Below are 276,154 nucleotides of genomic sequence, written 5' to 3' on the forward strand. Positions count from 1 at the left end.
GGTTGGTGGAGCGGTGGGCCGGACGGTTGGAGGCCCTGGTTCAGGGTCCTGGCGAGACCCTAGAAAGAGACAGCTGTTGAGATACCCTCTACTGTGTGCACGTCGGCGCTGCTATAATATATGCGGCCCCAAACCCCACGAATGAGGCCCCTGGCACTCCTTCTCCTCACTTTGGGTGTTGGACCTGCATTCCTCCAAGGCTGATAGGCTGATATTCCTCCCCCCACCACCCCCTACATTCACCTTTCATTCCAATTACGTCTGTCCAATCCCTGGGCTGTGTTGGGCTCTGACTGGGCCCTATGAACCCAAGACATGGAGGAGCTCTCCCTCCCCCTCCAGGCTAGTGGAAAAGAAGTGTGTTCTGGGCACTCAGGGCTAAAAGCTTTATAAACTCACCATGGTTCATTTGACTTAAAAGAAAAAAAAAAAGGCAAGTACATTCTTTAATATCTCCATTTTAAGTGAGAGAATAATACTAATGATCATAGGTGATAACAATAAAATATTCAACACTTCTATGGTGGCTACTATATGTCAGGCATTATTCTAACTCATTTAAACCTCCTAACAACCCTGTGAGGCAGATACCATTATTAGCCCCATTTCACAGGTGAGAAAAATGAGGGATGAAGTAACATCCATGGTCACCTAGCCAGGAAGTGGATGGACTGGCATCTGAACCCACATCTGTCTCAGTCTAGAGTCTGGGCTCTGTATCCCCATCTCCAAACACTGAGCAGGCAGCACTGGGCCCCACTGGCCCCAGGCTTTCCCACAGATTAAGTGTTGAGGTCCCCCTCGCCCCTCCCCTACCATTCCCCATTCTGGGTACAGCAACAAAGCCCAGCCCTGCTCTCTGTCCCCACCCTACCCCCCATCCCGGCTCCAAGCCTCACCATACAGATACTGGATGCCCTTCACATCGTCCTCATGCAATGGGGGTCCCTCGGTGAAGCTGTACATGGGGTACATGAGCGCTTCTGGCACCGATGAGTGATCTAAGCCCAGAGCGTGGCCAAACTCATGGGCGGCCACAAGGAACAGGCTGTATCCTGGAGGAAAGAAGTCTCTGAGATAGGAGTCCTGGCCGGACCGCCCAGCCCTGGCCATCCCAGCCCTGGCCATCCCTTCCCAAAACCACTGCTCCCACCTTTGATCCTTGCTCACCTTGGTCCGGGCAGAAGCCCCACTTCTTGTCTCTGTCGAAGTTAGAGGTGGTGGCGCACCAGAGGTGCCCATCTCCGCGGCCCTCCCTGGTGCAGGTCGAATACTCCTTGCCCAGGAAGATGAAGGGGAAAACACACGGCTCTCCCGCGGAGTTGCCCCCGGTCGCCGTGGAGTCGACTGGAGAGACAAAGGGCCTTGGGTGAGCCAGGTGAGTGGGCCCAATAAGGGACCACATGCGGGCCAAACAGGGAGCTAGACAATCCTGATGTCCTATTTTAAAAGCCTAGGAGAGGCTGGGAACATCGCGGGCTGGGTGGTGGGCGGGGCCTGGGGACCCGAGACTAGGGGAGAGGCAGCAGGCTAGGCTAATAGGTCAAGACACACGGATGCCGGGCCGGTTCGTGGACCTCAGGGGGAGGGGCTATGATGGTGGACAGGGACGCCGCGATCCTGAGGCCCAACGAAGAGGGGAGAGACAAGCCAATGGGTGGAGGAGCCAAGTTTCCGGGACCAATGCGGAGCTAGGGGGCGAGGCTTGAATCCGGTAGGTGGGATCCAGGTACCTCGGGTCGGGCAGAAGCCGTAGAGTTTGTCCTGGTCGTAGTTAGCGGTGGTGGCGCACCAGCGGTAGCCATCCGAGCGACCGTCAGTGGTGCAGGTGGAGTAAGATTTGCCCTCGAAGGTGAATGGAAACACGCAGGGCTTGCCGTCCCCATTGCCGTCCTGGGTGAAGAGTCCTGGGGAGGCCCACGCGATGACCCGAAGGCACCATGAGTTCATGGACCCACACACCCTCTGTGTACTCCTTCCTCCCCTCCCCATTTCACAGATGAGAAACTGGGCCCAGAGAGCAAGAGAGTGACTTGCAGGCCGCACAGCGCTAGTGGCAGAGCCGGGATTAAAACCAAGGGTTCTGGCCCCTCGAGGGTGGCGGGAGCCGCTCCCCGCGCCGCGACCCGGCACTCACTCTCGCTGGGGCAGAAGCCGAACCGGCGGTCGGTGTCATAGTCCGCCGTGGTGCTGCACCAGGCCACGTTGTCGGAGCGGCCGTCCGTGGTGCAGGCGGAGTAGGAGCGGCCCTCGAAGGTGAAGGGGAAGTGGCAGGGGGCGCCATCTGAGTTTCCGAAGTAGGTCGGAACCACTGTAGGAGGAGGCGGGACAGGGTCAGGGCGCCGGGCGATGAAGAGAAGAGAAGGGGATGGGGGCCAGGGAGGCTCAGGATCTCACCGACGCCCTTGCCCAGGGACCACAACTCTTCATCGTCGAAGTGGGCGTCTCCCTGGATGCCCTGGCCGGGAGGAAAGGCGTGTGCCAGGAGCCCGTCCTTGCCATCGAAGGGATACCCATCTCCGTGCTCTGGAGAAGCAGGTGGAGAAGAAGGGAGTTAGCCGAGTGCAGTTGTGCAGCTGGCGCGCTGCCCAAGGGCGCTGCAACGACTGTGGGCTGAGATCCGGTCTCCGAGCAGCTGTCCGAGCCTCGCGTCCCCGCGCTGTGCCTCGTCGGGCAGGAGGGGGCGCATAAGGGCCAGCGGCGGGCACAGCTGCGGGGACAAGTGAGACTAAGCCGGGTCCAGCGCCCGCTCTATTCTCTCGTGGTCCTCCCTCCTCTGTGCTGTCCCTGTCCAAGACCCTCCCGGCTTTCCCCTTCTCGCATTCTCACCCCTAACACCAAACTGAATGACGATGTCGGCTTCGGGGCCGTACACGCGAGTGAAGGTGAGCGGCGTCACTGCGCTCCAGAGCGCGAAGGCGCGGGCGAAGGCGTCGTCGGTCACGTCGCGCGGCAAGTCTTCAGAGTAGTTTTGGATCCTGCAGGGGAAGGCGGGAGGACAGAGGTCAGAAGTGAGGCCGGAGCCGGTCCAGTAGAGACACCCGTGTCTCAGCGACCTCAATAAAGCACAAGGCTCCCTGCGTTCCAGGCTTTCATCTACAAAGCACTTTCAGACGCATTTTTCTCCTGGGACGCTCACAGTGGCCTGAGCAGGAGGACCCAGGACTGCGTGCGAGACCCATTTTTCTGAAGGAGAAACAGGGGCACTGAGGTGGAGACACTTGCCCCGGGCGGCACATTTAAACCCAATGTTCGGGCTAAGGACGAGATCGCTGCTGGCGCGGGGTCTGGCCCTCCCGTCCCCCTCCTCCGCCTCCGCGGGGCCCGGCGGCGCACCAGTAAGTGATGTCCTGGTGGTGCCACTTGAGGTTGCCCTCAAAGGTCTGGAACCTGCCCAGGTCCGGAACGCCGCAGCGCGGGGTCCGCATGGCCTCCAGGGTGGTTTTGTCCAGCTCTCCAGTCTCGGGCAGAGACAGGCGCCTCTGGAGAAGCCGCAGCGCCGAACCCAGGGACTCCTCTTTGTCATTCATCTCGCCCACGAGAGTGTAGCCATAGCGAAACAGATATTCCTGGGGGGGGGGGGGGCAGAGATAGTACAGAGCCCTGACTTTCTTTACCCTCCCCTGCCTGGATTCCATCTGTCCCGGCACTCAGGGACTAGCAACTACCCAGGACTTGGTACCCTGGATACCAGTGCTGGTGCCCACCCACTAACTCCCTTCCCTGTAGACATCCTCGGCTTCTTCCCACCCCTGGAGACCCCTGGCCCATGCCTACCTCAGGGCCCCCTAGCATATACCACTGTGTACCCCCAACATCTGCCCACTCCAGAACCCTCCATCATGGCCCATTGCCCACCTCAGAAACCCTTACTAGCCATTTCTGCCATCACTGTCCCGAGCCTCCACAGGACCTCCAGGACCTGATCCTGGACACCTCTATTCTCCAGATATGCCCATCACCCCCAACTTGCCCCAACGTTATCTCCTCTGAGCCCCCATGCCCTCCCTGTGAATCCTGGTCAGCCTTCCCCAACTCCAGATTGGGGTGTTAGCGTACCTGTGCCAGCTGCTTATCAGTGAGATTAGCTCTCCAGTCTCCCGGGAAGACCACCAGGGTGGGGTGGTGTGGTCTGGGAGCCGCAGAGCAGCAGCCCAGCGCCAGGAGCACCAGGACCAGGGGCTGCCTGGGGCTCATGGTAAGCGTGGTGGTGTCTAGCTTCAAGCTGTACCCGTGGGGGCTTTAAGAAGGCGCTATTAACTGAATCAGTAACCCCGCCCCTCGCTGGCAGGCGGGGGCTGACTCAGGGGATGGGGTGTGTTGGGGCGGAGGGGGCAGCCCCAGCATGAGAAGGCAAAGAAAGGGCTTACACCACCACCACCACCTCTGCCCCCCTGTCCACGGTTTCCAATGCCGAGTCAGGCAGGACCCCAGACCCACAGGAAACCACAGGCCCATAGGGGAAGGGTTGGGTTTTGCAAACTGCAGAGCTTGTGGGAACTGAATGAAAGCCAGGGAGAGAGCTGAGCCTTGAAGGACTCCCTGAGCTCACCACCTGAAGGCCAGCCCAAGTGGTCAGCCCAAGGGAAGGGAATGGAGGAGTCCCCAGGGCGTCTTCCTGAACCCAGTGATCCCTCTTCCTGGTCAGACCCCATCCATGAGACCCTTCCCACATTGCTAGACTCTGTCCTCTTTTCTCTTCACTGGAAGCGTTTCTTGGCAGCTTCCCCTCCCTGTCCCGCCTCGGGGCAGAAAGAGTGGGCTCTGCTAGGCAGGAATTGGGGAATTCCGCCACTGCAACCCTTGTCTTCCACAGGCTGAATCTTTCAGGATAGTAAAGGGGGAAGTTTATGGCATCTGGAAGCCAGCAGACACCCTTCACTCTCCTCCTTCAGCGCCTCCGGCAAATGTCCTACCGCTCTGAATCTGCTTTCTCAGCTGTGAAAAAGGACCCTTTGTCCCTAAATTGATGTGAAGATAAAATGAGATCAAACACAAAAGATGCGTACTAAAGGTTGTTACAAGTCGTCAGTAATGGCCGTGGTTTGCTTTTAATTACCTGGGCGGGAGACTGATTCCAACTTGGAATCAGGAGACCGGGGTTTTGGGTTCTAATCCGCCTTGTGACCTACAACAAATGCCTTCTGATCTCTCTGGGTTTGGGACTCTTCAACGGCAAATCGGGGGTGATGGGGGGGCTGTTCGGTCCTCCAGCCCCTTCCCCACCAAGCACAAGCTCTAGCCCCAGTTTTTAGCCATATGCCTCCCTCCCTGTCCTCTTCCCCCTGCCAGCCTCTGTGGCCTCACTTGGGGAAGGCAACCTAACAACCCAAGAAGCTAGATTTAAAGGGCTCACTATATGCCAGTCATTTTCTTTTTTAAGATTTTATTTATTTGAGGGGCACCTGGGTGGCTCAGTGGGTTAAAGCCTCTGCCTTTGGCTCAGGTCATGATCCTGGGGTCCTGGGATCAAGCCCTGCATCGGGCTCTCTGCTCAGCGGGGAGCCTGCTTCCTCCTTTCTCTCTGCCTGCCTTTCTGCCTACTTGTGATCTCTCTCTGTCAAATAAATAAATAAAATCTTTTAAAAATATATTTTATTTATTTGAGAGAGAGACCATGAGCAAGGGGAGGGGCAGAAGGAGAGGGAGAGGGACAGGCAGATGCCTCGCTGAGCCTGGAACTTGTTGATGACTGGGTCCCAGGACCTGAGGCCAACTGAGACGCCAAACCTACTGAGCCACCCAGACATCCCTGCTGGGCACTTTCTAAGCTTATCTAATAAGTGAATCTGTGAGACAAAGGCATTTTGTTTCCCATACAGGAAAACTGAAGCTCTAGAGTTCACTAATTAATGAGCATCAGCTTTGGATTCAGCGGCTCGGGTGTTCAGTCCCTGCTCTGTCATGGCTCAGCTGTGTCACCTTGGGCAAGTCACTTCACCTTGGAGCCATAATAATCAGGCATTTCTTGAGATTCACCGTGTGGAGTGCTGTGATAACTTCCCTGTATACATCGCATTTCATCCCCACCACCATCTGGGTGGTATATTTAAGGAGTACCCATCCGGGGCGCCTAAGTGGCTCAGTGGGTTGGGGCCTCTGCCTTCGGCTCGAGTCATGATCCCAGGTCCTGGGATCGAGCCCCGCATCGGGCTCTCTGCTCTGCAAGGAGCCTGCTTCCTCCTCTCTCTCTGCCTGCCTCTCTGCCTATTTGTGATCTCTGTCTGTCAAATAAACAAATAAAATCTTTAAAAAAAAAAAAAAAGGAGTACCCATCCTCTTTTTAGAGGAGGACCCTAAGACTCAGAGCAGTCAAGGAACTTGCCTATGACCACACAGCGAGTTAATTCACAGGACCAGGACTCAAGCCTAGGGCTGCCTGGCTCTGAAGTCTTTCATCTTTATCACCATTTACAGAGAGGTCAGATGACCAGAGGGGTAGGGGAGAAGGAGCTCAGGGAGAAGAGAAAACCCAGCACCTTCTTCCCTGATCCCCGGCAACCCCCCTGCAACAAAGAACGGAAAGCAGTCTCAGACCTTTGGGGAATCAGAGGCTAGAACAGCAGACCCAGGGGACTATATTCCATATTTGAGAGTGTGAGGTCATTGAGCAGTAGCATTTTATTTCGTTTCTTTAAAAGATTTTATTTATTTATTTGAGAGAAAGAGATAGCACGAGCAGGGGTGTGGGGTGAAGGGGCAGAGGGAGAGAGAGGGAGAAGCAAGCTCCCCACGGAGCAGGGAGCCCGCGGTGGGGGGACAAGGGGGTGCCTAGATCCCAGGACCCTGGAATCATGACCTGAGCTGAAGGCAGATACTTAACCGACTGAGCTACCAGATGTCCCGAACAATGTCATTTTACAGATGGAAATAAAGAGACCCTCCAGTCCAGGGTGTCTTCCTCTGGTGGCAGACTCAAGCTTTAGGAGAATCCATGAACTACCCCCAACTTGCCATCACTGGTACAAAATATGTCATATCTGTGTATGTTGCTCCTGTTTCTCAAATTTAACACTATTGACATTTGGGGCCAGAATAGTTCTTTGTTTTGAGGGTCTGTCCTGTGCATCATCACACGTGTATTAACCTCCCCAGCCTCTACCCACTAGGTGCCAGGAGCACCTCCCCCTGCCAGTTGTGACAACCAGAAATGTTGCCAAACATTGCCAAATGTCCTCTGGTTGGGTGGGTGGGAGGGGCAAAATCACCGCCGTTGAGAACCACTGATAGTTGTTGATTTTTTTTTTGTATATAAAGGGTCCAAAACGTTTATCATAGACTCAAACCGTTGATGATGACCCTCAAATACTCGAGTATGTGTTGAGGTTTTGTTTTTTTTTTAAAGATTTTATTTATTCATTTGACAGAGATCACAAGTAGAGAAGCAGGCAGACAGAGAGGAAGGGAAGCAGGCTCCCCGCTGAGCAGAGAGCCCGATGCGGGGCTCGTTCCAAGGACCCTGAGATCATGACCCGAGCCGAGAGCAGAGGCTTTAACCCACTGAGCCACCCAGGCGCCCCATGGGTTGAGTTTTTATGGGCCAGACATTGTGCTAAGGATTTGGGAATACAGTAGTCACCAAGATAGCCTTTGAATGGAACTGAGCCCAGTAGGGGAGAAATTGAGTGAATAAGTAATTACCAGAGAGACCGACATCACAAGGGAGGGGGCAGCGTACTAATCCACTCCAGGTGCCCCCATCATGCAGATGAGGAAACTGAGGCCCAGAGTAGAGAATTTACCTCTCTCTGGTCACAGAACAAGACAGGGACAGCATGGACATTAAGGAATAAAAGCTCTGAGCCTGTGCTGCAGAGTCAAGTGACTCGAGTTCCAATCTCAGTGCTGGCACTACCTCGTGTGTGATCAGGGCAACTGATATAACCTGTGTGTGCCTCAGTTTCCCCATCTGTAAAACGGGGGTAATAATAGTGCTTACTTACCTCCTGGCACTGTAAGGGTCAAATTAACAGCTACAGCAGGTGCTTGCTGCTATTGTAATGACCGTCACCTCCCAGCCAGCTGGGTGTTTTTACCAACTGGGGGGGGGGGGGAGGCAGGAAGAGAGCACCCAGCCAGGAACCCCTGGCTTGACTCCTGCAGTCAATCCAAACAAGAACTCTCCTTTCCTCACCCCCTCCCAACTTCCTCCTTTACCCCCTGGCTCCCCAACCCCCGCATCAAGAGGAACTTGGGAGAGCGCCCTTTCAACACAGCAATGGCAGGAAGTGGTTCTGGTTACCACATCCCCTTCCCCACTTCCCTCAGCCCCTCCTCCCAACACCGCAGGTTTAGCCAAGGCAATGGGAGAGGAGGCAGAGAACAGGATATTCCCCAAGGTGGGTACCCCTTGACCCTGACCCGGGAGTCCTAGCTCAGATTCTAAATCCCTTTCCCAGGAGGAGGTCCAATAAAATGGGGAGGGGGCTGGTCCTGGAGCCCTGAGTCACCAGCCAGATGACACAGCCCTGCAGGCTGTTGTTAGTAACACCAGGCCCCCAGACTGGGGTCAGCCTCACGAGGTGAGGAACCTCTCCCCTTATGTAGGATGGGGAATTCCAAGCCTGTTCCTCCTGAACCTGGCAGAGAGGGGAGGGGCCCCTAGGCCCGAGATGCCCCAGCAGGAAACTGGAAAGACACTTGTTGTCTGTGATGAAGCGGAAAGGTGTGTATAGGGCAAGACACAGCCCCAGGGAAGAGCATCACCTAAGTCCCCACCCCCACCCACAAACGCACCTACCATCCGTAGCCCCGGGGTGGTGGCAATCACCTGTGGACTCTTACAGGCCTTAGTAATAATGTCTTGCCTCCCATTTATCTCTGTTGAGCTACTTCAAAAGGAAGCCAGATAGTAGAGGCTTTGGAATCCGAACTCCTGGGTTCAAATTCCAGCTCCTACTACATTTGACGGTGTGAGCTTAGGCAAGTCACTTTGCCTCTCTGTGCCTCCATGGCCTCATCTGTAGAATGGGGGAGAACAGTCCTCACTCAAAGGCTCTGCTGAGCATTAAATGATATTATACATTCCAAGTTTTTAGCACACAGTAGGTATACATACCAAATATATATATATATATATCGGCTGTCCTGTTGCCGTTACTCTAATGCTCTCTCCTTTATGAATTAGGATTCACTATCCTCTTTCACTGATGAGGAATCTGTGAGGCCCAGGGAGTTGCCCAAGTCCACACAACTAGCCAGGGGCGGGCCTGGGATTCTACCTAGACCTGACACCAGCGCCCTGTTCTTTCCACCACATTGGGCATGGGTGGCTAGCCACGCTGGTGCCCAACGGTCCCAACAATCACTGCACAGTCACTGCACCCTTTAAGTGACATATTTTATCATGTCTGAGCCGCACCGAATCCAGAACTTAACATTGTATTTGAAGCTGAGCTTTCAGGGGCGGCAGAGACAGTAGCCATTTTCAAGCCGACAGACCAGAGACGTGCTTCAGGTTGTTCACTGTTACACAGCGGGTGAGTGACCTCGTTCCTGTGCAAGCCTCTGACTCCAAATCCCGTGCTAAGATCGGGTCACTGGATCTGGCAAGAAGGAAGTTAGTGGGGGAAGCAGCCTGGGGGTGGGGTGGGCTGCCCAGAAATCAAGCTGGAGAGACCAACAGGCAGAACAGGTGTAGAGTTCTTGACTGGGTTCTGTAGGGGGAGAAAACGGGCGTGATAAAAGGATGAAGGTAGCTGGACAGAGCAGAGAACAGTCTAAGGGAATTTAGAGAGTATCGAGTCCACAGGAGGGGATAGAGCTATGGAGAGTTGTGCCCTTGGCAGGGGCGGGGGTGGGGGGTTGAGCCTTGGCAGTACTTACCCACCCACTCTAGACGTGGGTTCTGCAAAGCAGGCACAGTCCCCAAATACAAAAACCAGGTACGGCCCCCAAATTTAAAAGTTTATTTGTTTGCTTGGTTGTTTTTGTTTGTTTGTTTGTTTGTTTTTTAGGTTAAGATTCTATTTTTCTAGAGCATTCTATTTGGATTCACACCAAATTGGGAATAAAGCACGGAGCGTTCCCCTAGACCTTCCGCCCATACACAGGCACAGCCTCCCCCATGATCAGCAACCCCACCTGAGCAGTCCATTTGTTACAATCCATGAGCCTGCCTGGATCCGTCTCTATCACCCAGAGTCCACAATCTACATTAGAGGGGCTCCTGGTGGCGGTGTACATTGCACGGGTTTGGACAGACGCAGAATGACACGCATCCGTCATTACGCTATCATACTGAGAAGTTTTCGCTGCCCTAAAACTCCTCTGTGCTCTGCTTATTCATCCCTCCCCACCACAGACTGGTTTTGATACTTGCAAAAAATCCTTCCAGTAACCACCATGGGAAAAGTGGGATCTTTGGTAGACTTCCTTATATAGTCATTTCAGGGTTTAGTGCTGTTTGACTTTGAATGAGATATGGGGCAGGGCATCCTATTCTCAGGGATGGCGGCCCCTAAAGGTCTAAATCTGGTCCTGTTCACAATGGGGAGGGGGCTGCAGAAAGCCCTAATCCTTGGAAATCCCAGGTTAAACATTTAGTAGTCAAACATTAATCCTAGGTTAAACATTCAGTCGGTGCTGGCCTGAATCGAGAGTCTGGGGGACCAGAGTGGGAGAGAGAAGTCCACACTGCACACAGGGTAACCGGTGGCTTCTTTGCCCCTTTTCCAAACCTGGACTGAGCCCCTACTCTTGGCCAGGCACGCAGCATCTCCTAGTTAGGCAGTTCTCCAAGGGTAGTCCTAGGACCAGCAGCATCAGCACCGCCAGGAATTTGTTAGAAATGCAGATTCTCCACTGCTCCAAACCCAGAATTACTGAATCAGCACCTCTAGGTGGAATCCAGCGCTCTTTGTTTTGAAATGCAGGCTCAAAGGGGTGCCTGGGTGGCTCAGTGGGTTAAGCGTCCAACTCTTGATTTCGCCTCTGGTCCTAAATGATCTCAGGGTTGTGAGATCAGCCCCTCCTGGGGCTCGGTGCCTAGCAGGGAGTTGCCCTGGGGAGTCTCTCCCTCTGCTCCTCCCGCTACTTGCAGTCTGTCTCTCTCTTTCTAAACCAAATAAATAAAATCTAAAATAGATAGATAGATTGATAGATAGATAGATAAATAAAATTAGGAAGGATTCTAGGTCTTTCTGACTATAAAGCTAATGCCCCTCACCGCAGAATCATAATGAGGGATGACTTCAAATATTTAACAATCAGGCCCCTGACCAATCAGACTGATTCCATCCAAGGAGCTTCAGGAGGCTCCTCAAGGGGTGGAGGGGAGAAGGGGGAGGTAACAGATCATTAACCCTTCCATTCCTGGTTCCTTGGTCCCAGGAGTCTGGGGGGAGGGGCTAAGGCTCTGGGACACTTGGAAGGTCAAAGTAGTACCCGTTACCAATGGGCAGACAAGGAAAAGATTTCAGCGTTTCAACAGCTTACCAGCTGAACACCACCAGCCCTGAGTACGGTCTGCTTCCCACGGGAGGCTCTTGAAACTTGCACACCCAGTAGAGGTCCTGGAGCTGAACGCAGCCCAGAAGAGAGGATGGGTGTAACAGAGGTCTCATGAGAGTACCTGTTCGTCGGTGCTTCTCAACTCAGCCTGCCCAGTGGAGTCTCCCGGGATTTTCTTTGGAATAGCGATGCTTGGGTTTCACACCCTAGAGACTGTGACTTAATTGGTCTGGGTTGCGGCCTGGGCATTGGGTTTTTTTGTTTTGTTTTGTTTTGTTTAAAGAGAACAATCCTATACAGGTGCCCCTAAGCCTGGGAGACATTCCAGATTCAGAACCGCTGGTGTGCATCAGTATTTCCCAAGGTCGCGGACTTGCAAAAATAAAGTACAGATTCTCAAGAGATTCGGATTCAGTAATCAGTGGGGCCTGGAACTGGGTGTTAGCAAGCTCCCCTGATTTAAAAAGCAGGGACAGGGACAGCCGCTGCAGGCAGTGGTGACTGAGAGAGGCTCGGAGACCCTACCCCCTCTCTCCCAGCCCACCCCCAGCATAGCTGAAGCAACCAAGAACATTTTGCCAGGAAGTATCCAGAACCAATTTCCGCAGCTCTTCCTTCCCCTGTGCTGCAGAAACATTGCTTCAAAGAACACGCTCTGAAACAGAGCCTAAGACACCCTCCCCGGAGAGCTGTTTCCTGGCTGCACCACACAGCAGCAGAGCCCCAGGCCTGCTCTGATTGCCTTTCTTTCCCATTAATCCCGGGACACCTTCATTTAGATGTGATCTGCATATATTTGCATACTGAGTTCCAGGGCCCCCTCCTCCTCCACCTCACAACCCTGTGGCATGTTGTGGGGGTTGGGGGGGCATAAGACTAATGTATGCAGGAAGCCTGCTGAGATGGGTTTGAACCTCACGCAGCGCTGGGACTTTGATACACCTGAAGCTGGGTTGCCAGGCTTGAAGGGAAGACGGTTCCCAGGCTCAGCGCGGATGCAGAAGGAAGGCGGATGCAGAAGGAAGGCAGACGCAGGAGGCCTCCTCTGGTCTAGAACCAGCGGCTCCAGCCCAGCTCCTAAGAAGAGGCAATGCAGGGTTTCTCCAGTGGGAAGAGACGGGAGCAGCAATAGATGGTGTGGGGTAGGGGGTGGGGGCTGGGTAGATGAGATTCCTTCCCAGCTTCAGAAGGGGCCTGGCTTGGAGGCCACTGATAACATTGTCCCAGCTCCGACCACGGGCTCTCTGAAGCAGGAGCCAGGCACCAGCTGGTGCAGTGGAAGGAACTGGGCGCTGGAGTCCCACCGGTCTGGATTTGAACTCTATGCCTTTGGGTAAATGACTTCCCCTTCCTGAGCTACTCAGTTTCCTCATCTTTATAATGGGACTGATAAGCTCATTTTACTTGGTTCCTCAGTAGTGGGATATCTTTCTCAGGCCCTTTGGGAGGCTGGGAAGGAAGCTGTTAATGGGTGCAAGCAGAAGGTGGTGCTGGGAGCCCAGCAGGCCCACCCGCCCTCGCAGGCTGTCCCCGCAGCACGCTTCCAGCTGTGCTCACAGCTGACCAGCCTCCTTTGCCTCTGGATTACCCCTCACTGCGGGGAGCCTCCGGAATCCTTTTGGCGACCTTTCTTTCTGCTTAAGTTAGCCCAGACAGGTTTTGACTGCTCGAAGGCAAGGGCCAGGATTGACACATCCTCCCGAGGGCCTGGCTTTGATTGCAAGCACCACCAGCCGGTTTCCTAAAGCCCCCTGCACAGCCCCTCCTGCAGCTCCCAGGGGTGCCTCCTCTGCCTCCTGGTCCTGGTGTACTTCTCTCCAGCCCTGCTCCTCCCTCCGCGCTCCCCCGCTGCCTGCTTCTGTTCTATTCGCAGCACTCTCTCCTCCCTGGTCTGCCCAGTTTCCCCACCATCTGTAGAGCCTCCTACAGCGCGCCCCTCCCCGCCATGTCCTCCTACCGGTTGACAACCTGTATAATCCTCTTAAATCCAGCCCCTCTCTAGCCATCTACTCCACCGTCAAAATGTACCACAGACTGGGGGGGCTTGTCCAACAGACATTTATTTTCTCGCAACTCTGGAAGCTAGAAGTTCAAGATCAAGGTGTCCACAGGGTTGGGGACTCCCAAGGCCTCTCTCCTTGGCTCGTAGATGGCTCTCTTCTCCCTGTGTCCCCACCTGGGCTCCTCTCTATGCCGCTGTGTGTCCTAATTTCTTCTTCTTACACGACATCAGTCAACTTGGATTAGGATCCACTCTAATGACCTTGTTTTAATTTCATTACCTCTTTAAAGACCCCTTCTCCGGGGCGCCTGGATGGCTCAGTGGGTTGGGCCGCTGCCTTCGGCTCAGGTCATGATCTCAGGGTCCTGGGATCGAGTCCCGCATCGGGCTCTCTGCTCAGCGAGGAGCCTGCTTCCCTCTCTCACTCTCTCTCTCTGCCTGCCTCTCCATCTACCGTCAAATAAATAAATAAAATCTTTAAAAAAATAAAGAACCCTTCTCCAAAGATAGCCACATTCGAGGTCCTAGGAGTTAGGGCTTCAACATATGACTGGGGGGTGGGGCACAGTTCAGCCCCAAATACCCTCCATCCTCTGCCTTCTCACTGCTGCTGCTCGAACTTCAGCCCCACCATTTCTCGCCTGGTACTAGCTCAGCTCCTCTGGCCCCCCAGCACCCACACTCCAGACCCCTCTCCTGGGTCAGCTCTCCCTGAGCATGCTTCAGGAAGTTTCCATGCCCCCTACTGTCTCCACGATAAAGACTGAACTCAGCCTGGCACCCAAGGCCCTTCGGAACCTGGCTGCAACCTCCTTTGACAATCGTCGCAGTGATCAGGGCCGGAAAAGTGACCATGCTGTCTAGCGCCTTGCTGTTGTAACTCGTGATTTTAAAAAACCAAAGCAATGATGTGTAATTCCTGGACTTAGAGCTTCAGCATCAACCTGGAGCTGGTCAGAAAAGCAGACTCTTAGGCCGGGCCCCAGACCTGCTCCATCAGAAGGTGTGTCACCTGCACAGACCCCAGGCAATCCCTGAGGACACCGAGGCTGAAAACTTTCCGCCCACCGATGGTATCCAGACAGGACCCACACAAGTGAGACCCGGGGTCACCTTGTTGGATCAGAAAGTTGCCTTTGTCATCCAAATGGATCAGAAAGATGCCTTTGACGGAACCATCCAATTCACAGGAGCCTGGAATGCATAGCAGATAATGATTCTGAACAAACAAATGAGCTTGACTTCCCAGGGCTATGAAGAATGCCTAACTCACAAGTCTGGACACATGAAAAGGTTGCTGGGAAGGGCCCCCTGATGGAAAAGGCAAGGTTCTGGCCTCTCATTCCCATTCAGCAAACATTTACTGAGACTCTGGGGAGGGCCAGGCTGAGTGCTGGGTGTCGGGCAGGTGTATGGGATGAAAAGGAGACATGAGTTTTGTCCTGCAGAAGCTCCCAAACCAGGAAAGGAGAAAGATCACAAAAACATGCATTCGTGGGGGGCACCCGGCCACCCTTGTCCTCAGAAGACATCATACTCTGAGCCCTGGAGTGCACTCCCCACCCCCACCCCAAGCCTCCAACCCTTCCCCATCTCCACTCTCTGCCCTCCCCCTGTGCTTAAATCTTATTCATCTCTTAGATTTCAGCTGAGATATAATTTCTTCCAGGAAACTACCGCTGACCACCCCAACCTGGGAAGTGGGGCCCTTCTGTGCTCTCATGATTCCCCTCAACCCACCACTTCCCTTACTGTGGCATTTTTCATAATTCAGAGTGAATTTCCTGTTATTCATCTATCTCTCCTCACAGACTGAGATGGTTATGAGGACAGGACCCTTATCTGCCGTGTCCATTATACTCGCAAGGAAGTATTTCTCAAGCGTAGAAAAATAATAGTAGTGCTATCTGCTTTTTTCTTAAATTCATACTACATGCCAGCAACCATCCCAAGTATTTATATGTATTAATCCATTTAATCCTCACAACTACCCAGTGAGTGGGTGCTGTGATTTTTCCCATCTCACAGATGAAGAAATAGAGACACAGAGAAGTTAAGTAACTCACCCAAGGAAACACAGCGATTAAGTGGCAGATTAGGGATTCAAACCCAAGCTATCTGGCTCCAGAGTCTGCATATTGGAAGAGGGAGTGATTAATTCTATAGAAAGTCAGGGAAGACTTCAGGCACAACACCCGAGCCCAGTTTTGAAGAACAGCAGTCTGCCATGTCGAAAAGGAGCAGGGGCTTTTGCAGACTTGACAACCACCAATTTGTCAATGCAACAGCCGTTTTCCTGAAGGAGAAATGGAAGGCAATGGACAGTGCTCCAGATACTGGCCTATGAGGCTCAGACAGAGTGACTGTCGTAGCGTCCAGTTTCACCCTGAGTCATGCATGAGTGGGGCGAGGCAAGTTACACATGCCCCAGGGCTCTGGTCCTTCAGTCTCTGTGTGGGTGAGACATACCCTCCCCCTCCCTCCTCTCTTGCCCCAAGATTCAAGGCTCCCTCCTGAACCGTGCCCCCATCCTTTACAGGGATTAGCTCACCACCTCAGAAGGAAGGTCCCAGCAGGCACACCTTCAAGCAGGTGCAGACCCAGCACAGACCAGGAGCCTGTGAGAAGAATCGGGGAGTTTCCCCAAAACCCCACTCAGGCTGTCCTCATCCTGACCTTACAAACCCTGGGAGTCTCCTCTGGCTCAGGAATCTCCCCACCTTTTTTTTTTTTTTTTAAGATTTTATTTATTCGTCAGAGAGAGAGAGAGAGAACGCATGCGGACGGCGAGAGAGCGAGTGAGCCCAGGCAGACAGAGTGCCAGGCAGAGGCAGAGGGAGAAGCAGGCTCCCTGCTGACCAAGGAACCTGATGCGGGACTTGATCCCAGGAGGCTAGGGTCATGACCTGAGCTGAAAACAGCCGCTTAATCAACTGAGCCACCCAGGCGTCCCACGGAGTCGCCCAACTTTTTAAACCCCAGAATACTATTAGGAAACGCTTTTAGGAGAACCCCAATATATGACAAATTAAGAGTTCTTCGGCACCCCACTTCCATCGACCCTGTCCCTGGGAGGGGCCCTAAGGCCTGGTCTAGGCCAGCTACTTCTTTTTACTCTTGGAAAAAAACTGAAGAAAGGAAGAGATTTGTTAAGAACACAGGACAAGTCGGGGCTAGCACCTGGACAGAAGTTGTATTTCCTTGTTGCAAGTTCTTGTCTCACCAAGTTGAAGAATGAATCCGAGGGACACAAAAGGGTGAAATGAATTTTTATTAAGCGAAATGAGAACAGAAAGGAAAGGAAGGAAGGAAAGAGGGGGAAAAAAAAAAAAAAGCTCTCTAGAGGGAGAAGGGTCCCAGTGGGTTGCTGCTGAGGGCTTTTATGGTCAGTCTTTTATAGAAAACTGACCAGGGAACTTGGTAAATATCTTGTCCATAACATTTAAGATAAACAAGGTAGTTTGTAAATATCATTAAAATATCCCATCTAGGGCGCCTGGGTGGCTCAGTGGGTTAAGCCGCTGCCTTCGGCTCAGGTCATGATCTCAGGGTCCTGGGATCGAGTCCCGCATCGGGCTCTCTGCTCAGCAGGGAGCCTGCTTCTCTTCCTCTCTCTCTGCCTGCCTCTCCGTCTACTTGTGATTTCTCTCTGTCAAATAAATAAATAAAATCTTAAAAAAAAAAAAATCCCATCTATATTTAGAACAAACAGGATGGACTTGTTATGCTACCGGTTCTCTGGTTAATATTGCATCTATAACATTTCTCCACATCTGGGATTTCTGGGAGCCTGGTTAGTAGCCTAAGCCCAGGCCAGGAAGTCAGGAGCCTCCTTTCTCTCCCTGCCAATGCCTTAACCCTTTCCTTACTCATCCTGAGTCAGACTAGCACTCTTCTGGATAAGCAGCACCATCTCCTGTCTCCTCTCTGTCCTAGCCTCTGGAATAAAATTGGAAGACTACCCTCTACCATCATTCCTACCCTTCAGGTAGTCAGTCAGTCAGTCAGTCAGCAAACCTTTACCAGGCTTCTTCTAAGGGTCAGGCCCCTGACCTCAGAGGGTGACAAAGCGATGTGTGTAAGACAAACACATTCACAGACATTGACAATACCCTTTGACAAAAGCCACAGCGAAGACCATCCATCCCTTATTCTCAGGGCCTGGTACAAAGTAGGTGCTCAATAAATGTGTGGAGCACAGAGGAAAAAGTGATGTGGGAACAGTGGGCTGACAGGGGTGAGGGCCAGGATAGACTTCAGAACCCCTTCCTCTCCCTCGCTGACCTCCCACCACGCAGCACTTGGATGCTGTGGCCTGATGGTAATGACGACAGGCTAAGGACAAGAAAACTTGGACCCAGACTCTGCCTGAGCTCCCAGCTTTGTGCACTGATTGGTCTAGAGCCAGACTGTCTGACCCTATGGCCACCAGGCCCATGTTTGAATTTAAATTAATTAAAATTAAATAATACATAAGATTCAGTTCCCCAGTCTCACTAGCCACATTTCCAGTGCTCAAAAGCTACTTGTGGCCACTGGCGACCACAGTGTACAAACAGTACAGGTTAAGAAACACTGGCATCACCACAGTGAGTTCTTTGGGATTGTGCTGCGACTCGCAGGTTTTGAATTTCAGGGACGAGTCCATGTTCAAAGGTATTTGAGAAAAGACATAAGATCGCCAACTTTTTGGGGTGCCTGGCTCAGTTGGTAGAGCATGCAAGTCTTGATCTCGGGGTCGTGAGCTCCAGCTTTGAGTGTAGAAATTACTTTAAAAAAAGGGTTGGAGGGACGCCTGGGTGGCTCATTTGGTTAAGCAGCTGCCTTCGGCTCATGTCATGATCCCAGCGTCCTGGGATCGAGTTCCACATCGGGCTACTTGGTTGGCAGGGAGCCTGCTTCTCCCTCTGCCTCTAGCCTACCACTCTGTCTGCCTGTGCTTACTCTCTCTCTCTCTAACAGATAAATAAAATCTTAAAAAAAAAAAAAAAAAGGGGAGGTTGGAGGCACACCTGGGTGGCTCAGTCCATTAAGAGTCTGCCTTCAGCTCAGGTCATGATCCCAGGATCTTGGCACCGAGTCCTGCATTGGACTCCTTGCTCAACATGGACCCTGCTTCTCTCTCTCTGCCTGCTGCTCCCCCTGCTTGTGTGCGCTCTCTCTCTGACAAATAAATAAATAAAATATTAAAAAAAAAAGATTTCTAACTCTCCATTTTACCAGAAAAACTTAAATGCAGTAATAATGATTTAAAAAAAAAAAAAAAACACGGTTAGTAGAAGTAATATGAAATCTTGCACTGGATCCTGGGCTTAAATGGCCCGCATTAAGATATATTCATGGCATAATTGAAAATTTTGAATTTAGATTGTATATTGGAGGAGTGCCTGGGTGGTTCAGTTGGTTAAGCAGCTGACTCCTGATTTCGGCTTATGATCTCAGGGTCCTGGGAGGGAGCCCCCCCAAGTCTGGCTCCGTGCTCAGCGGGGAGTCTGCTTGGGATTCTCTCTCTCTCTCCCTCTGCCCCTCCCACTGCTCTCTCCCTCTCTCCCTAAAATAAATAAATCTGAAAAAAATATATTTTTTAAAGATTTTATTTATTTATTTGACACAGAGAGAGATCAGAAGTAGGCAGAGAGGCAGGCAGAGAGAGAAGGGGGAAGCAGGCCCCCCGCTGAGCAGAGAGCCTGATGTGGGGCTCGATCCCAGATCTCTGGGATCATGACCTGAGCCAAAGGCAGAGGCTTAACCCACTGAGCCACCCAGGCACCCTGAAAAAAGCATTTTAAAAGGATTGTATATTGGATAATCGTGCTGTGGTCAGGGAGACAGTGGCCTGCATTCTTCATACATTAGGGTGGCAGCTTTAGGATGTCTGCACTAACTCCCTTCCTTGTGGTTCAGGAAAAGAAATACATATTTATAGAAGTATAAATATAAACATCAATGAACATAAATATAGAGAGAGAAGGAGAGGAGAAGCAAATGTGCCAATATAGTCACTGGTGAACCTAACAAAAACAAATAATAAATAGTAAAACAAAAGCAGAAATAGAGCTGGTGACTCTAGGTGAACATTACAGATGAGCTCACTGTACCCTTCCTGCAACTTGGCTGGAAGTGTGAGATTTTTTGAAATACAAAGTTGGTGGAGGAATCAGAGGTCAACACAGTGGCTCCTCCCCCGCTGGGGGTCCTGCAGGGTGGGATGATGCCCAAATTCTTGATGGGGCATCTCGATCACATGGTGAGCTGTTGGGTTACATTGTGCCCTTGCCCCTCCCCTCAGAAAGCGATATCCACCCAGAACCTGTGAATGTGACTGCATGTGGGGAAAAGGGGTTTTTGCAGATGTTGTTAAGGATTTTGAGATGAGGTTATTCTGGATTAGGGTGTACCCGCAATCCAAGGACTAGTGTCCATCTAAGAAGAGAAAGGTAGAGGGAGATCTCCCCAGAGACAGAGAGAGAGAGAGAGAGGAGGCCACGGGAAGAGGCTTAGAGGGACGTGGTCACAAGCCAAGGAACTCCTGGAAACACCGGAAGCTGGAAAGGAAGGATTCTCCCAGGGAGCCTTCCGAGGGAGCATGGCCCTGCGGACACCTAGATTTCAGACTTCCGGCCTCCAAAACCAAGAAATAAATTTCTGTCCTTTCAAGCCACCAGGTTTGTTGTCATTTGTCTTGGCAGCCCCAGGACGCTAACATGGGTGTGTTTGCTTAAGGAGAATTCATCAAACTGTACACTTAAGATTTGTGCGCATGTCTCCATCTATGTGTGTTATACTCCTTCAAAAAGGTACTTGGGGGTGCATCTGTGTGGCTCAGTGAGTTAAAGCCTCTGCCTTGGACTCAGGTCATGATCCCAGAGTCCTGGGATCGAGCCCTGCATAGGGCTCTCTGCTCAGCGGGAAGCCTGCTTCCTCCTCTCTCTCTCTCTGCCCGCCTTTCGGCCTACTTGTGATCTCTGTCTGTCAAATAAATAAATAAAATCCTTTTTTTAAAAGATTTTAAATATTAATAAATAAATAAAATCCTTTTTTTTTAAGATTTTATTTATTTAATTGACAGACAGAGATCACAAGTAGACCAAGAGGCAGGCAGAGAGTGGGGGGGAAGCAGGCTCCCTGCTGAGCAGAGAGCCCTATGCGGGGCTCCATCCCAGGACCCTGGGATCATGACCCGAGTCGAAGGCAGCAGCCTAACCCACTGAGCCACCCAGGTGCCCCAATAAATAAAATCTTAAAAAGAAAAAAGAATATGTACTTAAGGAGCTCCTGGGTGGCTCAGTCGGTTAAACCCTCAGCTCAGGCCATGATCCTGGGGTCGCGGGATGGAGTCCTGCATAGGGCTCCCTGCTCAGCGGGGAGTCTGCTTCTCCCTCTGTGTCTCACCCCTCTCTCACTCTCTCTCAAATTAATAAAGAAAATCTTTTTTTTAAATGTCCTTAAAAATAAATAAATAAGAAATGACTATTTACTTTCAGCTTTCATTTTTTTAAAAAATCTTAAAAGAAAAATTTTAGCAAGGACATCATTTCAAAATAAAAGATGGGCCCTCAAAATGAAATTTAACATTGTGACACTATTTCCCTTCATTTTGCTTAAGAATCCGCAAACATATCTCACCATAGATAAGCACCGACTACAGATGGGCTGCGTCAGAATCACCAGGGAAGCTTTAAAAAATACAGAATCCCAGACAGAGAGGTCACAGAGAAAGGATAAGGAGTCCAGAAATAGACTTGAATACATGTGGGAATTCAGTATATGCTAAAGGTGGCATTTCAAATTAGTGGGGGAAGACAGATTATTCAATATGGTGTTGGTTCAACTGGCTAGCCACTTGGAAAAAAATAAAGCTGTATCTCTACCTCATTCCAATCTACCAAAATAAATTCCAGATGGATGAAAATGTTAATTAAGGAAAAAAAACCCACAACCCTAAAAGGACTACAAGAAAATGTGAGACGTTTTCCTTTTATAATCTAGAGGTAGGAATTGCCTTTAACCAAAATTTACTGAATACTTATTCTTTAACTTTGTGCTTGGTGCTAGAGATGGGAACAAAGGTGCTTGCTCTCCAGGAGCTCATGCTACTGAGGGTGATCTAAGACACTGGTGTCCAGGTTGTAAGAGTTCACTAACCATTAATAATAATGTTTTAAATTCTTTGCTTTTTAATAATCTTAGAGTGAGGGAAGCATTTCTATGCACCCCGAAATCACAAAGCTGTTATGAAAAGATTAATAAATTTTACTACATGAAAACAAATGGTAAAAAAAAAAAAAGGCACACACAAAAAAAGGCCTTGATGGGCAGGGGAATGAAGATATATTGCTTAATGGGTATGAGGTTTTCTTTGGGGGTGATAAAAATATGTTGGAACTAGATAGAGGAGGTGGTTGCACAACATTATGAGTGTACTAAATAGTACTGACTTGGAAACTTTAAAGTGATTAATTTTATATTATGTGAATTTCTCTTCAATTAAAGAAAATAAATAGAAATGCAATTTTTAAAATCAACTTTAAAAATTCCAAATGGAGGAGGAGACTCCAAATGCCTCACTGGGAAAAAAATTGGTAACACCAAGGGGAGACAAAAAAATTCATTTCCTTAATATGCAAAGAGTTCTTAAAAATCAGTAAGACAAAGATAAACAATCCAGTGTTGGTGAGTGCCTGGAACAACTGACAACCTCACATATCACCAGTAAGAATGTAAATTGGCATGAACTTTTGGGAATGTAATTTTGAAATACTGCAATTTAAATGGACATAAAGTTTGACCCAGCAGTTTCATCGCCGAGATTTCTCTTCTTACAAATACACTTACACAAGAGTTCATGGCGTTATTCTTGCAACTCAAGAAGACATACAAGTTGAAAGGTGTTTTGGGGTACACTGTTTATAATAGCAAACAAATAAATGTAAATGTCCTTCCATAGAGAACTGGTTAAATGCGATACATCCACCGGGCATTGTATCCTATCCAGTCCTTAAAAGAACAAGATGTATCTACATGTGCTTGTGGAAAATTATCCAAGAGAAGGATGATGAAGTGTGTGTTGGGGTGGGGAAGGAGCAATGTCCACAGAAGTTAGTGTTATATATCCAGTGCGTGCAGATTCTTTTTTTTTTTTTTTAAAGATTTATTTATTTGACAGAGTTGGGGGGAGGAGGAGCAGAGGGTAAGGGAGGCAAGCAGATTCTAGGCTGAGCTCAGAGTATGACACAGGGTCCGATCCCAAGACCCTGAGATCATGAACTGAGCTGAAATCAGGATTCACACTGAGCCACCCAGACGCCCCCAGTGTGTGTAGATTTTTATTTTTTTAAGATTTTATTTACTTATTTGACAGAGAGTGAGATCACAAGTAGGCAGAGAGACAGGCGGTAGGGGGGGAGCAGTCTCCTCGCCGAGCAGAGAGCCTGATGTGGGGCTCGATTCCAGGACCCTGAGATCATGCCCTGAGCCAAAGGCAGAGGCTTAAACCATTGAGCCACCCAGGTGCCCCAGTGTGTGTAGATTTTTAAAACATTTCTGAACAATACACAAGGACTTGGTAACAGTGGTCACCTCTAGGAAGTCCCCCTTCACACTGAGGGACAGGGAGAGAGATTTTTACCTTAACTTTCTTTCTTTTTGTACTTCTTGAACTTTTAACTATGAACGTATATTGCTTTTTTATATATTACCTTTTAAGGCTAATTTTAATTTCTTTAAAGGATTTTATTTATTTATGTGACCGAGAGAAAGAGAGAGAGTGCAATCAGGGGGAGGGGCAGAGAGAGAGGGAGAAACAGCCTCCCCACTGAGCAGAGACTTGCGGACCCTGGGATCATGACCTGAGTTGAAGGCAGACTCTTAACCAACTGAACCACCTAGGAGACCCCAGGTTAATTTTTAAATTATTAAATTGTTAGATTTAATTTTAACTTTCTTAACCATAGGAAAAGTATAGATAATAACGAAACAAATTCAGGTTCTCACCAACCAGATGAAGTAATTTAACATGACACGCATTTGAAGATCCCTCTACATCATTCTATAGCTCCTCCCCACCTCTCTCCCTAAAGGTAACACCATTCTGAATTTGGTGTTATGAGATAGGCATGGTTTTGTGGAGGTTTGTTTTGTTTTGTGAGGTTTTTAATTTATTTATCTCACAGAGTGGGAGAAGCAGGCTCCCCACTGAGCAGGGACTTGCGGACCCTGGGATCGTGACCTGAGCGGAAGGCTGATGCCCAACTGACTGAGCCACCCAGGTGCCCTGATGGGTGTGTTTTTATTCCTGTGCCTTAAAATTCTTATTAAAATTTTTGTATGTGGGGCACCTGGTGGCTCAGTGGGTTAATTGCCTCCAGCTGAGGTCATGATCCCAGGGGCCTGAGACTGAGCCCAGCTCTGGGCTCCCTGCTCAGCTGGGAGTCCACTTGTTCCTCTCCCTCTCCCCCTGCTCATGCTCTTTCTCTAATAAATAAATAAAATCTTTTTTTAAATAAATAAAATAAAATAAAATTTCCACATCTATCAATAAAAAACATTATTTTGCATGTTTTATCCTTATAGAAATAGTGTTAATTTTTACAGTATAGCCCTTAGAGGCAAGTCAGGCCTTGGATCCAGAGGTCTCCCTCTGGCCCTTCTCTGTCTGTGCCCCTCTCCACAGGACAAGGAGCTCGAGGGAATGTGACTTGCGGTGACTGTGAGCCTCTTGGAGACCACATGAGGGTATTCGGGCCTCCAGGACTCCCAGTCCAGACAGCCTCCCGTGTTACGCAGCACCTAGGCAGGATTTTCTCCAGGGTCCATCCTTCTGAAGGCGGGCCATCTACCCGAATGTGCACCCCTAGATCAGAGGAATGGCCAAGGGCCTACTGTTTGGGAAGGGGTCAGATGGGGAGTAAATAGAGTGGAACCTGGGGGCGGGGCACACAAAGTGGGACAGGGGGGCTTCAGTGGGATGCAGATGGGGGGGTGGGCCTCTGTATTCTCGCCTCAGGCTATCCTCCCCCGCCCCCCAAGCACACACATTAAATTCTGTGCATTTGACTACTCACTTTTCCACTCAGCATAACGTTTTGGGGCATGATTGATTTTCACGCCTGTATAGTATTTCCTTAAAGTTTTAAAAGTTTCAGATCCCTGGCCGGTCACCGAGAGAATTCTGACAGGGGGAAGGGGCCGGATGGCTTCTGCAACTTTTGGAAGCTCTGTGCGATGCAGCTGGGCAGCGCCATTTGGGAACCATGGGAGATAAGCCCCTCTTGGCATGTCCCTGGTTTTGTACCAGCTAACATTGTCACTTTCCGCTGCTCCTCCACGGGGTCCTCAAGGTCGACCTGGACGGGCCACTCGCGGCACCGGCCACCAGCCCAGCCGCCTGGTTCGGGCTCAGGGACCAGACGGAGGCAGCGGGCGCCCCCTGCTGGAGACAAGCGCAAGCTGAGCAGATGGGTCCCTCCGCGCCTCCACTCTGCCGCGCTCACCCAGGCTTTCCCCATCTTTTAACGTGCGTTTAGGGTACTCCACGTGGACACAAATTATTGCCTTCTGCTCTGCCTTCGTAAGACGTTCACACGGAACAGACATCCTGATATCTTCCTTTTATGGAGCTCTTATTAGGAATGAAGGAGTGCCCTGGCGGAAGAGTTGTGGACTCAGGTCCGGGTCGGTCCTCTGATCCCTGTGTGACCTACAGCAAGTTATTGAACCCCGGGATAACTCGGTTCCTCGTGACCAAAATAGGGGACGGTAGTGCCACCGATCTCACAAGACTGCTTTTAGGATTAGAGTTTAAAGTGGTGCCTGGTGTGTGGCAAGGACCAGGCACTATTAGATGCCAGACCCAGGGCTAATGATTAGTCACAGTGACAGAGAGCTTACTGGGGCCAGCTGCTGTTCTATGTTCTTTCTGCTGATTATATCATTTAATCACCACAACTCCCTGAAGTGAGTATGGTTCTATTCTTCTCCAGTTTACAGAGGAGGAGAGTGAGGCCCAGAGAGTCGAGCTACTTGGCAAAGGCTCACAGCAGGTAAGGGGTGAAGCATGATTTAAACCCAGACAATTGTACTCCAGATCCCATACTTTTTAGGTTTTTTCTTTTAAGATTGATTGATTGATTTTAGAGAGAGAGAGCGCACGGAGCAGGATGAGGGGCAGAAGGGGAGAGAGAATCTTCAAGCAGATTCCATGCTGAGCACAGAGCCAGATGCCGGGCTTGATCCCAGGACGCCAAAAACAAGAATTGGGTGCTCAACGGACTGAGCCAACAGGTACCCTGAGAGCCCATAATTTTAATCACTACATCCTCTTGGCAATCTGGTGAGGCATATACTATGCCCATTATACAGCTGGGGACACTGAGGCTCAGAGAGGTGAAGTGATTTGCCTCAGATCACACAACTAATTAGTGCTGGAGCCCTGGCCTGGACCCGCCCCCAGTTCTGTTTCTTTGCACTGTCTCATGTAGCTCCATGACAACCCAGGAGGCAAGGTGACCCTGTGTGAAAAGGTCGGACCCTGAATGGAGATGATTGAGGGACTTGCTAGAGGTCAAAGAGTCAGTTAGTAGGGAGCTTTCTCTGTTGGGAGTGAGGCCCGAGGACATTCTCTCTGGGGCCCAGCACCTCCTTGGTGCTCTGCTGCCGCCGGAGGCCATCCCTTGCCTGTGTGATCACAATTCCAGTTCCCAGGCGCCAGAACTGAGCACACTTTCTTCTGGGCCAGCCTGGGCACAGCTGTCAAAATCGGGTCTCAAGCTGTCTCAAGCTGTCACTCAGCCTGAGCCTGGCCTCCAGATTGGTTGCTGGAGCTTCCGGTATGGCTTGAGGCTCAGATTTCATTCCCCTGCCCTCTGGGAGGCAGCTGGTACCATGGAAGGGGTAGGCGTTCTGGAACAAAACAGTCCAGGGTTCAAATCTAGCTGTACCCCTTCATTTCTGCACAACTTTGGGTGAGTTTTCTCATCTCCCTGAACTGCTATTTCATCACCTGTAAAGGGAGGGTAAGGTTCATCACTTTGCAGGCTCCTGCAAGGATGAAATGCAATCAGGTATGTACAGCATTTGGACAAAGTAGGTGCTCAATAAACATTAGATCCCTCTGCTAGTCCTTTGCTCCAGACCTTTGTCTCCTGCCCTTTACAGCTCCTCCCAATAGGCCCAGCAGTCCCCACTTTCCCTTCCTGAATAAGATGTCTCCAGGCTTGGGTTAGGCTGGTATAGAACAGGCATCGTCTGCGGTGGTGGCCCGGGGCAGGGGCAGAATAACATCCCCACATATAACTCAGTACTGTTCACTGGCCTCACAAAGGCTGACTGAGCATGTACTCTGTGCCAGCCACTGTTCTTGGTCATGGGGCTGCAGTGGTAAACAAACAAAAAAAAATCAAGATCCCTGTTTGCTATCTATCACTGAGAACCTACCAATTCAGTGTTCAGTTGCTGGGTGGGACCCCACCCATGCTGACACAAGACCCATCCTCTGCCAGCTGGCACTCTCTTTTCCATACATCGTTTCATTTAATGCTCCCAGATACCAGAGGAAGTATTCATATCCTCAATTTATAGGTGAGGGAATGGAAGTAAGTAACCTGAAGAGGAGGCAGGGACTGACTGTAGACTGTCTGATTCCAGGACCTGAACTCAACTATGTTCCTGCACACTCTCCCATTTACTCTTCAAAGTTTGTATTGTTGTTCCCATCTTACAGGTGAGGAAACTAAGACAAAGGGAATGAGGGCTGGCCCAGGTCATACAACATATAAATACACTGGACTATTTGGACCCTAGGTGTGGCCTGACTCCAGACCCCAGGTTGCCCCTGATTCATTCAACAACTATTTTCTTCCCAGCAGAGGGAAAAAAAAAATTGGAACTGGGCCTGGCCTTGGGAGGCCAAATCTGTTGAGGAGGCTGGGGGATAATTGGCAGCTCTGGCGTAATCACACAGTGGTGAATGTCACGGCAGAGGCGTGCAGAACATGCTGGGGAAACATACATTAGGGAGATAGCAGCTCTGCTGGGAAGCAGTCCTGGAAGGCTCCCTGGAGGAGGTAATTCTTAGGGTGAATGTGGAAAGATAAAGAGATAAAGAGCCTTAGAAGGATCAAATGGAGTTTGGGGCCAGGGAGAACTGCCTGACAGCATACACATTATGTGGCTCCTTCCTAGGTGTGGGAGTATCTGGGCCACTTAATTTTTCTGTTTATCTCCAATCCATTCACTGCCCTTCTGCTCCATGCTTCCTGAGCTCCTTTGACAACTGGCTTCTGGTTGTTTCGGCCAATGGGAAGCCCTAGAGAGATCAGAGTAAGATGAGAGAAGCTGGGGGATTTCTCCCATCTCTCTCAGCCTTGGAGGTGGGGAGTGGTTGCAGCAAATTCAAGGTCTCCTCCATAGTTACGGGTCCTGCAAGAAAGGCCCACTGTGGTCCCTGCTTCTCTCTGGGTGGCTCTGGTTTCTGGTCTTGGGGATGCCATCTCCTCCCGGTAGAGCTCCAGCCCTAAGCCAGAGAGGGTCTTGGCTTCCTGAGTTGCTGCTAACCTCGGGTTTGCCTCCGCTTCCCCTAGTTGATTTCTGTTCACCGCACAACTTTGTAATGAACTCTCCATATTAGATTCCCTCTTTAGAATCATCTGGTATGGGTCTCATTTTCCAGGGTAGACCCCTGACACTCTGTGTCTCTGTTTCCTAGCCTATAAAAGGAGGGTTCACTGATTCATTCAACAGATGGGGATCTAGTGGCTTCCTCATGACTGTGAAACTGTGCTAAGTGTAGGGAATATCACAGGAAACGAGATCCATTAAAAGGCATAACAGCCACACGCTGCCCATCCTTCATGTCTCTGCGATGATCAGAAGAGGTGCTTGCATAAATGTCCCCTGCTGTCTGGGTTTCAGGAATTGCCATCACCGGCGAATACTGCTCGGACCACAGCCTGTTTTCTGAATCCAAGTGTCCTGGTTCTACGGCCTTGCCTCACCCTTCCTCTCCCCAATCCTCAAAGAGAAACATTTCGGACAAGTGAAAGGAAGCCTTAATTTACACCACGGGAAGTCAACTTAAGGGATTCATTATCTCAAGTGGTGGTACAGTTTTAAGCTATAAATAGGTTTTTAAGAACAGGTTTAGCTAAACCCGTAGATGGCTGTGGGCATGGAGACAGAAGGTAGTGTTGAGCCCAGAGCACCCACCTGCTGACTGTCTGCTCTTAGCTCTGCTGCCCTCCTGGGGCATCTGGTACAGTGGCGGGAGCAGTGGACTGGGAGAGAGGAAACCAGGGTTTGAATGCCAGCTCTGCTGACCAAGTACATGACCTTGGACAAGTCACTTCATTGCTCCTGAGCCTATTTCCTCATTGGTCACATGGGAATATGGAGAGTGTCTAGGATCTCTGGTTGTGATGATTCCAGGTTAAAAATGCAGGTAAAGGGTGCCTGGGTGGCTCAGTGGATTAAGCCGCTGCCTTCGGCTCAGGTCATGATCTCAGAGTCCTGGGATCGAGTCCCGCATTGGGCTCTCTGCTCAGCAGGGAGCCTGCTTCCTCCTCTCTCTCTCTATGCCTGCCTCTCTGCCTACTTGTGATCTCTCTCTGTCAAATAGATAAATAAAATCTTTAAAAAAAAAATGCAGGTAAAGCCCCTTCTGTGCATAGGGTACCTGGTGAGCACACAGTAAACACTCCCAGTGCAATTATTACTTGCTGCAGGAGCTCTGGCCTGGAGTCGCAACCCTCTCCATTAGACCAGGAAACTTGCTGTGTGACCTTGAGCAAGTCACTTTCTTTCTCTGGGCGTAGCTTCCTCATCTGTAAAATGGGGAAACTAGCCCTGCCTGGCTCAGGAAACAACAGTTAAAGTGTCACCTGTTAATACAGTTACTGCATGAGCAACGGCACAGCAGTCTGAAAGTGTGGCGTCTGGAGCCACACTGCCTGGTTTTCAATCCCAGCTCTACCCCCTACTTAGATTCCTTTCATACTCTGTGCCTGTTTCCTTGTACAGAAAGTGGAGTTAATGACAGCAACTACCTCACAGCGGGGGTTGTGACGTAGGTAAAGTGCTTAGAACAATGACCCGCACAGAGCATTGTAAGTGTTGTGATTACCAAGCATACAGCACAGGGCACTGAAACTGCTTGGGGCTTGTGAATCCCACAGACCTGCGTCCCACCGTATCCCACCCTTCTGGTGGTGTGACCTTGGACAAGTCACTTCCCCTCTCTGAACCTCTCAGCTTCCTCTTCTCTAAGATGGAAGATAACAACCTGCTTCCTTAAGGCACCAGGATGCAGCAAAGCATGTGTGCAGCGTCTCACATGTGAGCGGTGCTCATTTGCAAGTGCTTCCCTCCTCTTCACCTCGTGGCTCCTCTCCTCAGCATTATCCTCCATGGTTCACTTTGTCCTTCTGACCCAGAGTTTCTTTGGTGCTTCTAAGAAGTCTCCCCCTCAGAGGGGAGGCAATAATGACAAGCAGCATGTTTGGGTGGTTAGAACCCTGGATATGCAGTCAGAAAACCAGGGTAGGCTTGCTTGTCTTTGTAAGGGAAGGATTCTGATACGCTGTTTCCAAGGAGCCATGACCTTGGGTCTAGAGCGTTCCCTCTCTGGATCTTGGGCTCTTCTTCTGTTCCATGATGAAGTTGTTACCTTTTGCATTGTGATATCCTGCAACCCCGTGATCCGGTGGCAAAGGCCAAGGTTAGGACTGAGCCTTAGTTGGGCTGGGGATGGGAATGCGTGCTGTGGGGCTACAACATCCTTGGGAGAAGTGACATGGTCAGAAGCAGGATATATCCTACTGGCAAGTGGTGAGGGTTGGGGGTGGCTCTGGAGAGGTGAGAAATCAGGTCCTCATTGGAAACCTGTGCAGGGAGTGCAGAATCAACCTGCCATCGTGCCACTGTTGGCCTAGCTTTCCAGGCCTGCTCTGGGGGCCTGGTCCTGCTGGATGGGAGGGAGGGGTGAAGAGGGGACCCAGCCCATCCAGAGGCCTCATGCTCTATCCCCCCTATGAAAACCTGCTTCTAGTAAAGGACCAGGGAAACGCCCTCATACTCAAGTACACACAAACTATAACAGCTCGAAGCACACTTTGCCTTTTTAAATAGGGTTGATTTTTTTTTTAAACAGTTTTTTGAAGTCTTCCTGCCCTCGACCCATTTATATTTTTCAGTTGAGGAAAATAACTCGTGTAACACAGATTTAAGGACAAACCAAGGCACCAGGCTCCCTCACCAAATGATACATAGGCTTAAACAGAAAGTAGTGCCAAAAAAAGAGAGAAAGTAGTGCCAAAGATGGCATTTGCGCCATCAGAAGAGCGGCAAACCTGAAGGGCTGCAAAGCAGGGCTGTGAAGGTTGTCTCGACCTCCAGCTCTACTAATGCCGTATGACTAGAGTTCACTAAGGGCCGGGTATTGACTGCTCTGCATTTCCCCGAATCTAGCTACTGGCCCTTGCCTCCGGAGTGCCCTTATGTGACTTTGGACCAGCCACTTCCCATCTCCCGGCCTCAGTTTCCCATCTGTACGAGGACTGTATGTTCCCCTCCTCCCAGGACACATCAAACCTAATTAGGAAGGATTCGATTAGGCTCGATAAGAGCGTTAAGTCATCGGTCCTGAGCCAAACGAAATGACTAATGTTTATTCCCCTCCGGCCAAGTCAAAACCTCCCCGGCGCCGCAAGCCCTTAGTAGTTGTTCCGGGAGGGGCGTGGTCCGGCCGCTGAGGGCCACGCCCCCAATTCGTGGGGCAGCCTTCGCCGCGCCCAACCCTGCGGCCTAGGGAAGGGACCCAGCAGTGACGTCACATAACCACTCCCAGTGTAGCCCTCCGCCAAGACAGAAAGTAGTCCCCAATCCATCGCGGACTCTGTCACCCATACTTCACAACATATAAAATACTAGACTCTCTCGGGACTGGGCCATGGTTCTGAGGCCTCAGGGCAAACTTCTGACACACCGGAAAGCTGTCTTTCTCTGGGTCGGCGTAGGAAGTAGTCCCGGCCTACGGTGGGCCGACGGGTCCCTCCGCAGCGGGGGAAAGAGGATGGCGACCTCGTCGATGCCGGAGTCGGAGAGGAGTGCGGCTACGAAAGCGTCAGGTGAGCATGGGGTAGAATCAGGTCGCCCCACTGCACCCTGCCGCGAAGTGGGGGCAGACTGCGGGGATAGCCGGCGGCGAGCTCCCGGGCCGGCGGGGCTGTCCGAACAGGGCCCCGGGGTCCCAGGCCCTTTAGTCGCTCTCGCACTTGCCTGAGCGGAAACCCGGCGCCGCCACAAGATGGCGTCGGGCCTGGAGCGCAGGCAGCGCCGGGGACAGCCCCGAGTCGCCAGGCCCCGGGACCGTCGCTGTCAGCCCCCTCCGCATGGGAACCAGGGGAGGGGGGAGCGAGCCACTGACCCAGGGGGCCTGCGGGCTGTACCACCGACCCCGCACCCGGGGGAACTCGGGGGACGAAGGGCCAAACCACTGGGCTCGGAGCCGGCTCTTAGAGCGAACCACGCTGCGGGAGTCATGGAGGAGAGACGAGGAGGGTCAAGATTACCGGCCATTGACCCCCCTACCGGGGACGGGGAAGGACTCCAGACTGGGAGGCCAGGCTTCTCGGTCCTGTTTTCCCGAGGCTCCTGTCTCTCGGTACACGAGAAAGCCCCTTCCCGTCGGAGACTCAGTCTTTGCACCTGCAAAATGGGCACACGGGCGCAGCTGGGTGGGCCGTGGTTGCCCGGGCCGGGGAGGAGGCCCACCTGTTCCAGCCCGCTCACCTCCTCTCGCAGAGTGAAGGATCCAGATCTTGCGCCTCGCTGTCAGGCGGCTCCCCGAGCCAATGGAGGAGAACGAGGTGGAGAGCAGTAGCGACGCGGCCCCTGGTCCTGGCCGGCCGGAGGAGCCCTCTGAGAGCGGCCTGGGCGTGGGCACCTCTGAAGCGGTGTCGGCCGACAGCAGCGACGCCGCTGCGGCTCGGGGGCCGGCGGAGGCCGACGACTCTGGCGTGGGGCAAAGCTCCGACCGCGGCAGCAGCTCTCTGGTATGGACCTTGCTGGCCGGCGTGGGTGGAGGCAGGGACCGCAGGAAGCATGCCTGGCAGCCAAGGGAAGCAGCCAGAAAGGCTGGCTTGTAACTAATACTTGTTTTTGGTTTATCGTGTGTCAGGCACCTCGCCAAGCCCCTAACATGGATTTTCTCATTTAAGCCTCATACCTTGTAAGGGGTATATATCACTCTTGCACATCTTAGAGGTAAGGAAACCCTGGCACAGAGAGCCGACAGAGCCAGGATTCAAATCTAAGCTGTAGTCTTATCCACTCCACTACCTACTGTCCTCACTCTTTGAGATGCAGGTGTCCTGCTTCAAATCTTGGCTCCCGACTCTGATTCACCGGGAGCCTCATTCTTCTGTCTATAAAATGGAGCAGGAAGACCGGCCTCAGAGGGAGTACTCTTGGACACGTTCTGTGAAACCTTTATCATTTCCTCCTGGCTCTCTGATCTTGGACAAGCTACCCTACTTCTAGCTCAGTTTTCTCTGCCTCAATAGGGTTTTTGTGAGGATTAAATGAATTAATACATGCAAAGCAACTAAAACAGTGCTCAGCACATAGTACACATTCAGGAAGTATTACCCATTACTGTTCTTATTACCTGCAAGATAATGAATGACTTCCAAGGCATCACAGTATAGAGCTGTCCAAAAATGAACCCCTTTTGGGCTCCAAGGGTTTTGTTGATTCAGCAGAGATGGGCCTACCATGTGCCCAGCTTGTGCTGAGCTCTGGGGATACAGCAGGGAACAAGGCAGATGTGGGCCTGGCCCTTATGGAAAGTACAGTCTGACCTAGGAGACATTACATTACAGAGGGAACCATGATGAGGGGACACAGGTGACTGTAGCACCCAGGACAGAGAGGTCCTCGTTTGGCCTGGGGGTCAGGGTTAACTTCCTAGAAGAGGTACCAGCTAAGTGGTGGTGAGAAGGCGGGGTAGGAATCAGCCATGGTGCAACGCTGAGAAGCAGTTCAGGCAGAGAGAAGAGCTAATTCAAAAGTTCCGTGAAAATAGCTCTGCCAGGCTGTTGTGTAGGTGTGGGGATTATGGGGCCTCTTACCTGACCAGAGTCGGAGACCCTGGAACTTGTTCTTTGGTGGCTCGCTCTGTGACTGAGAGGCATCTACCAGTCATCAGTGGGCCTGACGATGTGGATGGCTCCACTCACATGTTTTTGGGCCATGGAGGTCGATCTAGTGGGTGGCAGGCGACTGCCTTGCCCCATTACAGCTCCTGAAATTCCTCTCTCCTTGTTTCCTGTCACCCAGGAGGAAGTATCTGAGAGCAGCTCGAGCACAGACCCCTTGCCCCATGGCTACCTGCCTGATTCATCTTCTGTGTCCCATGGGCCAGTGGCAGGGGTGACAGGTGGCCCCCCAGCCCTGGTGCACTCCAGCGCACTCCCCGACCCCAACATGCTGGTGTCTGACTGCACGGCTTCTTCCTCAGACCTGGGCTCAGCCATCGACAAGATCATCGAGTCCACCATTGGGCCGGACCTAATCCCAAGTGAGTCCCACAGAGGCAGCGAGAGTCAGCCCATGGGGCTTTCCTGTGGGGTCTAGCAGAGCCAGCTGTGCAAACTTAGGCAGATAACCCTATCGCTCTAAGTGTGTCACATGGACACAGTAGCCCCTGTCTCATAGTGGTAAATGAGGTGAAGATTTCTGGAAACACTGTCATATCATGCTTGGCATTGATAAACACTGAATGAACATGGAAACTATAATACCTGGCTATGTACTGGGGTTTGCTCTAAGCACTTTACATACAGTACCTCATTAATTCTCCCGGTAGCCCCAAAAGATAGGTGCTATCATCCTCACGGCCTAGAAGAGAAGTCTCAGGTACAGAGGACCCACTGAGACCAGCAGGTCGGGGGCCACAGGCTCAGAGGGGAGCTTGTGAGAGTCTGTACTCGTGATTTACCACACTGTACCCTCTGTTATCAATGATGTATATAAAGGCCACAAACTTGAAAAAGCCTTGGGGTCATGTGGGAAGCCAACCCTGAGAAAGTGGTAAAGGGGCTAGGCCTTGACCTTGGGGGAGTTTGAGACAGGGAGGGGGACTCTCCAGGTTTTTTTGTTTTTTGTTTTTTAAGATTTTATTTATTTATTTGACAGACAGAGATCACAAGTAGGCAGAGGCAGGCAGAGAGAGAGAGGAGGAAGCAGGCTCCCCGCTGAGCAAAGAGCCCGATGTGGGGCTCGATCCCAGGACCCTGGGATCATGACCTGAGCTGAAGGCAGAGGCTTTAACCCACTGAGCCACCCAGGCACCCCAACTCTCCAGGTTTTAGTTAAAGGTCAGAGGTGGGGCAGCTGGGGTAGCCATGGCATCTGTGCGATGGTGAGCCAGCTGCTCGGCCAGCCTGTCACACCAGTCCTCCCTACAGCCCTGCTCTAGACAGGGGTGCACGGGCAAGGACAGGGTGCAAGTGAAGCTCAGGGCGGGGGAGGGCAGGGCAGCGCAGCTGGATCGTAGTTGGTGCAGGTGAGCCAGAATGAACGTGGGCAGTAACAGTTGTCATTGTCATCTGGGACTCCCCTCCCCCATCTCCGCCCAGGCTGTATCACAGTAACCAGTGCTGAGGATGGCGGGGCAGAGACGGCACGGTACCTGATCCTGCAGGGCCCAGACGATGGTAAGACCCTGGGCAGCAGCCCCGGGGAGCCGGGCAGTGAGTGAGGGAGCTGGAGAGGGAGGCTCCTCCACAGACACACTGTGTGATCTTGGCAGGTTGTCCACTGCTCCCTCTCCGGGGAGTTGGGTTCTAGGATCCCTGGTCCTGCCTGGGAGGGGCAGCTGTCACTCGTGGCCCACCTACCCCTCTGTTTCCCCTCTCCTCTGATGCCCTCACCCACCCACAGGTGCCCCCATGGCTTCGCCAATGTCCAGTTCCACCTTGGCCCACAGCCTGGCAGCCATCGAGGCCCTGGCTGATGGCCCCACATCCACGTGCCTGGAGCCACCAGAGGAGACACAGGGTAGACCCGGCTCCCCCGCGCAGCCACCCCCAGGCTCTGGCACTGAGGAGCCAGACCTGCAGAGCCTGGAGGCCATGATGGAGGTGGTGGTGGTCCAGCAGTTCAAGTGCAAGATGTGCCAGTACCGGAGCAGCACCAAAGCCACGCTGTTGCGCCACATGCGGGAGCGGCACTTCCGACCAGGTGCACTGATAGCTGCCTGGCTGGCTGGGCTGCACGGGTTGGGGTGGAGAGCCGAGACTCAGACGTGGCAAAGCTTCTCTGATCTTTGCAGCAGCGGCAGCTGCAGCTGGGAAGAAGGGGCGTCTGCGGAAGTGGGGCACCTCAGCCAAGACCCGGGAGGAAGAGGGGCCAGAGGAGGAAGATGATGATGACATCGTTGATGCCGGCGCCATCGATGACTTAGAGGGTAGGCCACTGTGGCTCCCAGGCGTACCACCACCATACCCATCTGCAAATACTTAGCTGCATCTGGCCCACGTGGAGGGCTGGGAAAGAGGAATCGGCACAAGTTCAGCCATGCAGGTGCCTCCAGTATAAGACAGAAGTTGGGGCATTGGGGTCAGGATCTCTGTGTGCAGTTGTGCAGGCTGTACACTAAAATAAGCACCACATCTAAGAGGGCCACATTCACAATTGTGCAACAGAAGTAGAAGACCAGCCACGTGTACTTTTTTTGTAGCTATATTTAAGTAGTTTAAAAGATAAAATGAAGCTTAATCATAATTATCAGTGGGATATTTTACTTCCCTTTTTTATACTAGTTTTTGGAAATCCAGTGTCTCAGTGTAGACCAAGTATGAGTGCTCAATTATATATGGCTAGTGGCTCCTGCACTGGAGAGCATCGTCATCAGAGTTTGTAGATTTGAATGTTTATTCCAACTATTTTCTAACAACGGCTGTAAAGTGTCTTAAGGAAGGGGCATCTTTTTCTAGTTCATACAGTGGTGCTGAGTTAGTGGTAGGAGTCTGGGAAAGTGCAGAGAAAGGATTGCAGGGGCTTAGAGGTACTCAGAGCCAGTGGGAGGTCAGGAGGGCTTTCTGAAGGAGGCATCAACTGGTTGGTGGGCTTGGAGGAGAAGCAGGCAGGGATGGGAAGAGAGCCTCTTCCCAGCGAAACCGGGCCAGGGGTCAGGCCTGAAAGGATGGGCCCAGGACTGATACCCACCTTCTCTTGTGGTCCCCACAGAGGACAGTGACTACAATCCGGCTGAGGATGAGCCCCGGGGCCGGCAGCTACGGCCCCAGCGCCCAACTCCCAGTACGCCAAGACCCCGAAGGAGACCTGGCCGGCCTCGGAAGCTGCCTCGGCTAGAGACCTTGGACCTCCCAGGTGGTGAGAGTTGGTCGTAGGTGGGGCCACCTGTCCACCTTCTGTAGAGCCTTGGGGACCAAGTGTGCCATGCAGGGGAGCACATAGCAAACCTAGGAGACCTGCAGGCCTCCTCATAAAGGGCCAGCCCTTTCAGACCGAGCTGGAGAAACCCTGAGTTAAGAAGTGATAGGTTCCTCAGTGGTAAAGTGGTAAGGTGTCACAGCACAGGAGAAGTTGGAACTTTTATAACTGAACTAAGAAGATAGAAAATAAATTTTATTTTTTATTTTATTTTATTTTTTTAAAGATTTTATTTATTTATTTGACAGACATAGACCACAAGTAGGCAGAGAGGCAGGCAGAGAGAGGGGGAAGCAAGCTCCCCACCAAGCAGAGAGCCCGATACGGGGCTCAATCCCAGGACCCTGGGATCATGACCTGAGCCGAAGGCAGAGGCTTTAACCCACTGAGCCACCCAGGCGCCCCAGAAGATAAATTTTAAGTATGATTACTGAAATGAGAAGCAGTCTGAGACCTAAAACTGTGTCTAGGGAGCCCTGACTTGGAGCATTACAAGCTGTGGACTGGAAAGCCCCATGGGCATAATGGCTCTGCCACCTACTGGCTGTGTGACCCACAGCATGTGACTTTGCCTCTTGAATCCCCTGTTGCCTTTTGATGAATGGAGGTGATAGCACCTGCCTTTCAGGATTGCTCTGAGGTGTAAAGACACAAAAATACATGGCAGCTGTTTTTGTATATGGAGTCGAGGGGAGATTCTTACTTTTTTTTAGCATCCTTTTAAAAATAAGATTTTAAAAACCTTATTAATATCTGTATGGGAAAGCTCACATATCCTAAGTGTCCAGCTTGGGAATTTTGACAAGGGGAATACCGCTATATAGCCAGCACCCCTTTCAAGAAGCAGAATGTCACCAGGATTGTCTAGATCACGTTTCATTTTCTTTTTAAAAGATTTTATTTATTTAAGAAAGAGAGAGTGAGTGAGAGAGGGTGCACAAGCCAGGGGAGCAGTGGGGCAGAGGGAGAGGGAGAAGCAGGTTCCTCGCTGAGCAAGGAGCCCAGTGCGGGGCTCAGTCCCAGGACCCCAGGATTGTGACCTGAGCCAAAGCCAGGCACTGAACCGACTGAGCCAGCCAGTGATCTAGGTTCACTCAGGTGCCCCTAGATCACTTTTCATTCTTAAATTGTTATATTGAGGGAAGCCCTGTGTGGCTCATTTGGTTAAGTGGCTGCCTTCGGCTCGGGTCATGATCCCAGAGTCCTGGCATCGAGTCCCACATCGGACGGGGTGGGGGGGTGGTCCCAGCTCAGCAGGGAGCCTGCTTCTCCCTCTGCTTCTGCTGCTGTTCTGCCTGGTTGTGCGTGCTCGCTCTCTCTCTCTCTCTGACAAATAAATAAAAATTTAAAAATAGATAAATTTAAAAATGTTACATTGGAATGCTGCTGATGTTTTTGAATGGGTAACACATTGAGATTGCTCAGACTTCTAGAGGTTCTGATTATGTACAGTGATGTGATACCTCCTCTCTTCTTCCTGTCTGCCCTCCAGCCTGCTAGCCTCCCTAGAGAAAACCAATGTTAAAGTACCTGCTGTCACTCCCAGACTCTATAGAATGTTCCCATGAGGTCACTAGCTCAGCAGTCATCACCTCCACTTGGCAGATGAGGAAATGAGACTCAGGGCAACGACTTTGCCCGAGGACACAAGGAAGTCCTATGTACAGGCTCAAGCAGTACACGGGTCTCTCAACAGGGAGGTCCCAGCTCTTTTGCTGCTGCTGCGGACTGCTGGGCGGGGGTTGTGCTATGCTAGTCGGCAGCCAGTGCCCACACTGCCCTCTTAACTGTGGGCCGCCTGCACCTGTCCGGTGACCTGATGTCCCCATCAGCAGTCTGTGACCGTGGTTTAGGGAGATATTTTGGCTGGCCTCTGGCACACCTGTCAGCATCTGCCCTGGTGTGTCCGTAGCTGATTTGCACCTGTGTCCATGGCAGGTGTGGAAGGAGAGCCTCTAGTGACTTCCCAGAGTGGACAGAGCCCTCCAGAGCCCCCAGACCCCGAGGCTCCCAGCTCCTCGGGTCCAGGATGCGTGGTTGCCCTGGGCAAGGCCGACAGGGCCCCCGTGGACCCCGGTGTGAGCCAGTCGGATGCGGAGAACGCGGCCCCCTCCTGCCAGGATGAGCCTGCTGCCCCGCCCCGCCGCCGTGGCCGGCCCTCCAGGCGCTTCCTAGGCAAGAAATACCGCAAGTATGTAGAGCAGGGATGGGGGTAGGGGAGACAGCCAGGGGCACAGCCCAGCCAGACTCTCCCCTGTGCCCTTCTGGCAGGTATTACTACAAGTCCCCCAAACCGCTCCTGAGGCCCTTCCTGTGCCGCATCTGCGGCTCCCGCTTCCTGTCCCATGAGGACCTGCGCTTCCACGTCAACTCCCACGAGGCCGGGGACCCCCAGCTCTTCAGGTGCCTGCAGTGTAGCTATCGTTCCCGCCGCTGGTCCTCACTCAAGGTACGCAGCATGGGGGTGGGGGCACTGGGATGGAGGCAGGGGCTGGCGGGCAGTGCGAAGATGGAGTGGCGCTTACAGGCCATTGGCGGGGCCCTCCTGTTCCTCCGCAGGGCACATTCAGTGGTGTGCCGCTGTGCGCTGAAGTTCAGATGTGGGCGGCATGGGCAGTTGTGCAGGCTGCACACTGTGTAGTGGTGTCACATCCTCAGAGGTGCTGTGCCCAGTGCAGACAGCAGAGATTTACTTGATCACCACACATATGGGTGGATGACAGTAAAGCTGGGTTCTGTCTCGTTTAGTATGTTAGAAAACTTTCCAGTAGATGGCAGTAATGTGTCTCAAAAAATGAATTCCTTTTTATATCATTTACCTAAGGTGCCAGTGGGCTGGCTGCAGCCCTAAGCCGTTTTACCAGGGCATGGTAGACATGCTTAAGTTCCATGGCTATGCAGCCTGAAGAGGTTGCGCGTATCAACTTTCCCATTTGACTGACCCAGGAGTCTGTGGCTTGGCCTGGCCAAAGTAAGGCAGAGAGTTGGCCTTTGAGCGCAGTAGGGAGTACCTGAAGGACAGGCCAGAGCCCCTCTGCTTTCTGCACACAGTTATTCCTCAAGACAGGGCCCCGTGGCCTGGAAGTTGTTCCCAAAACCCTGCTGGGGGACGGTTGTCCCCAGGGGTGGTGGGGAGGGCATAGGCTCTGGAGCTGTGCTGCTTGGGCTTGGCTCCAAGCTCTGGCAGTCACCAAGTCACTCGGGGCCAAGGTTACTTCCCTCTGAGCCTCCATCTCACATGGTGAGCCAGCATAGGGCCTAGCGTAGAGTAGGTTCCCTTATTGGGGAGAGTCCCCAGCCCTAATAGGCTCCAGCTCCCTTGTTCTGTGATCCTGCGCCCACGGCAGCCCTAAGGCTGTGGGCACAGGTTGAGGGTACAGGGGAGGCCAAACCCAGCCCACTGTCGTTCCCCTCTATCCTAGGAACACATGTTCAATCACGTGGGCAGTAAGCCCTACAAGTGTGATGAATGCAGCTATACCAGTGTCTACCGGAAGGACGTGGTCCGTCACGCAGCTGTGCACAGTCGAGACCGGTCAGTGCGTGCAGGCCAGGAGAATGGGCCAGGGCAGGAAGCAGAGGCCCAGCATCACCGTGTTTCCCCCTTACTTGAGCACCTGCCCTGGGCCACGCCATTGGCAGCACTTACAGACAGCAGAAAGATAAGGCCATTCATCCAAGCTCACTTGGCTCAGAGCAGTATTGGGGCTTGGAGGGCTCTTGTCCCGTCTCTTCCCTGCTTTGTAAGATCGGGACAGTCATTGTTGAAGGGCTACCTAAAGGAGTTCAGGAAATCATCTAAAGGTCTTGTAGACTCCCAACTCTCAGAGCACGGACAGAGCAGACACAGGACAGCTGGGTGGAGGAATGAATCCTTAGGGGCCCTGAGATTGCTCACCGAGTCGCCATTAGATCTGCAGCTTCAGGAAGGAGTTCACTCCGCTTGGCGTGCTGCGTGAGCTGAGGTTGGATACAGTAGTTCACGAGGACAGGGATGTTTTTTTTAGATTTTTAAAAAAAATTTATTTATTTGACAGAGACACAGTGAGGGAACACAAGTAGAGGGGAGTGGGAGAGGGAGAGAAGCAGGCTCCCTGCCGAGCAGGACTCTGGGTCCATGGACTCTGGGACCATGACTTGAGCTAAAGGCAGATGCTCAACACCTGGGAGCAACCCAGGCGCCCCAGGAAAATGACTTTCAAAATGTGCTTGTGGGAAAGCCTCCTCTCTATGATGCTTACGGGTTTTCTTTAAAAAAACGCGGGGCAGGCAGGGGAGAGGTAAAATTATGGACATCAGTTCAAACACCTGTTTCACTAACTCTTTCTGCAGGACTTCTCAGGGCTTTAAAATGCACATTTTATTTTGTGACAAAGCAAGGAAGAAGGCACCATTCTAGAATTTATTTACAGCATGCCTCTTAGCATTTCTTAGCGAACTCCACTTGGGGAAACCCTGCGCTTGGGTGGGCATTAGAAACTCTCAGAGCTGAGGGTGGGTCCGGTCAATGGGAGAAGGTTTGAGGTGGGCTTGGGGAAGCAATGGTCTGACTCCTATGCCTTTCTGCCCGCAGGAAGAAGAGGCCAGACCCGGTGAGTCTGGGACCCTGGCCCAGGAAGGGAGCCTGCTTGAGGGCTGCTTGTGAGGGTGGGGGCAGGAAGTGAGGTCTCACCCTCTCTTCTCCTTTCTTCATCTGGTCCCTTCTTGTCCCTTCCCAGGCCCCAAAGCTGAGCTCCTTCCCTTGTCCTGTGTGTGGCCGTATCTATCCGATGCAGAAGAGACTCACACAGCACATGAAGACACACAGCACTGAGAAACCCCACATGTGTGACAAGGTGGCTGGGGCCAAGAGCTGGGGGCAGGGTGAAGGGGTCTCCCTGGACAGTCCCCCCATCTAACTCACCCTACCCCTCACAGTGTGGAAAGTCCTTTAAGAAGCGCTACACCTTCAAGATGCACCTGCTCACACACATCCAAGCTGTTGCCAACCGCAGGTATATCCCCGAGGAGGGAGGGGACCCCCGGGCTGGAGTACCCGGCCCCAGCGCCCCACGTGATTGCTGAGCTTCCTTCCCTTTCATCCCCGCCAGGTTCAAGTGCGAGTTCTGTGAGTTTGTTTGTGAGGACAAGAAGGCACTCCTGAACCACCAGCTGTCCCATGTCAGTGACAAGCCATTCAAGTGCAGCTTTTGCCCCTACCGCACCTTCCGGGAGGACTTCCTGCTCTCCCACGTGGCTGTTAAGCACACAGGTCAGGCCAGCCCCGCCCCCACCGCGGTGAGCCCTCCACTCACCCTGCCCGCAGTCGCAGCCTCAGTGCTGTCTTCTTCCTCCACCTCGGCAGCCCCTGTCCCACCAGCAGCCCCATCCTGCCGTGAGAGTGGCCTCGGCTGCTCGGTTGTAAGGGAATCTCCCCCTTACAACTCAGCTTAGCCGGCTCTTCTCTGCATGGTCATGGGCCACCGTGCCCAGACTGAGCCTTCCTTGGCTGTGCAAGGGGCATCAGGAATACCTACCACGTGATGGTTGTAACAGTGAGCTCTGTTCCCTGAGCCCTATCTGTGCTGGGTACCGGACGGGAGATGTGCTCACGGGGGCCCCGTCCTCACGCACGCAGAAGGTGCATGAAATAGTTGGTTCTTTCTCCTCCTTGGGGCCTGTGCCTCTGATGGGCGCGCTGGGGGAAATTAGACACGCCCGGGGGCCAGATTCCTGTCTACCTGGGGGGCAGTGATTCATAAGAGAAGTGTATGGTCCGTGATGTGAAACTAGGACTCTCCGAGGAAGGCTGTGAGTGTGGAGGGTGGGCCTGGTTCCTGTCTGGCCTTGGCCACCAGAACAAGCTGGGGTGCGCAACACTGGCGGGGAGACAGCTGGAGAGGCCCGGGGCCCATGGAAGGCTTCCTGCCCTGGGGGTGGGGGGTGGGAAAGCCCAAGCGTCCGTCTGCCTGTGCCTACAGGGGCCAAGCCCTTTGCCTGTGAATACTGCCACTTCAGCACACGGCACAAGAAGAACCTGCGCCTGCACGTGCGCTGCCGACACGCCAGCAGCTTTGAGGAGTGGGGACGGCGCCACCCTGAGGAGCCCCCTTCCCGCCGTCGCCCCTTCTTCTCTCTGCAGCAGATTGAGGAGCTAAAGCAGCAGCACAGCGCAGCCCCCGGGCCACCCCCAAGCTCCCCGGGCCCTCCTGAGGTAAGCTCAGCCAAGCATGCAGCAGACAGAGGGGACTGGGAGTGGGGCATGGGCCAGGATGACAGTGTCCCGTCACCTCTCCCATCCCCAGCATCCTCACTGTCATGTTGGGGACAAAAAAATGGTCCCCGCCTCTCCGATTATGGTAAAGAGTCAATGAGGTCACAGACCTGTCAGCCCTAATAAGCTCACAGTGGGATTGGCTTTCCAGGGCTAGAAATAGAGAATGAGACCTCAGTGGCTTAACTGTAGTAGTTTATCATTCTCTCAGAAATGAACCCAAAGGTCAGCAGCCCAGAGCTAGTGTGGCAGCTCCATGGTCAGTCATCAGGGACCAAGCTCTGTCAATATTTTTTCCCAGCCATCCTAGGCATATGACTTCCATCTTTGTGGTGGCCTCATGGTCCAGTATAGCTGCAGGAGTTCCAGCCTTCTAGCCACATCCCAGGCAGGAAGCAGGAGGAAGGGATGGAAGAAAGGCAGAAAGGAAGCCTGCCATCTCCCCATCTGTCTTCCCGGTGAACTTAACCAGAAGCTTGTGCTTAGCCACAAGGCCACACTACCTAGCTGCAAGGCAGGCCAGGAAGTAGTCTCATAGCTGAGAACGTTGCTTCCCCCTCCCCTGCCTCAAAAGATGAACCACCACTAGGTGCAGGTAGAACACAGGCTCAGGGGTCAGCCTTGTGTTCAGACCCTAGTTCTGCTGCTTACTACTGGTGGAATCGTAGCCTGTCGCTTCTCTGAGCCTGGGTCTGTTCCTCGGGAGTGCTGAGCTGAGAAATCCTTTTAGACGTAGTTGTGTGAAGATGAAACAAGCCGACGCATGTAAAGCGCTCAACTGGTAGGAGGCTCTTGGCAACCAGTGCTTGCCTCCGAGCTGCCCCCTCTCAGGCTTGGCCACATCCCCACCCCACAGATTCCCCCAGAAGCAGCACCTTTCCAGGCACCCGAGACCCCCCCACTGCTCTGTTCTGACACGCTTGGTGGCGCCACCATCATCTACCAGCAAGGTGAGCTCTGGGGGAAGGTGGAGGCCTGGGGATCTGGGCGGGAGCCGGGCTCACGCTGGGGCCCCTTGACAGGAGAGGGGGTGGTGGCCAGCTTTCAGGCTCCCGTCTCCCCCAACCCAGGCGCTGAGGAGTCCACGGCAATGGCCACACAGACGGCCTTGGACCTGCTGCTGAACATGAGCGCCCAGCGGGAGCTAGGGGGCACAGCCCTGCAGGTGAGTCGCCCCTGGGCCGCCTCTCCATCCCCCAACCCTCTGCAGCCGCCTTCGAGGCGGGCCCTCAGGGCACCCCCACTTAGCCCGGGAGACGGTCCACCAAAACCGTGGGAGCAAACGCGGAGGAGGGGGCTCCTCTGGGCCAGGGAGGTCCGAGGAGCTCCCGCAGGGCTCGCGTCCCCGTGACCTCTGCGGGCGCGGGTTAGTGCCGCCCCTGTGGCTCTGGAGGCCCTGGTCGGCACGGGTGTCCCAGCTCCGCAGCCTCCCTGTGTGGTGGGTCCAAACCAGCTTCCCATCTAGCCTGGCGCCCTCACCCGGCGACACCTGGCACAGCCGGGAGGCTCCCGGGCTGTCTCCTCTCTAGCCTCTCTTGCCGGGGCACCTCCAGCCCTGGCAGATCCTCCCCCAGCTCATCGGAACTCCTCCCTCCGCCCAGCCGCCTGGGGTCGCTCTTACCCCGCCCCCCACCCCCGCACCGCCCCCCTCCTATGAGGCAGGGAGAGCTTTGTTAGCCCCTGCTGCCTCCCTGCTCCGAGCCTTGTGAAAACAGGTAGAATCTGTGTTTGAGATGTTAAATTCCAAGAACCTGGAGCAGTAACATGCCACTGGGGGTCTAGAAGACAGAATTCTGTGCAAGAGGGAGCCTGGTGTCAGACTGGAGCGCTTCCTAGGATTTCAGTGGTCCCTTTGGGGGTATATAGAGGTTGCACATTTTTAGATAGTTCAGTCTGTCTTTTATAGTTTTTCCTTTGATATCCTTCCTAGAAAGGCCTCCTTCACCCCAAGATTATATGAACATTCATTTGTATTTTCTTCTTAGGGTTTCATTTTTTACACTTAAGTCTTTACTCCACCTGGAATTTATTTTTGGTGTATGCAGAAAGGTAGGGGACTAACTTTACTTTTTTTCCCAAAAGTTATCCAGTGCAGTATATGAAATAATCTTCCCCAGTGGTTGCAGATGTCCCCTTTATCATGATGTCGATTGCCATGTGTCCAGACGGGTTCTGTTCTATTGCCCTGTCTGCTGCTCCCGTGTTATTAGTACATAACATTTCCCCTCCCCGCCCCTGATTACGAAAATAGGTGTGTTTGAAAAAAAATCAAAATGGACATTAGGAAATGTTCTATACAGAAAGTGAAAGTCCTTAACATCTCTCCCCACCCTCTGTAAATGGGCTAATAAGCATTTCTCCAGTTTCGTCCATGTGCACACTAACACAGAGACATTGTGTTCCTTAAAAAAATGGGATCAGCAGGGCCATCTGGGTGGCCCAGCGGTTAAGCGCCAGCATCCCAGCTCATGGTTTCAGCTCAGGTCATGATCTCAGGATCAGGAGATTGAGCCCCGCATTGGGCTCCGTGCTCAACGCGGAGTCAGCTTGAGATTCTCTCTCCTGCCTCTGCCCCTCCTGCTTATACATGCACGCGTGCTCTCTCCCTCAAATAAATAAATCTTTTAAGAAGTGGGATCACACAATTCATGCTCATCTGCAGCCCACTTTCCTTCACTCGGCACACGTGAGGCATGGTCTGGCTGCTGGCCTGCAGACCTCCTCCACCAGTGCCACGACACATCTCCACATCTTCCCGTCCTCCCCATGTTGTTACGTTCAGGCCGTCATTTACTGGTTGGTTGGTTCCAGTTCCTCATTAATCAAAGGCAGTGCTTTAGTGCGTGTATATTTCAGGTGCTCCTAAACATTTTTTAGTTTAAAAAAAGTCTCCTAGAAGTAGAATTGGTGGGTCTGAAGGTAAGAAGCCTCATAGAGATAGGCCAGTTTCTGTGACTGCCACTACTAGAGTGTGTGTCCCTGCACCTTTGCCAGCACTGAGTGCTGGGTGTCTCCAGTCTTTTTATAAATATCTTCTACACATTAGAAGTATATTTCATGGTCTTTTTCTTTTTTTTTTTTTTTTAATTTAAGTAATCTCTATACCCGATCATAGTAGGGCTTAAACTCCCAACCCTGAGATCAAGGGTCACATGCTTCCTTGACTAAGCCAGCCAGATGCCCCTCATGACCTTAATTTATAATTTTATGACCATAACCGAGATTGAACTACTTTCTATATGTTCACGGACCATTTATTTATTCTCTGACTGACATGTTTGTGTCCTGTATCAGTTTTGCTATTAGTCTTTTTTTTTTTTTTTAAGATTTATTTATTTGAGAGCACGAGAACGTGCATGAGGCATGGGGTTGCAGGGGGAAAGGAAAACCTTAACAGACTCCCTCCTGAGCCCAGAGCCCGACATGAGGTCCAGTCCCAGGACTCCAAGATCACAGTCTAAGCCGAAACCAAGAGTCAGACGCTTCACCAGCTGTGCCGCCCAGCTGCCCGTGTTGGTCTTTTTATTATCACTTTGCAGAGGCTCTTTACATATGAAGGAGACTTCTCTCTCGTATGCATTGTTAAAACCACATTTCTCTGTTTTCTGATTTCAATTTATGGTTTGTTTTGCTGATTAGAAAAAATCTTCCCACTCCAGGTCATAAAAATACTTACCCACATTTTCTCTTCATATTTTTAGAGGCTTTTTCCTCTTATTATGTTTCAGTTTTTGATCCATTTGAAGCAGACTTTGGAGTAAGATGTGAGGTCAAGCCCTTTTTTTTCTAAAATGGTTGGCCACTTGTCCCTTTACCTTAGGATTTCTCAATCTTGGCCTTTTGTGCCAGATAGTTCTTTGTTGCAGGAGCCCTGTGCTGTTCATTGTGGGCTGGTTAGTCGCATCCCTGACAGATCACCCCAGGGGGCCAGTACCTGCCCCATTCCAAGTGCGAGACCCACGGATGTCTGCAGACTTGCTCAGCTGCCCCTGGAGGGCAGTGTCGCACTATCCTGGTCTTGCTAAGTTTATTTCCAGTTGCTGGGTGGGGCTTGGAGAGCCAGAGGGTGCTTTAGAAAGAGCATACGGCTGGGACTGTACAAGTGCGTGATGGCAGCACTGTGGGCAAGCTTTGAGGCCGCGAAGTAGAGAAGGGCCCTGAATGCCAGCCCCTCTGCCACAGCCCCTGCTCCTGACGCCCAGCGGGTCTGTTACAGGTGGCTGTGGTGAAGTCCGAGGACGTGGAAGCAGAGTTGGCATCCCCGGGTGGGCAGCCCTCCCCGGCAGGGGCCACTCCGCAGGTGGTAACTCTCCATGTGGCAGAGCCCGGAGGCAGTGTGGCAGCAGAGAGCCAGCTAGGCCCCCCTGACCTACAGCAGATCACCCTGGCACCTGGCCCGTTCGGTGGGACTGGCTACAGTGTCATCACAGCACCCCCTATGGAGGAGGGGACATCGGCTCCTGGCACGCCTTACAGGTGAGACCTGCTGCCTGCAAGGCCCCTTTAGTTTGGTAGGTGCACCGGGAGGCCTCGGAGGAGGGCTCTGCCCACCCGAGCCTAGTTGGCAGGAGGCAAAAATCCTCATACACGTAACATAATGAGCCATAGGAGTCCTATCTTTCTCAGGAGATTGGAAGCTACTATTTCTTGGCCACTTAGATGTTCCAGGAGCTGAACGTTTGGGGACTCACTTAAACCTTTCTCGTGAGGTCCACGTTTCTCTTATTTTACAAGTGAAGAAATAAGAGACATTGAGTGACTTGCTTAAGGTCAGACAGGCAGTGAGTGAGCCATCGACCCCTTGGTTCTGGAGTCACATGCTCTCTGTTCTGGTGATCCCTAAGGGGCTGTCCAGTTCTGAGCTTCGAAGCAAACTCCGGCTCCTCGCTGGCACTGGAGGCCTGGCAGCAGCACACGGCTTCCTCCGCACTGAGCAAATTCGGGGCAGAAATACTTGTATGCTCACTGAACTCCCGGGCCGCCTGAGAAAGCGTTTAATCTAAGCACTGTAGCGCCGCAGTGTGTGGTTGGGATCCCTGGGCAGACGGCGGGCAGCCCAGTCTCCGCGTCTGCCATCTGCTCTTGGTCTCTGGGTACTTGCTGGGCCTGCCTCCCCACTCCCCCCACTGGCCCTCCTGCTGCTGCACTTGGCCAGACTGGCCTGGACCCCTGGGCTCTCAGCCTCACTGCCGCCCTGCACTTTAGGGGAGCCCAGGACCTATAGTCACCATTTATGGAAGAGGCTGTTGAGGTTCAGCTGGAAAAGGGGAGAGCCAGAATTCAAACCAGGGAGTCCACCCGTGGTGGCAGTCACCCCTCCTTTGATGACTTTTCTGGGGAAGGGGACTCCTTTGGCCTTCCGTCCCATTAGAATTCACTCCTCCCCTCTTCGGTGCCCGCAGTGAGGAGCCCCCAGGGGAGGCAGCCCAGGCTGTGGTGGTGAGCGACACCCTGAAAGAAGCCGGCACCCACTACATCATGGCAGCTGATGGAACCCAGCTACACCACATCGAGGTGAGGCTTGGGGTGCCGACCCCTCCCCCATGTCCCGTCCTTCCCCCATCCTCCTTAGGCCCTCATGCTCCCCCATCTCTCGACAGCTGACTGCAGATGGTTCCATCTCCTTCCCAAGTCCGGATTCCCTGGCCTCCGGAGCCAAGTGGCCCCTGCTACAGTGTGGGGGGCTGCCCAGAGATGGCCCTGAGCCCCCATCTCCAGCCAGGACTCACCGGGTGGGAGACCCCCAGGGCTCTGCCTCCCCACCTCCTGCGGCCAGCAAAGCCCTGAGCCTGGGAGTACCACCGTCCCCACCGTCGGCAGCCGCGGCTTCATCGAAGAAGTTTTCCTGCAAGATCTGTGCTGAGGCCTTCCCTGGCCGAGCAGAGATGGAGAGCCACAAACGGGCCCACGCTGGGCCTAGTGCCTTCAAGTGCCCCGACTGCTCCTTCAGTGCCCGCCAGTGGCCCGAGGTCCGGGTAGGTGCCGCCACCCCATGCCTCCCCTGGCACTCGTTTGGCCACTTGTGTAACAGAGCTTAACTGAACTCCCCCCAAGCTGGGCCCTCTTCCCCTTCTAGGGTCAGAGAGGACTCCACAAGGTCTCAGCATTTGGGGATCTCAGTCTGGTGGGGAACCCATCCAGACAGGGTGACTAAGGCCAGCAGTGTGTGTGGTGTGAACAGACTACAGGCGGCAGAGCAGACAGGGACCGGGTCATGTGGACGTGGGGTGCTGGCGCTGGCCAACCTGGGCCAGGGAGGGGGCAGAGGTACAGGGGTGGTGGCAGGAGGCCGCTTAGGGAAATGCCAGTTGTCTGGAATAGAGCGCGTCCAAGGTACAAGGGAGGCGGTGGAGACTGTGGAAAAGGCGAGGAGGGCATGTTCTGCGCGGGAGTCCTCCCCCCAAGGATTACCATTTCCAGAACCAACTGTGCACTGGATCCTTACAGCAGCGCAGTGAGGGGAGTAGGGCCCAGAACCCTAAAACGTCAGGGCTGGAAGAGCCCTTCAGAGGTCCCCTCATCTGAACATCTATCTCATGTTTATACGGGGGTAAACGGAGTCTGGGAGCAGGGACGGGGTTTTCTGAGTGACCTAACGACGGGCCCTGAGACCTGTTCCTCTCTGTACACAGCAGTGCCAGATCTTGGCCTGGTTTGTACTTGTTACACAGCTCGTCCCCACCTGCAGACAGGTTCCCCAACAGCTCTGTCTGTGTGGTGCCGAGTGGCCCCCCAGCCAGCACCCCTGCCTCTGCCCCTTCTCCAGGCCCACATGGCACAGCACTCAAGCCTGCGGCCCCACCAGTGCAGCCAGTGCAGCTTTGCCTCCAAGAACAAGAAGGACCTGCGGCGGCACATGCTGACCCACACCAATGAGAAACCCTTCGCGTGCCACCTCTGCGGGCAGCGGTGAGGCCAGGGACAGGCAGGCGGGGGCTGCTAGGCATGCGTGATGGGGCCGCCCCTGAGCCTTCTCTCCGCCCCCCTCAGCTTCAACCGTAACGGGCATCTCAAGTTCCACATCCAGCGGCTGCACAGTCCTGATGGGAGAAAGACAGGGACACCGACTGCCCGGACCCCAGCCCGGACCCCCACCCAAACCATCATCCTGAACAGTGACGACGAGACGCTGGCCACACTGCACAGTGAGCTGCTCCTGGGGGACCAGCGTTGGGGGGCCAGGGTATGTCAGGTTTCACCCGAGTCCTGTGTGAGAACCCTTCCCTCTCTGCCCAGCTGCACTCCAGTCCGGCCATGGGGTCCTGGGCCCAGAGCGGCTACAGCAGGCACTAGGCCAGGAACACATCATTGTGGCCCAAGAGCAGACCGTGACCAATCAGGTGAGCTCCTGGGCTGGGAAGTCACGGGCCAGGGTGGGGGCACAGAGTCGAGGCTGGAGCTGGCTTGGTCCTGGCAGGAAGAAGCCACCTACATCCAGGAGATCACCACCGCAGACGGCCAGACGGTGCAGCACCTGGTGACCTCTGACAATCAGGTGAGCACCTCCGCCAGCACTGCCCTCCCTCCGCCTGCCCCCAGGCCCCACTTCAGGGAGGAACTGTGCTTTGCAAACCACTGCTCCGTGGGTTCGCGCTTGCAGCCGCCATTGTTGATGGTGGGTGTCCCTGGCCCCCTGCTCAGTCTTCCTTGCTAAGCTCCCGATTCAGCAAGGCCGCCGCACCTGCCTCATCTCCACCCTTTTCCAGGTACAGTACATCATCTCCCAGGATGGAGTCCAGCACCTGCTCCCCCAGGAATATGTGGTGGTTCCAGAGGGCCATCACATCCAGGTAGGCCGGGCCTGGGCAGGGGAGGGCAGGGGAAGGGTGTACGGTCTCCTCAATCACCACATTGCCTTCCCCTCTGCAGGTACAGGAAGGCCAGATCACACACATCCAGTATGAACAAGGGGCCCCTTTCCTTCAGGAGTCCCAGGTAGGGCCTCTGGGGGGATCAGGTGGAGCCGGGGCACAGGCAGAGCTTCTCCAAGGCTGTGTCTCACTGGTTTCTCCACTCTAGATCCAGTATGTGCCTGTGTCCCCAGGCCAGCAGCTGGTCACACAGGCCCAGCTGGAGGCTGCTGCACACTCAGCTGTCACAGGTATGGGGTGGGAGCCTGACGCCCATGGGGACCCAGGGCAAGCTTCTGGGGCCTCAGGCTCACCGTCTTCTCCCCTCCCCTGGCAGCGGTGGCCGATGCTGCCATGGCCCAAGCCCAGGGCCTGTTTGGTGCGGAAGAGGCGGCGCCTGAACACATCCAGCAGCTGCAGCACCAGGGCATCGAGTACGACGTCATCACCCTGACCGACGACTGAGCCCTGTGGGCCCAACACACACTGTGGATATTGGGGCCAGCCATGCTGGGGGCGTGGGGGGGAGTGGGACCCGCTGGGACTCCATTCCCTGTTTCACCTAGGGTCTCTGCACACTGAGCAGCCAGTATCCCATCACTCTGAGAGAGCCAGACCTGTGCTGCTGGGTTTAGGGGACAGCCATGGGCCCCGGCCAGGACATGCCGGGTGTCCTAGCCTGCAGGCAGGCTTTGGGGAGAGAAATTTATTTTTGTTTGGATGGACCCACTGGCCCCTCAGTCTCAATAAAGGGACCAGAGTCCAGTCCTGACCATCTTATTTTTGTCTGAAAGGACTTGGGAAATGGAAAGAAGGAAGAGCCTATTATAGCTCAGGAGAGCTGCCTGGCCCCCCAGTGAGGCCCGCCCTGCCCCCCTTTAAGTGTGGTGGCCCAGCAGCAGGGCAGGCCCGTGGGGCAGAGGCCTGATACTGGGAGATGGCTGAGCTGGTAAGAACCCCCTGAGCACCTTCAGACCTTCTTCCCCTCTCCTGGGCCCCAGGAGAACATCTGCTCCAGGCCTATAGGTCCTCAGAGGGGAGCACAGCCAGCTGCCTGTCCACAGGGAGACCATTCCCTGAAACCCATGGCCGCTCCGGGCTGCTCTTCCCACTGAGCCCGGAGTAGGAATCCTGGCTGCCCCCTTGCTGTGGTGGCTCCGGGTTGAGCAGGAGTCCAGCTCTATTCCTGGGCACAGCCCCCATCCTCTGCTCCCTGGAGGTAGGACAGCAGGCCTGGCTGTGGGAGTCCAGGGCCTGCCGACAGACGACGCAGGGCTCTGGACCCCAGTCTCGCTGGACACAGGCGGGGCTGGCAGGGACCCCAGCTGTGGGGCCAGCAGGGTGAGAACTTAAGACACTGGAGCCCTAGGTTGGGGTGTAAGACCCAGGGGATCCTAAGAAGGTGAGCCTTGATGTAGAGGATGTGGTTCCAGGACTAACTCCAGGTTCTCCACCTTCTCTGCCCTCAAGACCCTCACGCATTCTTACGGGGGTTTCTGTATTTCCTTTTACAAATGAAACAAGATGGCGATAAGATGGTTGGGACTGGGGGGAGGAAGGGAAGGGACGGGGCCTATTTACACAGGAGTCGGAGTGAGTTTGAGGTGAGGAGTTGGGGGTTCAGGCAGGGAGGGGGAGCCCTGGCAGAGCCGTATCTTCCTATGACACTGGCAGCCTGAGTCCCGCTGCCACCTCAGGGGGAGGGTCCTGGGGTCTGCTCAGCCCCAAGAGGCCCGAGTCCCAGCAGTCCATACCAGCACCCTGGGGCTCCTCCTCCCCGCAGGATGTGTTAAGTGGGGTGAGGCTCGCGGCTAGGGCCCTGTTCGCGGCCCGAGTCCCGGTCCTTGTTCTCCGAGGAAGAAGAGGAGCTGGAGCCGTGGCTGCGGCCTGACTGCCGGTAGGCGGAGCTCAGCTCCTGCAGCCGCTCCGGCGTCGGCCCCCACTTGGCAAAGCCGGGGTCATTCTGTAGGAAGAGCACGGCTGTGTTGTGGACGGCCTTGTAGTGCATTTCTTCCCTGTGGACAAAGGAACAGCTCAGGGTGGGGCTTGGCCTGGCATGATCAGCCTGGCCCTCCTCCCCCACCCCACCCCTGCCCTCCCCGGCACCCACTTCTTGCAGACGTGCTGGGAGCCACTGCGGTACTCGTGCTCGAAGGCAGGCAGGACCAGCTGGTGGCGTTTGAAGCGGCTCTGCTCCATGCGGGTGAGCGCCGGCGTGGGGGGTTCTCGCCACTCGGGGATGAACACGATGAAGGACAGGGGCTCTGGTGAGCTCTCGAGCAGTTTCTACGGGGGGGGGGCACGGGGTGGACATCAAAGGCTGCCCTCCAGGTGGCTGGCAATCCTGCGTGCCACTCCTGCCCCCACCCACAGCAGCACACCAACCTCGAAGTGAGAGACCATGGCATCCATGAGCTCCTCGCAGAACGGAGGGTTGGCCTCAAAGGAACCACTCAGCGGGGAGAAGTCCAGGCAGGGCCTGGGGACAGAGGTGAGCATTCCAAGTCCTACCAGGACCCAGGCCCTCCACCAGAAATGGGTGCCGCCCCCACGTTGTTGAAGGGATGGGCCCTGGTCAGGCCCTAGGCCAACATTAACCCAGAATTCATCCTGGGACAAGGTGTGGCCAACTCCATTGAAGGGCTGAGGATGGAGAGGCTCAGGCTTGGAGGCCAAGTCTACCAAGCCACTTAGTAGGAGGGCAGGGACTCAAACCCAGTTCAGACACTGAAGCACAAGCCCCAGCTGGGAGTTCCCAGCGGCTGAGCCCTTCTTGGCTCCGGCCTGTCTGCCAGCTGGAGGCGGGGTCTCCTTTCACCCACGCTCACTCCCCTCCACCCTCCCAGTGAGTCTGAAAGGTCTCCTACGTCTGAAGTACCACTTCCCGAGCCTCTCTGTGCCTGGACCACATGCTCCTACACCAGCCTGGGCTAATTCACCGAGAAACCTGCAGGCTGGGTTAGGGGCGATCAGGCTCCCGGAAGTAGAGACCAGTCTGAGGTCACCCAGCAAGAGCTCTGAAGGCAGAGACTACACCCAACACTGCTCGATTCCCAAACCCAAAAGCATTAGGAAGTTGCTGGCCCAGGTGGGATCTCTGCTCTAGAGGAGCCCTTCCTGGGCCTGGGCAGAAGGGCCCCAGCAGCCCCCCGGCTCTCACCCGCGGGAGCCGAAGTAGCCATCTGTGTCCGGGAAGGCAGAGCAGTACTGGCGGAAGTAGCAGTTGAGGGGCGAGGCGAAGCACTCAAAGGTGACACCGAAGAGTCGGTGGAGGGCCTCAAAGACGTGCACGGGCAGCGATCCCTGCAGGCCTGTCCCCTCGTAGAGGCCGACGCCAAACATCATCTGCACAGTGGCCACCGTCAGCCCCCTGGCCTTAGCCTTCTCCCCGCCCTCCAGCGGAGCCCTCCCCTGCTACCCCAGTCCCGTACCTGGTACCGTCGAAGGAGACACCAGACTCGGGGCAGGAACCTCTCAAAGGCAGAGTCGTCAATGCAGCTGTAGCGGTAAAGCAGCCACTGTGGGACAGAGAGCAAAGGCCTTCAACAGCGCCCCCTCCCTCCACGCTGGCCTCCTGCCGAGAATGCTGGCTCCAGAAGGAGCCAGCCTTCCCCTCCCCGACCTGGGGGGACCTGCCTCCCCTTGACCCCAGCTCTTACCAGCTTGCTAAAGTAGTTGCGGCTGACCTTGACCATCTCTCCCTTATACCGGATGCAGACCACATTATTCTCCATATGCATCTCCACACTGGGCATGGGGGGTGCAGACACGGCCAACCGTACTGGGTAACAGTACACCAGGCGGGGCTCCACTTCTGGGGCCTCCACCTCCTCTGTGGGCAGGGAGAGCAGTGAGAGGCCACCCTGCCCCGGCTCCGCTAATTCTCACCCCGGAACCCCGGATAGCCTCCATGTCTGCTGTGCACTGGGTCCTTCACACGCGTGTCCCAGTAACCAGGGGAGGTAAGTCTCATCCCATAGAGAAGCAAAATGCAGCTCAGGCGGTTTGGTGACAACATTAACAGCCAGACAGCTGGCAAGGGCAAGAGCTGGTGGCCTAGGCCAGCGTGCTCTGTACTGACACAGGCCCCCAGTTTGCCAGGCGGGAGTATGAGAACTGCATCGCTTGCTTAGGCCTAGGCCTAGAGCTTTCTGGGCCAAGCACTCAGTTACCCAAGTTCAAGTCCGAGCCTGTGGCCAGGCATGAGACTGCAGTGTGGGGAGAAGTCCACCTAACTGCTTACCCCCAGCCTGTCTTCCCCACATTTGCTGCCTCCTGCCTTCCCCTTCCCCCAGCCCTTCTCCAGTTCCTAGAGGAAGGCTGAAACCCCCCAGCCCCAGGACAGCAGGTCCTGCCCCAGACACTGCTGGGGGAAACAGGCTCCCCGAAATCAGCCTGTGGTCTGGAGGCTTAGCCTCGCTTGTCCCTCAGTCAGGGCCCAGGAAACAGAGTTGGGGCCTCACAGTGGGCTCCCTGCCATTGGCTCCCTACCTGGGATGTTGTTTTCTTTGAGGATGGCAAGGTGCTTCTCACGGATCCGTTTGACATACTCCAGGGAGATGTGGTAGATCTTACTACAGATTCCCTCTACGGAGTCCTTTGCTGCGGCTGACACGTGGGGGCCACACTGCCTCCGCAGGTGCTCCAGGCGGTCCTGGAGGAGACACTCCTGATCAGGGCTCCAGGGGGCTGCTGGGGGAGGGCTGGTGGGTTCCAGCAGTCCTCGTTTTTGATACCAGCTCTGCTACTAGCACAGTAGCTGTGTCACTTGGACAAGTCCCTTGTCATCTCTGAATTTAGTCCTCCACTGTTGAGGGAACACAAAGTACTTACCGGATAAGGCAGTTTGAGTATTAAATGTGATCATTCCCATTAAGGGCTTCACTGAACCCCTGCCATCCAGCAAGTGTTCAGTAAATGCCAGCACCTGTAATGGGAGTTACACTGTGCCAGGTGCCATGAGAACGGCTGGGGAGACAGACAAACCAGGTAAAGTCCCCGCTCATAAAGCACTTGCCATCTACCACGGTGAAAAGACCATGACACAACAGGGTCCTTGATCATTGCAGATTTGAAATCTGAGCTTTTAGCAACTGGCAAGGATTTAACTAGGCATTTGTTATTTTCCTGAATCACACGTGTGAAAGTGATGAGTGAAAATGAGTCACTCTGGCTAGTGAGTACACCTACCTTTATCACTCTACGTGTCAAGTACAGTTACTATCGTGAAGTGCGAAACCTTGCCTCTTGTGAAAAATGGTCCTGAAAAGAAAGCCCATTGCTAGTGCTGGTGGAGACTTAAAGAACTGACAGGTCTGGGCCAGAAAATGGAATCACTGTGGACGCAGTAAAGCAGGGCATTCAATCTGGCGCCAGCTCTTTGCTGTGGTGAGTGCACGTACCCAAGAAAAAGCAGTCTGTCCATCTGTGTCCAAAAGTCTATTCAGGGGAGCTGTTCAACATTCATTAAGTTAAAAAGGCAACTACTTATGGTGTGTGGCTGAGCACAAGATTCCATTAAGAACCTTAATGGAGACCGTCTTTAGGACGGAGCCAGGAGCCTGGACAAACATCTCTACATGCAGAGGTTTGGGGACCGACAAGCATCAAAGCTCTGCTGGGGGCCCTTGCCCAGCCTAGGCCGGCAGCTGAAGGAAGGAGCCACAGAGCCTTTCCATCGGCCTCCTTACCCGGGGCCACTCACCATGTAGTCCTCCTTGGAGGCAGAGTGGTCCTTCCGCAGCCAGCTGAAGGTGTCCTCCACGTTCCATTTGACCACCTTCCTGCTGTCGGGGGACGCACTCCTGCCAGTTGAGGGTGCGTGATGGAGCCAGCAGTCGGGCATCTGCTCCACACTTATACCCCCTACCCCCGCACTGACATTCGGGCATCAAGGCATCCCTCACAGCCCCTGTGCTGCCTCTGGGAGCTGGCCTCCTTCCGCCACAAAGAGATGCCGAGCTCCGTGAGATGGGCCAGAGAGCCGAGGACCTCCCCACTCTGATCACAAACCCAGCCTGCTGGGGACAGGAGAGAGCAAACCTGGATTCAATGAGCCGCCTTGCAGCTTCTGCGTATTTAAAGAGCAGACGCTTGGCTTCCTCCCGGAACTTGATTCGGGATAACCTGGGACCGAGAGCAGGCCGAGTGAGAGCCCTTTGATACAGGAGTGGCCACACACACACCAACACCCCCTCCCCTCCCACCCCACCAAGTTGGCCCCAGCTCTGGGCCTGTACCTGATGGGAATGTCATTCATGATTTCACGAAACATGGAGGGTGACACGACCGGTTCACAGTTGCTCGGCAACAGGGGGTCAGAGCCTTTATCCACGACCTTGCGCTCCAGCATCCAGCGGTTGAAAGATTCTCGTGGGGGCTCAATGCCTGCAGGACAGACAGGCTGGTGAAGGTCTGGCTCGGTCAGCAGCCTGCACACGGGCCCAGCCCACGGGGGGCATGCGGGCACCGGAGGGGCAGTAGTAAATGGCACGGCCTGTTCTGTCAGAAGCCCCGCCTCTAGGCAACTCCTCCCCAAGTACTGAGAATCGCGAGTTTTCTAGAGTGTTAGTAAATGTTACTTAGGGTAAAAGGGAAAAGGAGAAACGCCATTTCAGCGAGTTAAGCAGGCTTCTTTACTGAAGAATAAGCTGCAGCTTACTGAGGACTTCCCATTCCACTTCCTCCTTGTAGCAATGCTGTGAGGGCCAGGTACTCTGGTTTTCATGCCCTCTTACAGACACATGAAAAGGCTTCACACGTACCTGACAGACGGCAGGCATTCTGGAAGTGCTAATGATGGCTTTTGCGGTTACCGATGCCAGACCCCCTTTCCGTAAGCAGTTAGCAGAGCTGGGGCTCCAGCAGGCCTACGTGCTCAACTGCTAGGCTCTGCTGCGCCATTCCCAAGCCCAGCTCTTGGCTAAGGGTGGGTGGAAACAAGGGTCCGGAGGCCCAGGAGGCAGTTACCCTCTCGCTGCTGGCACAGCTCCCGGTAGTGCTGCCGAAGCTTGAGGATGAGCTGGGAGCGAAGCAGCTCCACCTCGGGGTGCGGGGGCAGCACCTCTGAAGGCCCCCGGTGCTTGATGACAGCGTTTGTCTGGATGTCCAGATCCCAGTACACCCTTGGGGCACAGAAAGGAGTGAAGCAGGAAGTAGAGGCAAGGAAGGAAGGAGGGGTGCCCCGCCTGCCGCCATACCCCACAGTCCCAGACCACATCAACACTGGATGCCCCCAAGTCGATCGGCAGGGACTCACTCAGTGGGTCGGAGGAGAGCTGCCTGCTGTTTATCTTCAGGGGATGTCCCCCACATTTTCAGCGTTGGGGTTCCTGGGATACTGGGGGAGCTAGGCACCGACGGCCCTGTGGGTGTCACGGGGATTTCAATCTAGAGCAAAAAAGTAAAAGGAACCAGGGTCAGGAGAGACAGCCTATGGCTACTGCACTGGCAAAGTGGTGAGTTGTGCCCCAGACCCCCTCCTGACCGACCTGCCACTGCCCAGCCCTCGCAGGGAACCTGTTGGCTGCCCGCCTAGGGCAGCCGCTTACCAGCCGCGCCCTCACAGCCCGCAGATGCTCACCTTGGGCTTCTTTACACCATTGCCGCTTGGCTGCTCTTCCGAGAGCTGCCGCTTTCGGGGCCTGTTCTCAGCCGGGGGGGTTTCCACCAAGCTTGAGTCTTGGGGCAGTGGGGTCGCATTCAGCCCCAAAGGGTCCGACTGGTGGAGGGAGACCAGCACAGTTGCAACCAGGGCTAGTGGCTTAGGAGTCCCACGAATACGGAATCCTGATGCCCTCCTGCCCCCTGCTCCAAGAGCAAAGGGGGCTAGGACACAGAAAGAGCACTGGGTTCCACTCCTGCCTGCCTCTTACAGTTATGTGACCTTGGGAGGCTTACAGCCCTTCCTAATTCCCTCACCTTCACAATGGCCCGACCTCCTGCTGGGAAAATGATTCAGTGAGTCTGGGGATATGACCAGTTTAATAGGACATGGGGCATGAGAGGAACCCTCTGTACATGTTAACTTCTCCTTAAACACGAGAATGAGAGGAATAAAGGGAAAAACTCAAGAAATTCTTTTTTTTTTTTTTTTTTTAAAGAGCAAGGCCCTATGGATGATATTCCTTTGGTGACACTGAGAATGAGTGATAGCAGGCGGGGTGGCCCTAAAGTCACATCAAGTTTGAGTCCAGCTCTGCCTCCTACTGGCTCAAGGTCTTGGGCCAGTCATTTCCCATCTCTGGCCTTCAGTGTCTTCATCTGCAAAATGGGGGTGCCAACCTGCTTGGTTATGCCCAGTAAGGAAAGTCTGCCCTACCTGATAGGGATCCAGAAGCCCATGTTCCTGCCAGACAGCCCCCTCACATGGACACTTCTGCTCCTAGAACGTGCTTCTCCCCTCTGACAACTTTCACTTCACTAACTTTGTCACCTTAAATGCTAATTCAAGGAGAAGCATTCCCTGTCCCCTCCCCTCCCCATGAGCAGACCAGAGTCCCTGGTGCAGTCCAATGCTAGTCTTCACGCATGTGCCACACTGTGATCCCACTGGCTCCTCAGCAGACTGTGGGCCCCCTGAGTGTACAAGGGCAGGACCAGTCGCTCACAACTGCACCACAGGCACAGAGCCCAACATGGAGTTCAAGTTCAGGATCACACATGATTACAATCAATTCTTTACGTGTCAGTCTCCCCTATTTGAGTGTAGGTTCCATGAGGGCAGGGGCTGTGTCTGTGTGTCATTGTATCCCCAGGCCCCAAGATGGGGCTAGGCACATAACAGGTGCTCAAGATAGACTTGAGGAAGGCCCAAAGGCTAGAAGCTGCTTGGGAGCCCTTCCCTGGGCTGGCACTCACGATCACGTCATGCTGGCCCAGCACAGGCATCTCCCACAGGGACTGGTTGGTGAATCGGTTGAAGTAGTAGGGACGGTTCTCCCTCCGGCTCCAGCACTTCTCCCAGCCCGCGTGCACCAGCTCCTCTGCAAACAAGCACGGAACCCAGCTGGGGTCAGAGAGGCTCCTGAGGCATCCTTCCTACCCCACCACCCTACCCTGCCCCTCGCCAGTACCTGGGAGGTCCTGCACCAGGCGGATGGGCTTTGGAGAACAGGGCTGGCTCTGATTGGAGGTGCCTGGGGAGTGACTCAGCAGAGACGCTTCCTCCCGGGGGCTGCCGTGATTCTCATTGGCCATCTCAGCACCCACACCGGACCTGCCACACAGAGGACCGAAGGGTATCAGGCCAGCAGGACACGGATGTCAACTCCACCCCTCACCCACCCATTACAATCCACTGAGAGCCCCAATGACCACTTGCAGATGTGAAGATATCAATCCAGTCCTGTCCCTGGAGGGCTGGTGTGGTACCAGAGGAGCCCTGGGATCTAAGTCGCAGTTCCCGCAACTAGAAAATGGGTGCACTCCTGTTGTTCCTTCTTCCTGACATACTCTCCCAAATTCTCCACCTGGCTTGTCATGATGTTCACATGTTCCAGGAAGCATTCCTGGACTCTCCAACGGCACCCCCACCCCAAGCAAGGTGGTCAGAGCCCCTCTGCAGGGCCATGAATACCTCCACTGTGGCACTCAATCCTGTCTGTCAGCGGGGTTTGTCTACCCATCAGATGATCAGAATTCCCAGGGCTAGGAACTGGGTCCAGTTCACGACTATCCAGTGCTCAGCAGGGTCCCTGGACCCAATAGGAACTCTATTCATTCTGCAAATATTTACAAAGCACAGAGTAGCACAGAAGACAGAACAGGGTCTGCCCTTGAAAAGCTATTCCCACAAAAAAAGAACAGTAAATCCTCCTCTTTCCTGTTCCTATCCAATAAAATCTAACTGGCACAGAGTGCAGCCCGGAGGGGACACGGCATCTAAATGGCTGCCTCATTCTGTGCTTCAGGGCAGGAAACAATCTGTTGCTAAAGAAACCAGTGGGACTGAGAAGAAATACCTAATTCAGTCCTTCCTAATTCCCAGGTGAAAATTTAAATGCCAAGAAGCAGGTCAGCTCCTCCGGATTTGTATTCTCCACGACTCCCACCCCAGTACATCCAACACAAGCCTCAGTGGCCAGTGATTTCCCAATCTGGCTGTTAGACTCCTAGGTGCCCAACCAAGATTGGATTGGTGATCCCAAAGTTGTTCTCAATATGTCACAGCACCCCCAAGAAATCATTTACCCACAAAAAGGCACAAAAGCATGTTGAAACATCAGTTATCTTTGCTTGCTGAAATTTTATCAACTCGTTGTGGTCACACTGATTATCTCGTGATGATCAGAAGCTCTGATTGGCTGTTGACAACATCATAGGAATCACTGGGACATTAATTTTATTTGTACACTCAGTCATAGATGTCTTCGTTAATTTGGAAAGGGAAAAGCAAACGGTTACTTGTCGGTACAGTTTGGCAGTAAAAATGCACGAAGCAATAGGACATACATACAACCAGAAGGGGCCATGATAACAAAAAGGTTCAGAACCACTAACCGAGGGGAGAAAAAGCTTGATTCTCTGGGGAGGAAGGATTCCTGGTGCCTTGGGGCTGAGCCCGTGTGTCTCAAGCCTGAAAAAGGTCCCTCTTTTTCTCACCCTCTGGGGTCTGCAACGCTAGCATGAGAGGGTTTTCTTCTCCGATCAGATGGACCCCCACGTCACAGGGTCCCACAGAGGCAGGGGGGAGGCCTGCAGGAAGGCTCAGCGCAGGTGGGTGGGCTGGTCAGCAGTGGAGTGGACGGGGGCCCAGGAAATTCCTTGCATCAGCAACTGCAGAGCGAAGAGAAGAGAGAGTCACAAACCTGTGAAATGCTGCAGCACAGGGACAGCAGCAAGAGAGGCAATGATGTGGAGCAAGGGGGGAGCCCCCAGGGCAAGGAACACTGTGGGAGATCTGGGGATTTAAGGGATGAAAATGATACTTCTCAAATTCTGCAAACCGAAAGCTTCACCTTCAGACTTGCAGCCTGCAGGCACACAGGCCCTGTGCTGTGGAGGGCCCTACGCCTGGTTTCAGGCTCTACGGTTGCTGTCTTGAAGTTTCTAATAAGTTTTTAACAAGGGGGGGACACCTGGGTCGCTCAGTCATTAAGGGTCTGCTTCGGCTCAGGTCATGATCCCAGGGTCCTGGGATCAAGCCCTGCATCAGGCTCCCTGCTTGGCAGAAAGCTTGCTTCTCCCTCTCCCACTCCCTCTGCTTATGTTCCCCTCTTGCTGTGTCTCTGTCAAATAAATAAATAAAATCTTAAAAAAAAAAAAAAAGGTTTTTGTCAAGGGAGCCCATGTTTTCATTTTGCACACTGGACCCCAAAAACTGTGTAACTGCTCCTATCACCCAAAATATCCCTAAGACAAGAGAAAAGCGGACATACCATTTGGCCCTTGTACGACACAGGTCTGAAAAGAGTGGGTCCACTTACGTGCAGTTTTCTCATCACAGTGTGCTGCTATAAATGTATTTACACTTCCTTATGCTTTTCTCAGTAACATTTGATTCTCCCTAGCTGACTTTATTGTAAGAATACACTGTATAATACACATAATGTAAAAAACCCATGTTCATCCACTACCTATGTTACCAGTAAGTCTTCCGGTCCACAGGAGGCTATTAGTAAAGTTGAGGGGAGTCCAAAGTTCTACTGGGATTTCCAGCTGAGCCAGGATCAGTGCCCCAACCCCTGTGTTGATCAAAGGCCAACTATACATATCAGATGGGCGGGGGCACACTACCAAGCCTCCCACAGTGAGGGAAAAGAAGTCAATTCTTTAAAACCACAATAATAATCATACATGCTAATGGATTATGTAACACGGTATGTCCACTTTTATCGACAGTTTCCCCAACAAATTATCTTGTGACACTGATGCACTCCGTAGCGGAACTACGCAGAGGCAGCAAGAACAGCATAGCTTAAGAGGCCAAACGGGGACACTGGAGTTTTTTCAAAGCGACTGGGCATCACGAGGGCTTGTAAAACAATTCAGATTCCTGTCCCTCACTTCACGTCCTAGAAGTCAGGAATGGGGAGGGGAGATACACAAGAATTCTTGTTTCTTAAACACACCCCAAAAGGCGGGACCAGGAAAGGCGATGACAAATTTTACACCGCTTCAAACCTTGACCAATTTTTTACGATTAAAGAATTTTTCTTAATTTCCCAGGTGATTTGGGAGCAGCCATCAGGTCTACGACCGAAGAACCTGCTCTGGGTTTGGGCAGACCCGTGGTCCAGGTCCGTCTAACGCCTTCCGACTTATAAACAGGACTCATTCGATCTCTATGGTCTCTATACGTAGAGTCTAGCGTACTGTACACTTTAAGTAAGAAATAACTCTATTATCAATATAATGTTTTTATTTTCCAAAGGCTTCCCTGCCCCCGCGCATACCGCAGTCTCACAGTGCCGACCAGCTTAATAAACAACTGTATCTGCGCAACCGGAGGAACGCACGAGAAGGAAAAGAACCCAGTTATTGGAGAAAGATGGGGCGGGACCACCTCAGTAATGCACCAATCAGAACCCCTCTGAATCAGGAGGGCGGAGTCAAAGGCAAGCAAAGTGCGCAGGCGCGGGGGACGCTCAATGAGGGGGCTCCCCCCCGCCTCACCCGAGCGCGCGCACACTTTCCCCTACCCCCAACCCCAGCGGGGGCGGGCTGTTTGGCGCGCGCGCGCCAGCCCATCTCCCGGGCTCCGCCCCCCGCCCCACCGCGCGCTCCCGCCCCCGGGCTGAGGCGACTCAGAGTCGGAGCCCGACACAAAGGCGGTGGCGGCGGCAGCAGCGGAGGGGCCCTAGAGGCCGCTCCGCCCGCGCTCTCCGGGCCCACCTCCCTCACCGAAGCCACCGGCCTGGCCACCCACCCGCGGGCCTAAGATGGCGGCGGCGGCAGAGATAGGGCAAGCGGTGGCCCCGAGCGGAAAGCGCCACAGGGGCCACCGCTGCCCGGCTTCGGATCCCCGGACCCCGGAGCGGCTCGCCGCGGGACCATGGCTTCCTGGGGCTCTTACCTGCCCGGAGCGGACTCGCGGGGACGCGGCTACACGTTCTGCTCGACCTCCCGTTTTGCCGCCTCCGCCTCGCCCTCCCCAGCGCCGTTGCCGCCATCTTGTGTCCCGGGCCGGGACTCCGCGCTGCGCATGCGCTGGTACCGCCTCTGAGGGACCTTGCCGCCGCCGCGCCGCCATCTTGAGTGTGGCAGAACCAGCCGACTCCACAGACCCTGCTTGCTTTTGGCCCCCTCCCCTTCTTCCCGCCCTTCCCTGCTGTTCCATGCGGGTCTCAGGAGGGCATGGCAGCTTTGCAGTTTGTGGGGTGTGGGCTGAGGAAAGAACGTGCTCACAAGCACGCTCCCAGCCTCAGTTTCCCCCCCGCGAGCACACCCGCCGGGGATGGAGGACCCGGGTGGGAGGTGCACCGCCGGGGCCGAACTGAGAATGCGCACCGGGGGGCGCGGGGCGGGCTGGGAACCTGCGGGCGCTTTGCAAAGACGCCCACCCGGGGGCGGAGTTGTGGTGACGCTGCTCTGGGCGTAGCAGGGACCCGGGTCCTAGCTCCGGCTGGGCTCTGCCCCTTCAACGTCCAGTCGCTTGACCTCTCTGTGCCAAGAATGCTTTCCAGCCGTTCTCCATATCCAGGATGCATGCAAATCGAACCTTCGCCCACAGTGAGGCTACATAAGTTCTAAGTGCTCTTGAGTAGGAGAAACTCAAAACATCCGCAGGAGACGTAATAAACGGCTTTGGCAAATTTAGGAAATTATTAACTAAAAGCATCAGAGGGACTCTCCCAACACTGACATACCTGTGGCTACTAGTTGCGGTGCTAAGCCTCGCTGAGAGCTCAGACCGGCCACCAAAGTTAGCCCAGCGGGAGATGCAGTTGCTAGGTACCGCACGCCCGACTCTCTGCGGGATTCTTAGGTAGGGGCGGGCCGACCTGCTAGCTCCACCCCTCTCGGGCCGCCTTACTAAACTGACCTCTCAGCAGGAGCTTAAAAGCAACACAAGGTTGCCACCTGCTGTTGGCCTGGCGCTTCCCAGGCGGAGCCGGAAGCTGCTGGTACCGTAGCTGGGCAGTAGCCTCTGCCGTCCGCGGTGCCTAGCCCGGTGCAGCCGGGTGGGGTTGGGGGAGTGCCACCAAAACGGGAGGCAGCAATAGGAAGTAGGGAATTCATCAATCCGGCTAAGTTTAGAGCCCTGCTCCTCCATCCTAGATGTGTGGCCTTGAGGGAGCTGTTCGACCTGTTTGAGCTTTGGTTTCCTCTAATGGAAGGTTAAGTCCACCTGCCCTGTGAAGGTTTGGAGAGAATTAACTGGGCCTGTGAAGTACCCAGCACATGTGGTACCTGGCCTTTAAAAACGTTAGGTGTTAGCGCCTCACGGGGTTATGAGTATTGCTCCGAGAAGATCTGAGCCCTCCAAAAACAAACCGGCCCCCCTATAGGCCCAGTAGGTGAAGCCAAGCCTCCCTTAACAAGGTACCAGTTCACTCGGGAAGCTTAGCTGGGTAACCGTCCGCTTTCAGCTCAGGTCAGGATCCCAGGGTCCTTCCATGGAGCCCGGATCAGGTTCCCTGCTCAGCGGAGAGCCTGCTTCGCCCTCTCTCTGCCTGCTGCTCCCCCGCCTCAACTCTTCTCTTTGTGTCAAATAAATAAAATATTAAAAAAGAAAAGAGAATAGCACACATACAGAAAAGTGCACAAAACAGAAATGTAAACCTGATGATCTGTCACAGAGCAAAGACCCATGTGAACATCATTCAGGTCAAGGTATCATCAAGCACAGCATAATCACCACTAGTTATTTTTTTTTTTTATTTGTTGTATTTTCCTTTATTTTTTATTTTATTTTTTTCTTTATTTTTTTTATTTTTAAAAAAATTTTTAAAATTAACATATAATGTATTATTAGCCCCAGGGGTATAGGTCTGTGACTCACCAGGTTAACACACTTCACAGTACTCACCATAGCACATACCTTCCCCAATGTCCATAACCCCCCACGCCCCCCCAACCCTCAGTTTGTTTTGTGAGATTAAGAGTCTCTTATGGTTTGTCTCCCTCCCAATCCCATCTTGTTTCATTTATTCTTTTCCTACCCCCCAAACCCCCCATGTTACTTCTCGATTTCCTCATATCAGGGATATCATATAATTGTCTTTCTCTGATTGACTTATTTCGCCAAGCATAATACCGTCTAGTTCCATCCACGTCGTCGCAAATGGCGAGATTTCATTTCTTAAAAAAAAAAGGATTTCATTTCTTTTGATGGCTGCATAGTATTCCATTGTATATCTATACCACGTCTTTTTTTTTCTTTTAATATTTATTTATTTGACAGAGAGATCACAAGTAGGCAGAGAGGCAGGCAGAGAGAGGGGGAAGCAGGCTCCCTGCTGAGCAGAGAGCCTAATATGGGGCTCCATCCCAGGACCCTGGGATCATGACCTCAGCGGAAGGCAGATGCTTAACCCACTGAGCCACCCAGGCGCCCCTATACCACATCTTCTTTATCCATTCATCTGTTGATGGACATCTAGTCTCTTTCCATAGTTTGGCTATTGTGGACATTGCTGCTATAAACATTCGGGTGCACGAATCACCACTAATTTTGTGGTAATCACTTCTTTGCTTATGTAGTTTTACCACGGAAGCGTGTATCCCTAAACACTACAGTTTCATTTTGCCTGTTGCTTGAACTGTATACAGATGGAATTCTACAGTCCTATGTTGTGTTGACCTTCTTTTGCTCGACATTGGACTTGGAAAACCCATTGCATGTAGCTGTAGTTCATTTTCATTGCTGTATTCTGTCTTCCAATGGATATTTCTCTACTCTGCTGTTGGGAGATATTTGAAGCCCCCCCACCCCATACCTTCTTTCTGAATTATTATAGATAATAATAACAACAAAATTATTATATTTAAATAAATGAGCTAAGCCATTAAGTATGTAAATATTTGAATGGATGAGTGGCTGCTAAAACCATTCTCCAAACTGCTCTTCCTGTCCTCCACTCTTGCTTCTCTCGTAGTCCGTAATGCCCCTTCCAGTCACAGAGATCTCTTTAAATCTGGTCATATGGAAAATCTGTTCACGTCACCCTGGGCTTAACACCCTTGAATATCTCCCCACTGACGGCAGGATGAATTCCCAAAGCCTTAACTTGGTTTACAAGGTCGTAATTATAAGGGGAGCTACCATGGCAGAGCGCTGAGTATGGACTGTGTCGAACACTTGACATACATTCATGTTGTTCATGATCCAGACCTTCAAACGACCTCTCCTTCCCTGGACCCCAGCCTTCACGAACTGTGTGCAATTTCCCCAAAGGTGCCAGGTTCTCTCTGAGCGTGGGCCTTTGCATATGTCGTTTGCTCTCACTCTTTCTCCCCCATTGGACTCATTCAGCCTTCAAGTCTTACTTTAAAATTTTATTTATTCTTGGGCGCCTGGGTGGCTCAGGTTGTGATCTCAGGGTTCTGGGATCGAGTCCCACATCGGGCTCTCTGCTCAGCGGGGAGCCTGCTTCCCCCCCACCCCCGGCCTGCCTCTCTGCCTGCTTGTGATCTCTGTCTGTCAAGTAAATAAAATCTTTTTTTAAAAAATGTTATTTATTTTTTATATGAGAGAAGGGAGGTAGGGGCAGAAGGTAAGGGAGCATCTCAAGCAGGCTCCCTGCTAAGCATGGAGCCCGATGAGGGGCTCGGTCTCACAACCCTGAGATCATGACCTGAGCCAAAACCAAGAGTCAGATGCCTAACCGACTGAACCACCCTGGTGCCCTCTTCAATTTTTTTTTTTAAGATTTTATTTATTTATTTGAAAAACAGAGATCGCAAGGCAGAGAGGCAGGCAGAGAGAGAGGGGAGTAGGTAAGCAGGCTCCCTGCTGAGCAGAGAGCCCGATGCGGGGCTCGATCCCAGGACCCTGAGATCATGACCTGAGCCGAAGGCAGAGGCTTTAACCCACTAAGCCACCCAGGCGCCCTTTCAAGTCTTATTTTAGATGTCACCTCCTCCAGAATGCCTTCACTGAACCAGGCTAGGTCAGGCCCCCTCTTCTGTATTCCTACAGCAGCCTGTGCTCAGTGGACTGCTTAAGGGTGGGGCTGGGGCTTGTTCACATCTGTAGCGCCCATACCCAGTGCTGTGCCTAACCCTCTGTAAATATTTGTTGACCATGGACAGACCACACTGGGTTGAAGCCTGGGTGATTTTTTCCAGGTATCCCTGTTTCTATTCCAGGCTCTGGTTTCTGTGGTGGGGACACCAAGGCAGTGCCCTTTGAGATGCCAAGAAAAGCAGAAGTTGCCTGCCGTGGCAGAGTCCTTGCCAACAGCCTGGAGTCCACTACTCCCAAGATAGGGATGAACAGGTCAAGCAAATACCCTGGAGCTTTCAAGCACTCCAACTTTCCTGAAGAAGCCTAGTGAGTTGGGAGAGGTGGTTGAGATAAGCAGGGCTCCTCCAGCTTTAGCCAGTCCTGGCTGGGAGCCTGCTGGCGGAGCCTGCTGGCAGAGCCTGTGAGGACCTCAACCTAGGCTCCATATTAGAGCAGAAACATAAACATCCAGGCTCAGGCTGCCACATACCTTCACCCCCTTGTTCTCTGCCATTACAGTAGGGAGCTGCTGAGAGGGAACCACACATCCCAACCCCTGGTGGTCGGGGCCGGGAGGCTCCAGCGTGATCCTGATTCAGGCTACCCCCACCCAGGTCCAGCTTGTGCCCATATTCTCTGCTCTGCGGTTTAAATAACACTGAAGCTGTTTCCAAGGTCAGTGGGCCTGGCCCTAGGAAAGCTGCAGAAGGAAGTCTTCCATCCCAAACTGTGGTTTCCACTGGGAGTGGCTCTCTGGCCATTCTGGGGCCAGATGAGAGAAGCCATTTAGGCCAAGAATAGACGAGGGGAGTGGGGCGTTTCCTCTAGCCTTCCTGGTCCTTTAAGTGTCTGATGTGGTGTCCGGCTCCCCTCCATTTCTTCCTCCAGCTGGGCCCGGTATGAGGTGGGGCCCACCCCAGAACCTTGAGAACCAAAGATAAATAAGACAGACTCTGTCCTCAGGCTGCTCGCAGAGGAGGCGGGGAGACAGACACAGAACAGGAAGAAACCCTCTGCTGCAGGGAGATAAGGGTTCAGCTGGGCTGACCAGGGGACTGGGCCCTGCAAAAGAGAAGGCTTCAGAAGAGAGGACAATGAGCTGACTCTTGCTGGAAGGATGGGACTTTACAGGTGGGCGAGGATGCAGCCCGTCCCAAGGCCTGGAGGGGAGGAAAGGGGTGGCGTCTTGGGGGAACTCGGCAGCCAGAGCACACTGCGAGGCCACGGGGAAGGTGCAGGTTGAGTCAGGGTCCTGAGCCCCAAATTCAGTCCCTGTTCTGGGTGAGCACCTGCCATGTCCAGGTGGTGTCTGGATTGTCTCAGGTTGGGGGCGGGGGCACCTTCACCCTCCTCACCCATTCCTTCTGATGCCGGTTCGTACTACTTTGGGCAGAGCAGCCATGAACCAGGATGTTTACCCTCCTATGAGCTGAGTCTGCAGAATGAAATCCCAGACTTCTCCAAAAAAGAAGCCAGGGTGACAGCTGGCAGCTTCATGAGCATCTGAAATCATAGGAAACTTTGACCAGAGAGGGGGAAGAGGGAGGACACCAGCTGGGTTCCTAGGATGCTTGGCTTCTAACCCAGAGATCTCAACCCTGGTGGGAAAAACGTTAATAATAATAAAAAAAAAACTTTAATAATTTATGTATGTCATGAGAGTCACCTGTTTCAAATGTACCAGTCAATGATTTTGAGTAAATATACAGCCCTGTGCGGCCATCCCAACTCAGAACATTTCCATCACCCCAGAAAAGAGCTCTCGTGACTCATTTGCCGTCACCCCGTCTTCCCACGCCCCAGACCCGGGTAACCACTACTCGGCTTTCTATCTGTATAGAGTTGCTTTTCCTGGACCTTTCGCATAACGGAACCATACAGAATGCAGTGTTTGCCTCCGTCCCTTTACTTTACGTTCTGTATTTGAGACTAGCCGTGTCTCTGCACCGATCGGTATAGTTCATTGTTTTTTCCTGCTGAATGGTCCCCTGCCGCACCTATACAGCTCATTCTGTTTAATCTGTTTACGGGGTGCTGGACCTTTGGGTTGTTCTCCACTTTTTGGCTGTTAGGAATGGTGCTGCCATGAACATCCATGTGCAAGTATTGGTGTGAGCGTTTGTTTTCCTGTTTGGGGAGTAGACACCCAGAAGCGGAATTGCTGTGTATGTAGTTAAGTGTGTGCTTAACTTTATGAGAAACTGGCAAAGCCCTTCACTATGTTACGTCCCTAGCAGCAGCATGTGAAGGTTCTCATTTCTCCAGTCCTTGCCGATGCTTGTTACTATCAGTCTTTTTTTTATTATATCCTGTTGAGGAACTTTTTTAAAAAACACCCACTGATGCCTGGGCTTCAGCCCAAACCAATTAAATCAGAGTTCTGCGGGTGTGCCTGGCAGGTTCAGACCATGGAGTGTGTGACTCTGGATCTCAGGGTCCTGACTTGGGCCCCACGTTGGGCGTGGAGCCTATTTAAAAAAAAAAAAAAAAATCAGAGAGGCACCTGGCTGGCTCAGTCAGTTAAGTGTCCAACACTTGATCTCAGCTCAGGTCTTGATCTCAGCTCAGGTCTTGATCTTAGGGTCGTGAGTTCAAGCCCGGCATTGGGGGGGCTTGAACCCAATGGAGCCTACTTAAAAAAAAAAAAAAAAAAAAAGAAGGAAAGGAAAAATCAGAGCTTTAGGGTTTGGGGCCATAGGCATTCAAAACAAAACAAAGCATAACCCTCCCTATTTAAGAAGCTGCTAATGTGGGGGTGCCTGGGTGGCTCAGTGACTTAAAGCATCTGCCTTCAGCTCAGGTCATGATCCCAGGGTCCTAGGATGGAGCCCCGCATGGGGCTCTCTGCTCAGCGGGGAGCCTGTTTGCTCCAATCTCTCTCTGCCTGCCTCTCTGCCTACTTGTGATCTCTGCCTGTCAAATAAATAAATAAAAATCTTAAAAAAATAAATTAATTAAATAAAAGCTGCTAATGTGTGGGAGGGTTGAGAACCAGTGATCTAACTTCAGGCAAGAAGTTCTGGCCTGTGGGGCACTGAGAGAGACCTCAGGCTGGCCGGCAGCCTCTCCTGCACCAGGAAACATAGGAGGTTGAGGGTAGGAGGCAAGCTGCCTCCCATGAAGGCACATGAAGTCCCAGGGCAGCCCAGCCCATTGCAAGGTGAGGAAAAGGGGCCTGGGAGTGGCTTTGGTCAGGGAGTCCTGATTTCTGCACAGCCAGCTGAGAAACTGGGGGAGCAATGCTCACCCCCCCCCACCCCGCCCCCAGCTATGACTTTAGGGATTGTTCAGGCCTCTGAAGAGATTAGCAGAGTATGGCATTCCTGGCTGCAGGTCAGCTCCAGAAAACCCCAGAAAGATGTAAGGAGAGGGGTGCTAGCAGGAAGCACAGGGAGCTTAGAGGCTCAGGGGGCAGTCAGGGCCGTACTGCTCAGTCCATGATAAGATCTCCTCCCACTGAAGGAGACTCTGTGTACCAGACCCTGTGTGGGGCCCGAGGAAACACCCATGGGGCTTACAGTCTGCTGGAAGGAACAGAGAATAAAGAATGAAGCAGAACAAAAGGAAGTGATAGGGAAGGGTCCTCCCAGGGCCGGTGACACTGGAGGAGAGATTCGAGTGAATGAAGGAAGCTAACCACGCAAAGTCTGTCTGCAAAGGTGCAGCGGGTGAAGGGAGGGGTCAAGGGCAAGCTTGAGGCTGAGTGAGCCGGTGTCCAGGCGTTGGTGGAAGATGGTTGGGGGAGGAAGGTAGGAAGGAGCTGGCAGCCTGGAGTCCTTCCGGGCTCGTAGCCAGAATCCAGGTCTTATTTTGTGTGTGACGGGGAGTGAACGAGGGCTTTGCTTTGCTTTTGTTCCTTTTAAAATGTTTTATTTATTTATTTGACAGAGAGATCACAAGTAGGCAGAGAGGCAGGCAGAGAGATGGGGGGGGGGGAAGCAGGCTCCCCGCTGAGCAGAGAGCCCGATGTGGGGCTCGATCCAGGACCCCGAGACCATAACCTGAGCCAAAGGCAGAGAGGCCCAATCCACTGAGCCACCCAGGCGCCCCTGAATGAGGGTTTCGAACAGGGTAGGAAAATAACTACCATTTCTACTTTTTCAACATCACTGTGGTTGGTGCAGGAAGGCTAGATCCTTAGGGGCGACAGTGATGCAGGGAGATGATACTGCTTGTCAAGGTAAAAGAAGAAAATGGGCCGGCCTAGTGTTGGTGCAAATGGAAAGGTGTGCGTAGGGGTGGGGAGAGGGAGCACCTTTTGGAGTTTGGGACACCAGGATCTGCTGCCATGGGGTTTCGGGAAGTAAGAGACTCAAGAATAACTCCCCGGCTTCTGGGTGGGCTTCGAGCATCTGGGCGAGGAGGGGCCTGTGATCTGAGAGGAGAAGTCTGGGAAAACTGCAGAATTTGGTACCACAGTGGGGACATTGCTGAAATACAGCCCTCGCTGGTGGCCGGAGGGCTGTGATGTCCTCCTGACTCCCGGCTCTGTGTATGTTGGGCCCTCAGAGACTGTGGCAGCAGAGGATTCCAGAAAAAGTCAGGATGCTGGAATGTGTTGGGTACTTCTTGTCCCCTTTGGAAAGGCCTGCGAAGACAAAAGCACAGGCTGAGCAGATGACCCATCGTCATCTTCAGAAGGAAAAGTCACTACCGCTCGCAGCCCCCTCCCTTCAGTTACTTGGAAATTTCTATTTCTGGCTTATGAACTCCAGACATCTAGGCAGCACTGGACAGATCTTCCACACCTTCCTCAAAGCAGTGAGCGGCTGGGAAGCCCATGCTGAGTGCTAACAAAAGCAGGGACAGGAAGTTTAGAGAACCATCAAGAAAGAGGCCCACATGAGGCAGAGTCAGCGAGAGGCTACAAGAAGCATGGAAGGAAGCAGGCAGGGAGGGTGAACATGAAGAAGAGAGAAGTCAGAGGATGAGTGAGCTGCTCAAGGCCAAGTAGCTGGAAAGGTACAAGGGACAGGGGTGCACAGCGCCCTGGAGCCGGGGAGCAACGCTCCATGAGAAGCGCTGGAGTCCTTGACTTTGAAACCCGGAAGATCCTTTGGGGGCCAGGTGGCCGGCTCCATCCGCAGAAAAAGGAGCTGGTCTTCAAGGAGCAAAATGGGAAAGAAAAGGAGAAACCCAAAGGCCACGTGTCCAACTTTGAGAAGCCACAGAAAGGCAGTAAGCAGCTCTGCGCTGGGTGCACTCAGACAGCCCCAGTCCTGTGTTTCTTATATTTCCATTTGGTAAGTGTCTGCCCCCCCCGCCCTCCGCCCTGCCCCAATGTGTCATTCAGCCTGTTTGGGGAGATGGAATCAGAGTCTCCTGGGCTGACATCCGCCCCCCCACACACAGAGCTCTTCCCTCATTCCAGCTCCGCCCCCTGTCACACACGCAGGGGGACTAACCCAGGCCCCTCCATGTCCACGAGCTGCAGAGAGAGGAAGGGGGTTTACTTCCCGAGAAGTAACTTGGATGTGCCTCGGGGGGCGGGAGAATGGTCAGGAGGGGAGACGGTCTGACGCAGCTTCTCCAAGCCGTGCAGGGATCCAAAGAAAACACAGCTGGAGGTGGGGAGAGGAAGGGGAAGCCAGGCTAGGCATGTTGACATCTTGGGCAGGAATCCAGTTGGTGTCCTGTGTTTACTTACTTGGACCATTTAGTTCCCCCACGCTGTAACTCAGTCTGCCAGTCTACAAAATAGGAGCAATGAGAGCTATTTCAAGGAATTGCTGTAGGGATTAAACGGGGTCATTTAAGAGACACAAGTGAGTGGAGTGGTTAAGAGCAGGGCCTCTGGAGCCAGACTGACTCGAGCTAGTTCCTTAACCTCTCCGGGTCTCTATTTCCTCATCTGTAAAATGGGTTAATGATAACCTGTCTTATAGGACGTTATGAGTTTTCAGTGAGTTAATATCTGGAAAGCACTTTTTGTTAATACTAGCACTTTTGTTTAGTTACTACTGAAGACCAGAGACATTTACTGAGCCCTTTAGTGTGCCAAGTACTAGGCCCAGCATTTTATATACTTTTATTTGGTAAGTTTGTTTGTATGTTTGTTTGTTTGTTTTGAGAGATCACACACACACACACACACACACACACACACACACACGCACGCATGAACCAGGGTGGGGCAGAGGGATAAGCAAACCTCCTGGACCAGTGGGGAGGCTGTCGTGGAACTCTATCCCAGGACCCTGAGATCGTGGCCTGAGCCAAAGTCAGATGTTTAACCGACTGAGCAACCCAGGAGCCCCATATACTTAAAAAAAAAAAAAAAAAAAGATTTGCTGGGGCGCCTGGGTGGCTCAGTGGGTTAAAGCCTCTGCCTTCGGCTCAGGTCATGATCTCAGGGTCCTGGGATCGAGCCCCACATCAGGCTCTCTGCTCCATGGGGAGCCTCCCTCCCCCTCTCTCTCTGCCTGCCTCTTTGCCTACTTGTGATCTCTGTCAAATAAATAATAAATAAAATCTTTTAAAAAAAGATTTACTTATTTATTTTAGAGAGAGTGAGTTGGGGGGGAATGGGCAGAGGGAGAGGAAAACAATCCTAAAGTAGACTCCCCACTGAGCGCAGAGCCAGATGTGGGGCTGGATCATGACCTGAGCCAAAATCAAAAGGCCGCGGCTTAACAGACAGAGCCACCCAGGCCCCCAGCATGTTACATACTTTATTTAAAAACTCACAACCAGGGTGCCTGGGTGGCTCAGTGGGTTAAGCCGCTGCCTTCCGCTCAGGTCATGATCTCAGGGTCCTGGGATCGAGTCCCACATCGGGCTCTCTGCTCAGCGGGGGGCCTGCTTCCCTCCCTCTCTCTCTGCCTGCCTCTCTGCCTACTTGTGATCTCTCTCTGTCAAATAAATAAATGAAATCTTAAAAAAAAAAAAAAATCTCACAACCACCCAGAGAGGTAGGCAGGTACTAGATCATCCCCATCTGACAGATGTGGAAACTGAGGCTCTTAAAGAGACTTACTTTTTTTTTTTTTCAAAGTTTTTATTTATTTACTTGACAGAGAGATCACAAGCAGGCGGGGAGTGGGGGGGCGGGGATGCAGGCTCCCCGCTGAGCAGAGAGCCCCATATGGGGCTCAATCCCAGGACCCTGAGATCATGACCTGAACTGAAGGCAGAGGCTTAACCCACTGAGCCACCCAGGCACCCCAAGATTTACTTTTTAATTTACTCTAGAACAGGGGTTGGCAACCTACAGCCCATGGGCGCACATCCAGCAAGCAGGCTGTTCGTGAAAGTCTCGTTTATAGCTGCCGTGGAGGAGTTTGAACAGCTGACCAGAGACTACAGAGCCAGCACAGCCTAAAATATGTACTATCTTATCTGACTTTTAACAGGAACAGCTCTCTGACCTCTGCTCTAGAAAATGACAGGAGCAGGATTTGAACCAGGTCTGCGTGATTCCGAAGCTAACTAAATAATGCTTTGCTCTCCTGGTGATTTAACAATATCGCTGTGCTGGGTGCACAGCAGGGGCTAGAAAAGGATTTCTGTCCTGTCCCTTTGAGGGCTGGGAAGTCCCTCCTTCCCTCTTCAAAGCTGGGAGTGAAAGTGGAAGGGATTTGGGGCTTCTGATCTCTTCATCCCTCAGGTCAAGTGTTGAGGACTCAGGGAGGTTGCCAAAGACCCCCCTGGGCTGCCCAACTGCCAGTGTCACTGAAGTTTGAGGGCGGGGGGGCACACGCTTCAGGAGGAAGGGGAAACCCAAGGGACGGAGAGTCGGGCTGCCAGGGCAAGTCCCTGGATTCAAGGCCAGTGAGTCCATCTTGTCCCCAAGCCCAGAGCTGTGTTTAGGGTCATTCGGGCTGAGACAAACATGGGACAGGAGTCCCTTAAGAATTTGGGGTGCTGGGGCGCCTGGGTGGCTCAGTGGGTTGAAGCCTCGGTCTTCGGCTCGGGTTGTGGTCTCACGGTCCTGGGATTGAGCCCCGCATCGGGCTCTCTGCTTGGAGGGGAGCCTGCTTCCTCCTCTCTCTCTGCCTGCTTCTCTGCCTACTTGTGATTTCTCTCTGTCAAATAAATAAAATATTTTTAAAAAAAAAAGAATCTGGGGTGCTGTAGATGTCATCTGTCCCCCAGACACACCTGAGGGCTCCAAACCAGTTTAGTCACTCAGCAAATGAACAGGACCTCCTCCTTGCAGGCACGGTTCTAGGCACTGGGAATAAGTGGGGAACCAGATCCTAGCTCTCATGGACACAGACCATGTCTCCATTCACCAATACTTTGGTAGACCGATATTAACTGGTCAGAAGATGTATAAAGCAAATAAGTCAGGCTGATGGGACTGAGAGTAATGGCGAGGTAGACAGGAAGTCCTCTCTGAGGAAATGCTGCTGAAGCTGAGACCAGCATGACAAGGAGGGAGCTGTGGGAAGATCAGGTGGAAAGGCATTCCAAGCAGAGAGAACAGCAAGTGCAAAGGCAGTGTGGCCAGAGCAGAATAAAGAGGGATGACAGAGGGTGGGTGACGAGACAGGGGCACGCGTGTAGCGTGCCTTGAAGTCAGGGCGCAGAGGCCACAGTTTATTCTGAATGTCATGGAAAGCCCTAGATGCTAACAAAGGACGCTGATGATTGTAGCTGACATTTTCCGAGCCCTTACTAAATGCCAGGTGCTCATCGTCTTTAAATCCATTAACTCTTAAAAAAACAAAAAACAAAAACCACATTAACTCTTAGGGATCTACAAGCAGTCCGGATGTGGAAACAGACCCAGAGAGGTTAAACTATTGGCCCAAGATCACACAGCTCCGTTTAAAGCTCATTGGGGTTGCTGCGGAGATAGTGACATGCAGGAAACAAGAATCTCCTGCAGGACATCCCAGTGATACAAAGATGGAGCTTGCATTTCAGTTAAGAAATTGAGAAGAGGGGCGCCTGCGTGGCTCAGTCGGTTGAGCATCTGCCTTTGGCTCAGGTCATGATCCCAGGGTCCTGGCATGGAACCCCATAAGCCCCACCTTGGGCTCCCTACTCAACAGGGAGCCTGCTTCTCCCTCTCCCTCTGCCTGCTGCTCTCCCTGCTTGTGCTCTCTCTCTGTCAAACAAATAAATAAAATCTAAAAAAGGAAAATAAGAAAGAAAACTAACATCTGCCAGGTTTTCTGCTTGAGCCAGGCTCCAGGAAGAGTGAGGGCTACTAGAGTTCAAAGGCATTAAGGACTTCCTCCTCTGGATATCCTTAGCTCGCTCTTCCTTCCTCTCCTAAACCCTTTCTGTCTCATGTGCTTGTGGGGTGTGCCTCTCATCTGAATAGCCAGTATTTATTTGGCACTAATGGTATGCCATGTACTGTGCTCAGCACAGCCAGGAGGCACATTTATTCTTGCAACGACCTTGCTGTTTCTGTTTTTTGGAAGAGGAAGCTGAGTCTCAGCGCTGCTTCAGTAGGGGTCCAAGAATTCGATGAATTCCAAGAATTTGAATCCTGGTCTGTCAGACTCAAGAGTCTAAGCACTAGCTACTGGGCTAGAAATACCACCTCCCACCCTTTCACAGTTCGTGGGTTTTCTGGTAGTAGCTGTCCAGTGGTCTTCACGTCTGGTTTCCTGCTAGGGTCGGTCCATACAAGTGCAACCTCATAGGTTAAGATTAAAGAAGTTCCTCTAGATCCAGGATGACTAACCATCCTTGTTGGCCTGGGACTGAGGGGGTTCCCCAGAAGGGAGACATTCAGTTTCAAAGCTAGGAAGGTCCTGGCCAAGTTAGGACATGTTGGCATTCCTGGACGAGTGCTTAGTGCTACATATGTGTTCTCAGTGGACACTCACCTTTATTGCTTTTCCTTTCCGCTTTCAGCCATTTGACAACAAACAAAGGTTACCGTTAGCCAGCGCCTACTCTGTGCCAGTCCCAGAAGCTGGGGACACACCGCAGGCAGTAGATGGAGATACTGTGCAGAGAACCTAGCTTCAAAGGTTCACACACACAAAATCCAGAGTCCCCAGGAAACACCAACCCTGCCTGCCTCTGGGGTGACTCCAGCAGTTTGCGCCCAACCTCCTGGGCAGGCATCACTTGCTTGGACTCTGGTGGGAGAAGTCTCCAGGGCCTGTTAGGTCCCTACAGAGTGACATAGAGACATTTGGTGGTGGTGGTGGTGGGGGGGGTCCCCGGGTGAAGCCTGCCAAGAAGAGGTCTTGATGATTGTAGGTGGAAAAGAAGAAAATGTGACTTGGGCATTGATTTTGTGGGTGGTCCCAAGTATCCCGCACATTTTGCTGGATGAGGAAACTGAGGCGCAGTGACCCAAGTGAAGTGACTTGCTCAGGATCATACAAGAAGACATGGGCATTTGGAATTTAAACCACGGTCCCAGAGAAGCAAGGGCTGTTGGGATTGGGCGGGCCAATTCCGGCACTTCCCTCCCTCCTTCCCGGCTTGGGTCCCCCACTTGTCTTGACAGCGGCCGGGCCTGTCACGGGGCTCTGTACAGCCCTCTCCACCCTCGCGGCTGCCAGCGTTCCGCCCCGTCCCTCCCAGCCCCTGAGGGAGGAGGGGAGAGCGGGAGCGAGGAGGGGGGTCGGAGAGGCCCGGCATTATAAAGGCGGCTGGAACAGCACTGCCCGCCAGACCCTGCCGCCCGGATCCCCTGCGCAGCCCGCCGCCCCACGTGACCGCACCGACCACCCCCCCCCCAGCTCCGCCGCAGTGAGTTGGGGCGCGTCCCCATCCACCCCCAGCCCCTCGCTGAGCTGCGTGGTCTACCGAACCCGGGTGGGGTAGAGATCCCGTGAAGGCGGGCGCTGATATGGGGGGGGGGGTACCAGGCCGAATCCCAATGGCAGGGATTTAGGACCGGGCGGAGCCGGGAGACCCGGAGCCCGAGGTTGGGCCGGCAGCCCCCTCTACTCCCCCCGGCGCGGGGCCTGGGAGACTGCGAGACACCCCCCAGGAATGCGCGTGCAGCCGTTTCCATAGTAACAGGCAAGCCGCGCCCGCCCTCTGCTAAAGGAAAGGGGGGGGCGCTGGTACCCGGGAGGTCCAAACTCATCACGCGGCGGGTGCACGGGGGGGACCGAAGATGTCCCCTCCCGTTCCCCCGTGTCCCAAATCCTCTGGGAACCAGAGCGCGAGTCGCATCGACTCTCTGAGCCTCAGTTTCCGCATCTGCCAAATGGAGGCAATATAATTGGTTCCAAGTTCCCTGAAGAGCTGTTTCGAGGGTAAGGATCCGGCCAGTCCCTTTTCTGGTTGGACAACCGGGGAGTGGGTTTGGGCGGCCCTGATGACTCCAGCGACCCCACCCCAGGCCCGCTCGCCATGGCCCTCCTCGGAGCCCTCCTCCTAGCGTTTCTGGTAGGCGCTCATGCGGAGCTCCCCGGCTGCAAGATCCGCGTCACCTCCAAGGCGCTGGAGCTGGGTAAGGCGCGGGGCCGGCTGAGGGCCGATGAGGGAGGGGTCGCCCCGGCAGTGGGCGCAGGACCTAAGGGTCTCGCTGCTACTTCAGTGAAGCAGGAGGGCCTGCGCTTTCTGGAACAAGAGCTGGAGACCATCACCATTCCGGACCTGCGGGGCCGGGAAGGCCAATTCTACTACAACATCTCGGAGTACGCCGGAGACCTGGGGGGCGGGTCCTAGGGCCGGTGTAGGGGGAAACGACAAAGTGGGTGGGGTAGGGGCGTGGCCACAGCTAGGGGGCGGGACTCAAGAGACAGGATGGGGCGTGGAATAAAGGCCAAGCCCTCCAACATAGGCGGGACCAAGAACCGCGAAGCAGAATCCTTGCAGGCTGAGGCGTGGCTAAAGAGCCCCGGAAAGGGGGAGTCAGGAAACTTGCCAGGGGATGAGAGTGGGGTCTAGGCCCCGAGGTGGAGCTAAAGGGAAAGGTACCAGGAAACAAGAGACAAGAACTTGCGACGGTGGGGATAGGAGAAATGGGATATGCAGCTCAGCTGACAGAGACCAAATCAAAGCATTCGGTTAAAAGAGCAGGTTAAGCAACTACAGGGTGTGAGAGGGAAGGGGGTGCAAGCAATCACTCTAAAGAAGGGGTGAAGCTCACTTTTAACACCTGGGTCAGGAGAAGCTCATCTCCGAGCTGTCCGAGTCCAGGCCCAGCACTTGAGGGGAAGTGGGAGAGTACCTTCCACCCACCTCAGCTTTCCCCAGGCCTGGACCGGGAGAGGAGGGAATGAGTTTCCTGTGGTTGGGTGGGACCCACTTCGTGGTCCTGAAACTAATCCCGAGGCTTCCTGAAGGGTGAAGGTCACAGAGCTGCAGCTGACATCCTCTGAGCTCCATTTCCAGCCAGAGCAAGAGCTGGTGCTACAGATCAGCAACGCGTCCTTGGGGCTGCGTTTCCGGAGGCAGCTTGTCTACTGGTTCTTGTGAGGACCTGGCACTGCTGGGGAGTGGAGGGTGGATCAGGAGGGCTGGGAGGCCGCGGGGCTGTGGGCAATCGTTTAGCCTTCCTGCGAGTCAATTTCTTCATCTGTGCAATAGGGACAAGCAGACCCACTTCATAAGGGTTTGGTAGAATGTCTAGTAAACCGGGGAAGTGAAGCCTTATTAAGAAACATCATGACGGGGCACCTGGGTGGCTCAGTGGGTTAGAGCCTCTGCTTTCAGCTCAGGTTATGATCCCAGAGTCCTGGGATCGAGCCCCGCATCGGGCTCTCTGCTCAGCAGGGAGCCTGCTTCCTCCTCTCTCTCTCTCTCTGCCTGCCTCTCTGCCTACTTGTGGTCTCTGTCTGTCAAATAATAAATAAAATCTTTAAAAAAAGAAAAAAAGAAAGAAAGAAAGAAACATCATGACATCCTGGGTGGCTCAGTGGGTTAAAGCCTCTGCTTTCAGCTCAGGTCATGATCCCAGGGTCCTTGGATCGAGTCCCACATTGGGCTCTTTGCTCAGCAGGGAGCCTGCTTCCTCCTCTCTCTCCACCTGCCTCTCTGCCTACTTGCAATCTCTGTCAAATACATAAATAAAATCTTAAAAGAAAAAAAAAAGAAGTATCATGGCGGGGTGCCTGGGTAGCTCAGTGGGCTGAGATTCTGCCTTAGGCTCAGGTCATGATCTCAGGGTCCTAGGATGGAGCCCCAAATCGGGCTCTCTGCTCAGTAGGGAGCCTGCTTCCTCCTCTTTCTCTGTCTGCCTCTCTGCCTACTTGTGATCTCTTTGTCAAATAAATATATAAACATTTTTAAAGAAAAGTATCATGAGGTATGGGGTGAGTAGGGGCGGGCGAAGACACCGTTAGGCAGGACATTGAGTGCCTCACCCCTCCTTGCAGGTATGATGGGGGCTACATCAATGCCTCTGCCGAGGGTGTGTCTATCCGCACTGCTCTGCAGCTCTCCCGGGATGCCAATGGCCGCATCAAAGTGTCCAATGTCTCCTGCCAGGCCTCGGTCTCCAGAATGCACGCAGCCTTCGGGGGAACCTTCAAGTAAGCCCGATCTCCAACCCAGGGCACCCCCCTTTGAGCTTACTGCCTAGTACGATGCAAAGTGCACAGACTTGGGAACCAGGTCAACAGGGTCCAACTCTCAGCATCCTCATTTCCCTTGGTCGAGTGTGTGACCTTGGTCGAGTCACTGAAGCTCTGTGCCTCAATTTCCTCATTGGTGAGATGAGGATGATAATAGGAACTATTTTATAATTTTATGTTCTGAAGACTGTTTGTTAATATATGTACAAATATTTAGAACAGTGACTGGCATGTTAGTGGCTAGCTTCCTAGATAAGAGTAATTGTGAGGATCAGTATGTGCAGCTGGACATGAACTCAGTAATTTGTAGCCCTCACTACCACTGATAAAAACAAGAGCATAATTTCAGGTTTGGGGCTGAGAAGGGGACTTAGTGATTGTTCTCAAAGAGAGTGGGAAAGAAAAGGTGGTGGATTTATCATCTGGTGTTGGTATACTGCCAAGTTTTTATTTATTAAATAACGTATATGTAAGTACTTGAGGATTCATAAAGGAACTCAGAGCCTAGCTGAAGGGACAAAATATTTGTTATTGGGGCTTTGAGGGAGGAACTGAGTCCTCCCTGGGTTCAGAAGAGGGTAATCTGGGAAGACTGCCTGGAAGAGGAAGCATCTGAGCCTATACAGGGGGACATACAGGACAGGAACGCTGAGGGTGGAAGGGAGGGTATGAGTAAGCATCTGGAAGTGGGGATGCTTACAGCAGGTTTGAAGAACTGGGGGTAAATTCAGGGGGCTCGTGGGGGGCAGGGGTTAGGTCTTGAGAATAAGGCTAGAGAGGGGATTTGGAAACCCTCCATTAAAGAGGTGGTAATACAGTAAAGCTGAGCCACCTCCTCCCCATCTCTCAGGCTAGTGATTTCTCCTGGACCTGGATTGGGGTAGGGCAGAGTCTGGGCTCACGTGGTCTCTCCCCTCCTTGCAGGAAGGTGTATGAGTTCCTCTCCACATTCATCATCTCGGGGATGCGCTTTCTCCTGAACCAGCAGGTACAGCAGTAGTGTGTGTGTGGGGTGCCCTCCTCTCTTTGGAAGGCCCTGACTCTAGACCCCACCTCGCAGATCTGCCCTGTGCTTTACCACGCAGGGACGGTGCTCCTCAATTCACTCCTGGACACTGTGCCTGGTGAGTTGGTGCTGGCCGGGTGGGAAGCTCCGGGCCATGCCTGGGACTGGACTGGGGGTGAGGAGGGGGCCAGGTGTGCAGCTGCCAGGCAGGGCCTCAGAATAGTCCCCTGCCATGCCCTGGCCTCAAATAGGGCCTCTGCTGCTGACTGGCCACATGGCCCTACGTAAGTACTCACCTCTCTCTGGGCCCTGTTGTCTTCGCTTGGCTGCCGATGCCTCCTTGTGGGGGTTGTTGGAACTAGTAACTGAGCGATGACTGTCCAGGTCCTCGATATGGACTTGCTGATCACTGGGAGCTCCTCTGTATTCATCCCTTGCACTTAACAGGTGTTCAACTAACACGAATTCCCTTTTCCTGCCATGACCTCTGCCTGCTGTGGGGTAGAGATCATCACGCCCCCCACACAGGGCATGCAGAACAATGAGGGAAAAGAATCCCTTGCCGTCTTGCTCAGTGATCTCACGGAGCCCTTGCCATAGGGGTGGCGATGGCAGCAGTGGTCGCTAATATGGCTGAGCACTGACTGCTTCCCGCGTAAAACCGATTTGATCCCCACAACAACCCTACGAGGGAGGATTTCTAATCACCGTGTTGTGGATGAGAAATAGGCCCAGAAGGGTGAACGCAGCTTGAGTGACTGTGCTTCCCACAGTTCGCAGCTCTGTGGATGAGCTGGTTGGCATCGACTACTCCCTCCTGAAGGACCCCGTCGCTTCCGACAGCAACCTGGACATGGACTTCCGGGTGAGCTGCCTGGCTGCTGTGGTGTCTCTGACCTAACCAGACCTCCTCCTCGTTCACCGGCATTGCTCATTTTGTCCTCTGAAGGCACAGCTCTGGGCCACTCCACTGCTGAGTGGACCTCCATGGCCTGCAGAATTCGGTTCAACCCCTGAGTCTGGCTTCTGAGCCTGGTTAACCTTGTCTGGCTCCACCTTTCTGACTTCACCCTGTTTCTCTGCACTCATTCTTTCCCAAATATGCCCCTGGCTTCCTGCCTCAGGGCCTTTGCTCGTGTGCTGCCCTTTCCCACCTCCCCTGAAGCAGTTGGACATAACAGCTCTATGCACATAATCTATATAAATGTCAACAGCAGCTTTTCTCACTCCTGCTCTGTATCTTTCAAGACCCACTCACAAGCCACCTCCTCCCCAAGTCCCTCTCCTGGGTGTCCCTTCTCTGGCCTAATGGGAGTGCTCCCTTGCAGAACTCCAGCTGCCCTCCTCTGAATGACTTTTTAGGAGTTGTGCTGACAACGAGGGCACCTGGTGGGGTGTTGGTAGAGCATGCGACTCTGAATCTTGGGGTTGTGAGTTCAAGCCCCATGTTGGGAGGAGAGATTAGTTAAATAAATACAACTTAAAAGAAGAAGTTGTGCTAATAAGACCCCTAAAGATAGCAACTGGGTCCAACCCTCACAGGGCCTGGCACCGGACGTGGGAAGATCTGGGTGCTGGGCCAGGCTGACCCTGATCCCCCAACTGTAGGGGGCCTTCTTTCCTCTGGCTGAGGGGAACTGGAGCCTGCCCAACCGGGCGGTAGAGCCCCAGCTGCAGGAGGAGGAGCGGATGGTGTACGTGGCCTTCTCGGAGTTCTTCTTTGACTCTGCCATGGAAAGTTACTTCCGGGCGGAAGCCCTGAAGCTGTCCCTGGTGGGGGACAAGGTATGTCGGGGTCTGTCTGCCAGATGGCCAAGAGGGGACCTGTCCGAAACTCCCGATAACCCTGCCTCATCTTCTTCCCCTCTGCAGGTGCCCCACGATCTGGACATGCTGCTGAGAGCCACCTACTTTGGGAGCATTGTCCTACTGGTGAGTGTTGGCAGGAGGTAGGGACGAGGCCAGGGTGGGCGGCCATACCACCTGCACACCAGCAAGGGGACGCGTGAGCTGTACAGGCAGAGGCCCCCACAGCCACTGAGCAGTAGACAGAAGGCCCGACGTCTCGCCTGTGGCTAAGTTCTCTTGTTTGTCAAGGTCGATTTCAGGTCTGTGAAGGGCCCTTGCTACTTCTTCATGAAGCTAGGAGGAGCACAGGCTGAGAACCCAAGCTCTCTAAGCGTAGGGACTCTAACAATGACCAATGTATTCTTTTTTTAAGTTAATTTTTTAAAATAATCTCTATGCCCATCGTGGGGCTCGAGCTCATTACCCTCACAATTAAGCGTCCCATGCTCTACTGACTGAGCCAGCCAGACGCCCCTGATGTATTCTTCTTTTGCCTTATGATTTCCCCTTGTTTCATGGGAAGAGGGTTGGGAGGTCACAATCTAAAAAGTATCTCAGTGATCGTTAGAGGGCTTGCCCTTAATCTCTTCTACACTATACAGCCTCCGAGGGCTGTCACTGAGGATTAACTGAATTAATTCACGTAAAGAAATCAGAGCAGCCCCTGGCGCAGGTTAACTGCTCAGGAAACACTAGCGGCCGTCCCTGCTGCTGTCATCCCCATCGTCACCAGCTGCCTGATGGCCAGGTGGTGGGGGAGGGTCACGGACTCTCTGGCCAGACTGCCCAGGTCTGCATCCCAGGGTCTGCACCTGGATAACTCCAGAACCTTCGACAAGTTACTTAACTTCTCCGTGCCTTGGTTTCCCCATCTCCAAGGTGAGCATGATAATGCCTGCCTCACATGGTTATGATGAGGTCTGAATGAGCTAACACGGGCAAAATATTGGTCAGTGCCTACACGGGAAAGAGCAGAGCAGTGCAGAGCAAAGGATGATACGGCAGAGGGTGGGGATATCTGATGCAAACACTGTCCCGGAGGAGTCTGGCTGGCTATAGATCCCCACTAGCAAGAACTCAGGAAAGCATTAGAAGGAGACATTCCATCCCTCACGTGAGCAAAGGCACAGAGGCTGGGTACAGTTCTGAAGGGTCTGGGAAGCCACACCAGTCCTCGTTATTTGCGGGTCTGGGCTCCCAGCAGGCAGAGCCAGAGCCACCCCATGTTCCCTCCTGGAGCTCATCAGGGAGCAGATCTGGGACCACCCCCACCTCCCCCCCACACTCTGTCCCCAGAGCCCAGCAGTGATCGACTCCCCGCTGAAGCTGGAGCTGCGCGTCCTGGCCCCACCTCGCTGCACCATCAAGCCCTCGGGGAGCACGGTCTCCGTCACTGCCAGTGTCACCATAGCCCTGGTCCCGCCTGACCAGCCCGAGGTCCAGCTGTCCAGCATGATCATGGTGCGGACATTAGAGCGGGGGTACTGAGGGTCGGGATGAGCATGCTGCGGACCCCGTGGGTCAGTAACCCTGCCCCAACCCCCTTGCCTGTAGGACGCCCGTCTCAGCGCCAAGATGGCACTCCGGGGGAAGGCGCTGCGCACCCAGCTGGACCTGCGCCGGTAAGCACCAGTCAAGGTCTCGGGCAAGCGCTTCACCTTGCTGAGCCTGAGTGCCTTCAGGATAGTCGCGCAAGCGCTTCACCTCGCTGAGCCTGAGTGCCTTCAGGATAGTCACGCCTGTTCAACAACAGATCTATAGCTACTGGGGAGCTAGGGTCTTTGTTCATGTGTAACAAATGCATTTTAATCAGGTGGAACTTCTCTAGATTATCTTATGACCCAGAGGCAGGCAGAGCAGATCTTCTGAGAGGAATGAACCAGCCCAGGTTAAGTGGCGTGCCCACAGTCCCACAGTCGCACAGCAAAGAGCCTAACCACAGGGGTTCAGACAGAAACAGCTTTTCTGATCTTAAGAGTCACTTCACCTTCATTTTCTTCAGGACTAAATGGAGGGAAAACATAGCACCTACTATGTGAGCCACAGGCAGCCAGGGGCTACTACACAGCGGGGGCAAATGTGCCACGGTCTGCAGAAAGGTCTATTGGACAGCACTGTCCCAGAGGTTAAATGAGATATTGCAGGGTCGTGGTTAAGAGTTTAGATTCTAGGGGCACCTGGGTGGCTCAGTGGGTTAAAGCCTCTGCCTTCAGCTCAGGTCATGATCCCAGGGTCCTGGGATCAAGCCCCGCATCGGGATCCCTGCTCAGTGGGGAGCCTGCTTCCCCCTCTGTCTCTGCCTGCCTCTCTGCCTATGATCTCTGTCAAATGAATAAATAAAATCTTAAAAAAAAAAAAAAAAAGAGTTTAGATCCTAGAGGCAGCTTCTGCCCTCTACCAGCTGTGAGACCCCAGGTGAATGCCTTCGGCTCTTTAGGCTCGATCTGCCTCGTCTAAAAAGTACAAATCATTTCATAGTGCCTACTTCTTAGAGCTGTCGGGAGGATGAAGTCACGTTGGCATTTTAAAATATCTTACTACTGGGTGCCTGGGTGGCTCAGTGGGTTAAGCCGCTGCCTTCTGCTCAGGTCATGATCCCAGGGTCCTGGGATCGAGTCCCGCATCAGGCTCTCTGCTCAGCGGGGAGCCTGCTTCCTCCTGCCCTTTGCCTGCCTCTCTGCCTGCTTGTGATCTCTGTCAAATAAATAAATAAAATCTAAAAAAAAAATCTTACTACTTAACTTCTGTAACATGCTTATTAGTACTAGGAGGAAGTAAACTCTGTAAGTTTCATTAAATAAACACAAACCATACACGCCAGGCGGTCAGGCCAAGTCTGGTATACAGGAAGTGGTCAATGAATTACGAGTAGCAAACTTGAAGAAAAGGAACCGAAAGTGGGAGAAAGGACTCCCCCACCCAGGGATGCACATCTGGCGAGTGGCAGAAACCCCAGACAGATGTGAAGATGGGAACATCTGAGGCTGAGACAGAGGGGCATCTGGTGGCCTGAAGAAGGGGAACTTCTGGGCCTTGTGCTTACTGGACACTTGTTTCTCTCCCGTAGGTTCCGAATCTATTCGAACCAGTCCGCCCTGGAGTCACTGGCAGTGAGTGGCGGGTGGTGGGGGTGCCGAGGCCGGGTCAGGGCTGGGCAACGGAGGCCCGTCGGCTTCCTACTGCTCGCCCTGACAACCTGCCCTCTCCCTCCCAGCTGATCCCGCTGCAAGCCCCTTTGAAGACCATGCTGCAGATCGGGGTGATGCCCATGCTCAACGGTAGGGCTGGGGGTCGGAGAGCAGGAGAGGGAAAAGAGAGGGGAGCTGGGTGGATCCCGGCTGAGCCAACTGCTCCCACCCACAGAGCGGATGTGGCGGGGCGTGCAGATCCCACTACCCGAGGGCATCAACTTCGTGCGTGAGGTAGTGACGAACCATGCGGTAAGTGGGGGGTTGATGGAGGAGGGCAGAGCCTCCCCGCCCCGATTCACCAACCTAACTAACTGGGCTACCTGACCCCAGCTCCTCCCTCATTGACAGCCCCTCCCATTTTAATCTTCCATCATCAGACTTCTCCAGCCCTCTGCACAGCTGTGCCCTCACCTTCTAAGCCTCTTCCTGGATTCCACCCCTAATATCTACTTATCTTGACTGTCTGAGCTAAGAGGTCACCTCCTCCAGGAAGCCCTCCTTGACCTCCACAGACTGTGTTCCTGCAGCCTCTTTTACACCCTTCACAGGGAGCTAGAAGACCTTCTTTGCTGCTCCTCCTGTCCCACTAAACAGAACCCCTCAAGGCTAAGAACTCTGTCTCTATCTTGAAATTTTGGCCTCTGTGATGGAATGAACAGACTCCCCTCTCTGCCCCACTGCACAGGGCTTCCTCACCATCGGGGCTGACCTCCACTTTGCCAAAGGGCTGCGAGAGGTGATTGAGAAGAACCGGCCTGCCGACACCCGGGACCCCTGGACATCCAGTGGCCCTCCGCCCTCCACAGCGGCTGCCTGAGTCCTCAAGCCCACCCTGGAAGGGGCTTTTGGGACTCCAGATACCTGTCATCCCCTCCCCTAGGACCTCCCACCCCCAGCCTATAGTGTCCTAACCCCCAGTGCCACAAAGACAGGGCTTTAAGCTGTACCCAATTTAATTCCATCATCAGTCATTCCATTGATTACCGTCTGTCCACCCTCCCCATGGGCCGTGCTGAGCTCTGCTGTGTTCCAGTGCATGAAGGGAGGGGCCAGGCCCCACCCCAGTCAGGAATAAAGTGCTAACTCCCCCAGGCTGTCTTCTGAGGCACTGGGGCCTGGTCTGGGAGGCAGAGGGCTGTGGAGAGGGCAGTGATGGTGGGGTAGGTTGGTTCTGGAGGCCGGGATCTGCCCCACAGGGGCATTTTGCACAAAAGAGGGCCTCCCTCCTAGCAGGAGAGGCAGGAAAGGGGCTGGATCAGAAGGGGGACTTGTCTCTGTCAGTATGGCTGCATCAGGCAGAACGGGGACCGGTCTCTGTCAGTACGGCTGCATCGGGCAGAAGGGGGACTGGTCTCCATCAGTACGGCTGCTTATTCAGGAAGCGGGAGAACATGGTGAGGGCAGCCTGGGGCTTGTCGGTGGGGACCATGTGCCCAGCGCCCTAGAAGCAAAGCTCTGTGAGATCACCTTCCTGTGTCACCCCTGCCCCTCGAGCCCCCTCCATCCTACTGGATCCCTCCAGCCAGTGACCTTCCTCTTCGCCCACTCCCTCCAGAAAACTTGCTCTTATGGGCCCAGACGGTAACGCAGTGTATCAGGCAGCTGGGAGGAGAGAATGGGTGGGTCCTGCCCCATCCCCTCCAGCCAAGCCAACCCTCGTGAGGCCCAGGCTCTACCTTGATGGTGAGAAAGGCGATGTGGGAGAACTCCTTCACGAAGCCAGCAATCTGCTCTCCACTGTCCCCGTAGTCCACTAACCAGGGCCGGCGCTGGACCTCCATCTGCCGCACCAGGAAAGACTTAGCAGCCTGCTGCTGCCCCATCATCTCTGTTCGCAGCTGCCAGCAAGACCTCAGGGGCCCGGAACTCCCCCAGGTTGGCCCTGTCTGCCTGCGCAGAGGCCAGCTGCCAGGCACAGCTGCCCCATCCCAGCCCAGAGCCGGGATCTTTGCGCCTCACCTTCTGGTTGAGGGAATCCACGAACCACTCGTCCCCCATGAAATTGCAAGCCATGTCCACATCTCCGTTGTATAGCAGGATCCGGTATTTCTGGAGCCGGACAAGAGAGGGAACGGGGGCTCTGGCGTGAGCGCAGGGCCCAGCCCTTCCCTAGTTCAAGCCCTACCCCTTCAGGGAATTCAGGGGGCCCAGCGAAGTAGCATGAAGCAGGACATACTCAGGTATTCTGTTTTCTACATGTCCAGTGCTCTACTAAATGCTTCACCTATGAAGGTGGATACTGTTATTAACGCCATTTTACAGGTGAGGAAACCTAATCTCAAGATATGAGAAACGTCCCCTGGGTCATACGGCTAGTAAAGGAAACTACACACAGTCCATTTGACACTAGAGCTCCTGCTCTAAGCACTGTGGGTACAGAATCTGGTCCTGACTGGCTGTCAGGGTCTCCTAGATGACCTTGGACAAGGCTCTTTCCCACCCTGGACCTCCATTTGCCTGTCCGTAACACGTACTCCTGCTCTTCTCCACCTAAAGTCTCCTCGGCCGATGCAGAACCCCCAGCCTCCTACCACAGAGCAGCACGGGGTGGGGGACAAACCCATGTTCAAATTGTGACCCTGTATCACTGGGCTTCATTTCTTAGAGTTTCAGCTTCTGGTGTCCAGAGCAGTACTCTCAAGGGGGCCCTGAGGTTGCTGGTGGTCCCCACTGCGTGGCCCCCACTCACCTGCGTGGTGAGTAGCTTCAAGTACTGGTCCTGCACACTTTGGTAGAGACGGCGGTACTGTATGTTCACCAGGAAGCTGCGGGAGCACGTGGGCAGGCCCCACGAAGACCAGGTAAAGGGGAACAAAGAGTCACATGGCAGACCTCCCCGTCCTGTCCCCTCCCAGCTCGAAGCTCCAGTCCAGGGGGCAGAGCTGGGATTCAGTCCTCTCCTTGTGTCACGCCTCTAGGACTTAGTTGGATGAGAGGCTGGAACGCCGAGGTCCTCAACTCACCCCCGTTGGGAAACGTAGATGGAAACATTTAGTGACGGGTCCACGATTGGGATTTAGCACCAAGGGGCCCACGGGTGTGAGAACCACAGAGCGTTAACGGCAGGAGGGCAGGGGTGCTGGCCAATCAGAATGGACTTGAGTGGCCCCTGCCATGCCGGGTGTCACCATGTTACTCAACACGGGTCACAGGAGATCTGTGCAACTGGGGACTGTAGCGGAGCGGGGGTGGGGGACAGGGTCTGCTGACTCACTACTGGGGAAGCAAACTAACATTCTACCAATGAACTGGTGAAACATCCATCAGCTGAAGGGTTAGACTTCCTGTACAACTAACCCACCGCCACACCCTGAAGGCCACCCCTGAGAGACTCTGGCCAAGGGGTTCCTGGGAACCCGTCTGATCCCCACAGGCCCCGAGAGCCTGCCACCCCCAGACCATGGCTGGCCGCAGTGCCTCACTTGCACATGTCCCAGCGGGGCAGCTGCTCAGGGATGTGGAGGGCCTTGCGCACATAAGGATTGTTGAGGTAGGTAGAGGCGGCCGTGGTGTTGGTGCAGGGTGGGTCCATGCGCACCCTGTCCCCGGAGCGCAGCAGCAGCGCCTGGGAGACCAGACCAAAGGTCAGGGTCTTTGCCGCCCTGGCCCACCCCCACCAGAAGCAGCCCAGATGCTTGCACACCTGATGCCGTGTCTGCTTGAGTGGCAGGCGAGTGAAGATGTTGCCGAAGTCGTGGAGCACGACAGCGTCCTTCTCGAACCTGCAAGTGAAGTGGGGGATGGGTGCCTCCGTCTCCAGGCGGGGCTAGGGTCCCCCAGAGCACACTGCAGGGCCTACCTTAAATGGCCGGGCACACCCCCAGCACAGGGGGCGTAGAGGTTGTAAATGTTGAGGCCCGAGTTGCCCACGATGCGGGACACTTCCTGTAGCTGCAATGACATGCCGAGCCACCCCCGTGTCACAAAGCCCTGGCCTCCCCAGGATCTCACCAACACGTCCCAAGATTCATCACTCTCCTGCTTCGCCTCTTGTTGTTACCCTTCCCCCACTTTTTTTTACAGGTAGGGGAACTGAGGCTCAGTGGAAGGCATCTGCCAGCCCAGGGTCTAAACCCTGGTGGCACTGCTTCCTAGCACTGTGACTTCAGGCGAGTTAACCTGAACACTTTTAAGGTTCTTGACATCACTTTCCTCTTCTAGAAAATGTGGAAAATACGATGTCCCTTAAAAGGGAAACTTAAATATCAAATAATCCGCGTTGACCTATGTCAGCCCAGTGCACGGAACACTGTAGGTGTGAGAGACCCTTTCCCTCACAGGGATTCTAGGATTTGCTGAGAAAGTCACAGGAAGTAGTGACAGGAACACATCCCTAGATGTGTCCCAGAAAACACCAAATTGCTGTAGAAGGCAGGACAGGAAAGCCATAGGGGACAGGGTCAGGGAGTCCCCAAGGAAGGGATATGGTCCTCTTCTCTGGGCTGGGGGTGTCAGGGGTGACAGAGGTTGGGGGAAGAGCCTCACATTAGTCACGCATTCTGGGTCGGTGTTGTCGTAGAAATTACACTTGTTTTGAGAGCAGCAGTGCGTCTGGAGGGAAGACCAGAGCCTGCAGAAGAGGCACAAAAGCATTCAGGCCTAAGGGGGGCCTCCCACGTTCTCCCTCCAACCTCCCACCACCACCTGCCTCCCAGGGGACAAGGATATGGATCACAGGGGATGGTATGGAAGTTCTCCACCTAGCTGCTCTGGGGCCATCCTGCCGGCGGCCCTCCTCAATCCCTTCCTGCACTGAACACTTCTAGCAACCCCAGGCCCCCCCCCACCTGGTCATAAACTGGGGTAGGGCCCGGGGGTATCATGTGCCTGGAGAGCAGACCTGAGATCTCATGACCTGCCCCACCCCGGAGATTGCCCAACCGCCCCCTCCCATACCTGTTCCCCAGAAGGCCATGGTAGTAGGCGAAATAGACCAAGGAGTTGTCATTCTGCTCATAGGAGGAGAGTCCATTGCCCACAGCCAGCCCCTGTGAAACAGCCAGGGCATCCAGGTCATCTTCAGGGAGAGGAGGAGCCTCCCTGGGCTACACCCAGACCTCCAGCAATGTGGACACTGAAATCCAAGCTGGTTTGTGGGGAGGCCACTCAAAGTAAAGAACAGATCTGGCTGGCTGACAGGTGAGCTTCCGTCCTGGGAGGCACGTGAGCAGGGCCAGGCCAGCCTGGGGCAGGCGCATTACAAAGGAGACCAAGTTGGACAGGGAAGATGGCCTGCCTGACCTCGCTCACCGAAAGGCCATGACCATAAGCTGCCTCACTCCCATCCCGCAGCGGCCCTACCTGCAAGTTCATGCTGGGGTCCTGCATGACCAACACCGCCAGGGTCGGGATGTAAATGCCGGCATAGCTCTCTCCGGTCAGGAAAAGCTCATTGTCCTTGTACTCCGGGAAGAGGCGGAAGAAATCCTTCAGGGCCTCAAAATTGCTCTGGGCGACCTAGGGAAAGCAGGATGGAGGGAACCGAAAGCTTCTGGAATTGGAGCTAGAAAGGACTTCAGAGATCAAGACACCCACCATCCACTCTGAGCAGGAGGAAGTGGCTTCGCCAAGACCATACACAGCCTGCGAAAGAGCCCAAAACAGACTCCAGCGCCATGTTCTTCTCTCCGGCTCAGGCTACCCTTAGAGAACTGGGGAAGCTGGGGCACAGGGCAGGCACTGGACTCACCTCGGTGTCGTTGGTGGCATAAGTCTTGTCATCAGAGTAGGAGAAGCCCACCCCAGCTGGGGACTCAAGGTACAACACATTGGCAATCTACATGGCAGGAGGAAACCAACTGAAGAAGGCTCCCCAACCCATCCGAGTGCCCGGACACCCCCACAGGACCCCCGGCTCCAGCTATACCAGGTTCCAAGAGTAGGGGTTGTACTCCAGCGTGGCACCATCTGGCTGCACCTGAAGAGGAGAGAGAGGACTGAGTGCCAAGGGCCACTGTGCTGGGCACTCCACACTCCGGGCAAAACCCCTGCGAGGTATAGAAAGTCAGGTCAATGGTACAGACCAGGGAACCCAGGCTCAGGAGAAGGGCACACTGGGAACACCTCCAAGTCCTGCTCTCCCTCCTCCCCAGCCCCTTCCTTTAGGGGCTGTCCCCTTCCTGGTTGTAGGGGGGAGACCGTGGCTTTCCACTCACCAGGAAGGGGCCGTGCTCTGTGAGGAAGCCATCTAGGGAGCTGCAGCCAGGCCCTCCGTTGAGCCAAAGCACGACAGGGCTGCTCTTGGGATCCTTCTGCGATTCCACAAACCTGGGAGGGGAGGTAGAGCAGGGTGAGTGCCCCTCTCCCAGGCTCCCCGGGAGGTCTTCAGACCCTCCCCCAGCTCGCGCCCCGTCCCCTCCCCGCCCCGGAGGGAGGGCGGCAGACCAGTAGTGGAGGTGCTTGGAGCCGGAGCCACGGAGGTAGCCGGAGTACTGGCGGAAAGCCGGCTGCTTGGCCAACCCAGGCAGGCACTGGATCTCATCCACGTCCGGCGCTGCCTGGCCTGGGGGCGCCCAGGGCAGGAGCAGCAGCAGCAGCCAAGGAGGCGACAGCGCGGCTCCGATCATCTGCAGCAGGAAGCAGGGCCGTCTGTTTCCGCGCTCCCTCGCTCCTCGGCGCTTCCGCGGGGCGACCCCGCGGAAGAGCTGGCGGCGCGCGGCCAGAGAAGTCCCCGGCCAGGCTCCAGCGCCCACCCACCCGGGCCGCGGGTCCCCTCCGGCCTCCCCGGACACCCTCACCTCTGCTCCCCCGCGTCCTCGCTCTCCAGGAGGGGCCCGGTCGCGGGAGGTCATGTGGAGTCGGAGTCACGTGGGTGCCGGCGTCACGTGACAGCCAGCCAGCCCGGGCCTCGCTGGTCCCCCGGGACCGGCGGCTCGCAGGCGGCGGCTTGCGCGCGGTCAGAGTCCGCGGTCCTCCCAGGTCGTGTCGCGCGCGCCAGCCATCAGATGACCCAGATGTGGGCGGCCAGGATCCCTCGGCCTCCCGGTGGGCCCCTGTCCAAGCGGGATGGCTGAGCAAGCGGCGCTAGGACCCCAGGGCAGAGCCTCGGGAAGGGCAGTCGGGGGGATGGGACGGTTACCTTACTTGGTGCCCCCGCGGTCACCCTCTGAGCACGCCTCCCAAAATAGCCCCCGGCGCCCGCTGGCCTGTCTTGTGGCCGGGAGATGGCTGCTGTCTCCGACCCCGTGGACTTGGGAGCGGCCTGGAGATCCGCGCGTCCCGAGCCCTGTCCCACCCGCTTCCACCAGGTGCACGGTGCCAACATCCGCGTGGACCTCTCCGGGACGCGGGCCACACGCGTGGAGAGTTTCGCTCACGGCGTATGCTTCAGTCGCGAGCCGCTGGCCCCGGGCCAGGTATTCCTGGTCGAGATCGAGGAGAAAGAGCTGGGCTGGTGCGGGCACCTGCGCCTCGGCCTGACCGCGCTAGACCCCGCCACTCTGGCCTCCGTGCCCGAGTTTTCGCTGCCCGACCTAGTCAGCCTCGGCCACACCTGGGTCTTCGCCATTACGCGCCATCACAACCGCGTGCCCCGGGAGGACCGCCCGGAGGCAGAGGCATTGGCCCCCAGCCGCCCCCCAGCCCTCCTGGTGGAACCGTATCTGTGCATCGAGCAGTTTCGCATTCCCCGCGACCGCCTGGTGGGTCGCAGCCGGCCCGGGCTCTACAGCCACCTCTTGGATCAGCTGTATGAGCTGAACGTGCTGCCACCGACCGCGCGCCGCAGCCGCCTGGGCGTCCTTTTCTGCCCACGCCCGGACGGCACTGCCGACATGCACATCATCATCAACGGCGAGGACATGGGCCCTAGCGCCCGGGGGCTGCCAGCCGCCCAGCCTCTCTACGCAGTGGTGGACGTGTTTGCCTCCACCAAGAGCGTGCGCCTGGTCCAGCTCGAGTATGGCTGTAGGTATCCCACCCCCTGAGCAGCGACCCCTCCTGGCCCAGTGTGGGAACAGGAATTTGCTAGAATTCTCACTCCAGCTAGCAAGACTTCCGTTTGTCCAGCCTTAGTGTAGAAGTTAAGGCATCAGACTTGAAATTCTGCTTTTGCTTGGGATCTTGAACAAGTCACTGCCTGGCTCTGGGCCTCCGTTTCGCCATCTCAGCTGTGATCTATTAGGTTGCTTGCTTTGCCAGTGTTTTCTGTATTAACCTAGGGCTGTATTAACCTAAACTCACACCTGAGCTGCCTTGGAAGTTGTGTGCTCTCTTATTAGACAAATGCTCCTGGATTTGGGCATACCGGTTGAAAGGCATCATAGGCTCCAGATTGTTCGTGCGATCTGGTCCTTTATAGCCTTCTTAAGCCCCCCCACTTTTTAAGATTTATTTATTTATTTGACAGACAGATCACAAATAGGCAAAGAGTGGGGGTTAAGCAGGTTTCCTGCTGAGCAGGAAGCCAGATGCAGGGCTTGATCCCAGGACCCTGGGATCATGACCTGAGCCGAAGGCAGAGGCTTTAACCCATTGAGCCACCCAGGCGCCCCTAGCCTTCTTAAGCCCTTTATTTATACCTCTGATCATTTTATGAATTCAGTGAACTAGAACCCACTCTTGTGTCAGACCTGTGCTGGAATGTTGGGTGGGCACAGGTGAGTCAGGCACACTGCCTTTGCCCCCAGCAACTGCTAAGAGGGGTTCCAATAGAAACAGGGCTGCAGCATTGTGGAGGTTTTGAAAGAGGTGCTATGTCAACCACATGAACAGCCTGTGATGCAGGCTGGACCTAGAAAGCAGAAGGGACTTGCCCAAGTTAATGACAAAAGGAGAACCAGGACCTAGGTCTTCTGGGTCTCAGCCTCAGATGCCCCTCCAGTTAAGTTTGCCTCTGACAGCCTTCTTTCCACAGTGCCGTCCCTGCAGACTCTCTGCCGCCTGGTCATCCAAAGGAGCGTGGTGCACCGGTTGGCCATTGATGGGCTCCACCTGCCAAAAGGACTTAAGGATTTCTGCAAGTACGAGTAAAGGCCTGCAGCGGCCCTAGAACTGGGCCACGAGCATGTCCTGGCCCCAGAGCCGGCCAGGCCTGGAAATAAACACAGCTGATGCTGACACCCATCACTGGACGGTCTCCTTGCCCTGGAAGCCCATTAGCAGCACTTGTAGAAATGTTGAGAGTCAGCAGGTCAGAGCAAGACAGGGCATTTTATTTAGTTATTTTTAAGATTTTATTTGAGAGAGAGCACATGATCAGGGGCAGAAGGAGAGGGAGAAGCAGCCTCCCCTGCTGAGCCAACGTGGGGCTCCAATCCCAGGACCCTGGGATCATGACCTGAGCCGAAGGCAGATGTTTCACTGACTGAGCCACCCGGGCGCCCCTAGACAGCATTATAGACATCACCTAGACCAGCATTCCTAGTCGGGCTGCTCATTAGGGTTATCTGGGATACATTGGAGAGCTGATGCCCCAAACCCATCTCCAGAGATTCCCATTCTGATTGTTGGAGGATTAGGCCTAGACGTTGTTCTTTTGTAAAAGCTCCCCAGAGATTCTAATGTACAGCCAGGATTGAGGAGCATTCCCCTAGAATAGAGGTCTTGACTTTGGCATATAGTATAAACACTTGAGGGACTAATACTAACTGGGTCTGACCCAGGGGTTCGGATTTAATTGGTCTGGGACAAGGCTGGGCATCAGATTTCTGAGCGCTCCCCAAAGAATTTAATGTCCATCCCAGTTTGACACTCTGGACCAGCGATTTCATTCTGCAGATGGGAAACCAAAGCCTAAAGACAGGAATGTATTCTGAAGTCACACAGCAAATGAATGAGGGCAGAGCCCTCCTTCTCATACTGCAGAGCACAAAGCACTCGCTTCTTTATTGGTATCTCTGATCATTTGCTTCCATGACAGATAATCTCATTTAATGCTCACGACTTCTGGTGAGGAAGTGAGTATCATTACTTCCATTTTACAGAGGAGAATATCAAAGAACAAAATTATCCAAGTGACTTGCCCAAGGTAGAGGTAAGAACCTAGAATGTCCTGTTCCTGGTCCAGCACTCTTTTAACACCATGCTATTGTCATATACAGGTTCTAGAATGAACAGGTCAGTGCTATGAGGTGGGTTCCAGGTGTAAAGGGGAGGGACTATGAGGTGACATTCTAGAATGGTGGAAGGGGTAGGACAGGAGGCAGAGGACTGTTCCCTCACAAACGGGGGCTTTGCGGCCGCCATGTCCTATTTCATGTCTCCACAAACTCATCAAGGTCTTCCGCCTTCCAGTCAAGGTGAGAGAGGGGCTCCTGGAACTGGAGGGGGCATCACAACTTTCCCTGAGAACTTGTTTTCCTGGCTCTGGGGAGGTGGGGGTTCTGCTGGACGTTTCTGGGCTGGCCCTGGAATCAGTTCTCTGAAGAAAGCCATTCTGAAAGGTCTTGCCAGTAGCTACCTGCTCACTCATTCATTCAACAAACACTTCTCCATTACCTACTCAGTGTTGGAGACCGGGGGTGCGGATATGAGTAAAACACCTAGTTCCCAACCACTAGACAGCCCTGTTGGGCTGGTCTTAATCACTCCTGTTTCCAGTACTCTGCTTCTGTGCCCTGCCCCTCAGGGCCTCCCGAAAGACACCGAGAGTAACATTCCATCTCGTTCCTGTCTCTACAGGTGGGGCTACTTCTCCAGGCTCATCCCTTGGCCTCTATAGTCCTATAGAGCCAGTGGTGGTGGCCTCTGGTGGACTAGGCCCAGTGAGCCAGAAAGCTGAGCAGGTGGCTCCTGTTGCCCAGGCCTGGGGCCCAGCCCTGGCAGTGCCGGAAGCCAGGGGCTGCCCTGGGGGGGCTGGCTGGGAGACACTGCAGCGGAAGGATTATGGCCGATACAACCACAGATTCCCCCTCGCAAGGCAGCCGGAGAGCTTGGGCTGGGAGGATGGCTGCTCCAGAAGCAGAGCTCCCCGCCTGGGTGGCCCCAGCAGGCCTGGGCCCCTGCTGCTGTGTGGGCTGTCACCAGGGGTTCTACCGATGCCCTCTGAGGCAGGGGGGAAGGAGGCCGGCTCCCAGCCTGATATCTGCATCCTTACCCTGGCCATGATGATCGCAGGCATCCCCACCGTGCCTGTCCCAGGGCTTCGGGAAGAGGACCTGATCCGGGCGGCTCAAGCTTTCATGATGGCCCATCCGGAGCCAGAGGGGACCGCGGAGGGGGCGCGGTGGGAGCAGGCCCGTGCCCACACAGCCTCTGGGCAAATGCCCCTCATGAGATCCAGGAGAGGCCAGCCTCCTGGCTCCTGCTTGTAGCTGGATGAAATAGCACCAGACGCACAGGGCAGCTTCTCTGTATGGTTTTTGGGCAGACAGAATTGGGAGTGCCTGTGACACAGATGGGGATAGGGTGGTGGTATGAACCACTCTTGTCAATACAAGTCTTTCATCAGGGCCCAGACCCAGGAACTTTCCCCAGATGCCAGTAAGTCAGGAGACAGGACTTCTCAGAGTAGTAACAATGAAAATCACCTGAGGTAGGGGGCCCCCCCCGCTTGGAGTGGAGGCCTCTTTTGTCTTGTTTCAGGATTTGATCAAGATTGTGATACAAAGTCCTAGGCAACGTGAATTTTCCTCTTGCCTGACATTTCCCAGCCAGCTGAGGGCAAGTGATGGGACGAGTGTCAAGGAAGGAAGATGAACACTTGAGCGCCCACTGGTCATGGGCCCATTACAGGCAGGCTCTCCTTTAATCTCATCAGTGCTGGGAGGATATCCATTTTTACAGATGAACAGATCGAGCCTTTTGAGGGGTGACTTGCCTGATGTCCCAGAGCTAGTAAAAGGTACAACTAGGCCTCAAAAATCAGGCATTGAAAGAACTGGGATTTGCACGTAGTGGCAGACTCCAAAGTCTATTCTTTCCATGATATTTGCTCTGCTGTCTTCTAGAAGATACAAAATGAGACGAGGGCTGGAATAGGCAAATGTGACTTTAATGACCCCCCTGTGGGGGCCAGGGAACAAAGGCTGGGATCCACCTCCTCTCCTCTGTGGGTCAGGTGAGTCATCTAATGACTGGGGAAGCTGTTACCAAGCCCCCGCCCCTGATCTCCACCCAGTATCTTATCCTAGAGCAGGGCCACCTGTTTCTAAGGCCCTTGAGCTAAGAATGGTTTTTAATCATTTGAAAAGGCTGCCAAACAAAACCAAACCAAGAATATACAACAGAGACCATGGCCAGCAAAGTCTAAAATATTTACTGCCAGGCCCTTTACAGAAAGGGTTTGCTGACTCTTGTCTTAGGAACTAGACACATTTTAGGTTAACAGGCCACGGTAGAATAGAAGACCCTTGTCCTTTCCTGGAAGGAAGGCCCACGGAAGTAGAATAGTGTGAGTGTGTGTTGTGCATGTAGGGGTGGATGTGAGCGGGTATGTGTGCATGAGCATCTCTGGGCATGGAAGGTAATCAGAGTTGGACCTGCTCATAAGGGCCGATCCAGCTGTCGGCCAGCTCCCGCAGGGTGCTGTACCTCCGTTCAAACTCCTCCTGGCTGCAGTGCTGCAAGAGCTGACCCACCTCCTCGGTGAGGAGAGCCACAGCCAAGTGCTTATCCAGCGTCTCACTCCACTTGCTGCCCAGAATGTTGTCTAGACTGGCAGCACAGCCTGCTGTCCACTGGGCAGGCAGCATGTCGGGCTGAAGCACCTGGTGGCGAGCACTGAGCATGGCCAGGATGTGGCGGCAGGGCAGGTGGAAGGCCTGGTGAAAGTAGCAGCTGCAGCTGGCAGGGGGCTGGGGCTGCACCCGATGGGTGTCCTCCAGGATCTGGATGTTCACCTTCTCTGAGCCGGAACTGACGAGGTGCACAGATTTCTGGACCACAGCAAGCTCCCCCAGACAGAGCTGGGCGGCCGGCCCCGTGCAGATGGCATTGAGGGAGTGCTGGATGCGGGCTTCTACCAGCCGCTCCACTTTGGGGCTTTCTGGGCTGATGTCTAAGGGGGCGTGACTGTTCTGGGGAGTCAGGCCCAGGCTGAAGCTCGCCTCGTCTCCCGCATTCTGCTGCATGTACCGGAGCAGAGAGGCCATGCCTTGTTCCACACAGGGGGTGGTACCGAAGAGCTGGCTGAGGATGCGGGTGGTGACCTCTAGGCCCTGGAAGTAGCGGCTGCTCTCAGCTCGGCTTCGCCAGCGGTGCGCCAGCCAGATCCGGTCATTGAGCAGCCAGTGGGAGTGGAGCTCCGGCAGCCGGGCTGGAGGGATGCAGCTGCTCAGGAGTGTATACAGCTTCCTCAGGTTGCCAGCGGTGGCCGAGCACATTGTGCTCTGCAGGGCACTGAGGAGCACCCTCTCCACAGGCTGTTCGAGGGACAGCTGATAGAACTTGCCCTGGAGGAACTTACAGATGTGAAAGGCTGAGAGCAGGACCTCAGCTGCGGGGAACTCCATAGCAAGGGTGGGTAGTGGGAGGAAGTGCGGATCCACCAGGATGGTACAGACTCTCTCCCATGCTGGGTTAAACTTCTTGAACACCTGGAACATCTGGGCCAGGCCTTCAGCATCCTCCTTGGCTGGAATGGCGAAGTAGACTGCCCGGGCCAGATGACCCTCCAGCTGCACCCGAGGTCCATCTACCAGGAAGGTATATAGCACCTTGCCCGTTGGGTTATAGGTCCGGTGGATAAATAAGATCTCAGGGAAATGGGCAAAGACCCCTTGCATAAAGCAGCTCTGGTAGTTGAGGGTATCTAACTGAGCAGTCTTGCTAACCTGATACAGCAGCATAGGTGGGTTTGGGTCCTCAATCAGGAACTCATTCAGCATTGTCAGGGCCATGGGGGAGAGGGGAGACGTCTAGATGCCAAGGTCAAAATACTTTCTCTGCAAGACTGCTGTCCAGGACTCTCAAGGTCTCAAGCTCCAAGCAAGCTGAAGCGTGAGGCTGGGATGTAGTTCCCCGATCTTGTTCCAAAGATGCGCCTATGGAGAGGAACAGAATCTTAAGGAGACAGTAGGGGCTTAGCGCCTCAGTTATTCATCCAGATAATATTGCTTACTGTGGATCAGCACTGTTCTGGGGGAGATGCATGATAAACATGTAAACAGATAAAGATATAACAGGCAGTGAAGGCTGCAGAGAGCACAAAACTGGATAACAGGTAGACAGTAAGATGGGAGAGGGAGAGAAATTTAGCTAAGGCGGGAAGGGAAGGCGTCTCTTGGTGGGGAGAGAGGACGACATTGTAGCTGAGACCTAACTGATAAGCTGGGCATGGAAAGATTCAGTTCTCAGAGATTTAAGTGGGTGTGAGGGGTGGAGGTGCATATGGCCTCCCCACCCCCCTAGATATCTTTTTAAATATTTGTTTAGCACTTTATATTTACAGATTACCGCTTGGCATCCATTCTTCCATTTGGTCCTAGTATATATATGAGAACCTAATTGCGCCCCAAATTGTATGATTCTAGGCAAGTCAGTGACTCTTCCGGAGCCTCAAGCCCTTGAACCACGCACAGGAGCTATCACATGTGCTTGGCTTCTCCTGCCTCTCCATAAACCCCTCTATTAACTGCAGTACTGTGTTTAAAAGCTTCGTCTATTTGGCCCCAAACCCGGTAACTATCCCCATTTTACAGATGAGAAATTGAGGTTCAAAGAGGTTAAGTGGCTTTCCCACCATTACTCCATAAGTAGCTGGAAGCTGAGTCTTTGGTTCGGGATCCTGACTGCTTTCGAGTACCTGAGGTCCAAACACCAGAGTGGGGACGCGGCCTCTGACCTCTCACCTCTAACCCGGGTGGGAGGATGTAGGTATCAGACATTCCCATTCGGAGTCCGGCCGGAGCCAGAAGAGAAGTCAACCTCCCACCCCTTTGGGAGCTGTGTCACGGCTGACCACCATCATCAATCGCCTCACACCTCCACCCTTCAGAATCACTCACCCACTGCCTGGCTCCGTCGCCATTTCTCCCTATTTGACCCTGCCTCTGACTCTGACTGACCTCTAGGCTCACCAACCGCGGCACCAGCTTCGCCGTGACTTGGGCCAATGGCCTGAAGAGTTCGCGTTCGGTTTGGGGGGATTAGACCAATCATAGCCCGGCGATTTGTGGGCGGGTGCTGTTCCTAGGGTTACGAGGGGCTCGGCTGGCGGTAACCAATGAAAGCCCGAGGACAGTAGCATCCACGCGAGCCTGAGCCCTGAGGCTGGACTCCGAAGCCCCGCGTCTGTAGGGGGGGCGGGGAGGGGGCAGGGAGGGGGGAAGAAGACTCTGGAAGGCTGTGTTACTATGGAAACTCCTCCGAGGCCGAAAATGAAAAAGGAAAATAAATAGCAGTGCTTTATGGATTTTTCTTTCTTTTATGGTCAAATTCCAACCTCCTCCCGAGGGGTTGGGGGTGGGAAAGGGTGGCTATGGGCTTGTACTGTCTCCGGCCTGATGGGGAAACTGGGGCCCAGGTCTCAGATTCTGACTTCTCCACCAGGGGTCAGGGGCCCAGCCATAACTGTTGAGGAAATCCAGATCTCCTTATGAGAGCTGAACCTTGTGTCGACTAGCCCCACCCCCTCCAGTGTTTTACAGAAGAAACAGATCCAGAATGGTCCTGTGACTTGAGGTCATGGCAGTCCAGTGCAGGAGCCAAGACTGCCTGCCACCTTTGACCTCGGTTCCCCTGAAGAGGACATCTGGGAAAGCCGGGTAGCTCCCAGGTTTTAAGTGATTAAAACTATTAACTAGCAACAACAGAAGCCCATACTGGGGCTTAGAACTGGAAGGAAAATGCTCTGTTTATATAAATCTAGAGGGTATATTGGGATTAGAACTGACCAACACTTATCTTTACAGATGAGAAGCCCGGGGTTAAAGAAATCAGAAACTTGCCCACAGTCCCCCAGCAAATATAGGCAGTGGAATCTGGGTTTAGGTTTCCCCCTGCCCCACATCTATTTGACTTCCTCCTACTAGAATTCTAGGCAGCCTGAAATCCGTGTTGAAGCCTTGATTGGTAGGAAGAGGATTAAGTTGGTGGTGGACTGCTAAGACTTTGAATTTAAGGCATCACGTGCTTTGCACTCTACAACCTCCATTACATTCCTTCCCTGTTCAGGCAGCACGCATTTCACCTGCTTCTTTGTTTTTATTTAAAAAAAAAACAACACAGAGGTGCCTGGGTGGCTCAGTGGGTAAAGCCTCTGCCTTCGGCTCAGGTCATGATCTCAGGGTCCTGGGATTGAGCCCCACATCGGACTCTCTGCTCAGCGGGAAGCCTGCTTCCCCCCTCTCTCTCTGTCTGCCTCTTTGCCTACTTGTGATCTCTCTCAGTCAAATAAAACAAACAAACAAAAAAAACAAAACCCCACAACTTTTATTTAACATGAATAAAAATAAGTACAAATAACAGAATCTTTGTAAAGAGCAGCAACAGTCAAGGATCACCCTGTCCCTTTGTCCCTGAAAATAGGTCCTTTTACCAGGTGTATTTTGTCTCACCCAATCCTGGGCAGGAGTTCATCTCTCTAATGGTAGTAATATCTGATCTCAGGAGTCAGGGCAGAAAGAGGGGTGACCTTTCAGCACGAAGATAACTTTGGCCTTGACACATTAGGAGGCTCTGGAGGAATGACAAAGGTAGGGCAGAAAAGGGGTGGATTCAAAGGACTGTCACACAGTGGGGTTCCTCTTCCCCCTCTTGTAACAATCTTCCTAGCCCTACCTAGGAAGACACTGGTGAAAATGCTGACCCCTGGCATGTCCTGCCTGCCTTGAGTTCCCAGACTTCCAAGGAGAGGGGTCTGTGGTCCAGTGCTTCAGTTGTGAATCATGGCTCCAGTGAGAGGGAGGCCCTCCCCTTCCTCTGGCCTTCCCCAGAGGAAAGGGAGGCGGCCCACATCCTTGAAGTCCTCTGGCTGCTGACTGGGCTCAGGCGGCTGGCAGGGGTCCGCCCAGATGTCCACGATCTTGCGCAGGGTGGAACAGCGCTCCTCCAGCTCTGGCCCCTCGGTCTGCATGAGCAGGTTTGCTAGCTCCCTACTTAGGTCCTGAATCATGTCACTCCGTCCTTCTTTCCCAGGCTGGCCTGTGTTTAGGACCATGACAGGGTCCCGGAGCTCCCCACTGGGCCCAAGGAGGTGCTGGTACCTCTTCTGCCACCGGCGGCACACCATGGCTTCTCCCACGGGCTTCTGGCTGGTGTGCAGCAGGGCCAAAATGTGCCGGCATGGCAGGTGGTACCAGCGTTGAAAGGAACAGCTGCAGCTACGGCCGTCTTTGCTCACCTGGTGAGAATCCTCTAGTAGCTGAATGTCCACCGAGGAGCCAGCCAGGTCCACCAGGTGAGTGGAGTTCTGTACCACCTCCCACTCGTTCTGGCACAGCTTATAGGCCAGTTGGGAGCCACTGCCGTGCAAGGCATCTAGCATGCCGCCCTGGGAGGGCCGCACCTGTGGCTGCTGCTCCAGCTCCACCCGCTGTGCGCCTGACTTGGGCTCTTCCACAGCAAGCCTGGGGAGGCTCCCCCAACAGGCTCCGAATGCCTTCTTGGGCTTTGGTGGCACACTGGCTGGCCGGGCTCTCTTTAACTTGGGAGGAGCTGTGGGCACGTTCTTCAAGCCTTTGGTATTAAAGAAGTCTATATAATCCACAAAGCGGAGGATGCAGTCCGGCAGAGACTGCTGTTCCCGGAAGAGGCTGGACACCTTGCTGGTGACCACGTCTAGGCTGTCCATATACGTGTTACATGCGTGCAGGCCTTTCCTCACGTGCATGTACCAGAGCAGTTCACAGGAGAACCAGTGGGCCTGCAGGAAGCCGAAGAGCTGCTCATCTAGTACGGCTTGGGACATCTGACGGAGATTTTGGAGGCTGGCGTCAGAGGTGACAAACACGGCCTCCCGCAGGGCTTCCTTCATGAGCCTTTTAAAGGATGGATTTGCTGAACTCCGATGCAACTTCTTCTCCAGGAGCCGGGTGGTGTGGTAGATGGAGAGGAGGATACGCGCAGCAGGGAAGATCTCCTGCAGGATGGCTCGGTGAGGGAAGGACGGGTCCACAAACACCACCTTGACCTTGGGCCAATCGGAGTTGAACTCTGTGAAGATACTCAGCATCTTGGCCACGGAGGTAGCGGTCTCAGCCTGAAGCACAGCAAAGTGTACCACGCGACCCTCTCGTTCCTTGTTCTCCACCAAGAAAGCATAAAGGATGTGGCCCTGGGCATTCTCCACCCGGTGTAGCAAGAGATTCTCTGGGAAGCGGATGAACAGATCGCTCATCTTGCTGCTCTGGAAGCTGAGCCGGTCCAGGTCTTGGCTGTTGCCCACGCTGAGAGAGGCCATGGAACCCTCGTCCACCTTAAGAAAGTTCTTCATCACTTTTGCTATCTGGGCCAGGTCAGAAGGAGTGATGCCCTCCTGCTCTGGCTTTGAGGGTACTTGGGCCTTATCTAAGCAAAATGATGGTTCAATGGGGGACTTCTCGGCCAAGTCAAGGTCTTTCTTGATAGCAGACTTCTCAGGCTGGGGTTTCTGCAGGCACACTGTCTTTTGAGATTTGTCAGCGGTGTCTCCTCTAGGACCTGCAGGTTTGGAGTCAACATGGATATGCTGGGTGTTGAGTTCACTGATGAACAGTCTATCCAGTTTCTCATTATATCGCAGGAGCAAGTACGCTGGGCACATGTCCGCCTTTGAGGTTCTCTTCCTGTTTGACTGAGTCCGAATACAGACAAATTTCACCTGCATGTATCTAGAGAAGGCAGAGGTGACAGTGAGAAAGGTGCTGCCTGCCCCTTTCTCTTATAAGACAAGACCCTGGGGACGCCTGGGTGGCTCAGATAGTTAAGGGTCTGCCTTCCGCTCAAGTCATAATCCTGGGGTCCTGGGATCGAGTCCCACCTTGGACTCCTTGCTCAGCAGGGAGCCTGCTTCTCCCTCTTCTTGTGTGCTCTCTTTCTCAAGTAAATAAAATCTTAAAAAAAAAAAAAAAAAAAGACAAGACCCCATACGGATACAGTGGCTGGTATGTGTCCCAGAGATCACGAGGCAGTGTGGGATGCAGGGAAGGGAGACGGACACTCACACTCCAATCCCACAGTGTTCGACTCTTTTATCAAGACCCTGTCCAACTAACAAGGCATTCGTTTTCAGCATCCTCAGTTCTAAGCCCCGCTCCTTTCATTCACCCTCTATGGCCCATCTGTAGTTCCCAATGATTCAGTGTCAGGCAAGACACGAGGGAAAACAGACAACAGGCAGTAGCAAAGGGCCAGCTGGCTCCTCACGTTTAAAATGTCCCCTTTGGGGGCACCTGGGTGGCTCAGTGATTAAGCGTCTGCCTTCGGCTGAGGTCATGATCCCAGGGTCCTAGAGTTGAGCCCGGCATCCGGGGAAGCCTGCTTCTTCCTCTCCCATTCCCCCTGCTTGTACTCCCTCTCTCGCTGTCTCTTTCTGTCAAATGAATAAATAAAACCTTTAAAAAAAACTTCCCCTTCGTTCCTGCCTTTGCCTTCTCTTCCTCCAGACAGTAAAGATACAAGTGGCCCTCTCTCACAGGAAACATCTCTATTCATCTCTCTTTTACTTAAACAAAAATGTCCAAATCCTACGAGAGTCTGAGAACCCCTGGGTCAGATGATCTTCAGGTCCCTGTCAGCTTTACCATTCTAGGCGGATAGTGAAGATTCATAGGAGAGGGGTGATTAAATTGATAATTTACTCTTTTCCTATCCCCGCTCGACCCATGCTTCAAGGCCAAATCAGGTCCCACCTTCTCCAGGAAGGCTTTGTGGATGTCTTCAACCAGTTAACTGCTCCCTTTTCTCAATTCATAGCATTTATTTAACATTAAAGGCTTAAAAACTTCTCTGGGTGGCAGTAAACAGTGGAGATGCGGGAGACTAACTGCCTGGGTATTCAGGGCTCCACCACTCAGAAGCTCTATGACCTTGGGCAAGTCACTTTACCCTCTGTGTGCAGTTTCCTAGTCATAAAAGGAGACTATTTTATTAAGAATGTTATGAACATTAGGGATGCCTGGCTGGCTCAGTTGGTAGAGCGTGCAACTCTTTCCTTGGTGTTGTAAGTTCAAACCCCGTGTTGGGTGTACAGATTAGTTAAAAACAAAATCTAAAAAAAAAAAAAAAAAAAAGATTGTTATGAGGGTTAAGTAAGACTCAGATATAATATTTAGCCCAGAGCCTGGTTCAGCCTTTTATTTATGCTAAATAAAAGCCTGCTGCTGTTATTACAACTCCTATGCCTTGTGACGTTCTCTTGGGTGTTTATAAAGTACCTTTACAATTGGATGGGGCTGTCATCAAGTGGCAGGACGGAGTTATTTCTCAGTGTATTTCAAGCACCTAACACAATGCTCTTCTTTTAACAGATGCTTATCAAAGATGTTCTGATAAATGACGCATGGACCGTGGGTGGGATGGGTCACACCCCTGCCTCCTCAGGGAGTGTCCTAGCCACCAGGAAAGGGGGAAAAAAATCTCAGCCCCTGGCATGAGTGACACAGCCTGGGCACCTCACTAACCCTTTTCCAAACACTCTAATCTAGCTGGTCCTGTCTGCCCACCCCGTGGAATAAGCTTAGAAAAACAGGATATGTCAGGCCTGCAATAACAGGGTGGAGGGGTCCATGGCTGAAAATGCCTGCACCTGTTGCCTGCACAGGGCGGCAACACTATCCCCAGAGCTCAGGCCAGGTAGGGGCTGGAGCAGCCTAGTAGCATGGCAAGGCCAGTCAGTGGTGACTGAGGATTGGATTCTGCCCATCTCGGCAGCCCCTTCTTTCCCACCCCTTCACCATCTTATTTTTTGTGCCCTAGAAACACAAACTGTCTACAGCTTCATGGATTCACTGTGCTGGGTCTCACCCCTCTGCCTTTGCTTGTGTTTGTCTCTCTCTGGAATGCCCTTCCCACCCGCCTTCATCTCCAAGTTTACTCATCCTTGACTACATGCAACCATCATCGTTTCTGGGAAGACTTCCCCGAGCCCATACTCGGGGCCCTACCCTTTTGCTGGCTCAACACCTTAGCAGAGCCCTAGCTCATCAAATTAGATCGACTTCATGTGCTCTTAGTGCATGTTTATTAGGCTAGTTCAAAAAAAGACACTGGTGAACCCCAACCAGAAAGGTCTTTCACATCTTTCCTGGTTCCATTAATGACTGACTGTACCTCCCAGGGTAGAAACCTTGGCATTCTTTTTAACTCCTCCTTTTCCACATCGATACCCAATACGTTAACAATCCGTTTACATGCTTTCCTACCAGTACTACATGTATTAAGATTTTATATGCCAGGCTATATTAAGCCCCTAACATGCACCATTTTAGACTAGGAAAGAGGTTCTATTATCCTCATTTTACAGATGGGGAAACAGGCTTAAAAATGTTCTTAAGGATACCAATCTGAGATTTGAACTAAGCCTGCTTGCCAACAGTCTGTGTAATTAACCCTTATACTGCCTGTCCACTTTCAAAATCTCTCTCCTTTCACAGAATACTCATTCTTACCCTCATCAACTTGACCCTCAACAACTAGTTGGGTTCAATTAACTTCCTTAAAGATCTCTAAACATAAAATTCATGTTGTCATCATGCATTTCAAACATCATGGGTAGTAGGTTGAAGCCTGTATTTTCCCCTGCTTCATTTCATCTTTTTAATTGAGACATAATCTACCTACAGCCAAGTATACAAATCTTTTGTTAAGAACTTTGAGCACTGCCAAGTTGTTTTAATCTGTATTTAATTATCTCGCGGCTTATCACTCCTTTGAAGACAGGCACAAGGTTTCACACCTTTCTGAATCTCCCTTACTGCTTTTATCTGAGACTGCTCAACCAGGATCTGGAGGGAGTCAGCCAGCCTTGCTTCCCATCCACTTTGTCGGTGTTTGCATTCCCTCCTGGACAGCGCTGCCAGTGTGCTCCCACTGTTCATCCCACAGCTAGCACACACCAGGTGCACGAAGCCCGAGTACCAAATGAATGTTAAATGATTGACTGCAGAGCACAGGAAGTTATCCTCCTAGAACATGAGAAGTATACCAGGAAGACCACTGGGAGTGTTCTGATGGAACGCTTCTGGTCCTAGCACTATTCCTTTTCCTAACTATGACTCTGAAAAAGTTCTTTGTTGAATTTCAAACAATTACCAAGTCCTGTTAGGTACTGAACACTAGTGGTTCACAGGGCAACACCATAATTAGATAGTCTCCACTCTCTAAGTCTAGTGAGCAGAGAGAGGCTCACATAGGTAGCCAGTGAAATCAACATTAAGTGACTGGTTAAAGAGAAGTATAAGCAACATACTGAACAAAGAGTGATTCACTCTCTGGGGACTGGTACAGATTAACTAAGGCTTTTGATTAATTTTACATAAGATTTGTGTTGTGGTGTTTAAATCATACCTTCAGCAATGAACAGGATTTTTATGGGTGGGGTAAAGCCATTTTAGACAATATAACTTGAGTTAGCAACAAGATTCTGAGTCAGAAGATCTTTTAAGTTCCAACTCTACCACAAGTACTAGCTGTGTGAGCCTGGACAAGTCATTTCACTTCCTCTGAGCCTCCAAATCCTTATCTGTAAATACAGAAATCACAAGAGTACTGTCTATGAAAAGTCAGTACCTCATCCAAAACCATCCAGAACCACTAAAATTGAATTCATGTAAAAGGCTGTGAGTGCACCTGTGGGTTGCTAATTCAACAGCCTTTAGCACCTTCTTCATTCTAACAGAAGGCTAACTTAATTTGGGTTGCCATTCCTCCCGCACAGAGCTAAGTACTTCAGGGCTTGTCTAAGCCAATTAAAGTAATCTCATTAGGAATGGGCAGGGTTACTGGCCCAATTCTGGAGAAGGAAAATGATAGGAAATCTGTAGGAAACCAAGGAAGGCTTTTCCCTTTGGACATGACTCCTGCATTTGTGCCATGTGGGAGCCTTCCTGCAGGCAAAGCTGGGACCTGAGGACCGCAGCGTGGAGAGACATAAAAAGCCTGGGCCTTGGAAACTCACCTTCCAAGGCCCCCCTCTAGGCTTCTAAGAAATAAGCCATTTTGAGTCAGAGTTTTCAGTTAATTGCAGCCAAAAACATCCCCCAGAAATAACGTATCATAGTAAGAGTGGGAAAAAAAGATTTCAGTGGAACTGAATTGTGAAGTTTGAATTATATTTAGGGGCATGTGGCTGGCTCAGTTGAAGAGCATGTGACTCGATCTCAGGGTAGGGAGTTCAAGCCCCATGTTGGGTATAGAGATCACTTAAACAGTTAAGAAAATACAGGGACACTTGGGTGGCTCAGTCTGTTAAGTGTCTGCCTTTGGCTAGGGTCATGATCCCAGGGTTCTGGGGTCAAGTCCCGCATTGGGCTCCTTGCTCAGAGGGAGCCTGCTTGCTCCCCCTGCTTGTGCTCTCTCTTGACAAATAAATAAGAATCTTTAAAATATATTATATTTAACAAAATGTAGGTTATAATGGCAGCATATACCAATTCTTTTTTTTTTTTTTTTAAGCATATACCAATTCTTAAAATAATCAAAGCATGACTTACAGTGTCAACTGTTGGTTTTTGTTTTTGTTTTTCCTGGTGCATTCTCCCCAAACACTGTGATACTTCATTCACTGTCTCAATCTTACAATATGGAAAGGTCAATTTTAGGGAAACATTCCTGGGCTTTATCAGACTTCCCAAGGGTCTAATTTCTTTATTACGCATATCCTTTGTCAAATTCCTATCACATCACCAGCCTTGTCATTTCCCTTCTTCCTTTGTTCCCAGGTGTCAGGCTGAGAGTGGTGGAAGGAATTCTCACTCATTACTTTCAGAGACTTCACTAAGCCCTACAGCTCTTGGGAGATGTGTAATTTCAGTTTGCACTTAGTTTTATCTCCATTGTGTTATCCTGATGTTTACGACATCTATTGACTGGCCAGAAACTGAGTGCCAAAGACGCTAATGGGACCGGTCGGGATAAGCAGGACATTATTTAGTAGTGACTAATTTTATTAGTGCCTGGTTTATTAGCAAGCGTTTTGCATGACATCTGCTTTCCTACCGGGCCTTGTGACTATGCACACATGGAAAATGAAAACCCAGATAATAAAAGCCTTGTTCAAAGAGTGTGATGAGGATTAAATAAAAACAATGCAAGTAAAGTACTTAGGAGAGTGTGTGGAATGTGGTCCAAACAAATGTCCCCAAAAAGGTAGCTATTACACTGAACAGCAATGCAGAGAGACAGGAGACTACTTCACAGACTGTTTGATGACTATCAATCCCCAAAAAGACATAACAAAAAGAAAAACAAAACAGCCCTATACAAAAATGAGAGGGGAAACTGGGCATAAAAATCAGAGAATCTCCCAGTGGAATGGGACTTTTGGACACTTGGTGATAACTCCCACAGCGCATTTGCCTCTTGAAGTACTGTGTCCAAGTACCACTTTCTAACATGTACTAGTTACAGCTCCGGTGAGTACTTACAGAGCACCGCGTTTCTGCTCCTACACGCATTTTCTTCTTCTTCACCACACCCACCTCATTTTACAGAGGACGAAATGGTCAGAGAAATTAAGTCTTGCCCAAACTCTAGGGTAAAGCCTGTCTTTTGGACTCCTGAGCTCTTCCTTTTAACCACCGATGGGGTTAAAGGCAGGCTGCCCCAGGATCTGCCACTTTGGCATGTGGATTATTTTGAGCTGAATACTACCGAAGTCCAACGGACTCCAGAAGAGCTCTTCACCTCTTCCTTAACTGTTTAACGTAACTGAGACAGGGAGCCCATAAAGTACTTTGTGCTGGCCCCCTTGGAGTGTGTTCAAATTTGAACTGACTTGCAGTTTTTATAAAGTGGAGCTACTGACCCAAAGCCTGGATTTTTGACTTCTGCCCCCCAGTTCTGACAACACCGGCTCTTCATTTTCACCTGGCGGCCATTAGCTGGAGTTCATTAGATCGGGCCTGCTCTCCATTTCGCCCCAGTCACACCTCCGTGGCCCCTGCTAAGACGACCCGATGGTCTGTGGTCATTTCATTGTTCTTTCTCTAACGGTGAGATTAACCGTTAAACTTTCTTCCGCTGTTTCCCCTGACCCCTGAAGATAATGGAGTTGTCAACCCTTATCTTAGCCTCTCCGCCCGTTTTCTCAGCTGCCAAAAGGGAAAAGTAGCATTTATCTGTAATTCTCCACACAGCCCTGCGGGTAAATCATGCACACCAACGACAGGGAAAGACGCCTGGGGCACGGAAAGTGTTTTTTTTAAAAGGGCTGTTAATCTCAGAAGCTCCAAGAACCGAGTACAAAACGAACCAACGAATGCCTGAGCAAACTAGCCAACAACGACCGCGTTAATTGCTTTGTCCAGAGAACAAAATGAAGTAAGTCATCGCGAAGGCGTTTTTATCTATTTGTGAAGACAGTACTTTGTAGGAGGAATACTGCAGGTGCTCAAAGAATGGGGCAAATTGCTGCTATTCTGGGAATTCAGGGAAAACTGTAATGGAGTGAATGAGTGAAGGGGAAGTGGGTGGTCAAAAAGCGGTGCGTGGGAAGGTTTTGCTCTTTTCGCCAGGAACAGGCCAGGTGCTTACCGGCCTGCTGGAGACCTGGGCCCAGCCGCACTCCCTCTTCCTCCAGGCCTCCCTCCAGGGCACCGTCGGGCTCCCTCCTCACCCTCCTGCCCCGCCCCCGCCCCGCCCCGCCCTTACAGGATGTCCTCGCGGATGGAAGTCCCATGGTTGAGGTTGTGGAAGCGGACGGAAACGCAGTCCCTGAGAATGAAGGAGCACCTGTTCTCCTTTTTGTAGGCGCTGAAGCACTCCTTGAAATCCTCGTAGGTCTTGAAGCAGCTGCCCAGCTCCATGGCCGCCCCCTCAGCCCACACGAGGGGCTGGCCCCAAAATCAATAGAAGGGTTCAGAGGTCACACTATGAGGGCCTACAGGCTGACGTGTGTCCAGTATGCCTGAAGGGTCGGTCCCGACTGAGTGGCCTGTTACGGAGCTTAGGAGGAGCCCTAGGACTGAGAGGGATATGAGGGTCTGGGGGCGTCTTTGCTATTTGAAGGAGCAGAAATGACATTCAGCGCTTATTATTCAGTCCCGGGTTCCGCCCCCTCACAGTCATACCCAATCATACGCGGGATGCCCAGACTGGCAATCATTTCCTCCAGTCGCCAGAGAAAGGTAGGCGGCTCTCGCGAAGACTGACAGGAGCACTGGCCAATCACAACTTGGATTCCGCTTCCTCAGGGCCGGCATGGGATTTCCGGTTACTGGAGGAAGCTGCCGGGAAAAGCTCTGCGTTCAGTGCGCATCTGTTCGCGTTCGTTCAGCTCAGTACTCTGCCCCGCAGCAAGTGAACCCCATGTCGTCCCGGCAGGCTCCAGAGGACGAGCAGGGAGGCGGCGATCCCCCAGGGGACCTCCGCAGCGTCCTGGTTACCAGCGTGCTCAACCTCGAGCCGCTAGACGAGGATCTGTTCAGGTAGCCGGCTGCATCTGGCTCGCATCCCCCCGGTTGGGACAGAGGCCTCTGATCTCGACTGCCGCCTCCGCGTTGCCCCCTGCTGATAGCCTCCTGGACGAGGATGGGTTCTGCGCGGGATGCAGGCTCTGCCGCGTCTGGGAGAGCAGACATGCCCTCGCTGCCCTAGCTTCGTCCCTCTGCGCGCGGGGTCTGCGCAGCCCTGCCACTAGGAGGTCCTAGCAATCTGGGCATATAAAGTGATGGCCTGAGACAGCCGCCTCAGCAGCCCACCGTTGAGGAGTCAGTGTCCCTGGGGGAGCCAGCCCAGAAAGGGTGGTGACTTGTCCAAGTGCACGCAGCTGATCAGGTTTAAAACTTAAAAGCAGCTCCTTGCATACTGTTCTTTTCCTCTTACATACCTCGTTCCCTCCGCCACTTGGAGGGATCTAGTAGCTCATTGCTCTTTCCGAGGCCTCAGCCACTTTCCTTCCAGATGCCACCTAAATGCTTTCTGTAGCTAGAGATTTAATAGTTTCTCGTCCTTCAAGGTTCATGCTGGCTTTTCAGAAACAATCTTAGGTGTTGAATTCCCTTCCCCCTACTTAATGAATTACAAATAACTTCGTGGAGGGCTACTTGGAATCCTTTGTATTAAAAAATGTTTACTTATGGCTGGGCTGGGTTCCTTTGTAGGAAGCTGGAGTTTCACCTCTGGGGTCTTAGTTTCTGCATCTGTTCACTGAAGGGTCAGACTGGAAGCCTGAGGGCTCTTAGAGTTCTAGATCTAGTTCCTGGAAGAACTGGACCGTCCAGGTGGCAGGCTTTAATGTAGTCCACCCCCAGTTCTTCCAGTTTGTCTTGGTCCCCTAACAGCCTTGACAGGCTTCTGTCGTATCCTTGAATACAGCATTGGAGGAAACACTGGACCTGGGGACAAAAGATGCAGAGACTGCTAGGATTGGCAATTTAAGTTGTGTCACCTTGCTCAAGTCACTCTCCCTCTCTCTGATTCCTGTTCCTTTTATGTAAATAAGGGGATTGGTTCTTTATCTTTAAGTGAAGCCCACAGAAGGGTTGGGCAGTCTTGAAGGCCTTGAAGTTCTATGTATGCTGTATGCAGAGTAAGGGTATTTGCCTGGGGGAGGGTTCATGGCTTTCACCAGATTTCAGGTGAAATCATAGGGCAGAGAGATCCTGCCCTATGGGCTTAATGATGGTTGCAGGATTTGGCCTCGCGTTCTACCCAAGTATTTCCTGCTTTCCCCTCACCCCACAGAGGAAGACATTATTGGGTACCCACAACCCAGCGGCTGTTTGGAGGTCAGATTGTGGGCCAGGCCCTGGTGGCTGCAGCCAAGTCTGTGAGTGAAGACGTCCATGTGCACTCCCTGCACTGCTACTTTGTACGGGCAGGTAAACTATCTCCCCACTTATCCCCAACCCAACCCTGATGGCCCAACAGCCACTTCTTACTGTACCTGGAGGGCTGACTGGGGAGAGGGAGGAAGGACAGTGGTTGGGGGGAGAGAAGCTATTAGTTGATTCCCTTTAGGGGAGCCTAGAGGGACAAAGCCTGGGGCCAAGAAGAGTGTTGGACCTCACACCTCTTGAGATCACTGAGTGCTTGTTGATGTGAAAGTGTTGAGGTTTAGAGCAAATGGTCCAGAAAGAATTCTTGAGATGTCTTTGGTGCAAAAAGGTGGTTTTGTTTGTTTGTTTTTAAAGTTGTGTTTTGGGGGTGGGGGGTTGCTTGGGTGGCACAGTCAGTTAAACTGCTGCCTTCAGCTCAGGTCATGATCCCAGGATCCTAGGATCAAGACCCCACCCCCACCCCCCCCTCCCCCGCAAACTGGGCTCCCTGCTCAGCAGGGAGTCTGCTTCTCCGTCTCCCTCTGCCCCCTACCCTCATTGTGCTCCACTCTGTCAAATGAAGAAATAAAATCTAAAAAAGAATAGAGTGTGGGGCAGGGGTGGGGCGGAGGCAGAGGGACAATCTCAAGCAGACTGGGGTGTCCCTGAGATCTGATCTGAGCGGAAATCAGGAGTTGGAGGCTTAACCAACTGAGCCACCCAGGTGCCTCCAGAAAGGTGGTTTTAGGAGAGCTTGGAGCAGAGCACGGGGCAAGGCCGGTGAGCAGAAAGAGCTGTACTGGGGTTGTGATGAGTGACTGGGAGGGGGTTAGGGACAGCACAAGCCTCCAAGGTATTTTGGAAACAAGGTTTCCAGGAACCTGAGGGGCATCTGGGGGGGTGGGTAGAGATAAAGGAAGTTTCCAGAGGAATTTCTATGTTTAAAGAAGACTTAAAGGGGTGGGGGGTCTGGATATTACTTAAGCTAAGATCTCCTTTTCTCTTTAGCAAAGTATTAACATTGAGGCCGCTGAGTTCCTAGAGGAATGTCACTCTGCCTTTTTCAAGGACTTGTCAGTGCATTGTTTGTAGTAAGGAAATGTAATTTCTTCTTTTGCCTTTGTTTCCCACGTTACTTATCTGGGACAAATGACATAAGACTTTGTTGCTTAACTGCTCCCTGCAGGTTTTTGTTAATTCTCTCCACACCTTCTGGTGCCAAGCCCTGTACTGGATACTTGGAGAGGTGCTGTCACCTCTGCTAGGAGTTCCACAGTAGGCAGCTTGGCTTGGAGAAGAGAGCACCAGCCTGCAAATCAAGAGACCTTGGGTCTGGTTTCAGCTTTGCCACTAACTCCTTAAGCAGTCTTTTTCTTTTTTTTAAGATTTTATTTATGTATTTAGACAGAGATCACAAGTAGGCAGAGAGGCAGGCAGAGAGAGAAGTGGGGGAAGCAGGCTTCTTGCCGAGCAGAGAGCCCGATGTGGGCCTCAATCCCAGGACCCTGAGATCATGACCTGAGCCGAAGGCAGAGGCTTTAACCCACTGGGCCACCCAGGTGCCCCTCCTCAAGCAGTCTTGAATGAGGTTACCATCTACATCCTCACCAGGCTTGGTTCATCCCACCTGAAAAATGGAGAAGGGGAGGGTTCTGGAATGTTGCTGGTTTCCCATGAATGAGAACTGATACTCTTTTTGAATGAGGAATTTATGGGAATAAGTAAAATTTGCATGATACGGAGCTTAGCTATGTATGTTATCTTGTTACTTGGTCCTGACAAGTCAACAGGAGGGGTGGGGATTCCTGCCACCATTCCAAAGGAGATGGGGACCAGAAGAGGTTATGGAACCAGCTTCCTCAGTGCTCAGGGAGGCAGCACGGGGACTTAAACCTGATTGTGAGTCTTCAAGCTTCATACCCTACCCTCCTCCTTTGCTTTTCTCTTTTACTCTTGGGACGTAATTCCAAACCATGAGAGAGCTACCAGATTTTGGGGGAAGGATCCTTTTCCTTGGAAGGTCTCTATCCAGGGCAGCATAAAATGAGGCATGCCCACGCTACTATTTCAAAATAATCGTAAATCATTTGTGTCCCTACCTGCTTCTTAAAGGCTGCAGCTTTTCAGTATATATTGAATAATTGGCAACTCTTACAGGACTATTAAAATAGAAGTCAGGGGACAGGAGACTAGTAGTAACAGGATTTGGGAGAAATGATCGTGTTAAAAAAAAAAAAAACTAGGCTAAGGCATATTGTTACAGTTTTATAAAGTTTGTTCTGAGCTTCTTTGCAGCACTGCAAATAGGGAAGCTCTCTTGCATGTGTGAGATGTGACCTCCCAGGGGGTCCAATGATGATATTTCCATATTTTTAAATAAAAGAGGCTGGGATGGGTGTGGTTGTCTTTGGCTATTTATCATATCAATTCTTTTTTTAAAAATCCGGGATAGAATGATAGTTTTTTTTTTTTTCTTTTCTCCAGGCATTGCTCTGCAGATAAAGAAGAATGTAGTACAGGGGTCGTCTGACTTGAGATAGGTGTAGAGCTTGGCAAATCAAGATATAGAGCATCAAACATTTTGCAAAGGGCCAGATTAAAAGTAGTTTGTGTTTTGGAGCATTTGGCTGGCTCAGTCAGTGGAGCAGGTGACTCTTGATCTCAGGGTCATGAATTCAAGCCTCATTTGGACCTGGAGCCTCCTTAAAAAAACTATTTTAGGTTTTGAGGGCAAAAGCAATAGACAATATGTAAAAACAGAGTGGGGAGGGGCTTGTGTGTAGTTAAAAAATGTTATTAATGGCATCAATTTCCTCATCTGTTCAATGGGGAAAAAAAACCCTTTGCATAACTATTGTGAGATCCACTTGAGAAAACCTGACTTAGTGTCTTTCTTTTATTTTTTTTTTCTTCAAGATTTTGATTAATTATTTGACAGGGAGACACAGCGAGAGAGGGAATACAAGCAGGGGAAGTGGGAGAGGGAGAAGCCGGCTTCCCATGCAGATGGAGGGCTTGATCCCAGGACCCTGGGATCAGGTGCCCCCCACCCCCACTTTTTTTTTTTCTTAAGATTTATTTATTTTAGAGAGCCTGCTGGGTGGGAGGAGGGGCAAAAGTTGAGAATTCTCCAGAAGGCTCCCTACTGAGGGTAAAGCCTCATTTTTGGGGTTGGGGGCTCGATCTCAGGACCTTGAGATCATGATCTGAGCTGAAACCCATTCAGAGCCTTAACCAACTGAGCCATCCAGGTACCCTGACCTGCCTTAGTTTCTAATGCCACCTGGCACCCAGAAATCACTCTGCAACTGTTTGACCCTTCCTTCAGTATATTCCAGGGCCTACCTGCTCTGTTCCAATAAAAATGTCCAAGAACAGGTCTGGAACTCATTCACACTGAAAGGTATATCACTAGTAACTAGAAGTACTATGTTTTAGCTACAGCCAAATACTAGATTAGAGCCTTCTTTCTTTTTCTTTCTTTCTTTTTTTTTTTTTTTTAAAGATTTTACTTGAGAGAGTGAGCACGAGCAGGGGGAGAAGCACAGGAAGAGGGAGAAGCAGGCTCTCTCCCTTCTGAGCAGCAAACCCAACAGGGGGCTCCATCCCAGGACTCTGGGATCATTACCTGAGCCGAAGGCAGATGCTTAAGTGACTGATCCTCCCAGGCGCCCCATTTTTATTTTCCTTTCAAAGTTTGTTGGTAGGGAAAGAAGGGTTCCTTGCCAGCCCCTGATATCAGATTGCGCATGTAACTGTATCCAAGATGTGGACTCTTGGGAATCCCTTCCTAAAGGCCTGAAGACCTTGAGGGGCCTCCGTTCCTGATAAAAATGGCCCTTTGGCAACGCTGGCCAGCAGGTTGCTGAGCAAACCAGCCAGTTTTGGATGGTGATAGTCTTTGCTGTTGAATGAGCGTCTGGTGCCTGGTTGGCTCCCCATTTGGATGATGATGGGGAAGCACACTGGTTGAGACCTGCTTCCTTCATCTGAATATTGAATATCGTCCCTAAGATGTCTCACTGCCAAGGTATCAGAGTTCTCCAGCATCAGCCTGAATCAGACACAGAAGGACTTCAGAGACGCCAAGGAAACTCCTCCTAGAAACCTTTCTGACTGGTTTTTTGAGGGCTAGCTAATAGGCCTCAACCCAGGGCCAGTGACTTCCATTCTACCCTGGCGATGCAGACACCCAAAAGAGAAGGGCCAAGTGACTTTTGTTTGCATCTAGAATGAAGTGACTGACTGGCAGCAGGCTTTTCCTAAGAAAATGAATAGTCAAACAGATAATGGCCAGACCATATATAAAAATAGAACTCTGGGCTGCCCAGGTGGCTCAGTCAGTGGTGTGTCTGACTCAGTTTTTGGCTCAGGTCATGATCTCCTGGTTTGTGAGATCAAGCCCAACAGGAGATCAAGCCCCAAGTTGGGCTCTGCACTCAGCAGGGAGTCTGCTTGAAGACACTCTCCCTCTGCCCCTGCCCCCCCCCCCCCCAAATAAATACATCTTTAAAAAAAAAAAAACCAAAAAAAACCTCTTGAAGCCAATCTACTGTCTACACATCAGACTTAGAGGAAATCAGGCCGCCATCTCTGGCAGCCAGACCAGGCAGCCAAACCATAACCCCTGTTAACAGCCAGCCCCAAACACCAAAGACTGGACTAACAGCTGATAGCTTCCCTAAGTTTGTCCCCACTTCCAATTTAGGACCAACCAGAGAAAAGCCAGATACGCACACCTACCCAATACAGCAACTGCCTGCTTCTGGTTCGCTTCCCTGCACAATCCCCATTCCAGCAGCCTCCTGGCGTGCCCCAGAGTCCATCTTTTTTCACAGTAACGCTTTTCTGCTCCTCTGCCTGCCTTTGAGTTTCTGCCAAACATAAGTGACGGTGGCGGACTCCCTTGCTATACTAAACTCCGAATAAATAGCTTCTGCTTGTTCTGAAGTGAACAGACAAAAAAGTGCAGGCCAGAGTTGCTGACCTCTGATTTAGAAGATGAGTCCTAGACTCAGGACAAGATAACAGTCAATAGGTGAAACCAGACAAAAGCTGGGATTATTTTCTTTCACAAACACATGGAGCACTTGACTGTGGCTGGACGTTATTCTGAACACTTTACAACTCTAATTGAATTCTCCTTAAGATCCTGAGAGGTGGGGCGCCTGGGTGGCTCAGTGGGTTGAGCCGCTGCCTTCGGCTCGGGTCATGATCTCGGGGTCCTGGGATCGAGTCCCATATCGGGCTCTCTGCTCAGCGGGGGGCCTGCTTCCCTTCCTCTCTATCTGCCTGCCTCTGTCTACTTGTGTTCTCTGTCTGTCAAATAAATAAATAAAATCTTTAAAAAAAAAAAAAAAAGATCCTGAGAGGTGTGATTGATCCCTATTTTACAGATGGGCAAACTGCTCAGAGATTTTCCCAAGGCCACACGGCTAGTGGCTAGTGAGTGGCTTGGCCAGGATGTGAATGGAGGGCATGTCCCCCTGCTCTGGGCTGTGGAAGGAGAGGCGCTCCGCGTGTCCTGGGGAACCCGAGGACAGGCTCTGCTATCCTCACTGCATATCTAGTCCCCTGGCCATAGCAGGCCTCAGTCAGGGGCTACCGGGCAGAAAAGGAATAGAGGAGTAGCGGAGGTACCTGCTCAGCCGTGGGGATGACGACCGCCCATACGGGGCTCTCTCAGACTCACCATGTCACTTGTGCCCACTGCAGGGGACCCCAAGGTGCCGGTGCTGTACCAGGTGGAGCGGACGCGGACGGGGACGAGCTTCTCGGTGCGCTCCGTGAAGGCCGTGCAGCACGGCAGGCCCATTTTCATCTGCCAGGCCTCCTTCCAGCAGGCCCAGCCCAGCCCCGTGCGGCACCAGTTCTCCATGCCCAGCGTGCCCCCGCCCGAAGAGCTGCTGGACCACGAGGCCCTCATCGACCAGTATTTAAGGTGAGAGCAGGAGGCTCCGGGACACCTGCAGTTGTCACCTGGGAGTGGGTCATGGAATCCTTTAGTGGGTCTTGACTGGCATTTAAAAAAATAGAGGTATTAGAGTGTATTGTGTGTAGTCGGGGTCAGCCCCCTTTCCTGAAACTTGAGCTTCAGTTGTGTGCGTCTGTGGTGTGCGTGTGTCTCTGCGCACGGGGGAGCATGTTGGGTCGTGATGTAAGTGCAGAGCTTCTGATTCGGCCGGGTCAGGTACTGGTACAGCCTTCCTGGTTATTAAAATTCAGACACACTTCTGTGATCACTTGCTACATAGCTCTCCAAACCCTGAGTGGTCCCTCTGCTCCTCTGGGGTCACTCATGATCCGGCACCCTAGCAGGTAATGCCTGGCGTGTGATGGTCCCTGCTGCCTTTGCCTTAGTGTGTGTTCAATATTTGAATATCACCTGGTGAAGTAACTTTCTCTCTCTTGGATCACAGCCAGTAAAGTTGGGAACATTGTGGGGCAGGGGAGAGGGCTCTGGGTCCCGACACAGGACGGACACGTGAACTCTGGCCGGGTCTGTGCCTCTGTTAGTGTTCCCCTGCTGTGTGACTTTGCCTGGCTCTCCACCCTGCCTCTCAGAGTCCTGCTTTACCTAAAAATCTGGAATGGTCACATCTGTCCTGCCTACTTCACAGCTGCATCCCAAGGAGACCTCCCCTGGCCCATGCTGCCTGCTGGGAAGGCAGCATAGCACCGATGGATAGAATGGGTGTGATCTTTTGGTAAAGGCCCAGATTCAAATGTAGACCCTTGTTTCTGCTAGCTGTGTGAGTTTGGGCAAGTTGCTTTCCCACTCTGAGCCTCCGCTCGCAGGTACCAAGGTGCTAATCGTGATTCCTACCTCACAAAGCTACTATGAGGATTAAGTGAGGTAAGAGATAAGTAACTCCATGAAAGCTCAGTGAATTGTAGTTTTAGCGCTGCCCGCAGAGAGGAGTGCGCACAGGGCCTGGTCTGCTGTCAGCGCTCCCAGATGTTCACTGAAATGAAAGGAGGACATTGTTCTTACTTAGAGGTCCCTGATTCTAGAGCTGTGCTGTCCAGCTAGGAAGTCACTACCACATGGGGCTATATTAACGTAACATTAAATAGAATGAACAATTCTGTTGTTGCACTAGCCACACCCCAAGCACTCAGTAGCCTCATGTGGCTAGCGACTTCCTAGTGGGAAGTATAGGTACAGAATGTCCCACCATCACGTAAGGTCTGTGGGACCGTGCCCTAGAAGGGGGGGCCGAAAATGGAAACCCCGGTGAAGAGCGCTCAGGGTGGTTGTTACCAGGGCGGAGGGACTTCCCTGGAGATGGGCCCCCCCCCACCCCACACTGGGAAAGTGGTCTTCCCAATTGCTTAGGGTTCGGTTGGTCGGTCTGAGTTGCTCAGCCTGCTTCCTGAAAGTGGAGAATAGTGAAGTGGGTCAAAGCCTGAAACATGGAGCCAGACTGCATGAGTCCACATGCTGCCTTCTCCACTGCCGGAGCAAGCTCCTGGAACTCCCAGTGCTTATTTCAGGTCAGTTCTCCCATGGGGGTGATGACAGCACTGTGTCGCCACAGGGTTGTCGTGACGAGGTCATGTGTGCTTTAGAAGCATGCCTGTGGTAGGGTCCGCCTTGCCACTCTGAAGTGTTAGAGGAGGTAGGTGGCTGTCACCAGCTCCATTTTGCAGATGGGAAGAGAAGCTGGCACAGGGCCACAGGGCGCCTAAGTGGCAGAGAAAGGAGTCAGACACTGTGCTCTTCTGCCTGTCAGACGGGAGGGGAGCTGTGGGGAAAAATCAGGACTCCCTGTGGAGGAATGAGGGGGTCACAGAGGCAGCTCAGAGAGGCTCTCCCTTTCGCCTTTACTTTCAGGGATCCCAGCCTCCAGGAGAAGTACCGAGTGGGACTGAACCGAATTGCTGCCAAGGAGGTCCCCATTGAGATCAGGCCGGTAAAGCCACCTGCCCTGAATCAGCTGCAGAGCCTGGAGCCCAAACAGATGTTCTGGGTGCGAGCCCGGGGCCATATTGGTAAGAGGACCCCGAGGACTGAGGCTAGGTGTGCTCTTTCTGGCACGGGGCATGTTACTTCCCCTCTCTGGGGCTGTTTCCTTGTCCGTGTGATGGGGAAGTAGCTTCTCACCAGGACTCTCTCTGCTGCCTGCATGGGGATAAAAGGGATGGTGACTATAATAATCCTCATGGAGCCCTTTCTGGGGAAGACCAGGCACCTTGCTGAGGTTCTCCTCTAGGACCCCTGCTAACCATATGGCCTCTGTGCAGGCTGGAAGAAGACACTCCCTTGGAGTGCTCATTGTGGGAGACTTAGGGAGCGAAGACTGGATTTCAGTCCTCACTTAGCGCTGCCCTCTGCCCATCCCTACCTCCTTTGTCAGATGGCGCGTGCGCGTGTGCACACACACACACACACACACACACACACACACACCCCTCAGGCCAGGCCCCCTCGTGCAGCAAACACTCCACATCTGTGCACGGCAGCCCCTCTCTGCCTCCCTCCCCGCAGGTCCTGAGCTGTAAAGCCCAGGAGCCTGGGGCTGACGGGCCCGCACGCATTGCAGGGGAGGGCGACATGAAGATGCACTGCTGTGTGGCCGCCTACATCTCGGACTATGCCTTCCTGGGCACGGCCATGCTGCCCCACCAGTGGCGGCACAAGGTGCGCTTCATGGTCTCCTTGGACCACTCCATGTGGTTCCATACCCCCTTCCGAGCGGACCACTGGATGCTCTATGAGTGTGAGAGCCCCTGGGCTGGTGAGTATGGGGCCACGGGGGGACAAGGGGCCTCATGGGAGGGGGACGTGGGGAGGGCGGGGTAGGGCGGGAAGCCTGCTTTCTCAGGTGATCCTGTGGGGCACCACCCATCGCTTCCTCTCCTAGCCCCGTAGTCTCTGGCATTGTTGTCTTCAAAATGACAGCATGAGGCTCGAGAGGGGACACCTGCTAAGCTTAATTTCTGTAGCCCGCAGGGAGTATCAGAGACCCAGGTCTAGGCCCAGAAGCACTGCAGATTCTCTGTGTGATTCTGGACCAGTCCCAGCTCCTCTCTGAGCCTCAGTTTCCCCATCTAAACAAATAGGGTCACATAGAGCAGTGGTATCTGAATGTAGTGGCACGTCAGCCAGCCAGTTGGGAGAGCCTTTCCAAAACAGATACTCAGGTTCCACCCCCAAGATTCTGACTCAGCAGGTCTTGGATGAAATCCAGGAAACTTTTTTTTAAGCAGCTCCCTTGAGCAATAGTGCGGATTAACCAACCTGACTGGGGGTCAGGGCCCTCCATAGTCTCTAAGGGCTCCGCTACTTAGGATACTCATGGTGTGCAGAGAAGCCCAGTCTAGTCTCAGAGCCCTGGGCTCCTTTCCAGGCAAGTATACTTCAGATGAAGAAAAGCCTTGCTCTGTAAAACAGGGACAGAACGAAGGGAATCTCTCTTAAGGGAAGGGGGAGTCTCCAACACCAAGAGTGTTGCAACACAAGATCAGCAACCTTGTGGTTAGAACACCTGGCTTCGGATTTGGCCGGCTTCTTATGGCCCAGGGCCTGAGGCTCCCTGGACTTCGGTGTCTTCATCAGGAAAATGGGCCTGCTTCACTTGGCCACTATGAGAACTAAGTGAGCTCTACTCTGTGTAAGGGAGACCAGCAGCTCCCTCTGGAACCTTCCATTCAGGCCCACTGCTAGCAAAGGAGTGTTCAGGCTGGGAGGGTGGCCAGATGTGATGGCCCCAGGTTCTCCCCATAAGCCCTTTTTCCTGATAGGGGTGAGGATGGGTTTTTTTTTGTTTGCTTTGTGAATTGCCACCCTGGAGCACCCAGTTTGATTCATTAGAAGGGGAACTGCTGGGTTTCCTACCCTAAGTAGCCAGAGTGGGGACGGATCTACTTAGCCAAGCTGCTGACCTGAGACTGCCCTCAGAATTCTTCCCCCTGTGAGCTTTTTGAGGAAGCCACTGGATATGTGAAAGTGCTTTCAAACTGTCAAGTGGGGTTCCCTTAGGAGTTACCCCCAGGGACCATCCCCAATAGGCTCATAAAGGGGCACTTAGAGACTGGGAGAGGCCACAACACTCGATGTGCCCTTGGACGGGGCAGCCAGAGCAGCTGCACACTTTCCAAGAAGCATTGTCTGGCCGGGCTCTGAAGGAGAGAGAAGGCCATTCTTACCCTTCCCCTCACCCACAGGTGGCTCCCGGGGGCTGGTCCAAGGGCGGCTGTGGCGTCGGGACGGTGTCCTTGCTGTGTCCTGTGCCCAGGAGGGCGTGATCCGAGTGAAGCCCTGGGACTCAGAGAGCAAGCTGTAGCCAGAGGGAGCAGCTTGGCCTGGGGCTTCAAGGGTCACCCTTCTCCCAACACCTTACAGTCAAGGGCCGGACCTTCTATCCCCAAACCCAATAAAGAGACTAATACCACTGGAGCTGCTGGCCTTTAATTCCCCTGGGCCAGACGGCAGCCCTACTCCAGGACTCCCAAGGAAGAGTCTCTAGCCCTTGGGCCAAGGAAGAGGTAACATTGCCCTACCCTGGGGCATAGTCCCCAGACATTCATGAGCTGGAGAGGCTGCATCAGACTTCCTCCCTATGCCACCCCAGGGCAACCCCGGCCGAAGCTTGTCCTAAGCTCTGCTCGACAGAAGGAATGTTTCCTTGGTTTGCTACAAGTTCCATGTAGGACTTCTAGGGGTTCCCAGCACCCCCTACAGCTTCCCAACTGCTGTTCATGCCCTCCTTGCCCACCCCCCATCCCGGGGCGGTGCCTCTCCCCACAGTGGCCTTAAGTCTAGGCAAAGTCAGTCCAGTTCCTCCTTGATAAGCAATTCTTTGAGACTGGGGGGTGGCGTGGGGGTCAGGCCTGCCTCCTGCAGGGCCTGGAGTCGGGCCTCTGTTTGGCGTTTGTCCAGGCCCAGGCGCCAGGACAGCCGGACGTGGGCTTCCAGAAAGGGTGCCAACAGAGGGTGGGGGTTCTTGTCCCCCATCAGTTGCAAGGCCCTCTCACAACATGCCCGGGCCTCCCCAGGGTTCTCCAGCTCCTGGTGACACACAGCCAGCCCAGCCAGGGTTAGCAGTGGGCGGTCTGGGCCCAAGGGGGTGCCTAGCTGGGTCTGCAGCTGCCAGGCATTGGCCCAGAGCGCCAGAGCCTCATGATAGAGGCCAGTGCAGGTGAGGCTCTGTGCCCGCCGCAGCTCGGGCAGCACAAAGAAGTCCTGCAGGTCCGGGGCACGGCGCAGCTCAGGCACTGCCTGCAAGTGGCTCAGAAACTGCTCGAAGGCCCGGCTCCGGCGGGCGATGGTCTCTGCGGTAAAATTCCGGCGCAGGCGCTTCCGGGGGAATGAGATGGCAGCCATAGGGCCCCGGAACTGTCGCTGCAGGTTTCGATGCAGCCGCTCAAAGTCCGAGTAGCGGCGAGAGATCTGGGCTGGCTGGCGATCGGGTGGCCCAGGGCCCATCACGGCGAGGGTGTAGAGCTGCAGGGAGGGTGGGGTCAGCGCAGGTGTGAGTTTTCCGCGCGCCCCTTCCCTCCCCATACCCACACCTCAAGCTGCATTCCCCCACTTCTTCCTTGGCCCCTGAGACTGGGCCCAGGAGAGTGGGAGCTGCTGGGGCAGCAGCCAGGGAGCCCAGTCCCATCTTACCTGAGGCTCGTCTGAAATGACCCAGGCCCAGGGCAGCACGGGGAGAGAAAGACAGAGATGAGCTTCAGTGCCTAGACTTGCCACCCCTTTTGCCCGAGCACTCCCTTCCCATAGGGCATTTAGCTCTTCGGACAGCCCCTCTGGTAAACCAGCTGGGAGCTGAAGCCCAGGCCGATCTCTTGGGCCACTGAACCAACCTTCAAGACCAGCTTGGACTTTGTTCCGCTCTGGAAACAGAGCCCCCACATCCTTAGGTTATTCCAAAGCAGACCTGGAGGACAGGTCTTCAGATAAACCAAGGAGCGATCATTGTGAAGAGGGCATCGGGGCACACCCCCCAGTCAGCTACTCCCTTGCAGTGTGTCATCAAGCAAGGCAGTACCCCTGTGGGTCTTGCTGTCCTCTCTAGTGAGCGAAGCAGTGACCTAGGTCAGTGTCCCCTCGCGTGTGGGATGCGTGTAAGTAAATGTTGGGCCCGAGATTCTAGGTGGTTGGTACTGGAGTAAATAACACTGAAGTGGAGACAGGAGGTGGCCCCCCCTCCCCTTGCCGAGTACTCCTTGAATCCTGACTACAGGTTGAGAAGCTCTCAGCTTGGTTTTTTGAAACGCACTTTTCCAACACTTCTCATCTCCCCTTTCAGAAAAGACCCAGAAAGCAAATCTCAGGTCTGGGCCTTCAGGCAACAGGATTCATCCAGGGTTTTAATGACCCGGTTTCATTTTCACTGCTTTTATTGTATTTAATTAATTAATTTTTATGGTTGTCTTTATGGCAAACAAGCCTTCCCACATACAGTACTGCTTTGAAGTCTTTTGAACTTATTTACGGAAAAAAAATAGGTTTACTTAAAAATGTTAAGCAAGGAATGGTACAGTAGCATTTAGCTAGGACGAGAATCATGAAGGTGGTCCTGGAATGAGTGATGTTTGAGAAATGCTGATCAAGATGACCATGAAGCTGCCCTGGGGCCTGAGGATCCGCACATAGACTAATCTGTAATAATGCTGACCCACCAGGTTTGAAAAGTGGGATTTGTTAAGCATGAGATGTTGAAGCACCAAACCCGGACTTTTCTCTCGAATTTGTTCTGTGAAATTGCCAATATTGTAGCCACCTCTGGCCTATTTTATACTTCTCTTCAAGATTCAGTGGACATTAATACTAAGGATTAAAAGACTTTACCTTGAAGAAGTTTATTTTACTCCCGCTCAGTTCTGCATTCCCAAAAAACACTGGCTGCAAAAACTTTTTTTTTTTTTTTTTTTAAAGGAACAGTTATCAAACATTCCAGGAAACCAGTTTCCTTCAAAATACTTCAGGAAGCATTGTCTAAAATGACCCCTTATATTCATGTAGCTTTTACTTTAAATATTTGGCAAAAAGGAAACATCTTATATCCATTATTTCATCTGACCTTTGTAATGTCCTGCCAAGATGGGTAAGAATGACTGTAGCTCCATTAACTGAGCACCGGCCCCCGCCACGATGTGCTGTGCTGGGCACTTTACTTTGGAGCACAGCAAGGAGGGAGCTCCTGACTCTGACAGCCAAGGAAGCAGGCTCCAAGACTTCCTCTAAGTCACACAGCTGCTAAATGGTCCCGCTGGGATTCAAACCCAGGCCCGCCTAATTCCAGAGCCCCGGCTTTCAACCCCACCCCAGGAATAGAGGGGACTTGTCTCTCCAGACATGGGCCAGAGCATATCCGGCCATACTGCTCTATCTTGTCATTCTCTTCGTAGAATCACCCAATACTTCCCTGCTGCCTGGCTGTTCCTGAGGGTCCTTCTCCCAGTACGTGAGGCCTGGCTGGGACTTAGCCACTTAAGACTAGATCATCAGAGTCGATCCCTGCTCAAATGGGAGCAGTCACCCCATAGGCGAGGCCTTTGTTTCCTCACAGCGCAGAAAGGAATGAAGAGGCCCAGATGTGGGGCAGTGCTCCAGGCCCTTGGCCTGCTGAGTCAGAAACGGAGGAGGGTGGTGAAGATGAGGGAGGTCTGAGTCTGCCAGGACCGGCCAGGTCAGGCTGGGTTTCAGGACCTGGCAGACCTCATTCTCCCATGTCAGTTTCTCCTTTCCACAGGCAAAACCAGACTCCAAGGCCTTCCCCTTGCTCTTCATCTCAACACCATTTACCCCCTAAATCTAACCCTCAGAACGAGATTATTGTGTACAGTGTGGGTGCCCAGGGATTGACTGACCTGGGGTATAAGGCCCTAGACGCCATACATTTTCAAGCCAAAGTTAAGTCATAATAGTAGTTACCATTTTATCAAGCACTTCATAATGCCAGGCACAGTGCTAAGGGCTCTCTGCGCACTCATTTAATTTCTTCAACAATCCTCTGCATTATTCCCACTCCTCAGATGAGGAAATAGGGTCATCAAAGTTAAACAACTCACCCAATGTCAAACAGCTGATAATTGGGGCCTGAATCAAGGTCTGGATTCAAAACCCATTTTTTTTTTTTTAACTACTCACCAATGCAACTTGGGTCTCAGGTCTGACCCGGATAATAATATTCTTTCTTGTATTTTGCTACAGTTTGCAAAACCTGGGGGAAGGGGAGCCCACACGGCAGTTCTCTTAGTCTCAAAACCAGGATGGGGAGGCAGATCCATAATCCCTCAGAAAGCTAAGTCATCTGCCCAAGCACTTGATCAAATTACATCCCTTTTCTGACCTCAGTTTCCCCATTCCTAAAATAGACTGACCATGTATCAAGTTGGGAAGTTGGGAGTCTTCCCTACTTTCTCTTAGCCAGACTTTCAGACTCACAGCCCAGGGGTTCCTGGACCTTCACTCACCACGTACTTGGAGGGTGGGTCCTTGACCACGTTGGCGCTGGTCACCTCGAAGAGCAGCCGCTGGGGCACCAGGGTGTTCCGGGACTTCTTCCAGAAATCCTGCAACTGCCTTGCCAGCGGCTGACTGCCCCGCTGCCCATCAGGTGGAGAGCTCCGATCTGCAAGGGCACAAGACCAGTCATATCAATGGGCCTGGGGCTGAGGGTCACATAAACCACGTGTGGCGACCTCACTCATACACCCAACAGGTGAGACAGGCTTTACTTCCATCTGACATAATGGAAACTGAGGGCCAGAGAGGGACCAGGTGCCAAACACCATGCGTGGCAGACAGTGGGCTCTAAATATTTCCACCCCAAAACATCGCTAGCACATTATTACAATTTGTATCCCAGACGCTGTACATTTAATGCCCCCAGCAACCCCGAGATGGGAATGATTTCCCTCATTTGACACAAGGGAAAACTTGGCTCAGAGAGGTGTTGTGACTCTCTCAAGGTCACACAGCCAAGAAATGGTTGGGGAACAGGGCTGGGGCGGAGGCCTAACCGAGCCCCAGGGTTCCCGCCTCGGTCTTCGGCAACTCGCCTGCATCTTCTCCCGACGCCCCGTCCCCGGAGGGCAGCGAGTCGGGGCCAACCTCCCCGTCGTCCTCGTCGTCCTCCTCCTCTTCGTCCTCGGCGCTGGTGAAGCTGAGGGTGCCGCTGAGGCGGGAGGACAGGCCCTCGGCGTCGTCATCCTCCAGCTCCGAGCTCTCCGGGAACTGCTCGGCCTCCGGACCGGTCGCCGCCTCCCCCGGGTTGTCCCCGGCTAGGGCGTGCCGCAGCCGGTGCAGGAGCCGTGAAGCCATGGCACCCTGGGGGGAGCCCGACACTGGGGCCTGGGCGTGGGCGGGAGGGAGACCCCGGGTCCCGCGCTGGGAGGAGGGGCGGGGCCCAGCCGGCGGAGGGAGGGGCGCCGAGGAGGCCCCGCCCCAGCCGGTTGGGGGTCCTACGAGGCCCGGGCGTTGCCTGGCGTCGCACCCTCCCTCCGCCGTAGCCTCGGGCCGCGCTCTTCCCGGGATAGGCCGGGACCCCCCTCTTGTCTCTTTCGCCTGCTGGCGCGTCTCTCCCTCCCGCGCCCCGCGGTGTGCTCAGGGGCGCGCGATCCCCCGGGGTCCGGGGTGCAGCCCCGGCAGCTTACCGAGGCCGGCCCGGCTTTTGCCAGGCCGCACACAGCGCCGCTCCGGCCGCTTCCTGCCGCCGCCCCGCCCCCGGCCCCGCCCGCTCCCCGGAGCCTCCCGGGAATCCCGGGCCCTCCGCTCCGGGAGGGACTTGGGAATCCTGGGTAGGCCTGGGCGAGCCCCAGCCTCCTGCGGGATCGTACCCAATCCGCAGGGGCTCGCACCCTCCGCAAATCCTCCCACCCGTCCCGAAGACCCAGTCTGTCCCGGCTGCCCCCGCTCTATCCCACAGTCTCCATCCAGCGCTCTAACTTTCCAAAGTCATGCCACAGTGGAAAGCCCATCTCGCTGGTGAAAAAATTGAGGCCAAGAAAGACCTATTATCTGAGTTGGAATCTGACGTCGAGCCTGGAGCCTAGGTTCAAGTAATATTAGTACTAATTTTGCAGTCCTTGTAAGGACCTTGATCCAGTGCCTGGCGCCGAGCAGAGGCTGACAAATGACCAGCTACATAGTTATCGTTGTTCCTCCAGTGCTCACAGGTTCTTTGCAATCTCTGCTGGAGCCTCGCACATAGGAAGTAGCAGACGAGGAAGTGAGATCCAGAAAGGCAGACTGACTTGCCCAAAGTCACACAGCTTGCCAGTGGTTTTTGAGTGTGGGACCTTGCAGCCTACCTCTCCTGAGTTCCTCATTCTGTTCTTTTCCCACACAGAAGGCCTGGCAATCTCAGCAGCTCCTCTGAAAGGCTGGCTGTGTTTTATCTTTTACCCGGAGGGCAGCAGTGGGTCAGGAAGAATTTATTGCCGCTTCCTGTCAAAAGGCCTTGCTGTCCTCCAATCGAGCAAATAAGATCTTTCTGACAATCCTTCCTACCCTTTTTGAACAGCCCAGGAGAGGTGGGGGAAGTAGCTTTGAATGGGAAACACACTCCCTGCTCTGCTATGCACAAAGGTTCCACCGTGACCTACATCCTGTTATAGGCATTTTCTGTGGGGCCACACACAGCTTACACTCACATGTTGAGGAAGGGGGCTGTTATCAGATAATAATGGCCCATTTTCAGGATGAAGAGGCAAACTGACTTTCCCAAAATCCAGTGCTAGGAAATAGAGGAGCTTGGATCTATGCCCAAAGTCCACGCTACTCTTCATTCAGCTTAGCAGTAGGGTGTGGGGGCAAAAAAGGACACGCTTCATTCCTTAATTCATTCAACACTTACTCATTCACTGAACACCAAACAATATTAACTTGTGTTTGGGCCTATGTCTCTCAAGTCTGGGTACAAAGCAGGTGCTCATAAAACCATGGGCCGTCAGAAATCTGGTCTGGTACCAGTATTTTACAGAAGGGGAAGGGACCTACCTTGGGTCTTACAAATAGGATGAGAACTAGGTTTCCTGAAGTCTTGTATTCTCCACTCTCCTTGGATTCTTTTTTTTTTTTTTTAAAGATTTTATTTTTTTATTTGACAGAAGGAGATCACAGAGAAGCAGGCAGAGAGAGAGGAGGAAGCAGGCTCCCTGCTGAGCAGAGAGCCCTATGTGGGGCTCGATCCCAGGACCCTGGGATCATGACCTGAGCTGAAGGCAGAGGCTTTATTTAACCCACTGAGCCACCCAGGTGCCCCTCCTCGGATTCTGTATAGTATCTCCCCACAGCTGTCCTGAGAGATGGTCATTAAATTCCTGGTTGCATACATTCAGTAACAGGAAGCTCCTTTTCTCTGGAGGCTTCCAGTTCCCATGATTATTCCGATGATTATTCCGATGGTTAGGAATTTCCTTCTCTTAACCAGATGCTCCTCTGTCCAGTTATTCATATAAAGAACACGATACTTACTGAGTTCGTGCTAAGTGCTGCATGCTGGGGAACGCAGTGATGAACAGTAACAGTCTTCGGTCCATGGAACTCAGAGCAGGCATGTCATGTGGCATGCTCAGGGCCATGATTGAAGAAACTACTGGAGACTGCCTTGGACTCCCTTGGCCTTAGTAGGGGAGGAGGGATCCCAAAGGAAGTGATGTTATTTTTTATTTTTATTTATTTATTTTTTCAAGTAATCTCTACACCCATCGTGGGGCTCAAACTTAGGACCTGGAGATCGAGAATCCTATGGGCCACTAACTGAGCCAGCCAGGCGCCCCTTTAAATATATGTATATTATATATTTTATATATACATTATATGTTATATATTTATGTATAAATTATATTTTATTTTATATATTTAACTATATTGAAATATATACATATATGGGTATATATACACATGTATGTGAATTAAATATTTATATAAATATAGATATACTTATATATTTAAATACACATTCATATAAATATAAGTAAATAAGTTAAAAAATATATACATATATTGGGACGCCTGGGTGGCTCAGTTGGTTGAGCAGCTGCCTTCGGCTCAGGTCATGATCTCAGCGTCCTGGGATCGAGTCCCACATTGAGCTTCTTGCTCAGCGGGGAGCCTGCTTCTCCCTCTGCCTCTGCCTGCCTCTCTGCCTGCCTGTGCTCGCTCTCTCTGATAAATAAATAAATAAATTAAAAAAAATATATATATATACCCATGACACCAAGATCAAGTGTTGCATGCTGAGGTGCCCAGGAGGCTCAGTGACTAAGCGTCTGGCTTCGGCTCAGGCCATGATCCCAGGGTTCTGGGATCGAGCCCCACATTGGGCTCCCTGCTCAGTGGGAAGCACGCTTCTCTCTCTCCCAACCCCCTTGCTGTGTTTCCTCTCTTGCTCTGTCTCTCTCTGTCAAATAAATAAAATCTTAAAAAAAAAAAAAAAAAGAGTTGCATGCTCTACTGTCTGAATGAGCCATGTGTCACAAGGAAGTGATGTTAAAGCTGAGAAAGTTGACAGGGAAGTGGACAGGTGAAGAGAGAGACGATGGGAGTTCTGGCAGAAACAAGCAGCACGTGCAAAGACCCGGAGGCTACACAAGGCGTTGTTTGGAGCTGTGTTTTAGTCTGACCAGAGCACAGCAGCATGTAGGATGGGGAGGGAAGGGGATGGAGATTGGAGGAGTTAGAGGGAATAGGTAAATTTGCACCTTATCTATTTTCCTGAATAAATGAAAGAACAAATTAATGAACAAATGATTGCTGAGGGTTCCAAACTCCCTGCTTCAAAGGAATCATTAGTGGCTCCAGGGCTCACAACCAAATTGGACTCCCCTGGTGTCACTGCCCCCTTGGTCCTCTGCCCGGCCGGGGGAGGCCTTACATAGTCTGGCCTAGCTCCACTGAGCTTTTCTTGGGAATGCCTATAAATAGAGGAAGATGGCGGTCCAGCTGCCTCCGTCCGTCTGCCTTCCTTGGAATCCAGCCTCCTCTCACTGGCCCCAGGCTGTGCGCTCAGTTGTCTTCGTGCTCTTTCTGTTGGCTTAGCCACTGTCCACAGCATCCTACCGCAGCGCTTACCTCTCCGACACCCAGTCTGGACCCTGTGGGTTTGGAGGATGGGCTCCCTTCAGCCTGGGCTTGCTCTGCCCATCCCTTCACTCTCCAGATGGACAGCTGAGGGGCTCGGGACTTCTTCACCGAGCTCTAGGAAGGGGCCGGCTGCCCCTTTACTCACCTGGAGAGCTTGTCCCCACCTAGTCTCCTTTGCCCTCAAAAAAAAAAAAAAAAAAAAAAAAAGAATCTCAAACACCTTTTACCTGGAAAAGGTAAATGAGAGAAAGGTCTGCTTTCAACATTTATTTCTCCTCCGACTACATACCCATCTCCTGGACCCCTACCTAGATTTCTTGTTTGGACAGGTCCCCTCAAGGGCTGTCCCAACTTCCCTTAAGGACTTTCCTCTTTTTTTAAGATTTTATTTCTTTATTTGACAGAGAAAGAGAGAGGACAAGTAAGCAGAGCAGGAGGCAGAGATAGAGGGGGAGGCAGGCTCTTGGCTGAGCAAGGAGCCTGACGTGGCGCTCAATCCCAGGACCGTGGGATCATGACCTGAGCCGAAGGCAGAGGCCAACCAACTGAACAACCCAGGCGCCCCTCCCTTCAGGATTAATAAGAATCACTGATATGACTAGAGACCTTTATGATTTACAAAGCTCCCTAGTAAAAAGGGAATAATAATAGCTTTTCCCTCATGGGATGGGGGTGATCTAGGTGAGATCACATGGTTAAAATGCTAAGCATAGTGTGTGGCTCGTCCTAGAGGTTCAATGACCACGGCTGTCACCTTCTCCTCCTCCACTCCCCGGCCCTCTGCCACAGTTCAGACAGGCCGGCCGTTCCACTTGCCAAGCACCAACCCTATGGAGCCAGCACAGGCTAGGTGACTTAGAGCTGGGATTCATTTCCCATGGTCTGTCTGTGAGGGAGGTCACGACCGTCCCCATCTCCACCTCCCAGAGAAGGAAACTGAATCTCAGAGTGGCCGGTCGCCTGCCTAAGAGTGCACAGCTAGCAGCGACAGGACCAGGATCTTGGGTTTCAGACTTCACAGGCTTGTCCTCTTCCCTGTCTGCTGTGCTGCTTCACTTTTCTCCACTCCGATTGTCCTTTACCCATCTTGGAGCCACCGTGTTTCTTGAGCAGGGGCTCCCTAAAGCAGTGGAGCAGGGCGGGTTCTCCTCCCAAGAATCTAGGACATCAAGGCCTGCCACCTGCTCAGAGGCTTAAATTTCTCTGCAAGGGCCCTTGGCTAAATTAGGTAATGGGCTAGGACTCTGGGATGCGGTGGGGGGAGGAGGCGCTCGCTGACCCCAGGATCTGATTGGCCAGGGCAACTAGTCCTGGGGAGCAGGGAGGTGGGAGGAGAGGGTGCCCCTACAAATCCAAGGGGCTGGAGCAGGCCAGGGCATCTTTGGGTGGTGGAGTGCTGAGGAGGTGACGTGCAGCAGAGGAGGAGGCCCTGGGACTAGCAACCATGGTAAGGACAAGAAGGGACTTCATCCCTTTGCTTGTTGAAACTCTTCTGGACCTCTTCCAGGCCAGATCTGGGTGTTCTGTAGTTCAGTAATTGGACATTTGAAGATGGAACATGAAGGTTCCTGGAGCCCAGATATCTAGGAGGAAGACTGGGAAGAAGGCCTTGGACTTCCCCAGGGGTGGGGGGGATTGGGGTGTTCTGATGATTGCTGACTCCCTGCAGACCTGAGGCTCCGGCTGTGTTGGTCATGGAGCCATGAGGGGCTCCTTGCTTGTCTCCCTCATGATGGAGGGTGGATCCTGAGGGCCAGAGTGAGTCACCCAGCAAGCCAGCAGCAGGGGTGGGCTAGAAGCCTTGCCAAACTCTCCTGAAGACTCCTCTGGAAGAAGAGGTGGGGGTTGCGCTGCAGGGTCTCAAGCCAGCTAAGGTGCAGGATCCCAAGAGCTCTGAGGGTGCGGAGAAGGGGCAGAAGATGATAGACCAAGGTTAGAGAGACCTCCGCCTCCCAGAGAGGGTTCCTAATCTGGGGCTATCAATTCCCCTGAGGTCCCCCTCCCCACTTCACTTCAAGGGGTAACTAGACCCTGGAGGACAGCTGCTGTTGCCCATGCCAGGCTAAAAATAGCCCATCCTCTTGTGTGGGCAAGGAGGAGGGAGGAGGGGAGGGCAAGGAAGAGGGCAGTAGCCGGGGGCAGAACGCCTTGGCCACCTCAGCCCTCCCCCCAGCCAGCCTCCGTTCAAAGCCCCCAGAGCCGGACGGCTTGGGTTGGAGGTGGCCAGACCCCCTCCCCCCAAATCTTATTTTCACCTCCACAAGGCCCCCATCACATTCTCCCCAGCACCAGTAGTATTTACTCCAATGGCTCAATGAAAAGAAAGAAAATTAAAATCTCCATCTCCACAAGTTCTTGGAGGGGAGGGATGATGCGTCTGAGTCTTTTTGGTCCCAGGGCCCAGTCTCTGGCCTGTCACCTAACCAGTGCTCAATGACTTTCCCTTGCATTATTATTTATTCGAGAACAAACAAATGTATTGAGCCCCTGTTACAGAGCCAGGCTCTGCTGGGAGCTAGGGAAAAGTGGGAGAGGACACTGGAATCGTGTTGGCGCTGTCCAAAACCCTTTCACATCCCGGATGTCACCTCATCCCTGAAAAGCTGCTGAGAAGAGAAAGGGTAGAATAAGTGACTTGCCTGAGGTTAGTGGGGGGGATTCCTGACTTGACATCTGATTAGCAAGGTTGAAGACCTTGGGCATAATCTGTGTTTCCTCCCTGGTTCTTCAAAACTGGGGTCAGGTAGCTGTGGGAGCATGCCAAATGTGGTGCTGGTTTGGAATCGTTTTTCTGGAAGACCAAAGCACAATGACAGAAGGGGGTTGAAGAGAATGGGGTTAAGGCAAGAATGAGCTCTGGGGCCACCGCTTCCACTCTCTGACTCTGTGTCTTCTGCAGACGGACCAGCAGGCGGAGGCCCGGTCCTACCTCAGCGAGGAGATGATCGCTGGTGAGTGCAGGGGTGCGGGTGGGAGGGCTGGCTGCCGGGTGGAGGTGTGCTGGGCAAGGTCTGGTGTCCGGCAGGGTGGCAGAGAAGGTGTGAGGCTGACAGTCCAGCCAGCCCCACCTCAGTCGTCTGGCTCTTTCAGAGTTCAAGGCTGCCTTCGACATGTTTGACGCTGATGGTGGCGGGGACATCAGCGTCAAGGAGTTGGGCACGGTGATGAGGATGCTGGGCCAGACACCCACCAAAGAGGAGCTGGACGCCATCATCGAGGAGGTGGACGAGGACGGTGAGCAGGTGGTTCTCCGAGGCGGGGCTGCGACGGTGGCGGGAGAGGTGGGGATACAGGGGTGAGGCTCATCCGCCACCTGCTCCCCTCAGGCAGCGGCACCATCGACTTCGAGGAGTTCTTGGTCATGATGGTGCGCCAGATGAAAGAGGATGCGAAGGGGAAGAGCGAGGAGGAGCTGGCCGAGTGTTTCCGCATCTTTGACAGGTGCGCTGGGGGCCCGGCCGCACCGCGCTTCACTTCTCCGCGGGGCCGGGAGGGAGGGGGCGTCGCCGGGGCCAGGGCGACTCGCCCCTGCCTGCCCTGAGTCCCACCCTGTCCCTCCTCCCCCCCAGGAACGCGGACGGCTACATCGATGCGGAGGAGCTGGCTGAGATTTTCAGGGCCTCTGGGGAGCACGTGACCGACGAGGAGATCGAATCCCTCATGAAAGACGGAGACAAGAACAACGACGGCCGCATTGACTTCGACGGTGAGGACCGCGGGGGCGCGGCAGGGGGCGGAGCCAGGAGGAACGCCGGGGGCGTGGTCCCGACGCACCCGGCGGTCGGCGGCTTCGTGGGCTGGGTGGGGAGCTCCCGGCGGTTTCCTGCGATTTATGCTTCTCCTCTCCTTCCCCGCAGAGTTCCTGAAGATGATGGAAGGCGTGCAGTAAAAGTCGCCCTCGCCTCCGCCCAGACCGCGCGTCCCTCCGGCGAGGGCACTGTCACCTCCCGCCCCCCGCCCGGCCCGGCTCTCCGCCGCCGGAGGGAGGCGCGGCCCCTGCTGGCTCCGCGTCCAGAGGGAATAAAAGCAGACACTGCAAAGCGCTTAGCCTGAGTGAGAGGAGGAGCGGGGTGCGGGGTGGGGGCTGGGGGGGGCTGGGGAGGTGTCAGGGCCCTCCCGACTGGGGCGCCACCCAAGGCTCGGAAGAGGGGGAAGCCAAGCTGCGAGGCGCCCCAAGGCGCAGGAGCCCAGGGCCGCGCGGACGAGCTGGGCATCTTCCCCGGGGCTGGAACTGGACGTGGACAGCTCGGCCTACCGGGCCGCGACGCGCCTGACGCTGGAAGAGGGAGGCCCGGGGCGGGGGCTTGGAACTGTCGGGGTGAGGGTGCTGGGGTGGCGGGTAGGATGAGGGCGTGGCAGGAGGCTGGAATTCGGAGGAGCCCGAGGTGAGGCCCCCTTCCTTCCCCACCGTCCTTCCTTTCTGCAGCCTTTGGTTCTTGCGCGCAGGCTCACGGGCTGGGAATGGGAAAGTTGAGCCCTGTATCCATCCGTTCCAGGCGGCATGCATTCCTGCGTGACTTCTACTTGGTCTCTTCTGAGTGTTTCTAGGTGCTCCATACTGCAGGTGGGACAGGAGGGTGGGAGCGCACAGCCGGGAAGGCGTTTCTGACGTCATCATCTCCACACTGGATCCCTGCCTCTAGCTCCTGCCAATGAGCTCAGCAACAGGGCCCATTAACATGATCTAGCTAAAAGAAATCTGACCTCGCTGGTCCCCTGTTGAAAGACCTTCAAGGCTCCCCTTTGCTTCTAGAATCAAGTCCAAATTCCTTTCCTCTCCTTTCTCGCTCAGGTTTCAGCCACACCGGCCGATTTGTGGCTCCGCTCTGGACAGTGGGGGTGCACTTTCAAGCCTTTGGGTTTTTGGTCTCCTCCTTCCTTGGGGGGCCCTTTTTCCTCTAACAAGCCTGGCAAATTTTTCAACTCAGCTCAGATACCATCTCAAAGAGACCAAGACCCAGCTCAGATACCCTCTTCTCCCTTGATCCCTGCTCCCACTGGCTAAGTGGGCTCTGGCTTCCAGAGCTCTTTGCACACAGCTCAGTTAGAGCAGCCTTCAGGTCCAAGCTAATGCACTGCAGTGGTGACTGTGCTTGTAGAGTTTGAATCCTCATTGCCAGTGACAAACCACTCTGTGGTTCAATTTCCTATTCTGTAAAATGGGTTTGATGACAGTACGTACCTTGCAGGGTTGTGAGAACAAGTTAGTGTGTGCTGTGCAGAGTGCTTAGAACAGAGCGTGGCACATGCTAAGTGCTTAATGCTATTATTAATATCACTACTATCACCTGGAAACATTGGCCCGCCCTGTTATTCATCGCCACAGTCCTCCCTCTGCAAGTCCTTTGTGTTCTCGGCTCCCCTTTCTGACTCATTCATTCATGTTCCCCAGTGTGTATCTCCAGCAGGGGTCAGTCCTCATCACTAGGACTGCTTCCTGTGTGCTGGGCCCCACGCCTTGCAGGCAGGTCTCTTCCGTTTACACAACCCTGGAGGCAGTTGGATGCTGTTCTGCCCATTTTACAGCAGAGGACATGAAGGCAGAGTGAGGTGACGTAGCCAGGCATGCGGACATTTGGAGGAAACGAGCAAGGCTCTTAACTGTGGCCCCATCTACCTGGTGACAGTTCTGCCTGCCTGTCCTGAGTCCTTGGCACTGGTCCTGCCCTACACAGAGAAATCCCGCTCACCTTCCATCCTGTTCTCCCAGCACTCGTTTACCTCAGGGGTGGCACCCCGAGGGATGGGTCCAAATCAGGAGTTCCGGAGCCCACTGCCCCCTGTAATTGACTCTACCCTGCTCCTTTCTTCCTACCCCCTCCTCTCTGAGCCTACTCGGTGTTGTGACTTGGGCTGCCGCCACAGCTCGCCAGGTTGCTGAGAACAGCAGTTAATCTCCCTGCCACTCAGTCCCCAGGTGGCAGCCAGGAGCAGCTTTCTGAAACCAAATCTGATCACATCCCTGCCTACTCAAGGTTTCATTAGCTGCCTCAAGATAAAGCCCTTGCATTTTAATTACAGGCCTTTAACTGGAAGGCCCTACAAGCCCTATGGGACCTGACTACCATGGTACTTTGCCAGTATTCCATACCCCTGAACTTCTTCATACCCCATCTCCTTCTGCAGACAGCCCTCCCTGACCCCCCTGGTCTGCATTAGGTACCCCACTTCTGGGCTTTTGTAACATGTGAGTCTGACAGCCGACGTTTATTACCTGACGAGGTAGGAACTATTCCAAGGCCCATCTAGCCTCTGAGGTAGCTACTAATTTGCATTTTACAGAGAGGTTAAGTCTAAGTGTGTGCAAGGAACATGGGGGTGGCGTGCGGACTGCTGGGTCAGAGCTCTTCACCATCCCTCTGTAGGGCACTTACTCTACCCCACTCACCCGTGCCTCGTTGCCCAAGTTCAGCCTCTGAGGACAGGACCTAGTCCTTCCCCCTGCTTTGGGCTTTTACTTTGTAGATACTCAGTAATTGTAGGGCATGTATGGGAACAATGATACCTTCGAATACTTCCTGTACTAGGCTTCTTTTTGTTGCAAGGGCTAAAACCTAAAGCAAACAGACTTTAAAGGGCTTTCCTGGCTCTTGCAACTGGGGTGCTGAGGCATCCCAGCCAGAGGCCAATCTCAATATCACCTCTGTCTCCCAGCTACTTGTCTCTGCTTGGCTTTCTTCCATCTGCAGCTGACTGCAGCAAATGCCCGGACTCCCTCCTCTTTTTAGCAACCCTATTAGTAAAATAATTTTACTTTCTCCCAGGAATTAATCCCAGGGAACACTGATTAGTTCTGAACTACAGTCAGCCCCTGGGAATGACACGAGACAGGCCATGTGGCCTTCCTGGGGGCAGAGGGCAAACGCTTTGATCAAGGACTACATGGAGAGGTGTCCTAAGGCGGGCCCTGTTCTTAGACATCCTTTAGCTAGGGCTTTTCAACGTTGGGAGGGCATCAGAGTCGTGAAGAGCTTGTTGGGATCACGACTTTGCATTTCTACCAAGTCCCAGGTGAAAGATGGGAGGGTCACACCTTGAGAACACTGCTCTACACCTTTAACTTTGAGAAATGCAGGATCTCAGGTCCCACCCAGACCGACTGAATCAAAGTTTGCATCTGAGGTAGCCCCCTGGCAGATTTATCTGGACCTTGGATTGGGCAGCCCTGCTCCAAACCCACAGGGGAGAGCTAAAAGCTCCATGTAAGAAGAGGACCTGGACCGAGGGCATCCACATCTGGATTTTACACCACTTCTCACCTGCCTGCCTCTCCTGCTGCTCATGGGGGAACAGGGCAGGAAAGAAGCCTGGGCTGGCAGGAGCAGGAGGATGGTGAGAACCTTCCTGATGCCCTCCACTACTGTCTCCTCCCCCTCCCCCTGGGCCTGCACAACCAGCTGCTGGCAAAGCTGGGTAGGTTGGGTGAGGCCGAGACCCAGGCAGTGTTGGAGGGCACCTGGCTGTTGTTATTGGTCCATCCTGGACATCTCATGGGACCTGTGCCAGGGCCATCACCCTAGCCTGCTTTTCCCCCTGCCCGCCCCTGCAGGGACCCCACCTGGTTGGCACAGGAGTTTCCTCTCAGGGGCTCAAGGCTGAGGTCTGTGGCAGGCCAGGGTCAAGAGGGCCTTGGGGCCAGCAGCCGGGAGGACTCACCGGTGATGAGGTGAATGTACTCCCTGGGAGTGTGGGGCCATCCATGGAGGGGGGGCTGGGCTAAGGGGTGAGTCAAGCTGTCCTGGGCTCTCTGGCAGGAAGAGGTGTTCCCTGGTGGTCTCCCAGACCCCGGGCCTGCTGTAGGGGGACCTGAGTGCTTTTCTTCCGTCTTAGGACCAGAACACCCTGTCAGAGCACAGTGGCTGGTCCTTACCTCCCAAGCCCCTGCTGTGTGCCCGCGTGTGTGTGTGTGTGTGTATATATATATATATATATATATATATATATATATATATATATACACATACTCCTTCTACAGCTATAGCTCTTTCGCTTCAAGGTCTGGTTCAGCCTCCTCTGTAACTCAGCTGGGACAGCTCCAATATCCACTGCTGCTCCCAGTGCACATCAAAACTAGATGGAAAAGCATTTTGTAATACCGTCTTCTAGAAGAGGAGACAGATGCAGTCATAAAATGACTAAGGTCACAAGGGAAGGAATCTTCATCACCCCCTTGCTCAGCTGCTCAGCCTGTCAGCTGCCTCCAGGCCTTGGGGAGAGGAGCAGGGCGAGAGCCGGGATCCTACTCCACCGACCCTGAGCGCTCCCATCCCTGGGGTAACAAGGCAACTTGTAAAAAAAAAATCCAATGTATTTATTTAATATATTCATCACAAGGGCTCAACCAGAGACTTAATTTAAAAAACAGAAACAAAACAAAAATGACACCACAGCTGAAGATACACAGTCCTAGACAGAAATGAAGAAAAAGACAGACTGTCTAAGGAGAAAATAAAAAGACAACACAAGGAGAGAGGCTGGACAGTCAGGGATCTTGGCTGGAGACCTGCTTTGAGTAGGTTTCTTGTAGGTACTTCTTAAAGGCTGGAAGAGAACAGGCAGGTCTCAGGGAGTGGTGAGGACAAGGGTTACGGTGGGCAAGGGGGCAGGCAAGGATACAAAGGTGGTACAAGTCTGGGGAGCTGTCGGGGGGGTGGGATTCTCCTTCTGTTGGTTGCCTGTCAGCTCTCCTGGATGGGTTCCACGACCCCAGGGACGCTGGGGGAAGTGACTGGGGCTTAGTGAGCAAGTCATTTACACAAATTTTGCTTTCTACCTCAAAGCCCCTCAACCTACATTAATGTAGAAAGTTGGTTTTCTGATTTGACAGCAAACAGGCAAATCAGAAACACCGAGGCAGAAGCAGAACTGGGTTATCTGGGCTGACACCCACCCCAAGCCTGTCCTCAGGACACAATCCCAAGTCACCAGCATCCTTCTGTTTGAGGGAGTCTTTGAAGGTTGGGGAGGGATCACCCGGTGCCCGAGAAGGATGAAGGACCCACCTGTGGGGTTTTTCCAGAGCTCGGCAGCGTGTGTGTTCAAAGGACTATCAATGTTTGGTTCTGTGGGTGGACGGAAAGAGAGAATTGTCAGTAGGAGAAGAGGCTGGCCGGGGCTGCGTTCCCAGGCTCAGGGAGGGGCTGGTCTCAGAAGTCACCTCCTAGCAGGCTCTGGATGGACAGCAGGATGGTCCTGACGTCATACAGGGCTGACCACTTGTCCTTCAGGATGTCCAGGCAGATGTTCCCCTGGGTGTCCACGTTGGGGTGGTAGCAGGGTGTGAGGAATTTCACTGTGGGCGCATTGTAGGGGTAGCCACTGGGGAACTCCAAGGAGAGCTTATACCGCAGGTCTTCATACACCTGGCATTGGAGAAACAGAGCTGGGGAGTGAGCCTGAGCCTCACCTACCAACCCAAGCCCCAGTAAGGGCCGTTCCAGGGCTTTTGAGTTTGTCTGGGACTTGATAAAAAGTGTTACACTGGCTCGGTACTTTCTCTCCAGCTGGCAGGGACCTCAGTGACCCTGGTATAAACTGGCATCCTGAGGACTACCTGTATTTTAGTGAGGCACATGAGCTGCTGACACGTCAAAATTAGGATATTTAAGGCATACACCTGAAATTCTGTTTTTTAGAAAGATTTCATTTTTAAGTAATCTCTATGCCCAACATGGGACTTGAACGTACAACCCTGAAATCAAGAGTTGCACATTCACTGATGAAGCCAGCCACGTGCCCCTGGATTTGACTCTTTTTTTTTTTTTTTTTAAAGATTTTATTTATTTATTTGACAGAGAGATAGAGAGAGGCAGAGGGAGAGGGAGAAGCAGGCTCTCCACTGAGCAGAGAGCCTGATGCGGGGCTCGATCCCAGGACCCTGGGATCATGACCCAAGCCGAAGGCAGCCGCCCTACTGAGCCACTCAAGTGCCCCTTCTGACTCATCCCTTTTTTTTTTTTTTTTCGCCTTCTGACTCATCTTAAACCAGATATGCAGCAATGGGAAGCTGCCATCTTGAGACCTGTGCCTTTCCAATGGCCAATGTCCTCAGGTACGCTCCATACTCTTTTCTGTCTGGCCTTCCACAGGCATCTAAGATGGAAAGCTCTGCTTTAAACCCAACCTCTTACTGTATAAAGGGAGATGAGGACCACAGTCTGAGAGCACAAGGACAGAACAAGGAAGTGTCCTGGCAGGCTTGAAGCTGACCTGCACTTGGTTTTTATCTCCAACCTCTCCCCAGACCCAGCAAACTCACACTCCCCTCCCTCGGCCCTGCACTTACTGTGCCAGCTGCTCCGTGGATGGTCCCCACCCATTTGAAAAGGTTGTCTGATTCAGGGAAGGCAGAAATTCCTTTGTCACCGGACATCTGGGGAAGAAACAACAATCTGCTGGGCTGCAGAGTACGCTTTTGGGGGTCAGTGGGTGAAATCCTCCCCCTTAAGCTCATTAAATCTTGATCCAAAATTTGGATCAAATCTATAGGCTTTTTTTGAGGAAGTGATTCAATTCTTGGGGCAGAACCTGCCCTTTGGGGAGGAGTACTGGGTGTGTTAAGGAGGGAAGGGTTATGCAGAGCAACAGAAGGCAGCTCTGTACCCCCCAATCTTGTTGGATGCTGGGAAAATTCAGTTCGACATGCTGGTTAGTGCTGGTTACATACAAAGCCTAAAGACGACTCACGGACTAGGGAGAGATACAATTATCAGGACACAAGTGGGATATTCAGGGTTAAAGTAGACAAGGTCATCTAGGGACAATTACTTGAAAGTATGACAGGTGTATTTCCTAGGAATAGTAAGGGCAGAGTTGGGTGTGGGTAAATCTCAGGGCAGGAAAGTAGGGCCAGGCAACGTAGACAGAAGGCCTTGCATGGCTTCAGGGAACTGTATTTTAGAGAGAACTTCATGGTGATGGTGGGGCTGGGTGGGACCTGGAGTAGACACTCCTGGAAAGAAAGGTGCAGGTGGGATCGATTAACTTCTTCCCAGAAGACAGGGAAGTGGACTCATCATTTTGTCCCCAGTGCTGGTAAGTGAGTGGGAGGTGGAGGGTGGATCAGTTGGCTTGGGGGTCTGGGCAGGAGTCACTCACCATGAGGGTCATCAGCTCCTGCTGTAGCCTGCAACATAAGCATTGGGAGTCACCTGGGAGTGTGGGCGGCCCAGGCTCCCAGGGCGCTTCTTCCCTCACCCCAATGACTCTGGAGGAGCTGTCATGGAGGCTCCCCCTGCCCTGAGGCCAGACTCAGCTGGGGCACACTCACCCCCACTTCCACCGGAGAGTCCTAGTGAGTCCTCACCCTTCCTAACTGGGTGAGCTACCAGGCTCAGCAGGACGGTTCTGCCTTGTTCTTAAGCCCCTCGGCTTCTCTGACGTCTCTCTCCCGGTGCCGGATCCCAGTTTCTCCCCACTTCCGTCTCCACTCGCCCCCACCTCGCCGGACCACCGAGGGTCCCAGGCACACTTTCATCTTGACTCACCCGCGGAGGATCATGGCAGCGTGCCTCCCCCTTTTGTCCTCCTTCCGGGGCCCTCTAAGGGCAACCCGAGCTCCCTGCGTGCCCTCCCGTCCCCGCACATCTACCCACCCCAGGAGGAGGTGGGGGCCCGGAAGTCCGAGCTCCAGACGCCGAGGCCCAGGCCGTGCCCGGCCCGGCACTCCACACTCCTTACCTCTTGCCCACGGGCCCACGGGCGGCGCCCCCGCTGGGCTCGGCTCCTTTGCGGGCGGCGGCGACGCTGGCGGCAGCTGGGTCGCGGTTCTGGGAGGCCATCCGGGCGGCGCGAGGAGGGAGACAGGAACTCGGAGAGCAAGCCTGCAACTGCAGGGCCCGGGGTCCGCCCGCCCGCGTTTGAATTGTAACCCTCCAGCAGCACCGGCCAATCAGCGGCTCGCTTGCGTTTGATCCAGCCAATAGGGCGCGCTGGAGTGCGCTGTCACCGCGCAACTGCTGCACCCACCCCCCAGCGCACCAGCATTGGGCGGCGGGAACAGGCTTCTGAAGGGCGATTGGCAGAAGAGGCTGTCATTAACTAACGAATCTGCAGCGGATTGCTGGCCTTTGGAAAACGCCGACCATTAAAGGGCCAAGAGAAAGTCCACGTGGGATGAACCCTTTCGGGTTCCAGGCCTGGCTACAGGAGGGAACTCCCGGCTGCGCCCGGGTATCCCTGCTCCACGGGGAAGGGAGGGCTCGGGTCTGATGACATCAGTATCCTTCCCTCATCCCGGAAACCCCTGACCCTCCACTAGTTTAAATGTCCCGCACACCTCCTGGGACCTGTGTCTGAAAATTCACTGGAGGGCCAAAGCACGACACTGCTGGAAACAAACAGCCTCCTACTCGGCCTCTCCAACGGTTTGCTTTGTGACCTCAAACACGGGCGAGTAAAACGGGCGTAATAAAAGCCTCCGCATTTTTCTTCTGGTCTGTCATCAACCCCCACAGTGCCAGCCAACACATTCTGCCACTTCCACACCTTAGAGCATGAAGAAATAAGAAACAGGGAAGGTTTGCAGGGTACACAGTGTTCCCAGCTTTGTCTCCTAAAGCAGATCTGCACCGGTCAGTGGGACCTTACTACCTGCGATGGAGGAGGGGTACCTGCTCCTTTTTTCCTACACCCACTTCTAGATTGCTTGGCATTTGTCAGCCCTACAACAGACCGCACAGCTAGCTCACTGTTTATTACAAACTGTTTAATTGCTTCTTAACCCAATAACTTTAGAAATATAGAACCATGTGCCAGTGTGGGGGTGCTCTGTAGTGAGTCACTACAGACTAGCCCAGGCACAGCTTAATGCCGCTGAGTTCCATCCAGGAGCAGTCCCAGCAGTGGCCTCAGCCGTGTGGGTGACAGGGTCTTGGAAGAGGGCTGCCAAGAGTAGCCACGGGACCTGGCTTCGGTCAGGTCTGTGGAGGTGCTTCAGCAGCACGATGCTCGTTCTCTGTCCGTAGTGTCTCCATGTACTTCCGCATCTTCTCAACCATCCAGGAGGGTAGCACAAAGGATTTCAACTCCTCCAGCTTCAGGTCCAGGCATCCTCTGGAAGAGACATTGAGGAGGAGAGTTAAAGCAAGGGAGGGTGGAGGCCCAAGCGCATGCCAAGGGGTTACTGCGGGGGGTGGGGCAGGGTACCCATGACCGGTTTCACCTGTAGTCATCACTGGCCGCGAGGTCCCGGATGTCCTCCTCGATGAGGAGGTAAGCCTAGGGCAAGAGCAAAGAAGGGTGATCATTGCCTCTGATTCATTTCAACTCAATATCACTTTATTAAACATGTGATTAATGTAAGGGCTGGAAGGCAGAGGGGCCTTATTTACAGTTGAGGGGGTAGTGAGTAGGGAGAGACTGGAGAATAGCTCCCTGAGACAACCTTTCACTCTAACAGAAACTTGATGGGTAAGGGAGCTGGGATGGGTGACTTCCTTACAGCCTCCCCCACCTCTTAAAAAAAAGAAAAAAAAGAAAAAAAAAAGGACTCTGAGATGGCTTAACATGAAATGGCAAGAGCACTAGCAAAACACACATGGAAACAGGGAATCAGGAGGAGGAAGCTGTGTGTTAGGTATGGAAGTGAGATGATTTGGTTTTGAACTTCGTGGCAAAAGGGCAAACGTGAGAAGCTGTGCGGCTGTCTCCTACCAGCGGCTGACAGCATGGCTCTGGCACAGTGCCATGGCTGCAGGGGGAGGGAGCCCTCTTGTGTGCTTACCACACAGAGGCTGTTGTTCATCACATGGGAAAATCTCCCATGCGAGACAGTTCTTTCTAGTCTTAGGGTCAGGACTGTGTGTCCCTGGAGTCATCTGTCATCTTATGAGCACTGTGAACTCTGTAACCAATGAGATGTCCTTGAGAAGGCCTAGAGTTAAATTTGCAAAAATGCACAGAAGTGTGCTGGTTTCCCAAGTCAGCTATTAAAAAAACCCACCCCTTTAAAGCTACTTTTGCTCATGGCTTAACATTAGATCCTGTCTTTCCTTTTACTCATCTATTTCTTATTTACATATGTTGCATTTTATCCATCAGTGGTAAGCTCCCTGAAATCTTCTGAAATGGGGTATAGGAATCAGCCCAGTAGTAAAACAGAAGATAGTTTCCTTGCCAGGAAGGAGATGGCACAGTCTGCAAGGCCCCTGAATTCTAACAGGAGCAATCCCATGGTAGGACTGAGTCCTCAGTGGGGGACACCGCATATGACGGACAAAGCCCTGCTAGTTTGAGAACACCTGCAACCATGGTTTTCCCAAGATCGTTGCTTGATGAGCTAAGAACTTTTTAAGCAGAGGTGATTCTGGAAGGGAGTGCTAGGTGTGGCAAATGGGTTTCACCACATGTGCTAACTCCTGCAGACAGGAGGTGCTCCTTGGAGCACTGTCTTGGGGGAGGAGCCTACAGCTGTGTCTAATGGCAGAGGTGGTGATCTGTGAGAAGCATCTGTCAATGGGCACAGGAGGGAAAAATAGCGTTCCGTGTGTCAGGCACCTGCCACTCTTATACACAGCTAAGAGAATCTGAATATAGGGATGGTGTTGGAGGGAGTGAGGGAGTGGTGAGTGGGAAGGGAATCCATGGAGTAAGGCCAGTCTTCAGTGGGAAGGGCCCTCCCCACCCTGACAGGTCTCCCTTTCCACATTCATCAGACTTGGGGAGTCTCAGACATGGAAGGAAGCTGCCAGCCACAGCGGGACCCAAGGCTGCTGGGCTGGGTGGGTCTCTGACAGGGCATGCGTGAACAGTGCTTACCATCTTCCCCCCTGTTGCCCTCATGTGATGCTGCTCGGCCAGCCAGTGCTTGTCCTGGGGGTCGGCTGCGTACTGGAAGGGATGAAGTCGCAGATGTTAGACTAGTGGGAGGATCCTCATTTGGTCCCAGAGCAACTCTCAGCAAGACCTTGTCCCAGCCCGGTGAATGCAGAGGGCTCGCCAAGCTCTTCCCAGCGAGGGGAGCTGAGCCCAGGAGGCCAGGGGACAGGACCCAAATCCCAGAGATTTAGCAAGTTCCCTACCCCTTCCATTCTCAAAGCACAGCACTTTGTCAACTGGTCAGACCGGTGACTATTATTCCAGAATTCTATTCTTTTTCAAAAAATGACCCGAGGTAGTTTGCCATATGTGTGAAATGTTATGGTAACTACATTTTCTGAAACAAACTCGGGACAGGTCATGTTCTGGGGGAGGCAGAACAGCACTGTGGGTAAGAAGTTCATTTTGGAATTAGGTTTATATTCTGGTCCCTGCCTCTTAGTAGATGGTGTCAACCTGGGCAGCAATTTCCTTGAGACTCAGTTTCTTCATCTGTGAAACCAACAGTATTAATATTCAGGAGCTTGTCTAGGATAAATGAGATCGTGCATAAAAAGTGGTAAAGAGAGGGGCAGCTGGGTGGCTCAGTGGGTTACAGCCTCTGCCTTCGGCTCGGGTCATGATCCCAGGGTCCTGGAATTGAGTCGCATCAGGCTCTCTACTAATGGGGGAGCCTGCTCTTCCCTCTCTCTCTGCCTGCTGCTTTGTCTACTTGTGATCTCTGTCAAATAAATAAATAGTAACTCTTTAAAAAAATGCATTTAAAAAAAGTGGTAACGACAGTATCTGACACACAGGAAGTGAGAGAGAGAGAGAGAGAGAGAGAGAGAGAGAGAATGAGAGAAAGTGTGAGAGGGGAGAGGTCAGAAGGAGAAGCAGACTCGCTGCTGAGCAGGGAGCTGGATGTAGGACTCGATCCTGGGACTCCAGGATCATCACTGGAGTCCAAGGCAGTTATTTTTTTTTTTTTTTTTAAGGATTTTATTTATTCATTTGACACAGAGAGATCACAAGTAGGCAGAGAGGCAGGCAGAGAGAGAGAGAGGAGGAAGCAGGCTCCCTGCAGAGCAGAGAACCCGATGCGGGACTCGATCCCAGGACCCTGAGATCATGACCTGAGCCGAAGGCAGCGGCTTAACCCACTGAGCCACCCAGGCGCCCCCAAGGCAGTTATTTAACCAACTGAACCACCCACGTGCCCCCTTCCTTCCACTTCTTAGACTGGAAAGATTACAGTGAGAGATCGTCCCCACTGGTAATGAATGCGGGTTGGCAGTTCATTACAGACGGTAGATCGAAGAATTGGGAATGTGTGCTGGTAATCACGAACATTTATGGAGCCTTGCCAAGCGTCAGCAGTGCGCTGGGAGCTTTCCCGCTCTCTCCCCCTATTCTACCAAGCCTACAAGGTTGGATTGTATCTTTCTATTTTTGTAGATAACAAAACAGGCTCAGAAATGGGAAGGAAAAATAAAATAAGAACAGAACAGAGAGGAAGGCAAACCTTAAGAGGCTCTTAACTCTAGGAAACAGTGTTGCTGGAGGGGAGGGTGACGGGCATTAAGGAGGGCACTTGATGGAAAGAGAATTGGGTGTTCCATGCAACTGATTAATCACTAAATTCTACCTCTGAAACTAGTAATACACCATATGGTAACTAAACTGAATTAAAAAAAGAAAAAGAAATGTGAAGTCGCTTGACCAAGGTCACACGGCTACCAAGCAGTGGAAACAGGGCTGAAGCCACACTTCTAACCATTGTGCTACTGGAGTTCCAAGGAGATGCCGGAGCACATACACTTGGGGGATGATGCCAAGAGGGTTTTGGAAGAAGTGGATCTACAGAAGAGTCAGGCAGAGATCTAAGCCCAGAGGGGAGGAAGGTCATCAGAGGGAACAGCAGGAGTGAAGATGCTGAAAGGAAAATGAAGTAGCAGGTAGGCCACACTGTCCAGGTGCTGAGGCTCTCAGGATATAAGACTGAAAAATCAGCAGCAGGTCCACCCTTCAAAGAACCTGAACTCGCATAGAATGTAGTAGACAGAGCCGTAATTCTGGGACCCCAAACCTTATGTATGGGTGCAAAACACATCTTGAACACACACGCACTACTATTTTTCTAATATATTTGGATACTTTTATGATGGAAAAAACACAAACTCATTTAAGGGTGATTGCTATCCTGTCCCCCATTATTTTCTTAAATAGGACAGACCTAGGGACCTCTCTGAAAAGGGTTAGAACTGCGCCCGCCCGTGCTCCACTCTCTTTATTTTACATACAATTGAATAAGGTAATGGTTAATAGCTCAGGCTTTGGGGAAGACAGACCCAGACTGGAATCCTACTCACATTAGACTTACCCCTTACCAGCTAAGTAACTTTGGGCCAGTCACTTAGCCTTTCTTTACCTCTGTTTTTAATTTTTTATGTATTGTGAAACAATGATAGCCATCTCCGTTTTAAAGAATAGCTCTCAGAGATAATGTAAGTGCAGTGCCTGAACCCTGTCTGGTCTGCAATAATCATACAAGAAAAGTAGCTGTTATTGAGGGGCAGAATGTTCAGTAAATTCCAAAAGGTAAAGGTTAAGGGCAGAGGGGTAACTAGAGCGCAGAAGCCCTGACTCCCTGATCAGTGTCTGTTCCAAGCATCTCTGTGCGGTCCAGAGCTCCCAGCATGCACTGCGGTGGCCCGCCTCAGTCCCTGCACTTGCCTACCTTAAAGAGGTGCGGATGCTTGATGTAGATTCTTCCTCTCGTGCCCCCCATGCCCAGGGCCCTGAAAAGGGACAGAGGAGTGTTAAGGATTCCAGCCTCAGAAGTCCTAGGGGTAGGCCCCCAAGCTGCCCCGCCCCCTCAGCACCAAAGCTCTCGAACTTACTTGTTGGCTCGAGATCCCAACACGAAGGTGGTAGATTCATTCAGCCGGGCTGGGTCCCACTATGCAAAAGACAGAGAGGCTGGTGAGGTGAGGTCTACCTGGTGGGCAGGATGGAAATGCTCTTCTCCTATCACCATCCTCGTCCACTATTCTGAACAGCTGAATCAAGAAACCAAGTATTGACAATATACTGGGCTAGATATTGGGGATAGAGAGATGAGTAAGATAGTCTCTGCTCTCTGGGGGCCACAGACATTATGTACAGATAATTAAACCAGCATGAGACAGGCAGGGATACAGATGCTGGGTGTGAGGGATGCCACGGGGGAGGGCAACAGGAAGGCTCCCTTGCAGAGTTTAATTCCCAGGTTAATTCTGGAAGGGCCGAGGGGCGGAAGAAAGGGCGGTACAGTATGAATGGTAGGAAGTGAGAGCGGGCTTGGCAGGCTGGAGAGACCACAAGGGGTTCTATGTAGTAAAAGGAGAGAGAGCACAGATTAGGGAGAGGCAACAGATGAGGTAGGAGGGAGAAGCAGAGAGGGGCTGGAGGCCCGAATGTGCTTCCTCCCCCTACTCCTCCGAAAGGGTAAGTCTGTTTTCGTTTTTACTAGAGGATCGGGTGGCACAGGACAGTTCACTAAATGGCTTCAGAGACAGGGGCTAGAGGAGACACAAAAAATAAGCTGGGGTGGGAAAGGAAAACTACCAGGAGGAGGTAAGAGCTGGCTGATTCCGTCGAAGCCTCATTTAGGGGAGGGACGTGGTGCCTCTCAGCAAAAGGCTGGAAAAGGCTTCGGCCCTCCTGAGTCTGCTTGAGTTGCTGCTTTTAGGGGCTTGCACTTTATTCATTCTGTAGGCCACGGGGAGTCACTGAGGCTTCTAAATAGGGAGAGCCAGATTTGACTTAAAGACCGCTCACTCGCCCACACACAGCTGATGGATTTGAAGTGGCAAGACTACAGGCAGGGAGCGGTTTAGGGGTTGCTGGACTAAAGCATTTCTGAAACAAGAGAAGGGTCTGAGCTCAGGCGGCAGGAAGGATGACAAGGAGGGAAGAGGAACTGGGATCTCTGTGGGGAGTGGGATCAGCCCGGCCTCGAGGGGACACAGATGGAAAGGAGGGGAAGAGGGAAAGAGAACTGAAGTGGAGAATGTCAAAGAAGGTCTATGAGGAAAGATTCTGCCTGCAATTTTAGATAGGCTGAGTCTGAAATGCTGCAGAAGCTCCAGGCAGGGAGGTCCAGCAGATAGCAGGAGACATAAATTCTAAACCAGAAAGAGACATGTGGGACAAAGAGGTATGGTGACCTCGGCACACACTGGTCCCTGAGATCCTGAGAGTGAATGCTTGAGAGCACTCACGGAACTTGACGTGCAGGAGTGGGCCAGCGAGACGACTCTGAGGGATACCCACGTACAAGGCTCACGGCTGAGGAAGAATGACTCATGAGAGGGAGAAGGGATGTCCGGAGAGGAACACAAATATCAGGGAAATGCAGGATTATTAGCTCGAGGGGAGCAGAGTTGAAGACGAAAGGCACGGTCACTGCTGTGAGAGCAGAGAGGGCCAGTAACACAGGAGGTGGAACACTTCTACCAGACAGAGCCTCCGCCAGGCCAGTGGAGCTTTTGCCTACCTTACTGGGCTTCCATTCGTGGCTTTATTTGAAGAAAGGATTCTACTAAAAGAGCTTGCAAACAACTGTTCTGGAGCCAAGAGAGGCTAATGGTTAAGACCAAAGGCTCTGGTGGCAATGGACCTTGGCTTTCACACTTGGCTTGACCATCTAGCAGCTGTGCGACTCTGAGCAGGTCTCTGAGCCTTCACTAAGTTCAAGGGTATTAAGTATATACGATAACTACACTTAATACACTACACCACAGAAGGGCAACAGAATCTTTCTCAGAAGATTGTTATGAAGATTAAATGAGATGACATACAGAAGATTTAGTGCAGGGCCTGTCTTATATTAAGCACCCCTAGTTCCAATCCCTGTTTAAGATCCTTCTGGGAGGCCAGAGAGGGGTGTGGGTACAGGGTGGAGGTTGGGGAATAGGTGGGAAGGCTCTGGAATGGCGTGTGCGCCTCCCTCACACTCTCGCCCCTTCCCTCATGGTGGGTCCAGAACCTTGGCTGGGTCTCCCTGGGATAGTGGTCACTGCCACGCCCACATAATCATACCTTGGGGCCTTCTCGGCGAATAGGTTCACAGGATTTTGGCTTCCATCTGATTGGAAGGAAAGAAGAAGGTAAATTCTCCGACGTGAGGCCTAGGACTGAACAAAGCCTGCTGGTGGTGGTAGGAGTTCCTCACACACTCTCACTTTGGCCCTGGTGGTCTCTCCTCCCAGGAGGAGGTACAAAGGTAAAAGGGCATTCTAGGACTGGCTCTGAGACTACCTAGCCATGAGGGCAGGTCCAGGAAGCTAAGCCTTCCTTTCCTTCTCTGTGAAAAGGGCAGCAACTGCCCCTCCCCCATGTTTGGGAGCCAGGGGGCTGCCTGGGGGTGGGGTGGGGAGACCAAGCCTCAGTGTGGTGGCCTCACTGCTCTACTGCTCCGTCTCCCCAAGCCAGTGGTTCCAGACAGTCCCCACTGCTCCGAACTAGACTGATGTGGCTTTCTCGATCAGACTTCCATGTAAAGTCTTATTTGAAAAAAAGATTCGGTTGCTTCAAAACCTTTGTAGTACAATGTTGCTCATTATTAATTGGCTGACCTTGGACAAAAATTCTGAGTCTGTTTCCTGATTTACAAAATTAACTATACCTTCACTAGTGGGTGGCTGTAAGGGTTAGAAGGTAAAGTATGTAAGATATTTAGAGAAGTTATAACACGTTATGAGCCTTCAGTATGTACTCACAATAAAAACAGCTCTGGTCTTTAATCAAGCTGGGCAGAACAGTTCTGGGGCAAAAGCAGGATAAAACAATGTCCTCCCTGCTGCCTTCTTTCCCCAGCCCTCAAACCAGACTAACCCTTCTCCACGGTGACTCAAACAGTGGGATCTGATTTTGGCAGGCCAGGAGCTCTGGCCTCTCTCCCTCCAGGCCCACCCCCTCCCTGCCCTCCCGGCACTGCCAGCCCCTACTCACACCAGGCCAGCGGCTGCCCGGTCGTTTGACAGCATGTGTCCAGGAGGCCGTCCCTTCCTCTGCCAGAAAGAACAGCTGTCAGAGGCCTGACCCCGTGGGAAGCCCCACCCCACGCCACTGGCACGCCGAGGGTCACTTGGTGGAGATGGTTTTCCAAAGAGACCAAATGATGCTTGAGAGCGAACAGGGAGAGTTAACAGTCTCCAGGGGTCCTGCTTCTCATGCTAGAAAGGCCCCCATGATGCATGAAGGAAGCCCTCTATTTTCTGGAGTCGTAGGGTTTTTTCCTAGCCAGAAAGCATGGAGATGAGTTACCTTTTTGGGAACAGGGCTTCCTCGATGGGCACATTCCTCTTCTGTCTGTCGGCCGCGCTGGAGGAAAATGGAAAGGAGGGGTCAGTGGCGAGCCAGTGCCTGGGATCGGCAGGTTCAGGGGCTGCTGAAAGCAAAGCCCTGGACTACCTCATTGGGCCCCTCCCTGGGCTGGGCCTCCCAGCCACCCAGCGTGACGCCGTGACGCCGTTTGGAGCTCTTTCTACAAGTGCGTTGTATGTGGAAGCAACCTGGGCCCAGAGAGTTCATCTGCCTCCCAGCCTCATCGGTCTCCCTCTGCAACATCCCAGACCCAGCGATTCTGACCTTTATCCCTGGAAGCTCATGGGTCAATCTGGGTATTACTTTTTCTCCATCGGAAAACAGTAGTTTAGCCTGAAAAGAAAAGACCAAGTGTTAACAGTCACTATTGTGGTGGGTAACAGCTGGGTTAAAACTTCAGATTGGGTTGAAATGTTTTCATGATCAGTACAAAAGCATCTTGAGAGATGCATATACATAGATATCTACCTTCTTTCTAAAAAATTCAGTTGACCCTTGACCCTGCATAGGCTGACTTACACAGTTTTTTTTCCATAAAAACAGTACAGTACTGCAAATGTATTTTCTCTTTCTTACAGTTTTCTTAGTAACATTTTCTTTTCTCTAGCTTATTTTATTGCAAGTATACAATCTATAAATCATATGACATACAAAATACGTGTTAATCAATTGTTGATGTTATGGGTAAGGTAGTTCTGGTCAACATAAGCTGTTAGTTTTTGGAATTGAAAGTTTATATGTGGGGGCGCCTGGCTGGCTCAGTGGTAGAGCATGCAACTCTTGATCTTGGGGTAATGAGTTTGAGCCCCACGTTGGGTGCAGGGATTACTTAAAAAAAAAAAAAAAGGGAAGGATGTATGTGTATTTGTGTATTTTACACGGCAGGAAGTTGGTGCCCATCATCCCTGCCTAATTCTGTTCAAGGGTCAACTATAATTAATGATCATTGCTGAAAAATTAAAGATGAAACTATACAAAAAATCCCCACGCCAAACCTGAAATCTCTGTATCTACCGACTACTGTTAATACTTCTTTTCCTTTTTCCTTTTTCTTTTTTATTTATTTTTTTAAAAAAGATTTTATTTATTTGACAGACAGAGATCACAAGTAGGCAGAGAGGCAGGAAGAGAGAGAGTTGGAAGCAGGCTCCCTATGGAGCAGAGAGCCCGATGTGGGGCTCAATCCCAGGACCCTGAGATCATGACCTGAGCTGAAGGCAGAGGCTTTAACCCACTGAGCCACCCAGGTGCCCCACCTTTTTCTTTTTAAAGATTTATTTGACAGAGAGAAAGAGACAGTGAGAGAGGGAACACAGCAGGGGAGTGTGAGAGGGAGAAGCAGAATGCAAAAAAGTCAGCAGGAAGCTGACTTGAGCCAAAGGTAGATGCTCAACGAACAGACCCACCCAGGCGCCCCTACTGGTAATATTTCAGTGTAAAGTCTTTATTACTTTTTCCTATGTAAATATATACTATATATTATTTTTCCTAACTAAATGTATTAACATAATATATATTCCTCAACAAGCTGCTGCTTTTCATTTAATAAATACGGAGCTCCCAGTGTAGACGTGCTGGGGACGCAGTAGTAAGCAGCACATGCAAAGTCACTGCTCTTGCAGAGCTTCTACTCTGCGGGAGATCTGGATAATAAGCAAATAAACAAACATATATACAAGGTGATTTCAGATTGTGATAAACGGTGTAGAGAAAAAACCCCAGGCAGATGTGACAGAACTAGCGAGGGGAGGGCTGTTTAAGTAGGTGGTCAGGGGAGGCTGTGCTGAGCAGGCAGCCTTCTGGGCTGGGCAGGAGAAGGAGAAGAGCTGAGAAGGGTGTCAGGAGCAGGGAGGAGGGCAAAAGCCCCAAAGCGGGAACAGACTCGGCTTGTTTGAAGGAAAAGATGGCCTGGCAAATAGTGGCCAGAGGAGAGAGGCGTGAACGCGGAGCGTGAATGAGGCAGGCAGGGCCCTGCAGGTTACGGGAAGAGTTGTGTTCGCTCACAAGAGAATGTGCATGGCATTCGGTGAGCCTGAGCACTCCCCTCTTCTGGAAACTCTCTCCTACTGGCTCCTGTGGCCACACTTCCCTGGTTTTCCTCCTACTTGTCTGGCAACTCTCTCTTAGTTTTCTTTGCTGGCTCATCTTCCTCAGTGTGGTTCATTCTGTCTTCTTCCATTTGGTATTCTATCTGCTCTCATCATGTTCACAGCTTCAGTTAACATCTATGCATGGACGAGACCGTAATTCTAAAAAAATCTGAGTTCCGGGGCACCTGGGTAGCTCAGAGGGTTAAGCCTCTGCCTTCAGCTCAGGTCATGGTAACAGGGTCCTGGGATCGAGCCCTGCATCGGGCTCTCTGCTCAGCGGGGAGCCTCCTTCCCCCTCTCTGCCTGCTTGTGATATCTCTCTCTATGTCAAATAAATAAATAAAATCTTAAAAAAAAAATCTGAGTATGGTTGACACACCATGTTGACCCTATGATTTTTCTTCTCTTCAGCTGTGGCCTCTCCGTTGAGCTCCAGATTTATACAACAGTCTGCCTGGTGTCTATGCATGGAGGTCCCAAGTTTGCTAAGTCCAATACTAGACTCGTAAACCTCCTCCAAAGGTTGCAGTGAAGAGTGCACAAGTCTCCATGTGAAATTATGTGCATGTTTTGCGGTAACGGAATTCATACCTCTCTGCCTAACCAAGCTGTAGGTTTCAGGAGAGCAGGAGCCCTGCTCGTTCATTTGCCATTTGTTCCTTCGCTTCCTCCTTCACTGGTGCATGCAATCATTCGGCACACACTCAGCGACCCCCATGTTAAGAGTCCTATTCTAGGGCGGGGCAAACTGTAGTGAACAAAGTTAGACCTCAGCTCTTATAAAGCTCAAGCTTTTAGCAGAGGTGGGGGTATAAAGGAGACAGAAAATAAATTCATGAACTATTAATAATTTCCGATTGAAGTCAGGGATAGAAATCAACAAGATGATAGAGATTAACTGGAGGTGGGGAAAAAAGTGAGAATGAGGAGCTACTTTATTTTTTAAAAAATATTTTTTTTATTTATCAGAGCGAGTGAGCGCACAAGCAGGGGTGCAGCAGGCAAGGGGAGAGAAGCAGGCTCCCTGCTGAGCAAGGAGCCCAAGGAGGGGCTGCATCCCAGGATCCAGGACCCTGGGGTCATGACCTGAGCTAAAGGCAGACACTTAACCAACTGAGCATCCCGGCATCCTTACTTTATTATTTTTATTTATTTATTTTAAATTTTTATTTTTTTAATTTTTTTATAAACATACAATGTCCTTACTTTATTTTTAAAAAGATTTTATTTATTTGAGAGAGAGAGTGAGAGAGAGGAAGCATGGGTGGGGGGCTGGGTGGGTGGGGGGTGGGAGTGGGGCAGGAGGCGGAAAACGTGCAGAGGGAGGCAGAGAACCAGATTCCCCGCTGAGCACACTTAATCCCAGGACCGGATCAGGACCTGAGCTGAAGGCAGATGCTTAACTGATGAGCCACCCAGGTTGGGGGATGGGGGGTGGGGCAGGGGTGGTGGGGGGGTGTTACTTTAGATGAAATGGCCAGGGAAGGCCTCTCTGAGGGGCAATATTTGAGCTAAATCTGAAGAAAAGGAGGCAGCTATATAAAGAGTTAAGGACAGGGCATGCGGGTAAGTGAGAACAGCAAGTGCAGAGACCCTGAGCTCAGTGCACTGGAGACCCAGAAAGGATTCCAGCGTGGCTAGAAGAGAGTCAATGAGGGGGTGGTGGGAAGAGGTGAGCAGCAGGGAACATTTACTGAGTCCTTGCTATTGATCTAAAATCTTTAAAGATATTACAACAACTAATCCTCCCAACAATCCTATGGTGCAGCACCTCTACACCTATTTTGCAGATGAGAAAACTGAGATTTAGTAAGGTGAAGTAACTCGCCTCAAGTTACACAGCTAGTCTGCTAAAGTTGGTTAAGCGACTGCCTTCAGCTCAGGTCACCATCCTGGAGTTTCGGGATCCAGTCCGGCATCTGGCTCCCTGCTCAGCGGGGAGTCCGTTTCTCCCTCTGACCCTTCCCCTTCTCATGCTCTCAAATCAAATAAATAAAATCTTAAAAAACAACAAGAAGAACAAAAAAACCCCCAGGTCTCCTATCTGGACAGTGCAAATAAAAAGAAAGCCTGCATTCTTAACTACCATGCCACATTTTTCTTAAAGGATGTGTAGCAAATAAATAATTAAATACGAAAATAAAATGAACAAACAAAAACCAATTACCATGCAAACAAAATCGAGCAAACCAAAAAATGCAAGGTAACAGGATATAGATAAGATCAGCCTCTTCTCCCTGAGAAATAGCCAGAAAGGTGCAGCCCAGGAGATTAGGGAGCATGATGTGGGGTCGGAAGTGCAAACAAATCAAGTCAACACCAACAAACTAAAAACCCTTCTCTAACTGTCTCACGTCCGATGTGAACAATCTTTTCAAGCAACAAGAAGTTCCGTGTGCAGTTCAGACAAGGTGACGCCAAAGAACTTCAAGTTTTCTGGGCTACCTGAAAACCAGGCTCTGCCAGGAGGCCGCTGTGTATTATAACCACGAACAGAACTGCCATGTATTTACCATGTAGTATGTTCTTTGTTGTCACCACCCATGTGGTGCTGGTCGTGTATGAATATTTTCTCATTTAATCCTCACAGCAAACCACTGGTGCTGGGATTTTTACTCCCAATTTTAGGGATAAGAAAACTGAGGAAAAGAAGGGTCAAAAGACTTGTTTGAAGTTTCTTGATTCATTGGTTTCCTGCTGAACTTTGGGCTTTCTACCTTCCCGATCTCCAATTCTTGCGCCCTGATCACACACCGTGTGTTCCACACTCCAGCTTCCCAGTCATATCGATACTGGCCAAGGGACTCCAGGAGGTGGACGCGGGGACTGAGGAGACAGGAAAGGTGTACCATCCACGGAGTACAGATCATGCCCCCCATTCACCTTCATCTCATCCTTCTGGGGACTCCTGAAGAGTTGCGTACATTTCCCTTCCATTCTCTAGGGCAGATTCCCAAACCAATCTCCTTATGGCAGCCAGAGTGAGTGATCTCTCAAAATGCCAATCTCAGTAGGTAGCTCTTCTGCTTAGAACTCCCTACCTATAATTTGGCCTCTGCTACTTTTCCAACTTCAACAAGTATCATTCTCTCCACCCTCTGAAAACCAGCAGCCCTGGCTTCTTTCTGTCCCTTGGATGTACTCCGCTTCCTTTTACCTCCAGGTTCCACACCTTCTAGTGTACTCTCTTCATTGCCTCCTGGGCTCACAGCACTCAGAACAGTTTGTAATTCCAAATCTACTGAATGATAACTGGAGTGACGTCAGGGAGCTGGGGTAAGGCCTGTGTCCATTTTTCATAGTGCAGCTGGGGCCTGGCACAGAAACGGCGCACGATATATATGAGCTGGAGAGGTAAATAAACTTGAGAAAGCATTCTGGGATGCAACCGAGACTGAAGGTTTATCAGTTTAAACTTGATTCAGTTCAAACTTAGAAGAATATTCAAACTTCCATGTTTGATTATGAGCAGATGTTACAACTGATCGTAACATACTCCAGTCCCAGACTGAAGTAATGAATTGGCCTCCTAGGAGTCTAGCAGACTTAAGTATAAAACCATGGGAAGGAGATCAGCTTTCTCTGCACTAATGGTTAGAGTTCTGCCCTCTCAAAGCACTAATGGATAGAGTTCTGCCCTCTCAAAAGCTGAGGCTCAGGCCCTGGTCTTGCTCTTTTCTGAGGCTGTGCCTGAGCAGCTGGCCAGCCCACCTCCTGGGAGACATGACTCTCTCATCTCCGGAGAATCACTCTCCTAGGACTAAGTTCAAACCCGTCTCTGCGGCTCTGAGTGTGTAGAAATTTCCATCTCTGACAGCCAGTGGTTTCACAGTTAAGCACAGAAGCGGGTGATGCTGACAATTCCTATTAATAAGAACAGCTGACACATGCAAACAGGTTCACTCCTATTTTGGGAACACAGGCATTTTTAGACTTGATGTCATGCCTCCCGAGCACCCCCCCGAGAGGCAGGAAAGCAGAAAGGGTGACAGGCCCCACAGTAATAAAAGGGGCTGTGACTACTTGCAGAGTGATGTCACCACTCGCAGAGGTGAGAAAGTGTTCAGCTATCCTAACTCTCGCTTGTTCAGAGCCACAGTTTCTTCATCTGGAAACTAGGGATTACAATTTGTCTTCTGGGGCGTCAAACTAGTACACGTGAAAGCACTGGTCCCGTACTAGGTACAGAGGAGCCACTTCCCTTCTCTCTGTCAGCAGCAGCTCCAAGCCCTCTCTGGAGGCTCGTGGCTTATCAGGTATCCCCCCAAGTACCATGAATGAAGCGATCACACTTCTTAGTAGAGCCCTGAGGACGAAGCCTGGGCCTACGTCTCTGCATCTCTTGTCCCCTTGGGTCTCACCTGCTCCAGGCAGCTCCGACAGGCCTCCTGGATCAGCTGCTCTGCGTCCACCTCTTCCCCGACGTTGTCTCTGACATTCAGTGCTGCCTTCTGGAAGAACTAGGGAGAAGTACAGCAGAGGACAAGGTCAGAAGACCTGTTAATCTGCAATAACTTAAAGGAAACAGAATATAAGAGAGAAGCTTTTATCTTCCTCTCATACAGAAGAAACAGTGATTACGAACGTGGCTTTCAGATCAGACAGATAGAGAGTAGGTCACTTCCCACTCTATCCTCTCTTAAGGAGGATCACAATCATGGAGGTCCTTTGCTCTTTGTCAAATAAATAAATAAAATCTTATAAAAAAAACATCAAAAAGCAAATACAGAAAGACAAAAAAACTGCAAGTATATATATTAAAGTAACAGTGACATTATGGATGATTTCTTTTTTTTTTTTGCTTATCTATAGTATCTCAATTTTTATAACATACGTGCATTATTTCTGTAGAAGGAAAAAAGAATGCCAGTGCCCACAGTGAACATCCCAGGGCAGGCCAGAAAAGATCCTGAGAGTAGAAGGTCCTCACTGAATTCTGACTTGTCCAAGCCGAAAGAAAGGTGTGGAATGGGTGGCATAAGACCTGACCAGGGCCCCAGGACACCCGCAGTCTCAATCAGCTAGGGAAGGGGAAGGCAGAAGTTTCTTTCCTTGTGGAAGAGGGAGAGTCAGAGCCTGAAAACACTGAGGGACAGGTGATGGGAGGTCTCCAAATGGAGGCACTAGAACACATTCATTAAGAATCTAAGTTGTGTCTCCAGAAGACAATGTCATACAGAAAATTCTGGTACCTATATACTGTGGAGACAACTATGGGGATGTACTTTCTTATCTCCTCTCCTCCTCCCTTCTTTCCTTCCTCTCTCTCTCTCTTCCTTTCTTTCTTTTCTTTAAATTTTGAGTAGGCTCCATGGCGCCCCCTCCCGCCCAACCTGGGGCTTAAACTCATGACACTGATTAAGGCTGCACGCTCCTGGTAGCTTAGCTGGTTAAGTGCCTGACACTTGATTTCAGCTCAGGTCATGATCTCAGGTTGTGAGATCGAGTCCCACATCGGGTTCCCCCTCTGTGAGGAGTCTACTTCTCTCCTTCCCTCTACCCCTCTCCCACTTGCATTTTCTCTCTCTCTCTCTCAAATAAATAAATGAATCTAAAAAACAAAAACAAAAACACCCCAAAAACAAAAGGAAAGAAAAGAAAAAAGAGTTGCATGCTGTACTGAGTAAGCCGGCCAGGCACTCCCCAAGGGAATGTTCTTTCATTTTATATTTGACAAGGCCGAATGCCTGATATTGTTAATGTTCAGCTAAGGAGAAGTACAAGAAGGTGGATTCGAAGTCTGATGAGGGGAAGAGGAAAATTCTTCAGGCAAAGTTAAATGAATAGTCAGATGAGTTTCACTTTAAAACAAAACCTTAGGGTGCCTGAGTGGCTCAGTTGGTTAAGCGTCTGCCTTAGCTCAGGTCATGATCTCAGGTTCCTGAGATGGAGTCCTTTGTGGGGCTCCCTGCTCAGTGGGGTTTAGGAAGAAAAAGGTCAGTTCTGAATATGCCACTTGAAGCATCTATGGGACCACTGGTCACTCTCCTTATCCCTCTGCCCCTCCTCCCTCTCATGATCTCTCTCTCAAATAAATCAATAAAATCTTAAAAAAAAAAATCCCTAAGAACTGGAGATGAATACTGGTATTCAGTGTTGATTACTGGCTAAGTGAAAGCTAGCTAAAACAATCTGGATTCTTTACAACCAGCCTGAGAAGTGGGCAGTGTGATGAATATACAGGGGTGACCGTAAGTGGACTCTCGACCTAAGAATGAAATCTGGAATGCATAAGGCATTCAAAAATGCTGCTGGGATAAATACAAAATTGTATTTCTTTCTTTTTTTTTTTTAAGATTTTATTTATTTATTTGACAGACAGAGATCACAAGTATACAAAGAGGTAGGCAGAGAGAGACAGAGGGGGAAGCAGACTCCCTGCTGAGCAGAGAGCCCGATGTGGGGCTCGATCCCAGGACCCTGGGACCATGACCCGAGCTGAAGGCAGAGGTTTAACCCACTGAGCCACCCAGGCGCCCCTAGAGAGAAATTTTCTTGAGGAAAGAATGTGTTTTTCTTTCTTTCTTTCTTTCTTTTTAAAAAAAAGGACTTTATTCACTTATTTGAGTGAGAGAGGGAGTGCTGCATGCAGGAGTGGTGGGAAGGGCAGAGGGAAGAGCAGACTCCCCACTGAGCAGAGAGCCCAACACAGGGCTTGATCCCTGGACCCCAAGATCGTGATCTGAGCTGAAGTCAGACACCTAACTGAACAAGCCACCCAGGAAACCGCTGTGGGATTTTATTTTATTTTATTTTGAAAGGTTTTATTTATTTTTTGACAGAGAGAGAGATCACAAGTAGGCAGAGAGGCAGGCAGAGAGAGGAGAGGGAGCGGGCTCCCCACTGAGCAGAGAGTCCAATGTGGGGCTTGATCCCAGGGCCCTGGGATCATGACCTGAGCGGAAGGCAGAGGCTTTAACCCTCTGAGCCACCCAGGCGCCCCTGCTGTGGGATTTTAAATAGGGTAGTGACAGCCTTAGATTTACACCTTTGAGGTCACTGGCATCTGCAGGGAGGGTGGGATGAAAGTGGGGAAGAAGAGCAGCAGCAGGGGTCACAGGAGGGGCCTGGGTAAGAGAAAATGAAGGCCTGAACCAAGGCGGAGGTGAGGAAGAAGAAGGGCACGAAGACTGTGAAGTGGAATGGACAGGACTGTGGCTGGACAGGGGAGATGAGGGAAAGGCAGAGTCCTTGGTTTCCGGTTTCTAAATGAATGGTAGTCCCATTCAAACATCACATGTCCCAGAATGAGCTCCTGATGCCCCCTGCTCGTTCCTGTCTTCCTCCTATCAGGCCAGTGGCAATGCTGTGTTTATAGTTGCCCAGGGCAGATAACTGATGCGTTCAGTTCTCTTGTTCTTTTACCTGCACATCTGAATCATCAGCAAAGCTTGTTGTTACCTCTAAAACACACGTGGAATCTCACCTTCCCAACACCTTTACTGCTAACACTCAAGCCACCATCATCTCAAGCCTCCTCCTGTAGGTCATTCTTTGCACATCAGTCACGGTGACCCTTTAAAAATGTTCACATCAAATACTCTGCACAAAACTCTCCAAGAGCCTCTATTTTACTCAGAGTAAACCCCAACATCCTTACCATGGCCTCAAAGGTTCTCCATGAACTGGGCCCCTCTTTCCCCTCTGATTACCTCTCCTATTACCCTCCTCCTGGCTCAGCTGGCTCTAGCCACATTGGAGACTTTGTTGCTTTGAATGCGCCAAGCATACCGCTGCCTTAGGGCATTTGCCCTTGTTCCCTCTGCCTGGACTGCTTTTCCCTGGTGTGTCTTGTTTTTCCCTTCCCTGATTCAGGTCTCTGCTCACATGTGGCCTTCCTGGGCACAGTCTATGAAACAGCCTTACTGTTTCCCACTGGTCACTCTCTCCCCCTTCTCTCTGGCGTTCCCTAATATAGTACATATCTGTTTAAAGAGGGCAGGGACAAAAAAAAAAAAAAAAAAAAAAAAAAAGGGCAGGGACACTGTTCATTTTGTTCTCTGCTACATCATCAGTGCCTTGAACTGTACCTGCTATTACAGTGGAAGCTCAATGAATACTTCTTGAATGAATAAACACAAGAAGAGGTTTAGGAAGAAAAAGGTCAGTTCTGAATATGCCACTTAAAGCATCTATGGGACCATCAGAGTCATGCAGAAGTTTACTTAGAGGTTTAGAAAGGCATTTTAAATAATAATAATGTTGATAGTTACACAAATAATAAAAACACTTGTTTGGGGGCGCCTGGGTGGCTCAGTGGGTAAAGCCTCTGCTTTCGGCTCAGGTCACGATCCCAGGGTCCTGGGATTGAGTCCCGCATGGGGCTCTCTGTTCTGCAGGGAGCCTGCTTGCCCCTCTCTCTCTGCCTGCCTCTCTGCCTACTTGTGGTCTCTCTGTCAAATAAATGAATACAATCATTACAAATAAACAAAGAAACAAACAATCAAAAACACTTGTTTGAAGCATGGTGCTGAGCAGATTACACTTAAATTATTTTATCCTCAAAACAGCTTGGCAGAAGAGGTATTCAAGTTACCCCCAAAGAAAGGGGTAAAAGTTCTCAGGGGTTCAGAACTGGAAGACTTTGCACATCTGTGTGTAGCAGAGAGACCCAGGGGAATGTGATGCAGGAAAGGCTTGCCCATGCCTCTTTGTCCCTCTCACCTTCATGTACTTGTTGAAGACAGTCTGGATCTCCTCATTGATGCTAGGCTGCAGGACAGCGCGGAGGAGGTCCATGGAGATGGCAGGATCTGTGAAACTGCATTCAGGAGGGAGACACAGTCAGGGGTTATGTCCCAGACATATCTTTCTTAGTCTGCCCAGCCAATTACTGACACAGGCTCCTTTAACAGCAATAATAGATAGCTTCACCTGAAAACAAGCTACATGCCCAGGTTCTGTGCAAACTACACGGACATGGTTTTTTATTCCATTTCCATAATAACCCTATGAAAGGAGTTTTATTTTTTAAAGCGTTTTATGAGATACAAAGTATACACTTCAATGAGTAGTTGTAGAGAACATCCACTTAATCAGGACCTGGCAAGAATATAATCAGCATCCCAAGGTCCACCTTGTGCTCTCTCCCTTCCCCAACATAAATATTACTGTTTGCATAACAACAAAACAAAAAAACCCAAAATCCTACTGTTTGCTATTCTGCCTTTTTACAGCCCTCGACCACAGAGCCGACTGAATGTTAGGGATCTCAGGCACTGCTGAATCCATGATTCCCCATTTTGTACCTGAATTCAGAGGGGGCAATGATTCAACCAAGATCAACACAGAGTTATAGAAGCTGAGTCTCCGCTTTCCTAGTCCAGTGTTCTTTCTTTTTTTTTTTTTTAAAGATTTTATTTATTTATTTGACAGACAGAGATCACAAGTAGGCAGAGAGGCAGGCAGAGAGAGAGAGAGAGAGAGAGAGAGGGAAGCAGGCTTCCTGCGGAGCAGGGAGCCCGATGTGGGGCTCGATCCCAGGACCCTGAGATCATGACCCGAGCCGAAGGCAGCAGCCCAAACCACTGAGCCACCCAGGCGCCCCTCCAGTGTTCTTTCTAACGGCTGATGAGCTCTTTCCAGCTCTGTGCAGTGGGGACCCCAAGGGTGCTGGGAGGTGAATACCCAGGACCAGCCTTACCTTGTGGTCATCTGTGAGCGGCGGCCCCTTCGCTGCACCTGCCGGTGCTTTATCATTATATTCCAAGGATTCTGCGGGGACCAAGGGAACAGATGTCACTAAGGCCCGTGACACTGGAGTAGAGGTGGAAGGTGAGTATGAAATTAAACTTAGACAGCCCTGTTTCTCAGGGAATTTCAGCGCTTCTTCCACCCTGGGACAGGAGCCAGGGCGGCGGCAGAAAGGCCCTGCGGGGTGGAGGAACTCAGGAAAAGTTTCCTGCCTCCAAAGTCCCAAACCCACCTTTTCTGGGACGGCAGGAGGAAGGGAACGAGTGTTTACCGAGGGACTACTCTGGGGCAGCCGGTGTGCTGGGCGCTTTCTTCGCATTTACACCCCAACCCCGTAACAACTTTATGAAGCGGCACTAATCATCTCCATTTTACAGAAGAGGAAACTGGAGCTCAGAGGTTGACAGGACTGGCTCACGTCACCTAGCTAGGAGGGCGGCACCAAAATTTGAATCCAGGTCGTCGGACTGCGAAAACGCCAACCCCCTGGGCAGCACCAGCCGCCGCGTTCTCTCGCCCGCGGGCTAGGGTCCCGGGAGCCCGAGGCCCAGCCGCCCCGAGCCCAGGCCCAGCCCCGGCCTCCCCGGGGGTGTCCTCACCGTGAGAACCAGCTGCCCCGCTGCGCCCGCGTCGCCCAGCTCGGGGCCGCCCCGCTCTGCCCCGCCGGGTCCCCGCGGCTGCTCGGCGTCGCCAGTGGCCCCCATGGCTCCCGCAGCCCCCACAACTTCAGTCCGACTCTGCCACCGGCCGGAAAGTGGCCCCGTGACGTCATTGGAACGCGCCGCGCGCCGACCCGGAAGCGCGCCGCGGCGAGCTGCTGGGTTTCCATGGGAACCGCGAGGCGCGTCTCGCTGGGGTCCCGGACTCCTAACGGCTCCGTGAGCGCGGTTGGCGGGGGCTTTGCTAGGGCGGGGTCGCGCCTCGGGTGCAGACTGTGGGTGTTTGGACCGGGGGATCTTTCCTCCGGGCGCAGGCTGGTGAAGTGCGGGGCAGGAGGAGGCGGCGAGCACAGCGGCGCCTGCATTTCAGTCTTTGAAAGCGGTAGAGTCGGTCTAATGCGGGGACCCAAAACCCAACCCCAAGAGGGGGTCTGGCCCACAGGGTCCTTCTGGGGCTAGGCCCCAGGGGCTGCCTATTTTATCTGAAAGCATCATAATGAAGGCTGGGTGGACTCCCCAAGCCCTAGGGAGCTGGGCTGCTCTTTCCAGACTGGTGATTCTGGGATGGGCAGAGGACGCAGAGGTTTAACAGCTGTGGAGTTCTTCAGAGCTCCCCTTAGCTCTGGCTTAGAGGTGAGATGTTCGTGAATAGAACTGGATCGATTTATGGGTAGTAGAGAAAGTTATTTTTACCAGGTCACAATATGGGGTAGTAAAAAGTACGAGTTTTTCATGTAAAAGGATCTGACTTCAAATCCAGGATGATATGGTGATTAAGAACACTGACTATGGAATTGCGCTGCCTGCCTTTGGTCTACTGCCTCCTGTGTGACTTACGTTTCTTTCTGTGCCTCAGTTTCCCCCATCTGTAGAGCGGGGATAATAGTACCTAATTCATAGGGTTGCAGTGAGGATTAAATGAGTCAATTCATATAAAGCACTTAGAATTGTGGTGCAAGTAAACCCTCGAGCAATGCCATCGTCGTTACTATTATTAAATTCCAGTAACCACCACTTATTAGCTTTATGACCTTGGGTATTCTTTCTCAACCCCTCTGAACCAGTTTTATTACCTCTGCAAGGTTATTGTGAGGACTAAAATAAACAATATATATAAAACACATGTTTATCGAATTGTTGGTAAGTCAACAAGTGTTAAATATATCCATGCTCCAATATCAGCCTTAAAACAATAAGGCAACTCTTTAGCACCAAACTCTTTGGCTCTATTAAGGAGATTTTTACTTTAAGCCTTGAATTTCCTCTGCTCTATAATCTTACGGGCTAAGCAGTCCCAGTGGATACCATGAAATATCATGTCTGACCAAAGTCATAAGCAGGACAGATAATTCAAACGAAATAGAGGAAGAGGAGATGAAGAAAGGGAGTATAGATGGTCTAGACTACTTGAGTCATAGCAACTTCTTTGGGTTCTGTGAACTAGCCTTCACACAATCAAAAAATGACCTGTATGGGCTAGACAGCTGAAGATGCAGGTATTGGTGCATTTGTACTCATTCTGAACAAACTGAAATATGGCTTTACTGTAGGTTTTTTTTTCATGGTTTCTAAGTAGTCTGCTCCCTTCTCTGTTTTCAAGGTTGCTAGGATGAACAGGAGCCACACTACATTTTATTATCTGTGGTTATTATTAAGTTGCATCTCTGGTCCTTCCCTCTGTCGCTTTGGCTGCAGCTGTGTCCTTCCAAAGCCCTTTAGGGCTCCCTCTGATCTTGTATCCAGTGGCCATCCCTCATTTCCCCCGACTACCCATCAGGTTCTTCTTCATTGTCCACGGGTGTTGTGTATGTTCCATTACAGACTTTGATCACTGTCATCACTGCCTTTGGGAGTGCCAGGAATTTTCCCACATACCAGCAACCAGTCACTTTTCTTCTTGTCAGGAGAACACATCCTTGGGGGAATATTGCAAAAGGGAAGACTTTGGGGCTGGGTTTAGGGCAGTCTCCTAGTCCTGCCCGTCCCTTGGTGGGTGCCCTGGGCAAAGGTGTACACCTCCCGCCTGGACTGAGCGCTCCTCTCAACTCTCGGCGCCGTCGTCATGCTGAGCTGCCTCTTCCTCCTGAAGGCCCTTCTTGCTCTTGGGTCCCTGACATCCTGGGTGGCTGCAGGAGAGCATGGTGAGCTATTATTTGGGGTCCCCGACCAACAGTAACAGACAGTGACCAAGAAGAAGACCTCCCCTGTCTCTTCCTGGAGTGAGAGTCCTCTTTGTGGAGATGGTCATCTCTGTAGGACAGGACTGGATGCATAGCTTCTCAGGACAGCCGGAATAGGTCTTCCTGGCTTTCTCTACCCTCTGGACAAGGAGGTAGGCCTTCCAGCCTGGCTTAGTAGAGGTTCTGGCTTTTCCCTAGAGCTCCTTAAATGTGAACAGGATCCCGCCAACCTTTCCCTCTCTTTATCTGCGAAGTGGCCCGACATTCAGTAGTGGTGGGCAAGTGTCAGGGGTTGTGTGAGGGGAGGGGACAGCAGTGGGAGAGCTATCTTGGATAGGAATGTTGGCAGAGGCTGAAGAGCCTTGAAGTGCTCGGCTTCCATTCCCCGTTTCTTGAGGCTTAGCGGGTCACCTCAACCTCGTGGGACATCTTTTGCAGTGAAAGCAGGAGAATGCCCTCCTGATAAGCACCCGTGCAGAGAGCTGTGCCAGGGGGATGAGTCGTGTCCTGCTGGGCAAAAGTGCTGCAGCACCGGCTGCAGTCGTGTCTGCCGAGGAGGCCTTCCAAAAGGTATGTTGGCTGGAGGGGCACAATCCAGGTGTGCTCTCTGACCTTGCCTCTGGGGTAGAAAGACCCGGAGAGCCTCCTACCTCCTAGATGGGCTCTGGAAATGGAGCTTGTCTGCAGCATCTCTCCCCGGTTTGGGGGTTTCTTCTTTAATCATGCAACCCCCAGCTCTTTGTCCTCTATCAGAAAAGAAGACACACTGATGATCTCTGCCTTTTATTTGCACTCAGGGCTCCCATGAAGGCTGGGGGGCCAAACTGTGAGGGGGAGCCTGTTAGAGGTAGTGATCACAAGAGTAGATCTCAAGCCAGGGAGACTTTTCTTGCTGCAAATAAGCCATAAGCCACTCTTTGTAAGCGTTAAGCTTTTAAGCCACAATTTCCTCACCTGTAAAATGGGGGATAATGGTTTGTACTCTTGGGATTGTTATGAGGATCAAATGAGAGGTTCCTGTCACAAGGCGAACTCAGTAAATGTGAGCTCTCATCATTGTTATTGTCTTTGCCTTAGCACCAGGGTTGAGTGTCCTAAAGAAGCTCAGGTCTTCCTTCCTTTCTTTGATTGTCCCTTTTGCTAAATCTGTGGGAGCCATCGGTAGATAGATAGATAGATAGATAGCCTCTCTCTCTCTCTCTCTCTCTTTTTGTGTGTGGCTGTCTCCCTTTTTCCCTGCAGGGAGGAAAGGAGATTGTCCCAGGGCTGTTCGGAAACAATCCTGCTTCCAAAGGTGCGTCACTGATGAGACTTGTCCAGGTACAGAGAAATGCTGCACGTTTGGCTGCAACAGGCGCTGTGTGGTCCCAGTCACTAAACCCAAGCTGGGTAAGAAATATTGCCCTGGGCGTTCCTGGGCTCGCTGGCCTGCCGTCTCCTTTCTCAAATAAGCCCACACCATACTATTACTGGTTTTTCCTTACTTTGAGCCACAATAATTGCCTGCCAAGTTCTGAGAAACTTAAGAACAAACAAAGCACAGACAAAAGGTACCCCAGCCAGGATGATCGGTGGCATGGGATCCAGGCAGGCAGAGGAGGCTGCCAGCAGGGAGATCTGTGGCTTGCGGCACTTTCTGCTCTTGTGCTTGCCTCCTCCCCTGGCTCCTGAGAGGCCTCCAAAAAGTATTAGAAATTGACAGTGTCTCTCCGTGGCTTGTTCCTTCTCATGTCCCTGTTGTTTCCAGATTTTTATGGTTAATTTTGCTTGTTTGTGCTTCCAAATAAATTTTATTATGATATTGTTTCGCACTACCCCCCTGCCTGAAAATATGGAAGCTGCTTTTTTTTAGAGAGATGTTAGATATATAAATTAATTTCAGGGAGGCACCTGGGTGGCTCAGTGGGTTAAGTGTTCGCCTTTGGCTCAGGTCATGATCTCAGGGTCCTGAGATCGAGCCCCATGTTGGATCCCTGCTCAGCAGGGAGTCTGCTTCTCCCTCTCCCTCTGCCCCTTGCCCTGCTCTTGCTTGCTCTCTCACTGTTTCTCTCTCAAATTAATAAATAAAATCTTAAAAAATTAACTTAGGGACAACAGACATTTTTATGTTGAATCTTTATGTCTTTGCATTGTCAAGATATGTTTGGTGTATTTCAGGGTGTTTTATAGTTTTAAAATACTTCTTGATAAGTTAATGCCTAAGTTTTATTTTTTCTTCACTGCATTAAATCGGGTCTTACATCACACCTTCCATTATGTTTCCTAAAGAAACTGGAACCATTCTCTGTGAGTGCATGTGGCAGCTATTCCAGTAGAAAAGCTTATATTTTGGTCATCAGAGAGCTGGGTTCAAGCTCCCCAGCTCCCCAGGCTCCCCAGTTACCGGCCGGCAGGTCCCTGGTCAAGTGTCTTCTGCTTCCCTGGGCCACATTTCCCTTCTCTGTCAAATGGAAAGAATAAGCCTTGGACGTTGTAGTAAAGGTTCAAAGTACGGAAAGTGTTTAGCCCTCAGTGGACATTGGCTTCCTTCCTGTTGCCTGCTAAGTTGGGCTTCCTCAGGAGTGCGGTTGCTAACCAGCCCCTTTTATCAAGAACCAGGATCGCTTTCTCCTCCTTGGACCTCTTCATCTTGGAGACTCTGGAACTCCGCAGCATGTGTCCGCCTCTTTCCTCCCAACCAGACCTCACCAGGGAGCAGCCCCTTCCCTGGAGCCCGTGGGGCTGTCTCTGTCTGGCTTCAGCAGCTCGCTCGGGCACCCTGCCCATAAGAGAGAATAGAGGGTTGTCTTCCTTGCCAGGACTCTTTTGGCCCAGTTTTGGAACCAGAGCCTGGGAACTTGTGTCAGGCCAGTCACTCACCGCCAGCCTGCAGGGCCCAGCACAGTCTTCCAGTGTGTGAAGCTGATGGCCGAGTGACAGGGGCTGAGGGACAGGCTGGCACCCAGGCCAGGCCCTTTGTGAGCAGCTCTGAGCCCTGGCCAGGCCAAACAGTGGGATGGTCAGGTCGCCCGAGGGCTTGGGGCAGACACTGGGACCTGCCCCGTGTGGCCTCTCTGGTCCTGGCCTTTGTCTCTGTAAAGTGGAGATAAGTGTACTTACCTCAAAGAGTGATAATGTCCTTTGGGCAGCTAGAACAGGATACCATGGACTGGGTGGTTTATAAATAAAAGAAATTTATGTCTTAAATTCTAGAGGCTGAGCAGTCCAAGGTTAAGATGCCAGCATATTCAGTGTCTGGGGAAAGCCAGCTTCCTGGTTCATAGACTGCCATGTCTTCCCCGCGAGCTCACACGGTGGATGGGTGCAGTGCAGGCAGTGTCCTCTTCATGGGGGCTCCCCTCTCACGACCTCGTCACCTCCCAAAGCCCCCATCTCCTAAACCCATCACACTGGGGGTCTGTATCATACACTTTGGAAGAACTTATTATTTATTTATTTATTTAAAGGATTCTCTATATTTCTATGACAGAGAGACAGCAAGAGAGGAAACACGAGCCCGGGGAGCAGGAGAGGGAGAAGCAGGCTTCCCGCTGAGCAGGGAGCCTGATGTGGGACTCAATCCCACGACCCTGGGATCACGACCCGAGCCGAAGGTAGATGCTCAATGATTGAGCCACCCAGGTGTCCCAAGAAATGTCTTTAAAAAGCCTTTAGAAAACCTGCCAAATAACATTCAGCAGCTTGTGCTGTGATGCCCAGCTTCTCTCTGTTCAGATTCCCTCCCCACCATCCCAAGTCTGACCTTTCTGTCCACGCCCCCACTTTCTCCCTTGCTCACTACCTATTGAGCCTCTGCCTGGCTGGCATACATGTTCCGTGGTGAGCAAGGCCGCCGTGGTTAAAAATATTGGGCACCAACCGTGATGAGGGCTGCAAAGGGACATCAAAGCGAGCTGGAGAGGAGGTGTCCTTTCTTTCTTTTCTTTTCTTTCTTTCTTTTTTTTTTTTTTTTTAAGATCTATTTATTCTTTTTTTTTTTTAAAGATTTTATTTTATTTTATTTGACAGACAGAGATTACAAGCAGGCAGAGAGGCAGGCAGAGAGAGAGAGAGGAGGAAGCAGGCTCCCTGCTGAGCAGAGAGCCTGATGCGGGGCTCGATCCCAGAACCCTGGGATCATGACCTGAGCTGAAGGCAGAGGCTTTAACCCACTGAGCCACCCAGGTGCCCCAGATTCTATTTATTCTCGACAGAGAGAGATCACGAGTAGGCAGAGAGGCAGGCAGAGAGAGAGGAAGGGAAGCAGGCTCCCCACCGAGCAGAGAGCCTGAAGTGGGGCTCGATCCCAGCACCCTGAGATCATGACCCGAGCCAAAGGCAGAGGCTAGGAGGTGTCCTTTCACCCTGGAGGATGAGCGGGAGCTGCCCCGGCCAAGGCTGGGAGTAGGGAGGAGCTCACTGTCTCAAGGGAGTGAAAGGAGGTCAGTGGGGTGGGAGGAAAGGGAAAGAGAAGGAAGGGGCTCCACTTTGGGAGAGTCCAGATTTCCGGTTAGTCTCCAGGACTTCTGTCTAAAGCTTTGTTCTAAACGCACTGGGAAGCCTCTGTGGGGCTAGTAAAAGCAGGGAAGTGAGGCCCAGTCTGGTTTTCATTTTACTTTATTAAAAAAAATCTTTCTGGGGTGCCTGGGTGGCTCAGTGGGTTAAGCCTCTGCCTTCGGCTCAGGTCATGATCCCAGAGTTCTGGGATCAAGCCCCGCATCGGGCTCTCTGCTCAGCAGGGGGCCTGCTTGCTCCTCTCTCTCTCTCTGCCTGCCTCTCTGACTACTTGTGATCTCTCCCTCTCTGTCAAATAAATAAATAAAATCTTCAAAAAAAATCTTTTAAAAAAGATTTCTTTATTAGGAGACGAAAAGTAAAGATTTGTTTATTTATTAGAGAGAGAGAGAGAGAGAGAGAGAGAAGGAGCACTGGAGGGGCAGAGGGAGAGGGAAAAACAGACTCCCTGTTGAGCAGGGAGCTACCCAGTCTCCCTGTGAGTGAGTTCCAGCTCTTGTTCTTGGGTAATCCTCGTGGACTGTAGGGAATTACAATGATGTGGCTTGAAGGACCACATCATCGGTCCTGGTGTCAGAGCTGGGAATTTGGGACCCAGTTCTGCCACCATTGACCACAGGCCAGTCCTGCTCCTTTTCCGGATGTCTGGCTGTCTGGCTGGCTGGCTGGCTGTTTGCAAGAGGAGGTATGATGGCTCAGAGGGCCCATCTTGGCTTAAGAAGTTTTGAGATTTCACTTTTCTATCAACATCACTGTCCTTCTCTCAAATATAGTGGAAGGTTAGAGCTGGGGCAACAGTAAAGCCCATGTCTGAGTATTTCCTGGGTGTCAGGTTTTTATTCCCCTTTTTTGTGTGTGATAGCTTGGGTCTTGGGATAGGGGCATATATAAAGAGTGGGGATGACCATTCCCATTCTGCCTCTCATTCCTCTTTCTCATCCTGGTTAGATTCCTGGTTAGATAACCATGAGGTGCCTGGAAACCATGTGGCATGAGGAACTGAGCTTACCTAGTTTGGGAAACCTGAGACAATGAGAGGCAGAGGGTCTTGTCTGGGATCATGGTGCTAGCCATGTTTTCACAAGGTTTCTGGGCATAGGACAAGGACTGATGGACATCCAGATTTCGGTTGCGTATAAAGTGTTAAAAGTGGGGTGCCCAAGTGGCTTAGTTGGTTAAGCAGCTACTCTTGATTTTGGCTCAGGTTGCGGTCTCAGGGTTGTGAGATGGACCCCTGCATCAGGCTCTGTGCTCAGCACAGAGTCTGCTTGAGATTCTCTCTCTCTCTCTCTTCCCCCCTCTGCCTCTCCCACGTGTGCTCTCTCTCCCTCTCTCTTTAAAATAAATAGATAAATGAATCTTAAAAATTGTAAGGATGGCATAGTCTGGCTTGGAGGCCATCAGCTCCAGTGTTTGAGCTGAGAGTAGGGAATTATTTGGCAGGAATTCATGGGGGATGCAGTGGTGGCCATGGTGGGTACTGGTCAAAGGGCATGTGCTCTGACCCTCAGGGCTTCAGCCTGTTCCCGAAGAGTCCCTTCACAGTGTCTACTATTTGACAAAACTCCAGGGACCTCAAGGAAGTCTAGCCTGGAAGAGAGTAGAGGTTTCTCCGTGCCTGGTCCTGGGGATGAGGAGGAGCAGAGCGCTCCTGGCATTAGTTACTTCAGGACCGCGCTCAGCAAAATGGTGACATCTGGGAAGGGTGCTTCTCTGTGTAGCTCCACAAGAAGTTATATTGCTATGTTTTTCGCAGGAGAGATTTTTTTTTTTTTTTATGCCCAGCCTTCTCAACTGTGGGATGAAAGGCTTTGTTCTTTGTTAAATAGATTTTAGTGTTTGTCAAGTAGGTGCGGAGGTGTGGAAAGGCACATCTGGCAATTAGCGTGACCATGTGTTCTGGATAAAAAATCAGATTCGATGTGTTCTGACAATGGCAGAGATTCTTTGAAATAGGGACTGTTCAGGAAAATCCCGTGATGCCGGGTTATTAGACCCTGACTGTCAGCTGCACATAGCCTCCTGGGAGGCCAGCACTGGCTTTTTTCCATCATGGCGGACTTCCCAGAGCCAGCCATATGCAATTGTACTTACATGTCCCAACTCAGAGGCACTGGGCCAGTCCTGCTTCGGTTTTCCACAATGCCTTTAATAGCCTGTCGCTTCTTTTCTCCACTTAAAGAAGCTGAAATAAACACTGAGATGAATGAGTCATGGTGAGGCAGTTTGGTTTGGATGTGGGTTCCTAGGGTGTGCCTGCTCCAGGGGACCTGGCCCGGGGCCTGCGTGTTTTAAGGATGGTGTAGTACAAAGAGTGCTTCTTGCTTGCAAACTGAGAGGCTGAGTTTTGTCCTGCTTTGCCACTGACTCACTCTGTCGTTCTGGGCAAACCCCTTCTCTTCTCTGAGTGTCGCTATCTTCAGAGGGGTCGTGAAGGGACACATGGTGGATGTGCCTGGCTGTAGGCAACAGAAAATTAACAAAAGAGGGGTTCCTTTTTTCCTCGCATAACAAGAAGTCCTGAAGTGGGGACCAAGGCTGGATGGTGGCTCCACGATACCGAGGATGAGGTTACTTTTTTTTCCTTCCCCTTTGCCTTCCTTGGCTTCGTCATACTTGTTGCCTCGTGGTTGAAAGAAGATGGCTCTACCTCCCTGGGTTAGCTCTGTCTTTGCACTGGAAGAAAGAGAAGTCAGGGCGCAGGTGGAAAGGTGCAGTAGCCGGGTCAAGAATGCACAAGTTTTTCCAGCTTCTGTCCTGGTTTGTGGCCACTCCTAGTTACAAGGTAACTTGGGGAAGCAAAGTTTCGCAGCTGGCTGGGCTCACTGCCTCTCCAAACATAACTGTGGTTTCATTAGCAAGTGCTTCAGTTGTCCACGGCTGTATAACAAATACTTCCCAAACTTAGTGGCTCAAAATAACAACAGTTGCCTCTTTCCCTTGGCTGTTTGGGTTGGCGGGGCTCACCTGGGCCGTTCTTCTGCCCACACGGCAAAGCTAGGACACTCATCCAGCTGCGTGCAGCTGGGAGCCCAGCGGGGAACTTGACAGTGGCTGGACCGGGCGGGATGCGTCTCTTCATCCAGCTTCTCTCTCTTTGGGGCATCTCACCATTCTGGAGTTGAGCTCAAGCTTCTTCATGGCATAGCGGCTGGTTTCCAAGGCGGGGGTGTTTTAAGGGGACAAACCCCTATCAAGCCTCTGCTTGCATCACGCTTGCTGGTGTCCTCTTCGTCAAAGCAAGACACACAGTCCAGCCCAGAGACCATATGGGAGGTGTGGCTCCCTGGGGGCCACTACCATAGGTGTCTACCACGGGAAGGAGGGAGGGACAGTGAATGTGGGGCTGACTGTAAGTCTGTTTGCCACAGTGGGTTAGATCTCTATAGTGTTTTCCAGATTGTGAGTCTTGAGATCACTTTAGTAGTCGATGACCAGCATTAAAAAAAAAAAAATAGAAAGAAAGAAATAGAAAGACTGGAAAGTACATATATATATGCACATAAATACATATTTTAAGCAATCATATGGATTAACATGCACAATGAAATATATATAATATAATAAAACTCAAGAGTCACAGTGAAAATATCCAGGAACACTGGGTCTGAACACCTCTGGGTCCCATGCTTTGGTTCTGTGGCAGAGTCTGGTGGTGAATGTCCTGCTGACCCCCTTCCGTGCGAGGAGCTGTGTGACAGGGACGAGTCCTGTCCCCAGGGGCATAAGTGCTGCAGTACCGGCTGTGGCCACTCATGCCGTGGAGACATTCAGGGAGGTATGTTGGCCCCTTGGGGAAGGGATTCTGAGTTTCAGGGTGGGTTGGGGAGGGGCCATCTGTGGCCTTCTGGTCTTTCCCTCCCTGGGAGGAGGCGGAGTTCTCATGCCTCCTGTCCTCCTAGACCCAGCCCAACGCCACCTCACCTCTCCTGGGGCCCAGGGGCCCGCACTGGTGTTGAAAGAACTCGGGGAAGGCAGTGAGTTAGAAGGCAAAGTCCTAAGACTGGAAGCCAGGTGGTGTGGCTTCTGGTCTTGGTTCTGCTGCTGACCAGCTCTGTAACCTCAGGGAAGCAGACTTGTCCTGAGGCAGTTTCTTCATCTGTAAGGTGAGGGAGTTGCCCGAGGTCATGGTTTTCTGACCAGATTCTTAGCAACATAGAGCATTCCTGATCCGATTTCTTTGTTTCAACAGACGTATTTTTAAACGAATCCGTATTTTTGAATGCTCCTTTTGCACCAGGCACTGTAGAACTCCAGAATTACTGGCTCAGATGTTGTTTTTAGACAACGTGTAGCTTCCCAGGTAGTGTTCAAGTTTCTGAAGATAGATTCTTGTCCTTATTATCAGGGAAGGGAGACAGATCAAGAGCTGTAATGAGTTCTGATGAGAGGAGCACTAAACCTTGTCTGGGTGGCAGACGGAGGCCTCCTGGAGGAAGGGACACTGAGAGGCCCAGCCATGGGGGGAGGGGGTGGGGAGCTCCGTGGCACTCCACGCAGCCCCACCCACAGAGGTATGGAACCCAGGGACCTCCGGGGAACTCTGTGGGAGACCATTTGAAAACTGCTGGTCCAGATTCTCTCTTATGGCCCCACTGATTCTCAGAGGCTCTAACTCCCAGGTTTCCCAGGCAGATCTTTGGTTAAGATCTGGCTACAGTCAGGGATGGATTCGTCTGGAGCCTCTGAGTCTCAGTTGCATCCAGAGTCAGTGGCGCTGACACTCCGGTCTCTACCTGTTTCTGTTGACCCCGCAGGGCGGGGTGGTGAGTGTCCACGCCTTCTGGTGGGCTTGTGCATTGTCACCTGCATGATGGATGAGAACTGCCAGGCCGGGGAAAAGTGCTGCAAGTCAGGCTGTGGCCGCTTCTGTGTCCCGCCCATTCTGCCAGCGGAACTGGCCACAAACCCCAACGGGACCCTCAGCCCTGGTTCTGCCAGAGGTGAGTCACGGCCAACCTCATTGAAAAGAGCACGCTTGACTGCTGTGTGTGGAGAGCACTGGCTTAGCTCCTTCGTAGGAGCCTTCAGAGGATCAAGACGAAGTTCTTGCCCTGGAGAGTCTGGTGGGAGAGAAAGATCCAATGCCCCAGATGGGAAACCTTTATATAGACCGCATGGGCTTCTAGGCTCTGAGTGGGTGTGGCTCCTTGGGAAGGTCTTTCTGCCAAAGTAGGATTGGATCTGGGCCCTAAAGACTAGGCAGGATGTGGCAAAGGGAGGAAAGCACAGAGAACATGCTGGACAGGTGGTCTGGTGGTGAGCAAAGGCATAAAGGTGGAATGTGTGTGACACACTTGGGGACCCGGGTCGGGATGGGGCGAGAGTGAGCTGTTTTGGTGCTAGGAGATACAAGGTTGACATCTGAGTGAGTCATCTTCACTGCCAGTTTGGACTGGATTGTCTGGGAAATGGTGCCATCCAAGGCTTTGGGGAGCCATGCATGCCCAACTTCTCTAGGGTGGGGGGAAGCCGGAGACAGGAGGGCACAAGTGTGACCTGCGGCTGCTTCTTTCTGCAGGGATCCTGGTGCCTTAGTTGTGATTTGCCCTGAGCTGCTTTGGTGATGACCGGGGGGCTTGTCCTGGCTGCCAGGAGAGAGTGATGTCCTGGAGCTGTGACCCTCCTGGGGGCTCTCATTGCCCTCTCTGCTCTGCTTCTGTTCCTGCTGTGGCCCTGAGCACGGGAAACAGAGTCGTGGGTTTGGGCAATGGTGTGCGGTACTGCTTTTCCCCAATAAAGACTGTACTGACCTTCTTGCCTGTGCTGTTGGAGGGCCAGGACGAGGAGAGAGAGCTAGGGGGTCTGAGCACGGCTGCAGGATTACGGGACTTAAGGCAACCCATCCTTTCCGAGAACACTGAAAGTGGGGGCTGCCCCGGTGGTGAGGGCGGAGGTGGGTGGGAGTCAGTCTCGGCTGATTTGCCATAGATTTCTCTCTCTCAAGCCTCGGGAGTGGGACCATCAGGGCTCTTCTTGGACCTGCTGATCTTTTAATAGAGAATGTGAGCTGGGGATGGAACTGGGTGGGAAACTAGTTTACTATAGTTTCTTGGATGGTCCCACCTTGGATCTCCTTCTCTGGGGGCCGGCCCTTGGCTCCAAGACAAGGCAGTTTGTCCCCTTCAGGTAGCTTTGCTATAGGGAAGGGTTGCCTTCAGGTTCTCAGAATATAAAAGATAAAATAAATTTTAAAAATGCATGCAAAATGGATCACGTTCTATATCCTGGAGAAATTTATGTTATCACATTATTTTGTAATGGGACACCATGAAAATAGCTAATTTAATTAGTCTTCTCTTGGTGAACATGAATCCCTGTACATATAAAGGTTGGCCTTCTCTTGCAGGCACATCTGGGGAAATTCTTTGTGGTAGAATTCTAGTTTCTCCAATAAAGCCTGATCTCCCCTCCCCCCGGAAAAGGCCCTCAATCAGTGTTTGTTGAGTGGCTGAAAGAATGAATATAATTCCCAAGTCTGTCTGTAAGGGATTTGTTGAGCTTTGAGTATTAGAAAGCCCACCAGACAGTGGCTTCGTCAATAAAGACAATCTAATTTCCTCACATCGGAGTGTGGAGAGAGGCATCCACAGTGCTAATGAGGAGACTGCTTCCTTCCTTCCCCACCAACCTCAGCGTGCTGGCTTTTGTCCTCAAGACGGTCCCCTCACGGGGACCGTTGTGCAGCCCTGGACGTCACAGCAGGAAGGTCTGTGGAAAGGGTAATGGTGAAAAGACCTTCCCCTCAAATGCTCTCTCCTTTTAATGACAGAGACCATCTTCCCTGGAAGCTGACCCCTGCCCACGTTTCCCTCGTCCTCTCATTGGCTGGAAAAGCAAATGTCTGCAAACAGGAAGGGGAAAATGTGACTTCTTAGATGAAACGTGCTTCATCCTTGAGGCGGAGGGAGGGGCCCACCTGGATTTAAAAATTGAGATTCTATTAGCAAGGAAGGAGAGAATGGGGGAGGGAAGTAATGAACCTCGTGTGCCGTACTGGGTTCAAGGGCGTATGCATTCAAAATTTGGACAGAAATTTCTAAGTAGGCAGGACTTTTATAACAAGTGCTCACCTTGAATATTGCAAAAATGATTTTTTATAATTCCCAACTCAAAAAAACAGAAAAAGGCAAGTTACAATGTAAAAAAAAAAAAAAAAAAAAACACCTTCCAGGGCACCTGGGTGACGCATTCGGTTGGGTGTCTGACTCTTAAATTCTGCTCAGGTTGTGATCTCAGGGTCGTGAGATCGAGCCCTGTGTCGGGCTCTGAGTCTGCTCAAGAGTCTCTCTCCCTGTGCCCCTCCCCCAATAAATAAATAAAACTTTAAAATTAAAAAAAATTTCCATCACTGTTGTCTTTTTGTGCCCCCTTTCCCTCTGGTTTCACACTGGCCTGTGAAATTCTGGTTTCTACTGGTTCGGAACACTCATCTCTTTGAGAAGACATGTCAGTGTTTGATCTGAAGAAGAGCGGCTAGTGTGAGCCTTGCAGTGGCCGTACTAGGGACCCTCAGGGTCCCAGGCTCATAGTGCAGGGACCTAGGAGGACCTCCCGTGTCCGTGTAATTGGCTGCTGAACAATTTGGTAGGTTCTTCTTCCATTGTTTTCCTTATCGTGTTTTTGTTTATTAAAAAAAGAGATAATACACGGACACCATCTAAAAAATTAATATGGAGAAGCTTTCAATGAAAACAGGAATCCTGGGATCTTAAAATGTGGTAGGATGATTTTCTGCTGGGTGTGGGGGTGGGGCTGGAAAGGAAGGTGTGAGTCCCAGCCCAGCTCAGGCTGAGCACCAGAGAGATGGCCCTTCCAGATCTTTCCTCTTCATCTGGGGCAGCCCACCCTGTCCACATGGGAGCAACGACATGGGGGGGGGGGGGAGGGGAGAGATTGAGAGAGAGAGAGAGAGAGAGCTCTCGAGAGCAGGCGCATGAACCAAAGGGTTGAATTTGTTTTTGTTTGATTGTGTTGGAGTTGGAGGTCAAAGGTTGAGATGGGGCCAAATTCCGTTTCTCCCTCCCCCTCGTCTGGGCCTTTCTAGGCCTCTTTTCCTACTGTTGTACCCTAAACCAAAGAAGCCATCAGAACCTGTCCCCTCAGTTGAAGACCATTTCAGCCTCAGGCCTGGGGAAGCAGATCTCAGAGGGCCCTTCTATTACAGATGCCCTAACCTTGCACCCTGAAATTAGCTCTGACCAGAATGAAAAACCACAACCACGCCCCTCCCCAATCTTAGCTTCCTGCTGGCTCACCTTGGGGGTTGAAATCTGAAACCAGCTCCCTATACACAGAGGGCATGGTGAGATGAAGAAAGATCACTCCCTATCAGCAGGTGCCAGGTGCAAGGGAACTTAAACAGGACGCTTGTCTTGGGGTCCAGAAGCCAGCAGATCTCAGCACCTGACCACCTGAACCTTAACAGTTTACAGAGAGACCTTTACAGGGCTGAGTCCCATGCACCGGCCAGAGGGTCTCAACGACATCTTGATCCCTCAAGGCAACATCCTTGAAAATGGCTCCCACTATGGAAACAGTGAGTGGCGGAACATTCCAAGGACAGGGGATGGGGAGGAACCCCCAACTGCTCAGGGCCAGCTTGCAGGTCAAGTGGCAGTCATGTCCTCTCCATGACCTCCTCCGACCCTTCTGCCCAGTGGGCAGGAATTTCTGGGGCTCTGACACATACTAGTCCTCAAACGTGAGTCCTCTAAGACCTGTTCTTTGACCAGAGTCAGTGGGTTTTGAGCTCCCCACTTCTCCATCCCTTTCCTTGACCATCAGGTGGTGGAGACCACAGGTGGCACATGTGTGTGCTGCCTCAGTGACATCATGGGCTCTGCATCCTCTCCCTGCTGCTCTTCTGGATCTTTCTCTCTGCAGAGCATAACGTCATTGGTAAGTGGGATAGGTGGGTTGAGAGGGTCAAGAGGGGTGAGGTGCAACCTGTGCCCCTGGCAAGGGGGTGTTCTTAAGGGCTACCTTCCTTTTCTTATCCAAGTTAAGCTCCCTTGTCAAGGGTGTTGGTGCTTAGAAGGCCAGCTTCCTATAGATTCCTAAGCATTGGAAAAGAATGAAGAAGCACCCCAAAGAGTTAACAGCTAACCCTTACTGAGCACCAACTATGTCCCAGGTGCTGGGCTAAGAACTGGGCTTGCACAGCGGCCCTGGCAAGTCCTGTGTCTTTCACATGAGGAAACAGAACTCACCCAAGGTCTCAAGAGTGAGTTGTGGGGCTAGTTTGTACCTCGGTCTGTATGCTTCAACAATTTTGATATTCTACTTTCTCTCGCTATAAAACGGAGGTAGGCAAGTGATTTGGGATCAACTGTGATATTTTTGGAAGTAAGGAATAGGAACAGGCAGGGGAAACTCTGGGTTCCAGTCCAGATTGGCTGCATGAGCTAGGGCGGGCTGTCTCTTTCTCTATAGGGAAAGGCAGGGAGAGAGAGAGAGGGAGAGAGGAGAGACAGGAAGGCAGAGAGAAGGAATGGTAGGGAGTGGTGGAGGACGGAGGAGGAAGGAGGGAGGGAGAAAAGAGAAGGAGAAGGGCACACAGAGAGACAAACATTAGTTCCTCAAGAGTCACAGTCCCTTCCAGCCCTGAGACCCTGTGTCTGGCAGAGCAGGTCCCAGGTGGGAGGAGCTTGGCCCTGGATATCTGTGACCTATTCACACTCTCCCTTTCATGCTTTCTCATTCATATTCTGGTCACTCTGCCATCCTGGTCCTACGGACCGGCCATCAGATAGCAGCTCTTGAATTATTTTCTTCCAAGAGTGACCTTGGGTCCCCGCTCCCGCCTGAGCCAGGACCTTGCGCAACCAAGAGGGGGAAATGAAATGCAGTTTGTGAGAGGGGACAGAGCCCAGACTCTGAAGATGCGGGGCGGGTATTCAGCGAGGGTTCAAGGTCTATTTGGAGCGGTGGGGAGCTCAGATGCTGGGCTCAGCTGTTTTGGGGACGCTTGTGGGAACAACAATGGGCAGGGATTTTGAGTGGAAAGAATTCTTGGCTGGGTGCCTTTACTCTTAGAGCCACCAGAGGGCAGCAGAGGCCTAAGTCATAGACCGCTTCCAGGCGAGAGAAATGCAAGGATTGGTACTCTAGAAGCTTAGTTAAGGGGAAAGTTCAGTATTGTCTGAGTTCCTCCCAGATTTTTCCAGTCACTCTGAGAAAAAGTTAGACTTTTTTTCCGGAGCCCTACTGAATTGCGCTTTATTAATTCCGAGACCTAACATTATGCTCTCCCTTTTTATGCCTTGTGGAATGATCCTGCCCTTTAGGTAACCCTCTCCTTGGGGACATGATCACATTGTATCAGTGTTTCTTGCACAAAGTCGCAGGTCAGGAGAAAGTTTCCCTCTGGCCATGAGCCATTCTGAGAATGGGCAGGGAAGTGACATACCTGGCCTCTGAATTTCCCTCTGAAATGAGAGATTCCTCCCTCAGACATTCCCTCTGAATCGGCCCCGGTGAAAAAGTGCTTTCCAGAGCCGAAGTTTCTTTTTTTTTTTTTTTTTGGAAAAAAGATTTTATTTATTTATTAATTTATTTATTTTTAATTTTTTATTTTTTATAAACATATGTTTTTATCCCCAGGGGTACAGGTCTGTGAATCACCAGGTTTACACACTTCACAGCACTCACCAAAGCACATACCCTCCCCAGTGTCCATGGAAGTGGTGATGCAACATGGGGGCTTAAGTGGGTAGGAGAAGAATAAATGAAACAAGATGGGATTGGGAGGGAGACAAACCATAAGTGACTCTTAATCTCACGAAGTTTCATTTTTGCCTTGGTTACTGGGGAGCCAAGAGTTGGGTTTTGCAGTGAAGCCTGGGTTTGAATCTGGACCCTTTTGCTGCGTATTAGCTCTGTGAAAAATGAGCGAGGACAATCCCATTATCACGTTACCCACCTCCCAGGACTGCTGAGTATATATGTATATATAAAGTTAGAAAGCACTTAGCACAGAGCCTGACACAAAGGCACATCCAGTGATGGTTATTCACATTTTCTTGAAAAAACGAATCTCTTCGTGATCACCCTCTTTTCTTACTCTCGTGGTTCTCTTCTACTTTTGAATGTCCTCAGCCTCTAGAAGTCCAATGCGCTATCCATTGCGCCACGGAGCCACCACCTTCTCTTCTACTTTTGGTGTAATGATTTCCAGTTTCCTGTTTCCTGTTCCTCCAGTCCTGTTCAGCAGATGGTGTGGTACACATACAGGAGAGGTTAGCATATGTGGAACGCTTGGGCAGAAAGAAGCTTCTGGAGCAACGCTGTCCAAGAGAAATATAATGCAAACCACCTGTGTAACGTCAAGATTTCTAGTGGCCAAATTAAAAAAGTAAAAAGTTCGGTGTCCCCTCAAAAAGTTAAACACCGAGTTACCATAGGACCCAGGGATTCTGCTCTCAGGTCTATAACTAAATGAATGGAAAACAGGTGTTCAAATCAAAACATGTACACAAATGTTCACAGAAGGCCCTTTGCGATAGTCAGAAGGTGGAAGCAGCACAGTTGCCCATCAGGGCATAGGATCAACAGATAAATGGATCCATGGATAAACAAAACAGAATGCAGCCTAGCCCTCCAACGTAGTAGTCTTCAGACACGGAAAGGAATGAAGTATTGACTCTTGCTACAGCACGACGAGCCTTGCAAACACTGCGCTCAGGGAACGAAGCCGGACACGAAAGGTCATCTCCTGTATGCTTCCGTTCATAAGAACAGTCTAGGACAGGCAGATCCACACAGACAGAAAGCAGAAGAGAGGTTGCCAGAGGCTGGTTTTAGAACAGAACTACCTGAGGGGGCTTGTCAACGTGCAGATTCCCAAATTCCATCCCAGATGTTTTGGCTCAGTAGGTGAAGGGTGGCGTGGGCCAAAGAAACTGCTGGTTTTATTATTATTATTATTTTTTTAAAAGATTTTATTTATTTATTTGACAGAGAGATCTCAAGTAGGCAGAGAGGCAGGCAGACTCCCTGCTGAGCAGAGAGCCTGATGTGGGGCTGGATCCCAGGACTCTCAGATCATGACCCGAGCTGAAGGCAGAGGCTTAATCCACTGAGCCACCCAGGTGCCCCTATTTTATTATTTTTTAAAGCTTTTATTTATTTATGAGAGAGAGAGAGAGAGAGAGAAAGAGAGAGAGAGACAGCACAAGTAGGGAGCCTGCGGTGGGTCTCGATCCCAGGACCCTATAATCATGACCTGAGCCAAAGCCAGACGCTTAACCGAGCCACGTAGGTGCCCCAATAGACATGATTTTTAAAAACAATTTATTTATTTACTGGAGAGAAAGAGGGAGGCATCAGGGCAAGCGGCAGGGGGAGAGAGTCCCCAAGCAGACTCCCCAGGTGGAGAGCCACTGCAGGGCTCGATCTCATGACCCATGAGACGGCGACCTGAGTCGAAACCAAGAGTGGGGATGCTTAATCGACTGAGCCACACCAAGCGCCCTGATCGGCATAATTTTAATTGTTAAAGTGTTTGGTTTCTTTAAATACATATGAATTTTTTATATTTAACAAGACCCTGGAACTCTGTAGCTGCTGTTTCACCTGTTTGCCATGTTCTTTGCCAAACTTCAAAGGCTTCAAAGGCTTTACCTTCTCTCTTACTGCCATTAAACCAGAAGTGTATTGAAGTGGCAAAGCCTCTATTTTTCGCAACATTTCCTCGACTTCCGGGTAGATCGTTGTGGATGTTTCTTGATATACAGTGTTCTGTATATCAGAATTTCTAGGTTCTCCTGTTCTGCGGTGCTCCATTTATAGGTTCCATTTTCCCATTTTAATGTTTTCCATATTTAATATTTAATATCATATTTAATATCCATATTTAACATTTTCCCAGTTTTAATATTTTTCTGGTCTTTTCAACATAGGCTTCTTTTCCCACCATTCTCTCTGCTCAAGGCCGTATAGAAGCAGTCCAGTCTCTTCTCTCTGCCCTGTTTGCTTCCAACTTCATTGCACTACAACTCAAAACTGAAGCAAGCTGGCTCCGTACCCGCCCAGGGTGGGGTCCAGATCCTTGGACTCCTAATGATGAACTGTTTAAGGTGCCAGATGCAAAACGTACCTTTAGACAGAAACGAAAATAGTTTTCTTTCTGGTTTTCCTGATGGTAAATTCTAGTAAAGTTCATTCATGCTGAACTTTACTTTGCTATGTTCACATGCCTGCTTCGCCCAGCAGCTGGGGGAGCTCCTCCCTCCCTAGAACGGAGCCCTCATCTGACAGGTACTTGTGGGTCAGGGTTCTCGGCGACCAGCAGCAGAAAGATACTGGCTAACTCAAGAGGGTGCTGGAAGGATATTGGTACTCACACTACTCACGGACAGCTGGGGCTCCATGGTCGGGGACTGGTGGCACCGTGGGGGTGGTCAAGAAGGAGGGGGCACATCCTCTAAGCAGGAAGGTCATCTAGATTGGGTTGTGGTGGCACTGCTGTGACAGTCATGTTCTCTTTGTCTTTGCTTAAGGGTTTCTCCACCTTGGTTCTACTATCATTTTAGACTGGATACTTCTTTAAATGATTATTACTATTTTAAAAGACTATTTATTTATTTGAGAGAGAGAGAGAGAGAGAGCAGGAGTGAGGAGGGTGTGCAGAGGGAGAGGGAGAATCTCAAGCACTCTCTGCAGGGAGCATGGAGCCCGATTCGGGGCTCGATCTCAGCAAGACCTGAGGCGAAGACAGACCACCCCTGGACTGGATAATTCTTGGTTGTGGTGGAGGGACTGTCCTGTGCATTATATGAGGTTTAGGAGCATCCCTGGCTTTCCCCACTGGTTGCCAGCAGACTCCATGTGTTGACAACAAGAAGTGCCTACAGATATTGCCAAATGTCCTCTGGGGTGAAATGACACCCGGATGGGAATTTTGATCTTAACTCAGCTGCCTCCTCGCAGTGCTGTGTGGAGAAGCGGTCTGGTTCCCTGACTTCCGGTGTGGTTAGCAGGCTCCGGGACTTGACCCCTACAAGACATCACAGGATGGAGAGAGAGAATTCCCTATAAGGGAGATAGATAAGCTGCTGTAGGAATGGGAAAGAGATGGATGCGGCTCACAGTGAATCCTCAGGGCTGTATAGACTCCTGTGAAGAGTTTTACGTTTTATAATACATTAGATGTTCATTAATTGCATTTAAATAAAAAATAAATAAGAAAAAGAGTTTTGGGGCACCTGGGTGGCTCCGTGGGTTACGCCTCTGCTTTCAGCTCAGATCATGATCCCACAGTCCTGGGATGGAGTCCTGCATCTGGATCCTTGCTCAGCAGGGAGCCTGCTTCTCCCTCTGCCTGCTGCTCCCCCTGCTTCTGCTCTCTCTCTCTCTGGCAAGTAGGTAAATAAAATAAAAAAAAAATTCAAAGCTCTTTGGGGCGCCTGGGTGGCTCAGTCATTGGGCATCTGACTTCGGCTAGGGTCATGATCCCAGGATCCTGGGCTCGAACCCCGCATCAGGCTCCCTTGCTCAGCGGGAAGCCTGCCTCTCCCTCTCCCACTCTCCCTGGTTCCTTCTCTTGCTGTGTCTCTCTCTGTGAAATAAATAAATAAAATCTTTTAAAAAAAATTCAAAGCTCTGAAGCCTGTCTACAAATTTGGCACCCGTGTCATGGCTGGATCCTTGGAGTATCACCTGCACATTTCAGACGGCCGGGACAATCAGGGATTTGGGAGGAGATTGTATAGCGATGTTGGGGAGGGTGATGTAAGCCCTTCCGCCATGATCAGAGCCAGAATTCTCCAAATGGTCACTTAGAAACATGACTCTTTTTTTTTTGAAACCCTCCATTTTTGTCCATCACGGCTGGAATATATTGAAACTTCTTTCCCTGACATATAAAGTCATATTGAAGCCCTGGGCCTGCTAACCTCTCCATCCTCATGGTGCCTTATACAGTATCTGGCTTATAGCACGTGCTCAGGGAATGTGCTGAATGAATGAAGACGTAGGCGAGAGTGCATCATGCATGGAAGGAAGTTCCCAACTGAGAGTTGAGGGACACGACATAAATGCAGCTACGAGACACGGTGAGGAATCTGTCCGGCCTCACATTTCCGACCTTCACTTCCACAATAGGTCAGAACTGGATTAGAGGATCTTTAAGTCGCTTTCTTCTCCCCCAAATCCATGCTACTCATAAAAAGACAAGTGAAGTTGGGGCGCCCGGGTGGCTCAGTGGGGTAAAGCCTCTGCCTTCAGCTCGGGTCATGATCCCAGGGTCCTAGGATCGAGTCCCGCATCGGGCTCTCCGCTTGGCTGGGAGCCTGCTTCCCCCTCTCTCTCCACCTGTCTCTCTGCCTACTTGTGATCTCTGTCAAATAAATAAATAACATCTTAAAAAAAAAAAAGACAAGTGAAGTTGATGGATGCCTGGGTGATTCCGTTGGGTAAGCATCTGCTCTCAGTTCAGGTCATGATCCCAGGGTCTTAGGATCTCATAGTCCTGCATCTGACTCCTTGCTCAGCAGGGAGACTGCTTCTCCCTCTGCCGGTCATAGCCCCTGCTTGTGCTCTCTCTCTCTGACAAATATATATAAAGTCTTAAAAAAGAAAAAAAAAAAGACAAGTGAAGTTCAGACAAAAACACCATATAGGAGACAATAATAATACGAAACAGACATGGGGAACCTGGATATTAGGTTAAAATTTTAACCACAGACTGCATGTCTTGGATCAAGGGTCTGAAAAACAGAAATGGGGCGCCTGGGTGGCTCAGTGGGTTAAAGCCTCTGCCTTTGGCTCAGGTCCTGATCCCGGGGTCCTGGGATCAAACCCCGCATCGGGCTCTCTGCTCAGCGGGGAGCCTGCTTCCTCTTCTCTCTCTGCCTGCTTCTCTGCCTACTTGTGATCTCCGTCTGTCAAATAAATAAATAAAATCTTTAAAAAAAATGAAAAACAGAAATGGTGCTTGAGGTTAATTATTCTGGCAATAAATGTTCATAGCAGCAATGGCCACAGTCACCAAACTGTGGAAAGAACCAAGATGCCCTTCAACGGATGAATGGATAAAGAAGATGTGGTCCATATATACAATGGAGTATTATGCCTCCATCAGAAAGGATGAATACCCAACTTTTGTATCAACATGGACAGGACTGGAAGAGATTATGCTGAGTGAAATAAGTCAAGCAGAGAGAGTTAATTATATGGTTTCTCTTACTTGTGGAGCATAAGGAATAACACAGAGGACATGGGGAGATGGAGAGGAGAAGGGAGTTGGGGGAAATTGGACGGGGAGATGAACCATGAGAAACTGTGGATTCTGAAAAGCAATCTGAGGGTTTTGGAGGGGTGGGGGGTGGGAGGTTGGGCGAGCCTGGTGGTAGATATTAAGGAGGGCACGTATTGCATGGAGCAGTGAGTGTGGTGCATAAGCAACGAATTCTGGAACACTGAAAAGAAATAAAAAAAATAAATAAAAATTAAAAAAAATTATTCTGGCAATAGCAGATAGAACTAATGAGGTTTGGTACTGGCTGGATCATGAATGGATCTGATGAAGAGAACCTGGCAGGATAGGACTGGTGTGAGGGCGCTGGATATGAAATTCCATGTGGAGACAGTGATCTACCAGACCCAGTAAAGACGAGACCAAGGAAGAGTTGGAGGTTTTCTCTAATCTGTGTATTCTCCTACAGGAGATGGAAGGAGACGGTTAGATGGGGGAAGAGATCGAAGTCTTCCCGATGATTCTTTGGGATGATCTCCCTTTTTGTACATCTTCTCCCAGGTTCTGCTCTACACCCAGATGTGAGGGTGAATGCACTGAGTATCTCTTTTATTTTTATTTTTATTTTTTTTCAAAGAGTTTATTTATTTATTTGACAGAGAGATCACAAGCAGGCAGAGAGGCAGGCAGAGAGAGAGAGAGAGAGAGAGAGAGAGAGGGGAAAGCAGGCTCCCTGCTGAGCAGAGAGCCCGATGCGGGGCTCTATCCCAGGACCCTGGGATCATGACCTGAGCCAAAGGCAGAGGCTTTAACCCACTGAGCCACCCAGGCGCCCCGAGTATCTCTTTTTAAAAAAACTTTATTCTTCTCCTACCCACTTAAGCCCCCATGTTGCATCACCACTTCCTCATATCAGGGAGATCATATGATAGTTGTCTTTCTCTGCTTGACTTATTTCGCTAAGCATGATACGCTCTAGTTCCATCCATGTTGTCGCAAATGGCAAGATTTCATTTCTTTTGATGGCTGCATAGTATTCCATGGTGTATATATACCATACGTTTCAGAAAAAAAAAAAAACTTAAAAAAAAATTTAAATTCAATTTAATTAACATAGTGTATTATTAGTTTCAGGGGTAGAATTTAGTGATTCTTCAGTTGCATATAACACCCAGTGCGCACTCCATCAAGTGCCCTCCTTAATGCCCATCACCCAGTTACCCCATTCCCTCACCACCTCCCCTCCAGCAACCCCCAATTTGTTTCCCAGATTTAAGAGTCTCTTATGGTTTGCCTCCCTCTCTGCTTTTTATCTTACTTTATTTTTCTTTCCCTTCCCTTCTGTTCTTCTGTTTTGTTTCTTAAATCCTACATAGAAGTGAAATCATATGGTATTTGTCTTTGATGGACTTATTTCACATAGCATAATACACTCTAGTTCCACTCACATTATTCCAAAATGCAAGATTTTTTGATAACTGAATAATATTCCATTGTATATATATACAACATCTTCTTTGTCATTCATCTGGCCTCTTTCTATATTTTCGCTACTGTGAACATTGCTGCTATAAACAATGCATATGCCCCTTCCAATCACTATGTTTGTATCTTTTGGATAAAGACCTGCCAGTTCAATTGCTAGGTCCTAGAGTAGTCCTGTTTTTAACTTTCTGAGGAACCTCTGTACTGTTCTCCAGAGTGGCTGCACCAGTTTGCATTCCCAGCACCAGTGTAAGAGGGTTCCCCTTTCCACATCCCCACCAACATCTGTTGTTTCCCGAGGTGTTAATTTTAGCCAATCTGACTGGTGTGAGGTGGTATCTCATTGTGGTTTTGATTTGTATTTCCCTGATGCTGAGTGATGTTAAGCATTTTATCATGTGTCTGTTGGCCATTTGTATGTCTTCTTCGGAGAAATGTCTGTTCATGTCTTGTGCCAATTTCTTGAGTGGATTTTTTAATTTGTTGTGTGTTGAGTTTGATAAGTTCTTTTTTTATTATTATGTTCAGTTAGCCAACATATAGTACATCATTAGTTTTTGATGTAGTGCTCAAAGATTCATTAATTACATATAACATCCAGCTCTTTACAGATTTTGGATACTAGCATTTTCTCTGATAAGACATTGTGAATATCTTTTCCCATTCCATAGGTTGCCTTTTAGTTTTGTTAACTGTCTCCTTTGTTGTGCAAAAGCTTTTCTTCTGGATGGAGTCCTAATAGTTCATTTTTGCTTTTGTTTCTCTTGCCTTTGGAGATGTGTCTAGCAAGAAGTTGCTGTGGCTGAGGTCAAAGAGGTTGCTGTCTGTGTTGTCCTCTAGGATTTTGACGGCTTCCTGTCTCACCTTTAGGTCTTTCATCCATTTTGAGTTTATTTTGTGTATGATGTAGGAAAGTGATCCTGTTTCATTCTTCTGCATGTGGCTGTCCAATTTCTCTAACACCATTTGTTGAAGAGACTGTCTTTTTTCCACTGGGTATTCTTTCTTGCTTTGTCGAAGTTTAGTCGAACATACAGTTGAGGGTCCATTTCTGAGTTCTCTATTCTGTTCCATTGATCTATGTGTCTGTTTTTGTGCCAGTACCATGCTGTCTTGATGATTACAGTTTTGTAATAGAGCTTGAAGTCTGGAATTGCAATGCCTCCAGCTTTCATTTTCTTTTTCAACATTAATTTGACTATTTGGGGTCTTTTCTGGTTCCTTGCAAATTTTAGAATTGTTTATTCCAGCTCTGTGAAAAACACTGGTGGTATTTTGGTAGAGATTGCATTGAATATGTAGGTTGCTTTGGGTAGTATAGACATTTTAACAATATCTGTTCTTCCAGTTGATGAGCATGGAATGTTTTTCCATTTCTTTGGATCAGAGTACAGATCCTTTACCTCTTTGGTTGGGTTTATTCCTAGGTATCTTATGGATTTTGGTGCAATTGTAAGTGAGACCAACGCCGTGATTTCTCTTTCTTCTGCTTCATTGTTAGTGTATAGAAATGCAGCAGACTTTTTTTTTTTAAAGATTTTTAAAAATTTATTTTCAGCATAACAGTATTCATTATTTTTGCACTACACCCAGTGCTCCATGCAATCCATGCCCTCTCTAATACCCACCACCTGGTTCCCCCAACCTCCCACCCCCCGCCGCTTCAAACCCCTCAGATTGTTTTTCAGAGTCCATAGTCTTTCATGGTTCACCTCCCCTTCCAATTTCCCCCACTCCCTTCTCCTCTCTAACTCCCCATGTCCTCCATGCTATTTGTTATGCTCCACAAATAAGTGAAACCATATGATAATTGACTCTCTCTGCTTGACTTATTTCACTCAGCATAATCTCTGCCAGTCCCATCCATGTTGCTACAAAAGTTGGGTATTCATCTTTTCTTGATGGAGCATAATACTCCATAGTGTATATGGACCACATCTTCCTTATCCATTCATCTGTTGAACGGCATCCTGGTTCTTTCCACAGTTTAGGGTCCGTGACGATTGCTGCTGTAAACATTGGGGTACAGATGGCCCTTCTTTCACTACATCTGTATCTTTGGGGTAAATACCCAGGAGTGCAATTTCAGGGTCAAAGGGAAGCTCTATTTTTAATTTCTTGAGGAATCTCCACACTGTTCTCCAAAGTGGCTGCACCAACTTGCATTCCCACCAACAGTGTAAGAGGGTTCCCCTTTCTCCACATCCCCTCCAACACATGTTGTTTCCTGTCTTGCTAATTTTGGCCATTCTAACTGGTGTGAGGTGATATCTCAATGTGGTTTTAATTTGAATCTTCCTGATAGCTAGTTATGATGAACATTTTCTTCATGTGTCTGATAGCCATTTGTATGTCTTCATTGGAGAAGTGTCTGTCCGTATCTTCTGCCCAATATTTGATATGATTATCTGTTTTGTGTCTGTTGAGTTTGAGGAGTTCTTTATAGATCCTGGATATCAACCTTTTGTCTGTACTGTCATTTGCAAATATCTTCTCCCATTCCGTGGATTGCCTCTTTGTTTTCTTGACTGTTTCCTTTGCTGTGCAGAAGCTTTTGATTTTGATGAAGTCCCAAAAGTTTATTTTCGCTTTTGTTTCCTTTGCCTTTGGAGACATATCTTGAAAGAAGTTGCTGTGGCTGATATCAAAGAGATTACTGCCTATGTTCTCCTCTAGGATTCTGAAATGCAGCAGACTTTTGTATATTGATTCTATATCCTGTGACTTTGCTGAATTCCTGTATCAGTTCTAGCAATTTTTTGGTGGAGTCTTTTGGGTTTTCCACATAGAGTATCATATCATCTGCAAAGAGTGAGAAAAGGCATCCAAATCTGATGAATTTGGATTTGGATGCCTTTTCTTTCTTCTTGTTTTCCTGTTGCTGAGGCTGAAACTTCCAGTACTATGTTGAACAACAGTGGTGAGAGTGGACATCCCTGTTGTGTTCCTGATCTTAGGGGAAAAGCTCTCAGTTTTTCCCCATGTAGAATGATATTTGCTGTGGGTCTTTCATGTATGGCTTTTATGATATTGAGGTATGTTCCCTCAATCTCTACATTGTGGAGGGTTTTTATCAAGAAAGCCTGCTCTATTTTGTCAAATTTTTGTGCATCTTTTTTCTGCATCTTTTGAGAGGGTCATATGGTTCTTGTCCTTTCTTTCATTAATGTGGAATATCACACTGATAGACTTGTGGATGTTGAACCACTTCTTAAGCCCAGGAATAAGTCCCACTTGGTCCTGGTGAATAAGCCTTTTAATGTACTCTTGGATCCCATTAGCTAGTATCTTGGTGAGAATTTTTGGATCCCTGTTCATCAGGAATATTGGTATGGAATTCTCCTGTTTGGTGGGGTCTTTGTTTTTTTTGTGATCAAACTAATTCTGGCCTCCTAGAATGAGTTTGGAAGTTTTCCTTCCATCTCTATTTTTTGGAACATTTTCAGAAGAAAAGCTATTAATTCTTCTCTAAATGTTTGGTAGAGTTCCCTCAGGAAGCTCTCTGGCCCTGGATTCTTGTTTGTTGGGAGATATTTGATTACTGATTGAATTTCTTTGCTGGTCATGGGTCCAGGTTTTGTTCTTTTTTTTTTTTAAGATTTTATTTATTGGACAGACAGAGATCACAAGTAGGCAGAGAGGCAGGCAGAGAGAGAGGGGGAAGCAGGTTCCCCACTGAGCAGAGAGCCCAATGCAGGGCTCGATCCCAGGACCTATCATGACCTGAACTGAAGGCAGAGGCTTTAACTCACTGAGCCACTCAGGCGCCACTGGGCTCAGGTTAAAAAAAAAATTAGTTAATTAATTAATTTGACAGAGATCACAAGGAGGCAGAGAGAGAGAGGGGGGAAGCAGGCTCCCTGCTGAGCAGAGAGCCTGATGTGGGGCTTAATCCCAGGACCCTAGGATCATGACCTGAGCCGAAGGCTGAGGCTTTAACCCACTGAACCACCCAGGCGCTCCTCTGTTCAGGTTTTTAATTTCTTCCTGTTTCAGTTTTGGTAGTTTATATTTTTCTAGGAATTATCCATTTCTTCCAGATTGCCTAATTTGTTGGCATATACTTGCTAATGATACTCTCTTATAATTATTTGTATTTCTTTGATGTTGGTTGTGATCATTCCTGTTTCATTCATGATTTTATTTATTTAGGTCCTTTGTCTTTTCTTTTTGGTAAGTCTGGCCAGGGGTTTATCAGTCTTGTTAATTCTTTCAAAGAACCAGCTCCTACTTTTGTTGATCAATTCTACTGTTTCTTGATTCCTATATCATTGATTTCTTCCCTAAACTTTATATTTATCTTCTTCTGCTGGATTTAGGCTTTATTTGCTGTTCTTTTCCTGCTCTTGTAGGTGTAAGGTTGGGTTGTGTGTTTAAGACTTTTCTTGCTTCTTGAGGAAGGCCTATATTGCTGTATACTTCCCTCATAGGACTTCCTTTGCTGCATTCCAAAGGTTTGAACTGTTGTGTTTTCATTTTCATTTGCTTTCATGTATTTCTCAAATTCTTTCTTAATTTTGTTGGATGACTGGGTGGCTCAGTAGGTTAAGCATCTGCCTTCAGCTCTGGTCATGATCCTGGGATCCTAGGATTGATTTCCAATTCAGGCTCCTTGCTCAACAGGGAAACTTCTCCTCCCTCTCCCTCTGCCTGCAGCTCTCCCTGACTGTGTTTACTCTTTCTTTGACAAATAAATAAATAAAATCTTTAAAAAAATTCTTCTTTAATTTCCTGATTGATCCATTGATTCTTCAGTAGGATGTTCTTTAACCTCCATGTATTTGTGGCATTTCCACATTTTTCTTGTGGTTGATTTCATGCTTCATAGAACTGTGGTCTGAAAATATGCATGGTATGATATCAATCTTTTTGTATTTGTTGAGGCCTGATGTGATCCAGTATGTGATCTATTCTGGAGAATGTTCCACGTGCATTCAAAAAAAGTGTAGGATGAAATGCTATGAATATATCTGTTAAGTGCATCTGGTCCAGTGTGTCATTCAAAGACATTGTTTCCTTGCTTATTTTCTGCTTAGGTGATCTGTCCATTACTGTGAGTAGGGTGCTGAAGTCCGGTACTATTATTGTATTATTATCAATGTGTTTCTTTATGTTTGTTATTAATTGATTTATATATTTGGCTGGTCCCAAGTTAGGAGCATAAATTTTTACAATTGTTAGATTTTCTTGTTGGATGGATCCCTTTATTATGACCTAGTGTCCTTCTTCATCTCTTATGACAGTCCTTGGTTTAAAATCTAGTTTGTCTGATATAAGTATGGTTACTCTGGGCTTCTTTTGATGTCTGTTAGGATGATAAATTGTTCTCCAATCCCTCACTTTCAATTTGGAGGTGTCATTGAGTCCAAAATGACTCTCTTGTAAAGAGCATTATCAATTGGTCTTTTTTCCCCCATGCAATCTGATACCCTATGTCTTTCAATTGGAGCATTTAGTCCACTTATATTCAGAGTAATTATTGAGAGATATGAATTTAGTGCCATTGTATTATCTATAAAGTCGCTGCTTCTGTAGATCATCTCTGTTGCTTTCTGGTCTTTGTTATTTTTGGTCTCTCTTTCCACACAATGGATCCCCTTTAATATTTCTTACAGAGCCGGTTTAGCATTTTACAAATTCCTTTAGTTTTTGTTTGTCTTTTGAAACTCTTTATCTTGCCTTCTATTCTGAATGACAGCCTTTTTGGGTAAAGTAATCTTGGCTTCATATTTTCCCCATTTAGCACACTGAATATATCCTGCCAGTCCTTTCTGGCCTGCCAAGTCTCTGTGGACAGGTCTGGTGCCAGCTTTATGTGTCTACCTTGGTAGGTTAAGAACCTCTTGTCTAGAGCTGCTTTCAGGATTTTCTCTTTATCCTTGTTATTTGCAAGTTTCACTATAATATGTTGAGGTATTGATCTATTTTTATTGACTTTGAGGGGAGTTCTCAGTGCCTCTTGGAATTGAATGCCTGTTTCCTTGTCCTTATTAGGGAAGTTGTGATTTGCTCAAATACACTCTCTGCCCTTTTCCTCCAGCTCTTCATCTTCTGGGACTCTTATAATATGCATCTTATTTCTTTTATAGTATTGCTGAGTTGCCTAGGTCTACCTTTATGATCTCATAGTTTTCTTTCTTTCTTCTTTTAAGTTTCCTTATTCTCCATAATTTTATCTTCTATATCACAGATTTGATCTTCTGCTTCATTCATCCTCATTTTTATGACACCACTTGGGACTGCATCTTGGTAATAGCATTTTAAAATTTTGGTTTGAGTAGATTTTAGTTCTTTTATTTCTATAGTAAGGGGTTCTCTGTTGCTTTCTATGTTTTTTTGAAGCTCAGCTATTGTCTTTATAATCATAGTTTTAAGTTCTAGTCCAGACATCTTATTTACATCCATATTGATTAAATCTCTGGTAGTGAATACTACCTTCTCTTCTTTCTTCTGTGGTGAATTTCTCTCTCTCGTCATTTTATCCAGAAAAGAAAAGAACAAAAAAGAAAAAAAAAAGGGCAACAAAACAACAATGACGACAACAACAAAAAACCAAAAAACCCTAGATCCTGGGTGTGTTCTGGTCTGCTGGTTAAAAAAACTAGATCTCAAAATAAGAAAGAAAGAAAAAAATATATGAAAGAAAAAGGTACATATTTATATGTCAATTATTTTATTATATAGAAAATAAAAATACATACATATATGTTTATATAACATATATAAAATTATTATATTGCATAAAAACAAATAACAATGAAAGGAAACAAAAAATTAAAAAATACATAAAAATAAAAATTTAAAAAATTAAAAAATAAGAAAATAACAAAAAATAACACTAAAAGACTAAAGAATAAAAATACAAAGAATGCTATATACTGTTTTCCCCAAGAGCTGGTTTTGCAGCCTCTATGATCAGTAAACTTGGTGCCAGCCATTTATTTGTGCTGGCCTTCTGGGGCAGGGGCATGTGGTGGGCGGGGGACGGGACTTGCCCTGGTGGAAAAGCGCCTCCAGGGTGCCGGAGGCCGGCTCCGTGTAAGGGACTCCAGACTCCACTAGATGGCGCTGTTTTTTTTCTCTCTGAAGGTTTTCCGCTCTGATGGACGGAATGAATAGGGCTCTGCCTACTCTCTAGCCCCAGAGCTGAAAATTGGCACCCACACTCTTCAGTGAGCCTTCACAGAAAAGCAATCAACTACTCTTGTCTCCCCGATTTCTGTCTGAACTGTCAGAACTCTGTGTTTGCCTGGCCTGTGACTGAGCCCTTTTTATCTCAGTCATGAAACCGAGTTTCAAAACTCCAAAATTTAGGGGCTTCCTTGGCTCCATGCCATGCTCTTCCTCCAGGAATTGGCGGGGGGTGGGGGTGGCGGGGGGGTGGGGGGGTTGGGGGAGAGGGTCTCACCATGCTTCTGTCTTCTGCTGGACCCCCTGGGAAAGCGACTGCAGGACTGTGCAGTGGTTCACAGTTTATGGCAACACAGCGCAGAAAGCTGGTTCCTATACTCTTTCTCAGCTGGCTTCCCCACTACTGTGCCAGGGAAGTCTGCCGCACTCAGGTACCACCTGTTCCTCTTGGGACCCCATGGGTCCGGAGATACTGCTATCCCACCTGGGATTCCACCTCGCTTTGCTACGTGAGCACCTCCAAGCCAGGCACATTACCCGCTGTAGCGGACTTCTAAAAGTTCCGATTTTGCAAGCACTGAGGATCTCTTGAATGACAGGCAAACTTGTTCCACATTCCAAGATCTGCTGCACCAATACCTTCTCTTTACGGGGCTCTTGGAAAGAGAAACCAAATCATTCTTAAACTACTTTTAATTTTGTCATATATAATGGAATTTTTTCCTTTCAAATTTCTTTTGTGATCAGATAGGACCTTGGGAAGAGACCAGACTCAGGACTGTAATCATTTCATTCTGTCTTTGGTGTGTACCCCACGCCCTTGATTTATGTTGTTAACTATGTCCCCCTTTTACCAGGGATCATCCCCTCAAAATATCTCACTTGAATTTAATGTGAAACTCTTGTGGGTTTCTTGTGGATTGATATTCTGTGTTACTCCTTGGGTATGTAGTTCTGTAGAGGTCCGCAAATGTATGGCTCTTACTGATGCTTATGGGCACTTGTGAATATCTTCCTTCAACACCACAGACAGCACACACAAACCTTCCTCTTAGAGGTAAACTGAGGACCGAGTGAGAACAAAACTTGGACAATCCCTTGAGCAGCCACAAGAGATCTGAACATCTGAGGCTAAAATGGACGTTGGGTAAGAATTGTCTTTAGAGGGCACCTGGGTGGCTCAGTGGGTTAAGCCGGGGCCTTCAGCTCAGGTCATGATCTCAGGGTCCTGGGATCAAGTCCCGTATCAGGCTCTCTGCTCAACAGGGAGCCTGCTTCCCTCTCTCTCTCTCTGCCTGCCTCTCCATCTACTTGTGATTTCTCTCTGTCAAATAAATAAATAAAATCTTGGAAAAAAAAAAGAATTGTCTTTAGAGAATATTTTACTTATAGTCATTCTTTGGAACACTAGACTATAGTTCTGAAAGGATTTTCAAGGAAATTACACTCGAGTCCTCTTTATGTAACACTGTGCTTCACATAGTCAGGGGGAGGAAAATCTCCAGAATCCACGAAGGGGCACCAGATATACATAATGCTAGACCTAGAAAAAAGTTTTCTGTGGATTCAGAATGGTCTGGAATACTAGACTTCGGCTCAGTACCAAGAAGCTGACCTAGAATGCCCGTGTATGGATTTACCCTGGGCTACAGTGCCCCCTACTGTATATGGTCCTTAGAATACTGGTAAAGGCTGCTCATATCTCTGGACTCCTTTGTAAGGCTGGGTCCTTGGTGAGAATATGAATAGAGCAGTCAGGGCAAAGGGGAATGACTCTCCATACTCTGACTATAGAAGTTCAACTTGGTTCCAGATTTGCAGCTTCCAGGTGTAAAGTCACAACTTCTATATTGCAGGTATTCGGGGGCACTGGAGACATTTCCCTAGAATATGAGCATTGTTGAGGGTTTAATGCTCACTGATTTGGGCAGATGAAATAACTTAATGATGATTATTTTAGTTCCATTTGCATGGAAATCCACTGGGATCAGTGAAAAAATACAGAAGCAAACCACCTTTGATATGAGGTCATATCAAGGAGATATCAACAATAATTGCTTTTATACAGGCTGAGTCATTACATGGCTAGTATCCTCTGAGAGGTCACTTGTGGTTTACACTGGAAGAATCTGGGATGAGAAAGACAGGTGAATTTAGACCAGGCCTGACATACAGGAATTTTTCAGTTGAAATTTTATATATCTAATTAGTATGAAAGGCAAAGCCGGGCAAGGAAATTAAGCAAGAATTCTGAATTTGAAAATCTTCCAGTAATAGTTCAATTTATTTACCCAGAATTATTTTGGTATACTTTTGCATAAAGAATATTCCTTTTTCTTTGTTTCTTCCTTCTGTCTTGTTAATCATCCTTTCTTCCAACAGTTCTGTCTCTGTTAATAAATAAATGTAGTGATTGTTATGGTCTTTGGTAGAATCCATGGGTCCTTTATGTCTCAACAGAACTTCAGAGATGTTTTTAATTCTTTTATCTGTCCTGATCCATAATTCATTTATAAAATATTAGTGAGCAAATATAGTGCTATACTCCAAGGATATACAAATTAATGAACTGAGATCTTTGCTCTTGAGCCTGACCTATTGTGTAACATTCACTGTAGATACTGAACTATCCTGCCAACTCTCACTGCTTCTCTTTTAACTGTACAACAATAAAGGTTGGATGGGAACTTAGAGACCTGAGGCCATCATGGTAGTAGTGAGATGCTGTGTGGAGAGCTGGGGGGTCTGGATGTATGTCCTACTTCTGAATGAGCTTGGTAAGTCATTGACCTTCCCGGACTTCAATTTCCACAATTACAAAGGGGTTTTTTTGGACTAAATGATTGAGACATTGAAATTTGTGCCCGTGACTGATTGTCCCCAACCTAGGTAAAATCCCTTGTCCCATTGCTCAGTCTCCTATGGCCTCTTACATGCTTTTTCCTGAAAAAACAAAGAAACAAACAAACAAACCAGAGTTTCCAGTATTTGGTGTCATTGCGGGTGGGGTGAGGAGTTGGGAGACTTACTTTTCCGGAATACAATATTTTTCACAGAGATATTTGTGTTTGAAGTTGTTTCTGTTGCCTCCACATCCAGAGAAGATGAAGGGCTCACACAGAAATGTCAAGGTGTTGTAGTAGAATCTGGTGTGAACAGACTTACAGGTGCCGAATACCGGAGGATAGTTGCAGATTTCTGGGCAAGAGAATCCTGGAGTCAGGTTTTCTTTTCTACTGTTAAGTGGGCATTCTTATCCTCTTGGACTCAGAGGACTGATGGCCATCAGCCCATGTGAATCTACCTGAGACTTTTTCATTGGGAGAGTTCCTTCATCATAAATTTCACTGTGTATGTATATGGAGCAATGATTTAGACTCTGGCTTGGGTCAGTGACTCAGACAAGTAATTGGAGAAGGAGAATAAGATAGCTCAACTAACCTAGAGCCAAAAGCAAGAGAGACCTCAGGTGTCCTCCCTCTCTTGCAGAATTTAATATTAAATATATCCCATTTCCTAACTCTCCACAGGCTTTCCCATGGCATTGGAAGTGAACATGTCATCTGCTCCCCCAAGGCCATAGGTCAGAGCCCTTACTTTGACTTTTGCAGAGTGTCTGCAAACACACAAGCTAAACAGACTTTTGGCTATCTATGTCTACTCCTGAAGAGTAGGCTTAAAATGCTTACTTTGGCAGGAGATCTTCCTTTCCTCCACCAGTGTCTGTGTCCTCTCCCAATGAACCCCTCTTTTTACTCACCTGGCCTCACTGAGACCATGGAGGTGGGTGGTCAGAGCAGGAACAATGATGGCCACATTGGAGACAAAGAAGGAGTTAATGTCAGTCTTCCTCAAGTCCAAAAACAGCCCTTACCCTCAACTGGAAATTTTTGCCATGTTTACTCTGATTGTTTCACACGTATTCATCCCGATAAGTAGATGTGAGTGCCCTAAGATTGTGAATGATGGCCTCTGCTTCTCTGTATCCCTGGAATGAGAAGTGGTCTTGTATGTATGTGTTATGTAGAATTGAAGTTTTTCTAACACACACACACACACAACACACACACACACACACACACACAAACACACACACACACACAACAATAAAGGAGTTTCCTGGGTACTCCTGTCAACCAATTTTCATAACCCCACTCTTCTTCCTCTGAAATCCCTTTGAAAAAACTGTTGATTCTATTGTCGATCTTTCTGCTTCTCCATTCCCTAGACAGAATTGAATGAAACTTCTGGAATCAGATGCATTAGAGCCATATGATCTGAGATAAAAGCAAGACTTCCTTTCTGCTTGTCACCCAGGCTGCCTAGACCACCTTTGTCTTCACAATGTTCCCCTGAGCTGCCTTTCCTATTTTGCCTTACTTCCAAGATGTCCACTTTCACACAGTTCTTTTCTGAGCTCTGCAGGAAACAGCATGCCTGAAAGCGTCTGGAGGGGCATGGACAAAAGGAGGAGACACAAAGAAAAGAGGATCCATTCAGGCTTCATGGTGTTGCAGACAGCAGGTGGGAGAGTCCTGGACTGGGTTCACATTATATCTTGAGGGTGGAGTTCCTACTCTTGGGAGAAGTTGAACCCATCTCTCTGATTTCATACCCCCTGGGGCTCAAGCCTGTGTTCTGGTGTGTCCAGAATCAGCCTAGTGAGCAGAACGTGAAGTGCTTGGGTACCCAACTATGTAGCATTGCACGGTCAAGGTTTGTCACAGCTCTACCGGTGAGCCTCAGTCTCCCCTCTCTCTTCTTCATATCTAAGGGTCATGACTACTCCTGGCTCAGGGCATCAGCATTTCTATGAAGAACAGTTGTAAATAAATTATCATCAGTGCTCTAATATATAAATGTAAAAATTCAAAAGTAAGTTAATGTTGGCTTGAACTTAAGGAAATGGAACAAAAACAGTGAAATAAATATAAAGAGAGTAGTCAAGATATTGATGAAGATAGTTGAAATTAATAAATTAGAGAAAAGAAAATATAATTGTCAAATAAAATGGAAAGTTTGTACTTTAAAAGCATCATTAAAATGGACAAAAATTTGGCATGAATGACCAAGAGAGACAGAGGAGAAATAAGCATTTTCTTTTTTTTCTTTTCTTTTTTTTTTTTTAAAGATTTTATTTATTTATTTGACAGACAGAGATCACAAGTAGGCAGAGAGGCAGGCAGAGAGAGAGAGAGAGAGGGAAGCAGGCTTCCTGCGGAGCAGGGAGCCCGATGCGGGGCTCGATTCCAGGACCCTGAGATCATGACCCGAGCCGAAGGCAGCAGCCCAAACCACTGAGCCACCCAGGCGCCCCAGAAATAAGCATTTTCAATAATAGGATGTGGAAAGGATAGAACTCAAACCTGGAGGAGATGAAAAATTTGCTGGGAAATAGTTTGTATATTTTTATGGTTAATAGCATGAGAAATCCCCAGAAAATGAAAGTGCTCAAAATGACTGAATATACAGCAGAATGCCTGAATTCATTAATAAATATGCATGAAATTGAAGTAAATGCTGACTTTAAAAGTGAGATGATTATACTGTATGTTCTACAAACACTGGTCGACAATTTTCTGTGTCCTTTAAACTCTTCTAGTAAAATTATTTAAAAATTACAAAAAAATGAAAAGGTACAGGTCTTCCTGGACTTATTAAATTGCGATAAACCCATTGTAAGTAAAAAATATTGTAGATCAAAAACGCATTTAATACACCTAACCTATCAAACATCATAGCTTTGCCTAACCCACCTTAAATGTGCTCAGAACCTTAGATTAGCCTACAGTTGGGCAAAATCAACTAACTCAAAGCTTTTTTTTTTGAAATAATAATATGTTTAATATTTCATGTAGTTTATTCAATACTGTACTGAGGGTGGAAAGCAAAATGGTTTTATAGGTGGACCATGGTGGCACGTGCATGGGTTGTTGACCCTTGGGATCATGGTGGCCAACTGGGAGTTGTGCTCACAGCTCCTGGCCAGCCTAAGAGAGCCGGGGAATGTAGATGGCCAGTACTGGCAGGAGAAGATCAAAATTCAAAATTCCAAGTATGGTTTCCATTGAATGTATATTGCTATTGCACCATTGTAAAGTCAAAATATTGTTAAGTTGAACCATCATGAAGTTAAAGACCATCCATATCTATCTCCATCATTTTCTTTATTGAATTATGGAAAGGAAAGCATTACTTCTCTCCTCAGTCCTTCTACCCAATCTCCAATTTTTCTCTATCTGCTTAGACACCTATCTCTAAGTATTAGCAGTATTCTTTACTCCTTTAAAAGCTAGAAACATCTTTTTGAGGGCAAATTATGTTTTACCTATCTACTACCCATGCATGTCTCCCAGGGGAAGAACAAATAAGTCAGTGTATTTTATATAGGAAATGGAGTGCTAATTAATTAACCAAGTGGGTTTCATTAAGAGAACTTTTATGTTAGTTTAAAAAAAAACCCACAAAGACATAATTGGAATCATGCTATGCAGGTGGATCTGGGACTTGGTTTTATCTCTTAACATTATATTTTATTTTATTTTAAAGATTTTATTTATTTATTTGACAGAGAGAGAGAGAGATCACAAGTAGGAAGGCAGAGAGAGAGGGGGAAGCAGGCTCCCGGCTGAGCAGAGAGTGCAATGAGGGGCTTGATCGCAGGACCCCGAGATCATGACCCGAGCTGAAGACAGAGGCTTAACCCACTGAGCAACCCAGGTGTCCCTTAACATTATATTTTAGAGCCTCTTAAATAGCTACATGGATTATATCATTGTATCATAACTTATTTCACTTTTTTGGTATTAAAGAAAAATTGGGTTGTTTTTTATATTTAATCCCAAATAATACTGTAATGAATATTCTTGTACATGGGTCTTTATGTATAATTATTTTTATGGCATAAATTTTTAGAGATGGGCTTCTGGGTCAAAAGCATATACATTTAAAAATTTAGTAGATAATACCCAATTCACCATAGCTTTGATAACACTAATTTTCTGGTAAATCTAATGAACAAAAAATGGCAGGCTACTGTTGTTTTAATTTAGATTTCCCCAGCTGCTAGTGGGGATGAGATTAATTATTGATATTTTGAATTTCCTCTTTCTCACATTTTGGTAATTTTTATCTTGGGATATCTTTTTTTTCTTACAAATTTAGAAAAATATTTTATAAATTATGAGTCTTTTAAAATTATTTATTTTATTTTTAAAAATTTATTTATTTAGTTGGGGTGCCTGGGTGGCTCCGTGGGTTAAAGCCTCTGCCTTTGGCTCAGGTCATGATCCCAGGGTCCTGGGATCAAGCTCCACATCGGGCTCCCTGCTCAGCGGGAAGCCTATTTCCTCTTCTCTCTGCCTGCCTCTCTGTGTACTTGTGATCTCTATCTGTCAAATAAATAAAATCTTAAAAAAAATCCCTGAACCTTTAAAAAAATTTATTTATTTGACAAAGAGAAAGAGTGGGAGAGAGAGAGAGAGAGAATAAGCAGGGGAACAGTAGAGGGACAGGGAGAAGCAGGCTACTCGCTGAGCAGGGAGTCCAATGTGGGTGGGACTTGATCCCAGGACCCTGGGATCAGGTCAGCTGACTAAGCCACCCAGGCACCTCATAAATTATGAGTCTTTTTTTTTTTTTTAAAGATTTTATTTATTTATTTGACAGAGAGAGATCACAAGCAGGCAGAGAGGCAGGCAGAGAGAGAGGAGGAAGCAGGCTCCCTGCTGAGCAGAGAGCCCGATGCGGGCCTCGATCTCAGGACCCTGAGATCATGACCTGAGCCGAAGGCAGCGGCTTAACCCACTGAGCCACCCAGGCGCCCATAAATTATGAGTCTTAATAGTTACATTTGCTGCAAATATTTTTTCCCAGTATTATTTTTCCTCTTATCCTGTTGTGGTTTCTTCAATCAAGTACTTTTAATGTTTATGTAATTAAATCTGTCACTCATTAACAAACAAATTTAGAGGGGGTGCCTGGGTGGCTCAGTTGGTAAGTGTCTGCCTTCAGCTCAGGTCATGATCTCAGGGTCCTGGGATCAAGCCCCATGTCTGGCTCTGCACTCAGCCTGCTTCTCCCTTTCCCTCTGTCTGCCACTCCACCTGCTTGTGCTCTCTCTCTCTCTCAAATAAATAAATAAAATCTTAACAAAACAAAACGAACAAACTTAGGGGTTTCTGAGTTTCCTTAGGAAGTCCTCCATCAGCCCAAATCTAGAAAAAGACTTTCAGGGGCACCTGGGTGGCTCAGTAGGTTAAGCCTCTGCTTTTGGCTCAGGTCATGGTCTCAGGATCCTGGGATTGAGCCCCGCATCGGGCTCCCTGCTTAGCGGGGAGCCTGCTTCCCCTCTCTCTCTGCCTGCCTCTCTGCCTGCTTGTGATCTCTCTCTCTCTGTCAAATAAATAAATAAAATCTTTAAAAAAAAAAGAAAAACACTTAAAAATATTTTCTTCTATTAGTTCATATTTTATTTTTTTAGTATTTAGAAACTTAATATATTTGAAATTTATTTTTATAGGTAATGTGGGTCAGAAATCTAATTCGACTATCATATCACATGAATAGCAAATTGTCCTATCATTTATTGAAGAATATGTCAAATTTCCTTTGATTGAAATGTTAATTTCATCATATTCTCAATTATACTTGGATCTATTTCTGGACTTTCTATTTGATGTATCTATTAATATTTTCCTATTTCTATACCAATACTGCACTTTTTTTTTTAGATTTTATTTATTCATTTGTCAGAGAGTGTGTGAGCAGAAGCATGGGGAGTGACCGGCAGGGACTTGATCACAGGACCTTGGGATCATGACCTGAGCCGAAGGCAGACACTCAGCTACTTAACTGTCTGGGCCACCCAGATGTCCCTGCTCCGTTTTTTAAAAAATTGAGATATAAGTTACATACTCTAAAATAAACGAATTTCAAGTGGCTTTAATATATTCACAAAATATATTCACGAAATTATCTACTTCCAGAACATTTTCATCACTCCGGAAAGAAACCCTATATCCTATTGTTCCAACACCTGACAATCACTAATCTTTCTGTCTCTATAAATTTGCTTTTTTCTGTATATTTCACGTAAACAGAATCATATAATCTAGGGCCTTTTGTGTCTGGATCCTAACAGTATCATAGTATTTCCTTCCTTCCTTCCTTCCTCTGTCTCTCCCTGCCTCTTTCCCTCTCTCCTTCCCGCCTATGTCCCCCGCTCCTTCTCACTTTCTCTCTTCTTTTTCTCTTTTAGATCTTTGAAATACAACTTTATTCTGCTTCTAAAGGAAAAAGAATGGGAGTGGCAGAAACAAGATTTCACCCTTGAACATTGTGTTGTGATTGCAGCAGTCTTGTACTGGAAACTTAAGAAGGAAACAGCTGCATTCTAAAACAGCTAAGCACGTGGGTCCAGAAAACCAAGGCACTTTTCTTAGCTGCCATGTTCACTCTGAAGCCCGTTCATCTCCTTCAGAATCCTAAAGATGAAGTACACTTTCTCTCAGCTCTTGATTGCAGTGGCAGACAGCCGGCGCCACTGACGTTACAGTTTTCCTATAAAACCAGACATCTGGGGCGCCTGGGTGGCTCAGTGGATTAAGCTGCTGCCTTCGGCTCAGGTCATGATCCCAGTGTCCTGGGATCGAGCCCCGCATCGGGTTCTCTGCTCAGCGGGGAGCCTGCTTCCCCTTCTCTCTCTGCCTAACTCTCTGCCTACTTGTGATCTCTCTCTGTCAAATAAATAAATAAAATCTTTAAAAAAAAAAACACACACACACACACAAAAACCAGACATCTGATGTGGGGTTCCAGCTTCATTTTCTCATGGGTCATCATCCCCATTTGGGAAAGCAGCTGTCTGAGCAACCTTGAAATCATGCTCCTGTTGGAAAGGACAAGCAGTGCATGTGAGCTGAAGAGTGAAGGGGTGGAATGTAGTGAGTATTTTTGGTTTTGTCTGCTCAGCATTACATCCTCCCGTTATATGCCTGTGGTAATGGCATCCCAGTTTTCTTCCCAGAACTGTCCCTCCACCTATTGGACTGTCAACTCCGGTGTTCTTTCTTTCTGGTGAGTGTGGGCAGGAACAACTCATGAATGGGAGGATTGGGATTTGTGAATATTTGGGTAAGAGCCAGGAAATTCAGGCTTTTCATCTGGATTTTAGTTCATATGGAAAAAAATCTTAATTTTATTCTCTTATTGTGCCAAGATATTCTCTTTTTTGCTAAGGAAGTCAGTTATTATTTTGTATTTGAGTGTTGTGAATGGGAAGGTATTTAAGAAGCCAAGCTTAGGGGTGCCTGGCTGGCTCAGTTGGTAGAGGATGTGACTGTTGATTTTGGGGTCATGAGTTCAGGACCCACATTAGGTGTAGAGCTTACTTATTAAAAAAAAAAGTCCAGCTTGCAGGTATAACTGTTTCAATTCTGTTGCACATTATGACTCCACATCTCCATATGATTAATTATTAATAACAAATAAATAAATAAATAATTTCTATGTAACAATAAATCTAAGTAACCTCAGTATGGATGTAGATGGGACATTCTTAAAAATTTCTGATGACCTCTAAGTGTTTTTACATATTGGTGTTCTATTGGGTTCATCATGATCTTGTGCTACACTGGTAATGTGATCCATATGCAATTACTTAGTTTCTCTGCTTTTCTAAGTCATGAATTGTAAGAGGGACCTATGTGAGACATGATTCCTTTTTCAAGGCTTTTATAACGAAGTTGTATTAAGGACTTGAAACCTAGTCAACGTATAGAGGCTAAGTGTCTGGTGTTGGCTGGAGTATATTCTCCACAGAGTAGAGAAAGGTCAGGGCCAGAGATTAAAGTAAATAGAACCTGAAGATGGTAGTTTCATGTTTTCAACAGGGTCAACATCTTCGCTGCCCCAGGTCATCAACTCCTTATCTCTATTAATAAAGACAAGGCTGAGTAGTAGCTGGGCTGAGTGGGAGAAGCCCTAGGCTATGATGGAGAAAAAAATATGTTCCAGAGTGTCGATTGCCTTGAATTCTTCCCCTGTGTGTTCAGAAGAAGGGTTATCTGATGACACTATTATTTCAGTATTGGGTTCCTGAAGTTTCTGTATAGTCATGTGCAACATGGGAGTGAATGCGCTGAACTGCAGGTCCCCAGGGAGAGGATAGAATGTTCCATTTCATTGTGTGGGGTCTAAGACATTAAGTGAAAATGTAACAGAGTAGAAAATAGTGAGGGTCATTAACTCCCTCCTTTGTCTACTAAAATCCTATGAAAGAAGGATACTTGAGAAAAGCATAGTACCTAGAGTACCTAGTGAACCCATTAGAAGTCCATCAAAATAAGGAAGGAATCTAACTTATGAGATGTATGAGATTATGAAAGGACCCCAAAGGCATAAGTACATTTTATGAACAAACAAATTACACCACCAGCCCATGAAATACACTCTTCTTGTTGTGTTGTGTTTGAAATCCACCCTTATGTCTTCAGGAATTCCCAAGACCAGATGGCTAATGGTGAAAAAATTGTCTCGTTTGCCCAGTCTTTCCATGATTAGTGTTTTAGGACAATTGGAAATGAACTGCTTAGATGTTGACTGCTCCGGTGCCCTGAACGACAATGAGGAATGGGAATTTTCTCAGTGGGCAGAACTTGGGGAGATAGCCATCTCTGTCCACTTTACCTGGAAGCAAAGATAGACTGGTTGGTTGATTTGTGGACAGTTGTAATGGCCTGCCTGTATTGCAAGGGTAGTAGAATACGTAAGATTAGAAAATTGGTGAGAACATGTTTTAGGGAAGGGAAAGGTAAATGGAATTTCATTATGATACGTAAAATTGCTGAAGAGTAACTTGTTCAATAAGTGGACCCGTAATGTGAGACTACTCATGCTCCAGGTAACTGTTCATTGAAGATGCTCAATATAGAAGATATTTCTGATAATAAAATGGGAGAGAGATATATCACATTGTAAATGTCATCATATTCTTATTTATTTATTTATTTATTTATTTATTATTTTATTAATTTATTTAATGTCATCATTTTCATGCTTGAGCAGCCCATCACTTGATCAATAGATTCATGGAAGTCATAGTCATTGCGTTAGACACGAAAGCCATGCATATATTTACCCAGTGAGATTTCCAACTTCTGAATGTCCTTTTTGCTGTGATACCAATTCATTACTGTTCTATGATAGGCCCAAATAGTAGGTCACTTGGGACATTTGTTACTGGTATACTGCTATAATAAACTTAGACTTTTTTATTGTGGTAAAATATACATAAGAGTTACACTTTAATCACTTTTAAGTGTACAGTTCAGTGAATTACATACATTCACATTGTTGTACGACCATCACTACCAAACATCTCTAGACCTTTCTCATCAACCCGTTAGACTTGCTTTTTTCTCTTCCCATTATATCTTTGTCAATACTAACCTTAACAGACTGAGTGAATGCCCTATAGTCATCCTAGTGAATAATATTATATTGTTCCTGACCATTTTAGGAATCTATTTCCCAAAACACAAAGTAGGGAAATATATTAATGCCCATTATATTCACTTACTGTATGTTTTCGCATCTCTAGAGGAATCCTGTCTCGCTCAAAGTTTTCTCCTATACGTTCATCTCCTATACATTCATCTCCTATCTTATGAGACCAAAAAGTGGGGGGAAAAAACGAAGAAAAAAGACAATAAATGAAAGTTACAAAATAAGATAGTATACATAAACCCAAATACAGTATGCAAACAGCCATGCTGAACAAATAGTAAAAGAAGGAAATGTATCGGGGCACCTGGGTGGCTCAGTGGATTAAAGCCTCTGCCTTCGGCTCAGGTCATGATCTCAGGGTCCTGGGATAGAGCCCCACGTTGGGCTCTCTGCTCAGCGGGGAGCCTGCTTCTCCCCACCTCTGCCTGCCTCTCTGCCTACTTGTGATCTCTGTCTGTCAAATAAATAAATAAAATCTTAAAAAAAAAGAAAGAAGGAAATGTATCTATATTACTTTCAAACAAAATATAATTCAAAAGGATTATTATACAGTTTCATTCATATGTGGAATATAAGGAATAGTGCAGAAGACCATAGGGGAAGGGAGGGAAAACTGAATGGGAAGAAATCAGAAAGGGAGACAAACCATGAGAGACTATGGACTCCAGGAAACAAATGGAGGTTTGCAGAAGGGAGGGGCTGGGGAAATGGAGTAACCAAATGATGGGTATTAAGGAGGGCGCGTGATATGATGAGCACTGGGGGTTACACACAACTAGTGAATCAGCATAATTATATCAAAAGCTAATGATGTACTATATGTTGGGTAATAGAACTTAATAAAAAACATGGAAAAAAAGTAAAAAAATAGAATTCAAGTCTAAAAAATGCACTAAAAAGGATGATGAGTCACATTACATCATAACAAAACAATCTGGAAGAATACAGAATAGTCACCAATGTATATAGTCCTAACCACATAGCCATAAGATACATAACGGGGAGAAACTTAGCATGTCTGACTCCATATTGCTTCTCTTTCTCTTGCTGCTGTGACCTAGAGATGGGAAGCTTTTGTTTAGCTCTACAGGACAGGGAGGGTTGTTCCAGCTAAGAGTGGCAAAATATTGCCCTTTCCCAGAACCTGCCTCACTCAAGGAGATAAACAAGGGTGTCCAGACATGACTATACTATGTTTAAGACAGGAACAACATGATTGGGTTCCTGTGTACAAAGGTCATCTGGCTAAGGACAGAGAAGTGACATGACCTTCCTCAGGTGATACAGATTTCTGTCACCTTTTGACTCTAAACCCCTCCCACTTCTCCCTTTTGCTAACATAAAAGAAGCGCAGATTTCATACTGAGCGGAGAGATGAGTCTTTAGGACAATAGTCCTCCATATCCTTGGTTTGCTGGCTTTCTGAATAAGGTCATTTCCCCTGCCCCCAGCTTCTTGCCTCATGACATTTGGGCCTGTCCTGCAGTGACTGGAAAGAGCTTAGATTCAGTTACAGATAAACAAACGGAATACTGACAGAATTGGGCCAATTGGCAATCCAACTCATAATGTAAGATTTTTAATGTATCTTTATGAGAAACTACAAGACCAATCAGACAAAAGTTCTTAATGTAAACACTTTTATTTTACATATATACAGGTATCCAAAAATAGATAACATAGATAACGTATCATTATCTAATGGTAATCAGATTGGAAGATAAGGCAAACTCTTGTCTGAGCACCACACCCATATGTTGAACTCTCTATTGAACATATCCTCTCACCTGTTTTGGATAAGCCTTAAGTACATCCTCCCCCAAACCAAGCTCACGATTTTACACCCTTCCCTGATCTCCTGCTAGGACTCTTACACGTGTTAGTGACTGACACATCCATTTACTTAACCAAGCTTACCTGGGAGCCATCCATTACCTCCCTCTAATGCATATCCCCATGATCCTGTCTGATGCAGGAAGGGTTGGGGTTTGGAGCTATTGGCCAAGAAAGAATTCTTGAGATGTCTTTGGTGCAAAAAGGTGATTTTATTAAAGCATGGGGGCAGGACCTGCCTGCAGAAAGAGCTGTGCTGGGGTTGTGACAGTGACTGATTATATATTTTCAAGTTGGGAGGGGGTTGGGGGCAGCTCAAGACTTCAAGGTATTTTAGAAACAAGGTTTCTAAGGTCCTGAGAGGACTAGCTATTGTTAGGAAAAGGTTATTACTGTCTAGTAAAGGTCTCACTCAAAACTTTTCTGATATATTATCTGTGGGCCACATGCTTGGAGGATGATTGCCAACATGAATCTTGGAGGGGGGTAGAGATAAAGGAAGCTTTCAAAGGAATTTTTTTTAAAATTTAAATTTTTCTTTTATTAACTTATAATGTATTATTAGCCCCAGGGGTGCAGGTCTGTGAATCGCCAGGTTTACACTTCACAGCACTTACCATAGCACATACCTTCCCCAATGTCCATAATCCAACCACTCTCTTCCTTACCCTCTCCCCTGCAACCCTCAGTTTGTTTTGTGAGATTAAGAGTCTCTTATGGCTTGTCTCCCTCCCAATCCCATCTTGTTTCATTTATTCTTTTCCTAGCTCCAAACCCCCCATGTTGCCTCTCAACTTCCTCATATCAGGGAGATCATATGATAATTGTCTTTCTCTGACTGACTTATTTCACTTAGCATAATACCCTCTAGTTCCACCCATGTCGTAGCAAATGGCAAGACTTCATTTCTTTTGATGGCTGCATAGTATTCCATTGTATATATATACACACTACACCTTTTTTATCCATTCATCTGTTTAAGGACATCTAGGTTCTTTCCATAGTTTGGCTATTGTGGACATTGCTGCTATACACATTCGGGTGCACATGCCCCTTTGGATCACTACATTTGTATCTTTAGTGTAAATACCCAATAGTGCAATTGCTGGGTCATAGGGTAGCTCTATTTTCAACTTTTTGAGGAACCTCCATGCTGTTTTCCAGAGTGGTTGCACCAGCCTGCCTTCCCACCAACAGTGTAGGAGGGTTCCCTCCAAAGGAATTTTTATATGTTAAAATAGACTTGCAGGATCCTGAGGGGTTGGGCTAAGATTGCCTCTTGCCCTTAGCAAAGTATTAATATTGAGGCAGCTGAGTTCCTAGAGGAATGTCACTCTGCCTGTTTCAAGGACTTGTCAATGGGTTGTAAGTAGTAAGGGAATTTAATTTTTTCTTTTGCCTTTGTTTCCCACATCGCTGTCTATTTACTTACAAGGCCTTTTAATTTTAAAGATGGTTCCACTGTGTTCACTTCTGTTCTGAACAAAAGATTCACCACAGTTGTGGTTTCAAAAAGGAACAAAAATTATTATTATTATAGAAACCTATAGAAGCAGAAAAGGAAAGAAATCTACACAGAGCTGAGGGTAATAATAAGCAATAAATGAGAATAAGGCAAAGTTAAGTCAAATTGGGTACTTACAACATTCAGTGTCGTTAGCTGGGGGAAGCCTGGCGGAACAGCCAGGCTGGAGTCCAGACTGACAGGCCTAGATAAAGCCTCCTCCCCTCAGGGGAGACTTCCAACTGACCGTCCCATAAGGGCCATGTTTATAGAGCAAATAACAGGGTCTGTAAACATTTGTTCACCCATGTGAAGTTTGGAGGAAGAAACGGTTCTATGTTACCATGTTTTTATATTTTCAAGGAGCCTGGGCTGTGTGTGTCCTGCCTCCCCTCCCAGATTCCATTCCTGGGGGCCAGCCCAGCCCGGAGCAGGAGCCGATGTGAGACAAGATTTGTGGTTCTTGGTGTCCAGAACTGAGGGGCCAGTTCGGACCTAGAGGCCAGAGAATGTATTTTATTTTATTTTATTTTTATAATAGGTTTTACTTATTTATTTGAGAGAGAGAGAGAGAGAGCACATTAGCCGGCAGAGAGGCAGGCAGAGAGAGAGGGAGAAGCAGACTTCTCACTTAACAGGGAACCCGATGTGGGGTTCAATCCCAGGACCCTAGGATCATGACTTGATCTGAAGGCAAACACTTAACAGACTGAGCTATTCAGATGCCCTTATTTTATTTTAAAAATTGTTTTTATTTAAATTTAATTAGGTTAACATATACTGTATTATTAGTTTCAGAGGTAGAATTTATTGATTCATCAGTTGCATGTAACACCCAGTGCTCATTCCATCGAGTGCCCTCTTAAATGCCCATCACCTAGTTACCCCATCCCCCAGCTCACCTCCCTTTGAGCAACTTTCAGTTTGTTTCCTAGAGTTAAGAGTCTCTTATGGTTTGCCTCCCATTTTTCTTTCCCTGCCCCTCTGTTCATCTGTTTTGTTTCTTAAATCCCACATAAGAGTGAAATCATATGGTATTTGTCTTTCTTTGACTGGCTTATTTTGCTTAAGGTAATATACTCTAGTTCCATCCACATGGCAAGATTTCATTCTTTTTGATGGCTGTGTAATATTTCGGGGTGTGTGTGTGTGTGTGTGTGTGTGTGTGTGTGTGTGTTCCACATCTTGTTTATCTATTCATCTGTTGATATCTGAGATCTTTCCATAGTTTGGCTGTTGTGGACATTGCCACTATAAACATTGGGATGCACTTGCCGCTTCGAACCTCTATGTTTGTATTCTTTGGATAAACACCTAGCAAGCAGTTACTAGCTGGGCTTGAATATTAAATAACCAGGCTGCCAAGGTTATTCACATAGCATGAGTCCCGCAGATGGCATTCTTAGCCTGCTTGTATATATGCAGGTCCAGGTGGGCAGTTATGGGGGACAAATCACAGAAATATCTCCCGTATAGAATAACTTCTCTCATCTCTACTTATCCCTCTCCAGCCCATGCTATGGTCTTGGGTGTCTGCCAGAGCTCTCAGCTGTCATCCTGTCTGTGTGTGCATGGACTGTCCGCCTGGCAGTGGCACAGTGCTCCTATGTTTTATCTCAGGTGTGAAGCTGGTTTTCAAAGCTCCAAATTTTAGGGACCACAGACCAGCACTAACCCTCTGGGGGAGTGTCTTGCTGAGCTGTGGCTTGTACTGGTTTGTGCCAGAAAAGCAGTTGCACAATTGTGCAAGGGTTTGGATTTTATGGTAAAACATCGCTTAAAGCTGGCATCCAGGTTAGCTGCCCTCAGCAGGTGTCTGTGCTTGTATGTTAATGAACGGGGCGGTGCAATGGTGCCCATTGGCTCTTTTGTACCCTGAGAGTCAGTGCCTCCCCTCCCAAATGCACTCCAAGAAGGGGAACTGTCTCTCCCAGCATAACCCAGGGGATCCTCAGAGCATGTTGTCTGCTTCCAAGGCCTCTGCTCTCCTTCACAGGAGCATCAGTATACCTGCCAGCCTCCACTTGGCCAGAGTGCAGGCTTCCAAAACTTTAGTCTTTGTTTTCCCAGTCAATGGTTTTGTTTTCTTAGTCAATGGTTTTGGGGAATTGTTTTTCTTGAACAATCCCCTGCATGCTGTTTTTTTTTTCCTCTCTCTCCTCTCTCTGTGATTAGGGCTCCCTCCCCTCCACAGCACCTGTGAGTGTTTTCTCCCCCAAATCACACTACTGCATGGGCTACCTTCCAGGATGGAGCCTCTTTTCTCCCTCTAGTTGTGTAGTTTTTTCTCTCCATTCTCAGCTTGATATCCTAGGTGTTCAGAATGATTTGATAATTATATAGCTGTGTTCGAGGAATGAGGTAAGCATAAGGTTCTTGTCTTATGCCACCATCCTAATTCTTCTCCTATATGGACTATAATATTTATATATATCCAAAGGAAATGAAAACCAGATATCGAAGAGATATCTGCACTCCCATGTTTATTGCAGCATTATCCTCAGTAACTAAGTTATGGAAACAACATAAGAATCGGTCAGCAGATGGCATCACATACTTTTTGCCCAGGCAGATGCTTAACAGACAGAGCCACCCAGGTGCCCCTATTTACTTTCATTTGAATGGGCCACACTTTTGTATTTCTTTGTATGCTCTGTGATTTCTTTTCTTTTCTTTTCTTTTTTTAAAATTTGACAGAGAGAGAGATCACAAGTAGGCAGAGAGACAGGCAGAGAGAGAGGGGGAAGCGGGCTCCCCACTGAGCAGAGAGCCCGATGCAGGGCTCGATCCCAGGAACCCAGGATCATGACCTGAGCCAAAGGCAGAGGCTTAACCCACTGAGCCACCCAGGTGCCCCTGTGATTTCTTTTTAATGCAAACTGGAATTTTAAACCTAATGATGTGGTAACTCTGGAAATTAGATTCTTTCTTTCCCAGGGTATGCTGTTTCATTTTGTTGTTGCTTTTGTGAGGTTTTATGTATTTGTTTTTTTAAAAAAAATTAAATTATTTCATTTTACTAAAAAATTTTTAAAAACTTTTTTTTATTCTTTATTGGAGAAGTGTCTATTCATGTCTTCTGCCCATTTTTTGAGATGATTATCTGACATGATTATCTTGTGTGTGTTGAGTTTGAGGAGTTCTTTATAGATTTCGGATATCAGTCCTTTGTCTGTACTGTCATTTGCAAATATCTTCTTCCATTCTGTGGGTTGCCTCTGTTTTGTTGACTGTTTCCTTTGCTGTGCAGAAGCTTTTGATCTTGATGAAGTCCCAAAAGTTCATTTTTGCTTTTATTTCCTTTGCCTTTGGAGACATATCTTGAAAGAAGTTGCTGTGGCTGATGTTGAAGAGGTTATTGGCTATGTTCTCCTCTAAGATGCCCTTCAATGGAATAGATAAAGAAAATGTGGTCCATATATACTATGGAGTATTGTGCCTCCATCAGAAAGGATGAATACCCAACTTTTGTATCAACATGGATGGGACTGGGGGGATTATGCTGAATGAAATAAATCAAGCAGAGAGAGTCAATTATCATATGGTTTCACTTATTTGTGGAGCATAAGGAATGACACGGAAGACATGGGGAGATGGAGAGGAGAAGGGAATTGGGGAAAATCGGAGGGTGAGATGAACCATGAGAGACTGTGGACTCTGAGAAACAAACTGAGGGTTTTGGAGGGAAGGGGGTTGGAGGGTTGGATGAACCTGGTGGTGGGTATTGTGGAGGGCATGTATTGCATAGAGCACTGAGTGTGGTGCACAAACAATGAATTCTGGAACACTGAAAAGAAATTAAAAAAATAAAAATTAAAAAAAAAAGATAAAAGTATTTTATTTATTTGACAGAGAGATAGAGAGAGAGTGCACAAGTAGCAGAGAACAGCAGGCAGATGGAGAGGGAGAAAACAGGCTCTCTGCTGAACCTGATGTGGGGCTTGATTCCAGGACCTTGGGATCATAACCTGAGCCCAAGACAACCACTTAACCGAAGGCAGCCATTTAATTCACTGAGCCAGGCAGGCACCCCTATTTGTTTTCTTTTTGGATTGCTTAGGCTGTCTTATGCTGAGGACCAGACTTAAATATAAACTTAAGGTATTCTCATGTTTTATTAGCCTTTTCTGGGACATGCATGGTCACTTTTAAATTTCCCCATGTATATAGTTATTTTTGAATTTTCTGGTCTTTATTTTTTAACTTTTTGTAAAAAGATTTTTAAAAATATTTTATTTATTTATTTGAGAGAGAGAGAGAGAACAAGCTGTGGGAGTGGCAGGCAGAGGGAGAGGCAGAGGGAGAAGCAGGCTCCCTGCCCAGGACCCTGAGATGGTGACCTGAGCTGAAGTCAGAGGCTTAATCAACTGAGACACCCAAGTGCCCCAGAATTTCTAGTCTTTAATGCCTGGCTCCCATAGGCAGAAAAGGAGGAAGATAAAGGGAGTGGGAAAAAGCACAGGACCCTTAAACCCTGGGAAATTACTTTAGCCTGGTGGGCGGGAACTTGCAGTAATAAGAGGAGGCACTTCTTTGTGTGCATTCTGTGAGGGGAGGCAGCAATCAGATGAGGGATCAGAACATATATCCCTGACATTGGGAGGAGAGCTATCCCTGAGCCACTGGGTGGCTCAATAGGTTAAGGGTCTGCCTTCAGCTCAGGTCATGATCCTGGGTCCTGGGGTCAAGTCCCACATCAGGCTCTCTGCTCAGTTGGGAGCCTACAACCTGGCTGTTGCAAACTGTGTTTAAGCTGCTCCAGGAAAATGTGCTCAGCTGCCTCCCAAACCCATGAGGGTGGGGAATGTGTAGCTGCTTAGAGTGCTTAGAGGTGAAATTGATTGAAATTAATTGCAGTTACCCTCCAAGCCTTCCTCTGGAAGTCGCAAACCTCAGTAGACTCCAGTCCTGAATACAGTTACATCAGACATACTGTGTCAGTGCCATTGTTGTCTATGTGGGGAGGTCCTGGTGATTCCTACTCTGTCATATTCCCCTACCTTAAATTTTCATATTTTAGGATTTCCTTATTTTTTTTTTAATTTTTAATTTTTATTTTTTATAAACATATAATGTATTATTAGCCCCAGGGGTACAGGTTTGTGAATCGCTAGGTTTACACACTTCACAGCACTCACTGTAGCACATACCCTCCCCAATGTTCATAACCCCACCACCCTCTCCCTACCCCCCTCCCCCTGGCAACCCTCAGTCTGTGGATTTCCTTATTCTTTCCTAATATTTCAAAGGGCTCCTCGACCTAATCTACTGTCACTAATTCAAACTTTGGCTGTTTCCTTTATATTTATCTCAGTTATGGTGTCATTTAGGTCCCCTCTTCTATTTTCCAAATCCTGTTATTTTTTATTGGTTCCTATCTGTGAATATATGTTGCAGCTTTAACATATCAATATCCACTCTTAACTAGTTGAGAATATTATTTCATTTATCTCTTCAGTTAATTCTGGATTATTTTCTATTGGCTATTTGGCTTGTTTTTTCTCTTTGTTTAGGTGTTTGTGACAAATTTAGTTGTGATCATTTGTCCATGAAAATGTGAGCTTTCTTGCTTTTATTGTGTATATAATCCTTGAAACAAAAAAAATTACCAGTTACTTTACCAGCAAAAGATTGGTTTCTTGAGGAATTAAAGAAATTTGCAGTCTGAACAAACAAGCTATGGTCAAACTGTAGGCAAGTTTGGGGAACAAAGGAGAGGTATGTTTTCATAAGGAGGAGTCTGTTGGGAAGGCTGTTATAAACTAAAAGTCTATTGGCGTAAACTGGGAGTTCAAAGTGTGGTGGCTTCTCATTGGCTGAACTGTTGCTAGGAGGGATAAGGAAGGTGTTCTTTCCTGTGGTAGAGTAATATCCACCTGCAAGGTCAGGTTGGTCTCTTCCTGTTGGATCTACAATAGACTAGGAGTCCTAACTCCTCCCAACTCTATTTTAGTGATGTTTCTCATTACTAATTTTCTTTTCTTTTTTTTTTAAAGATTTTATTTATTTATCAGAGAGAGAGAGAGGGAGAGAGAGCGAGCACAGGCAGACAGAATGGCAGGCAGAGGCAGAGGGAGAAGCAGGCTCCCTGCCGAGCAAGGAGTCCAATGTGGGACTCGATCCCAGGACGCTGGGATCATGACCTGAGCCGAAGGCAACTGCTTAACCAACTGAGCCACCCAGGTGTCCCTCTCATTACTAATTTTCATCTGCATGTGGTAGATGGGTGTTTGGTGGGGTAACCTGCATGTCTTTTGGTTGATTTAAAGTATTGCATGGAGCACTGGGTGTGGTTGCGTAAATAATGAATCTTGGAACACTGAAAAAATTAAAAAAAAAGTAGGTGGTGGAAAATTCCAGTTAAAACTCCACAATGATAAAATCTGGGCTTATTTATACCCATTTGCTACTTCCTAAATAGTACTTTTCTTCTTTTTCCCCCCTCTGCACTTGGAAATATCTACATTTCTGCCCTACATGTGTTTCCTTCTCATGTTTTATTTTTTCCCTTAGGTTTTGGCATCCATCCATCATTGTGTATAGGAAGTAGAAAAACTATAAACTCTGTGTTTGCCTCATCCAATTACACGTGTTTTTATACACTTCTTATGATAGCTGGCCTTTGGAACCACCATTTTGTTATCTCAGTTGTACTTGTGGTACCGTGTAGATGTTTTTGGTTATTGAGCAAATAATGATAGACCCAGATTTTTGTGGTGGGGAGAATAACATAACTCAAAAGCCTTCACCCAACTCGTTCTTTTACTCTTGGTGCCTAGCAACCTGTCTTGGGCATCTCTTTCATTTTCTCACCAAGATAACAGGACCCTCTTTCGTCAAAAATTCTTAATCTTGACTTTAGTTATTTATATCCATACTTTTTTTTTTTTAAAGAGGGTGAAAGAGCACGAGTTGAGGGTGGACAGAGGAAGAGAGAGAGTTCTAGGCAGGCTCCATGCTCAGCACAGCGCTGGCTCAGGGCTTGACCTCACAACATTGAGATCGTGAGCTGAGCTGAGATCAGGAGTTGGATGCTTAACTAACTGAGCCACCCAGGTGCCCCCATATACCTTTTTACTTGTCTGGCTTTTCCAGGATTTGGCTAGGAGAGGAAGCAATCAGGCTGTGGGAATATGTTATTTTATCCCTGAAAGTCTGTTTATTTCCAGGATACCCAGCCCTGTGACTCACAACAGGAAAATCTCAGAACTTCCATTTATGTTAACCAGGCAGGTTAGCCTAGTCCCTATTATTTCAGGGTTCATGGCATGTCTCCAGCAGCTGATTTGGTTTAAGAATAATTTATAATTCCCAGGTCTTCACCAAAGTTGGAACATGCCAGAAATTGGGCTTCACTTGTTCAGAATAAACCCTGTTTTGATGATAGTCAGATCTTGAAGTAATCAGAGCTTTTGCAGAAAATGGTCTCAATTTAGATTAATTTTCCTATTCTCAAGATTGAAAAAAGATAGGCTTGCCTGTCTAGTTACAGGGTCTCACTGGTTTATAATGTCTCTGATGTTGGCCCTAGTACCAATAGTCCAGGACACATTCACAAGTGAGGGATTGGACTTGGTCAGTAAGATAGACAGGGAAGGTATGACTGAAAGGGACGCTTGGATAAATTCAGAGATGAAACGATTAGGCTGTGTGTCCTACAGGTGGGAAGGTCATGGCCATGGTGAACCTTGTAGCATTATATTCAGACTTGGCAACTAGTATTTGGGTGATTATTCTCTTGGTAGCTAAAACCCAGTCATTGGATTGAAATGGAGGCTTTACAGAATCCTGACCTGAAACCATTAGTACTGATCAGAAGTTCTTGATGTGGAGAAAGGGGAACCCTATTACACTGTTGGTGGGAATGCAAGTTGGTGCAGCCACTTTGGAGAACAGTGTGGAGATTCCTCAAGAAATTAAAAATAGATCTTCCCTATGACCCTGCAATTGCACTACTGGGTATTTACCCCAAAGATACAGATGTTCTCGTAACATCCTTATTTGAACATCTCTACTTGAAAGATAATCTTTTTTAAAAAATTTATTTTATTTAAATTCAATTAATTAACATATAGTATATTACTAGTTTCAAAAGTAGATTTCAGTGATTCATCAGTTGCATATAACATCCAGTGCTCATTACATCCACGTGCCCTCCTTAATGTCCATCTCCCAGTTTCCCCATCCCCCCACCAACCTCCTCTCCAGCCACCCTCAGTTTGTTTTCTATAGTTAAGAGTCTCTCATGGTTTGTCTCTTTTATATTTCCCTCCCTTCTCATATCATCCTCTGTTTTCTTTCTTAAATTCCACATATGAGTGAAATCATATGGTAATTGCCTTTCTCTGACTTATTTTGCTTAGCATAATATTGCTGATGAATTGATTTCATTTAACCAAATTAACTCTTTTAGTTACATGAAAGATTCGGCACTATTATCTTATACTGGTAGGCAGAGAGTTATGCAGAAGTACTGGTAGGCAGAGAAGTTATGCAAAATGTACACTGAGGGCTGACTACATATGCAGAACCATCAATGATTATGAGAGCTGGTTAATATTTCTGAATTATTAAGTCTGACAACATAATCCTGCTTTCTGTGTTGGTTAGTCTATTGATAACAGATGCTTAATGCACAGTAAAATATGACAGTGTAGTAGAAGTTAAGGCTGTTCTGCAAAATAAAGAAAATTACTGTGTGGGATAGGAAATGAAGCAAGCAGAAGCTGAAAGTTAGAATTGGTTTTAAACAAAAGGGTGGCTGTATGTCTGAAATGTATTAAACTTCAAAAATTATTGTACCTTAAAAAAAAGAAATGGAGGGTAGTTTTTCCAGAAAGACTGAGAACAGCCAAGTCAAATTTCAAAGACTGAGGTACTAAACAATGTTTAAATAACTACTTATTAATAGGGACCAATTTAGAAGGCTAGTTAAACTAACTGGGGCTCCTGACTTGGGGGGCATGAATCAGGACACATCACAAAGAAACATTTGTTATGAGTACAAGGACATGTCATGTGAATGTGAGGTTCATTTATCAGTTTGGTTTCAAGGGCAAGGAGCACGGGTTTAGTACCTTGGTTCTATGAACTAGCTCAACCTGAGAAGGGAGGTGATATGAACCCATTTAGATCTAGCTTGTCATGCCTGAAACATTATGTGCACATATGAGGAATGGTTCAGGGGTGAGGAGGCGATGAGACCAGTTGAGATTCAACTCTGGTTAAGACAGGGGAAGAGACTTTCAGACAGCAGGGAGGGCTGACACAAAGTTGCTTTTATTTTAATGGTCATACAGTCAATTCTCAGCAAAGAGAGAACTCACGTCCGGAAAATGGCAAACAGCTGGAAGTTTCCAGGATTATGGAAATATTACAAAGATTTAAAAATTGGCTTGAATTTTCTTAAAACAATGTTTCAGAATGGTGCATCAACTCTAACCTTTTGGCCTTTTTTCCCTGTTTAAGCAAAAACAAACAAACAAACAAACAAACAAACAAAAAACAGATCTGTGTTAAAAGATTTTGGATTAATTTAAGTCATTTTTTATCCCAGGGGAAGTGCTGAGATGCCGTATCTTTCAATGTCCCTCCTGTTCCACTGATGAATCTTCTATTCTTTCATTCCCTTAAAACTTAAGTCATTTCTACTATGTGCCAGGCATTGCAAAAATGCACTAAGGATATTAGACAAATAAAGCAAAATTTCTGTTTTTGAGTTATTCCCAAGGTCACTTTTCATTTTACTCTCCTGGAAATCAGCCATACAAAAGCCTTGTTAGCCTCCAAGGACCTTCTTCTAGTTCCAGTGACTGGGAAATGGCCAAAGTGTGAGCTGAGAGCTTATTCGTATAAAACAGCATACTGCTATGGAGATTTCACAAGTCTGGGATTAAAAGGGTTGGGTTTAGGTGAACTTGTGTATGTAAAATGGTCAAGCCCTGGGTGACTATCAGATCTGGTTAGAAACCTTGCTACATCGTATAATGTGAACTTGGGCCAGGTAGTTACATCCAGTGGACTTGGTTTCTTCATCTGCCCACTTTAATGATAAAAATATCGCTTAGAGTGATTTAAATTTTAAATTATACCAATATATGTCAATTGCTTAGTGCAGCACCTGGCACATGGTAATTATTTGATAAATGGTGACTACTATTTTTTCTCTGGAATTTGATTCCCCAACTGGAAAATGATAAATGATCCTGAGATCCAACTCAACTATTAAGCCTTTTGTTGAGGACAATCCTCCCTCTTCCCATCCCAAACAAGGAATCTTAGTATCTCAGAGCCTTTCCTTTTCCTCTCCCCCAAGGATCAAGGACAAGATGGGATTCCTTACGTTATTTTGTACTCTTTGACACAGGCTATGTCACATTCTATTTTAAGCTTGTAGTTATTAAGGTTGCCATTACATCCGGAGAAGATAAAACTTTCACATCTTTCGGAGCTTTGGTTGTAGAAATATCTGAAGTGAATTTCAAAGCAGCTGCCAACTTCCATATCCATTTTGCAGGGATCTGCATGAGAGGTTCCCGTTGAGTTAGGGAGAATTAGTTAGAACTCAGCCAGAGATCTTGCTTTACAGGACCCTTAAAGATTCCTCACATTAGTTTGGAAATGGGCGGGAAGTGGTTGAGTGGCTTGACCAAGGGCATGCATTTGCTATGTGGCCATGCCAGAATTTGGGGTGTCTGACTCACAGTGTAGACTGTGCCACCTCTTGTGCTCCAGAAGCAATGAGCCTGTACACATTACCCATGGAAGAAAGCTTCATTATCCTTCACATCTACATTGTGAGCTTCTGTAAATAAGGACCATGGGTTCAAGTGTTCTCTTTGCACCCAGATCCCAGATATTGAAAATGCCTCAGTTTGCTCAGTTTCCAATCCCCGTTTACTCTCCTCTCAGTACGTATTCTTAAATGGTCTGGGATCTTCGAAATTTTTCAGGAAACCCCTAGTTCAAAATACTGCTGGTTCTTTGGAATGCCTACAAAAGACACCCCCATCTGGAAAGGACTGATTTGATCGTAGTTTGCTTTTTCTTATCAGACATCCACAAGAGCCCTAGAGTAAGTAATGCCCATAGTCAAAGGACTAAGAGTCTATGGGTATTAACCTAAAAGGAGGACCTTCCTGGACCAGCTGGATATTACTTTTTTTTTTTGACACTTTCTCCCTCATTCATAATTGGTCTTTGCATTTATTTTTGGCTTTAAGTTCATACCTTTGAGGTCTCCACATATCATTTCAGCAAGTCTAGCAACACCACCCATTAATGGGGTAGTCAGCAAGAGGAAGATGAAGAGCCCTAGGAGAAATCCCAACTCAGCAGGCTTCATGATGCAGCAAGCAGGAGGTAGGAGAGTCTTGGTATCAACTGATGTTATATTTTGGGCTTGATACTTGAGATGGCTGTGCCCACTCACCCCAAGGGCCAGGACTGGGCATTACTAGGCATTGAGTTGAACAGTGAATGCTTGAGTACCCAGCCATGAAGCTGAAGGTCCCAGGCCAGTTAAACTCTTGACAGTGAGTCCCATGTTCATCTAGGAACCATAGAAATGAAAGGATCAGAACTTCTAACATAAGTTTAATGATGGAGGATAGAATGATTAAAGAATTAAAAAAGAATTGCTTCCTTTCCTCTCTTTAACCTTCCACAACAAGGAAGACACTGATCCTGGTGAAACAGGAAGGCTGTAATAAGAACAATAGTAGTAATGATGGTAACTAACCTCTATGGTACTTCCTTCATGCTAAGCACTATTATTTATCCATCTGCATAAAATCTTTGAATTTCAAAAAAAAAGCACATGCACGAGTTAGGTGCAACTTTCACCATCACAGATGAAGAAATTGAGGTTGAGGTTAAGTTTTACATGCAAGGGGCGCCTGAGTGGCTCAGTGGGTTAAAGCCTCTGTCTTCAGCTCAGGTCATGATCTCAGGGTCCTGGGATCGAGCCCTGCATTGGGCTCTCTGCTTGGCGGGGAGCCTGCTTCCTCCTCTCTCTCTGCCTGCCTCTCTGCCTACTTGTGCTCTCTATGTGTCAAATAAATAAATAAAATCTTAAAAAAAAGTTTTACGTGCAAGGTCATCCATCTATTATGTAGTGGAATCAAGATTTGAACTCACTATACTATATTGCCTAGAATATGGGACAACTTAGTTTTGATTTATTGTAAAACTTTTGAAATTTTGGCTTTCACATTTAAACTCTTAAACTACCTGAAGTTGATTATTTTTGGTCAAGTATGAAATAATCGTCCGATTGAATTTTTCAATGGCTTCAGATCCATTTATTGATAAGTTCTTTTTTTATCTATATAATATCTATGTCATACATTTTATCTATATAATATCTATATAATAACTTCTTTTATACATTTGGGATTATTTCTTTTCCTTTTTTTGGCTTCTAATTTAATTTAATTCAATTTTTTTTTGTGTGTGTTTTCCAAAATTCATTGTTTATGCACCATACCCAGTGCTCCATGCAATACGTGCCCTCCTTAATACCCACCATGAGGTTCACCCAACCACCCTCCCTCCTCCCCTCCAAAACCCTCAGTTTGTTTCTCAGAGTTCACAGTCTCTCATGGCTTGTCTCCCCCTCTGATTTCCTCCAACTCACTTCTCCTCTCCATCTCCCTTTGTCCTCCGTGTTATTCCTTATGCTCCACAAGTAAGTGAAACCATATGATAATTGACTTTCTCTGCTTGACTTATTTCTGAGATCTGTGTTTCACTCTACTATATATCCCTGCTCCAAAGCCATTCTTAATTACTTGAATTTTGTATTATCTTAGGATTTTGCATATTCACATACATTTCAGGGTCAGTTTGTCCAGTTCTTCAAAAGGCCCATCTTGGATATTGATTTTAGTTGAATTAGATTTACAGGTCAATTTGGGGAGAATGACATCTTTACAATATTATCTTAGGTATATACAACAGTTTCCCATCTGTATTGGTTTTCTTTTCTTTTCTTTTTTAAGATTTTATTTATTTATTTGACAGACAGAGATCACAAATAGACAGAGAGGCAAGTGGGGGGTGGGGAGGGTGAGGGTGGAGCAGGCTCCCCGCAGAGCAGAGATCCTGATGCAGGGCTCCATCCCAGGACCCTGGGATCATGACCTGAGCTGAAGGCAGAGGCTTTAGTCCACTGAGCCAACCAGGTGCCCCTGTATTGGTTTTCTTAATATCTTCCAGGAAAGGCTTACAATATTTATATTTCTCAAACAGGTCTTGTAATCTTATTTATATTTTTGGTATTATTGTAATTGATATCTTTAAACATTATATTTCTATTTGTTTCTGATATATGGAAATATGATTTAAGTTATATATTAATCTTATGTCTAGCATAAGCAATGAGTAGTGATGTTGAACACCTTTTTATATATTCGTTCGCTATTCATCCGTCTCGTAGAAAATGGTCCATCCAGGTCCTTTGCTCATTTAAAAATCAGAGTATTTGGCTTTTTTCACTTTCAATGAATTGTATGAGTTCCTTACAAATTTTGGACATTAACTCCTTACCAGATATGTGGTTTGCAAATATATTCTCTCAATCCATAGATAGTTTTTTCATTTTGTTGATTGCTTCCTTTGTTTGCAGAAGCTTTTTTATTTGATGTAGTCTTACTTGTTTATGCTTGCTTTTGCTGCTTGTGCTCTTAATGTCTCATCCAAAATATCAATGCCAAAGACTATTACCAAGGAGCTTTTTCCTTATGCTTCTCTTCTATGAGATTTACAGTGTCAGGTCTTACATTTAAGTCCATATCCATTTCAAATTAATTTTCATGAGTGGTGTAAGATAGAGGTCCAGTTTCATTATTTTGCATGTGGATATGTGGTTTCCCCAGCATCATTTATTGAAGAGACTATCCGTTTCCCATTGTGTATTCTTGGTTTCCTTGTCAGGTATTAGTTGACCTTATACATATGGGTTTATTTTTAGGCTTTTGGTTCAGTTTCATTGGTCTATGGGTCTGTTTTCATGCAAGTACAATAATGTTTTGATTACTGTAGCTTTTCCCCCCCAATTAATTAACATATAGTGTATTATTAGTTTCAGGGTAGAGTTTAGTGATTCATCAGTTGCATAAACACCCAGCACTCACTGCACTACGTGCCTTCCTTAATGCCCATCCCCCTGTAGCTCCTTCCCCACCTCCCCTCCAGCAACCCTGTTTGTTTCCTAGAGTTAAGAGTCTCTTATGGATTCCTGGTCCATATATACAATGGAATATTACTCAGCCATCAGGAAGGATGAATACCCACCATTTGCCTCGACATAGGTGAACTGGACAGGATTATGTTAAGTGAAATAAGCATATTTCTCAAGCAGAGAAAGACAATTATCATATGGTTTCACTTATTAGGAGAAGGAAGGGAAGAATGAAGAGGGGGAAATGAGAGGAGGAGATAAACCATGGGAGACTGTGGACTATGGGAAAAAAACCGAGGGTTTCAGAGGGGAGTGGGGTGGGAGGATGGATGAGCCTGGTGATGGGTATTAAGGAGGGCTTGTATTGCATGGAGCACTGGGTGTTATATGCTAACAATGAATAATGGAACACTACATCAAAAACAAATGACATACTGTATGTTGACTAACATAACATAATAAAATAAGAAAAAAATAAATGTGGTTTAAAATAAGAAAATGTGATACCTCCAGCTTTGTTTATCTTTCTCAAGGTGCTTTGGTTATTTGGGGTCTTTTTGGTCCACAAAAATTTTAGGATTTTTTTTCTATTTCTGTGAAATATGTCATTGGAATTTAATAAGGGTTGTATGGAATCTATAGCTTGCTTTGGGTAGTAGAGGGAAAACCACACTCCTCCTGTATGCCCTTTACTCTCCCGACTCTACAATAACAACACAGCTTCACTTCTGAGATTAGATGTGTGTGTGTGTGTTTCCATACCTCAAGCAATTCTTTTTTTTTTTTTTAAAGATTTATTTATTTATTTATTTGACAGAGAAATCACAAGTAGGCAGAGAGGCAGGCAGAGAGAGAGATAGGGAAGCAGGCTCCCTGCTGAGCAGAGAGCCCCATGTGGGGCTCCATCCCAGGACCCTGGGACCATGACCTGAACTGAAGGGAGAGGCTTAACTCACTGAGCCACCCAGTGCCCATATCAAGCAATTCCTCAACACCACTGGGTGCCTTACAATTTAACTGAATTCTGACACTATTTACAGGGAAATACCATCAGATCCTACATATTTAGTGCTCAGGCTCACAAGACTGCACCCCCTTTACCCACATCAGATACTAATGGCAAGTCTAGGCGGTTAACTAGACTTCTGACCAACCAGCTATAGGTTGGGGACTCCCATGACCCCTTCCTTGGGTGGGAGTAATTTGTTACAGCAGTTCACGGACTTCAGGAACAGTTTATTTACTGTGTTACTGATTGGTTGTAAGAGGATGTAACAGGTTTCATGGAGCTTGAAACCTATACAATTTAGGGAATCTTATTTTAGAGAAACACTGCAGTGCAATGATGCAAAAAACTATGGATACAAAGTTAGGTATGTAAGTCAATATTTATTTGGAAGGAAAAAGGAAATTATAGGGTACCTGGGTGGCTCAGTCTGTTAAGCATCTGCCTTTGGCTCAGGTCATGATCCTAGGGTCCCTGGGCTGAGTCCCACATTGGGCTCCCTGCTCACTGGGGAGCTCTTCTCCCTCTGCCACTCTCCTTGCTCCTTCTCTCTCTCTCACTCTATCTTTCTCAAATAAATAAATAAAATCTTAAAAAAAGAAATTATAACAAATCACAAGCTTACAAAAGCTTATGAATACATCAAACATCATGAATCCTAGAAAAATAACATTTCATTACTATTATTTAAAATATTTTTAAAATACCATTTTCCTATATTTTCTGGCTGATTATTCTCTGATCACCTCTTCTCATGACAGTGATTTTTTATTTTTTTAAAAAAGATTTTATTTATTTGACAGAGAGAGACAGCAAGAGAAGGAATACAAACAGGGGGAGTGGGGGAGGGAGAAGCAGGCTTCCAGCCCAGCGGGGAGCCCAATGTAAGGCTCAACCCCAGGACCCCAGGACTATGACGTTAGCTGAAGGCAGATGCCCAATGACTGAGCCACCCGGGCGACGCTATATCTTGTTTCTAGAGAGAGAACAGAAAGATAATTCAGTCTTTGCTCTAGCATGGTTGATAAAAATCTTAAAGTTATAGTCCTGGAGAACTAATGCACAGCCCAGTGATTATAGTCAACAATGCCATATTATAATCGTCAAAGTTGCTAAGAGACTAGATTGTAATCATTCTTACCACAAAAAAGAAATAACAATTATGTGTCTTCATAGAGGTGCTAGCTAATGCTATAGTAATCATATTGCAATATATAAATGTATCAAAACACAATGTAAACCTTAAACTTGCAGAATGTCATATCTCAGTTATATTTCAATTAAAAAATTAAGTTGTTGATATTGGGAAAGATCCTTTCTAGATTTATAACATTGGTGATGCCACATCTGTAGCTTTCTTCATAGTTTCTGGCTCCGGTGGTGCTGCATGCCTGGGACAAGCCCTTGGGGAATCCTAGCTCTTTGGTCTTGATCTAATGGAACCTCACTGCAGCCTAATAGTCACTGATCCAGTTCCACCAGGTCCTCAGCGCCCTTACTCTGCCCTGTCTTGGGTTCATAATGTGGCCATGAAACCTTGAACCCTGGCTCCAAGCATGTTGCCATGCAACATTTTTTTGTTATTTCTTCTTGAAGTCCAATATGGGAGCATTTTGCTTGATGGGTGCAACCAAGGCAGATCGTCAGTGTGGGCTGCCCAGACATGAACACAGAATTAACTTAAGACCACTATTAGGATATGGCCCTGCAGCCCTCCACTCTTCTAGCCACCCCCCTCCCCCTAGGTTGGGACAATGTTGTCTGCCTCCATGTTTGGATGGTGTTGCTCTTTCCTCTCCTCATCCAGAGAGAAGCAAGTGAAGGGCCTGGAGCTTAAGCTACATGAGTTTCATGGTAAATTAGTCTTTTCTGCCAAACCCAAGACCTATTCATAAGTCACATTTTGTTGGGGAAGGTGGTTGCAAATTTACTCTTCAATGCCTTCCTAAAAGTGGACTAAGAAAAACACTATTGTGAGGGGCACCTGGTTGGTTCAGTCATTAAGCATCTGCCTTTGACTCTGGTCATGATCCTGGGGTCCTGGGATAGAGCCCCCATCGGACTCCCTGCTCAGGGGAGAGTCTGCTTCTCCCTCTCCCACTTATTTATTTGAGATAAATAAAATCTTAAAAAAATTAAAAAAAGGGGAAAACAATATTGTGGAGGCATGCAGGGAAATGATGATAATTAGCACATTTTTTCTTCTGGATTCTTTAAACACATTCATGGATTATGCCATGTAGGGCCTCCAAGGAACTGAACCATGTGTTGTCAGCCTATGCTTGATAACCCTTAAGGAAGCAGCCCCAGGAAACTTCCTGGAATTTAACATGAGGCTGTCACAGAGAGTGCTATTCACCTTACCACCCAGTTTCCTCTTTCAGGACATGTGAAGAAGCTTTTCTCTTTGGCCACTTACTACCACGATTATTTTCACTATGCCTGAGTATCTTTTTGGGCTAACTTTATGCTTACTCTAAAGGTTGTAGCTGTGCTGCCCTTACTGTGCTGTTATTACGAAAGCTTAGAACCATTTTATGATATCTCCTAGCAAGTGTCTGTGACCACATAGCATGCATTTGCTATGCTCATCTCCTGCATAGTTTTACCCTACTTTATTATTTTTTTATCTTCTTTCTTCTATCTTCCTCACCTAGGCTAATTAAAAAAATTTTTTTTTATTTATTCATTTATTTATTTAAAAAGATTTGATTTACTTAGTTGACAGAGAGAGACAGCAAGAGAGGGAACAAAAGCAGAGGAAGTGGGAGAGGGAGAAGCAGGTTTCCTGCTGAGCAGGGAGCCTGACTCTGGGATCATGACCTGAGGTGAAGGCAGATGCTTAAATAACTGAGCCACCCAGGAGCCCCTAAATGTGTGTGTGTGTGTGTGTTTAAAATATTATGTATTATGAATCCTGGTAAGCTGACTTAAATCCTTTTTTTTTAAAAAAAGATTTTATTTATTCATTTGACAGACAGAGATCACAAGTCAGCAGAGAGGCAGGCAGAGAGTGAGAGGGGGAAGCAGGCTCCCCGCTGAGCAGAGAGCCAGATGCAGGACTCGATCCTAGGACTCCTAGATCATGACCAGAGCTGAAGGCAGAGGCTTTAACCCACTGAGCCACCCAGGTGCCCCTGCCTTAAATCTTTTTGAAACAAGTTTGAATGCCAGTAAATAAAACCATAAACTAATTTGAACCTTATTGAATTAAAAAGTTTTAAATTAATTAACCTTATTAAATTAAAAGTTTTTAATTAATCTTCATATTAAATTAAAAAGTTTTCAGGGGGTGCCTGGGTGGCTCATTGGGTTAAAGCCTCTGCCTTTGGCTCAGATCATGATCCTGGGGTCCTGGGATCGAGCCCCACATCGGGCTTTCTGCTCAGCGGGGAGCCTGCTTCCCTTCCTTTCTCTCTGCCTGCCTCTCTGCCTACTTGTGATCTCTGTCTGTCAAAAAAAAAAAAAATCTTAAAAAAAATTTTTTCAGGGCACCATGCTGCTTTGAAGGTGTAAAGAATGGGATGGGGCTCTGGGGACACAAGGTCCCCTTGGTTTATTAGCTGTTTGGCACATCCTGTCCTCCCCCAGAGGCTGAGAACTAGTGAAGTGGGAAAGATAGGAACAAAATGCACGAGGAGCCACCAAAAAATTAAGTCCCAGCCTAAAACAATAGTTTCAGCTCAGATAAAATTTCTCCCATCTTGTCCCAAAAGCAACAAGTAGGAGGTTCATCTGGGCCTTTCTGGGTGCTTTACCCAGTGCTCCAGATTATTAGACTTGATGTTTAAGAGCAGGATCGAGACTCCAGGAGGAGTTACATTCCTGTCCTAGCCTTTACCCTGAAAAAGATTTAGAATATCGTGAGGCTAGACTCTAGGTTAGGATTTCCCAATGCCCTAAGAGGTATTTTTTCCCATAGTCAGAACCCATAATTTTGTTCTTAATTCAGGAAGAAGCTCCTAAAAAGTGACAAAAGATTGATGGAATGTAGGACCTATCTCTGACTTTACTGAGTGGACAGTATTCTAGAATGTGTCCAGGGGAGTGACTTGGCACTTTGTGTTTGACCAAAGCTTAATAAACTTACTCCAGTTGATACTGAGAATGGACGTGCCAATCGTATAGACAAATCTACCTGAGTCAGGAAGCGTGCCTAGAGGGTGTGGCGGGGGAGGGTGGTGGTGTACTACTGTGAAGTTAATGGACTCAGAGCTTCATGGAATTGCAACTGTTTCCCTGGCCACTGCTCCTGATACATCATCTTTCTTTAAGCCTCAGAGTTCCCAGGCAAGTCTTGAAGGCTTGGATTTGAGAAAAGAGGTGGCATTCTAAAACCTGGTTGCATGAGTACATGCTACAGATGAAGGAGTTCTGTCTCCTTGAGTATGGAAGCTATCTGACAAGGGGTCTGTATATAATCCTGTATATTTCTCTCTTAGGACTGTGCTTCTTACTTTTTTTCTGTCATATTTGTGTGGAAACTGCCATGCCAAATCACCAGAACCAGAGCATACAATGCTAACGGGGGGGAAAAAAACTAAATCCATAGATCCACACAGATAATTTTGTCCCCATTATCACTGTGACTTTTTTCTGCTCCCTTGGTCAATGCAGGAGCAAGATATTTTATTTATTAGCTTAATACTACTTGCTTAAACAGTGCTTCCCACTACTGCTCCAAAAGATTCCTTGGATTTGACTAATGGAAAGTTTCTGCCCTGAATTCCTTTCTTGGTCATCTGGCAGAAGGACCAGCTTCTCTTAATGATTCCTGCATTGAAGTTTTCTCAAGCAACTCAGTCACGCTGATACACTACTATACTTATTATATGTATCATGAATTAATGCACACTTTTCCAAAAGCCTTCCGGTTTCTTCATACCTCTGTTATGTAGCATTCTTGTGCAGTAGTCAACCTCCCATTTAAGACCCTTGACTGAAAGAATTTCTTGTACATAGTCAGACATTCACTTAGTTCTGCTCAAATTGAAAAAGTTCGTTCCAATAAGGAGGTGTGGATGGGACACAAAAGGACTTAGTAAAAGTTCCCATCAGGAGAGTCCAAGATTCCAACAAGGGTTAAATCTCTGACTCCTATTTTTGCTTTTATCTCATACTCTTGACTCTTACTTTTGCTCTTTCTGACTGCAGTTTTTTTTTTTTTCATGTATTCACCAGCTTTGCAGAGAATACCTCATTAGTGCTTTGCTTCTTTCTCATTATTTAAATGGTGGAAATAAGAAGTACAACCTTATACCTTATCTTCCTGCTTCCTTCTTGCCCATTGCTTCCAGTGTAGTGTCCACGCTATATGATCATAGTTTTCTAAAAATTTCAGACTCATTCAGAAGGGACATTTCTTTTTTTTGAAATGCAAAGTGTGAGTACACTGGATGCATTATGTATTTATAATAATTGAGTTAATCTCTTTCTTGTAAGCCTTATTAAATCCATTATTTTATATCTACTTTCATCCAATGGCCTCCAAGTGGACAGTCTGTATTTCTATATTTCCTGGGTCTTTGACTTTAGACTTGATCTTGTTGCTTGTTTTGGTCAAGAAATAGTAACAGGCTTGTGGGGTTGGATTTCCTCTTTGAGTTCTGCATTTTACCACAGGAAGAGTGTTTCTTGAGAAACTCTTAGTTCAAGAAGGAGGAGAGACACAAGGATCAAAAGTGGACTCTACTCTCAGCCTGGATCCAAGCTCAGTCAAACCCAGTTCAGATTAGTCAGGCATCTGTTTTCTTGCTGATGTGTGTGTGAGAGAAACTTTTATTGTTGCCACTGCTGAGATTTATGGTGGGAGATTGTTACTGAACCTATGAAAAAAATTCTAATATAAATATTACCTGCTCACATCATATAAAATAGTAGGAGAACATGGGAGATGGGAAATAACTAAAATAAACACACACACATATATAACAGTGATGACATTTATATTTATGAACATCCATGATACAGCAAAGAAGAGAAAATTATGGTCCTCTTTTCTGATCAGAAAGTAGTGGCTGATATTCAGGACTTCTTCCTCACAGTATTCATCCACATTTCCTTTGCTTTCACCCAGCAATGCAGCAGCTAGTTAGTGTTGTGTTTTTTTTTTTAAATTTTTAAATTTTTAAAATTTCTTTTCAATGTACCAGAATTCATTGTTTATGTACCACACCCAGTGTTCCATGCAATCCGTGCCCTCCACAATACCCAGCACCAGGCTCACCCTCCCTCCCACCCCCGGCCCCTTCAAAAACCTCAGATTGTTTTTCAGAGTCCATAGTTTCTTATGGTTCATCTCCCCCTCCAGTTTCCTCCAACTCCCTTCTCCTCTCCATCTCCTCGTGTCCTTCATGTTATTTCCTATGCTCCACAAATAAGTGAAACCGTATGATAATGGACTGTCTCTGCTTGACTTATTTCACTCAGCATAATCTCTTCCAGTCCCATCCATGTTGATACAAAAGTTGGGTATTCATCCTTTCTGATGGAGGCATAATACTCCATAGTGTATATGGACCACATCTCTCTTATCCATTCATCTGTTAAAGGGCATCTTGGTTCTTTCCATAGTTTGGTGACTGTGGCTATTGCTGCTATAAACATTGGGGTACAGATGGCCCTTCTTTTCACTACATCTGTATTTTTGGGATAATTACCCAGTAGTGCAATTGCAGAGCCACAGGGAATCTCTATTTTTAATTTCTTAAGGAATCTCCACACTGTTTTCCAAAGTGGCTGTACCAACTTGCATTCCCCCAACAGTATAAAAGGGTTCCCCTTTCTCCACATCCTCTCCAACACTTGTTGTTTACTGTCTTGTTAATTTTGGCCATTCTAACTGGTGTAAGGTGGTATCTCAATGTAGTTCTGATTTGAATCTCCCTGATGGCTAGTGATGATAAACATTTTTTCATGTGTCTTTTAGCCATTTGTGTGTCTTCATTGGAGAAGTGTCTCTTAATGTCTTCTGCCCATTTTTTTTTTTTTTTTTACATGGTTATCTGTTTTGTGTGTGTGGAGTTTGAGGAGTTCTTTTTAGATCCTGGATATTCTGCCCATTTTTTGACATAATTATCTGTTTTGTGTGTGTGGAGTTTGAAGAGTTCTTTATAGATCCTTTTATCTGTACTGTCATTTGCAAATATCTTCTCCCATTCCGTGGGTTGCCTCTTTGTTTTGTTGACAGTTTCCTTTGTTGTGCAGAAGCTTTTGATCTTGATGAAGTCCCAAAAGTTCATTTTTGCTTTTGTTTCCTTTGCCTTTGGAGACATTTCTTGAAAGAAGTTGCTGCCTATGTTCTCCTCTATGATTCTGATGGATTCCTGTCTCATGTTGAGGTCTTTTATCAACTTCAAGTTTATCTTTGTGTATGGTGTAAGAGAATGGTCGAGTTTCATTCTTTTTTACATAGCTGTCCAATTTTCCTAGCACCATTATTGAAGAGACTGTCTTTTTTCCACTGGATATTTTTTCCTGCTTTGTGGAAGATTATTTGCCCATAGAGTTGAGGGTCCATATCTGGGCTCTCTATTCTGTTCCACTGGTCTATGTGTCTGTTTTTATGCCAGTACCATGCTGTCTTGGTGATCACAGCTTTGTAGTAAAGCTTGAAATCAGGGAACATGATGCCGCCAATTTTATTTTTGTTTTTCAACATTTCCATAGCAATTCGGGTCTCTTCTGATTCCATACAAATTTTAGGATTGTTTGTTCCAGCTCTTTGAAAAATGCTGGTGGAATTTTGATCAGAATGGCATTGAAAGTATCGATTGCTCTAGGCAGTATAGACACTTTTTAAAAATTAACATATAATGTATTATTAGCCCCAGGGGTACAAGTCTGTGAATCACCAGGTTTACAGACTTCACAGCACTCACCATAGCACATACCCTCCCCAATGTCCATAACCCAACCACCCTCTCCCTACCCCTCTCCCCCTAGCAACTCTCAGTTTGTTTTGTGAGATTGAGTCTCTTATGGTTTGTCTCCCTCCCGATCCCATCTTGTTTCATTTATTCTTTTCCTACCCCTCAAACTTCCCATGTTGTTTCTCGACTTCCTCATATCAGGGAGATCATGTGATAGTTGTCTTTCTCTGATTGACTTATTTCGCTAAGCATAATACCCTCTAGTTCCATCCACATCGTCACAGATGGCAAGATTTCATTTCTTTTTATGGGGCGGTATAGACATTTTAACAATATTTATTCTTCTGATCCATGAGCATGGAATGGTCTTCCATCATTTTGTGCCTTCTTCAGTTTCTTTCATGAGTTTCTGCAGTTTCTTGAGTACAGATCCTTTACCTCTTTGGTTAGGTTTATTCCCAGGTTATCTTATGGTTCTTGATGCTATAGTAAATGGAATGGATTCTCTAATTTCCCTTTCTGTATTTTCATTGTTAGTGTATAAGAAAGCCACTGATTTCTGCACATTGACTTTGTATCCTGCCACGTTGCTGAATTGCTGTATGAGTTCTAGTAGTTTGGGGGTGGAGTCTTTTGGGTTTTCCATATAAAGAATCATGTCATCTGCGAAGAGAGAGAGTTTGACTTCTTCATTGCCAATTTGGATACCTTTTATTTCTCTTTTTTGTCTGATTGCTGTTTCTAGGACTTCTAATACTATGTTGAATAAAAGTGGTGAGAGTGGGCATCCTTGTCATGTTCCTGATCTCAAAGGGAAGGCTGTCAGCTTTTTCATATTGAGGATGATATTTGCTGTGGGTTTTCCATAGATAGATTTTATGAAGTTGAGGAATGTTCCCTCTATCCCTATACTTTGAAGTGTTTTAATCAAGAACAGATGCTGGATTTTGTCAAATGTTTTTTCTGCATCAATTGAGAGGACCATGTGGTTCTTCTCTCTCCTCTTATTGATTTGTTCTATCATATTGATTGATTTGCGAATTTTGAACCATCCTTGCAACCCAGGGATGAATCCCACCTGGTCATGGTGGATAATCTTTTTAATGTGCTGTTGGATCCTATTAGCTAGGATCTTGTTGAGAATCTTAGCATCCAAATTCATCAGGGATATTGGTCTGAAATTCTCCTTTTTGGTGAGGTCTTTGCCTGGTTTGGGGATCAGGGTAGTGCTGGCTTCATAAAAAGAGTCTGGAAGTTTCCCTTCTGCTTCAATTTTTTGAAACAGCTTCAGGAGAATAGGTGTTATTTCTTCTTTGAAAGTTTGGTAGAATTCCCCAGGAAATCTGTCAGGTCTTGTGCTCTTGTTTTTTGGGAGGTTTTTTAAAAAACCTGGAAGTATGTTCCAAATCCTCATTTCTGAAGTATGTGAACCATTTGTGTCTCTGTCTTTATCAGTTGCTGTAATTTTCTATTATGCCAGACCTAGAAAATTCCTGTGTTCTAGGTCTCATTCCTGCTAAATTGTTGAGTAGCAGTCCTATTTCTCCTTTGTAAAGCTGACTAATCACAACAGCCAACAGGGAAACCATTCGATTTGTTCAGTAAAATAAGGAGCATGAGGTAGCTACTTGGCAATCTTACTCCATAACGAAGATACAGTTTTGTGACATTTGATGGAGGAATTTTGCCGTGTGATACAAAACAACAACAACAAACCCCTCAATCTCTAAAGCCCCCCAAAATGAAACTGATAATTGCCATTGTTGGGGACACTCTTGGAGTCTTAGAAGATTAGTGGTAAGATGAAGGGGAGCAAGGAATCTTGGGTTGTTGAGTCTTTGGAAGACTTTTAGTCTATCCTTCCTCAAGGCATTTGCATGACCCATTCCCCTTAGTCCAAGGGGTGTTTTTGTTTCCAGGCTGCAGCATTTCCTGATTAGGTGATGTACTCTGTGCTAATTTCTTGTATAACTGTCCCTGGCAACACACTCAAATGTCCACAAGTGGCAGCCTTCTTGCTGAAGGTTTTACTAGATGTCTCAAACCTGGTTACTTCTCTGTTATTTCTTTGGCTTACAAGAAGACAGCTTCCTAGCCTTTTTAGACTCCGGATGGGAAAAATCTCCCATCACTTCTCAGCATCTAGACAGTAGTCTCTATGCCTTTCAACCTCAGAGGATACACCTCAATCTCTTTCAAGCTCTCTTTCATGCCCTGCTTGGACAGCAGCATGGGAGAGGATCTCCTTTTCCTGAAATTCAGCTGTACTCAGCATGGGGCTGGAACGTCAGTCATCCCTTCTTGCAGAAGATTGAATTCACCTGTTCAAGGCTGGAGGGGAGCACAGCATTCCTTAGTTCTATGACACCCCTTCCAAAAACATGTTCATGGACCCTCTCTATTAAAGCTCTGACCTTCTCTTGGATGGCTGGAGTTGAGTGATGGCCATTGAACCACTCTGGCTGCTTCTGAATGCTTTCCTCTTCAAGTATTTCATTTTTCTCTTTAGAATGAATGGACACTCATTGATAATTATCTTCAGCTATGAAGTCTCAGCTAAAATCTGTGAGACAGGGATGAAATTCCATTCCATAGCCTATCATAAATATGTTTGTTTCACACCATGGTTCTACCATGATTTACATAACTAGTCTCCTATTGTTGAATATTAAAGTTGATTCAAATATTTCACATTCATAAGTAATATTGACAAATATCTTTATCCATATCATTATTTCATCAGTTTTTTAGTAACAATTTTCACTTGGTTTGATGGCTGTGGGTCCTCCAGTCCAACACTCATCTAATCCTCCAAAAAAAATATGGGCCCATTCCTGTATCACCTCCAGTTCCTTCAGTTGGAAAATCTGCATGTGGGTAGCTATGAAGTAGGAGATCTCCATTTTCCCAGTGCCTTCACTGCCTGTCTCTACCTCAGGTTCTTTTCATATTACACTAATATACTATATCTAGGGTAAAAAGTTCAAATACATCCTTCAACAACTAGCACATTTCTTGGAATTTTATTTCTTCACAAATAACTGGAACTAAATGCTAATATATTAAATGTAAAAAAAACCCCTATAACAGTAAACCCTTGTAAAATTCTCTGACACCATGATCTTTATTTTGCCATTATTATTTAGATATTAGCTCTATGTAGCCCCAAGCGATGTTTTCCAATAGGACTTTCTACCATGGTGGGAATGTTCTGTATTTGATTTTTTTTAACAACAGTAGCCACAAGTCACAAGAGGTTATTGATCACTTGAGATGTGATTAGTGTGATTGAGGAGCTGATGGAATATTTTATTTTACTGAGTTGTAATTAATATAAATTTACATTTAAATAGCCTCCTGTGATCAGTGTCCTTGTAATGGAGAGATAGATCAAGTTCCAGTGACTCAAACTGTGATAGCTACAGTTTGAATGGGCCATTGTTAGTGTGAGAGGCCTGGCTACTAGGTCAACTTGAACCACATCAGGTCAGCTCATGGTGGTGAAGGAGCCTGCAGCATCTTCTGAACAATGTTTCTGGCTCTGGGTCAAGGGTCACCAGAGATAAGCCACATTAGAAAGGGGAAATAGAGGAGAGGAGTGGAACATGAAATTGTGATAAATTTATCTTGGGAAATGTTCATTTGGATGGGATGTAGTTGTGGGTGTGGTATGGTGGGAATAGGTGACCACAAATTTCCAAGTTGGTACATTCACATGGGATTTGCAGGGGGAAGTAACATCTTCCATAGTTGCTGGAGACTTAATAGAAGAATCAAGATCATTGTTGAGTTATCTGATATTTCATCATGTGGTTTGATTATATCTCTCAGGGATGGAGCACTTTCCATAGCTATGCCTTGTTCCATCTTAGAAGATGTTTCAAAGGTCAGAGACATGACACTTGTCTTCTTTGGGAGCTAATTTATATGGAATCTAAGTAAAAATTTTTTTAAAGGCAGAGAGTTTAAGGTGGAAGGTACACTTAGATTCTTTTCTAAAACAGGAAATTTTATTAAAAAAAGGACTGGAAAGACATGAACAATGATAGTAACCTTCTCCTTAGACTCTACCAGGAACTGTGGTACATCCTTTATCTGTATCATCTCATTTGGTCTCATGACACACCTGAGGGTAGGTGTTGTTCAATGACACTTAAAGATAAAGAGACTGAGGCCCAAGGAGTTGGAGATACACCCAGCTTCCCCAGGCCAGCAAGGACAAAGCTAGACTGAATCTCAGAACGGCTAGGAACTTTAGCCCTTACTCTGTCTTACCATCCTTTCTAAATGGATATTTCCAAGTTTTATTTTTTGGGGGGTGGGGTAGGGAGTGTTTTTCACCGTATTCAAAGTTTCCAAAAGCAAATATCATTTTGTTTTTAAGAAAAATAATTTATATTTTTAACATCTTGAGGAACTCCCATACTGTTTTACAGAGTTGCTGTACCAGATTGCACTACTAAGTATTTACCCCAAAGATATAGATGTAGTAGAAAGAAGGGTCATATGCACCCCAATGTTCATAGCAGCAATGTCCACAATAGCCAAACTGTTGAAGGAGCTGAGATACCTTTCAACAAACGAGTGTGGTCCATATATACAATGGAGTATTAACCAGCAGAAAGAATGAATACCCACCATTTGCATTGACAGGGATGGAACTGGAGGGGATTAAGCTAAGTGAAATAAGTCAAGCAGAGAAAGACATTTATCATATGGTTTCACTCATATGTGGAATATAAGGAATAGAGCAGAGGACCACAGCTGAAGGGAGGGAAAACTGAATGGGAAGAAATCAGAGAGGAAGACAAGCCATGAGAGACTCTGGACTTTGAGAACCAAACTGAGGGTTACAGAAGGGAATGGGGTGAGGGGATGGGGGAACCACGTGATATATATCAAATAAGGCACCTGTTGAGATGAACCCTGGGTGTTATATGCAACTAATGAATCACTGAACACTAAAAAACCACAACTACATTTAAAAAATTAAGAAAATTGAAAAGGAAAAATTAAAAAATAGAATGGTTAAAAAAAAAGAAAAATAATTTCTAAAAGGAGGCTGAGTCCAGCCCCCAAAGTAGTCATCTGATATCTGAGGGGTTCCGGACTATGCAGTGAAGATCTTCTTTATGAGAACAAGGCATTGAGTGTTAGGATTAGTCTACTCCTTGCCAGCTTCCTTCCCATCCCATTTGAAAAGTCAGAATTGTATCCTTACTATGTGCAGGGCATGGTGTTATGTTCTAAGGTTCTGTGGCAAAGAAGTCTGACACAGTTCCTGCTTTTATGAGATTCATTCTCTAGATAGAGAAAATACTAGGTTAAATGATGATAGGACAATGTGTTGAGAATTCCTATAAGGGCAAGATACAGTACTTTGAAAGGACACGGAGTGGCCCATTCCATCTGGGGTGAATTGGTCCTACAGAGATTTTTATTTAATGTAAGGCTTGAAGCACGAGTTGGAGTTCATTGGGTGAGTGGGAGAAAGACATTCTGGCAGAGTGCAAAGCTAGAGTTTGAGCACAGAGGGACAGAGGGCACAGGGCCTTGGAGGGAGGCCAAGCTGAAAAAGGCAGCTTTCTAAGTGTGAAGGGGAATGAGGAGTTATGAGGCCTGAGCTGGAAGCCGGGGCAAGAGCGTCAATGGGAAAATTCAGTGGAAGCAGGAAAATGTGAAGACCCATTTGACAGCACTGAAACTGACTGCCCAAATTTGCAATTCCTTGGGAAAAAGGCATCCCAGGCCTTGGGTTTATATTCTAGCTTCACCACTGGCCCATTGGCTAATGCTGTGTATGTGATTTGAACTCTATGATCTTCAGTTCCCTGTTTGTGAACTGGGTATTATGGTTGCTACGAGGACCCGATGAGTTGAAGCTTGTCACAGCTAAAATGTAAGCTCACATTTAAAAAGGTAGAAGCCCTTGGCAATGCCCACCAGAGCTCAGGTTTTGTGGAGGATGCTGCCAAGTTCCTCCTGGGCTATTTTGTCTTCCATTCCATCACCACAGGAAGCTCAGGACTGTATTTTCTGGGAAAAAGGCAGGCATTATTCTCAGGTCCTCACTGGCACTGCCATCTCCTCCCTTACCCAAACTTCCCAGCCAGCACCAGGACCTCCAGAGCAGTCATGGTCAGTTGAGGGGAACCATTCTACAGAGGACACGCTACAGCATTGGGGAGAGCGAATATTTGGACATGTAGATCGAACAGATATTATAGTTAATGCGATACATCAGACGGCATTGTCCTAGCCGAGCCTACCAGAAGATAACAGGATGCCTGTTTCTGTAGAAGATGCACTCAGGTCTACCGCAGTGTTTTTCCTGCATGTCCAAGGTGAAGTCTTGTCTCTCTGAGCAGTGCTTTGAAATGAGGCTTGCTAAGGCTCATCAACCCATAACCATGCAATCCTGAAACTACAATAAAAATACCCTACATCATTGCACCAGCCACCTTCTGTTATCTTTCACCTGGGTTCTTACTACCAGCTCAGTATCTTCCCACTGCATAGGCCATGGATTATGTGACAATGCTGAAGCTCTGATGGGTGGCCAGGGTGTGGCCTGGGTGGTTAATCATATACAAGGTGCAGAGGAAGTTAGCAGGGCTGACTCACCAGGTCTGAACACGGTGGTGTTCATGCACATAAGCTCCTCCACTGGCCTTTCCTTGTCACCATTTATTGAACTCCTTTGTATAGGTTTATAAAAAGGACTGTCTAAGCTGAAATACCCCTTGGCAACTCTGGTGACTTCAGAAGGACTGTGAGAAGACCCTAAGGTCCTCCTTTCCCCCCAAATAATCTGAAACCAAACCCACCAAGTTATGAATTGTAGCTTTGTTTTGGTGGTGGAGTTACAGAGGATTCTACTTTGCTCTCTTGCTTTCTATAACATTGGTAAAATAATAGGGATGATCACCCCCTTTTTAAGGGGAAACATCTGGAACCCAGAAAGAGAGAATTGCTGGCAGCTTCTAACCTTTACAGAGCCTTTGCAATGATCAAGTTCTTCCATTCCACACGGCCTCATGTAATCCTCACAAAACCTGATGTATGGATGTTCTCTTTATCTCTCACATGAGGAAACTGATGTTCTCAGAGTTGTGGAGTGAGCTGACCAAGACCACACAGAGTGTGAAGGGCTCAGCTTGACTTCCCACCCAGGACATCATTAACCCGAAGCCTGGCAGAGCCTGTTCCTTGGCAATGGCTCAGATGTGAGCACCCTGTGTTCCCCGCACCCACCCCCAACCTGAGGCCAAGACTCTGCCTCCTTATGTTGCTCTGTGTGCCAGAACCTTCCCTGAAACACATCTTGCTCCAGGGAATGGGAGCATAGCCTGGTGGGTGTGTTTGTGGGGGGATAGTGGAGGAGTGTACAATCTGGGTGACAAAAGGCTATTCTGACGTTGCCGGGATATTGAAGAGGCTAGAGGAGGAAAACTGGAAAATCCCACACTGGGAATGTCAGGCCAAACCCCAATAGTTACAAAATGTTCTTGGAAACATGCCTCAGTTGCCAACCATGATGGTTCTTTGTTTTTAAAATTTTTAATTTAAATTCAATTTAGTTAGCATACACTGTGTTATTATTTTCAGGGGTAGAATTTAGTGATTCATCACTTGCATATAATACTCTGTGGTCATTACATCAAGTGCCCTCCTTAATGCCAATCACCCAGTTACCTCATTCCCCAAATCACCTCCCTTCCAACAGCCCTCAGTTTGTTTCCTATAGTTAAGAATCTCTTACGGTGGGAAGCTTGGGTGACTCAGTCATTAAGTGTCTGCCCTTGGCTCAGGACATGATCCCAGGATCCTGGGATTGAGCCCCATATCAGGCTCCTTTCTCAGCAGGAAGCCTGCTTCTACTTTTCTCATCCCCCTGGCTTGTGTTCCCTCTCTTGCTGTGTCTGACTCTGTCAAATAAATAAATAAAATCTTAAAAAAAAAAAGAGAATCTCTTATGATTTGCCTCCCTCTCTCTTTTTGCCTTGCCTTATTTTTTCCTTCCCTTCCCCTCTCTGTTCATCTGTTTAATTTCTTAAATTCCACATATGAGTGAAGTCTTATGGTATTTACCTTCCTCTGATGGACTTATTTCACTTCACATAATACCCTCTAGTTCCATCCATGTCATTGCAAATGGCAAGATTTCATTCTTTTTGATTGCTTATTAATATTCCTGTGTGTGTGTGTGTGTGTGTGTGTGTGTGTGTGATCCACTCGTCTTTATCCATTCATCTGTCAGTGGACATTTGGACTCTTTCCATAGTTTTGTTATTGTGGACATTGCTGTTATAAACATTGGGGAGCAAGTGCCCCTTCAAATTACTATGTTTGTATCCTTTAGATAAATACCTATTAGTACAATTGCTGAGTCCTAGGGAAGTTCTACTTTTAGCTTTCTGAGGAGCCTCCATACTGTTTTCCAGAGTGGCTGCACCAGTTTGCTTTCCCACCAACTGTATTAACAGGATTCCCCTTTCTCCACATCCTCACCAAATATTTCTTGAGTTGTTAATTTTAGCCATTCTGACTGGTGTGAGGTGATATCCCATTGTGGTTTTGATTTGTATTTCCCTGTTGCTGAGTGATGTTGAGCATTTTATCATGTTTCTGTTGGCCATTTGTATGTCTTCTTTGGAGAAATATCTATTCATGTCTTCTGCGCATTTATTTTTTTTTTTTAAAGATTTTATTTATTTATTTGACAGACAAGTAGGCAGAGAGGCAGGCAGAGACAGAGAGAGGAGGAAGCAGGCTCCCCTCTGAGCACAGAGCCGGATGTGGGGCTCAATCCCAGGACCCTGGGATCATGACCTGAACCGAAGACAGAGGCTTTAACCCACTGAGCCACCCAGGCACCCCTTCTGAGAATTTCTTAAGTGGATTTTGTTTGTTTGTTGGATGTAGAGTTCGATAACTTCTTTTTTTTTTATTATGTTCCATTAGCTAACATATAGTACATCATTAGTTTTTGATGTAGTGCTCAAAGATTCTTTAGTTGTATATAAAACCCAGCTCTCTATAGATTTTGGATACTAGCCTTTTATCTGAAAAGATGTTGTGACTATCTTTTCCCATTCCATAGGTTGCCTTTTAGTCCTTTTAGTTTTGTTCACTGTCTCCTTTGTTGTGCAAAAGCTTTTCTTTTGGAAAAGTTCATTTTTGCTTTTGTTTCTCTTGCCTTTGTCTAGCAAGAAGTTGCTGTGGCTGAGGTCAAAGAGGTTGCTGCCTGTGTTGTCCTCTAAGATTTTGATGGCTTCTTGTCTCACATTTAAGTCTTTCAACCATTTTTAAAAATTAATTTATTTATTTTCAGCATAACAGTATTCATTATTTTTTCACCACACCCAGTGCTCCATGCAATCCATGCCCTCTATAATACCCACCACCTGGTACCCCAACCTGCCACCCCCCGCCACTTCAAACCCCTCAGATTGTTTTTCAGAGTCCATAGTCTCTCATGATTCACTTCCCCTTCCAATTTCCCCCAACTCCCTTCTCTCTAACACCCCTTGTCCTCCATGCTTTTTGTTATGCTCCACAAATAAGTGAAACCATATGATAATTGACTCTCTCTGCTTGACTCTGCCTAATCTCTTCCAGTCCTGTCCATGTTGCTACAAAAGTTGGGTATTCATCCTTTCTGATGGAGGCATAATACTCCATAGTGTATATGGACCACATCTTCCTTATCCATTCATCTGTTAAAGGGCATCTTGGTTCTTTCCATAGTTTGGTGACCATGGCTATTGCTGCTATAAACATTGGGGTACAGATGGCCCTTCTTTTCATGACATCTGTATCTTTGGGGTAAATACCCAGGAGTGCAATGGCAGGGTCATAGGGAAGTTCTATTTTTAATTTCTTGAGGAATCTCCACACTGTTCTCCAAAGAGGCTGCACCAACTTGCATTCCCACCAACAGTGTAAGAGGGTTCCCCTTTCTCCACATCCTCTCCAACACATATTGTTTCCTGTCTTGCTAATTTTGGCCATTTTAACTGGTATAAGGTAGTTTCTCAATGTGGTTTTAATTTGAATCTCCCTGAGGGCTAGTGATGATGAACATTTTTTCATGTGTCTGATAGCCATTTGTATGTCTTGATTGGAGAAGTGTCTGTTCATATCTTCTGCCCGTTTTTTGATATGATTGCCTGTTTTGTGTGTATTGAGTTTGAGGAGTTCATTTCAACCATTTTGAGTTTATTTTTGTGTATGATGTAGGGAATTTATCCAGTTTCATTCTTCTGCATGTGGCTATCCAGTTTTCCCAACACCATTTGTTGAAAAGACTGTCTTTTTTTTTTTTTTTAACCAAGGGATATACAGTTGAGGGTCCATTTCTGAGTTTTCTATTCTGTTTATTGATCTATATGTCTGTTTTTGTGCCAGTACCATACTGTCCTGATGATTACAGTTTTGTAATAGAGCTTGAAGTCTGGAGTTGTGATGTCTCCAGATTTCATTTTCTTTTTCAACATTAATTTGGCTATTTGGGGTCTTTTCTGATTCCATGCAAATTTTAGAATTGTTTGTTCCAGCTCTGTGAAAAATGTTGGTGGTATTTTGGTAGAGGTTGCATTGAATGTGTAAGTTGCTTTGGGTAGTATAAACATTTTAACAATATCTGTTCTTCCAGTTGATGAGCATGGAATGTTTTTCCATTTCTTTGGATCAGAGTATAGATCCTTTACCTTTTTGGTTAGGTTTATTCCTAGGTATCTTATGGGTTTTGGTGCAATTGTAAGTGGGACCAATGCCATGATTTCTTCCTTCTGCTTCATTGTCACTGTACAGAAATGCAGCAGACTTTTGTGTATTGATTCTATACCTGTGATATTGTTGAATTCCTGTATCAGTTCTAGCAATTTTTTGGTGGAGTCTTTTTTTTTCTTTTTCAAGATTTTATTTATTTATTTGACAGAGAGAGATCACAAGTAGGCAGAGAGTCAGGCAGGGAGAGAGGAGGGAGCAGGCTCCCTGCTGAGCAGAGAGCCCAATGCGGGGCTGGATCCCAGGACCTGGGATCATAACCTGAGTCAAAGGCAAATGCTCTAACCCTCTGAGCCACCCCTCTTTTGGGTTTTCTACATAGAGTATAATGTCATCTGCAAAGAGTGAGAGTTTGAATTCATCGGATTTGGATGCCTTTTCTTTCTTTTTGTTGTCCAGTTGCTGAGCCTAGGACTATGATGAACAACAGTGGTGAGAGTGGACATTCCTGTTGTGTTCCAGAACTTAGGGATGTGGGATGATATTCACTGTGGGTCTTTTGTATATGGCTTTTATGATATTGAGGTATGTTCCCTCAATCCCTGCATTGTGGAGGTTTTTTTTTCTTTTAATCAAGAAAATCTGCTGTATTTTGTCAAAAGCTTTTTCTGCATCTATTGAGAGGATCATATGGTTCTTGTCCTTTCTTTTATTTATGTGGAATATCACATTGATAGATTTGTGGATGTTGAACCACCTGTGAAGCCCAGGAATAAGTCCCACTTGGTCCTGGTGAGTAATCCTTTTAATGCACACTTGGATCCCATTAGCTAGTATCTTGGTGAGAATTTTTACATCCCTGTTCATCAGGGATATTGGTCTGGAATTCTTTGTCTGTTTTTTTTTTTTTTTTTTGGAATCATGGTAATGCTGGACTCATAGAATGAGTTTGGAAGTTTTCCCCCATTTCTATTTTTTGATTAGCTTCAGAAGAAAGATATTAATTCTTCTTTAATTGTTTGGCAGAGTTCTCCTGGGATGCCGTCTGGACCTGGACTCTTTTTCATTGGAGATTTTTGATTACTGATTGAATTTCTTTGCTGGTTATAGGTCTGTTCAGGTTTTCTATTTCTTCCTGTTTCAGTTTTGGTAGTTTATATGTTCCTAGGAATTTATCCATTTCTTCCAGATTGCCTAATTTGTTGACATATAATTGCTTATGATATTCTCTTAAAATTACTTGTATTTCTTTGATGTTGGTTGTGATTGCTCCTCTTTCATTATGATTTTATTTATTTGGGTCCTTTCTCTTTTCTTTTTGGTAAGTCTGGCCAGGATTTTATCAATCTTAATTCTTTCAAAGAGCCAGCTCCTACTCTTGTTGATCTGTTCTACTGTTTCTTGATTCCTATATCATGGATTTCTTCTCTAAACTTTATATTTTTCTTCTTCTTCTGGATTTAGGCTTTCTTTGATGTTCTTTTTCCAACTCCTCTAGGTGTACGTTTAGGTGGTGCCCTGATATTTTTTCTGTTCTTTTTCTTGGTTCTGTAGAAGAAAAATATTCTCAAATATTCTCTGGTGAAATTTTGTTCTTAGAAATACAATATTTAATTTTCCATTACTTCCCTCATTAAAATTAGACCATGAAGTTAAGTTTTCTTGCTATAGGGAAAGCAGAACCTCAAAGAACCAAGTGACAACAAAGAGTCATACCTATGCTTCTACATTCCCTTGCAGAACCTTGAAAGGTGTGAAGTTTCATTGTAAAGGCCAGTCTCTTAAAAGAGAGGTGATTACTTAATTGCAAAATTTACTGAGTAATTACTTTGTGGCACATAATATCTTTAGAGTTTGCATAGGTTATCTATTGTTGTTCTAGTCTTAAAGATGATGCTCAGAGAGAGATTGATTAACTTGTCTGAGGTCACTTGCTAAGAAGTAAAAGAGCCAGGATTTGGGTGTGGATGTATGGCTCTGGGACCCTACTTCCTCACTCTGTTCCTTGTCTCATATGTTGGGTGTTGTGTTCAGGGCAGAGAATACAGCAGAGAACAACACCGTTTAGAAGGTCACTGGTTGAATCTCTTGCCTTGTGGGTCTTTGTACCAGCCTTTCAAGGTTGGAATAAAGAGTCCTTATCTTATGCATGAGAAAGAAAGGCAAACATGGGGAATTGTCTTTCTTAAGGTTATAGAAAGATATAGCTGAAAGACAGAATTAGAAACCAGGTGTCTCATAGCTCTTTAATGCCCTTTCTCCCTTTCTCTGTTCTGGGAGCACTTCCATTCAGCAGATGTGGGGTCAGTGCTAATGCCTTGGCAGTTAACCAAAGCTTTGCTCAGGCTGCAGGATCTCCAGAGCCCAGGAACACTGGGGGCCAAAGGATGGTATTTGGTGAAAGAAGGAAAGCAAAAACAAAGAAAACAGATTGGCTTTGGGATTTTGATGAGACTTATGACCTCAGCTATAATGTCCCAGGCTTCAGAATAAAGGTGGATTCTGGGACAGGGCAGGATCTGTGGATGGAGGAGTTTGTGGGTATGCTCAGAGAGGCATATTTAGAGATTCACAGATGTGGTAATGAGAAGGATTAATTAGTCTGGGAATGGAGGAAGTGTCTTTTAATCAGGGCATTTAAGAAAATTATTCTTGGCAAAGAGAAGGAGAATGTTAGAAAAATAGATCCACTGTAGGAGCTGATAAGAGACTCTTCTGTTGAGCTCCCCAAGGTAGCTGGGTCAGAACAGGCATGCAAAGCCCCTTACCTGTCATGATTTACATGGTTGTTTAATGTACAGACTATCCCACAGAAGGAAGAACAGCACTGAAGTCCGTTTTGGCAATCTTCCTGCAATGTACAGAATTGAGTACAGTTTCCAGGATCTGATCTGCAGGGTGGGGGTTCCAAGATACTCCCTGGAACACAGACCAGGAAAGAGGAGGGTCTAAACAACAGACTGGAGCAACATTCCAGAACTCCAAAGGCCCAGGTAACTGCCAGAAAACCAGCCACCCTATCTTCCTCCTGTGGTCACAGGGAGGTAGAATCAGATTTTGTCCTTAGCTGCTGCCTTTCTCTGAGTTCTTGGCAGTGAAAACCAAGACTTGGGTATCTGACTGGAGACAGGTTGGCAGAACCCTGTACCCATCATTGCAGATCAGGTACCTCATAGACTGTAGTTGGGTCCAGTTCAAGAGATGAACAGTATGTGATGAGCAAGAGAGTGGTGTGTAGGTTCATTTGCACTGAATCATTGTGTAGTCCCAAGCAAATTGTACAACATCTCACTAACAACATTGTTTATCCTAGGACTGACCTAACATGTGCTATTTGTGTGTAGGAAAAATGAGGGGGAAGGAAAATTTTGGGAAAGGATGAAGTACACTTCAGTACACTAAAGATACTGGCATCTAGAATACTAGGACCAGAATCACAAACGAGTTCTGGGTGTAACTTATTTCATGAGGTTGAGGGTGGGTATTTTGGAATGGGGAGCAAAGATCAACTTTTCTTTTTTCCCAGATCTCTTCTGATAAGGAAGTCAGAGTGTCAGGATGCCCCCACTTTCTACTATTAGAGAGGAATAAGCATTTTAATGCTAACATTTCATTCCCCTCTCATCCCTCAGTACTTGGGTCCAAGTCAACACCACCTCCACCAGGAGATCTTGCCACCCCGGCTCCAGCTCACAACCTACTTTCTGTTCCTGAGCTCCAAGGCATTAAGGATAGGTACAATTAGCCCCTTCATCAAAGCCCAGCCAGGCCCTAATTTTTGTACCCTGTGACTTGCCCTTTCTTTGGGGTAAATGGCATATGTGGAGCATTCTATAAGCCCCTGTTGACTTACAGCTTTGCAAGTATTTGCAATTAGAAAGGGGTCCATAGGATATCATACTGACCTAGAGGGAACAAATGATTAATGAAATTGGGGGCTATAACTGTAACAACAAATAGCACCAGAGAAAAAAGCCAAGGCCCAAGCTGTTGACAATTTGGCAGAGACCACTATGCAGCATTCACCCTGATCTCCTAGTCATCCCATGGGTCACTAGATTGGTGCAAGAAATTGGAACTGGTCCCCACTTTGCGGAGGAACAGTGTGAGGAACGAGTCTGTGAGCCAGGGATTTCAGAGAGGTGGACCTTCTCATGTTTTGCCTCCTTTTCTGGTTATATGATTCCAGTCTTACTCACAAAGACGTATCAGTCTCTCAGGAGCCCTTTTTGTGTTTTTCTTCAAACTTTAATCCTTGGTTCTCCAAATTAATCCTGCCCTTATTCTCTTGCATCTAGCTTGGCTTCCCTCAGTCTTATAAATCTGTGTGCTTTTCTGAGACCCCCTAAAACAGGAACTTGCATCCTTAAACTCCTGAGATAGTACATACTTCCCTATTCTGAGCCCCCACCATTATGAGGATGCTCTTCCCATAGAAGAATATAGATGTGATGGATAATAGTTCATTTCCCATTTGGTATTGGTCAAGTGAACTGTGGGAGCTCTTGTTAGGTTGAGCTGGGCCATGGTGGCTGCTGAGATGGACTCTATACCTTGCCACTGATGCTAGTCACTGGTAATTGTGCAAGTACCTTTGGAAGTTTAAAATGTGGAGTGAAATGTGAGACTTTCTTTCATTCTCTCCCAAATGTTCTCCAAAGCTTAGATTATGTAGGCTTCAGGCTGAGTTCTATCAACTTAATTTTCTTCTCTGTTTTTAAAAAAAGTTTCATTTACTTATTTGAGAGAGAGAGAGAGAGGAAGAGAGAGAGGAGGGGCAGATGGAGAAAGAATCTCAAGCAAACTCCCTGCTGACCATAGAGCCTGATGTGGGGCTCAGTCTCACGTGGAGATCATGACCTGAGCTGAAATCGAGAGTCAGATGCTTAACCTACTGAGCCACCCAGATGACCCTCCTCTCTGTTTTATTGCTTGAAAAGTTGGTGCAAGCATCTGTGAATAAACTAGGACAGCAAGAATACACTGGATGATGAGGCTGATAACATCTACAGTAGTTAATTCTTATTGAGCATTTATCACGGTCCATTAAGAGTGCTCTCTGTGTACATGCATTATCTCAGTTTCTCCCCTGAGCTGTCCCAGTGTCATTTTACCTTTTCAAAGATTAAATCTGAGGACCAGACACTTCGTTGAAGACCACTCAGTACACACACAGCAGGGATTCAACCTCGATCTTACTGGCAATAGGACTTGGACCCTTGAACATGACACTGTGTTTTTTTCACCATGTTTATCCTCAGCCCTCAGATCTTCTCATCTCTACAGATGCTGCTTCCCTCCCCAGAGCCCAGACCCAGCACCTACTCATCACATGTTCCTTGGGGCTTCCAGGCACCTGCTGTGGTGTTAAGTGAATCAGGAGAAAGAGCTGGAGAAGCAACACAGGCTTCATGCTGCTGGCAGGACAAATGGGTAAGTCCTGGCTGAGGACTGCTGGATTTGACCAGACACAATTCAGAGGAGGAGAGAGGGAAGGAGGGCAAAGTAGAGGCATGCTGTGACCAGCCTTGCACCTGTGTATTCCAATGACAGATATCCAAGTACCTCCCAACCACGCCCACCCAGGGCCAGGTAGCTTTTTCAAATCTACACCCCTTTCATCACCTAATCTTGTCCTTGTTATGTCTTTCCTCTGTCTAGATCTTGTTAATGTCCTTTCACAAAACTTTAATAATTTTTCCCATGTAGAATTCTGGCATGTCTTTGTTATATTTATTCCTAGAAGCTTGGACTTTTAAAATAAAATGGGAAGGTGTGGGTAACTTTTTAGTTATTTCTTTCTGTTTGTTGTTAATGCAGAGAAATGACTTTTATGTATTGATCTGTTACTAGCTACCTTGCTAAATTCTCCCACAGTTCATTTTAATTACTTAGTGTGTTCCTTGTAGTGTTTTGGGTAGTCAATCATCATCTGCAAATTATGACAGTTGTATTTTTTTCTCTTAAAAGTTTATGCCATTTAAAATTGTTTTTTAAATTTTAAAATTTCTTTTCAGCGTACCAGAATTCATTGTTTATGTACCACACCCAGTGTTCCATGCAATACATGCCCTCCATAATACTCACAACCAGGCTCCCCCATCCTCCCACCCCCTGCCCCTTCAAAACCCTCAGATTGTTTTTCAGAGTCCACAGTCTCTCATGGTTCACCTTCCCTTCCAATTTCCTCCAACTCCCTTCTCCTCTCCATCTCCTCATGTCCTCCATGTTATTTCTTATGCTCCACAAATAAGTGAAACCATATGATAATTGACTCTCTCTGCTTGACTTATTTCACTCAGCATAATCTCTTCCAATCCTGTCCATGTTGGTACAAAAGTTGGGTATTCATCCTTCCTGATGGAGAAATTTTATGCCACTTTTAAATGTCTCCTTGTGCTGGCCAGGACCTCCACACATGACTGTACAGATGTGAAGATGTGCATATTCTTGTCTGATACCTGACTTAAAATGAAAGCTTCCTAAATTTCCCCTTTTAGGATAATGTCTAATTTAGATTTCTCATAAACATCTTTTATCAAGTTTAGAAAGTTCTTTTTCATTCCCGACAACAAGAAAGTTTTCCTTAATTTATGTGAAATTATATCTATTGCTTTTTTCTGTTAACACGTTGAATTACATTTCAGGTTTTTTTAAAAAGATTTTATTTATTTATTTGACAGACAGAGATGACAAGCAGGCAGAGAGGCAGGCAGAGAGAGAGAGAGAGAGGGGAAAGCAAGCTCCCTACTGAGCAGAGAGCCCAATGTGGGGCTTGATCCCCGGATCCTGGGCTCATGACCTGAGCCTAAGGCAGAGGCTTTAATCCATTGAGCCACCCAGGCGCCCCTCAGATTTTCTTTTTTAAAAAGTTTTATTTATTTATGAAAGAGAGGGAGAGAGAGGGAAAGAGAATGTGAGAGTGGGAGGGGCAGAGGGAGAGAGAAAGAAAGAATCCCAAGAAGACTCTGTGTTGAGCTCAGAGCCCAATTTGGGGCTTGATCCCATGATCCTGAGATCACCACCCAAACAAAAATCAAGACTGGGTTGCTTAACTGACTGCAGCACACAGAAACTCCCATTTCAGGTTTTCTATTATTAAACCATTTTTACATTTCTCCCATAATCTAATGTGATTATTGGATATTATCATTTTCATATAATTTAACTCAGTTTGCTATTTTCAAGGAATTTTACATCTTGTTCATAAGAGAGCTGGACCTGTAACCTTCCTTTCTCACACTGTTCTTCCCTGCTATTATCATATGTTCACACTGACCTCATAGAAAGTGTGGCAATGAAGAGGTTAAACTCTCTCTCTTTGCAGATGACATGATGCTTTATATAGAAAACCCAAAAGAATCCACCCCTAAACTACTAGAACTCATACAACAATTCAGTAATGTGACAGGATAAAAAAATCAATGTACAGAAATCAGTTGCTTTCTTATACACTAACAATGAAAATACAGAAAGGGAAATTAGAGAATTGATTCCATTTACTATAGCACCAAGAACCATAAGATATCTGGGAATAAACCTAACCAAAGAGGTAAGGATCTATACTCAAGGAACTATAGAACACTCATGAAAGACATTGAAGAAGACAGAAAATGATGGAAGACTATTTCATGTTCATGGCTTGGAAGAATAAACATTGCTAAAATGTCTGTACTTCCTAGAGCAATCTATACTTTCAATGCCATTCCAATCAAAATTCCACCAGTATTTTTCAAAGAGCTGGAATGAACAATCCCAAAATTTGTATGGAAACAGAAGAGACCTCAACTTGCTAAGGAAATGTTGAAAAAGAAAAACAAAACTGGGGGCATCACATTGCATGATTACAAACTTTACTACAAAGCTGTGATCACCAACAGCATGTTACTGGCACAAAAACAGACACATAGACCAGTGGAACAGAGTAGAGAGTCCAGAAATGGCCCTGAAACTCTATGGGCAACTTATCTTCCACAAAGCAGGAAAAAATATACAGTGGAAAAAAGACAGTCTCTTCAAGAAATAGTGCTAGGAAAATTGGACAGCTATGTATAGAAGAATGAAACTCGACCATTCTCTCACACCATACACAAAGATATACTTGAAATGGACGAAAGACCTCAACGTGAGACAGGAATCCATCAGAATCCTAGAGGAGAACATAGGCAGTAACCTCTTTGATATCAGCCACAGCAAATTCTTTCAAGATATGTCTCCAAAGGCAAAGGAAACAAAAGCGAAAGTGAACTTTTGGGACTTCATCAAGATCAAAAGCTTCTGCACAGCAAAGGAAACAGTCAACAAAACAAAGAGGCAACCCACAGAATGGGAGAAGATATTTGCAAATGACAGTACAGACAAAAGGCTGATATCCAGGATCTATAAAGAACTCCTCAAACTCAACACACACAAAACAGATAATCATGTCAAAAAATGGGCAGAAGACATGAACAGACACTTCTCCAATGAAGACATACAAATGGCTATCAGACACATGAAAAAATGTTCATCATCACTAGCCCTCAGGGAGATTCAAATTAAAACCACATTGAGATACCACCTTACACCAGTTAGAATGGCCAAAATTAGCAAGACAGGAAACAACGTGTGTTGGAGAGGATGTGGAGAAAGGGGAACTCTTGTGCACTGTTGGTGGGAATGCAAGTTGGTGCAGCCAATTTGGAGAACAGTGTAGAGATTCCTTAAGAAATTAAAAATAGAGGGGCACCTGGGTGGCTCAGTGGGTTAAGCTGCTACCTTCGGCTCAGGTCATGATCTCAGGGTCCTGGGATTGAGTCCCACATCAGGCTCTCTGCTCAGCGGGGAGCCTGATTCCCTCTCTCTCTCTGCCTGCCTCTCCATCTACTTGTGATTTCTCTCTGTCAAATAAATAAATAAAATCTTTTAAAAAAAAGAAAAAAAAAAGAAATTAAAAATAGAGCTTCCCTATGACCCTGCAATTGCATTATTGGGTATTTATCCCAAAGATACAGATGTAGTGAAAAGAAGGGCCACTTGTACCCCAATGTTCATAGCAGCAATGGCCACAGTCACCAAACTGTGGAAAGAACCAACATGCTCTTCAATGGACGAATGGATAAGGAAGATGTGGTCCATATATACTATGGAGTATTATGCCTCTATCAGAAAGGATGAGTACACGAGTTTTGTATCAACATGGACGGGACTGGAAGAGATTATGCTGAGTGAAATAAGTCAAGCAGAGAGAGTCAATTATCATATGGTTTCACTTATTTGTGGAGCATAAGAAATAACATGGAGGACATGGGGAGATGGAGAGGAGAATGGAGTTGGAGGAAATTGGAGGGGGAGATGAACCATGAGACACTATGGACTCTGAAAAACAATCTAAGGGTTTTGAAGGGGTGGGAAGTGGGAGGGAGGGTGAGCCTGGTGGTGGGTATTATGGAGGGTATGTATTGCATGGAACACTGGGTGTGGTGCAAAAACAATGAATTCTGTTACACTGAAAAGAAATTAAATAAAAAAAATAGAGCTTCCCTATGACCCTGCATTTGCATCATTGGGTATTTACCCCAAAGATACAGATGTAGTGAAAAGAAGGGCCATCTGTACCCCAATGTTCATAGCAGCAATGGCCACAGTCGCCAAACTGTGGAAAGAACCAAGATGTCCTTCAACGGATGAATGGATAAAGAAGATGTGGTCCATATATACTATGGAGTATTATGCCTCCATCAGAAAGGATGAGTACACGAGTTTTATATCAACATGGACGGGACTGGAAGAGATTATGCTGAGTGAAATAAGTCAAGCAGAGAGAGTCAATTATATGGTTTCGCTTATTTGTGGAGCATAAGGAATAACACGGAGGACATGGGGAGATGGAGAGGCGAAAAGAGTTGAGGGAAATTGGAGGGGGAAACGAACCATGAAAGACTGTGGACTCTGAGAAACAATCTGAGGATTTTGGAGGGGCGGGGTTGGGGGTTGAGTGAGCCTGGTGGTGGGTATTAAGGAGGGCACGTATTGCATGGAGAACTGGGTGTGGTGCATAAACAATGAACTTTGGAACACTGAAAAGAAATTAAGAAAAAGAAAGTGTGGGGGTACCTGGGTGGCTCAGTGGGTTAAGCCTCTGCCTTCGGCTCAGGTCAGGATCCCGGAGTCCTGGGATCAAGCCCCGCATTGGGCTCTCTGCTCGGCGGGAAGCCCGCTTTCCCTCTCTCTCTGCCTGCCTCTCTGCCTACTTGTGATCTCTGTCAAATAAATAAATAAAAATCTTAAAAAAAAAGAAAGTGTGGAATAGCAGCCCCTATTTATCAATTCTGTGGAGAGTTTTGTGTAAGGTAAAGAAGACTAGTTACTTGAATCCTTAATTTCCTTTTTTCTCCTTCTTGTGCAAATATACTCACTTGCCCCTTGTCATTTCACTTAACAATGTATCCTGAAAATCACCCTAAGGCAGGTCATAGCAATTCCCCCCCTTTTTAGAACTACCTTCAGTCTATGGCCATACCATCCTGAACGCGCCCGATCTCGTCTGATCTCGGAAGCTAAGCAGGGTCGGGCCTGGTTAGTACTTGGATGGGAGAACTACCTTCAACACCACTCTGTGCACACAAACTTCGTCATTCTGCCAATTTTCTTTAGAGGGGCATTTATGTATTTTCCATGATTTTGCTATTACAAATATGGTTCAGTGAACAGCTATGTGCATATTTTCTGTATTGTTGGACGTATAACATCTGGGTAAGTTTCTACAGGTATAACCATTGCTTAAAATGGTAGATTGACAGAGTTTTCTTGGATATCATGAAATTCTATTCCTTAAGGTTTATACGATTTTGTACTGCCCCCAACCATGTGAGCGTAGGTGTTTCCCCCAGCGGAATGTATGATTGTGTTTTTGCATCTTTGCCAAACTATATGAAAAATGTTATCTCTGCAGCTGCTGATGTTCATTCACATTGTGGTACACTCCAGTACTTCATTGATTTTTATACCTGAGTAATAATCCATTGCATGTGTATACCACAATTTGCTGATGTATTCATCTGTTGATGGACATTTAGGTTGTTTCTACCCTTCGGTGATTGTGAATAGTGCAATGTGAATGTTTGTGTACAAGGATCTTTTTTAGGACCTATTTTCAGTCCTTTTGGGTTACCCAGATGTCTAGCAGTAGAATTGATGGGTCCTATGTTTAACTTTTGAGGAAATTTAGACTTCGTCCATAGTTGTTGAACTATTCAGCATTTTTTATCACTAAGGTGTAAGAGTTCCAATTTCTCCACTTCCTTGCCAAGTCTTACTATTTTCCTCCTTTCTTCCTTTCTCCCTTCCTCCCTCCCTTCTTCCTCCCTTCCTTTCTTTCTCATTTTTTGGATTATAACCTTCCATGTGATTGTGAAATAGTATCTAACTGTGGCTTTGATTTGCGTTTTCTTAATGATGTTAAGCATCTTTTCATATACTTGCTGTGTCTTCACTGGAGAAGTGTATACTCAAGTTCTTTGCAATTTAATAACTGGGCTGTTTATCTTTCTTGAACTGTAAGAGTTCTTTTTATATTCTGAGTATTAAACCTTACCAAACATATAATTTTCAAATATCTTTTCCCACTTTATGTGTTGTTTTTTCACTTTTTTAAATAGTCTTTTGATGCACAAGTTTGGTTCTTCACTTTGATGAAGTCCAATTTATCTATTTTGTTGATGTTATTGCTATGCTTTTGATATAATTAAAAAAAAGATTTATTTATTTATTTGACAGAGAGAGACACAGAGAGAGAAGGAACACAAGTAGGGGGAGTGAGAGATGGAGAAGCAGGCTTCCTGCTGAGCAGGGAGCCCAATGTGGGGCTTGATCCCAGGACCCCAGAATCATGACCTGAACTGAAGGCAGATGCTTAACAACTTAGCCATCCAGGCACCTTTGATGCCATTTCTTTTTTTTTTTTAATTTTTTATTTTTTATAAACATATATTTTTATCCCCAGGGGTACAGGTCTGTGAATCACCAGGTTTACACACTTCACAGCACTCACCAAAGCACATACCCTCCCCAATGTCCATAATCCCACCCCCTTCTCCCAAACCCCCTCCCCCCAGTAACCCTCAGATGCTATTTCTAATGATCCATTACCTCATCCAAGGTCGTGATATTTCCTTCTACACTTTCATCTTGAAATGTTATAGCTTATTTATTTCAAAGATTCTATTTATTTATTTGACAGAGATCACAAGTAGGCAGAGAGGCAGGCAGAGAGAGAGGGGTAAGCAGGCTCCCTGCTGAGCAGAAAGCCTGAGGTGGGGCTTGATGCCAGGATGTTGAGACCATGACCTTAACCCACTGAGCCGCCCAGGTGCCCCTAGCTCTTATATTTAAATCATTGATCAACTTTGAATTAATTTTTGTATAGGATATGAGGTAGGGGTTCATTTTCATTATTTTGCCTGTGAATATCAAGGGTCCCGGTACCATTTGTTGATGTGACTATTCTTAGTTTTGATATGCTGTTAAAAATCATTGGCCATAGTGTATATGGACCACATCTTCCTTATTCATTCATCCGTTGAAGGGCATCTTGGTTCTTTCCACAGTTTGTGGTGGGTATTATAGAGGCATGGATTGCATGGAACACTGGGTGTGGTGAAAAATTAATGATACTGTTATGCTGAAAATAAATAAAAAAAAATCATTGGCCATAGATGCATAGTTTTATTTCTAGACTCTGAATTCTATTTATCAATCTATATGCCCACTCTTTTGATTATTGATTTGATTATTGTAGCTTTGTAATAAGTTTTGAAATTGAGAAATTTAAGTCCTCCAATTAATACTATTTTCTGTATATGGCATGCCCTTCGAAATTCTGTATGAATTTGAGGATTGGCTTCTTCATGTCTGAGGGGAAAAAAAGCCATTGGAATTTTATTTGGGATTACACCATATTGCCATTTTAATGCCCTAGATCTTCCAATCCACAAATATGGAATGTCTTAATTTATTTAGGTCTTCCTTAATGTCTTTCAGCAACGTTTTGTATTTTTTCGTGCACAAGTTTTTCACCTTCATGGTTAAACTTGTTCCTAGGTATTTTAACCTTTTATATCCTATTGGAAATTAAATTGTTTTCTTAATCTTTTTTGGATTGCTAATTGTTGGTGTATAGAAACACAGTTGATTTTTGTGTCTTATTTTTGTATTTTGCAACTTTGCTGAATTTATTTGTTCTACCAATTTTTTGTGTGTGGATCCATTCAGAATTTCTCTGTGGGATCATGTCATTTGCGAACAGTTTTTTTTCCCCTTCCTTTCTAATTTAGATGGCTTTTTTTCCTTGCTTAATTGCTTTGGCTAAAACTTCCAGTACAATATTGGCTAATAGTAATGAAAGCTGCATTTTTGTCTTATTCCTGATCTGGAGAGGAAAGCTTTCACTCTTTCGCCATTGAATACAATGGTAGTTGTGTATTTTTTCATAGATACCTTTAATCTTTGTTGAGGAAGTTCCTTGTGTTCCTAGTTTTGTGAATGTGGTGCAATTTGTAAAATGCTCTTTCTGTTTTGGTTGAGATGATCATGTGATTTTTTTTTTTCCTCCCTTCATTGTATTAATGAGCTTTATTACATATCACTGCAACCTAAGTATCTCAGATTTTAAAACTAAACTATCCCTGTGTCCTGAAGGAGACTGTATCAGGAGTTTAGAACATCAGAATAGGGTTTAACTCTTCACTGCCATCTTTTCCCCATCTTCAATACCTATTGGGAGTCCAGCATCCCCAGGTTTCCCCATTTTCTCTTTTTAGGGGAAAATCAACTGTGCTTCAGAGAGCCTACAATACTTCTCCACAATATTTATGGTCAATGATTACCTCTTCCTGGAGAGCGTGCCCTGAGCTCTTGGCTGGTGGGTCTCCTCATCTGTCTGAGCTCTACGATACTTACAATATACCCCTATTCTTTGCATGTCCTCCTCTAGTCTCTCTCTAGATGACATATTAATCAGCCATAATATATTAATAATTATAATATAGTAATAATTAACATATAATCATATTAATATATCACTCTCTGCTTAGTGGGAAGCCTGCTTCCTCCTCTCTCTTTCTCTGCCTACTTGTGATCTCTCTCTGTCAAATAAATAAAAACTCTAAACCAAAAAAGAACCTTAGTTTAAAAAAATAATATATCTTATTTTTTATTTTTTATTTATTTTATTTTTTTTTATTTCCAGCATAACAGTATTCATTATTTTTGCACCACACCCCGTGCTCCATGCAATCCGTGCCCTCTATAATACCCACCACCTGGTACCCCAACCTCCCACCCCCCGTCCCTTCAAAACCCTCAGATTGTTTTTCAGAGTCCATAGTCTCTCATGGTTCACCTCCCCTTCCAATTTCCCCCAACTCCCTTCTCCACTCTAAGTCCCCATGTCCTCCATGCTATTTGTTATGCTCCACAAATAAGTGAAACCATATGATAATTGACTCTCTCTGCTTGACTTATTTCACTCAGCATAATCTCTTCCAGTCCCATCCATGTTGCTACAAAAGTTGGGTATTCATCCTTTCTGATGGAGGCATAGTACTCTATCCCCAGGGGTACAGGTCTGTGAATCACCAGGTTTACACACTTCACAGCACTCACCAAAGCACATACCCTCCCCAATGTCCATAATCCCACCCCCTTCTCCCAAACCCCCTCCCCCCAGCAACCCTCAGTTTGTTTTGTGAGATTAAAAGTCACTTATGGTTTGTCTCCCTCCCAATCCCATCTTGTTTCATTTATTCTTCTCCTACCCACTTAAGCTCCCATGTTGCATCACCACTTCCTCATATCAGGGAGATCATATGATAGTTGTCTTTCTCTGCTTGACTTATTTCGCTAAGCATGATACGCTCTAGTTCCATCCATGTTGTCGCAAATGGCAAGATTTCATTTCTTTTGATGGCTGCATAGTATTCCATTGTGTATATATACCACATCTTCTTGATCCATTCATCTGTTGATGGACATCTAGGTTCTTTCCATAGTTTGGCTATTGTGGACATTGCTGCTATAAACATTCGGGTGCACGTGCCCCTTTGGATCACTACGTTTGTATCCTTAGGGTAAATACCCAATAATGCAATTGCTGGGTCATAGGGCAGTTCTATTTTCAACATTTTGAGGAACCTCCATGCTGTTTTCCAGAGTGGCTGCACCAGCTTGCATTCCCACCAACAGTGTAGGAGGGTTCCCCTTTCTTCACATCCTCGCCAGCATCTGTCATTTCCTGACTTGTTGATTTTAGCCATTCTGACTGGTGTGAGGTGATATCTCATTGTGGTTTTGATTTGTATTTCACTGATGCCGAGTGATATGGAGCACTTTTTCATGTGTCTGTTGGCCATCTGGATGTCTTCTTTGCAGAAATGTCTGTTCATGTCCTCTGCCCATTTCTTGATTGGATTATTTGTTCTTTGGGTGTTGAGTTTGCTAAGTTCTTTATAGATTCTGGACACTAGTCCTTTATCTGATATGTTGTTTGCAAATATCTTCTCCCATTCTGTCAGTTGTCTTTTGATTTTGTTAACTGTTTCCTTTGCTGTGCAAAAGCTTTTGATCTTGATGAAATCCCAATAGTTCATTTTTGCCCTTGCTTCCCTTGCCTTTTGCGTTGTTCCTAGGAAGATGTTGCTGCGGCAGAGGTCAAAGAGGTTGCTGCCTGTGTTCTCCTCAAGGATTTTGATGGATTCCTTTCGCACATTGAGGTCCTTCATCCATTTTGAGTCCATTTTTGTGTGTGGTGTAAGGAAATGGTCCAATTTCATTTTTCTGCATGTGGCTGTCCAATTTTCCCAGCACCATTTATTGAAGAGTCTGTCTTTTTTCCATTGGACATTCTTTCCTGCTTTGTCGAAGATTAGTTGACCATAGAGTTGAGGGTCTATTTCTGGGCTCTCTATTCTGTTCCATTGATCTATGTGTCTGTTTTTGTGCCAGTACCATGCTGTCTTGATGACGACAGCTTTGTAATAGAGCTTGAAGTCCGGAATTGTGATGCCACCAACGTTGGCTTTCTTTTTCAATATCCCTTTGGCTATTCGAGGTCTTTTCTGGTTCCATATCAATTTTAGCATTATTTGTTCCATTTCTTTGAAAAAGATGGATGGTACTTTGATAGGAATTGCATTAAATGTGTAGATTGCTTTAGGTAGCATAGACATTTTCACAATATTTATTCTTCCAATCCAGGAGCATGGAACATTTTTCCATTTCTTTGTGTCTTCCTCAATTTCTTTCATGAGTACTTTATAGTTTTCTGAGCATAGATTCTGTGTCTCTTTGGTTAGGTTTATTCCTAGGTATCTTATGGTTTTGGGTGCAATTGTAAATGGGATTGACTCCTTAATTTCTCTTTCTTCTGTCTTGCTGGTGGTGTAGAGAAATGCAACTGATTTCTGTGCATTGATTTTATATCCTGACACTTTACTGAATTCCTGTATAAGTTCTAGCAGTTTTGGAGTGGAGTCTTTTGGGTTTTCCACATATAGTATCATATCATCTGCGAAGAGTGATAATTTGACTTCTTCTTTGCCGATTTGGATGCCTTTAATTTCCTTTTGTTGTCTGATTGCTGAGGCTAGGACCTCTAGTACTATGTTGAATAGCAGTGGTGATAATGGACATCCCTGCCGTGTTCCTGACCTTAGCAGAAAAGCTTTCAGTTTTTCTCCATTGAGAATGATATTTGCGGTGGGTTTTTCATAGATGGCTTTGATGATATTGAGGTATGTGCCCTCTATCCCTACACTTTGAAGAGTTTTGATCAGGAAGGGATGCTGTACTTTGTCAAATGCTTTTTCAGCATCTATTGAGAGTATCATATGGTTCTTGTTCTTTCTTTTATTGATGTGTTGTATCACATTGACTGATTTGCGGATGTTGAACCAACCTTGCAGCCCTGGAATAAATCCCACTTGGTCGTGGTGAATAATCTTTTTAATGTACTGTTGAATCCTATTGGCTAGTATTTTGTTGAGTATTTTCGCATCTGTGTTCATCAAGGATATCGGTCTATAAAAAAAAAATCAATGATCAATATACTAATATAATCATGATATATTAATATAATATACTAATCAAATATAGTCTATTAATATACTTAAATGTATATATCAATATATCAATATAATACACAACACATTAATTAATATAGAATAATTAATATCAATATAGAATAGATTAATAACTAATTAACAATATTAATTAGTTATAGCTATAATATAATGATATATTAATAGCTTTATTAAGATATACTTGATATATTTCAGATTTTTTTCAAACTGGGGAAGTTTATGTGTGGAATATATATAATTATATGTATAAAATATGTAATATATTGTTTTCTAGACTTATTAAGATATAAATGACATAACATTGTATAAATTTAAGGTGTACAATGTGTTGGTTGATATGCTTGCCTACCGTAAAATGATCCAACACCTTCATCACATCATATAATTATCATTTCTTATTTGTGGTGAGAACACAGAAGTATTACTCTCTTAGCAACTTTCTTTCTTTTTAAAGATTTTGTTTATTTATTTATTAATAATTTAAAAAAGATTTTATTTATTTATTTGACAGACAGAGATCACAAGTAGGCAGAGAGAGAGGAGGAATCAGGTTCCCTGCTGAGCAGAGAGCTCAATGCGGGGCTTTATCCCAGACCCTGAGATCATGACCTGAGCTGAACACAGAGGCTTTAGCCCACTGAGCCACCCAGGTGCCCCAAAGATTTTATTTATTTGAAAGCAAGAGAGAGAGAGAGAGAGAGAGAGGGAGGGAGGGAGAAGGAACAGGGGGAGGGACAGAGGGAGAGGGAGAAGCAGACTCCTGACTGAATGGGGAGCCCCATGTGGGGCTTGATCTTGGGACTCCAGGATCATAACTTGAGCCAAAGGTAGATGGTTAACCCGGTGAGCCACCCAGGTACCCTCTCTTAGCAACTTTCAAGTAGGTAATACAGTGCTGTTACTTATAAGCATTATGCATATGTTACATAGCCAGAATCTATTCATCTTAAAATTGGAGGTTTATACCCTTTGCCAACATTTCCCCATTCACCAATCTCCAGCCAGTGGTAACCATCATTCTATTCCCTGTTTCTAACAGTTCAGCATTTTAGTTTCCATAAAGAGGTGACATCATACAATATTTGCCCTTTCCTGTCTAACATTTTACTTATCACAATGCCTCAAATTTTATCAGGTTGTCAAAAATGGCAGGATTTCCTTCCTTCTTAGTGTTGAACGATATCTGTATCTTCTTCGTTTATTCATCCCTTGATGGACTCAGGTTGTTTTTATATCTTCCTACGAAAATACTGTTTTCTTCTTTTCTGTAAATTATTTTGTAATTAGAATATAGAAATATTGGGCGCCTGGGTGCCTCAGTGGGTCAAGTCTCTGCCTCTGGCTCAGGTCATGATCTCAGAGAGTACTGGGATCCAGCCCCGAATGGGGCTTTCTGCTCGGCAGGGAGCCTGCTTCCCCACCCCCCCGTCTGCCTCTCTGCCTATTTGTGATCTCTCTCTCTGTCAAATAAATAAATAAAATCTTTTAAAAAATGAAAAAAGAATATAGAAATATTACATCTTTCAGGGAAAAAATTCTCTTTGCAAAGGAGGGGATTAGTCATGTGAGAGCAGGAATCCTCTGCAGAAGCCCAAGTCCCACAGAGAACAGGCTCTGTTAAGGGCAGGCAAAGGGGAGGAAACAGGGCTCCTTGTTTGGCCAGTGGAAGCAGGGAGGAGCCCAGGATAATGACCCAGCTCTCCAGGGAAGTCTGTGCCAGACTGAGAGCTCTCCACTCTGGCCAGAGGCATGCCAAGCCAGGCTCTGCTGCTTCTCTTGCTCCTCGGTGAGCTGCTGCTGCAGGCCCAGGGAGGCCGCCAGAAACTGAAGATGATGCAGAGTAGGTGATGGACTAGGGGACAGGGAGGGGAAGGGGGCCAGGAGGCTCTGTGTTCCTTCTGAGGAAGACCTGGGTATTGGAACCTTTCAGCACATCCTGCTCAGATCACAGCACTATGAAGACTCTGGGTCCTCCCAAACCATGGCCCTCTGGCCCATTTATCTGGCCCTGGGAACAGTGATGGGGGTGGAGGGGAAACTATGTCTTTTGCTTCTCCATTCCTAATACCCAGACACAAACACCACATACAGTGGTGAAAGGTACATCACGGGCTGAGAATCACATGGAGAAACCAAACAACTGTTCTTAGATTTCTGCACATATGTGCATGTTACATCCACAAATGCTGGTGGGGGTAGGTGTAGAATGAAAGAACTGTGGGAAAGCAAGTTTTGGGGTGTACAAGGTCAAGTCAAAGTTATTATCAGAGAGCCCAGGATGGTGGCAGTGGAAGGGAAATAGTGCAAGTGGTAAAATCTGGGAAGAGGCAAGGTCCCTGGAGAAAGTGACAGTGACAGGAGAGAGGGGGCAGAGTGGCAAGTCACCTGCAGATTCTGGAGAGTGGAGAGGGTCTGTAGGATGTCTCAGTCTCTGCTGAGTTCTCAGAGTATAGATTCTATGGGAGGCCTCACCAAGGTCATGACTAACATGGGGGACTAACATGGGAGACAGGGTCCTGGTTGCAGAGTACCCAGAGGGCCCAGAAAGGCCAGGTATTGAAATCTACTGGGGAAGAGTCAGGGGTTATAGAATTTGAGATACTGTCAACCACCAGGACTGAGTGAAGGGCAGAAGATGATTCCCCTGCAAAGTCTAAGAGTGTCATATGTGGGACCTGGGTTCTGGGGTTTTGGGAGAGACTCTAAGCTTCAGAGGAGGGCTCTCAGTGGATCCGGTTCCAGTGATCTTGTCCCTGCTCCTTTTTAGGTGCAAAAGCCTGTCAAAAGAAGCCCAGCGTGGATCTTTGCAGCAATCACTGTTCCTATTTTCTAAAGTGTCCAGAAGAAAATACCGTGTGCTGTCCAACTTACTGTGGGAATGTTTGCATGAGCCTCCAGTGAATGGGCAAGGGGGCTGAGCAGGCATCACGCCCCCACCCTCAACCCTTTATTCAGACCAAATCAGGAGGATCTCAGATCCCAGGCACCAGGTCATCAACAGGAATGCACCCTCCCCACTGTCTGAACTCCTTGTTCCTGTCAAATAAACCAGAACAGATGTCCACAGACCTGCCTACTTTAGTCCCAGTGCTTGTGACCACTGAAGACCCAGTGCAGACCCCAGTCGGCCCCCCTGTCTGGGTCCAGGTCTCTGATCTCTCTCCCCTTGTCATTCTTCTGTATTCTCTCTCCTGTTGGTTCCTGCACCATTGCCAAGTCCTGGAGGCCCAGCCTCATTGTTGATCTGCTTACTGAGCCAGCACATCCAGGGGAGAAACTTCTCATGTGTGGTTTCTCCCAATGCTGACCAGAACATTCCCCAGCCTGGGGTCCAAAGGGCCAAGTTAGACATGAGGCAGGTGGAGGCTAGACCCTGGTCACAGAGTAGGAGGCCCCAGGGAGGCCTCTTCTTAAACTTGACCCACCACCACCCCATTCCCCCCATTTTCCTTGTGAGGTTCAGATTACTGTCCCTTTATAAGGGAGAAAACCAACCCAAGGGAAGTTGAGTGACATGCTCAAGGCAAAAGAGAGTGAGAGGTCATGCCGTGCCCAGAAGAGGATGTTTGTGTGGACCCCCGTTTGCTCACAGTTCCTCCATTATGGTTCTTCCATTATGGGCATGAAAGTGAGTGTCTACACGAATATCTAGTGTTACACTCCAGTCCAGGGCTTCCTACTGGGCATCAGTGAAGGATTGCCCAGAGGAGGAAATCTGCCTCTCTCAGGCCAGAGCCTCTGGCCCACCTCAGAAGCATAGCAGGGCTCCTGGTATCAGAGGAACTTCTCTACCTCACCTTGGGCCTGCCCTTGGGCCAGGAGACCTTAGGAAAGAGATTATGATCAACCAGCAGCACAGACATCATCAGACACGGGTGGACGGTAAGGACATGCTCTACAGGAGTGGTCCTCACAGAGTCTGACTCTGCGAGCATCTTCCCAGGGCTTGGCCAGGCCCCAAACACCCTGGGAGAGACTATTAGGAGAGGCAAAGTTACCTGCCAGGGCCCACACAGGGAATGACCTCCCACATCTATGACCAGTGCGCCCTACCATGTGGGTACACCATGCTGCCAGCTGACCTATTGCTTGCCACTGGCATGAGCCCCTCAGATCATGAAATCTACTGGAAGCAGCTGGTCTTCTCCATCGTGATAATTGGTGTCTTGGCCCTTGTTCCATAGAGCTCTCTGGACACTCCACCCTGCCCCAGTGGACTCAGAGGCTACCCCCAGAAGGCTTTGACTGGGAGGAGTGCTTGCCTGGCCAGCACTCCATGTTCTGTCCTATGGAACAGCTGTGTGTTCCATGGTAGGTCGAGTGGAGGAGTGGGGACCCCTGTAAGGCCTTGACTCTCATGGAGGCAGAGGAGGGAGCACCTGTAAATTCTGCCATGACCTGGGTGTCCAAAAAGCCAAGTCTCATCCTGTGGAGAATTGTTGATCAGGCTCTGTCTTGACGAACATGGCCTCACAGTTGTCATGACTTCTGCAATCCTTGTTCTCTTCTCATGCTCCAGCCATGCTCCAGCCATGCTCCAGCCATGCTCCAGCCATGCTCCTTGAAAATTCTCTCTTCCCCACCCCTCATCTTGATCTTCAGAAGTAGCTTGGCCTCCTGTAGAGACTCAGCACATACTTTCACTCTCTCACTCCCAACTAAGTCATCTCCCTGGTCCTGTGACAAAGTAGAGCTTGAAGAGACTTTGGTCATGGGCTATCCCACAGGACATCATGCTGATCTTTTAGGTCATTTACACTGTGCTAACTGGCCATGGGGAAATAGTAGGCTTCCTAAGTGCTTTACCATGTGCATGCCAGGGTGTAGGAGATACTCTTGTTGATATTCAGGACTTTCCTTATTGGTGAATTTCTAGAGATCCAGTGACCTGGGGCTGACGGGGACAGTCTTTTGAGGCAGAAGACAAGTTTCTGTACCTTGTATTGCTTACCATTTAGAAAGACATAATGCACGGTGGGCCTCTTTGGATTTTGGAAATAACCTTGGCCCCTTTTGGGCATGCTCCTTCATCTACTTCCTTGGGGGACTGTAAGGCTGCATGAGGTTCAGATTACTAAAGACTCTGCAGTAATCCCAGGATGTGTTGAAAGTTGCCGCCAGCTGGGTCTTAGGACCTGCCATATGCATTTTCCTAAATGTGTCTGTGGTAGATTAGGATGCTGGATAGAGCCATTGCATGTCCAAGTAGGAGAATCACAGAACACACACTTGGATTACTGAGGTCAGGCCTTGCCCTCTTCTGTTGATGGGTGCTTTCCATTTGAAAACAGCTCTTTACTTGCTGGTGGACCCACATAAAAAATCGCATGCCTGACCATGGGATGTGGAGTCATGCTACCACTGGAATTTTCCATCAGAAATTGGGAGTTATCTGATCTATGAAGACTTAACATGGGATGTGCCTAGAGGCAGTCCATTGCCAAATGGAAATGGTATGAATGAAATGGGCCCAGTCAGATCATTTCTTCGGGAAATAAGTAACCTATAGAATCAAGTGTTTGGGCCCTAATTACTCACTGATATCTCCTCTTTCTTCGTTCTTGCCCGACGTCACTAAGTCTCCAAGAAGGGCTTCCCCTTCCACCATGCATTCCCGAAGAAATGGTGTCTTCCCATGTATGCCTGTTAGGGTCCCTTCTACTTTCCAATCCCTTCCTTATGGTTTCTTAGGAACCAGAGATCTAATCCACCAGGCATCAGCCTTGCCCTCGGTGTTCCTCCATTCATTTTCCGACTTTCATTTTGGGAGGGTGATTTCACCTGCGTTCTTTGCTAAGCCCTCTGCTCCCATCTCCTCACTTCATGCAGTCTCTCCAGTTTGTGTATGTCTCTGCTGTTAATCATAAAAATAAAACCATCAGCTCTTTTACCAGCAAAAATGGGTTAATTTGGGAATAGCAGAGAATTGCAATTCAGGGCAAACAAGTTTTGGCAGAAACACAGGTGAGTCCAGAGATCAAAGGAGGGAATGCTCCTTTATAGAGGAAAGTGGGAATTAACTGGTAGTTCCAAGTGGAATGGCTTTTCAGTGGCCTGGGTTGGGATAGTCTCTTATTGGCTGGGCTATTGCCAGGGAAGGATGAAAACCTTTCTTTCTCTTGCTGTGACTGCAAAGTACTAAGTGGCTAAGGTAGGATCCACTTGCCAGGAACATTTTCTGTTGCATAGGTAATTGAGGACAAGTGTGTGGTATGAGAGCTCCCCCCTCTGGCCCTTTAACTCCATTTCAGTGAGGTTTTCCTTTATGAATTTTCACACAGCATCTCTGTGGGCCACAAGAGTACTGATCCAAATTGACAGATCTGAGTCTTTTGTTTCTTTGCTCACAGGTTGTTTTCACCCATTTTGAGTTTATTTTTGTGTATGATGTAGGAAAGTGGTCCAGTTTCATTCTTATGCATGTGGCTGTCCAATTTTCCCAACACCATTTGTTGAAGTCTTTTTCCCATTGGATAGTCTTTCCTGCTTTGTCAAAGATTAGTTGACCACACAGTTGTGGGTCTATTTCTGGGTTTTCTATTCTGTTCTATTTTTTGTGCCAGTACCATACTGTCTGGATGATTACAGCTTTGTAATACAGCTTGAAGTCTGGAACTGTGAAGCCGCCAGGTTTCGTTTTCTTCTTCAACATTCCTCTGGCTATTTGGGGTCTTTTCTGGTTCCATGCAAATTTTAGAATTGTTTGTTCCAGCTTTGTGAAAAATGCTGATAGTACTGCCATACTATTTTCTACAGAGGTTGTGCTATTGTACGTTCATTCCCATCGACAGTGTATGAGGTTCCATTTCTCCACATCCTTGCTAATACTTGTTTTTCTGCTTTTTAAAAAAGATTTTATTTATTTATTTGACAGACAGAGATCACAAGTAGTCAGAGAGAGAGAGAGAGAGGGAAGCAGGCTCCCTGCCAAGCAGAAAGCCTGATGTGGGACTCGATCCCAGGACCCTGGGATCATGACCTGAGCCGAAGGCAGAAGTTTTTAACCCACTGAGCCACCCAGGTGCCCCTTTCTGCTTTTTGTTTTTATAGTAGCCATCCTAATGGGTGTGAGATGGTATCTCACTGAAGTTTTGACTTGCATTTTTTTAATGATTAGCAACATGGAGCATCTGTTCATGTGCTCCTTGGCCTTTTGTCCATATTCTCTGGAAAAATATCTATTTCAGTCTTTGATTAAATCTAGTTGTTTGTTTTTTTATGTTGGGTTTTAGGAGCTCTGTCTATATTCTGGATATTAATTCTTTATCAGATGTATGGTTTACAAATACTTACCCATTATATGGATAATCTTTTTACTCTGTTGATAGGGTCTTTTGATGCACAAAATTTTTAAATTTTCAATTTGCCTATTTTTTTTAACCTGTGTCTTTTCTGCTGTATCCAAGAAATCACTGTTAAATCCAATCTCATAAAGATTTCCCCTGTGTTTTTCTCTAAGAGTTTTGTAGTTTTAGGTCTTACATTTATGTCTCTGATCCATTTTTTATTATGTTATGTTAGTCACCATACAGTACATCATTAGTTTTTGATGTAGTTTTCAGTGATTCATTATTTGTGTATAACACCCAGTGCTCCTCACAACATGTGCCCTCCTTAATGTGCACCACCTGGCTACCCCATCCCCCACCCCCTCCCCTCTGAAACTCTCAGTTTGTTTCCTGGGATCCATTGTCTCTCATGGTTCTCCCTCCCTTGGTTCCCCGCGGCCCCCCCCCTTCAGTTTTCCCTTCCTTCTCCTAATGTCCTCCATGCTATTCCTTATGCTCCACAAGTAAGTGAAACCATACGATAATTGCATTTCTCTGCTTGACTTATTTCACTTAGCATAATCCCCTCCATTTCCATATGTGTCGAGACAAATGGTGGGTATTCATCCTTTCTGATGGCTGAGTAATATTCCATTGTGTATATGGACCACATCTTCTTTATCCACTTGTCTGTGGAAGGGCATCTCAGCTACTTCCATAGTTTGGCTGTTGTGGCCATTGCTGCTATGAACACTGGGGTACAGATGGCCCTTCTTTTCACTACATCTGTATCTTTGGGGTAAATACCCAGTAGTGCAATTGCTGGGTCATAGGGCAGCTCTATTTTTAATTTTTGAGGAATCTCCACACTGTTTTCCAAAGTGGCTGTACAGACCTGCATTCCCACCAACAGTGTAAGAGAGTTCCCCTTTTTCCACAGCCTCCCCAGTAAGGTGAATGATTCTTGACACTTCATTGGTGAAGTGTTTCTTTTGTTTATCTAAAAAATATAGCAGGACTTCCATGCCAGACATTGGCTCTAAGTGCTTAACTCATGGAACCCTCACAACAACCTTATGAGGAAAATGTTGTTATTATCCCCATTTAGTATATGAGGAAGTTGAGGCACAGAGAGGGTTAATGACTTGCTTAAAGTAAGTGGGAGCTAGGATTTGGATCCAGGTTAAGTCTGTGTCTTAAATCTCTTTATTATGTGGCCTTTTGAAAGCTCTTTGGTAGACCTCTCTCTTCTTCTTCTTCTTCTTTTTAAAGGTTTTATTTATTTATTTGACACAGAGAGAGACAGCGAGAGAGGGAACACAAGCAGGGGCAGAAGGAGAGGGAGAAGCAGGCTTTCTGCCTAGCAGGGAATCCAATAAAGGGCTCCATCCCACGACCCTGGCATCATGACCTGAGCCGAAGGCAGACACTTAACGACTAAGCCATCCAGGCGCCCCAGATCTCTCTCTTCTTATCAGTACAAAAGCCACAAGACATTGGTGATAAGGTAGTGTAGGCTGATGTAAGCAATCGAGAAATTTGTAGCAAAGATGGATGGAACTTTACAAAAGTCTTCACATGATTGTGCAAAAAAATAGATATATAAATCCTCTCTCATCTCCACAATCACCCAGACTTCCAGAAATGTATGTGTTAGTGGGGGAGAGTCTCCTGAAATTCCACAGTGTTCTGTTTCTGTCTATATTCCCTGCCACAAAAAGGAAAAAGGAAGTACTCTTTGAATAGGAATTCAGTGATAATGTTCTGAATGTACCCAACTTATGGCTTGGGGCAGATTACACAGATCTGCCACAGTCAGAATCATGATTACATTCTGAGTCTTTGAAATCTGTTCTGTTCATCATCTACCCTGTGCAGGGGCTCTATCGTTCCCAGAAGTCAGCAAGAAGATCCACCAGCCAATAATTACCAGCTCTTCCAACTTGAGTATCTTCAGAGGTAGGTAGAGTCAAAGTCCTGGGCTGAAAGTGGGAACCAGCAAACACTTTTTTGTGGCTTGGTTGGATGAATTCCTTGTCCAAATCATGCCTCCAGATCATGCCAACACTATCTCCATATGGAAGAGGTTCTTGTCTTGTTCAAATGGAGAAACCAAGGGGCACTTGGGTGGCTCAGTGGGTTAAACATCTGCCTTTGGCTCAGGTCATGATCTCGAGGTCCTCGGAGCAAGCCCTGTGATAGGCTCCCTGCTCAGCAAGGAGTCTACCCCTGCCCCCACTCCTACTTCCCTTCTCCTGCAGTCACAAGCTCTCTCTCTCTCAAATAAATAAATAAATAAATAAATAAAATCTTAAAAAAATAGAGTGACCGAGAGAGAGAGAAAGATTTCGTAGATGAACACTGTGTCCCTTCATGTGTGATATCCTGAGAAAGAGACTATGTATTGCCTACATAGTATTCCCACAGAGAGGGTATAACCTGAGTCTAATCATTAAGAAATTTCAGAGAGGGGCGCCCGGGTGGCTCAGTGGATCAAGCCTCTGCCTTTGGCTCAGGTCAGGATCTCAGGGTCGTGGGATCGAGCCCGACATTCGGCTCTCTGCTCAGTGGGGAGCCTGCTTCTCTCTCTCTCTCTCTCTGCCTGC

The 276,154-nt window shown here is 48.6% G+C and overlaps 17 protein-coding genes and 3 long non-coding RNA genes across 40 annotated transcripts in view; 9 read left to right on the forward strand and 11 right to left on the reverse strand.

Moving 5' to 3' along the window:
- Positions 1-4,248, reverse strand: part of MMP9 (matrix metallopeptidase 9) — a 7,883-nt gene extending 3,635 nt beyond the window's left edge. The window contains exons 1-9 of the mRNA XM_032350485.1: positions 4,060-4,248; positions 3,337-3,569; positions 2,830-2,978; positions 2,398-2,526; positions 2,138-2,311; positions 1,734-1,907; positions 1,171-1,347; positions 900-1,055; positions 1-59 (exon numbers count right to left, since the gene is read on the reverse strand). The exon at positions 1-59 is cut by the window's left edge and continues 212 nt beyond it. Coding sequence (XP_032206376.1) covers positions 1-59; positions 900-1,055; positions 1,171-1,347; positions 1,734-1,907; positions 2,138-2,311; positions 2,398-2,526; positions 2,830-2,978; positions 3,337-3,569; positions 4,060-4,197 — 1,389 coding nt within the window. The 5' untranslated portion in view covers positions 4,198-4,248. The remainder of the gene's footprint in view (positions 60-899; positions 1,056-1,170; positions 1,348-1,733; positions 1,908-2,137; positions 2,312-2,397; positions 2,527-2,829; positions 2,979-3,336; positions 3,570-4,059) is intronic.
- Positions 4,249-31,297: 27,049 nt separating this feature from the next.
- ZNF335 (zinc finger protein 335) lies at positions 31,298-51,779 on the forward strand. 4 transcript variants are annotated; one of them, XM_032350486.1, is made up of 28 exons: positions 31,298-31,572; positions 32,249-32,499; positions 33,785-34,025; positions 35,056-35,163; positions 35,390-35,689; positions 35,781-35,915; positions 36,698-36,844; positions 38,843-39,095; positions 39,176-39,353; positions 40,327-40,439; positions 41,478-41,496; positions 41,623-41,739; positions 41,822-41,898; positions 41,995-42,155; positions 42,865-43,097; positions 44,014-44,107; positions 44,228-44,322; positions 47,374-47,633; positions 48,560-48,671; positions 48,758-49,132; positions 49,924-50,066; positions 50,148-50,302; positions 50,394-50,497; positions 50,575-50,652; positions 50,864-50,947; positions 51,027-51,092; positions 51,177-51,258; positions 51,345-51,779. In XM_032350486.1, the coding sequence occupies exons 2-28, from the start codon at positions 32,299-32,301 to the stop codon at positions 51,470-51,472; spliced, it is 4,059 nt and encodes a 1,352-aa protein (XP_032206377.1). In that variant the 5' UTR covers positions 31,298-31,572; positions 32,249-32,298; the 3' UTR covers positions 51,473-51,779. The 4 variants fall into 4 exon arrangements, with proteins under 4 accessions (XP_032206377.1, XP_032206379.1, XP_032206380.1 ...); XM_032350488.1 differs by having other exon boundaries at positions 36,698-36,841; XM_032350489.1 differs by having other exon boundaries at positions 31,299-31,572; positions 35,086-35,163.
- A 598-nt stretch (positions 51,780-52,377) lies between these two features.
- On the reverse strand, positions 52,378-64,157 carry PCIF1 (PDX1 C-terminal inhibiting factor 1). 2 transcript variants are annotated; one of them, XM_032350490.1, is made up of 17 exons: positions 64,023-64,157; positions 61,508-61,783; positions 60,082-60,224; positions 59,867-59,991; positions 58,590-58,727; positions 58,266-58,396; positions 57,977-58,131; positions 57,247-57,394; positions 57,050-57,133; positions 56,712-56,811; positions 55,499-55,661; positions 54,667-54,839; positions 54,439-54,525; positions 54,168-54,352; positions 53,393-53,486; positions 53,118-53,293; positions 52,378-53,022 (listed from the first exon to the last, which is right to left on the reverse strand). In XM_032350490.1, the coding sequence occupies exons 3-17, from the start codon at positions 60,203-60,205 to the stop codon at positions 52,797-52,799; spliced, it is 2,109 nt and encodes a 702-aa protein (XP_032206381.1). In that variant the 5' UTR covers positions 60,206-60,224; positions 61,508-61,783; positions 64,023-64,157; the 3' UTR covers positions 52,378-52,796. The 2 variants fall into 2 exon arrangements, with proteins under 2 accessions (XP_032206381.1, XP_032206382.1); XM_032350491.1 differs by having other exon boundaries at positions 61,610-61,783; positions 64,023-64,156.
- Positions 64,158-64,416: 259 nt separating this feature from the next.
- On the forward strand, positions 64,417-74,153 carry LOC116594881. 2 transcript variants are annotated; one of them, XR_004287454.1, is made up of 4 exons: positions 64,417-65,286; positions 68,261-68,792; positions 72,627-73,360; positions 74,072-74,153. It is a non-coding gene; the product is annotated as an uncharacterized LOC116594881 (long non-coding RNA). The 2 variants fall into 2 exon arrangements; XR_004287453.1 differs by lacking the exons at positions 72,627-73,360; positions 74,072-74,153 and having other exon boundaries at positions 68,261-69,752.
- A 4,372-nt stretch (positions 74,154-78,525) lies between these two features.
- Positions 78,526-88,701, forward strand: PLTP (phospholipid transfer protein). 2 transcript variants are annotated; one of them, XM_032350492.1, is made up of 16 exons: positions 78,526-78,785; positions 79,387-79,497; positions 79,585-79,684; positions 80,336-80,464; positions 81,368-81,523; positions 82,490-82,553; positions 82,626-82,689; positions 83,345-83,436; positions 84,180-84,356; positions 84,444-84,503; positions 85,716-85,880; positions 85,974-86,041; positions 87,487-87,529; positions 87,634-87,697; positions 87,783-87,859; positions 88,296-88,701. In XM_032350492.1, exons 2-16 carry the CDS (start codon positions 79,398-79,400, stop codon positions 88,425-88,427), a joined length of 1,491 nt encoding a protein of 496 aa, XP_032206383.1. In that variant the 5' UTR covers positions 78,526-78,785; positions 79,387-79,397; the 3' UTR covers positions 88,428-88,701. The 2 variants fall into 2 exon arrangements, with proteins under 2 accessions (XP_032206383.1, XP_032206384.1); XM_032350493.1 differs by lacking the exon at positions 78,526-78,785 and adding an exon at positions 78,833-79,300.
- LOC116594885 lies at positions 81,369-86,657 on the reverse strand. The gene is made up of 2 exons (XR_004287455.1): positions 86,124-86,657; positions 81,369-86,077 (listed from the first exon to the last, which is right to left on the reverse strand). It is a non-coding gene; the product is annotated as an uncharacterized LOC116594885 (long non-coding RNA).
- On the reverse strand, positions 88,546-94,446 carry CTSA (cathepsin A). Its single transcript, XM_032350495.1, has 15 exons — positions 94,348-94,446; positions 93,995-94,176; positions 93,766-93,877; positions 93,477-93,527; positions 93,300-93,386; positions 92,912-93,067; positions 92,507-92,598; positions 92,096-92,180; positions 91,410-91,501; positions 91,254-91,332; positions 91,033-91,175; positions 90,300-90,375; positions 89,570-89,659; positions 89,287-89,391; positions 88,546-89,051 (listed from the first exon to the last, which is right to left on the reverse strand). Exons 1-15 carry the CDS (start codon positions 94,399-94,401, stop codon positions 88,968-88,970), a joined length of 1,488 nt encoding a protein of 495 aa, XP_032206386.1. The 5' UTR covers positions 94,402-94,446; the 3' UTR covers positions 88,546-88,967.
- Positions 94,447-94,600: 154 nt separating this feature from the next.
- NEURL2 (neuralized E3 ubiquitin protein ligase 2) lies at positions 94,601-96,676 on the forward strand. Its single transcript, XM_032350496.1, has 2 exons — positions 94,601-95,515; positions 96,465-96,676. The coding sequence occupies exons 1-2, from the start codon at positions 94,774-94,776 to the stop codon at positions 96,578-96,580; spliced, it is 858 nt and encodes a 285-aa protein (XP_032206387.1). The 5' UTR covers positions 94,601-94,773; the 3' UTR covers positions 96,581-96,676.
- Positions 96,677-96,861: 185 nt separating this feature from the next.
- Positions 96,862-98,877, forward strand: SPATA25 (spermatogenesis associated 25). Its single transcript, XM_032350509.1, has 2 exons — positions 96,862-97,848; positions 98,231-98,877. Exons 1-2 carry the CDS (start codon positions 97,728-97,730, stop codon positions 98,860-98,862), a joined length of 753 nt encoding a protein of 250 aa, XP_032206400.1. The 5' UTR covers positions 96,862-97,727; the 3' UTR covers positions 98,863-98,877.
- Positions 98,878-99,994: 1,117 nt separating this feature from the next.
- Positions 99,995-113,264, reverse strand: ZSWIM1 (zinc finger SWIM-type containing 1). Of its 5 annotated transcripts, none has more exons than XM_032350504.1 (2): positions 113,162-113,264; positions 99,995-101,532 (listed from the first exon to the last, which is right to left on the reverse strand). In XM_032350504.1, the coding sequence occupies exon 2, from the start codon at positions 101,386-101,388 to the stop codon at positions 100,018-100,020; it is 1,371 nt and encodes a 456-aa protein (XP_032206395.1). In that variant the 5' UTR covers positions 101,389-101,532; positions 113,162-113,264; the 3' UTR covers positions 99,995-100,017. The 5 variants fall into 5 exon arrangements, with proteins under 5 accessions (XP_032206395.1, XP_032206390.1, XP_032206392.1 ...); XM_032350499.1 differs by lacking the exon at positions 113,162-113,264 and adding an exon at positions 102,496-102,638; XM_032350501.1 differs by lacking the exon at positions 113,162-113,264 and adding an exon at positions 102,340-102,638.
- Positions 103,904-113,774, reverse strand: ZSWIM3 (zinc finger SWIM-type containing 3). 2 transcript variants are annotated; one of them, XM_032350497.1, is made up of 2 exons: positions 113,279-113,774; positions 103,904-106,299 (listed from the first exon to the last, which is right to left on the reverse strand). In XM_032350497.1, the coding sequence occupies exons 1-2, from the start codon at positions 113,431-113,433 to the stop codon at positions 104,364-104,366; spliced, it is 2,091 nt and encodes a 696-aa protein (XP_032206388.1). In that variant the 5' UTR covers positions 113,434-113,774; the 3' UTR covers positions 103,904-104,363. The 2 variants fall into 2 exon arrangements, with proteins under 2 accessions (XP_032206388.1, XP_032206389.1); XM_032350498.1 differs by lacking the exon at positions 113,279-113,774 and adding an exon at positions 112,496-112,795.
- Positions 113,775-113,819: 45 nt separating this feature from the next.
- ACOT8 (acyl-CoA thioesterase 8) lies at positions 113,820-125,788 on the forward strand. The gene is made up of 6 exons (XM_032350508.1): positions 113,820-114,054; positions 115,313-115,449; positions 121,102-121,327; positions 123,224-123,381; positions 123,933-124,127; positions 125,557-125,788. Exons 1-6 carry the CDS (start codon positions 113,828-113,830, stop codon positions 125,673-125,675), a joined length of 1,062 nt encoding a protein of 353 aa, XP_032206399.1. The 5' UTR covers positions 113,820-113,827; the 3' UTR covers positions 125,676-125,788.
- Positions 125,785-131,086, reverse strand: SNX21 (sorting nexin family member 21). 3 transcript variants are annotated; one of them, XM_032350505.1, is made up of 4 exons: positions 130,999-131,086; positions 130,405-130,672; positions 129,817-129,974; positions 125,785-126,835 (listed from the first exon to the last, which is right to left on the reverse strand). In XM_032350505.1, exons 2-4 carry the CDS (start codon positions 130,664-130,666, stop codon positions 126,161-126,163), a joined length of 1,095 nt encoding a protein of 364 aa, XP_032206396.1. In that variant the 5' UTR covers positions 130,667-130,672; positions 130,999-131,086; the 3' UTR covers positions 125,785-126,160. The 3 variants fall into 3 exon arrangements, with proteins under 3 accessions (XP_032206396.1, XP_032206397.1, XP_032206398.1); XM_032350506.1 differs by lacking the exon at positions 130,999-131,086 and having other exon boundaries at positions 130,405-130,943; XM_032350507.1 differs by lacking the exon at positions 130,999-131,086 and having other exon boundaries at positions 126,699-126,835; positions 129,824-129,974; positions 130,405-130,943.
- A 4,658-nt stretch (positions 131,087-135,744) lies between these two features.
- Positions 135,745-138,471, forward strand: TNNC2 (troponin C2, fast skeletal type). The gene is made up of 6 exons (XM_032350510.1): positions 135,745-135,878; positions 137,331-137,382; positions 137,522-137,665; positions 137,758-137,872; positions 138,001-138,137; positions 138,289-138,471. The coding sequence occupies exons 1-6, from the start codon at positions 135,876-135,878 to the stop codon at positions 138,318-138,320; spliced, it is 483 nt and encodes a 160-aa protein (XP_032206401.1). The 5' UTR covers positions 135,745-135,875; the 3' UTR covers positions 138,321-138,471.
- A 4,250-nt stretch (positions 138,472-142,721) lies between these two features.
- UBE2C (ubiquitin conjugating enzyme E2 C) lies at positions 142,722-146,320 on the reverse strand. Of its 2 annotated transcripts, none has more exons than XM_032350522.1 (6): positions 146,111-146,320; positions 145,529-145,556; positions 144,717-144,803; positions 143,589-143,793; positions 143,434-143,493; positions 142,722-142,972 (listed from the first exon to the last, which is right to left on the reverse strand). In XM_032350522.1, the coding sequence occupies exons 1-6, from the start codon at positions 146,209-146,211 to the stop codon at positions 142,914-142,916; spliced, it is 540 nt and encodes a 179-aa protein (XP_032206413.1). In that variant the 5' UTR covers positions 146,212-146,320; the 3' UTR covers positions 142,722-142,913. The 2 variants fall into 2 exon arrangements, with proteins under 2 accessions (XP_032206413.1, XP_032206411.1); XM_032350520.1 differs by lacking the exon at positions 146,111-146,320 and adding an exon at positions 145,918-146,025.
- A 792-nt stretch (positions 146,321-147,112) lies between these two features.
- DNTTIP1 (deoxynucleotidyltransferase terminal interacting protein 1) lies at positions 147,113-168,107 on the reverse strand. The gene is made up of 13 exons (XM_032350512.1): positions 167,982-168,107; positions 167,333-167,403; positions 166,354-166,450; positions 162,051-162,149; positions 155,864-155,932; positions 155,540-155,596; positions 155,225-155,283; positions 154,313-154,358; positions 152,131-152,189; positions 151,968-152,028; positions 149,189-149,260; positions 147,594-147,649; positions 147,113-147,484 (listed from the first exon to the last, which is right to left on the reverse strand). Exons 1-13 carry the CDS (start codon positions 168,084-168,086, stop codon positions 147,346-147,348), a joined length of 990 nt encoding a protein of 329 aa, XP_032206403.1. The 5' UTR covers positions 168,087-168,107; the 3' UTR covers positions 147,113-147,345.
- A 5-nt stretch (positions 168,108-168,112) lies between these two features.
- WFDC3 (WAP four-disulfide core domain 3) lies at positions 168,113-180,473 on the forward strand. Of its 7 annotated transcripts, none has more exons than XM_032350517.1 (7): positions 168,211-168,260; positions 169,863-170,182; positions 170,660-170,791; positions 171,464-171,610; positions 178,362-178,493; positions 179,473-179,658; positions 180,237-180,473. In XM_032350517.1, exons 2-7 carry the CDS (start codon positions 170,104-170,106, stop codon positions 180,251-180,253), a joined length of 693 nt encoding a protein of 230 aa, XP_032206408.1. In that variant the 5' UTR covers positions 168,211-168,260; positions 169,863-170,103; the 3' UTR covers positions 180,254-180,473. The 7 variants fall into 7 exon arrangements, with proteins under 7 accessions (XP_032206404.1, XP_032206410.1, XP_032206408.1 ...); XM_032350514.1 differs by lacking the exon at positions 168,211-168,260 and adding an exon at positions 168,327-168,674; XM_032350515.1 differs by lacking the exon at positions 168,211-168,260 and adding an exon at positions 168,327-168,674 and having other exon boundaries at positions 169,946-170,182.
- Positions 180,474-182,062: 1,589 nt separating this feature from the next.
- LOC116596430 lies at positions 182,063-186,601 on the forward strand. The gene is made up of 3 exons (XR_004288114.1): positions 182,063-182,302; positions 183,503-183,616; positions 185,816-186,601. It is a non-coding gene; the product is annotated as an uncharacterized LOC116596430 (long non-coding RNA).
- A 39,110-nt stretch (positions 186,602-225,711) lies between these two features.
- Positions 225,712-226,717, reverse strand: SPINT4 (serine peptidase inhibitor, Kunitz type 4). Its single transcript, XM_032353261.1, has 2 exons — positions 226,603-226,717; positions 225,712-225,893 (listed from the first exon to the last, which is right to left on the reverse strand). Exons 1-2 carry the CDS (start codon positions 226,715-226,717, stop codon positions 225,712-225,714), a joined length of 297 nt encoding a protein of 98 aa, XP_032209152.1.
- A 25,210-nt stretch (positions 226,718-251,927) lies between these two features.
- Positions 251,928-254,576, reverse strand: WFDC13 (WAP four-disulfide core domain 13). Its single transcript, XM_032353262.1, has 2 exons — positions 254,489-254,576; positions 251,928-252,082 (listed from the first exon to the last, which is right to left on the reverse strand). The coding sequence occupies exons 1-2, from the start codon at positions 254,574-254,576 to the stop codon at positions 251,928-251,930; spliced, it is 243 nt and encodes an 80-aa protein (XP_032209153.1).
- Between the last annotated feature and the right edge of the window lie 21,578 nt (positions 254,577-276,154).

Source organism: Mustela erminea, chromosome 7 (assembly GCF_009829155.1).
Source record: "Mustela erminea isolate mMusErm1 chromosome 7, mMusErm1.Pri, whole genome shotgun sequence".
In the NCBI taxonomy this organism is placed as follows: domain Eukaryota; kingdom Metazoa; phylum Chordata; class Mammalia; order Carnivora; family Mustelidae; genus Mustela; species Mustela erminea.

Bases quoted from the DNA above. Each gene is read 5' to 3' on its own strand.
- PCIF1 (XM_032350490.1), bottom strand. From the start codon at position 60,205: ATGGCCAATGAGAATCACGGCAGCCCCCGGGAGGAAGCGTCTCTGCTG. The intron at 58,397-58,589 runs GTGAGCATCTGC...TTTTTGCTCTAG, and splicing joins ATGGTGTAAAGAAGCCCAAG to ATTGAAATCCCCGTGACACC. The intron at 54,840-55,498 runs GTAGGGAGCCAA...CCCTGCCCACAG, and splicing joins CAAAGAAAACAACATCCCAG to AGGAGGTGGAGGCCCCAGAA.
- DNTTIP1 (XM_032350512.1), bottom strand. From the start codon at position 168,086: ATGGGGGCCACTGGCGACGCCGAGCAGCCGCGGGGACCCGGCGGGGCA. The intron at 166,451-167,332 runs GTAAGGCTGGTC...TCCTGAATGCAG, and splicing joins CGCTCACAGATGACCACAAG to TTTCACAGATCCTGCCATCT. The intron at 152,029-152,130 runs GTAAGTTCGAGA...GTCCCTTTTCAG, and splicing joins TTGGGATCTCGAGCCAACAA to GGCCCTGGGCATGGGGGGCA.
- SPINT4 (XM_032353261.1), bottom strand. From the start codon at position 226,717: ATGAAGCCTGCTGAGTTGGGATTTCTCCTAGGGCTCTTCATCTTCCTC. The intron at 225,894-226,602 runs GTATGAACTTAA...CCTCTCATGCAG, and splicing joins GATATGTGGAGACCTCAAAG to ATCCCTGCAAAATGGATATG.
- TNNC2 (XM_032350510.1), top strand. The intron at 137,666-137,757 runs GTGAGCAGGTGG...TGCTCCCCTCAG, and splicing joins CGAGGAGGTGGACGAGGACG to GCAGCGGCACCATCGACTTC. The intron at 137,873-138,000 runs GTGCGCTGGGGG...CCTCCCCCCCAG, and splicing joins TGTTTCCGCATCTTTGACAG to GAACGCGGACGGCTACATCG.
- ZSWIM3 (XM_032350497.1), bottom strand. From the start codon at position 113,433: ATGGAGCTGGGCAGCTGCTTCAAGACCTACGAGGATTTCAAGGAGTGC. The intron at 106,300-113,278 runs GTAAGGGCGGGG...TGCCTTCTCTAG, and splicing joins TCCATCCGCGAGGACATCCT to ATACATGCAGGTGAAATTTG.
- SNX21 (XM_032350505.1), bottom strand. From the start codon at position 130,666: ATGGCTTCACGGCTCCTGCACCGGCTGCGGCACGCCCTAGCCGGGGAC. The intron at 129,975-130,404 runs GCGAGTTGCCGA...GTGCCCTTGCAG, and splicing joins GGCGTCGGGAGAAGATGCAG to ATCGGAGCTCTCCACCTGAT. The intron at 126,836-129,816 runs GTGAGTGAAGGT...CCCTCCCTGCAG, and splicing joins ACCCACCCTCCAAGTACGTG to CTCTACACCCTCGCCGTGAT.
- ZSWIM1 (XM_032350504.1), bottom strand. From the start codon at position 101,388: ATGGCCCTGACAATGCTGAATGAGTTCCTGATTGAGGACCCAAACCCA.
- PLTP (XM_032350492.1), top strand. From the start codon at position 79,398: ATGGCCCTCCTCGGAGCCCTCCTCCTAGCGTTTCTGGTAGGCGCTCAT. The intron at 84,357-84,443 runs GTATGTCGGGGT...TCCCCTCTGCAG, and splicing joins TGTCCCTGGTGGGGGACAAG to GTGCCCCACGATCTGGACAT. The intron at 87,698-87,782 runs GTAGGGCTGGGG...TCCCACCCACAG, and splicing joins GGTGATGCCCATGCTCAACG to AGCGGATGTGGCGGGGCGTG.
- UBE2C (XM_032350522.1), bottom strand. From the start codon at position 146,211: ATGGCCTCCCAGAACCGCGACCCAGCTGCCGCCAGCGTCGCCGCCGCC. The intron at 145,557-146,110 runs GTAAGGAGTGTG...CTTATGTTGCAG, and splicing joins CGTGGGCCCGTGGGCAAGAG to GCTACAGCAGGAGCTGATGA. The intron at 144,804-145,528 runs GTGAGTGACTCC...TTTCTTCCCCAG, and splicing joins AGGAGCTGATGACCCTCATG to ATGTCCGGTGACAAAGGAAT.
- WFDC13 (XM_032353262.1), bottom strand. From the start codon at position 254,576: ATGAAGCCTGTGTTGCTTCTCCAGCTCTTTCTCCTGATTCACTTAACA. The intron at 252,083-254,488 runs GTAGGTGCTGGG...TCTGTGTTCCAG, and splicing joins CCCCAAGGAACATGTGATGA to GGAGTATCTTGGAACCCCCA.
- CTSA (XM_032350495.1), bottom strand. From the start codon at position 94,401: ATGACCTCCCGCGACCGGGCCCCTCCTGGAGAGCGAGGACGCGGGGGA. The intron at 93,528-93,765 runs GTGAGTGGAAAG...TCTCCTCTTCAG, and splicing joins CAGAGCACGGCCCCTTCCTG to GTGCAGCCAGATGGTGCCAC. The intron at 90,376-91,032 runs GTGAGGCACTGC...GTGCTCCCGCAG, and splicing joins CCCCGCTGGGACATGTGCAA to CTTCCTGGTGAACATACAGT.
- WFDC3 (XM_032350519.1), top strand. From the start codon at position 168,210: ATGGGAACCGCGAGGCGCGTCTCGCTGGGGTCCCGGACTCCTAACGGC. The intron at 168,424-170,659 runs GTAGAGTCGGTC...CATCTTTTGCAG, and splicing joins CATTTCAGTCTTTGAAAGCG to TGAAAGCAGGAGAATGCCCT. The intron at 178,494-179,472 runs GTATGTTGGCCC...TTGACCCCGCAG, and splicing joins CCGTGGAGACATTCAGGGAG to GGCGGGGTGGTGAGTGTCCA.
- ACOT8 (XM_032350508.1), top strand. From the start codon at position 113,828: ATGGGATTTCCGGTTACTGGAGGAAGCTGCCGGGAAAAGCTCTGCGTT. The intron at 115,450-121,101 runs GTAAACTATCTC...TGCCCACTGCAG, and splicing joins CTGCTACTTTGTACGGGCAG to GGGACCCCAAGGTGCCGGTG. The intron at 121,328-123,223 runs GTGAGAGCAGGA...CTTTACTTTCAG, and splicing joins CTCATCGACCAGTATTTAAG to GGATCCCAGCCTCCAGGAGA.
- SPATA25 (XM_032350509.1), top strand. From the start codon at position 97,728: ATGGTGGAAGGGGTAGGACAGGAGGCAGAGGACTGTTCCCTCACAAAC. The intron at 97,849-98,230 runs GTGAGAGAGGGG...CTGTCTCTACAG, and splicing joins TCTTCCGCCTTCCAGTCAAG to GTGGGGCTACTTCTCCAGGC.
- ZNF335 (XM_032350486.1), top strand. From the start codon at position 32,299: ATGGAGGAGAACGAGGTGGAGAGCAGTAGCGACGCGGCCCCTGGTCCT. The intron at 34,026-35,055 runs GTGAGTCCCACA...TGTCATTGTCAT, and splicing joins TGGGCCGGACCTAATCCCAA to CTGGGACTCCCCTCCCCCAT. The intron at 48,672-48,757 runs GTGAGGCTTGGG...ATCTCTCGACAG, and splicing joins CCCAGCTACACCACATCGAG to CTGACTGCAGATGGTTCCAT.
- NEURL2 (XM_032350496.1), top strand. From the start codon at position 94,774: ATGGCTGCTGTCTCCGACCCCGTGGACTTGGGAGCGGCCTGGAGATCC. The intron at 95,516-96,464 runs GTAGGTATCCCA...TTCTTTCCACAG, and splicing joins GGTCCAGCTCGAGTATGGCT to TGCCGTCCCTGCAGACTCTC.